Source organism: Falco peregrinus, chromosome 3, assembly GCF_023634155.1.
Source record: "Falco peregrinus isolate bFalPer1 chromosome 3, bFalPer1.pri, whole genome shotgun sequence".
NCBI lineage: Eukaryota > Metazoa > Chordata > Aves > Falconiformes > Falconidae > Falco > Falco peregrinus.
In genome coordinates, this window is record NC_073723.1 from 38,234,990 (window position 1) to 38,523,347 (window position 288,358).

Below are 288,358 nucleotides of genomic sequence, written 5' to 3' on the forward strand. Positions count from 1 at the left end.
GAGAGCACAGACTCTGCAAGTCAGAAGAGCCTTTATATTTGGGATTCCTGGTTGGCGAGGCTGGGAGCAGCGATGCTCCTCCACTAGGATATAGTAGTGCTGCTTCAGCCTTGTGCATGGAAGCTGGGGGCAGAAAATGCAGCCCCGCTCCCATCATCATCATCACGGACCATTTGATATGTTGGAGTGAGGTAGATATTCAGGTCCCCTGATGATACTCTGGCTGCTGAAGCATCTCATGGTCTGTCACACCCTTAGCCTCATCATCCTTTTCCTGGGAAAAGAGCTATTGCAACCGCTATAATGAGGGAGAAACGGGGCTACCGTGGGCATAATCTTATTCGGTCATGCTACAACTGCGTCTAAGACAAGGGTCTTGAAATTGGCTTAGCATGCTGGTATCTGAAACGTTCTTAACTTCCCCTTTTCTCAGTCCTTCTCCTTGCTCATATTGACTGTTTGAGCTATAGAGGGCTCTAGAAAATAACCAGCTTTTTCGTTAAGTGGATTTGGTCTATCCTTCAAGCTGACAGGCGATTTTTATTATGTGCTATTACTTAATGAACTCTTTTGTGGCAAATGTAATTCAATACAGATTCTGATTCCCGGTTTGTCATTAGTCCTTTTATAAAGGAAGAAAAAAGGAAAAGGACTTGATTCCTTTATCTCGTTATGCTAATTGCATTAGGAATATGGGAGAAAAACAGCCAGTGGATTTAACTGTAGGAAAATCTAAGCTTCTATTTTACTTAAGAGAAAGGGAATTTACTGGGGCAGAACATACCTGACTTTAGCCAAAGCAAATTCTGATCCAAGTTTAGGGTTTGAAAAACCTAAGTAAATAATTATATTGTTCTGTAAAATTCTTTTTGAAAGGAAGCCTGTAACAGCTATGGTAGAAGATACGTAGTGTTGCAACAGGAACTCGGGACGAACTCAGGACTAAGTTATGGAAGAAATAAGGGTTTGGCTGGAAAGTTGCATATGACATCAAGTAGTAGCGGTATGTCCTGGAAAGGTGTTGCAAAAAGGGTCAAGCTAGAGGGAAAGTATACGTGAATTTTGTGCCCTCTAGATTCTGGTTTGTGTTCCTGAGTATCTGTTTGACTGCCTGTAGCTAGTGTCCTTAAACAGCATGGATGAAATCTTTGAGCTCTTACTTCCCAGAATTCAGCTTTTTTGTTTGCAAAATGGGGATAATTTCCTTTCCGATCTCTTCTAGAGGTTTGGGAGAAGTGTGCTGTGAAAGGCCGGAACAGTGGATTTCCAAGTAGGAGCAAAAAGCTCTTGAAAACTGGAATACTTCTGCAGCTATACATGGGGCCCACAGCCACTTCTTGCGTAATGAGGAAGAAATAAAAATATTGACAAGCATCTTCGTTGAATATCTTTGATTCTGGGCTGAAAACAAGCATTTTGGGTAGAAAAACGATGCAGTCTGCCTTACTGTGCTAGCATTACTGACAGAGGGATGCAGCTGTGCCTTGATGATCTTACAGCCCCCATTCCTGACGGGACTCTGGAGGTAGCTCATTTTTGCATCTTGGCTAATCTTCAGTTCCCTGATTTCTAGACTGAACTGTGGTACAGTAGTGGTATGTCTGGCCCAGATTGCTTATCTCCAACAAATCGAGTGTTGGTGGAAAGATATAGGTGGTCTCTGTACTAGCGTCCCCTTTTCTTCGGGTATGAGATGCATTGGACTGTAAGATCGTTGTTGCTGGTAGTGCTGGGAGTTCGTAAGCAATACACGGGGTTTGGCTTTGATTTCTTCTGTCTGCCTTGGTATTACTTTAACAGTCTTTCAGACTGTGTTATGTTGTCAGCCTGTCACCTTACCCACAAGGCAAGGAGAGTGAAGAACGTTGATGCTTTGTGGAAACACTGGAGGTTCCTAATTGCTTGTCTGGCTTTTCTTAGTTGAAATTTTGGCCTACAGCAGTACGTAGAGAAAACAGGGCTAGTTGGCACATCTTGCCAAAGTATGAATTTCTTATTATAAATTATCCTAGATCACCTCGGCCATCTGGGTAACCCAAAATAGATGTTGATGCAGTGTGGGAAGAGGAACACTGAGGAGCAGACTAGTTATAATGTGCAAAGTGTCACCTGAAGGATCGCTGTAAAATTGCTTAACAACCTTATAGGGAGTAAACGTACCCTGTGAATTCTTTACTAGCTACAGCTAAGTCTATACAACTAGGTTGTATTATTTACATTAAATACAATTAAAGGGAAGGAGGAGCTAATTTTTTAAAAGTGACAGGATTATTGTTATTTACCAGGAGAGGAAAAAAAGCTGGTATTTATGTATCTGGGGCCAAGTCTAAAGCTTGGTGAATGGAAGTGTGCTCCATTTTTTGCTTGTATTGTGAGCTGCTATTCAAGCCTGTCCTCTTAGAAAGAGCTTTGCCCACAGAGGTTAAGCGTATTTGGTCCTTTTGGCTCCTCCAGGAATGCGTGGTGCTTTGTATTTCTTAGGACCTATAACTATTTGTGAAATACCCAGGCTTTTGTTAAGCGGTGTAGAGTTAGTTTCAAATCTTGACTTGTATGGGTGCAATATCCTTCTTAAGCAAAGTGTAAATACGTCTCCTTGAATGTAAAAGCAGACTGACTCACATACTGCTGGGTGTAGGGCTGGATGATTGCAAACTGTCAGATCTTTGCGGCTGACACCTTATTCACTAGTTTTAAGGCTGGGAGAGACTTTTGTGATAATTTGTTCTGACGTGTATCATGCAGGCTGTAGAATCCTGTCTAATCACTCTTCTACTTCCAAACCAGCAAAGTGTGGCTGAAATGGAGCAGACAGATGGCCACAGCCATTCTCTAGAGACTCCTGGCTGCTCTCCCTTCGCAGGAAGGGTGCAGGCTCCAGACAAAGCAGAAGCTGTTTTGCAGGGGCAAAGGCTCCTTGTCAAAAGTTAGAGCCTTGAAATTCCTGAGTTAAATAACCAAGGGAATATAGTTAAGCAGGATTCTCCATACAAGCTATATGGCTTGATCTTCTTTACTATTAAGAGTCAAATTAGCATCTGGATTAGCGTTAAGAGTTTGAGGTAATAAGACAGGAACATGTCATGCATGGAGCTGCACCACTCAGCTGTTGAATGTGTTTTGTGTTAATCTCACTTTGAATATACAACTGAAGTTAGTATCTCTGAAATTTGTGGCCAAGACTCTTCTATCAACCATCTTTACTGCACCAACACTCAATTCAAAGCAACTTGGGCATTTGTCGTATATAAACATTTTTTATTATTTGTCTCAGTCTTCCAAAACAAAAAAAGCCCCTTCTTATTCTGTCATCCTAAAAAAAAAAATATTTCAGTTGAATTGTCATGCAGCTGTTTCTTACCCTATAAATCATAGGGGATTATTCTAGATGGGAATGTTCACATCGGGCAAAACATGAAATCTGTATAGGACCATAGAACCTATAATAAATAGACAGTAGGTCTTCCTCTGAATGCTAGGATAGGAAAACTCTGTTCACTTAAAATTTTACATAGCACTTGCTGGAAGGTAGTTGAGGTTAGTTGTCGCAGATCCTCCAGGTACAGAACTAAACCTAAAACAGAAAATGTAAGTTAGTCAAGCTTCAGGAGATTACATCTAACTTCAAATTAATTGTTCTTCCTAATAATGGAGCTCTTGGAAGCATTTATATGCTGGGTGTTTTTTTTTTTTGGTTGGTTGGTTGGGTTTTTTTTTTTAATGTGTAATCTGGTTTCTGGGAAGGTGATCTAGGGGGGAAGTATGTGCTATTCCTGTCTATCCCATAAGCATTGAACAGAAGATGATATATAGAACTTGAATCTCCAGAGATCATTTTACCAGATTTTGCCATTATTTTAGCAACCTCGGAATATGTTGATTTGAACTACAGTTTTCATAAGAAGGTATCAAAATGAATCCTTTAGTTTCATTCTGACAGTGTTAGAATATTTTGGTTTCTAGCCTGTTGAAGCGTTTCCTTTTTAAGTTAAGGGTGTTTATACTTTTGATCCATAATATTGATTGGAAGTTGTAGGTGGCATCTCGTATAGCACAGTGTTTCAGCTTCATTCACCCAAAACTAATTACCTTGGTTTTGTACCAAAATTTTAGAATTTAGACCTTATAGTAAAATCTTGTATTTTGTTCAGATTTGGAATTTGGTGAGAATGTAACTGGGAAAGCCACTGCTGAGTAAGTCTTTAGCTCCACGCAGGTTCACTGTCCTTAACTCTCCTTAAAGTACTGAAAAAAACAGAAAGCAAATCTGCATCGCCATACCCATAGGAAAGAGAAAATGGATTCTGGATCCCATTGCCTGCCATTGGTGGTAGATCCTGGATGTTGCTGGATGTTGCTGGTAAGGTCATCTGCTGGTATGGATAACCAGGTGGATGTAGTTCAACATTGGAGTGTAAGGTGGCTGGAAAACGTGCTGTGGGCTGTATAGAGCTACCTGGGGAGGAAAAAGAAATAACATAGATTTAAAACAAAAAACAAAACAAAAAAGGTGGGACGGGAATACTGACAAGGTCGTAGCCCCATAAATGGAAACTGGAGTTGTTGAAAAAGTTTTTTTCAGACACACACAGTGGTCTCTGCCAATTTTGTACAAAACTGGAGTGTAAGCAATCAATGTTTTCAGTTAGAGGCTCAAGGCCATCTCCTGAGCTCTTGGGAGTGCACGGTGCTCCAGCACGCTGTATGAACTTTATACCGGTTCAGCATCTTGTCCCCAAATCTATTTTTGCAGTGGCACCAATGTCAATCTGGGCACTTGACAAACTGCTCTGACTAATCTATTGTGCTTAGCATCTGTGTTCTGCAAATTAAAGCATATTCATAACCATTTAAACACACCTGTCTTGAATACCATCCAAGGAAAGAGTGCGGAGCTTGCTGATATGGCATCCTTGTGCTCTGGTGATGTGGACCCTGTTAAGCATACGTAAAGCATGATTTTTTTTAAAACAGTCTGAATTGGTCCATTAATTACTTTTGTATAAGCTTTTTAGGGGTATGTTATGCTCAAAGAAACCAGGTTGAGATAAGTATTTCTTAGCTTTGGGCGAACTTCTCTTTGTCTCCTTAATCTGAGACCTCTGCAATAGGAATCTGCTTTCCACTCTGTAGCTCTGTTCTGCCCGGGGAAAAATTCATGTGTTTTTGCTATGCTAAGTAAGTATCTGTTGTGCTAACTAATCCTTGACATAATGGAAAAAGGGAAAATTCTTGGACTGTAAACTTCCGAGGGAGCTCAGCCCAGCAAAACGCCTGTGCTCTGGGTTGTGTGTCTCCACCCTCTTTCTTTTTTTATAGCAGGCTGCTGACAACTTTTGACAGCCTGTAGGATGAACTGAGTCCTGCTATAGAACCATAGCTTTGTTTCTGGTACAATTTTGTGGATTGCTTTTTTTAGTGGATGCAAAGGAAACTAGGGGAGCATAGCCCATAGAAAACCATGGCTACGTGGCTTTCCCAGTATTCATTCTTTTGTTTCTTTCAACTGGAGTATTGGGCTTCTTCCTAATCTTAGTTGGCTTTTTTACTTTGCTGTGCGGTCCTGTTTCACTAGACTAAGAAAGTAGTATCCCAGTCTGTAAACAGGGAGTGACATTAAGCATTTGTCCTAAGTTATTATGTCAAAATATTTGTAAATACAAGATAAAATATTTGTAAGTACAAGATAAAAATGGAAACTAATGAAGCCTGAGAGAGATCAGCATTCAGTATCTGTGTCAATAATACACCATCCTTTGATACCATCACAGCCATCTCAGAGGACTACACTACGTGTCCTGTTAAAGCTTTCTTTGTGACCCCAAAGCCACTTAGTGTAACTTACTGTAGTAGAATAGCAATCTGGTTTCTTGCTCTACCCTACAAATCAGAAAGCAGCTGTCAAAATAGGAGCAGGTGGTGCCCTGTGTCTGTCGATACAGACCTGGGGGTGTTCTACTATCTTCTCACAAAATGAGGGTCCATTTTATGTTACCTGAAACTGTGGAAAAAAGTTTGAGTGGTTGGTAAAGATGGAAAATGGAGGGAAGCTCAGGCTCTGCTGCGCCAGCTGATGTGATGCTGTGGTCAGTGAAGTAGTAGAAAAGCCTGAAGTACTTGCATTGCGTTCAGCATTTTTTTTTTTTTTTTTATCCAGTGCTGTAGTAGTTACTGCAAAACAAAACAAGGTTAAAGATATTAAGAAACACGCATTCTGTAGAACATTTGCAATTAAGAGGATGTGATTTGCCTGTAAAGCAAAATCTGTTTAAGATACCGGTTACTTTTGCAGGCTGTAGTTCTGTACCGCAGCAACCCAAACTCAACAATTAGCAGTTCAAATTCACTTGTAGGGCCGTTAAACTCTTGACCCACAGGGCCTGGAATAAAGCTAATTACCTGAGCCATAAGAATGAATGAAACTGTAAGACCAGAACAAGAACCTTTGCCCCAAGTTCAAAACTCTGAGATAACAATCAGCTTATTCTCTGTTGTAGTATCCTTATCTTAAGTCTCCAGACAGATAAATCTAATCTATAAATTTAAACAGGAGATCTGAATATAGCATTGCTTTTGTCTGTTCTAAGATATCCTTCAAGGAACGTAGTTACGAATACTCTGTGAAAATCAGGTTCTTTTTAAATGTCTCACAAACAGAACCCAAAAACCATGATGCTACAAAAAAACACACCACCCTGCCAAAACCCCCAACTACTCAAAACCTAAAGAACCCCCAAAACCCCAACAACGCAACCCCCCCACACCCCAAACCCAAAAAAACAGCTCCTAGAAAATACTGACCAAACAGAAATGGTCATGACCTTCCTATATGTACTTGTATTCCCGCATGTGAGAAGGACATTGGGTAGGTGCTAGTTAGAGGGGAGATACCAACATCCTAGTGTAACACGGGAATTCTTGAATGGAGAGGATTAGTTCGGTCTCTTACACAGGGCTTGGAAAGGACATCACTGCGGCGAATGAAGAGACGGGATGCAGCTTGATGCAAGCAAGCGTTCATTTATTAGTGATTTTCTTACAAATATATACGTTTCTACCTTCTACATATTACACACTGATTGGTTAAATCTTAAGCGTAAAAAACACTGATTGGTTGATATTTAAGGCACACCGTTAGAACAATAGGAACTTACTAGTTTATCTTGACATAGCAATAATTTCTATTCCAAGGTTAGGGAGTTTCTTTCTGCGCGGCTTTCTTGATTACATATCGGCGCCATCCGTTCCCTTATCTGGCTACTTGTTTCTCTGTCCATCTGGTTGCCTCCTCAACTGTGACGGCTCAGGGGTCTGCAGTTAGCTTGTTCCTTTGCTCCCAGGGCTTGTGCCCTACAAGTTCTAACAAGTCTCTATTCATCAGGCTATCAGTACTTGGACTCTTGTCCTTGAGGCCTTGTCCTACACATCACCATCGAGCAAACGATGCAGTGATGCCGGACCAGCTCCTGCCACGTGCTTTTCAACAGCTTTGAGTTTACGCTTGGGTTTTCCCGTGGCTCCCAGCTGATGTTCAAGGACCATGCCCAGCTCCATACCTGGATTCTTTGTGACTGCATCAGAATCTGTTTTGGAGCAAATCTCAGCAGATGGTAGGAGCTGCTGCTTCTGTCCTGGAGCTTGACTTTGTGCTGTTGTTGTTAATGACACAGTTGTACTACTGTTGGCAGAGCTGGACGTGCTGTTCTGTATCAACTGCTTCGCTTCCTTTGTTTCCTCAGCTGTTACCTGATTGTCTGCACCTTTGGCAGAGTCTGTGTGTTTCAGTAGAAATGGCAACTCCAGCTTGCTGCCCTCCACGCTGTGAGCGCCTGTCACGCTGCCACCCTCCAGCCCCTTGGAATTCTTCTGGGAATTTACTGAACGCAGAAGGCTGGGGATCATGGGTTTAGCAGAAAGCTGAGCATTACAGAGAGCTCTTAATTTCATCTCCCTTTCTCTGTTTCCAATCATTGCTTTGCATATACTTTTGAGTCCCTCTGGTTCATCTGGCAAGTAGTTGCTGTAAGAAGATAGAAGATGGCTGCTGTTAAAAGAGGTTTGATTTAAGATTGAGCTCTGCTGCTCTTGACTCCTCCTAAACCCCGCATTTCTATCTCATTAGTGTTCTATGTAAAACTCAAGTATTCCTTCTTAACCAGAATAAAATTTCCTAATTTCAGCTTTGATACTGTTCTTTTCCAAGAACCACATAAAGGGGGGAGGGGAAATATCTTAACTTAGTTAATGCGTTTATCCAAGAATGACTAAAGCAAAGTTGGATGATAGCATTATAGGTGTGCAAAGAATCATTATAGAATATATGCTTAAAAATATTTGTGGGTCAGAATATATTTTGATTGTAAACAAAAATCTAAGGGTTTTTTGTGTCAAACAAGGTGATTCTTTGCAGGCACTGGGTGTGAATGAAGTAAACAAGCTTCGAGGTGGGTTACACTTGCCACAAGGCAGAACTAAAAGGCTTCCTCTGCCATTGCATTAGAGCAGCTGGTAATAATTAAGCTCCCTCACAACAGTTTGTGGAGAAGCCTTACCTGCACAGTTAAGCCCTGTGGTGGTTTTCATGTTGTTTGTCAAACATTGTAAAATTAACCCAACGATTCTGGATGTGGAAAACAGTTTTCTGGTTTGTGCCTTGTATCCCAGTGTCCCTAATGGGAGAGACCTTGTTTGTTCTCCAGGTTCCAGCTTTTTTCAACCTTCAAGACTCAGTGGACCCTTAAATCTTTGCAGGGTGAGGGCCTGAGTTTCCTTGGACTCACTGGTCATTACGATTCCCTTATCCCCTGTAAGGCTTTAACAGAGCTGGGTGTTGTATTTGTAACTCATCAACCATTTTTGATACAGGGAGATAAGACTGTCAGATGGTGTAATTGTAGGGTGCATCACAAGGCACCTCTGTAGCCCCCCAAGGTCCTCTGGGACCTTACTGTGGGGCTGCTGTCAGAGCTGAACAATTTTGTCTTCTTTTAAGGCACACCTAAGTACCTGTAATGGTTACCTGCCCAAAATACTGATCAGTGCCGATTGTGGTCACCTACTCAAAACTCTGATTTAAATTCCAGTTTGCCCTTTCACATCCAGCTATGTTCAATAACTTTATTATCACTTTACTCCTCTTAGTTTGAGAAAAGACTGATGCTTTGTGCAGACACTATATAGATACATAGATGGTTCATAAACAGCTAAAATTAGGAAATTCTAAATTGTAAATGTATCTAATTATCTCTAATCATAGGATTACTGTAATTAGTATGGTGCTGCTTCCCTCCTATTTTTAAAGAACATAGATACTCTCTTTACCAAAAACCTCAACAGATTTATACTGTAGATATGAAAACAGAAAATCGTTAGGCTATTTCTGACTACAGCTTATTTCACACAAGTTTTTGCCTCCTCTTTCAGTGGGATTCCTGTCTCTGATGGCTTCACAGGCTGCAGCCTTGATTCTGCAGCTTCTCACTCAAATCTTGTACTGCTCAAATCTTGCGGGGTTTTTTGGCTCCACTCTTGCTGCCTTGCAGAACCTGTTGATATTTGTGCTCTGACTGTAGTTAGAGAGACTTAAAGTTGAGGTGGCTACTATGCTCCTTGTCTCTCTCTTGGACTTACATGTTAGGTTATTGGAGCCCCTGTATTTGAATGTGTTTGAAGATGCTGCATGTCGTGTTGCTAGCTCTGATGCTTGCCTATGAAGCTTTGTCCTCTTCTCCTGGAAGATTGTAAGCTCCTTGTGTGGCAAATAGTGACCCCTCAACAAACGAGGTTCCTCATGTCACCACCTGCTCTGGGTGTTCTTAATAACTTGCTCTTCTGTATCCAGATGCTCCAGAATGAAACCAGGAAGGTGAAACTTGTTGTTTGTTCAAAAGATTCCAGATACATTTTCAAATGAGCATAACAGCAATTTGCATAAGTCAATATTTTAAAATAATTAAGGATTGCTAAACTGAGCAAGGTCATGTGGTATCATTTTGGCCACTGATGCTATGGCAGCTGGTGAATTGGGTAACACCTTTTATTGACAGTTGGTATATACGGAAAGGCTTTTCTCAATCGGTCTTTCTGTAAGTCTTTCAGGACTATTACTAGAGGTAGCCGAGGTAGGGTATGGAAGCTTCTACCTCAAAGGTAAAACCCAGACCTAGGGCTGTCTCACCTGAACTGCTTCCATTTTAAAGCAGTTCATTGAGTTCTGTACAGTAATTTGGTTTTAGCACTTCAGTTTGGCTGTTGTTGGAAGGTTCAATGACTCTGATCCCAGTTGCTCAAAGACCCTAATGTCCTCTGCTGTACGAGTGTGTGCAGAGAGTACTTCTGTCCTGAAGAGCCTGCTAGCTAATTACAGGAAAACGTTGCTGAGAAATGGCCAGATGAATTGCCAGAGGTAACTCAGCTCAGTAGATCAGCAGATGAACAAGGAGTAGAGGATCGTTATTTTGAACCCAGAGATAGTCCTTTAACCACTGGACTTTGCAGCCTTTTTAATTTCGTCTCAACTGAAGTTGCTGAGCTTGTCTCAGGTCCTTGTAGTTGCGTCTTGGCTGCTGCCTTCATTCCGGGGGTCCTAAAGTTCACACCGTCCCGCTAAAGCAGCAAAAAGGAAACTATTTTCATCTGCTGTCTCTGCCCAGTTGCACTGGCTTCAGGGTAATTGCAGGTTGAGTGGGCTAGAAATCATGTCCGTTAGGCTGGCCTTGCTGCAGTAGACTTACTGCTGAAGACCAGATCTATATTCCTGTAAGAGTAAAATACGTTGCTGAAGAATGTAGTTAAGATTGTTAGTAGTTCATAGTTCCTCAGTGGTGTGTGTAGTGCCTTTTTTCCTAAGACTTCTTAGCAGCTGGCAGGACCAAAATATGTGGTTAACTGAGCATGTGCTAATTGTAAAGATATCTCGGCTGTATAATTTAATCTACTGCTACAGGCAACTCCTTGGGCTTCACTGGTTATTCTTGATTCAGCTGGTTTTCCTCTCTTACGATTTTAGCTTCTTTAAGACATGGAGGAAAAAGGAAAGGAGCCAGGAGTCCAAGATGTAATTCCTAGGTTTCTACCTGACGTAGTGTTAGGTAATTCCCCTTCTGTGCCTTGGTGTCTTCGTCTGTAAAATCATCAGTTTCCTCAAGTGTGAGGTTATTTTTTCAAAAAGCTGGAATAACTGTTGACGCTTTTGTGTACCAAGCAAGACGGGCCAGGTTCGCATGGTGTTTTGTTTGGACTTTAAGAGCTGGACATGTACTAATGCTTGCTGATTGTTTGCTGGATTTATGAATTTTACTTTTTCTCTTCTGGGAGCATAGAGTAAATATTATCCTATTAATCTGAAGAGCCTGCTTCCTTCTCTGACTGTTATTTGTCCTGTGAAACATGACTTGGCATAAATTTTTCTGTGCGAAATCCAGCCTTTCTTTGTAAAGATCAGCTGTTTACAGTAGCTTCCTTACAACACTTTAATTTTCGATTTTGCTCTTTTTGAATGCTGCTTTCACTTCCCTGTAAATATTTTGATGTGTGTACGGTTGTTTTTTCTTTAAAATGTTGTGGGGAAGCAAATGCAGCAGCCACTTAGGGTGCTTCAGAATTTGAAGTAGTCGGACTTCATGGGAAAAGAAATTTTCTTTGGGGAAAAAAAAAAATATCGTGGAAAAAGTGGGAATAATTTGCCTCATTGGGAGGCTGTCAGACAGCAGTTGGTGTACCCTGCGCCCCGGGCTTTCAATTCGACGGGTTACAGGAGTGTAGTTTGGGAAGGTGTGAAAAGGGAAGCAGCAGCCGCCTTTGCTAGAGCTTGGGCGATGCTTGAAGGACCCTTACCTGCTCAGGGAGTCGATGCGGTGTTTTTGAAAGGTCGCAGACAGCTCGGAGCAGAGGATGTGCTGCAGCGGCGGCACCAGCACCGGCGCGTGCAGCCTGTCAGCGAGCAGTTGAACCCGTTTCCAGATCTCGTGGCAGGCCTCGTCCAGGCTGTCCGGGGGAGTGTCTTCATGGATCCAGGTGTGCCTAGGGACAGGTCCCAGGGGGAGCTGACCCTCAGATATGATGACTGGAGTTGGAGCCATGTTCGTACCGGGGAGCATCTTGCGGGCTCTGGATGCTCACCCATGGTCTGTCTCCCTGGAGGAGGCGGTTTGTGTTGGTAACGAAGAGCCATGGCAACCGTGGGGCCTGGCAGCAGGGCAGGGTGACAGGTGGCAACGGCCACTGGGCTCCCAGCAGCAGGCATGGAAATGGCAGCGGTGCGGCCTTCCACACGGTCGGGAGCCTTCCCCCGCGTCAATCTCTAAAGAACTCGGGTCATCTTCAGGCAGCTGTCCCTGCCTCCCCGTGGCTGGGCTCTGTGCCGCTTCCCGGGTGTCTGCCGGCGGCCGAGCCCTGTGGAGTGCACCCAGCACTGTCCCTCTGGGACTTCTGCCTCCTCCTGCCCTCGGTCCCTCGTCTTTCAGTGACACCAGATGAGGGGCAGGGGCTTTGTGTGCGGGAGGTAGTACAGGCAGGAGGGGTGGCCCTGCCCATGTACTCTTACTTTTCCACAGCCCCAAAAGGAGGAGCTACATCCCTGTCCGAGGCCCATCTAGCGACACGTTCCATGTCTGTTCGAGTGATTTGTGGCCCTGAAACTCTTCACGGCCCACTCCAGATCCCCCATCGCTCGCGGCGAGCGGCACAAAGCCTGCTTAGCTGGGCCCGCAGCGTTGCTGCTGCTGCTGCTGCAGTGTTTCTAGTCATGAGCGTTTCCATGCTTCCAGAAGCACGGTGGCACTTCTGCCCCACTGTCATGGAGGGCAAAAATACGTCTTGCCACCTTGTAAGCCCTTCCACTGCCGTGGAAAAAGAGCTCGTTTTCAGTTTTGGAGCTTGCATATTTTTTCAGCGTCAGGGCTATAGAATTTTGCTCTGTGTACTGTTTCTTTTCAGCATCCTCTGAGGCATTTTGGGTGCTGGGCTATAAAACTTGATTCAGGTATGAAAATACAAGACATGTTAAATATAAGGGAGGTGCAAACCTTCAGATATAACAGCTGTGTTTTGAATTCTTTGCTACCAAAATCATTACTCTGTACACTAAGATCTTGGCTCTGTACTGATCTCCTTTCAGATAATCCAGAGCTGGACTCTCCTGTCATGTAAGTGAAATAGTGACTGCAGTTTCTTGCTGATAGAGGTAGTATTCATAGCTACCTCTCTCTCGACTCATGGTTATGCCTGGGTAAATGCTCTTTCCCCCCCCAATAGTGATAATACATGATTAAGAGAATAAACCAAATAAATTGTGGGGCATTCAGTAGGACGTTTTGGGGTTTTTTCCCCCATACCAAAGTACTAATTGTGGTACTTAGAATTTTAGGGAATGCGATGATGCTCCCCAGTGTGAATACCTTCTGTGGTTCCTCCTATCACCAGAGTGGTTGTATTTGCGAGCAGCCAGGGTACTGTCCGCATTCTTTGGAGCGTGATGCATGTAGGAGAGAGGAGGGAGAGAGAAAGAGCCCCGTGGATGTGGCTTTGTGTCAAAACTTGAGGGAAAACCAGGTTTTGGCACTCTGTTTAGTAAATCCTTGATTTTTGCCAGAGTCTGTTTCCCTTCCTCCAGGAAGGTACTGTGAGGACTTGGTTCAGACCTGTGAATTGCTCTGGGCTCCGTGGATTAAACTGAAATTCAGGGATGCTGCAATCGCTGTTGTTTTGTTTTGGAGGAATCACAAAACAGATCAGACTCTTCTGGCATGGAGGGTGAGGTGCTGTGTGATAAATGGAGTATCAAAATGTTGGCTAAGTGTCTGCAGAGAGGTGGAAGGCCGTGAAGTCTGAAGGCAGCGGACTCCTTTCAGCGCGGGCTCTGACTGCGGGTGGCATTGCAGAGCAGAATTTGTCTCCTGGTGGGTGCTTGCGCTGAAGACAAGATTTCTCTTTTAGTAGAGAGGTAGTTTTGCAAGGTGAAAAGCAAAGTGAGCGGTAGGGGTTAGAAATGGCCTGTTGACCAGAACCTGCGCGCGCTTCCCCGTTGGAGATGGGTTGTAATCGAAGCAGCGGGCGATTGGAGTGATGGTTTCTGCTGTAGTCATCGGTCTTGTCCATTTAACAAACAAATGCAGTATTTTTTGGAGGGAGTTAGACCCTGAAACTTAGTGGTTTTGAGAAGGAAACTTACTTGGGAGGAAACCCTTGATTTGAAATAGATATGATTTTATTAACCAGGAATAAAGTGGGTTTGTATCTCCTCAATGACTTTACGATGCCTGTGGATTGTTCTTGATGCAGGGCTAGCTGACTTTGGCTCAGCCGATACTGTGCGGGTGTGCAGCAACCAAGTCACATCTTCAGCTGAATGCAAATTCAGGGGGATGGGGGGGATGCTTGGAGGTGAATAGCTGTATAAGGGAAGGCCAATGGATGGAGCCGTGAAGTGTGGTACCCTGTTCTCCGATCCTTTTATATTTGGATCTGTGCCTTTGAACAATAAGGTCTCTTTGAATAGGATACTGCAGTTTAAACGGACATGAAGCAACTCTGTCATGTAACAGCCCTGGTCGCCTTGGCTCTTGGCATCGGTGCACGATGTAGGCACTGGAAGGATTGAAATGCAGAGGGGACACAGGGAAAGTGGGTGAGAAAGGAGATTGATTTGGGGGTGGAGGGGCAGATTTGCAAGCCCTCGATATAATTTGGTTTTGAGCTGTCAGATAAGCTCATTGAAGGCAACCGGAACAAGACTGAAGAAGGGGGTTTTGCAGCAAATGCCAAACACTCGGGCAGGGGGATGGGCGGCGAGTGGAGGCGCCGCCTTGGCTAGTGCAGGGCTGGGCGAGCCGGGCTGCTGGAGCGGCCCCGCCCCGCCCGGGCTGCCCCGCCCGCCCGGGGAGCGAAGGGGGGTGGGGGCAGGGCTGGAGGGGGGGCGCTCGGGCTGCTGGGCACCCCCAGCTCCGCAGGCAGGACGGGCGGGTCGGGGCGAGGGGCTGCTCTTTGGCTGTCAGAAGGGAAACGGCGAAGCAGGTTCTGGCCGAGAAGGGCGGGGGGGGATATTCGAGGTTTTTTGTGTTGTTTTTCTTTTTTTTTTTTTAAAGCTTTGCTGTCATGTTGGAGTTAATTTTGTTGTCCGTAGGATATGAGCATCATTACCAAGAGAATTAAGTTCCTGAATGTGGCTTTAGCGGACTGCATTTTTTTCCCCCATCTTGCACGCAGCTACAGGGACAAATGTACTAATAGATGTTTTTGGGTTTTGTTTTTGTTTTTTTTTTTTAAAAAAAGGGGGCGGTGGGGGTTGGGGGCGTGGAGAAATACTGCGCTCGCCAGCCCTGCGAAGGGGTAGCAACACTACAGCCAAGCGTGCCTGGTGGCTTGGAGGGGGCACAGCCGTCCCCACCTTCAGCCGAACCTGCCCCACCAGTCTCGGGGTATCACTCTTGCTGGGGATCCGACAAGTCACAGGCTGGGGAAGGGGAGGGTGGCTCTTTCGTGATCTTTCTTGGATTTGTAACCATTTCCTTCATCACAAAAATTGTGTCAATATCATCAAGTTGTTTACGGGGGGGGGGGGGGGCACTCCGGGAGGCTGCCTGCATTGCTCTGGCAGATGTCTTAATAGCAGAGATGCTACCGGTGTGTGTACGTATGCATACTGTGCTGTGGTCCACGCACAACAGGGGGCTGTGGGACTTATTCCTGTACGAGAAACGTGTAGTGTGCATTAAAAAGAAATACAATGCTAAAGCACAATTTGTGGTTTGTAGGTTCTGGTGGGGCGGGTGCTGGTGGGAGGATTGTGCTCGGTTTGGGGAAGCAAAACTGAGGCAGATCTATTTGGTGGCTGCACAGCAGCCCCTTACCACGCTGCCTGTACCCTCTCCCCTCCGCAGCGTTTAGTGAAGAGGAGGACAAAGATATGGGAGCAATTAATCAACTGGCTAATAAAAAAGTATAAATCCCTGAGGACTGCGTGCTGCTAATGCCGAGGAGCTGGCTCTGAGACAGCCACGGGGAGGGACGAGCCAGCCCTCCTCTCCTTTCCTTGCCTCTCCTCTCCCCGAGCTGCTGCCACACTTGGTTCATTCCAGCTGCAGAAGCTCTATCTTCCCCAGATAGCCCATCGGTAAATCTCTCTCTTTTACACAGAAGAGTTCAGTATATAATTACCTACAGCACCAAAAGGGGAAGCAGCCAAGGTGACACACCAGGCTGATGGCCCAGAGCCCAGGTCCCCAAGCCCCGATCAGGTGGTTTGTGTTGTTGTTTTTTTGGTGTGTGGGGTTTTTTTTTTGTTTTTTTGTTTTTTTTTTTTTTTATCGTGTGCAAGCTGCTTAAAAGTCTAGACGAGCCTGTGGTAAGACCTTGTTCTGGAAGAGTCTTATATACACACAGATTTATTTGTTCTCATGCTTCCTGTATTTTGTATAGTATACAAAATATTTCTCTCCCCAGCTTCTTCTAGGTGTAGAACTGTATTCGCCCAGAGATGAGGGGCTGAAGAATAGATCAGTTCAGCATGTGAATGCTGAACATTTCAGGAACTCCTCACAATTTACCAATGCCATCAACCACATCAGCCCTTTCCACTCACCTGTGACCCAGCTGGGTTCCACATGGCATCAGGCATGAAGGCTCCTCTCACCCCAGCTCCCTCTTCCCTTCTCCCCCAAGTACATCAATCCTGCCCTTATAAAAAGCCAGTCTTTTCCAGACCTCCTTCCTCCTCTCCAGAACGGCAGCACTGTCACTGCTCGGCTACGCTAATAAATAAAAGACAGGCAACAAAAAAGATTATCTGTGGAATCGCTGAGAGGCATTTTTATGAGGGAGCAAAGATTCAGTAATGATGATGTTGAAGAAGCAGTTGTTTGTGCAGAGTGGTCCCCCTGGTAATTTCCACAGTGACTACAGAAGTATAATATATAGTATTATTGCAGGGAAATCTCTCATAATGAAGCAGATCCTTAACTTGGTTTGACATTGTCATTTTACACCACGCTATTCAGTGAGAGACCTACGAAGTAATAAATACTTATTTGGCTGGGATGTCGGAAGCCCTGTGAGAGATGCCAGCTACCAGCTACGGCAACTAATTGTGAAGTCAGTTCCCATTTTTGCACTGAATTCTGCCTTGCTCCCATCACCTCTGCAGAAAGAAAAGGAGTTCCCTCCTTCAACTGTGCGGGATGCTCTGAGATTGCGTTCACTGATCGACTGATGCTTGAGCTTTATTGTAATCCAGCTGCCGAGACAAGAAAGCCCCTTCAGTAACGTGCAGTCAACAAAGCAAGGGAAGAAATGAGACTTGTTTTCTCTCTTTGCTCACCCCAACACTTTCTTTCCCAAGCCCACATTAACGGCTTTAGCTCCTCCTGTCAACAGCGGTGTTGTGAAAAGGCACATGCAGCATCAGGTCTATTTACTTAGCAAGCAACTGAATAATTGGAGCAGAAGAGCATAAAACAAGCCTGTCCCTATCCTTTCTGGTGAATTATTTAAAAAAATCCATTTTCAAGGAGCTGGTGAACAGAAGAGTTGGTTGCCGAGAGAATTCCTAGCATTCGATCCAAGTAAATACTTGTTTCTGAGGATCAAGTGGCACATTCTCACCAGCAAAGCGAGGGCTCTGGCATCCACCTTAACGTGCCAGCATATCCAATAACTCAGTAGTAGCTACTTCAGGCATCCCCTTGGTGAAAGCTTTCAGAAAAGGAAAACAAGTTCATTTTAAATGCCACCTGCTGCTGTACTCCCACCTTTAGCCAGCAAGATACTCACAGTTTGGTTAACCCAGTCACCAGTGATGCCCGCTGACTACTCGGATAAGAGGCCACCCCTCGCTGGGGTGCACTCCAGCCCTCACCTGGCCCTAGAAAGGACCAGTTTTGTCCTTCAGAAATCCCAACACACGGGGCTTTGCCGGGCATCTGCTGGTATTGCTTTATTTTTGCTCTCTGCACATCACCTCCACTGATAAACGGGGCATTTGTTCTCAGGACTGGCCAGCCTACGGTCGTCACGTGCAACACTTTCATCTTAAGAAAGATCAAAACCTTTACTTCTGTGCTGTATCATTCTTGTCAAAGACATTATGGTATTAGCTTCAAGAGGAAGAAAGGGCTGGATGCTGTTGTTGCAGTATTTATTAGCCCCAAGTACTCAAAGCCGTGAGTGGGTTTTGAAGAAAAAAGAAGTCTTGATGGATGTTGGAAAACACTGACAACCGGGTTGTTGCCAGTATCATTTTATCATGCAAATCACAGCACTAAACCCAGATCTCAGCCCTTGAAAATTCAACGCCTGCAGAAGTCATTTGACTTGCTGAATCGACTGTATTTAAGAAAACATTGCAAAATTATCATAAAAAACCTCCATCATATGAGCAATTCCTAATACAATCTAGATGGTCCATCGCAACAGACCCCATGGCTACAGGCCGTGAGCAAACGGCAATGGCACAACCTGCTGTGTCCCCATGGAACTCGCATCCTCCACAGGCAAAACAAGAAAAGTAGGAACTGAATTAGCCAAGGTCACAGAAATGGCTTATAACAAGCTGTACAGTAGTAGTGAACCAATTACGTGACTTCTAAAATTTATGTACAGAATATACAGTACAACCATGCAACGGTCCTGTGAAAAGCATCTGATGTTATAAAATACTGTGCTCAGTCAAGAATTTGGAGGAGGGAGAAGGATTGTTAATTTAGTTTGTTTCATGCTGTCTGCTCAATATCAATGGATTTCGCTTGTGTGTGTTCTAGAGTTGGACAGAGAGAGTAACAGAGATTTAATTGGCATGGATCCCACGGCAGCCTCTGCCAGGAACAGCTGCTATCTGTCTGGGAGAAAAGCCATTCTTTTTCCCAGAGTCCTATAGTACCAGGATATAAAAGACTCGGGGCGGGGGGGGAGGGGGGAAGAGAAAAAAAGGAAAAAACACAAAACCAACAAAACCTCACAAACCTGTGTAGTGCATTCCTTACCTTACAGACTGTCTCAGGGTTATCAGGCGAGGGATGAGGCTGCGGAGAGGGAGCCCTATTCGGCCCCAGGGTGTAGGATGCTCATAGGAAGCACAGGGCTCAGCACCGCGCTGCTGGCAGGGCTACGGACCAGCACCGGCACATCCACTAACGGGATCTGCGGCAAATCTGCCTGAGCCCAACTAACCAGCAACCACTGGTAGCAGGCAGGACACCCCAGGGAGGGGGAGCAAAGGCCAAACATCTCCACTAACATGATTCCATACCCACTTCCCATCCCCCTTCTCTTCCAGTAAAGTCCTGCCACACACCGCATGGAAAAACTTCCTGAATGGGGAAAAGCTTCACAGAACACGTCAAGGTTGGCTAAATGTTGCCTTATATCTAAATTAATTATATAATCCATACCATTATTATATTATCCATAACATAACAAATACGAATGATAACATCCAGCACCTTGTCCCTGGGCTACAGCAAAAAACCATCACCGCAGGGAACCCCGATGTCCGACAGCGATGGTGGGGAGGCAGCAGGGCATTGAGGGAAAGATGTGCAGTGGCCACCTTCCAGCGGGACTTGCCACCATCGATACAGGGGTTACTCCCCAGCATCACCCAACTGGCTCGAGATCACACTAGAGCCAACCTGCTGGAACTGCCAGTTGGTAGCGTCAGATTAGGACCGGTGATCACGGACGCCTTGAAAGATCCCGCTCGCCTGATGTCTAGATTTCCAAGGTACCACACACAGCGCCAGCCATCCAAGCTTGCAATTCCTCCATATGCTTAAAAAGTCTCTATCTTTACACACCCAGTCATACAAACACACCCTCCTATACAGGTACCCCAAGGTACCAATTTCACAAGGTACCCAGACATCAGCCTGACAGATGAAAACATCAAATCTTTGGTTCTGTTGCAAGTGATAATTTCTGTTCCTTTTCTAACAACAAGAATCCTAGATCTCCTCCCAGTACCCAAAGATTTCATCTGAACTCCTGAAACCAGCTGATGACAAGACCCCAGCCACAGAGGTATGTTCTAGCTCTGCCCTAGAAATTCCTTGGAAGAAATCCACCCTGCATTACTGATATTTTTTCCTTCTCTCTAGATGTTATGTCTGTTCCAAAACTGATCCATTCCAGGTCTTTCACCTCTTGTTAGTTTTTCTTTTCTTAAAACAAACCCAGTATTGTTTAATGGAGCCTTGGCCAACTGTAGGCGAAAGTACTACAGAGAAGGCAGTTGTTAAAAACAAAGTAAATCTGAGTGATGTTGGGGCAGAGGGGAAATATCAATATAAGAGAATAACTGGGAAACAAACCCGATTGTCAAAGTTGTTCATAAGATGTACAAACTTTGAGCAATTTTCTCTATCTGTTGGTATACATCAAACTTTGTTATGATAACTCCATTAAAGTGCAGTTGATAATATTAAATATTTGCTGTGACACAGTTAAATTATCACTAAGTACAACCAGGAATGGATTTTTACAGCTGCAAGATTAAATTACACACCCTCACTTTGTTCCCCTGGAGGACTCACTTTCATGAACTGAAAAACTGTAGTAAGAACAAACAACAGGTGCTTTTTTTAAAAAAAAATAATATCAAGGCAGGGATGGCAGCAGCATTTTGTCTGTTTTGATGATAAATATTACCAAAATATAAAATACAAACCACAGTGGGAATGAGAGGAAGGTGATCTCAATATCAAGGAAGAACAGGCAGCGTATTCAATCCAAACACAACTGCTATCAAGAAATATTCCAGAGATCAGTACTCCTTGAACTTTTGTTATCTTATCTGGGGATGCACAGCTCTTCAGCATTTACATAGGGCATTTAAATAATTCCTGTAAAATAAACTGCTTATCAGTTCCACACTATCCCTTTCCCCTCACTTACAAGACAGCTTTGCAGCCTGTCCTTTATTTTTCCCTGTATGACCCAGCGGAGCTGTACTTCACGTGAAGAGAAGCCATGTCTCAGGCAAAGGCAGCAAAAGGCTCCTGACAAAGCACAGGCAGCGCCAGCCCATGGCTGGGCTGCCCCAGCGCCGGCAGCCACGTCATTGCGACGATAAAGCGAGCGACCAGCTTCACGTCTGAGTGTGTCACCTCCCCCGACGGCTTCACGTTGGCTGACACAGAGAACAGAGGACAGTCGGGAGCATTTGTGATCCTAGTAACCCAGCAAGATGATGTCCTCGGTGATGCCACCAAGAGAACGCAGTAAAACGAGTATATTCCCACAAATTAACCCAGGGTAAAAAGGAGAAAGAGCTTTATAACACCGTCATCTGGGCATCAGGCAAATGTACCTATTTGGGGGAGATGAATTGTTCAGTTCTCACTGAAGTCAACACCTAGATCCCAGCTGATGCCAGCCAGGCCGTATGAAGACCCTCCTCCATTCACCCCTTGGTCAGAGCAGAGATGCAGGGGTCAGAAGATCAGGAGAGCCCTTGCTACCTTCCCCCAGGCACCCTGGGTGGGGTCAATAACAATAAAACGCGCCTACAGAGGTTTTCACCTAAAACCCAATTCTCTATGCGGTATCATGCAGTTACTCTTTAATAGCATTTTTTTTTTTTTACGGCATGGAAGAAAGAACTTAATATTGCAATTACTTCATTTAATACCATGTAATGGCTGAACAAGCTTGTCAGCTACCTGGAAAAGAGAAAAGGCAAAGTATAGTATAATTGCATTAAAGTGGAAAACATGAGTAACTACTCATATTAAAAAGGACCAGAAATAAAAGGCAACATAGCGTGAATTATGGAGAAAATAGTTTATGACATGCAGCTGAAGATCTGGCATCTTTTAGCAGCATTGTGAAAGCCAATTCAGCACGTGAGAGACCATTCTCCTCCCAGTCACCTCTGCTTGCCAGAGGCAGGACACCAACGGGGGCGGGGGGAGAGGGGGGGGGGGGGCGCTGAAGGCACACACGGCACAGGGCATGCGAAGGGGACACACTGGGCTCATGTACAGAGTTAGGAGGTCGGGGACGAGGCACCTGAGGAAATGATCTGCCTGTGATGTCGTCGGAGAGGTGGTGCATTGCAGCACCAACGTCCGCTGCGAGCCCAGCACCAGCACTTTGCATTCTGATAGTCTGGCAGCCTGTCTTAAAACCCTTCAACCACCAGCACCCCCCCCACTTACACAGCCCCCCCCGCCAGCTGCGACGGGACCAGCCCGCTCTCCTGATTTTATGGCAGGAGAGAGACTAAAAAAAAAGCAATAAAGGCTATCCCTTGGAAAAACACCTGCGATGACCCTTGGTACTGCTGATGGCAAGCATGCCAGCACATTTCATGGACACATTTCATGTGTTCCTGAGGGTAAGTACTCCTTACTCCAGCTTGCAAAAGCCAGAAATCAAGTCTCCCAGAGTCTGGAATTAAGGCATGATGATGATCGCTGCCGCTTTCAAAGACTGGAGTGAAAGCGCTTCACCTGAACAAAAGAAGAAAAGGGCAGAAGTGGCAAGAACGGGTCCTATCCCCAGCTGCTTGGCCAACATCTGTGCACCAGGGAAGGCAGCAATATTTGCCACCACAGAAATAGCTTCTGCGTGAATATTTTGCTAGGAGGACCTATGTGCACGTCAGCTAAAAAGGGAGCCATTCCAATGGAGTCTTTGACCTTAGCTTTATACAGCCAGGAATACCTGTAGCTCTAATAAATGCAAAACGTTGACCAAAATGTCATCAGATGATGAAAGGTAAGTATTGCTTCTATTTACCTTGCGACTTTTAAAATAACATTACCTGGTTGGGACCTTCTTCTGCAATCGCAAACCAGAGTCCCAAGAAAGTCTCCAAGAGATGAAGCCTTTGTATCTCCAGATTCACACGGTATAATTACAGGAGCCAACAAAGACAGGCAGCGCCGAACCTTTTACTTTATTCTGCCCTTACATAAATGGTAAGCTTTCAGACATTACACAACTTTTCTTCTCCCTACATCATACTTTACATAGATCCTCTACACCTTAGTGCGTGTCTGATCTTTTCAGCTGAACTTTCAAAATGTCAACATTCATCTAACTTATAATGAACATCATTATGGGCAGTGACATTTTTCTCATCTTCCTGCTTTTTTTGTGTCTTGATAGCTTCTGTCAAGGGGCTGGTGAGACTTTCAGGTTTTTTTAAAGAAACAGTAAAAAATTGTTATTTCAAATTAACAGCTAATGAATATTACAAAGATTACCACTGTTGAGGCAGCAACTTTGAGCGCTGCTGGAAGCACTCCGGCAGCAGGTTTACCTTTACATTAATTGCAGTTCATGTAGAGTCTTCTACTTTTGTTAATTTTCCTGTGTTGCCTTTACATTATTCCTTCCAGCATGAAATTTTCACGCACCATGGGAAATTGGAACCAATTTCATACCTTAATCGACTCTCATTAGCTAATAGGCAGAGAGGTAAGGTGTTAGATGAGTGAGCCATTTCAGTGGCTGAAGTCTGTGAGGGTTTTATTTGGTTTTGTATTTTTTTTCCAAATGAAAAAAATTTGTGTTACATGCAAACTTCATAAGATTCTGCTTTTCACTGGAAACCTGAACAGGTCCCCAACAAAAATTTTCTCCTGCCAGGACTGACAGCAAAATCTTTTCATTTTTAAGCATCTGCAGTCTCAGGACATGTTTCTATCTACTGCACTGAGTAGATAATGACACTAAGCAGGCACCTTGAAACAGCCAGAGGCCTTGTTCAGGTTTGGTTAGAAAAACGGACAAAAATCCACTTTAAGGAACAATTTCAGCATGCCTTCACATTTAATCATACAAGAAAACAAACACCCCCACCCCAACCACTCTGCAGTCTCCTGACTGCTCTGAAAACCACCGTTTTACACCAGGAGACATACCAAACACTCCGTACCGGCGTGTAGGGGTTCATCCCCAGACTTTCCATTAAATTATTTGAGAAATCTATGCACAAGTGCATAAGGACAGCAACACATTTACCTTGGAGATGTTTGTGATCATCAGGCAAAGCAGCTTCCACTGGATTATCCCAGTAGCCAAGCTGCAGGAAGGAGCAGCTTGGAGCAAAGTGCGCTTAAAAGGGGTTTGAAGCATGAGAATCTCATTTTGTGTGCTGGCTATACTCATGTGCCAAATGCACATGCTAAAAATCTTGACCGAGGGAATTCAGGATGAATTATTCCTTTCTGATGAGCAGAGCAAGCCAACAGAACACCCACCTGCCACTACAAGCATAACAATTGCCCTTCGAAGGTAAGGAAAATAACGCTATTTTTGAAGGCTTAAAAATCCCGCCTACTTTGCAAAAACATGCTTTAAACTAGCAGCATCCACAACCTCAGTGATACCCAAAGGAATTTCTGCAAGAACGGTGCCACCTTACACCTCAACTGTTTTCCAGCCACACACCACTAAGAAGCAGCAAAACCACCAAATACCAGCTCAAGGTGAGATGTTGAAACAAGAGCAGCGTAGGAAAGCTCCGATATTTTACCTAGGGTGAAATTAAGTCATGTTTTTTTGGTTTTGGTTTTTTTTGTTTGTTGGTTTGGTTTGGTTTGGGTTTTTTTCCAAGCTACATGACATGCTTTTGGTGCACCTTTATGTACTGCCCCCCCCCGGGAGCCCCTTCAGCCTGCTGACCTGCAGGCACTGCCCAGGACCATAGGGATGCTCACAACCAGGAGGAAGGCAAGAACTGCCCATCAGGAGTGCAACAGCTAGGAAGCTTCCATATCCCAGGTCCCTGAAAGAAATTTATCCTGAAATAAAAAGTCAGGTTGCTAACAGAGACAGAGCAGAGCTTTTAGGTAAATGCTGTCAGGTGAAAATAAAGACTGGAAGCTTAGTAAGGCATGGAGTATCTCTGCTATTGCACTGGAGTTTCCCTCAGCAACACTAAATTGATGTACCGTGCTGTGTTATCAGGAAGGGACAGTCGTTTTTAAGTTCTAACTCCTATAAACTCATCAGATAACTGGATGGAGCACTGGAAGGGAAGGGATGCTTTGCTTTCCCAGGGGAGCACTGCTCCAGCTCTGAGGGATGAGTTGCAGAGGACCAGGAATCCGCTGCCTCTGCAACTGGGAGCAGGAGAACCAGCCGGGCTTTGCCATCCCCCCCATGCTCAGCAAGGGCACAACCTTCAGTCCCAGGCTCTGCTCAGGAGGATGACACCGGCTGGATCAAGCAGGCACCGACAACTTTGCTCTTCCATCAGACTTAGCCAAATACTTGACCTTTTCAGCTCAAGTCAGGATGGAGCAACAAGCCTGCTCCGTTAGCTTTCCACAGCGAGCAAGCCCGCGCCGGGACCACAGGGCTCCTGGCTCCGCCAGCACCCCCCCGGCACGCTTCCCAGGGCTCTGAGCCCCTCAGCCTCTCTAAGGTTCTAAAAACCACGCTGTGTAGTGGAGGGCAGATGCTCGATACACCCAGGAGGAAAAGGTTTTGCCATCAGACCCCGGGGAGAAGAGCAGCGGCCACAGGCGCATGCAAAGCCGGGCTTTCCTGCCTGCAAATAATTTGCTCTTAACCATTACTTTTCCGCTTGAAAACCCTCTATACTAAGGGAAGTTACCGTAATAAAGCCACTTTGTTATAGTATATTTGCCCGCAGGGGCCCCATGGAAGCGGCAGCGTATTAAACCCTACTACAACTCTCCACGCTGGAGAAGAGAGGGACAAGACGGATGGTTGTGTCCCCACGCCAGCACTGACCTGTGTTTATTCCTCACTCCAATCCCAAGATTTATCTGAACAGAGTTGGCCTATTTTGATGAATTATGTAGGTAATTCAGGGACATGAGCAAACATTCTACGGAGTTCAGATTAATGGCCTCAATTCAAAGTGAATTTTATAAATGACCTAAACCAAGCGGGACACACACTGTCTCATGTGCATTTTAACACAATGCACTCCTTAAGGCAATTTTACAGAATATCATCAATTCCACATTTAAATGAAATTCCTGGGGAAGATCTGGAAAGAACGCAGATAAATGAGGCTAAATAAACCAAGTCAGGGAAAAAAGACGAAGAGTTTTATTTGTAGCTCCTGAACTCTGGGAATTGGGGAATCTGAAAAGTCTCTTAGGCTGAATTATTGAGATAATAAAGCACCTGCTGAAGATACCGCTGAATGCTGTAATGAAATTATTTCATTGCCCCAGAATAATCACAAATGGAGGTTCTCTTCTGAGAGTAAAAGAAACAATGGAAGGGAAAGTGGGATAGATAAATGGAATGCACATCACCCTCTCCACTCAGGGAAAGCAAAAAGGAGCCGTGACATGAAAGGAACAAGCCTTATGGTACTACAAACAGGCTGAGTTTGTTCCAATTTTATCTGCTGTCGTGGGGTCACTTGAAAACAACTGAGAGTAAACACCGAGGGGGAAGGGATGAGCACAGAAGTGCCACCACACTGAATTTATTTCATCCCAGGCTAAGGTTTACCCAGTCTCCCTCTCAACCCAAGACTTCAAACCCAGTTCCTCCACCTTACATACTGCACACACACAAAAGGAAACAGTGAAAGACTCAACGAAAGCAGCACTCCAGAACATTTCCACATTATCCATTACGGAGCATAACACACCAGAGAGCCGTCGTTAAATGCCACCTTCCTACCTCCTGTGCACAGCAAGGGGAACGCTGCAGCTCAGAAGTCACAAGCAAACTAGACTCCAAAGATGTGCTTGTCCCTTAGTCCACAGGCTGGATTTTGTCAGTGTCTTAGCACCATCTACTGTAGTACCTGGAGATGAAGTCAGTGGTCAGCAGCTTTCACTGCTGGGAAACTTTAAACACCCAGGATACACCCCTTAGTAAGCGATCAGTACAAATGCTGACAGCATTAAGTAAAAAAAAAATAATTAAAAAATACTCTGCTATGACTTGGTAGCAGAGTGTTTAAGTGAGCAGAGACAAGAAATATCACTTTAATGGTTCTCATGACTGCATGGCCGCTAACATCTTGACAGCATCCATCAATTAAAATCTATTCCCAGCTGCACTAGTGATGGTCACAGCAGACTGCGCACCTATTTTTGGCACATTAAAAATCTGAAGTGGTTAAAAAAAGACGCATCAAAAAGGCCCAATATTACCCATCCAATTATACTTTTAATGACATCTTTGTGTCTTCCATTCCTCAACCTGCATACTTCATAAACAACTGGCATTCAAGCAAAATCATGCTCTATGAAGTTGGCACACAGGTTCTACTCAATTTAGCACATCGCAGTCTGTTCATTAGGAATGTCTTCAAATACCTCCAGCGCTGCCTCAAAACTTACACGTCTTTGCAAACATACACATCTTTGCAAACACACATGCCAATAAACCCCCGCTATGGCTATTTCTGCCAGTCTCTTTGGCTGACACGCAGCCCGAGAGGCTGAAGGACAACTCTGACTGCCAGCTCACAATATACAATAAATTTCCCGTTACCCACAGTGGGAAATCTTGGACTGAGAGGGAACAGGAGAGTCTGGAAAACAGCATGCTTGAAATTGGCAGTTTTTCACCTGTATCTGATTTCACGCAAATGGTGTATAGACTACAGATGGAAATAATTGTTAGAGCTGAGCATTAACAATGAAAAATTGACACTTTTGGAGGTGCCTTACAGTAGCAGCAGGGAAGCTACGGGCTTTGAAGAGCCCATGGGCAACTGATGGAGAAAGGGTGTGTGTGAAGAATTAATGCAGTTATCATGGGGGTAAGATGTCCAAGAGGCCTGGGGTAGGCTCCTTCACCTGCTTTCCATGCTGTAGTGAAAGCATGCAAAGAAACCAACTGACGCCTTTGGTTTCTTTCAGTATTAGAACAATTTAGGCTCACTGCGAGCCTGTGCACACTCATGTACTCAAAACTAGTATTAATGACATTATAACACATCTAGGAACATAATTTTTATTGTGATGCTACCTGTGTTGTCACTGCAGAGGGAAAGATGAGTAAAGAACACCTCATAAATTCTGTGGGAGAAAATTAGCTGGACTACCTTCCCCTCAAGCCAGCTAAATGGATCCATCTGGGTAGCAGACAGAGAGGGACACGGCTTGCTTTCCCTGTCACCCCGATGTGGGGGCTTCAAAGGGGCTGAATTTCAGAGTGGAAGAGAATAGCCAGAAGCGTTAGATCTTTAGCCAGAGCCTTCAGGAATCTGCTTCCCTCTGCTCTGAGCAGGAGCAAACACGGATCTGACACTGCAGCCATAGTGGCACTTCCACACATGGTACCAGACACATCACACGCTCGGGTCAGACTTCAAAGTCTGACTAAACAAGCAAACCCCAAAGCCAAAATATCACTATGCCCCTACTGTCGTAAAAGTACCCCAACAAAATAAAACACACCCCCAACCACTCTGTAATCTGAGCACAGAAGCATAAAGGATTTGTAAGGAGACGTGGATGCTATGCTCACACTGCTGCTGACATCAAGAAAAGTCTATCACTGTAGATATTCCCTATTTTACGTGTTAAATGGGAACAATAGCAGTTCATCCTACCTCCACCATCTCACCTCCACTCTCCTTATGCCAGCAATTTTCTTCTGTGTGTGTAGAAGACATAGTCCAGAACATCTCGTATTGCAGCAGTAGTAGTGGAAGCACTACAAGTATTTCTGAATAGCTGTTTTACTTAACAGATGTTCTCTGCAGCAATACTTCTACACCCTTGCCTTATCTGCTGTGTAACACAACCACGAGAAATCATGTTCACAGAAGCTTACTGATGCACTGGATGTGTCACACAGGTGGGGAGTAACAGCAAAACAAAACCCAGAAAACAAAACACTGCAATTCTTTCCAGATGTTGCAGTGAGGAGCTGAGCCTTTCAATGTACTTGTTTGGGGCTTGTGTGGTTTGCACCCCTAAAAAGACGCACTGCTAAAAAGATTTGGCATCCCTCGGTGTGTTTAATAGAACAATCCACGGCAGCCTGACATCAGGCAAGCCTGGCAGAGACCTGCCCATAAACTCTGCTTAGTCAGGAACAGATTAATTCTTTATGACTTTGAGACTTTGTAGAAAGGGCCCTGTCATGAGTTAATTGAGATGTTACAGCCTAAACACTCGTACAAAAATCAGAAACTGGAATTGTTCTTTGCTCGTTAACTGGCTAGCAAAGAATCTTTTTGTTTTACAGGATCAATAACTACTTTTCTCCACAGTTCGATTTTAACGTGACCAAAAAAGACACCAAGTTACTAGAAGCAAAAAAACAACAACAAAAACAAAATCAAAAACAAACCACACCACCAAAACAAACCACAAACCCACAACCTACCAGGACTGTAGTAAAGAGAGCAACAGCTTGCTTCTTTTAAGCCCATTTTACAACAAAGCACAGATTGAGCATTACAGAGCACATACCCATCTGTACAGATTTGAGAGAGAGGCAGTACATCCTGCCACCCTTGTTAATTTTGTTTAGATCACAAATCACTGCAGTAACAAACTCATCCTCTGCATGCCAGTACAACGCTTAGCACAGCAGAGCCCTGCTTTGCGGATGCTGGCTACTACAATTTTAAGAGCTTCCCCCGTTCCCCCCCACCCCAAGGGAATGTGTTCAGCACAGATCATGCCCGCTGACCTTGCAGTTCTTGGGGAGAGGGAATCTTCATTCCACATTCCAGTGAAGATAATAAAACAGGTCTTCAAAAGGGTGCCACTCCCACCAAATGGCAAACCCATCTGTTTCTTTTATTTGCTAATAGTTAACAAAAAAAGCAGGTGCTAAGCGCAATTTGAGCAGCAGTTTGACAGAGCCAATTTTGTCTTTCGTGGAATTCATCATTTAGATTGATAAAATAAGTATTTGCTTGTGCTCTTCCTAACCTCACATAAAACCACAGCAGTTGTGTTCATTTGGGCAGACAGGTAAGACTTGCAATTCTCTAGGGGCGTGATACTATGCATAAAATACCAGAGAACACTGACATGCAAAATATGGTTAAAATATTATCTTTTTTTCTACATGAAAAATATCTCATCAGACTACCATTTAGGAGACCACAACCACCAGCAAGATACATTGCTTGATTTGCCAGTCTATTTTCCATCACTTTCACCGCAAAAAGTTTTATGCTTCCTAGAACAGCAAATAATAAAAAAAGTACTCACCGAAGTTTAAGTAAATTAATAAATTAAAGATATTAATACCTACCTGGGAACCTACAAGACACCCAAGAACTTACTCAACAAAAACTGGCAATTAAACGTCAGCTGCAGAGTCCCAGTGGTTACTTGTAAGAGAGGACTTGACCGAGACAGGGATGGTAAAGCTGTCATCTCAAAACTGCCTATTACTTCTAATTAATTTATTGGATGATCCACCATATTGGCTAGATCAGGGGGATGAAGGTATTAATTCCTCTTCTGGGCACATGAATACTAGTAGTAGTAGAGGATGCTATTACATGTGCATGAAGAGAACGACACACCACCCGCTTGGTTTCAGCCAGGCTTACGCTTTCAGGTGGGGAATCCCAGGATGACCCAACTCTTGGAGATATCAATGAAGAGTAGCTGCTCAGCTTCATCCCAATGCTGAATGAAATGCAGCCTCGCATCCAACACAGCTAAGACAAAGCAAACGTATTAACCGTTCCTCGCTGCACTCCCGAGCAGCTCTGTCCTCGGTGGGACTGAGCCCCCGCTTTGCTGTGGGACCTTGGGCCAGTCCCTTCCAGCAACCGATGCCAGCAGCGCTGCTCAACATGCTTCCTCGGGAAGATGAAGAGGCTTGTAACGCCTGAGCAAACAGCCAAGTTGCCCAGACAGCAGAATAAGAACCTACAAGGGCAAAACGTCCCTTTTTTTATAAAAAGCCTGTGTGCGTGACCTTAACGCGACGTGAAGTCTTCCAACTGCAGAAACTGTTGACTACTTGAAAGCACTGCCGGTGGGTTTTACTTCATTATGTTTTATTTTTTAAACCTACCTTCTAGGTGCTCTTTGCAGTTCCTCTGCCTCTTCCAGATTCTCCGAGGAGATCAACCTGCATCTTTTCTGCTCAATCTCCTCAACTGATGTGAATCGTGTCACCGGAGCTGATTGCTCCATGCTGCCTATCATTCTGTATTTCCAAGTGGTTCATCAGATAAAAAATCCTGAAACACAGGCTTCAGTCTGACATTAAACAGACTATGACAGCAGAAAGGCAGCAGATATTAAGAGTCCACTTTCTATTGGGGAAAAAAATAATAATAATCCACCTTGGCTCAGCCGTTAACATGGGGCTGACACTGCTCCGTACCTTCGTCAGCGATCCGGATGATGGGATGGAGCACAGGCTCAGCAAGCCCACGGCCAACACAAAACTTGGGGGGCAGCTGCCATGCCAGATAGGTGCCCTGCCATCCCGAGGGACCTCAGCAGGCTGGAGAAATATGGGGACAGGAATGTTAGGGTTCCCAGGGAAGCGCAGAGCACTGCCCCGAGGGGGGGGGGGGGGGGGGGGGGGGGGGGGGCAGCCCCACACACCAGCAGAGGCTGCAGGTAAGCAACAACCTGGGCTGCAGCCAGCCCTTCATTTTGTGAAATCCCACTATTTAGGAGGACCTGAGCACCTCCCTCACAGGAGTTCAATGTCAAATGAGCCAAGACAGCTGAAGGACTGACCCACTAAGTGGTACAAAGACACCTTGCAGCTTGACCACCCAAAGCAGCAACGTATGTTAACGGGTTCATTAGCATTGCTGCTTGTAAGTCAAAGCTCGGTGCAGCAATTACAGCTACACAGCACTCAAACTCGCAAGGAAATTACCAGAACTATCCACAGCTTAGATGAACTTTCTACCCTTTCAATCAATACAGTGCCATTAAGAACCCATTCCAAGCCCTACATTGTTTATAGCGTTAGAGGCATGGCAGAGCCTGCAGCCTGTTAAAGATATTCTCGCTTGAACATATTAAACTTCAGTTCAATAGGACTTTGCTGGGAAAAGCCTGACAAACCACTAACTCTGCAAACTCCGGCATCTTCTAACCTGCAAGCCAAAGGGCATTTCAAAGCTCTGCTGAGGTCGGGTTCTGGTCTTAGATTTATTACGGCAACCACATACTCAGAAATAGCTTCCATTACTTTTATTGCTACCTATAAAAATGCTTAAGAAAAGAATCCCGGGGAAAACAATGTTTAGGAGAGGAACAAACATGAAGTTCACAATTCCAAATGTTTCAGACTGGTTTATGTCTCAGTTAATGAAACAACAGCACTTCGGGGTGGATGTCAGGATACAGCCTCCAGTGCACCCCAGACTTCTACACGTCCAGATGCAAGTTGTCTTAATGGAATGTTCAGAAGGAAAATTTAAAAAAATCTGATTTGAAATCTCCTGAACTTCACAGCCACAAATGCTGTGGAGTCAGCGGAGGTAAGCAAGCATCAAGTCCTTACCAGAAAACTCCTTGCAGTCTTTCAGAGATTTCAAAACATGGATTCTTGATAATCCATGGCATAAAAAGCTTTGGCATAAAAAGCAAAACTCTTACTTTTTTGGCAACTTATTAAAATCAGAACTTGTGTAAAGAAAGAGGAAAAGCACTAAAGCAAAGCAAGAGCTAACATCCACAGCAAATGCAGAACCTATTATTTCATCTCTTTGGACTCAATTAGTCCAAATTTTACAAAGAACAGCACCGTTACAGATGTTAAACATTAACAAAACTTCCACTAACTTGCTTCAAAATTAATTTTAATTGCAAGCTCTGCTTTATACACATTGCAGGGTTGCAAAATTTAACGAGCATGTTATTCTTCCCACAAAAAATCCAATATATTAATTTCATGCTAAAAATCTATAGTTCCTTAAGAGGTCTAAGATTAAAAGAAATAATAAATCAATGACAACATGCTTTGGATGATGGGTACTTGAGGTCCCTTCTACTTTTAAAAGTTTCTTGTTGGTGGGCAGTGGGGGCAGGGCAGATAGATATTGAGCAGCAATATACAGACCCTCCTGCTTAAACAGAAACATTTTTAAAACCGTCTATTTTTAGAGATGTGACAATACAGATGCTGACAAGCTTTCTCTTTTCTAAACTGGAGGCGAAGCCGAAATCACAGTGTGCATTACCTGTGTTTAAAAAGACCAGAAGTTTTTTTACCGTGAGCTTTCCTCCACCTGCAATGACCGTCCTCACGTCGAGCGGCGCAGACGGAACTGCCCAAGCTTTTCACACCGGCTGCTCTGACTGTCAGGATCCACCTCCCATAGCCCACCGGTAACCACAACAAGAGAAGCCACCCCAAGTTCCTCGGATAAAGGGCAGCAGGCTTGAATTAAGTGCTTGGTCAACCCATCCCCACTGCCACTGCTCCCCTGGGACTTCACCCACCCACACCAAGTCAGTTTTCAGCACCCGATATCCAACACCGCATGGGGCTGGCTTTGAAATGTCTGTCAAGACTTTCCTTTCATTCTCCTTTCCCTTTGACTTTCTTCCAGGCTCCAGAAATTCCAGGGTGGCTTTGAACAAATACCCTGTTGGTTTCTAAAGTCACACAAAGTCACACACTGTGACTGGGGAAAAAAAAAATAAATAAAAAAAGAAAAGAAAAGAAAAGGAAAAAGAGCACTGCCCTGCCCATCAGGCTGTTTGGAGCACCGGGCACCCCTCCAGGATCAATGGTGTTAATTTATTCTGTTACATTACAGAGCAAACAACCTTATTTCAAAATTCCTTCATGCCAGATTCCAGCCTGAAGCACTTTTTTTTTTTCCCCCCTTTTAAGAACAGCTGACTTATCAAAAACAGGTTTTTCTAACAGAAAGCCAGAAGCTAAGCCACATTATTATAATTGAAGCAATTAATTTCTTTTATGCCTGCCTTTTTAAGGGAGATCTTTAATGCAGGTAATTCTGACTAAAAGAGCTAATTTGAGCAGCTCCATCATTTAAGAGATGATTATAAAAATTAATACAGAAAGTGTAGAAAGACGACAAAGGCAAGCAGGCGGAGATGGGTATTCGCCCTGTGCCCCAACTGGGCAGTATCAAACTAAAAATGCCTATTTTAAAAGCGTGGGAAAGGCTGATCAAGTTTTCAGGTCTCTGGTGGAAAAGCAGCTCATGACATGTCACTGACACGGACGGATCGGTGGGTTGCTGTGGCACAGGGTGGGAGCTGCTCCCGTTTTGCCTTTTTGGACTTCCACAAGGCAAGAATCGCCGTTTACGCAAAACCACATCAGCAGAGCACTGTAATGCCTCTAGTTTTCCAGAGCCTTGGAAAATTCCAGCTAGCTGCACCCAGAGAGATGGTCATTAGATGTTGGCTGTTGACAGCATTTTGATTATTACTAATCCTCTGATATTTACTGGTGCCCTGGCATCTTCTTGATCCCCGCTACAAATCCAGCCACATGAAAGGTCCCTGTGAAGAAGAATCCAAACATCCACACTGCAAAACAGCCAAGGCTGTCAAAAATAAACTCAGCAGGAGCTGAAGAGATCACGATCTGCCATGACAAATCAAAATGCCACCAAGAAGCAGCAGCAAAACACAGTAGCCACACGAATCCAGAAACATCATTTCCTGCCCCCACCTGAGCTTTGGGAAGGCTGATCAGACCTCCATGCAAGATAGTGGAGACATTAAGAGGCAAGATATTTCAGATTAAGTGTCTGTATTTAATAACTGATATTACTAGATTTGCAGCCTGTGCTGGAGTCAAGGAGCATGCGAGACAGAAAAACATCCCCGTGCCAAACCCCATCCCTGTGCGGAAAGAAACCACTGGACTGGGAAGCACTGGGAAGCACAGATAACCCAGGTGCAAGAAAACTTGTAGAATTCATTATTTTCTTCTTCTGTCCCACAACAGAAATCATTCACATTTCTGCCTATCAGCTCATTCTTGTCCCCTGAGCTCAGCACCAGGTTTTGGACTAACTTCTTGAAGAACCTTTGAGCCCTCGGCAGGAACATCTCACCCTGAGGATGAGTTTCCACAGTTCAGGTTTCCACAACTTTGATCTCAGACAGCACTTCACGAGCAGATCCTGCACTAACCGGCACAGAGCTGCTATTAGCCCTTTCGCCAACGCTTTTTGCTTCCAGCTCCCTTTCTGAAAATCCATTTCTGACTTTGGGAGCCCCTCCACGCATAGCTCACTCCCAGAAGCATCGCACAGATCTGGAATGGAAAATAGCCTCTGTGCTCTCCTGCTTATCCCGTCCGCTCCTGATCCTGGCTGGGGCATCTTTATTTTTTGAAGGAGCAGCAGGTCCAGCCAGCAGTAAACAAACCACAGGAACAGAAGTTAGTTTTTCCCACTTTTGCTGAAAGGTTGTTACTCAAGGACAAGAGGCTTCCAGGACTGCACTACAGCTATTAAATTGCCAAAGTTTGGCTAACCTAAAACTATATATATGGGGTTTTGTGCTCCATTGTATTTGTCAGGACATGTCGCAGATATAGAGATATATTTTAACAAATACAACAGACCAGCTGTGAAAACACACTTTCTCACTCTTCACCGGAATAGTTCTTCCATTTCTATGGCTGTAGTAACACTTTATTTAATCTGTCCTGTTGAGAGCAAGTGTAACAAAACACATTAGTGTTCCTCTAATCTTTGAAACACTGAAATTTTCCTCCCTTCACATCTACTCCCCGTCTCAGCCTGTTTCTAAGAATACCCGGGGAAGGACGATGGAGCTGCTCAAGTGTGAGCATGCAGGGGCCACTTACATTTCTCTGCCGCAATTTGTCATGACTGGAAGGTGCTGATCCCACCCGTCTATCTTGCTGGAGGGCTACACTTGGTCTAAAAAGCAGAAATTAACACACATGTACTTCGCATTACTCTCAGCAGCCAACAAACGTCTCCTAAAGCAGGCTCTCTATAGGTATTTCTTCCCTGTATTTTATGCACTTCAATATTTCTAGAGACAAGTGGAAAGATCAGGTTGAAGAGATGCCCGTGACCTGAAAATTACCAAAGAATAAATGACGCTTCTCCACAGCTTGAGCTTATACAAGCCGTGCTAAATGCAGTTCTTGCTCAACTTCAATAAATTAGCGTGTATTGCAAATTAGAAGGGAGTTGTAGTTTAATCACAGGAAATGAGATATGTTAGCATTAGACATGCAAAAAAAAATATTTAAACACAAAAGATGAATTCAGCACCAAAAGGCATCTATCAGCTGCAGAAACTGAACGCAGGTGAGCAAACACCCACCTTCACACGAGCAGCAGCTGCAGGGAACCTCGGGAAGGAAACCCAGCAGGCAAAGACCATTTGAAATGTATTTCGTAAAACAGGTGACATCTGAAAACAAAGTACTTACATTATTTAACACAACTTGTAAATATAAGCAAGCACCCCTGGACAGGCCCACAAAGGAACCCCCAAAGAAAGAGGCCTCTGAGAGGATGGAAACAGCTGCAGAGCTGCCTCCGCACTTGCACTTTGAAGCTGTAGGTAAGGGTGAGCGGTGTAAAACACAACTATTACCAGCTCTGGCAGACGGATTCTGACACATAAATGCAACTGTGGAGGATAGAGGGAATACGTCTGTGCAGGCAGACCCCACTGCATCTGCATATCCCCCGGCAGCTTCAGTGACGGTGAAGCCCTGCACCGAAAATGACACGAACCATTTTCTGAACACACACAAAACCCCCCAAAAACGCCATGGGAAGGCAAAGACACCTCCTAGAAGGACCTTGAAGTCAAGTCCGTCGTCTTTCCCACCAACATCTATTTGTCCAAACCCTTGCCTCTCCTGGGGAAGCTCAGTGTCCCACTCTTAACAGTGGAAGAGGAGACACGGTGTTTCAAAGAGGACCCCAGGTGTCCAACTTTTTACAACCTGTGACATCAATTGCACTTACGTACAGTCTCCATCCCCTGCCAAATAGAAGTATTATTCACCATTTTACAATCTAGATGGTCACTTAGATTTTTGGGTTACATCCAGAAGGTACTCTTGAGATTACCAATATTTTTTTCAGCTTTCAGCCCATTGTGTTATACTAATTTTCACGAGGTCTGTCTTTCAAAAAAATTCCTTAGCTTGCAGGTATTGAGTGTTCTTGCAAACAAGCCTGTCTTTTTTACTTCCAATACATGCTTGCATCCAGGACAGAAATAGCTAAATATTACTTTCTTCATTTAGTAACCCTCAAGGATTTTTCGCACACCCCACAGGTCTTCCTGCACCTCATCCCTTGAGGAGCAGGAGCCTCCACATCGGGTTCTCTCTGCCTCAGAGGTGATCAGCAACAAAGAAGAACAAATTGGGATAAAAAGGACAATTAAAACATGATCAGGGTAATTTTCAGCCTGAAAGTATCTTCTTCCTTGGCTTAAAAAGCTAGCCTGAATATTCATGAAAAGCTCTCTACTATCTAGCAAACAGAATTAATCATATTAATGCATGGGAAAAATAAGATTAGCAAGGAAGTGGTATACGAAATCTAATCATGTTTTATTGAATGAAACATGAGTGGGAGAGGTTGTGAGACCCTTTTGGTGTAATTTGTCACCGAAGCCTCCCTCCCTGGCAGACTGCTGGCAGCAGCACAGCTCAGGCTTTTGGAAGCACGCAGCTCGCGCCTCACAGGAGCAGGATGGACAGCTGGAGCAAGGGAAGGGGAGTTCTGCTGCCAAGTGACCTCGGGAAGGTCTTGCACGCGCTGTCACAGCTACATCCTGAGCTGATGAGAGCTAATGTAATCTGCACATTCTTCTTCTCAGCCGGGGTACAGTCAAGATCTTCCCTTCCCTACCAGAAACACACATACAAACCACAGAGCATCTTTTAACATCTTGCCCTGATCAGCCCTTTCTTCCAGAATTTCCCAGTTATTTCTGCGGTACAACTGGCCAAGGAGCTCTAGGACAATGTGCAATACTATATATTGTATATTATATAATAATATATTATAGAAACCACAAAGCATCACCAATCCTTTTAACTTCAAACCAGCCATCAATACACTCCCGGATCATTCGCATCCAGGAGGGAAGCAATCAGCTCTCCCTCTCAGCCACCACCAGGAACCGAGGGCTCCCAATGACTATTTCCCACCAAAGCAGTATTTTGCAGCTTAAAGCCTTTGTAGAATATTTTTCCAATTAAAAGCACTATAATGCTTAGGAAGAAAGAAAAAACCCAACCGTACCAGTCACTACAGAAGGCTATTCCCAGATCCCAACGAAGATGTAACAGAAATTTAAATAAGTATTTCAAAAGCCACTTCATACACATCTTTTATTCATTCCCAGTCCTATGGAAAATATTACCATGGAAGAAAAACATCTAAGTATTACAGATAAATTATCTGTAGGTAACTAGCTCTTACAATAAGGAAGCTTAATTAATCACACAGGAAAATAAAAGTTTCACACTTGCATTATCTAGGCTTTAACTAGTGATGGAATAAGTTATTTCAAGACACAATAATCTTCAAGCCTTCAGCCTCACACATGCACCAGGGCAGGATAATGCTTATCAACTTGCAAATAAAAGCAATTACTGACTGGAAAGAATTCAAAAAGTGGCAAGTGTGAGCTGAAAATCGTTTGAAAGCAGTCACCAGGCAACCTGTTCTACAGAACCGCTGCAAAGAACCAGGCAGCTGCAGGGGAACGGGGGGGAGGACCCCTTCTAGGCTCCCACGCAGGTCGGGGGGCATCGGAGTTTCACCCCAGCTGGCAACCACAGACCACGCAGCCAGCACTAACCTGGAGTGGGAGCAGCATCGGTGTAAGCGGCAGCAACATCAGCGGGAGACCCAGGGCTCCCGAGCTGCAATACAGCCAGAACGCATGGCAGCGAGTGCCAACATGCCAAAGCCTGACTCGGCAGCCCTCTGCAGCCAAAGCCTGCCCATTGACTTCAGCAGGCGTCGACTGAGGTCTGAGATGAAAATACAAGCTGAAAGTTCCGCAACAACTACCCAAGGATCAGAAGCTGCTTTGATATAAAGAAAATAGGTTGGTTCATTAGAAGCACATACAGGGAAGAGTTTTTCACCACCAACATTATCATTGTCTGAACCAGCCACCTTCAAGGACGCCGGTACTCTAATCTCTTAACGGTAGAGCAGAAGATGTGCGAACAGATTAGCCTGGCCGGTGGCACAAAATAACTGGCATCAAGAGGGAAGCACAAAGCCGATCTCACATAGGAGAACTTTAATGAGTATTAGAAACCACTCAGCAGATAGCCAAGGCTAGTGAGGAGGGAAGGGTCAACTGCAGATAATGACAAGGAAAGAAATGAAGTCAGTTAAGAGGTGATTCTCATAACCATCCTTCCCTCTGACTCAACTCCCCGCAGAAACGCAGCAAGAGAAAACTTGGGAAATCCTTTTCCAGAAAGAGTTGATGTCCAAAAGGGGTCTCCCCTGGGATCAGCTCCAGAAAAGAAGATATTACAGAATTAACCAGAGGAACCTTGAACTCAGAGGTCCTCAGTTCTCCTTCCAGGAGAGCTGAAGCAGAGCAAGATGCCTGCGTTGCCTTCACATCAGGCACAGTTGTGCTAGAAAAGTAATGCCAAATAGCACACACGTACACGTTAAGGCATGCTCCCCCACTTCTAGGAAATCAAGAGACAAAGCTAAACCCAAATTCTACCAAAATTCAGTGCAAAAACAGCCCTAAGGAGGAGAAGGAAAACATTTGTGCAAGACAGACATGCAAAACATAGCTCCAAGGCTGAAAAGGCAAAATGAAGATGAGACACTGAAGAGGAGGAACCAGATTCAGACAGAAATAAACTCCATCGATTTGGCAGTTACTTGCAGCCTTGCTTCTCCCACTGCATTTGCTTCGCACGGGATTATTAACAGGAAGGGGGGAAACGTTTCACGGGGGAAAGCACTGGGGAAGGCTCAAAGAGTGGGAGGGCAGCAGAGGGGCAACTTGACAGATGATGCAACCCCCCCTGCTAAAATAAGACTTCTGTTCCAGAACGTGGAATAATTAAGTCAAGAGGAGGATCATCGGGAAGAAAAATACCAACGACCCAAGACTCTGCATTAATACAGCAATTCAGTATGTGCTCATGTCCTCTTGGAACAAAATATAGAATTAAGGAAGTTGAGGAGAAATCAGTTTCTAAAGGTCCATGAACCAGATTTAAAAATAATAATAATAAATAAATAAGGGAGTGAGTGGCAGCTTCATTTCTTTTGAAGATAAGCATGTGAATTTTAAAAAATGTAGCCACATTCAGTAAATAATGAATAAAGAAACCTAATTAAGTTCAAGAAGAAATGCACCATTACTGGTTTGTCATTCAGAAGGGTGGACACAGCCTGGATTGCTCCAAGGAAATCGATAAAGCAGCTGTAGCACTTTCCATTCCCAAATTAGGGTGGGATTTTATAGGTCAGGCTAAACAGGCTCAACATTTGGACAGAAACCCAAGGATCCAGTGGCAAACGAAGGAATACAAAAGCAAATCATATTCCCAGGTCACCATACAACTTCTCAGTGCAGGACTATGAGGTGCTTTGCCAGGTAACATTCTGTTGCAGCCCGGTTCAAGCAAAAAGATTATGTGAAATGAGGTTATGGAGGGCAAGAGGTTAATTGCTACACTAGAACCTAGTACAAGGCTAAAAAACAACTCAAAAAGGTTCTGAACCTTCACATACTGAAGTATTTTTTGATCTGAAAAAACCACCATATGACTATGTAACAGCAACAGGAGCACCTTTCCCAACTGAAATCCCAGTCTCTCTGACCAATTTGGATTCCGATAATCTACCATACGCAGCTGCAAAACGCAACATAGTTATGAAGGATTTGAAAAGCTTCATTATTAAAGAAGTCATCTGCACCTCAAAGTAAACGTCCCATCGGAAAATTAGAAACATCTAATGAACTTCAAAACATGCCAGACAGGCTGTCACAGACAAACGAGATACTTGCTAAGATTTATCTCATAGAATTAATTCATCTGGCAGGAGCAGAGGTTTCTAGTTTCATCAGTGGAATGAACAGCTATGGAGCCCCACACATCGTCTGAGGGGAAAGGCTATCGCTAGCCACTGACCTGGCCAGCAGATGGGCTGAAGCTTACAGCATCTCCACTTTCTCCCGGTCTTCCAAATCAACAGCACAAAATAAGCTTTTTATATGGCAAATATTAGACCGTCTTCCTACGTTTCCACAACTTTGAAGATCCCTGCTCTAGAGGAACTTAGTTGCAGGCGGCTCTGCATAGCCTGTGAACAAGGCTTTGATCTTTTACCTATTCTGCCCGCTTCAGCTGTATTGGAATGGCTGCAAAAACCTTCTTTGCTAAATATCTGCATCATACCCAGCAAAAAGCACATTTGATCTTAGTCAGTCCCTGTAAACACACACAAATAAACTGGATTATTAGTCATCTCCTCCATCACCACCTTCTCTGACAACGGCACCATAATGCTTTAATAATTGTAATCCAAGCCATTACACCTAATATTAGATACAGGTCCCAGACCAGCTAGGTGGGATCTAAACAGATGACAGAAGTGCAAGAGACAGACAACCCCATTTTCATTGTCTGCATGTAAACTGCAGCAGCCAGGCACAAACACGGGAAATCCAGACCTCTTCCACCACAGGCAAAGTAAAAAGTTACCCCCTCTGAAGTGTGCTCAGAGTGCAGCCATGCAATTGCTGCACCACACACTGCTCCTTCCTCTAAACCTTTGGGGGGGGGGGGGGGCAGGGCAGGCATGGAGGTACGACAGGAGGGTACGGCCACCAGTCCTGAGCTGTGGTACCCAGGCTCCCACCACCCCTGCTGGAGTCCCCATCCTGTCACCCCAGGCATCCCCCAAGCAACTTCTCTAAGGACTCACGGAAGAACAGGCAGGGGATCAAAGACAGTATTTTACACCAAGTCGAACCCTACCCAAAGCTTCAGAGCAACCCCCGAGCTGTTAAAGGGAAGCTGAGGCTGGGAGGCATCTGCCCCAGAGCAGGTTCAGTGCCAGCCAGGACCACCTTGGAGGTTTCCTTATCATCACAGTCTTGGGATGGTTTAGGTGCTCAGCTTGAAACACTTTGGTATTTTCAGCATAGCTGAGCACCCACGGGGATGCTTGCCACCAAATAAAGCTTTAAAGTGGGTACCACAACAGCCATAATCAACAGATATTCCTGAGAGGTGTTAGCCAAGGGATTTAGTCTGCTCCGAGCAGACACTGACACAAAGCACATGATCAGCAGAGCTCAGTCGCCTTAAGGGCTGCAGCCCAAGCTGCTTGCAGGGGGTTTCTTTTTTTACATGTAATTATAGAGAAAAAATTAATTAGTTCTTTCAGATCCCTCAGAGCTAGTAGAAAATAAGGGGGGAAAGAACCCCAAGCCTTGAAGACAAGAAAAAGTCTGGGGATAACGATGCAAGAGACCACATCACTGCGTATCCTGCTCCAGTTCCAGTGCATCCTTGTAGAGAAGGGATGTGATACAGATGTGATAAGGATGGCCACTCCAGCTAACCTCCAAGGAGAACAGGGCAGCTACTGCCATCCTTCCCATTTTTCTTTTTAGCCTGGAGACCCCCCCCCATTGTCATTTCCAATCTGACAGGCTCTTTTTCACACTGCTACTTTTTTTCCCCTTCCTCTTCTTCGCTCAGTAGAGTTTTATTTCTCACCTGTCAAGGAAATCTAGGCCCAAGCTCTCCTGAGAGAAACCACGATAGCGGTTAGAAGAGCTGTAAATGTGTTATTTTATTAATACGTCTCAAATAGCTACTCAGCTCTATTGCTCGGCTTGACGTATGGATGCTTAGACCTGCGATGCCCTTTCCCTTTCAAGACTTTACTGCAGGATTTGCATCCAGCAGGTCAAGGACCAAACGCAACCCGTTGGGGGATTCCCCAGGGAGCAGTTGTGCGCGCCGAGATCAGCGTGCAGCGCGGCTGATCCAGCCGGGGCGACCGCCCAAGGCAGGAGGGTTAAGGGAACCCGGCTCATAAAAAAGCAAAGCAGCATCTATTTTTAAAGAGGGGAGGGTAAATGACCACACAGGAGATTTTTAGTAAGCCTGCTTGCTGCGCTGAGCTGTACTGCTGCTGTGGTCTCATAAACACCATCGTTAGATAACATTCCACAGCTTGAAAACACATACAAAATAAACTCCAGATGAAATATAGTTTTGGTTGGTTTTTTTTTTTTTTTGAGTACATCTCTGGACAAGATTAAAACTATTTATAGTGCTTAGGAAATGAAATATTTAGCTGCAAGATACTTCAATAGAATGGTTTATTTGGTCACTAGTCTCTCGGCCACATTACAAATAATTAAAACTAGGTTTGGGGGGGGGGGAAAGGGTTTTAGCTATATTTTCAAGCTGAATCATATCAACATGTTTAAAGAGGAGATAGGAGCTCCAGTTTTTTCCCCCTATGGGCAAAAATTATTAAAAAATGGGAAAAATGAGTCATCTGAATTTAATTACCAAGCTTTGAGTTGTGAAGGCTGGCTTTGAAAAATGCAATTCAAAACAAGACTCTTTGTAATTCTGTTTATGGGACTGAAAAGTTTCCTTCTCAAGAATACTAAATGAGATCCCTTTGAATTGACTGCCATGTTTATCTCGCCCATGTGTATTTCACGGGACTATAAAAATGCAGGATGAACCTCGAAATGCAGGAACAGCTTCTTCCGGCTGCAATGTGTTTGTGTGACCTGTTTCACTCATTAACACAGCGCAGCTCACCTGGGCTGCTCCACCAGCCGATTCAAACGGGAGTCCACTGCTGCTACAGCTTGCAGAGTTCATCCAACTCCCAGTGAAAATCCATTTGAAAGAAAGGCATCATTAAAGATGCAGCACATGGGCACCTGGGGGGCAAGGGGGAAGGAGGAAAGCAAATACATCATTATTCCCTCTGACAAGGCCCCCAAACCCATGTCTGTAACTTCAAAACTCCATAGCTACTAAATCTCCTTTTTTAAAAAGAATCCATGTGCATGTATGTGTGCTACTGAAAGTCAAAGGGCTTAATTTTCTAAGACACATTTGCCATTTTTAAAGGTCTACCATGCTGTATTTATGGGGAGTTTACTAATTTATTTTTTTCCCCCCAGCAGTTCACTCTGACAGGCATTGTTGTATTTTTGATATGACAAGGCACAGCACTGCAGTGGCAACAACTCCAGGCTGAATAATGTTTCTTAACTAGCGACATTCATCTTTACCACACACCACAGATGACTGATCCTCACTGCAGTACGTAATGGCTAAAATCTAACAGTGCCCTAAAATATTAATGCATGCTAATAAACAAGGGTTTTTTTCCACAAAACAGCAACATCTAATTTTCAAAGGGGTCCTGGGCACAGTAAACAACTGGTACACGGTAAATGGCAAGTTCTCTCACATCAATACATTCTAGACATTCAAATCCTATTCCCCCATAATTGCCAGGCAAGTATAAATCACTTAAATGAATGTTATTTGTGGCTGTGACAGAATCCTCATAAATAATTGTAATTTAACTTCCTGCTGATAATCCCAGGCAACACCTAATTATTTCAAACGCTTAATTCTTCCCTTCTGGAGGGATGTTGGGTTTAAGACTACTCCCTTCCATTTGCTGCTAGTTAGGACTTCTAACCATTTGTTAAGTGCTACCACAGTGCAGAAGATCACAGTGTCTAGATTGACTAGAGGCAGAGGTGTCCTTTGCTGTAAAAGCAACATAAGCAATACATCACATTCCTTCTGGAAGCTCTCACTTCAGACTACACAGCACTGATCATTTGGGTAGCTCTTTTATATCTGGGGGAAAAAAAATATCAGTGTGGCATTTATTATACATAAAAGCAATATTTCTGAAAGCAGTGCTCTAACGATGGGATGAGAGAGGTATTGAAATTCTATACGCAGCCTTCTGTCTAAAGGACAGACTGTCTCTAGAAACATTTGCCAAAAGTTCATTAACAGTAAAGCCAACCTGTCAGCAACATATTTAGCAATAATCAGAAAACAATTCAGGAAAAACAAGGTTTGAGCAGGGTTTCCTGGGTTTTGAAGTATTGGGTCTTCCGTGGTGAGGTTTTTTTTTTTTTAATTCTTTATTTCTTCTAACCAACTAAACTATGAAATCTTATTGCAGAGAATATGATTTAAAGTAGATTAAAACAGCCACTGCAAAGTTTACCAAGCAAATAAGCATCCCAGGGAGTTTCATTAGAAGGCAGCAACAACCTGTGCCTGGGGATAACCAGGAACTACCCTCATTCTGGCACAAACCCTCTTCACTCCCAACACCCTGTGAAGTCTGGATCTACGCACACAAACACCAGCAGGTACGACACGACTATACAGATAATAACGAAGTATGGCCAGCAGCAACCTACCAGGGTGAAGATCCCTCCGTTCCAGCAACTTCTAAAACATCGTATCCATCTTCCAGCTGAAAATCCATGAAAACCAGAGCAATAGTGTCTCCAGGTTCAGCAAGGATAGTCCACGTGCAGTCCGCGTTAGTGCCGTACTCCAAAGGAAAATGAGGGCTTGAGATAATTCCACTCTGTCCCCACAAAGTCCCTCCACAAGCATCATCAGCTGGAAAGAGAACGCAAGTTACCAGATTTTGTTGGAATGTGCAAAGCAGTACATGAAAAAAAGAATGAGCCCGAATTCAAAGCAAAGCTTTAAAACACCCATTGCTTTTGTCAGGATGTGTTTTACTACATACTATTATTAAGAGACAAATACATTGCAGGATGCAAAATCCTATTAGGTCAGCCAGTGTCCCCTGGCAAGTGCCAGCTTATTCCCCACTGTACACTTACTTGTGATTTGTTTAGTCTCACTCTAAACACCCGAAGTGACAGTTTCCACCACCTCCCTGGGGAGGCAGCTATCGGCGTAATGCCTCTCGCTATCAAGACACACTTTCCTCACATGCTCTTGGCCAAGTTTTCTGTTTCACCCCTTTATTCCTGAGCAGGATCCTCCCCAGTGTTTCCCACAAGTTTCCTCACATCCGCGCAGCCAGCCAAGCTGGAGGAAAGCCAGCAGAAAGGCAGCGACTGAGAGGGTTTTGCAAACCTCACGTCACAGCAGGGAGAGGCTGGTCTCCACCTCACGTAGATCTCAGCACCTTCATCAGCCACAGAAACATCCCCAACATCCCAGGACAACAGGACTTAAGAGTACAAACACTGTATATATATATATATATATATATATATATATGTGTATATATATATATATATATATATATATATATATATGTATATATATATATATGTAATAGAAAAGGAGTGGAGTTCCCACACATCTGCCTCATGGGTCTTTGTTGACTCTGTTTTCTTAAGGAAGCATGCGGTTACCAGAACCATAGTGGTAAAAATTTAACGCTTTGTTCAAAAACCTAGCAGGCACGTTTCCTGGGCATTTGCCTGGTCATACACTGGATTTCAACTTTGCTGCAGGTTCCTTCGTTTTTACAACCTGACTTTTAGCAGCAGGAGCAGTTAGAGCAATTAAAGGAGGAGGATCTAAAGAAAACATGGGCAGGAAGATAAAGGAAACCAAGAATTAATGTAACCAGCATTGGGGCAGCTCACTGCTCTTGTACATGCAGCATCAGCTCAGCATTTATTTGGAAAGCTGCTAAGAAAAGCCGGTTAACTTTACAACATGTATTACTGAGCATTTCAGATGCTTTAGTCAAGGGGCTTGGGGCTTTACATCACGAACACTTATTTTCATTACAAATATTTTTTTAAAAAAAACCCTTCCAAACTGAAATTTAACACAGGTGAGAACAGGAGTTAAGTGCAATGGGTCGTTGGCACCTAAGGAAAGGGCAGGATGGCGCTGCAGGCCTGCTCGAGAGGACCCTTCAGCTTTTAGACCCATTCAGGACTTGGGATCTTGTGCTGTCAGGTTTTCTCAGCAGAGCTGAAACCTGCAGTCTCTAACTCGTGAAACTTGAAAGACAAAGTCAGACAAATACACATGCCAGCTCTTCTCTCCCCCGGCCATCTGCTGTCCCAGCACAGCCAGCCACCCGAGCAAGCAGAAGGCACGGGCAGGCACAGGCTTCCCAGTGACAGATGGCAAGCGATGGTGATAGGAACACCCCAGGCTATAACGTCTTGTTTGTGTGGCATTAACACACCGCGCAGGTTGCACCGGCACCTCTGAGCCTCAGCGGAGACCACGGCCCTTCGCAACCGCTGCTGTGCTTAGTTGGGGATGGCACATCGCTCGTTATGGCGGAGCTCCCAGCAAGACAGAAAAAAATAGGATAAAAATCCCCAGACCTGTAGGCACACATGCAACTGCTTCTGGACCATTCCAGCAGCCAAAACTAGGACTGAAAAAGGCCGCTGAAATCCCAGCACAATGCTCTATTCCTGGTATTCTCTTACGACAAAGTTGTGTATCTGCTGCAGTTATAATGTCAGTGAATTGCAGTTTTTCAGACACTGAAGTACAGTTAGAATCCTCAATAAATTTAGGCTGAAAGATCTCTCGTCTAGTCCAAGCACCAGAAAACCCTTCAAACTTCAAGGCATCATCCACAAGATTCACAGTGGAACCTCCAAAGGAGGTCCACGAAAAAAAGTAAAAGGGCTATTTCAACACCGCCCCCCCCCCCCCCCCCCCCCCCCCCCCGTCGAGCAGAATGCAAATGCTTTTCAGAGGATGAATGGATCCTAGCCAGAGAGGATAAGCACAATTCACCAGTTTACTGGTATGTTCAAATGTAATTTCTCATGAGTAAGTGCCCTTGCAGATGCTAGAGAGAAACAGATGCAAATAAGATTCTGGGGCAGCTAACTCAGACCACACGCCCAGCAGCAAGACAGAGCAAAAGCAAGGTCATCAGCTGCTTCAGCAACACACGGGGATCTGAAGAGGCAATTTATCCTTAAGACAGACTTAACTCCAGAGGGGCAGCTATCTCCTGCATGACGTGTTAAAACATTGTTTGCTGCTGCTGCTGGCCCTGGGCAACCATTCCAAGCATCTTTGCAAATAAGGTCCCGCACCGCTACCACAAGACATCCTCAAGCAACCCAGCCACTGGATGCGAACCCCGCGGGGTCAAAGGGCACAGGGGCTCTTGGCCAAACACTTGCTCCTAACTACAACCATGCATTCCTGCAGCTCAAGTCTACACAGACCCCCTAAACACACACCCCCAACAGCAAACACAACAACGTTTTCAAAGAAGCAACTCCTAATGCCAAGTTCTCAGCCACGTTCACCATCAGAGCCTGATCTGGTCCATGAAAGCTGCTGTCGTACTAGAAAGAATGCAGGAGGGGACAGCGAATACGCTCAAGAATTTTGACTCAGTGCTATAATTAGATTTCTTAACTATATATAATTTTTTTTTTTTTACAGGACTAACCTAATTTTAAAGGAGAAATTTACACAGATGTGGGTACCACTAGGCTTGCTTTAATCACAACTCAGAATTGGGCCACTCATGTCTGTGTAGATTTTTCCTTGAACACTAACTTAGAGTAGCTGAAGATCTAGCCAAAGGTATGGTGATTTTGGCTTTTTTTTTTTTTTAATTGAAGGGGAGTTTTTAATTCCTTGAAAATTTTTCATTGCAAAAGGCATTTAATGGAAAATGTATTCTTCCTGTCCATCTCTAAATACACACTTCCTAAGTTTGTAGAGGTTGTTACTGTGTAAATATATCCTACAATCTTGTAAAATCTTCTTGAACAGCCCTTCAATTATTTTGGGCACAGTGCAGTCTAAGCAGCTGTGTGAGTTAGGAAGACAGACCACTTTTAATGAGATTATGCATATTTGATATGCTTAAAACATAGCTTCACAAATTTTCTCAACTTCTCAGCTGGCTTACTAAATTTTTACTCAACTGCCTACCAGAATCATAAACCTATCAGTTCTACTTAAATTCAGCAAACAACCTGGGCAAGACTTCTCTCCGCATGCGTGAAAGAGCTTTACAGAACAGATTCAGATGTTTCCAGATATTGTTTTGGTGCTTCAAATGCACCATTTTGCTTTATTTGAAATTAAATGACCCAAGCAAGGGTTGTTCCTTCTGTGGCTACAGCGTAACAGAAGACAGCATTCTGAGTCCACAGGGGTTTTTGCCTCCAGCACACCAACTGTCAAGATAAAAACCCAGCCAGACTGGCAGGACTGGGCTTAAGGCCCCATTTAGATCAAGATAAAGGTCTTGGTTTGTTCTGTGAATACAGAACAATTGTGCAGAAAGCGTTTCCAAAAAACCAAGATGCAACGAGGAAACCATTCCAGATATTTCTGACACACATTATTATAGCTGGGATAAATGTCAGCTTAGCCCAGGTTTTACAGTCTGACCCAGACGCGCCGAGGACTCTCAGTCCTCCAGGTGAATTTCCAAGTTACACACGGTCCACCAGGCCCAGCCCAGCTCCTCTGCTGGGCAGCCACAGCTGCCACCCAGTTCTGCGCGCTCCTCCTTCACCGATCAGCATGGAGATGTCACTTCTGCTGCTTTGGTGCTCCCTGAATGAGATCACTGCAATTTTAATCCTTCCTGCCACGTAAGCAAGAAACATAACTCACCAGAGCAGAGTCTGTGCAGACTGAATTTATAGTCTCTTTTAGCTCAGAGTCCAAGAATCAATTTTGATATAACTGTGCTTTCAAAACCACTGGTGAGCCACAGCACTAGCTACTTTCACCGGCTCTGCAGAGACACATTTCTCCAAGCCATTCCTTCTGCATCTGGAATTCCTTCCTCCTTTCCTTTCTTAGTGAGATTACACTTAACTTATAAATCCCAACAAAAGGATGCTACACAGACCAAGAAAAATAACAAAAGCATTGACCTAAACTACTTGGCTCAGTCATCACCACACGCTCATTTCCAAATTAATCTCCACGATGCTTTGTTCATCTGTCTTCCCATTATCCTGCAGTTGCAGTGGTAGTTGATGTCTTGATTTCCAAGGGAATAAACAGAAAGGTCTCTGCTGCTAGAGATCCAGGCTGGGCAGGGCGGTATTTCACTAAGACAATCTGCACTGTATTTGTTGCCTTCCTAGAAATTCAAGGCAAGAAACGGATTCTTTAAGAGGACACCTCCAAGACTGCCATCACAGCGTCAGAAGCAACCCCAACACCGGTGCACGACAGCGCGCCTTTGGCCAGCACAAATGCCAACGCCAGTGGGACGGGGAGATCCACGCAGACCGGTGTCCTCTCCCCTCTTCATCTATAACTTTTAGGCCAAGTACACAGGGATACTCCATGACCCTCAAATATCTTTCACCAGTGTTTTAGTGCAATCTGTTTTCATTCAGCAGAGTTTTAACCTTCAGAATAAGTGTCCAGTGTGTGCTACAGAAAAGGAAATAAATGGTGTCTTTTTCACTTCATTTTATCCTTTTTTATGTCATGATTCATTTCCAGCACAGCCAAAGATAAAGCTAAATGGAAATTATTTTTTCCCCTCTAATATTTTTTTGTTCACTAAAAAACAGCCAGATAGTTACTTTTGGATAAAAACAGACCAGAATGGTTCACCATCCATCATCTTTGTGGTAGTAGTTCTAGGGCTTTTTTTGAAATTAATTTTCAGTTTTCAATTTACCTTCCTGGAAATGTGCTACAGCAACTTCAGTGAAACTTCCAAGAGTACCATGTGAGCTGAGAGAGGATTACTTTAGATTTGATTTAGTAATCCCACTACAGAAATAGCAAAAGATTCAAAACATGAAAGCAGTAACATCACAGGAGATACAGCAACAAACAATCCCTCCTATCTTCAGAGACGCAGCGAGCAGGGATCCTTAACATTTGGGACTTTACACTGCTCATTTATTATTTTTTTTTATACTTTCAAATAAATGTTGTTACTTGCTGAGCACAGTAGAGGAAGCCTGGCTAGAATGAAGATACAGATACTGAAGCCTGGCTACAGAAATCTTTTGCCAGGCCCTGAAGAACAACATCAGACTGGCAGATGCTCAGACACCAGTAGGTGCTCACTTTGCAGAACCAGTGGTCCTCACATCCCCTTCCAACCTGGGATGCTCTCCTGCATCAGCAGCCTAATCAGCGAGGTACTTGAGAACGTGCTTTATCTTTTATCTCTAGTCCTGCTGCTTTTCAGTGCCACAACAGCTTAAAGTATATGGTTAAGTGTTTTGCTTAGCAGGAATGGATTTAAGTGTATGTTTAAAGGCTTCATTGAACTGGCATTTAACAGCTGCGGAGTAACTTGGAAAAAAAAAACAACTTCCCCAGGGAGGAGGGTGGTTTTACATTTGTTTTCTCCATCTTCCTCCCTGAACTGAGGTTAACCATTCCAAGGGAAACAAAGACCTGCATCTTTTTGTAACATAAAAGACAAGCCAAGAAAAGCAATACTGCAGTGGTTATCAGCACCAGAAGACAACTGCAGGAACCAAATGAAAGCAGAATCAAAACTGCAGCCCCAGAGAGTTCGGGTGCTGTCCCAGATGAAGCAGCTTGCTCCACTGTGCACACCAAGACAGAAAGCCAAGGATCCGTGTGAAAAAAGGGTGTCAGACGTGCAAACCCTGATTCGAACTGATTCCATCTAGACACTGGGTGCCAGCGTTGATCCGCTCTGCATTTTGCTGGAGAGTGTCCCTGGCCAGGGAACGCTCTTTGTTCTTTAAAAAAACCCCGTGTCCAACTTGAGAGACCACATTGTTTATCCGCTTATTGATCTTCTCTAGCTATTGGCTGATTACCCAGAAACAGAAATCGTAGCCAACTACATCTGTTTTAATAAATATTTCTCAGCAGAAGAAAGGCATTCACCACAACACATCATGCCTAGGTTTTTTTCAGCCGCTTCTCTGGAAGCAGCAGGTAGCAAAGCACAGGGCAGCAGCCCAAGCCCGCGGGGATCCCTGCGCTGCTGGTGCTCCTCGTGTCTCACCTACAGCACTGCCTGATCTCTGTGCCCAGACACACGGACCTGCCAAGTCTTCCCACCAGCATCACAGGCAGCTTGATTTTCTTTCTTCTAGCGGCTTCCACACTTCTCCCCCACCCCTCACTCCTGGCTTTCAGAAGCCTTTGGAGGGGCCGCGGGGGATCACACCCCACACTCCTGCTCCAAGCAGCAGCCCACCCATCTTCTCAAGCAAGACTGCCGGAGTTAGCACCCAGAAGTATCAAGGTTAAACCATGAGTAACCCATTCTCTCAGAAGGAGGGCCAGAAACCATTAACTCACAGATTCCAGTTACTTCAGCTTCCACTCAAACCACAGAAGGTCTGGCTCACTCCCACAAAGATGCATGGACAAATGACTGTTTTCCTTTCTCATCTGCCTGCATAATGTATTCCTTCTAATTTATTCCCTCTTACAGTTAGCTTTCTGTACCTCCTTTAGGAAGCTTGCTTACTTGATCCCACATCACGGCCAATACCGTAGGCATAACTGAGCAGGACATCACCCTTAGGGAGCAGCACATGAACTAATCCCTGATATCACACAGTTTGTGGGGAAGCGCCCTTGAGAACAGGCAAGGAGAAATGCTATATATACCATCGAATACAACGGCCAATAGTAAAAGCAACCAGGAATGCTGAGCTCGCAGCGTGGGCACCTCCTATCAATACCCAGAAAGGAAACACGTTTCAGCCATGGTTCCACGGAAAGAGTCCACTGAGCTGCCGTAGCAATTAGGTAGTCTTCTGCTTCTGGCACTACAGATTCATTATTAATTTGCGGTCATAACTGATTAAAAAAAAATAATCTAGAAGGTAATTTTATCCTCCTTGCAGAAAACAAGGCAATAGTAATCTAATTATGTCACAAAAACATGCCTAGGGCTCAGTCCTGGTTCCTGAATTCACCGGTGCCTATCTTGCAAAATTATGCTTGTGGCAAGTTTTGCAAGCTATGCAATAACATGCACTCATCTCAGCGAACAAGTTTTTAGCCCCACATGGAATCTCCCCAATGCCTGAATACATTCTGAAGCAAAAGCTTATTCTGATTTCAGGGACCTTACTCTGATTTCAAGTCCTTGTCTGTTACTTAAAAGGTAGATTATGTAGATCTGGGTGCTCAGACCTGCCCTATCTTTTCTTTCATACATCCCAACCTGTGATGGACATTAAAAGGACATTTATGCAAGCTAAGGTTAAGGCAGGCAGGGAAGGTGAGAGGGGAAATGCCCATGAGACTAGGGTTTGGTGTGGTTTGTTTTTTTAAAAAAAGAAAAATAAAAAGAAAAGCAGCTGCCAAAAATCCTAACTTAGAGAGTTCAGAGTGGGTATCCAGAAAATATCCTTCAGTAGAAGGGAAGTACAACGTGCTGATGGGCTTCCCCGAGACCCCGCAGAATCACCATCCGTGGAGCTTTCCATGGTCCAGCCAAGCAGAAGCACAGGTGACCCCACCTAGTGCTGGTGGACACTTGGGCGTTGAGGGGGAGCCTGCAGCAGAGCCCCCCTGCAGTCCCCTTGTCACTGCCACCAGGAGAACATCTGCTGCTTCCAGATCCATCGGCTCATTACAGAACCACCAGACGCCCGCAGAACCAAAGCGTATCAATAAAAACACCCCGCATACTTCCAGCGAGGAGTTCTTTTGCGTGTGATATAAAGACTAGTCACTTGAAGTAAACATCTCCAATTCAAGTCAGAAGGTGACTTGCCTGTCACTTCTGCGCATGTGGCCTGAAGGACGTGGGTGTAATTCTGTCCACTTTTGAGATGAGACGTGGCTGGGTTGCTCTGTACGCCTCTCACGCTGCCAAGCCATGCAAGACGAGCCCTACAGGGGCACTTGCAGCCTGCCTGCCAGTTTAGATCACTAACCTCCACCTTGGAGACCTTGGCACTGACTTATGGATTTGAGAGGGAGAGAGAAATGTCCAGCCACCCACTTAGCATGTCTCCAGCTGCAGTGGCTGCTGGCCATCCTTCACTGATGAAAAACCTGCCACAATCATCAGCATGAGTACACAGCTCCAAACAACCCCCAGCTTCTAGTTGAAGAAAACAAGATGGGGGATGCAGGGAAACCTGGAGACACCACCTATCAAGCCATGAATGTTCCTGTCCTTCCACGTGACTCATCAGCAAAATGGAAAAAAATTCACCTCGTGCACTCTTCTCGCTAGACAAGATGCTGTGAAGCTTTGCTCAAAGGTTAGGACTGTGCCAATCCAGAAATGCTCATTTAAGTTCTATCTAGAATAGCATGATGATCCCAGTACTTCAAGGAGACCTTAAATATACCAGGAATTGATGCAAAGAGACATTACAAATGAAAAATCCATATATACATGCTACAACAAAGCCATCTATTGTATAAGTATTGTCATGGAAACAAGACACGGCTTTGCTTTAAAGGACACTCACAGCCCATGAATAGCAAGGACTGGGACTAAACCAGGATAAAGCAGATACCTCAAGATCTTGGAACTGGCCTGAATCTTGCTCCACTACATGGGACAAACCTAGGCGTTGCATAGATTTCACAACACTGATCTAAAAGCTGAATGTTTGGGCTTTGATAATACAACTCTACACTGAGAAAGGTCACATTGAAAGAGCTGAAATGCAGCCACAGAAATACCACGTTGGGTTTCCACATGCAAATAACAAGGAGGAAAAAAGGTGCACTTCACTATTTCAACATGACATAGCTCAAAAATATTTTTTTTCCTCTTCCATTTTTCCATGCTACTTTAATTATGCTGTTTATATGCAACACAAATCTACCCTCTAAGGGCAAAGATGCAAACTCTACTTAAACTTCAGGTGGGGAAGTGCGAGAAACAGCCACACTCACCCACCCAACCTTGCATTCTCTACTGCAGATGCTATTGCTGCTGAGAGGAAGGCAAAGGAATTTATTAAGATAGTTCCCTTAACCTGTCTGCCACAGAAGAGAATACTACTCAGCTTCTGCCAGCAGTTTACGCCTTGAACATTTTCTATTAAGAAAACACTAAATCTTAATCTAAACAGTCTTCAGCTCTTGAACCCTGCAAGCAGGCAAAGCATGGAAGCTCAACCTCTTTGAGCAATCACACTGGAAATAACGTACACAGCACCTATTAGACATGCAATCCCATCTAAAAAAACCTAAAACCTCTTTTCTCTGGAGCTACGCACCAGGCACTGAGAGAGGAAACACTAGGGAGTCAAAGCAACACGAGCAGCAAAAACAGGACCTGCTATGATCTCTAAAAGATCAACTAGAGCAAGGTGACACAGGAGCCTCACACTCAGCAATAGCTCACTAAAACTTGCAAGAGGTTCATGCAGTGGACTTCTCTGTGACTGCCACCACAGTCTTCATCATACTAGCTGAGCCGAAACAGGTATTTTTAGACTAAAACCCTTTATGAGCTGTTCATCTTATTACTGCTTCATTCCATTCATTAAATTTTTAATCATGTCCAAACAACTGAGTTATTAAATAAATTCCAAAGCAGCACAGCAGGCTGTGGCTTATGCAAGCTAAGGATCAGAGAAGTAGGAGAGAAAGGCTACTTTGGCTGCAGATTAAACCTTCCCATTCTCACAAAGCAACTGCCACACATTCAGGATTACGGCCACTTCTCAGTCCTGTATCCTGCTGACATCTTAAAAGACATTCAGGATATGATTTACTTGATAAAAGTTACAGGCATCTCACAAAGGAAGGAGAAAGTTATATAAGTAACCTTTCGGTAATGAAGTCCCTGGTGCAAACGCTTTTGTTAGTCTCCACTGGAGTATTTTTAAGTGCAGCTTTGTACGCTGCAACACTTGAAGCTTTCCAGACAGCTTCAACATCTTTAAACTGTCTTGAAAAAAGCAACTCCACACTGCCGTGACCCCAGGAGAGATGCTAGACTTCACACCTCGCATCGCTTACAACAGATTAAATGGAAAACTTCTAGTGATGTTTGAAGACATCCATCCACCTGCTTCTGTAAATACCGAAAGGCTTCACTGAAATCAGGGAAATTGGTGGGCCACAACCAGCATTACACGGTAGAAGACCGGAAGGAATTTGATGTTGTCCTGCAGCACGATTCTTTCCGGCTTCACCAGGCAATTCCCACAGAGGCAAAAGGTGCGTTTTCCTTCTTGCAAACCCTGGAAAGGGAGTCCTTGGAACAAGGTTTGCTGCCTGTGACAGCACAAATACATCATAAGTCTTGTGCAATGTTTTGTTACAGGACACCTACACATGGATTAAACAACTAAAGAATACAGGAGAGAAAAAAAAAAAAGCATTTCATAAGCCAGGATAAACATACTTTCCCAGTTACAGGATTACACCTGCCATTCAACCCCATCCCACCTCAGTTTTTCATCTGCCAAAGGCAAGTAAATTAATGCTGTTGGTTCTTACAGCATCCTTGCCCCACAGGCTAGTACCTTCACGCAAGAACCCCCACCTTCCTGTCCGAATCACTACCTGATTCTTCCAGAAAGGATCATTTTCCACCAGATCATCTAAGGCCTACCAGATCTTCGCCTCCAACCAAAAAATCTATTATCTTGATCAAAGGCTTCAAACCCCCCTTCTACTCACGGGTTTTCCTCTGCCTCTTTCACCCACCCCAGGGCTCCCAGTGGCTCCCAGCCCCAGGGCTCCCGGGCTCTGGAACCAGAGCAAGAAGCCTCAGCTGGGCTTGGCCCAACACCCTTCCAGGGATGAGCGGCACAGGCGAGCCAGTAGTCAGTTTTGCTCTCACTAGGATTACAGACTGCTGTCTGGTAGAATTTGAGCCATGACAATGTTTACTAGCACTGAAAAGCTACCCAAGGCTCAAGTGAAATTGGATATATTCCACAGTACAGAGACGTAACAGAAAGCTTAACAATATGTTGCATTTATATAATATTTTATATGTTCAAAGCATCACTCAGGCATTACCTGCAGCTCAGGGGACTGGTCAGCCAGGCTGGAAGTCTTTTTAGCATTAGTTCTCACAGGATTTTCTGATAATGGATTCTTCACTTGTGCCAGAAATGCCATAAAAAGATCTGTTTAGGGGGTAGCACAGCCTGCATGCTTTCATTGCAACCTGCAGTCTCAGAAGAATACCAGCCACCCTTTTACAAGCTTTGAAGTTCTCATTTTAATTGATTTCTAAACAACAGATTGTGATAGTCCTCCTTTTATCCAAGACACTCATTGACTTCCAGCACTATAGCCCGAGACAAAAAGCTGGGACAAACATTCCAGGGAGAATTAACAGCCATCATTTACGTACACACAAGTTGCACCAGGCTTCCTTGCACTTTGGTCCAATGCACTTTCAGCGATACAGATTTTTCTATAAAATATAAAAGTTACAGCTGGTTTGCGCACCGAGAATCTGCTTATACATAATTAAATACCTGGAACAAGAAAACTAACTTCCATTAAAGTTTTTGTTTCCACTGATTTTCTTACCTACCAGCTACCTGAGGCTACCAGCTCAGGAGGACACCAACATGCACCCACCGTCATTAAAAGAACAAGAGATGAAGATGTTGGAAGATAGTTTAGGACAAACGCATCAAGAAAGCGCAATGCAGACAACTTGGTCATGTACCCATAACAGAGCTACCTGCTAATGAGATTACTACATGAAATATGCTAGCACAAACTCATTTTCCTCCCACTGCATGTTTCTGCAAGGCTGGTCTAACTTTATAGGATGAGAGTCTGGTGTGGGAAGAACAGGATAAAAGAGAGATCCACGACTGTAAGAAATTTTAATAGCATAAAGGTTATCCTGTGTTAGTTTACAGAACTGAAAACAACATAACAAAATGTCTGGGAGATTAATTTCAGGAGAGTCTGGGACCTGGATCTCTGTCCAAGACTCTGAAAAATGTATGTACAACATTTCTGACACAGCATGTAGAACAAACTGCTCTCTTTTCTACAGACCTACAGGACAATTTTGGAATCACCTTTATGTCATTTCCATTAGGACTATGGAAACTCTTGTGCATCAAATACAGTCTGTTTTCTTAGTGAGCGGGGCTTATGTAATTTTTAATATCAAATAAGAGTTCACTGGATGCCAAACTACAGGATCTATTCTATTAAAATCCAGGACCATTCCAAATGCCCAGTCTCAGACATTTCTGAGCTCTAGCCAAGATGGATGAAGCGTAAGCTCTGAAGTGATTAGTCTGCAGGAGGTGAAAATTCATGGAATTTAATGACACCACTGAAAAGAAAGCTCCAGCAGCAAGTGCTCGGGCTGAGCAGAAAAAGCAAACGGTCTAAAAGGGATAGAGGGGTCGGCAGAAAGCTGAACCATCAGACATTCCCATGTTCAGAAGATAAATGGACAGCCATTTGCATCTTCAACTACAGACGGTCTTCAGTCGAACATACAGTCACATAAAAACATATCACCTTTGCTTACAGAGCAGAGATTTAAGTACAAATGAAAATAAAAGAGTAAAAAAAATTATTGTAATAAGGGCAAGGAAAATCATGAAATCAATGTGTTCTTCATCAAGCAAGTAGGAGATACCATTTTCACAGAAGCATTTCCAACAGGGCACAGAAGAGTTATCAATCCTAACAGAGAAGTACACTAGTTATATTTCAGATGTGACATGGTACATAAATACATATTTGAAAGACTAATCTTAAAAACCATCAGACAGAAATAACAAAGAAAAAACGCTCAGAAACTAGCCACTTCTTGCAGCAATGAGCTCTAATGGATCAGTTGGAACCCACGGTTTTGTGCTTTTCATACCCACCATCTTTCTTTTCTTCAGCCTTTTTGTTCTAAGCTGAAAAGATGCAGCCATCCCATCCCTGCTGTTTATGGGAGCAGCAGCACAACTGCCAAATCCCCCACCCTCCATTCCCAATTGCTTATTATCAAGAATGGAGACCACAATATTGAAGAAGCAGTGTGTATTTATATCTCTTTGGCAGAAAGATCTATTTAGAATGCATCAGATCGTCTTCTTCCCAGTCTGAAATACACCAACAGCATGTGATTCGTCATCTGAATTCAGTGTTTCCTAATACAGAAATACCCGAGTAAGAAAATCTGACCCATCAGAGAAGAAACACTTTGATGTACACCAGTGCTATGAAACACTTCTCATAGCTAGAACGGTTAAGTTCCTTTATTAATTTTAAATAAAAGCTGCGTGTTGAACTGTTTTGGCCTTGAAACCAGTGGAAAAGTTGGGAAGAGACAGCTACAGCCTCTGGGGGATAAACCCAGCACCGAAAACGCAGGGAAGAGGAGTCCAGTGCATCCCACCTGACCCACTCAGATGGTACCTCTGCTGCAAAAGCACAATGGGGCTGTAGCGAGAGACTCCTCCTGGCTGAGTCAAGTCAAAACAGGTGTACGCAAAGCACATGAAAACAGTGCGAGTTAATCCTTCGAGTGAAAGTTATTTTCAAAGACCTGGTCTGTCAATCAGGGCAGAGGGAGGCTCCGGTGAGAGAAGCAAAGAGGAGCAAGACCAACGGTTCAGTTATATCCTTGCAGATGCGATCTCTGACTGTGAAATTTCCAAGATAGAGCACAGCACAGCACTTCCCCAGGGGCAGAAGGCAGTCACCGTGACTTTATCAAGTAACTAGCTATAATTTTCATGCAAATAACAAGAATAATCAAGTGACCATCGCAGCTGTGTCAGCCTGAAGAAAATAACATCTATGAGCTGATCAAAGCAAGCAGATGACCTCAGAGAAAGCATGTTCATGATGTTATCCATCCTTCTACAATTCATTTGCTTTGGTGTGAGCTAAATCTTTAAAAAAAAAAAAAAAAAAACACCACAAAAACCACAAGACCTCTCAGACTGCTTATAACCGCACTGTGAGACTGCCACAGTCTGTGCACACCAACCACCTTCCACAAGTGCAATTTATATTTACTGGTCAATATTCACGTGTAGCCACTTGATTATTTTTACTCAGTTTTTGCCAGCACAGAAATATAGGCAAAATGCATTCGCTGTCCCTCAAGGCAAAGCACCAGACAAGTCTGTGTGTTAAGGAATAGATGAAGCTGTTGAATAAATGAGGAAAAGATCAAATCATCACAAAGTGCTCTTCAACGGGGTTTGGTGTTTGGGTTTTTTGGGTTGGGTTTTTTTTTTTTGGCTTCCAAAGCAGAGGTGGTTTCTTACCTCCTCTGATTGTGAAACCTCAGGATAGCATGACACAAAGCTGAGCTTTCAGATGCTGGCAGATCTATTTTTCCTACTGGTTTCGTTAAAAAAAAAGCTTCATCTTTCCAAACTGGTCATGGCTGTGGTGTTTGTTCTATGTGGCATTGTTTTTAATGTAAAATTCACAGGACATGAATCTTCTTTTACACCACTTCATCTCTATTAAATTTAGTTGAAATACCGGGTTAAAAATTATGAGTCCACACACAGGGCATAATTGCATTCCTTCCATCTTTTGGAAACCAATCTATAAACAAAATGATGAATTTTATAAGAGAGGTACTCAGACACAACTAATAAAAATTTACACTTAAGGAAATAAATGCCGTAACACAATTTACTTTCCATCTATTGCATAAATTAAAGGTCACACACTTAACTCTTACAAGCTAAATGATTTCTCTTATAATGAAGTTTACACAGCATATTGCAGTGCTGGGCTGGGCCTGCAATGATGCAAATCAGGAACTTCAACTGAAATCATCCATTCTGACCAGCTACATTTGGCATAATTACATTCACTGCCCAGAAAAAAGGGAAAAAAAAAAAGTTTTCCAAAAGCATCCTCTTTAGTGAGCGCTATCTGGATAGCCGGTAATTTGATGTCAGGAGTTTCAGGATGCACAGAGATAGGCCTGTAAAGTTTACAGGGGGCAGTTCTCCAAAAAGTTTGGATCTGCTTTCACACTATCTGCATGAGGACATTCGGTGCTCCTGTCGTTTAAGCTCCCTCCACAAAATATGGCCCAAATGTGCACAATACTTTGCATTAGAATCTGGTCTAATTCTCTGAGAGAGACAGTCTTGTTTCATTCCTTTCAAGTGGGCATTGGTCTTGTCAGACCAACATATGTAATCATTATGCACTGTTAAGTAATTAAAGTTTTTGCAGTAAAAATGCAGAATTACCAGACAATCATTAGGGATTAAATATTCCCGGTACAAAAGAGAATGTGTAAAAGCCATTTTTCAGGAACAAATTGGAACCTGTTGCAGTTTTTCCATATAAAATTAGGGAGGGCAGAGTCTTTATATTGAATTTTACTATTTTCTGTGACTTTCTCATTTTTCCACCAAAGTATTTCTCATTGACCAGAGCTATCTGGTAAATGAAGCAGGTTGAATCATTTTCCCTACATATTTTAATCTGGAGTACATTTAGTTCAGCTTTTCCATTCCATTTTATTTTTAATTGTTGGATTGCCCATTATTTTATAGCGGGCACCACTATCATCTAGAGAAAAACTGCACTTCCCAAGGCTCAGTACGGCAGAGCTACAAAGAAATATGGGTCAGATCTACTCGTATTTCCACCAGGTGAAAGCAAACCAAGCCCTGTTTATTTTGCTCTACAGTTCAGGGATTACTGATTGACAGACCCTATTCTTAATAACAATATCACTGAGCCTTTCTGTGCTTGAATAATCATTGTTTTTCCTCTCTAGTAACACGATAGGGTTTATATGGAAGATTCAAGGCATAAAGTTATGGTGACCTTCCCTACCTGAGAAGATGCTGCTGAAAGTGACAGCTGATTAAAAAAAAACAAACCCACAACAGACCAAATGAGATAATGCTCCAGCCATTTAATCTCCAGACACATCAGCCCATAATAAACAGAATGATAACCAACTCAGACAGATGACACTCCCTCCTCCCCCCAGTTCTCCCCCTTCTTTAAACAGCATTTCATCTTGCCATTGCTAATACTGGGGGAAAGAACCAATTAGCACTTTCTGCACCAGTTACATGCTCCGAGTCTCCCTGAACACAGCCCCAAACACCCCAAATACGAAGTCATCCCTGATCTGGATGCAGATATCCATGTAAAAGTATGTTTGCATCTAGATATTGACAGCGTTGCAGGCACTGTCTCCTGCTACCCTAAACCTGTTGTCAATGGTCTCCTCACAGCAGCAGCAGCTCATGCTCCGAATGAAGCATCGTTGCTTTTCCTCAGCCTCAAATAGCTGGATGGGGCATCTTCCAGATGCATGACCTGCAAGCACATTCAAGTAAATGCCTTTTCCCCTACCCATTTTTTAGATGCAGTAATGAATAGCAAGAATTGTAAAGGCAGTTGATACTTGGGACATGAAAAAAATAATAAACCAGGAGAAAAAAAACCTTCTTACACATGCGCGCATACACCCTTTTTATTTATGTATAGGGAGCTGAACCACTCTCAACATAGCTTGTATCTGCACGAACAGCTTTTGTGCAGTGTGATACATAACACCTGGGTTCGAGTCAGGGAACAGAAAAAATTAGTATTACAGAAGCGAAGAATTACTCTGTGCACCACTACAACTGCTGGAGAGCCCTAGCAGGGACCAGGACCAGCATCACAAGGCAAACCCCAAGATCATTATTGAGCACCCTCCCATACAGGCGGTTTTGCCAGGCTCAGCCGCAGCAGTCAGTGTTTGACTGTGATTTGGGGACTCACTAACTCAAAGCAGAGTCATAGAGCGAAGGACTTTTTGCCACACCGATCCCTTAACACGCATCGTGGCCAGAACTACAACTTGATTTTCCTTTAAGCTCTATTCAGCTTTTGAGACTGAATTCCGAGCGCCTCTGCTGAAGGGACCACTGCATCCAAGCAAAGAGCAGCCCATACCCTCCCAGCTGCAACAGATGGAACGGCCCCATGCTCCCAGGTTTGAAAATTACCGATTTCAGTTGAACACAGCCTGCACAAAGGGAAGTGTTTTGAAGGAGAAGGGACTTTTTTTTTTTTTTTCCACACATCTCAAATGGCTGACAGCTAATCATACTGCTTTCTTCATCAAAGTATTATTCAAGGTGAGAACGCATGGTAATCAGAGACACAGATCACCACGTAGCATGCGCATTCACTTCTGGAAGCAGAGATAAAGTTAATTAAATACTCATTTAATTTGAATTAAGATAGATTCACTCTACTTGAGTTGATCAAAACCCTAACCCAAAAGGTACACTGTACAGAGTAGTAGCCTTTTGTTACTTAAGCTTTCCCGAAGATGCATTAATTGTATAGCCTGGTACAAACGTATATCCCCTTTTCATACCATCTGCTGTAGGTCTCAACCTCTCTGCCTTCCCAAGGGCAGCCCAAGTGGCTGCACAACAGGAGAATCCTGCCCTGTTCCTCAGCAGACAGGACAAGTGCTTGAAGAGCTCTTCAGATGCACAAGGGACACCTATATGACACCAACTATTTTGCAAGTTCCACGCACACAGTAGTGACAAAAAGACCAAAGCGAAGCAATACAGCAAAGGCGGTAAGAGGTCAGAGCAGAGAAGTACAAAGCTAAGAATCACCCCTGTTCCTGCTGAGGGTCACTGCAAGAGCGAAGCTGACAGACCTGGACACCGACCTCTTTGTGCATGATCAGTCCCCCAGCCCAAACATGATGCTTCTGCTTAACGTAGCTCAGCTCTATGAACACCCAGGGGAGAACACCTCTGTCCTCCACCATGAAATCCCTCCTGCTGCTCTGCGTTCCCATCACCTGAAGAGGGGCTGGGGGGTCCTTCCACTTTTTTTTTTTTCTTCCAAGAAGCCTCCAGGACTTGCCAGCAGTTCAAAGCTTAACCTACAGATAAAGCAGGGCTCTTCCAATAAGGTGAGCCCCAGCAAACTGCCTGGAAGTTATTTATTTATGTATAGTCAGGTTCTACTCCAGACAGATGACATTTTAATCTCAACACTGGAAAGAAATACCACCAGGTAAAGAAAAGGGGATGGAATTACCATCCAGGCTAGGTGGATTTGAATGTATTGAGAGGAGATGTCTCACAGGAGCTTAGATCCAATCTGCGCGTGTCAGAGAATTTTGTGGGATAGGTTCTGTTACTCAGCCAAGCAGGATTCCTTTTGGTGCCTGTGCAAACTGCTGTTTCCCAGCCATCACTGCTATGAACAGTCAGTCCAGTTCACAGCAACCACTAAAAGCAACACCGGTCAGCCAAACTGCCTCCTCTCCTCCTGCAGTAATTGCTTTGCCTACATAACCAAAAGCAACTGGGCTCCTGCTAATGGAAACCAGAGCTTAAGGCTAATTCTTCCCATTTAAAATGCTTCAGATAGCTTTAGTCTGTATTTTCAGCAATCCATGCACACATCTTCCTCTAAAGTATAACTCATCTGTGTATCAGATGAAAGATTTATTTGTGTGCCTAAATCAAGATGTTGACACTCACATTCCCACTAAAGAAAAAAATATGGACCACTGAAAGCAGTTTAAGATTAAGAAGATGCTTGCTGAAACCCCAGCTGGTGCAGACGCAAACTGATCTCTCCAGCTAAGGACCAGCCCCAGTGTTCCTTTCTTTAAAAACAAACATAAATTCTATAAACTGTTAGAGAGTGACCTCTAAAAGTGCATTAGTGAATCCTGCGGCACAAGAAACATTTCCCAGGCTGGTGGATTTCTACCGGCAGCTCCAGGACTGAACTAGTGTTCAAACCCCTGGTCACATCAGAAGCGCAAAATAATAAAACCTGTAGTTATAAATAGCTCCTTCCCCTGCCAAGGTGCACAGAGTTCTGTACCACATACTAAAAGCAAATGAAAGCATAATAAAAACCAATAAACATAACAACCTCTTGGAATGCAAGCAGATAGAGGAGTACAGTGAGGAGCCCCGACCTCAAGAACACAGAAACTGGCTCAGATGGTGACTGTGGACCCTTGGAAATGTCATTCCACAGAGGGAACACAGGATGGGCCAACAATTAAGACTGGAGACTGGGACTCAGGTCAGATGACTTACAACACTTTCCAAAGTGGGAAATGAAAGCCCAGGATTCAGACTTTGAAAGTTAACAGATTTTCAATGGCCATTGATTTGGAAGACAAACTGACCAAAAACCTCCTTAATATGGCTATAATCAGCAGCTGGATCAGCCAATTCTAACCATGAAAAGAAACTCCACAGCTCTGGGGAATATCTGTCTTAATTCTTACAGCCTTGGTCCATTGATGAGGCAGCTGGGAAACCAACATACAGAGATAGAAAAAAAGAATAGTAGCCACACATGAGTAGCAACAAGGATTTTTTTGGAGATGTGACACTATCCTCAGCATCTCGCCTTCCTTTTTATAGCTACCATGGCTGCACCTGCTTGAGCACGTTGTGCGTGTGTAAGGATCCAAATGGCAATGAAGGACAAACAAGCCTTTTAACCAAATTGGCTTGGCAGTAAGTCTGCAGTTTTCACACAGCTCATTAGCGGTGACTTTTTATGGAAATGTATGCTGAAACAAAACCAAACGCATCTAACAACCACATGTTCTGCAAATAGATTCCTTGATTGAAAAGAAATGTTTCTCTATTATATGCGAAAGAAAAAAGGGACAAGAAGGCAGGAAAATGAAGGTTTTCAGAAAAAAACACCACAACGAGAGTCCTTCATGATGTGCCCTCGCACTGCTGTGCTGACATCTTCAGGTACTGATTTTCAACACCTTTCACCGGTCCAGTCACATACAGCAACCCACAGGTCAGGCAAGCGCACCTCCAGCACAAACAACCCTCCATTTTCAAATGCCACAAAAGCAGAAGCAATATTATAATCTTGTAAATTCCTTCGTGTTTTCTACGCTACTTCTGTATTCTCTTCACTCAAATGGGCTGATCGGAGCAGCTGTACTGCCAGGGAGTAGCAGTGGGACCTCCTTGACAGCAAAGGGTCCCCACATTGTAGCTTAGCAACTGTCACTTGATGTTAGTTTAAATGCTTAATGCTCGATCCTATCTGCAAATCATTAGCATGCCTGCTCTCCTGCATCTGCACTGATTGATCTCATTTGCATATGCAAAACAAATGCCAGTATGAGACACTTAATATTCCCTCAACTTCATTTAGCGCTGCAGCAACAAGGGTCAATATCTCACACCATCCTCTAGCATTCGAGGAGGGTTCTAGCTGAGTCAGCAAATGCTAATAAGCCTTGCTGCTTTCAAGTCTTAAAATCAATTAGTAGTATATTAAGGCAGACTTGCTGGGAGCTCATTTAAGTAATAAAAATCTTTTGTATAGCTAAAAAGAAAAATAATAGGAAGGTTGACTCTTCCTTCCCCAGGGAGTTGCTTCCATCTGAAGTCACGGCACAAAGCAACGCATCTGCCACAGCATCACTGCAACCGGGAGCCGCTCCGCCGGTTTTGCTGGCATCAGAGGGGAAGTAAGGAAGGATATCCAAAACCCACCCAGTCTTTAGCACAAGTTTTTCCCCTAACCCTCGTTTGAACAATTTTTACACAGGCAGCAAGAGGAATTCAGAGCAGCATATCCACCGCCACCAACCCCTGCTCCTGTATTCATGACATGAATCCGACGCTGCAACAGCACCTCGCCTGTAACATTTACAGAGCGGTGACTCCAGGCTGTCACAGCACAAGATGTCCTACCAAGGAGCACAGGCTCTCCAGTACTAACACCGCAAGCTTCTTGGAACACAAACACTACCACAAGAAGCTGCATGATCAGCGTAGGCAAACAAATGGTCCAGCAAAAGCCCAGCCTGCAGCCTCCCCACTGCTACAGGCATCATCCACCTACAGCAGATCCACCGAACCCCCAAACCCACGTGCTCCAGGTTAGCTTTCCCACTCTGATGGGTGCTCAGCTCCAGAAATGCTCTGGCATTAAGGGACTGCACCAAGAAGATGCATTGAAATCAGAGCAAACACAATTTACACCGGCTGAGGGCCTGGCCCAGAACCTCTCTGCCCCTTACAGCCTCACCCTGACTGACAGCAGATCAAGTACAGACAAGACAATGGGTACAGACAAGACAACTGACTGATGCGAAGCTTTTAAGGTATTTCCCCTCACGCAGATGCAGCTTCTGCGCATGTCAGCAGGGCCCAGAGCTCGCTGCTTTTGCTGCTTTTACTCAATGCTACAAACAGCACCAGCCAGCCACACCAGCACTTGACCTTGAGCACTCCCAAGGGGCTCTCACTACTCAAAGTGAGCACCAGAGCTCATTTCAGCTTTATGCACTGGGAGGTATTTGCACCTGAACGCTCCCCCGCCTGAAGAAGTGCCCATTCATAAAAAAGCATGAGCATCCCCAGCCACACCACCCAGGGAAAGAGTGGCCAGCACAGCTATATACCTTTATTTCCTTCATCTACTAATCGAGGTTTGTTTTACAAGCACCTGACTACCTGATGTAGCACCGAGCTCATAAACACGGCAAGGGGCAAACACCTGGCTTATTTGCTTGATTTGCCTTCAGCAAATTTATTGGACATCACCTGCAGGCATTAGACTGAGCAGCACTTAACACCGGTTCCTGCCAAGGCTGCGAAAAATAATTGAATCGCCACTGTCATGCCAATTTGCCGTTCATTTCCCTTTCAAGGCTGAAATGCCACTAATGACTGGAATATGCTTCTGACCATGAGAAGTTTCCTCTGTGGAACAAAAAGGAGTAAACAAATACAGATTACTGGAAATAAATAGCAATAAAGGGTTCACAAGCCAACTTTAGATTTCTCAGGTGGTTTTTTGCCCTTTAAAAGTTGTTCATAAAACAACTGCTCTTGTCTAAACCACTGTCAAATTCTGAAGTAGTCTTTTTGGTTGGTTGTTTTGGGTTTTTTTCTGAACGTCACAGCTAAGACATCAAAGGTATGTGTTCACTGTCAGGCCAACAGCAGTTCTTCCAGCGCTAGCACAGGCCAGGAGCAAAGGGCAGCAAGAAGCACAGCAGGACTTCAGGCTAATCTGGGATCTAAAGACTAAAAAGCACTTAAGAGGTGACTGACTCCCACCAGCCAGATACTTCACTATTTGTCTCATCAAGTTTGGATCCGCCACTTCAAACACGTGACTGAACACAACAGCTGACTGCGCAAAATCACTTGCTTCCAATATGCATATGGTACATTAAATGAAAGAGTAGCTGCACATTGCAAACAGCTGATGACAAACAGGGACACAGCTACAGAGCTGTGATATGGTAGAAAAATTCCAAAGAGCAGCCATAAAAAAAAATTCTGAAACCATATGATAGGGAAATTTACTGCCAACCGAATTTCTTTTGTGTTAGGTAGAAAACACTTACTTGGAGACAGAATCAATGCAATGCTTTGCTTTAAATCTAATTATAAAACTACTTCTCTTCCAGACACTACACTGTGTAAAACAATCCTGTCAGTCAATATTATTGACAATACTGTATTGCCTTACTGCTTATTTGGTATCTTGGTTTATCATGTAGTCCAAATAGTAATACCTTGCAAAAAAGAAGTGAATTAAAAGGCACTGTGCTGACTGAATAGCTGCATGGTTTGGCACAGCTTTGACAGCTCTACGGACACGTTCCTAAGCGTAGTGTTACGAACCCTAAAATGAGAGCAGCAAACACAGCAGTGCACAGTGTTCTCCTGCTCCTCACCTCCCCACCACACTCTGTCACAGTGACATCACGCCTGATGTTCCAGCAGAGAGGAGCAGTAAGCCGCTGCACTGCCTCCCTCTTCCAGCAAAGACCCCGGCTCTTTCCGCTTCCCTCCAAGTTTATTGCTGCTTAACAAGACAAGGGATAACGCCCCATTTCTGTTCCCATCCTTTCTTTCAGGCATGACGTTCATTGTGATCAATCATGCTTTTTTAATCACTGCATATTAAAATGGATTGGGATGTTTCAGACATAGGAATATCAACGTTCAAATGCAACCTGTGCAGTTCTTGCTTTTAGAGTCGTTTGGAAACAGCAATGTGACTCAAAACAAGTCAACTCATCCACAAACCTGTTAAGATACAAACATTATCAGTAAGATACAGTGACAATAGGTATTATTAAGAAGTGCACGAGGCCACCAGAGCCAATTTAGGATCTCAGCTGCTGATCTCTTTGGCTGGTTTGAATGCTCTAAGCAAGTTACCACAGCAAAATAAACTAATAAAACAATTTTTGGTATATAGGATTAGATGAAAACTCACGGGTCATCTGCTACTGTACTGTGCTGTTTCATTGCTTCTCCATATGTTGGGCCTACAGGCAAAATATGGTTAATTTCTCTTTACAGCACTCCACATAATCTGCAACAATCAGGACTTAAACTCTTTGGGAAGGTTTTTAGGTTCTACAGTTCCACAATACAACAGATGGGAAGTTTTCTAAAACTTAAGATTAATTATAACTTTGAAAAAATTGCCTATAAAAAGAATACTATGTAATGAGCACAGAAGTCTTGACATTAATATTTCGTCATCAGTTCAACACAACTAATTCCATCAGCATGTTTCCAGACCGGTAATGGCATTCTGTACCAACATTGCAGAAGATGCTGCTATCTGGGAGCAGCCGCCTGAACTCCAGCAGGAACCATAGCAGGTTTCCCTGTTTGCAAACAGACCAGAGACAGCTGAAAAATGCTGAAAGGAACAAACCAACTATGCAACTCCATGCAGTCATCTCCTGTGAATTACTTTAAAGCAGTAATGAACATCTCAAAGTTACAGTGTTAAAGCCTCTTAGAGACAAAGGGGCATTTTGAAGTGTTGGCACATTCAGAGAACCACTATTTTATGGCTTCCCAGGCTGTTCTTGTCCATAGCGTTATCTGAACTGTAGGGGCTACAAACTTCTTTTAATTAAAAACTTCAATCCTTGAGCACAGCTCTCTAACAATGAAAAGTAACAGGGTGGATTCAGCATGGAGCTCTGGCCATCTGTGTATTTAGGAATCATTTCACCAGTTACAACCACCACTGAAGCAGAATGTCAAGCAGTACAGTCCAATACAGAGCACTTCACCCAAAACTCAGAGGAAATTTTAAAACAATAAATATTGTCTAAATGTGAAGACAACATCACTATGCTAGAGTCACACTCAAATTTGGTACACACCCTTTAATGTTCACAGACACCAAGCCACTTGGATTGTGCACCTTAAGCTAAAGAAAGCACCTGCAGAAGCAAACCAGCACCGATTGTCACCACATTCCTCAGCCCAATATGAATTTTCTTCATTCTTTTTAAAGGAAACATGCAATGCCGTTAGATTCACTACTAACTCAGTACTACGTGCCGACTCACCAAACCTACCTCCCACCAGCTCACGAGATTTCCCGGGGAGGTCTCCCATCCAAGCACCGACTCCAGCATCACCCTAACTCAGCTTGTGAGACACAGCAGGAGGAGGGAGACAAAGCTAAATCTTCCTCAGGTCACAACTGATACTAAAATTAGGAGGCATAGTTTTTTTTTAAAAAAAAAAAAAAAAATTAAAAACCACTAAGGGAAGGTACATTGAGCACAGCTGGGAAGGATGAAGTGGCAAAAATTGTAGGAGCAGCTGACTGAACGGGAGGTAAAGAACTACGTCTATTATAACAAAGATGTCCTGAAAAGTATTGCACATCCTTGAAAGCTTTATGCCACACAGTCAACGTGCCCAATATTCAGCAGACCAAAGTAAAAGTAGCTGTTAAAAAGTCCATACACTCTAGCATCCAGATCCACGCACCCAACTGCAAAGCCACTTTAATTTTGAATACATTAAATCATCTCTTGCAGAGATTGAATCATCAGATAAACAAAGCAACTTCCAGGAAAAAAAAGGAGCAGCAGAGCAAGACTCAGAGCTGTCATCCTTCCCACTGCCAGCAGAACAAGGGTTAATCCGTACTTTGCTGCAACTCAGGATTCATATTGCTTTGTTTTGGTTTGAAAAAGGAGAAAAGCATCAAGCCCGTAAATTTACCAAGAACCCCGTGTGTTCAAGTTATGATTTAGGTACTGAGAGAATTGGGACGCAGCTGGATCTTTAAATGAACCCAATATGGTGCTTGCACAGAAGGCAAATTGGCATAAAAAGCACATTTGATTATGGCTTTAAAAATTTTCGCCTATTCAGTACTAGTCTGGCAGTTCTGAAATTTATTTACACAGATGGAGAATATGCTTTGAGCAGCCGCTGGACAGGCACGGGTCCCCACGTAACCACTGACAGCCCACACACCATCTCTGGGAGGCTGCTCCCAGCTGGTTTACCACCCTTTCACTCCAGCATCTCCTGAAGCCTTAGAGACTCTCTAGTCCCCCTAACAGCTTTGACCCCCAGTGTCAGCTGCAAGCAGGCAGGACTGAAACCTAAACTGTTACTCAAGAACTTTCTTGCAGCCCAGTGAATCTCATCCAAACCATCACAGCCCAAGTCATACGCATAGCACAAGCAAATTAGAGCCAATTCTTCAGAAACTCTTCCCAGAGTTTACATTGAAGACTTTTTTTCAGAAAACAGCAGGTTTGTGTATCCAAATTCCTCCACTCTTTCAGTTGAAAAATGGGATCATTTTTTCCCAGTTTGTCAGAGGACTTCCAAAAAAAGGCCCATTGCCCAAGGCCTGGGGAATCCCCGTTTTTTTGTAGGGGATTTTCGCCCTCAAGAATAGTGTTGGTCTTCATAATCAGAAGCTGATCTGGACAGTTACCTGCTTTTACAAAAATTTTGAACACTCTATTTCCAAAGACAGAGAGTGCTCAAACTGATCTGTCTGTCTTCCATTAATGGGGCAACTGTTACTGTAAAGTCAAATGACAGATGGGAAAACTGAGAAACGAAGCAGTTTCACAGCTGGTGCACAGTGGCAGCACATCCACAGAGCAGCACCGGATCAGGAAACCTCATTTGGGTTTAATAAAAGGAACGGTCAAGGAGGGCTAGGAACCAGTTTTTAATTGTATTTTCTAAATATGTATGCACAACTTCACAAAGAACCCTCTAAAGAATGAGATATTTGTGCTTGAGAAAGAGGACGGTATTTATTACGAAGGAAAACAGCACCATTTACTTGGGGCTGTTTCCCTCAGTATTTAAATGCTTCTAATTTCATAAAATAAGCAGTGTTCTTTTAGTCATAATTGTTTCTTTTCAATCAGAAATTCAGTGTTTGCAGCTATCAAGTTTGTTGCAGCTGTAATCAAACTCAATGTCTTGGGAAGGAATCTTCACCTAATGTTCAATTTTGCTGCATCACACAGCACTGCTTCTGCAGCAGAGTCCAGAGTCCAAAACACCATCGCTCTCTGTGGAGGTTTCTAACTGAGCTTTGCTTTTGGAGGGAAAAATTAAAAAAATAATAATAACATTAAAACTCTGGAAGTTACATAGATGAGGATTCCTAAAAAAGGTATTCAACATCATCACATCGCTCTTCTTTTATATAGCACCTCCCTTGTTAGAACACAAACACCACAAATGAAAATACAATCCTATTTGAGAGAGAAACCGAGGCACAGGGCAAAACTGTGACTTGAGAACATCAATACAGCAGGACTAAGTTAACACGACAATCCAATTCCTTCCCGTTCCTGCTAGAAATCCCCCAGACAACACTGCCCTAGCTGCAGCAGGACAAGTCTCAAGCGAGAGCACTGTGCCTCTGATGGATTTCTGCAGGTGAAGGAAACACCTGGCTAGCAGGCTAAGGAAATATCAGCTATCCCCCCTGAGATGGAGAATAAAACTGTTTTCAGCCTGCTGGTTCCTGAAACTCAGCCAGCCACTGGTCCTTCCTCTGCTTCAGCATCTCATCTTGGTGCTACCTGTCCTCCTTGTCTGCTGCTTCTTTTGTCTGCATCCTGAGCACAAGATCCAGCCGTGGGTCCAAGGCCAGCATAAGGGGCCCACTGCACTGTTCTCCTCCTCAGCCCCATCCTGTGCAGCCAGGATTAAACCCCTGCACAAGCACCCTGTCCCCGCCAGCTGCCACAGCACCCCCAGTCCTGGCAGCAGCTGTAACACACACCACCGGAGCAGAAAGACATTTTATGCTAGACACCCAGGCCCTGGCTGCTTGCTTAGTGTTCAACGAATGCTCAAGAGCCTCAGAAAGAAGGACCAGTGCAGCCTCGAGCATCATTAAGCTCACCAGCCTCAGCAGTTTCTAGAACTGTTCTGTACTCACGTATGATAAAGAGGAGGTTCTGCAGTGGAAACAAAATGCAAGACTCTACAATGGCTCATTAGGATTTTTGAGAAGAATCATTTAGTCTTAAAAAAGGAAAAAAATCCCACAGTCTGAGGGTGAACAAGGCTAATTGTGAAATCGTGTTGAATTCAAGGGACAGTGGAACAGGGAAACACAAACTTAAGGATGCTAAAAGCATGAAAGCACCTAATTTAAATAATTTCTAAATTATACGTTCTGAAACTGAGCTTCATAAAAACTGCTTGTATTTAGGAAAAGAAATTCTTAAGTAAAAAAAATTACCTTCAGATCAAAATACTATACTTAAATGGAAATGAAATTTTCTGTTCTTCCAATTCAGCATGAAAAAGCTGACAATTTTTCACTCCCAGCCATCCTGCAATGGTTTCCCCCATTTCTTTTTCCAGATCATCCACTTAACAACAGTTACTTGTAATAATCTAATCACGTCCCCTCTCAAACTGCGCTATTGCTGCAGGTTTTCCCACAGCCACAGGGCCATACAGTAGCTCCTGAATGCTCTGCGTGCGTTCATGAATGCAAATTCCTAATGGCACGTAGGACAAGGAGCCGTTCTGACCTGGTTTTGCAGCTGGGAAGCTGGGAACCCAGGAACCCAGACTACAGAGCCAACGTGAGACCACGCAGAACCATCTGCACCACAACCAGGAAGAGAAATCAGATCTCTGAGGCTGTGACCTGGTGTCTTAAACCCAGAGATGCTGCAGCCTCAGCACCATCATCCTCAGTCGCAGCCATGCCCGCTGCTCGAGAGATGGCTGGGCTGGGGAAGGACAATAGCAGCTTCTCTGCTCAGTCTCAAACAGCCTTCCACAGCAGAATCACGGAAGAATTATCCCTGCTGTTTCCTGAGCTTTGAAACAATTTTTAGCATCTAGAGAAAAATCACAACAAACAGTAAGAGATGAGAGAACATGAAGAATCAGACAACGAGAGCAGACAGAAGCAAGCTGGCAACACACACCAAACCAAATGAAGAAAGATGAGCAAGTCAGACAACGAGGAAAAGAGGATTAAGGAAGATCTAGCAGTCAGGCACAATAACATATAATGAATTCAGAAGACTGTGAGGTCAAGAAGGAGACAGCACAGCACAGTAGCCCTGGAGCTGGCTATTCCCCTATTTCCACGGCCACTGCTGGCACCTGGCTTACCTGGGGCTTGAAAAAAAATCTCTGCAGACTTTCAGAAACTCACTCTGCCTGTCTGTTATTAAAGCATCTCTAACTTCTCGTAGCAGAAATGTTATTTAATAGATTCCACCACCACTGTGTGCAAGCTTTCCCTTTTTAAGCCAGTGAAATGTACAGCTGAACTGTATGTCCTGAAACAACCAGAAATTAAGAAACATACAAACAGGTATGAGCAGATGTCTGCTGTTTTCAAGAAATTGCTTGTAAGAGATCTTATCGTGCAGGCGTCATGCTAACTAGATAAGCTAGGAAGATGTTAACTTAGATAAAGCCAACCTCAATTTATGTATTTCCCAGAGGATCAGGGGAGAGCAGGCATCAGTGTAAGCACAACGTTTTTGTGTCACTTTGATGCCTCCAACTACATACTTTCTTCCTGTCCTCCTTTTTAAAAAGAGTTCCTGAGATCTTTTGTTCCAATTTTAAAATTCTGTTTCTTTTGGTGCTTTTCCTAACGATTGCTTAAAGAGAGAAGAATAATGAGCATGCTTTGATAGCAGATCATAAAGGAATCATTTACTGCAAGGACTCCAATGCATTGTTCTGTCTTTAAACATGAATTATCAAATCACAAGCTATTCACTGAGTTGTAGATTACCAATTAACTGAAACAGCATTACAGCAGCCGTGTGTCCCTTTGATCAAAAAACACACTTACCTCCTTCTTCAGTCTTAGTTAACAACAATCCAAACAGCAAGCAAGCAGCTTGTTTCAAGGAAGGCTCAGAGCAGCACTTCCAGCAAGTTTGCCCCTCTCTTCCTCAAAATGAAGCTTTCATTTACACCAGCGCCCTGGGTTGCCCTCTTACACCAGCGCCCTGGGTCACTCAGTGGCTCAGATTAAGTTTTAAGTACATTTTGTTTTTCCCCCCTACAGATGCACTCAAGTTACCTGCTTGAAAGCCTCCTAAACACCAGCAAAACTTCAGGTAATCTAAAATACATGTGACTAAAGGGTAGCCCTGGAACAAGCCTTTGTTCAAGATTACCAGCTGCATCAAAGTAACAATAAAAAATTAAAAAGTGTGCAAGTAATTGTGTGTAAATGCCAAAAAATGAACTCTAAATGTCAAGAACTACAAAACCAGCTACATGTCCTCTATCACACAATTTGGGAGCAACGTACTGTCATCTCCACGAGACACAGCAACTGACATATGTTCTAGCAGAGGTTTTGCCAACAGGCACTAGGATCTGCCTTTCCTCACCACACTGCTGTGCTCAACTGTCCTGCCAGCCAGCACACACCACCAGCAGGCACTTACCCAGCAAACAACAGAGCATGGTCTCTGACTGCGATGAACTTTAACACCATCGCCTAGCCGTATGGAACACCTGCTCACACACTGATCACTTCCAGACTAATAAAAAAAAAAGCCTTAATGCCACTGGCACCTCCAGGCAGAGCAAAGGTTTTAATCAGAAATTAGAGGGTATTTAAACAGAGCTCCCCTGAACAATTGTCAAGTGCAGAAAATGTTGAGAGACTTCAACATCATCTAAATGAAGGCACCTGCTTGGTTTAATGCACTGGGTAATTGGCCAGTAGTACTTACTAGCAAAAAATATCATTAAGGCCGAGGAACTTCCACAGACTTCAAAGAAGAACTTTTATGCAGATACAAACAGCTTCCTAGGTGCAATAATCAACATAAACGTAACTTGAATTTTAACATGGTTTAGCCGCCATTTGCCCAGCCGTACCAGGTCATATCACAGCCCTGACCTGCCTACTACTATGAACAGCTCTTTCACGTATATGAGACTTCCACTGTCCAAGATTTTCTGAAGCCACCAAGCCTTCACATGGAATCCTTTACTTCTACAATCACCAACCACTGGCCATTATTTATGACCAGAAACACAGGAGGCGAATTTATGTACTTGGGAAGGAAGGTGCAGGGCAAAGAAAAACAACGCATAAGCAAAGAGACTATAAAAGAAAAATGCAGTAATCTGAGCATCCTATGCACTGCTCCACAGTCCCCAGTGTCTCAGCTGTAAATCCCAGTAACTATGCAGGGTGCTGCGCTTGCTGCAACCCTGCACACTCCACAAATCCCACATTACCCCTCCTTCTCAGTCATTCCAGCTTTGCTGTTAGAATAAGCCTTCAAAGAGGTTTTAAGCACAGATGCCGAGAGGAAAAATTAACATTTCACTTGAAAGGAACCAGCAATTTGAATTCTGTATTCTGAAGAAATGAATCAAATTATACAAGAACCAGACACTCCTGTCTTGGATTAAATGTCTGCATATGTATATATCCCGGTGGAAAACTCTGCACCTTCATTTTGCATCCTGTCACATGCCAAATGCAGATACAATTCAAGACAATTACTGAACTGAGCAGACTTACCTTCATAGTTAGCCTGGAAGCCTTGAGCACTGACTGCGTAATCACTCACAAGCCACAAGGACAGCCCAACCCCTGTACTCACAATAGGAGCAGGCAGCTGGAAACCTGTTAACCTGGAAGAAATCAAGGGGAAGGTTACACTCACCACTTCTGCCTTTGACCTGACAGCAAATCCAAGAGATGCCACTCTGGCCAGTACACACCACAGCCTGAAGCAGGGAGCATCAGAGCTGAAGGAAACAAACCGGTACAGCTTCAACAAATCCTGGTCTTTTAACACCTTCTGGCTTACCAGAGTAACTACTAATGTAGTTCTTTGTAAGCTGGTTTCAAATAGGGTCAATCTGCTTCACACCTCGTTCAGTAACAACACTGGCTCTGCAGTGCTCTGCTAACCCCAGCCCTGTGATCTCAGAGCAGTCACTGAGCCCTTCAGAGAAACTTTCCCTGTCCATGAAATGGAAGCAATATTTAAGGTTGTTGTGTGAGCCCAAGACATTTTTCAAAAATGCCTGTAACGTGTTTTGAAAACCTTGGAGTAAGAATATCAGGTAAGGGTCTGAAATATTACACAAGCTATGTTAAATTGAACACAACCTAAAATAGCATAAGAGAACAGGCAAAAAACCTGATGTCCCAATTAAAGCCCATCAAGGTGGCTGTCTTCAGAGTATTTGTTCTGTATTTTACAATGGATAAGGTTTGAAGTTTCTAGGAATCCTCCCCAACCCCCACCCAACTGTCCCTGCGAGAGCAATCCCAAGGATGGCACTTTTCATCCTGCTACCTAATATGTGCCACAGCAAAGATTGCAATGGTTAACACCTCTTCACTCACTGAGGAAATCAAAGCACAGGGACACGAAATCATTTGCACAAGATGATCTAATAGATGTACTGCAGGAACTGCCTAGAACACAGACATGTGCCCACTGGTCAGGGTAGAAAGAACTATAGAGAAATGGGACAAGCCTAGCGAACAGACCAAACCCAGCACTGCAGAAGCCCCTCACCCAGGTGTCCTGCCGTCCCACCCACTCTCCTTGAGCTCCTAGAGCTAAATGACAGCTGTTAATTTTATTACAAAAGTCTGTTTAGTAAGGATTTTAAACCCGCATTATGAGATTCTAAACACTAAGTCCCGATACTGCGTTGACATAGCCCAAGAACAGCTAATGTACATTTCTCACAAACAATTACCGTTTTATAACTTACAAGCCTTCGCCTTACACTCAGCTACAGTGATTTACATAACTGCTTTAAAACAAATGTTCCTTATGTAAATCTCTCATATTAGATTCTTGCCTGCCATTATCAAGGACAAATTCAGATGCAATCCCCCTTGCCTGCTAACTGTCCTAAACCCAGACTTTTACAAAACCACAGAAGCAGCAGCAACTGAAGGTGCTCACTGCCACGAGGTCTCATTTGAGATCAAGAGTGTTCAAGCCGGGAACCAGATGATCTTCAAGGTCCCTTCCAACCAAAACCATTCTACGAGTCTATGATGAGGTAGCACGAGATAAACTGGCTACAGTAAGGCAGTTTGAAGCTTCTTACATCCTCAGAGGTTTATCCCACATCTTTTTATACAGCAGCTAGCCTTTCTTACAGAAAGAGCAAAAGATTACTTGTGACACAAAGCACTCTGACCTCTTAAGAAATACCTGTAAGCCTGTGTTTGATTCAGAGTATCTCCTCTCCTCGTATATTACATGGAATGAAAAAAGCACCCATAGAACAAAAATCAGATCTTTAATTCTGGGGGGCCACCACCCTCTCCCTGACCATGGGCTCAGGTACTAGCACACTGCAGTTCCCAGCCCAAGCAATTTCTCCTTCAAGCAGCCACCAGCCCCTGGCAACTTCCAGAGACAGCGATTGTACTTCCCTGCAGTTCTTCCTCTCACCTTAATTTAGTAAGCCTAAAAATTATTTAAAATAGATTTAACACTGACAAATGAAAGCTGACATGCGCTACCTAAGAACCTTATTAAAGCAAAATTTCCAAACTGGCAAAGTTCACACAGTTCCTAGTCAATGATGGAAGTCAAATTTTATGTCAGCAAAGTAGTACGTTACTGGCTGTCAGCATAAAATCCACTGTCTGTACAAGCTGGAAGGACAATTGTTCCTGTTTATTAAAAAATAAAAGGTTCCAGGATGTTTTAAGGATCCAAGATAATTTTACCATGCACAGAACTGAGGAAGAGTGCCATAGTTTTTAATAATTTATTTTGCAGTTTAATTAAACCGCTCTACTGAAACCTTCATGCACTCAAAAAATCCAGGTAAGGCATGGACCAGATTAATAAAAACACACAATGGACAGCAGAACCTGTCAGTTGTTTTTCCTCTAATCACCATCCACTGCTTTATCATTATCTAGGAATTAGTTAACAATAGGCTGTGCTTTTTATATCCAAAATAGATCTGTTCCCTCTGCACTAAGCTTCCTGCATCACGGATTCTGTTCACAGTCTATGTACCAAGAGGACCTCGCTTCACAGGTGTTTCTTTTAATTCCGGGCAACATTTATACATCTGTTTACCTGTAAGCAACTGCACATTTCCCATAGGAGTCAGTGGGAATTAACTGCTACCTGGAACAACACTGCCCTCAAGCATGTATTCATATTTTCTAGTTACAGGGCCTTAAAAGAAAAGGATGGCCTGTGCATAAGGGCATGAAATTGTAAGTGAGGGTTTGCTCTCAGTCCTTCTACAGATTCCACATTGACTGAAGACACAATTTTCATGGGAACCTCTGGGCTTCCTGAACTTCTAAAAATTAATAAACCCATCCATCTCTCCAGGCCCTTAACTTCAGAGGTTCATTTGTGTCTATCGAGTGTCCCTGGAGCAAGCAGAAGAAAATGGGCTGCCTGCCTGCACAGATGGTGACCAAACACTGTCTTCCCCTTCAGATCAAACAGCCTTTCTGCCCACAGATGATGAAAAGTGCCCCATTAGCGCTAAAACCATACTTGTTCAGAAGGAAGCAGGAAATACTGCTTCAAAAAGAAAAAAAGAAAAAAAAAAGGAAAAAAAATTCTATGTAGCAGCTCCTACCCTCTAGGCCACTAATTTCTGTATCTTCGTGTGCAGTGAAAACCTGCACTGGAAATGGGACTGAATTCCTCCCGTTCCTCACTGGAAGCAGCTTCAGTCAAAATAAAAGGTATTCCTCCTCTTAGGCCTTCAAAAACACACACAATTAAAAATTTTCTGATGTCCTCTTCTCCAAGCAGGAGCACAGGCAGCGTCCTCTTTAAGAAACACTAATTTAAACCAGGCTCATGCTCAAATCACTCCCGTAAAACCTCAGTGCTCCTGTTCCAAAGACCCAGAACAGCCAAAAGCTTAGCAAGGCACCCTACCTTGTTTTGACCTGGGTGGTAAACCCTTCCTCCTGCCTTCCTCCCTAAACCTGCATCCCAGGCAAATTTAAAGCACAGGAATCAACCTGATGGCAGACAGAATGTGAAACCATTCCCCTACAGCCTCACGCAGGAAGCAGCAATTCTGACATCGCTGTTATTTAGTGTAGCAATAAAAAAATATATATGCTAATGAGAAAGAAAAGCAACAAACCCTGTTTCTTGTTTTTATTAAGGGCGATAACAAGAAGGTGAGGGCAGTAATAACAGCAGAAACACCCAGAAAAAAGAAATCATCTTCCATTTCCTTCCGTACCTCTGGCCAAATGGATTATTGAGTCATTACTCCCTTAAGTTGCTCGGAGCCAACACTGATTGTGTGAGATTTTCAATGTGTTTTTCATTGGCTTAATTCTGCTCCTACTGCGAGGCACCAAACTAAACCAGTGCCAGAAATACCACTTCATAAGCTTGCCCTTGCTTCACAGTACGGCAAAAATCAATATACCAAAACAAATCAGCACAGAAATCCTCTCTTTTCTTTGCATCCTTCTTCATTCTCCACCTCTGGTTTGCCACCAACATGGCAATATTTCTGGTGCATGGCTCCACGTTTGCAGAACAGCTTTTCTAGGACCAGTGTCAGTAAAAAATAGCTGCTGTTGTAACCACCATCCCTTCACAGGTTCTCCGTAGTGCCACCAGCACCAGTGCCTCCCAGCACACCAGCAGGTGCTGAGGCTCAAGGATCATGCACTGGGTTCTAGGTGTGCTGCTCTCCACTCCTCACCGAGCCCAGCTGGCTTGCCTCTGTGACCTACCACCACCGTCCCTAATGCCACAAAGTCCTTCCCCAGTGGCAAATTATCCCACTGAGCACCAGAGACCCACTGACTGCTGGGCTCAGCAGGCTCAACCCACAACTGAACACTTCTCTTGCCCTAGGAAAGGAACAGTCAGCCAGGACAGCCCACCTCTTAGTCCTGTTGCAAAGGCTCTCACCTCCTTCTGTTGCATATTATACTGTTCCACTGCCTCAAGTACAACTGTATCATAAACTGTGACGCAGGCTCCTGTTTTGGAGTGCAGGTGCCATAATTAAAACACAGCACATTATTTTTCTGGTAGGATGCCCACCATCAGCTCAGGCTGCAATCAAAATAGTTATTGCAGCTGGCAATCCAACAGCCTTTAAAGCATAAATGCTAGAGAAGAGTCTCAGAACATCTAATGAAAATGCACTGGATTGCATCGTTTAACCCAGCATTAAATTACACTACACCATACTTCAGTGATTTTTTTCCTGCATGTAATTTAAAGGCACCTATTAAAGAAAATTTCCCATCAAATGAACCACACTCATCACTATATACAGTTTAAATGACATCATTCTGTTAAGTACTAGTCTGACACCACTGCACTATCCCAGGACAACAGTCGAGCCAAGTCAGGTGTAAGGGACTCATTGAGAAAACAGCAGCTCTGAGTGGGAGCGGAGGGGTCTTCCGAAGGAGCCAGTGAGCCCCTTGCACACTGCGCACCCAGCTAACAAGGCAGCAAGTCAACCTGAAGTCATGTGAAAGGTGCATTCATGAAGTATTCAGCTAATCCACTTTCAACCGGGGCCAACAGAAAGAGCCCAGTAACACCCAATTGCCTTTCAATCAAGTTTTATATGCCTTATTCAGGTAGATGACTGGCTTGTGCACGCAGAAATGAGGAAACTCACTGGCTTCAGTGAAAAGCCAGCTGTATGCTCAGCTATTTTTCAGAGGAAAGACTATGAGTGAGAATTACTACTTGCAACTTCCTCAATGTTGATGAAAAGGATGTGTAAGCATCGTACTCCAGTTGCTGCAGGCAGAACACCATCAGAAATACGTATGTATGTATGTTTAAAAATTAAATGTCTTAGGGGAAACTAGAAACAGCCACATGCAAAGTTAGTGGTCGCTCACAAGTGTCCTCCTCAAGGCTGCCTCATGGAACGTAGATCAAGACTAAGAGAACAAATGTAAGAGATGAGGGAATTTACCACAGCAATCCATCTCATCTTGGACCTCGTTACAGGTAGCAGAATTTTTCTTTAAAGACGCAGTTGCTGGTGGGTGTGGGGTAAAGTAGTCTAACAGGGAATAAAACATCTTGTCATTCCTATTAATATCTTAGTTTTAGAAATCATCTTTCATCCTGAAGAAGTTTAACGTCTGCTCCAAATCACGGGCCAAATCCCGAAAGAACCACTATGCATTTCAAATGCTACTTTACAAAGCTGGAAAAAAGCGACCTGCAGATGCCCTAGGCACACGGACTTATCTGCAGTAAAACTGAAGCTGACAGGTCTTTGTTCGTCACATATCATTGTCTGCAAGATTCAGTGGTAGCCCTGACTCCAGGAGGGCTTTCTCTGCCACCTCACTGCTGTCCCAGCCTCCTCCTCCTCCCAGTGCCCCAGTACGCCTCCGCCTCACTCATCCCCTGTGGCTGTACCACAGGCTGCTGCTGCCACGGCCCCTTCCACACATCTCATCCCTTCTATTTTCAGCAGGGAGAACTGTGCAGATCTTTTCCCCCATTTTCAATAAGCATGGATGAAAGGCACACGCGAGGAGGCAGCTAACTCTCTGCTAGCATTTCCACAGGCTTGTTTGGTTCAGAATTTTTTTTCCTCAGTGGTTCTGTTAGTTTTTCTCTCTTTCTCTCTTTATTTATTAACAAAACAAGGAGTTACACTAAGATATGAGCTTTTAAAAAAAAAACCCCACAAAACTATATTGGCAGAATAACTGGTACTATGAATGTTCTAATTAATCATCAATAAACCAAGCAGAGCATATTCTGAGAATACTTCCAGCTCATTCATGCTGCAGACACTTAAAAGCCAGTTTTGTCTGCAAGGTAGAACTCACTGGTGTTACTAAGACAGTTGTCCTTTGATTTTAATCCCTGTAAGGCTGAAATGATGCTCTGGACCAAAAAAAAGACTCAGCCAGCTTAAAAGGGTACTGTAATGATGTAAGAAAAACTGTATCAGTTCACATTTGGATTTACTCAACTTGCTGGAATGATATATGCTCAAAGTCACGCTGTTTTTATTTTCAAGTCAAGCTACACACGTAAGGACAGTCCCTAAATATTTGCTGTTTACACCAGAAATAAACTTCAGTCCATAGATATGATTTTGCTACAAGGGCAGTTGTGGAAACTAGGGAGGAGACATAGGCAAACTCCCCCCAAATTCTAGTTATCTTTTGTTATCTTTCAAGTCAATAAGCACATATTTCACAAAAAAACATGATGCTGAGGCCGAAGAGCTCATATGAAGAGATAATCAACTTGAAAGGTAGGAGAAATAAGAGAAAAGTGCTTCCATCTTCACGCAAGGCACCCTACATCTATTTCATCAGCTATGGGCAGATACTGGGGTACTGAAATATTGAGTTAAGATGCAAGGCAAAGACAGAAGGGGAAACCGTGATGGCATTTTTCAGAGTCATCTTGCATATTATACAGCAACTGTGCCCAAATGATTTGACCCACGAGAGAAGGGGAATGAGATCAAATAAAGCCACCTTTTATCACCCCATTGCTTAATATTGCTACTCCCAGAGGATACAGAGGAAAACTATCTTGTACGAAGCTACAAAAGTCTGAAGAAAATATACTCCTTATTGAACACTACAGGGAAGCATGTGCTGACATACAAGTGCATGCACACACACAGAGTGTCATATCCCCCCCCCCCACACACACCACACCACCCCGAGGAGATTAACACTGGGTCCTCTGATCTAAGGAGTAGATCAAAAAATCATCCTAAAGTTGCCAGCTTTCTCCATTACACTTACCAGTCACCGAGACAGCCAGCAGCCCCACGGAGAGCAGCAGCACCTGGCTCCAGGAGCTCACTTCCACCTTCATGAGAGCAAAGATCCCCCATTTTCCCCAGTTCCTTCCAAAGCCGCAGCTGCATCCCGACTTGTCCCATCTCAAGGAAGGTTGCATGTCAAAGGGCAGCAGGAATGGGCGTGCTGGGGGTTGGTTGTTGGTGGTGGGTTTTGCCCCCTTTTTCCCATTAGCAATTGGGATAGTCCTTAGCTTGGCTGGATGAAGAGGAGAAAGGAAAGGAGGGAAAAAAGCAGGTCAGGCTTGTGATTATTTCTATTTTATTTTTTCAGCCCAGAAAAAAATCCCACCGCATGGAAGGCTCTGAGCTTCTGCAGCTGGAATGAACCAAGTGTGGCAGCAGCTCGGGGAGAGGAGAGGCAAGGAAAGGAGAGGAGGGCTGGCTCGTCCCTCCCGGTGGCTGTCTCAGAGCCAGCTCCTCGGCATTAGCAGCATGCAGTCCTCAGGGATTTATACTTTTTTATTAGCCAGTTGATTAATTGCTCCCATATCTTTGTCCTCCTCTTCACTAAACGCTGCGGAGGGGAGAGGGTACAGGCAGCGTGGTAAGGGGCTGCTGTGCAGCCACCAAATAGATCTGCCTCAGTTTTGCTTCCCCAAACCGAGCACAATCCTCCCAGCAGCACCCGCCCCACCAGAACCTACAAACCACAAATTGTGCTTTAGCATTGTATTTCTTTTTAATGCACACTACACGTTTCTCGTACAGGAATAAGTCCCACAGCCCCCTGTTGTGCGTGGACCACAGCACAGTATGCATACGTACACACACCGGTAGCATCTCTGCTATTAAGACATCTGCCAGAGCAATGCAGGCAGCCTCCCAGAGTGCCCCCCCCCCCCCGTAAACAACTTGATGATATTGACACAATTTTTGTGATGAAGGAAATGGTTACAAATCCAAGAAAGATCACGAAAGAGCCACCCTCCCCTTCCCCAGCCTGTGTCTTGTCGGATCCCCAGCAAGAGTGATACCCCGAGACTGGTGGGGCAGGTTCGGCTGAAGGTGGGGACGGCTGTGCCCCCTCCAAGCCACCAGGCACGCTTGGCTGTAGTGTTGCTACCCCTTCGCAGGGCTGGCGAGCGCAGTATTTCTCCACGCCCCCAACCCCCACCGCCCCCTTTTTAAAAAAAAAAACAAACAAAAAAACAAAAACCAAAAACATCTATTAGTACATTTGTCCCTGTAGCTGCGTGCAAGATGGGGGAAAAAAATGCAGTCCGCTAAAGCCACATTCAGGAACTTAATTCTCTTGGTAATGATGCTCATATCCTACGGACAACAAAATTAACTCCAACATGACAGCAAAGCTTTAAAAAAAAAAAAAGAAAAACAACACAAAAAACCTCGAATATCCCCCCCCGCCCTTCTCGGCCAGAACCTGCTTCGCCGTTTCCCTTCTGACAGCCAAAGAGCAGCCCCTCGCCCCGACCCGCCCGTCCTGCCTGCGGAGCTGGGGGTGCCCAGCAGCCCGAGCGCCCCCCTCCAGCCCTGCCCCCACCCCCCTTCGCTCCCCGGGCGGGCGGGGCAGCCCGGGCGGGGCGGGGCCGCTCCAGCAGCCCGGCTCGCCCAGCCCTGCACTAGCCAAGGCGGCGCCTCCACTCGCCGCCCATCCCCCTGCCCGAGTGTTTGGCATTTGCTGCAAAACCCCCTTCTTCAGTCTTGTTCCGGTTGCCTTCAATGAGCTTATCTGACAGCTCAAAACCAAATTATATCGAGGGCTTGCAAATCTGCCCCTCCACCCCCAAATCAATCTCCTTTCTCACCCACTTTCCCTGTGTCCCCTCTGCATTTCAATCCTTCCAGTGCCTACATCGTGCACCGATGCCAAGAGCCAAGGCGACCAGGGCTGTTACATGACAGAGTTGCTTCATGTCCGTTTAAACTGCAGTATCCTATTCAAAGAGACCTTATTGTTCAAAGGCACAGATCCAAATATAAAAGGATCGGAGAACAGGGTACCACACTTCACGGCTCCATCCATTGGCTTTCCCTTATACAGCTATTCACCTCCAAGCATCCCCCCCATCCCCCTGAATTTGCATTCAGCTGAAGATGTGACTTGGTTGCTGCACACCCGCACAGTATCGGCTGAGCCAAAGTCAGCTAGCCCTGCATCAAGAACAATCCACAGGCATCGTAAAGTCATTGAGGAGATACAAACCCACTTTATTCCTGGTTAATAAAATCATATCTATTTCAAATCAAGGGTTTCCTCCCAAGTAAGTTTCCTTCTCAAAACCACTAAGTTTCAGGGTCTAACTCCCTCCAAAAAATACTGCATTTGTTTGTTAAATGGACAAGACCGATGACTACAGCAGAAACCATCACTCCAATCGCCCGCTGCTTCGATTACAACCCATCTCCAACGGGGAAGCGCGCGCAGGTTCTGGTCAACAGGCCATTTCTAACCCCTACCGCTCACTTTGCTTTTCACCTTGCAAAACTACCTCTCTACTAAAAGAGAAATCTTGTCTTCAGCGCAAGCACCCACCAGGAGACAAATTCTGCTCTGCAATGCCACCCGCAGTCAGAGCCCGCGCTGAAAGGAGTCCGCTGCCTTCAGACTTCACGGCCTTCCACCTCTCTGCAGACACTTAGCCAACATTTTGATACTCCATTTATCACACAGCACCTCACCCTCCATGCCAGAAGAGTCTGATCTGTTTTGTGATTCCTCCAAAACAAAACAACAGCGATTGCAGCATCCCCGAATTTCAGTTTAATCCACGGAGCCCAGAGCAATTCACAGGTCTGAACCAAGTCCTCACAGTACCTTCCTGGAGGAAGGGAAACAGACTCTGGCAAAAATCAAGGATTTACTAAACAGAGTGCCAAAACCTGGTTTTCCCTCAAGTTTTGACACAAAGCCACATCCACGGGGCTCTTTCTCTCTCCCTCCTCTCTCCTACATGCATCACGCTCCAAAGAATGCGGACAGTACCCTGGCTGCTCGCAAATACAACCACTCTGGTGATAGGAGGAACCACAGAAGGTATTCACACTGGGGAGCATCATCGCATTCCCTAAAATTCTAAGTACCACAATTAGTACTTTGGTATGGGGGAAAAAACCCCAAAACGTCCTACTGAATGCCCCACAATTTATTTGGTTTATTCTCTTAATCATGTATTATCACTATTGGGGGGGGAAAGAGCATTTACCCAGGCATAACCATGAGTCGAGAGAGAGGTAGCTATGAATACTACCTCTATCAGCAAGAAACTGCAGTCACTATTTCACTTACATGACAGGAGAGTCCAGCTCTGGATTATCTGAAAGGAGATCAGTACAGAGCCAAGATCTTAGTGTACAGAGTAATGATTTTGGTAGCAAAGAATTCAAAACACAGCTGTTATATCTGAAGGTTTGCACCTCCCTTATATTTAACATGTCTTGTATTTTCATACCTGAATCAAGTTTTATAGCCCAGCACCCAAAATGCCTCAGAGGATGCTGAAAAGAAACAGTACACAGAGCAAAATTCTATAGCCCTGACGCTGAAAAAATATGCAAGCTCCAAAACTGAAAACGAGCTCTTTTTCCACGGCAGTGGAAGGGCTTACAAGGTGGCAAGACGTATTTTTGCCCTCCATGACAGTGGGGCAGAAGTGCCACCGTGCTTCTGGAAGCATGGAAACGCTCATGACTAGAAACACTGCAGCAGCAGCAGCAGCAACGCTGCGGGCCCAGCTAAGCAGGCTTTGTGCCGCTCGCCGCGAGCGATGGGGGATCTGGAGTGGGCCGTGAAGAGTTTCAGGGCCACAAATCACTCGAACAGACATGGAACGTGTCGCTAGATGGGCCTCGGACAGGGATGTAGCTCCTCCTTTTGGGGCTGTGGAAAAGTAAGAGTAAATGGGCAGGGCCACCCCTCCTGCCTGTACTACCTCCCGCACACAAAGCCCCTGCCCCTCATCTGGTGTCACTGAAAGACGAGGGACCGAGGGCAGGAGGAGGCAGAAGTCCCAGAGGGACAGTGCTGGGTGCACTCCACAGGGCTCGGCCGCCGGCAGACACCCGGGAAGCGGCACAGAGCCCAGCCACGGGGAGGCAGGGACAGCTGCCTGAAGATGACCCGAGTTCTTTAGAGATTGACGCGGGGGAAGGCTCCCGACCGTGTGGAAGGCCGCACCGCTGCCATTTCCATGCCTGCTGCTGGGAGCCCAGTGGCCGTTGCCACCTGTCACCCTGCCCTGCTGCCAGGCCCCACGGTTGCCATGGCTCTTCGTTACCAACACAAACCGCCTCCTCCAGGGAGACAGACCATGGGTGAGCATCCAGAGCCCGCAAGATGCTCCCCGGTACGAACATGGCTCCAACTCCAGTCATCATATCTGAGGGTCAGCTCCCCCTGGGACCTGTCCCTAGGCACACCTGGATCCATGAAGACACTCCCCCGGACAGCCTGGACGAGGCCTGCCACGAGATCTGGAAACGGGTTCAACTGCTCGCTGACAGGCTGCACGCGCCGGTGCTGGTGCCGCCGCTGCAGCACATCCTCTGCTCCGAGCTGTCTGCGACCTTTCAAAAACACCGCATCGACTCCCTGAGCAGGTAAGGGTCCTTCAAGCATCGCCCAAGCTCTAGCAAAGGCGGCTGCTGCTTCCCTTTTCACACCTTCCCAAACTACACTCCTGTAACCCGTCGAATTGAAAGCCCGGGGCGCAGGGTACACCAACTGCTGTCTGACAGCCTCCCAATGAGGCAAATTATTCCCACTTTTTCCACGATATTTTTTTTTTTCCCCAAAGAAAATTTCTTTTCCCATGAAGTCCGACTACTTCAAATTCTGAAGCACCCTAAGTGGCTGCTGCATTTGCTTCCCCACAACATTTTAAAGAAAAAACAACCGTACACACATCAAAATATTTACAGGGAAGTGAAAGCAGCATTCAAAAAGAGCAAAATCGAAAATTAAAGTGTTGTAAGGAAGCTACTGTAAACAGCTGATCTTTACAAAGAAAGGCTGGATTTCGCACAGAAAAATTTATGCCAAGTCATGTTTCACAGGACAAATAACAGTCAGAGAAGGAAGCAGGCTCTTCAGATTAATAGGATAATATTTACTCTATGCTCCCAGAAGAGAAAAAGTAAAATTCATAAATCCAGCAAACAATCAGCAAGCATTAGTACATGTCCAGCTCTTAAAGTCCAAACAAAACACCATGCGAACCTGGCCCGTCTTGCTTGGTACACAAAAGCGTCAACAGTTATTCCAGCTTTTTGAAAAAATAACCTCACACTTGAGGAAACTGATGATTTTACAGACGAAGACACCAAGGCACAGAAGGGGAATTACCTAACACTACGTCAGGTAGAAACCTAGGAATTACATCTTGGACTCCTGGCTCCTTTCCTTTTTCCTCCATGTCTTAAAGAAGCTAAAATCGTAAGAGAGGAAAACCAGCTGAATCAAGAATAACCAGTGAAGCCCAAGGAGTTGCCTGTAGCAGTAGATTAAATTATACAGCCGAGATATCTTTACAATTAGCACATGCTCAGTTAACCACATATTTTGGTCCTGCCAGCTGCTAAGAAGTCTTAGGAAAAAAGGCACTACACACACCACTGAGGAACTATGAACTACTAACAATCTTAACTACATTCTTCAGCAACGTATTTTACTCTTACAGGAATATAGATCTGGTCTTCAGCAGTAAGTCTACTGCAGCAAGGCCAGCCTAACGGACATGATTTCTAGCCCACTCAACCTGCAATTACCCTGAAGCCAGTGCAACTGGGCAGAGACAGCAGATGAAAATAGTTTCCTTTTTGCTGCTTTAGCGGGATGGTGTGAACTTTAGGACCCCCGGAATGAAGGCAGCAGCCAAGACGCAACTACAAGGACCTGAGACAAGCTCAGCAACTTCAGTTGAGACGAAATTAAAAAGGCTGCAAAGTCCAGTGGTTAAAGGACTATCTCTGGGTTCAAAATAACGATCCTCTACTCCTTGTTCATCTGCTGATCTACTGAGCTGAGTTACCTCTGGCAATTCATCTGGCCATTTCTCAGCAACGTTTTCCTGTAATTAGCTAGCAGGCTCTTCAGGACAGAAGTACTCTCTGCACACACTCGTACAGCAGAGGACATTAGGGTCTTTGAGCAACTGGGATCAGAGTCATTGAACCTTCCAACAACAGCCAAACTGAAGTGCTAAAACCAAATTACTGTACAGAACTCAATGAACTGCTTTAAAATGGAAGCAGTTCAGGTGAGACAGCCCTAGGTCTGGGTTTTACCTTTGAGGTAGAAGCTTCCATACCCTACCTCGGCTACCTCTAGTAATAGTCCTGAAAGACTTACAGAAAGACCGATTGAGAAAAGCCTTTCCGTATATACCAACTGTCAATAAAAGGTGTTACCCAATTCACCAGCTGCCATAGCATCAGTGGCCAAAATGATACCACATGACCTTGCTCAGTTTAGCAATCCTTAATTATTTTAAAATATTGACTTATGCAAATTGCTGTTATGCTCATTTGAAAATGTATCTGGAATCTTTTGAACAAACAACAAGTTTCACCTTCCTGGTTTCATTCTGGAGCATCTGGATACAGAAGAGCAAGTTATTAAGAACACCCAGAGCAGGTGGTGACATGAGGAACCTCGTTTGTTGAGGGGTCACTATTTGCCACACAAGGAGCTTACAATCTTCCAGGAGAAGAGGACAAAGCTTCATAGGCAAGCATCAGAGCTAGCAACACGACATGCAGCATCTTCAAACACATTCAAATACAGGGGCTCCAATAACCTAACATGTAAGTCCAAGAGAGAGACAAGGAGCATAGTAGCCACCTCAACTTTAAGTCTCTCTAACTACAGTCAGAGCACAAATATCAACAGGTTCTGCAAGGCAGCAAGAGTGGAGCCAAAAAACCCCGCAAGATTTGAGCAGTACAAGATTTGAGTGAGAAGCTGCAGAATCAAGGCTGCAGCCTGTGAAGCCATCAGAGACAGGAATCCCACTGAAAGAGGAGGCAAAAACTTGTGTGAAATAAGCTGTAGTCAGAAATAGCCTAACGATTTTCTGTTTTCATATCTACAGTATAAATCTGTTGAGGTTTTTGGTAAAGAGAGTATCTATGTTCTTTAAAAATAGGAGGGAAGCAGCACCATACTAATTACAGTAATCCTATGATTAGAGATAATTAGATACATTTACAATTTAGAATTTCCTAATTTTAGCTGTTTATGAACCATCTATGTATCTATATAGTGTCTGCACAAAGCATCAGTCTTTTCTCAAACTAAGAGGAGTAAAGTGATAATAAAGTTATTGAACATAGCTGGATGTGAAAGGGCAAACTGGAATTTAAATCAGAGTTTTGAGTAGGTGACCACAATCGGCACTGATCAGTATTTTGGGCAGGTAACCATTACAGGTACTTAGGTGTGCCTTAAAAGAAGACAAAATTGTTCAGCTCTGACAGCAGCCCCACAGTAAGGTCCCAGAGGACCTTGGGGGGCTACAGAGGTGCCTTGTGATGCACCCTACAATTACACCATCTGACAGTCTTATCTCCCTGTATCAAAAATGGTTGATGAGTTACAAATACAACACCCAGCTCTGTTAAAGCCTTACAGGGGATAAGGGAATCGTAATGACCAGTGAGTCCAAGGAAACTCAGGCCCTCACCCTGCAAAGATTTAAGGGTCCACTGAGTCTTGAAGGTTGAAAAAAGCTGGAACCTGGAGAACAAACAAGGTCTCTCCCATTAGGGACACTGGGATACAAGGCACAAACCAGAAAACTGTTTTCCACATCCAGAATCGTTGGGTTAATTTTACAATGTTTGACAAACAACATGAAAACCACCACAGGGCTTAACTGTGCAGGTAAGGCTTCTCCACAAACTGTTGTGAGGGAGCTTAATTATTACCAGCTGCTCTAATGCAATGGCAGAGGAAGCCTTTTAGTTCTGCCTTGTGGCAAGTGTAACCCACCTCGAAGCTTGTTTACTTCATTCACACCCAGTGCCTGCAAAGAATCACCTTGTTTGACACAAAAAACCCTTAGATTTTTGTTTACAATCAAAATATATTCTGACCCACAAATATTTTTAAGCATATATTCTATAATGATTCTTTGCACACCTATAATGCTATCATCCAACTTTGCTTTAGTCATTCTTGGATAAACGCATTAACTAAGTTAAGATATTTCCCCTCCCCCCTTTATGTGGTTCTTGGAAAAGAACAGTATCAAAGCTGAAATTAGGAAATTTTATTCTGGTTAAGAAGGAATACTTGAGTTTTACATAGAACACTAATGAGATAGAAATGCGGGGTTTAGGAGGAGTCAAGAGCAGCAGAGCTCAATCTTAAATCAAACCTCTTTTAACAGCAGCCATCTTCTATCTTCTTACAGCAACTACTTGCCAGATGAACCAGAGGGACTCAAAAGTATATGCAAAGCAATGATTGGAAACAGAGAAAGGGAGATGAAATTAAGAGCTCTCTGTAATGCTCAGCTTTCTGCTAAACCCATGATCCCCAGCCTTCTGCGTTCAGTAAATTCCCAGAAGAATTCCAAGGGGCTGGAGGGTGGCAGCGTGACAGGCGCTCACAGCGTGGAGGGCAGCAAGCTGGAGTTGCCATTTCTACTGAAACACACAGACTCTGCCAAAGGTGCAGACAATCAGGTAACAGCTGAGGAAACAAAGGAAGCGAAGCAGTTGATACAGAACAGCACGTCCAGCTCTGCCAACAGTAGTACAACTGTGTCATTAACAACAACAGCACAAAGTCAAGCTCCAGGACAGAAGCAGCAGCTCCTACCATCTGCTGAGATTTGCTCCAAAACAGATTCTGATGCAGTCACAAAGAATCCAGGTATGGAGCTGGGCATGGTCCTTGAACATCAGCTGGGAGCCACGGGAAAACCCAAGCGTAAACTCAAAGCTGTTGAAAAGCACGTGGCAGGAGCTGGTCCGGCATCACTGCATCGTTTGCTCGATGGTGATGTGTAGGACAAGGCCTCAAGGACAAGAGTCCAAGTACTGATAGCCTGATGAATAGAGACTTGTTAGAACTTGTAGGGCACAAGCCCTGGGAGCAAAGGAACAAGCTAACTGCAGACCCCTGAGCCGTCACAGTTGAGGAGGCAACCAGATGGACAGAGAAACAAGTAGCCAGATAAGGGAACGGATGGCGCCGATATGTAATCAAGAAAGCCGCGCAGAAAGAAACTCCCTAACCTTGGAATAGAAATTATTGCTATGTCAAGATAAACTAGTAAGTTCCTATTGTTCTAACGGTGTGCCTTAAATATCAACCAATCAGTGTTTTTTACGCTTAAGATTTAACCAATCAGTGTGTAATATGTAGAAGGTAGAAACGTATATATTTGTAAGAAAATCACTAATAAATGAACGCTTGCTTGCATCAAGCTGCATCCCGTCTCTTCATTCGCCGCAGTGATGTCCTTTCCAAGCCCTGTGTAAGAGACCGAACTAATCCTCTCCATTCAAGAATTCCCGTGTTACACTAGGATGTTGGTATCTCCCCTCTAACTAGCACCTACCCAATGTCCTTCTCACATGCGGGAATACAAGTACATATAGGAAGGTCATGACCATTTCTGTTTGGTCAGTATTTTCTAGGAGCTGTTTTTTTGGGTTTGGGGTGTGGGGGGGTTGCGTTGTTGGGGTTTTGGGGGTTCTTTAGGTTTTGAGTAGTTGGGGGTTTTGGCAGGGTGGTGTGTTTTTTTGTAGCATCATGGTTTTTGGGTTCTGTTTGTGAGACATTTAAAAAGAACCTGATTTTCACAGAGTATTCGTAACTACGTTCCTTGAAGGATATCTTAGAACAGACAAAAGCAATGCTATATTCAGATCTCCTGTTTAAATTTATAGATTAGATTTATCTGTCTGGAGACTTAAGATAAGGATACTACAACAGAGAATAAGCTGATTGTTATCTCAGAGTTTTGAACTTGGGGCAAAGGTTCTTGTTCTGGTCTTACAGTTTCATTCATTCTTATGGCTCAGGTAATTAGCTTTATTCCAGGCCCTGTGGGTCAAGAGTTTAACGGCCCTACAAGTGAATTTGAACTGCTAATTGTTGAGTTTGGGTTGCTGCGGTACAGAACTACAGCCTGCAAAAGTAACCGGTATCTTAAACAGATTTTGCTTTACAGGCAAATCACATCCTCTTAATTGCAAATGTTCTACAGAATGCGTGTTTCTTAATATCTTTAACCTTGTTTTGTTTTGCAGTAACTACTACAGCACTGGATAAAAAAAAAAAAAAAATGCTGAACGCAATGCAAGTACTTCAGGCTTTTCTACTACTTCACTGACCACAGCATCACATCAGCTGGCGCAGCAGAGCCTGAGCTTCCCTCCATTTTCCATCTTTACCAACCACTCAAACTTTTTTCCACAGTTTCAGGTAACATAAAATGGACCCTCATTTTGTGAGAAGATAGTAGAACACCCCCAGGTCTGTATCGACAGACACAGGGCACCACCTGCTCCTATTTTGACAGCTGCTTTCTGATTTGTAGGGTAGAGCAAGAAACCAGATTGCTATTCTACTACAGTAAGTTACACTAAGTGGCTTTGGGGTCACAAAGAAAGCTTTAACAGGACACGTAGTGTAGTCCTCTGAGATGGCTGTGATGGTATCAAAGGATGGTGTATTATTGACACAGATACTGAATGCTGATCTCTCTCAGGCTTCATTAGTTTCCATTTTTATCTTGTACTTACAAATATTTTATCTTGTATTTACAAATATTTTGACATAATAACTTAGGACAAATGCTTAATGTCACTCCCTGTTTACAGACTGGGATACTACTTTCTTAGTCTAGTGAAACAGGACCGCACAGCAAAGTAAAAAAGCCAACTAAGATTAGGAAGAAGCCCAATACTCCAGTTGAAAGAAACAAAAGAATGAATACTGGGAAAGCCACGTAGCCATGGTTTTCTATGGGCTATGCTCCCCTAGTTTCCTTTGCATCCACTAAAAAAAGCAATCCACAAAATTGTACCAGAAACAAAGCTATGGTTCTATAGCAGGACTCAGTTCATCCTACAGGCTGTCAAAAGTTGTCAGCAGCCTGCTATAAAAAAAGAAAGAGGGTGGAGACACACAACCCAGAGCACAGGCGTTTTGCTGGGCTGAGCTCCCTCGGAAGTTTACAGTCCAAGAATTTTCCCTTTTTCCATTATGTCAAGGATTAGTTAGCACAACAGATACTTACTTAGCATAGCAAAAACACATGAATTTTTCCCCGGGCAGAACAGAGCTACAGAGTGGAAAGCAGATTCCTATTGCAGAGGTCTCAGATTAAGGAGACAAAGAGAAGTTCGCCCAAAGCTAAGAAATACTTATCTCAACCTGGTTTCTTTGAGCATAACATACCCCTAAAAAGCTTATACAAAAGTAATTAATGGACCAATTCAGACTGTTTTAAAAAAAATCATGCTTTACGTATGCTTAACAGGGTCCACATCACCAGAGCACAAGGATGCCATATCAGCAAGCTCCGCACTCTTTCCTTGGATGGTATTCAAGACAGGTGTGTTTAAATGGTTATGAATATGCTTTAATTTGCAGAACACAGATGCTAAGCACAATAGATTAGTCAGAGCAGTTTGTCAAGTGCCCAGATTGACATTGGTGCCACTGCAAAAATAGATTTGGGGACAAGATGCTGAACCGGTATAAAGTTCATACAGCGTGCTGGAGCACCGTGCACTCCCAAGAGCTCAGGAGATGGCCTTGAGCCTCTAACTGAAAACATTGATTGCTTACACTCCAGTTTTGTACAAAATTGGCAGAGACCACTGTGTGTGTCTGAAAAAAACTTTTTCAACAACTCCAGTTTCCATTTATGGGGCTACGACCTTGTCAGTATTCCCGTCCCACCTTTTTTGTTTTGTTTTTTGTTTTAAATCTATGTTATTTCTTTTTCCTCCCCAGGTAGCTCTATACAGCCCACAGCACGTTTTCCAGCCACCTTACACTCCAATGTTGAACTACATCCACCTGGTTATCCATACCAGCAGATGACCTTACCAGCAACATCCAGCAACATCCAGGATCTACCACCAATGGCAGGCAATGGGATCCAGAATCCATTTTCTCTTTCCTATGGGTATGGCGATGCAGATTTGCTTTCTGTTTTTTTCAGTACTTTAAGGAGAGTTAAGGACAGTGAACCTGCGTGGAGCTAAAGACTTACTCAGCAGTGGCTTTCCCAGTTACATTCTCACCAAATTCCAAATCTGAACAAAATACAAGATTTTACTATAAGGTCTAAATTCTAAAATTTTGGTACAAAACCAAGGTAATTAGTTTTGGGTGAATGAAGCTGAAACACTGTGCTATACGAGATGCCACCTACAACTTCCAATCAATATTATGGATCAAAAGTATAAACACCCTTAACTTAAAAAGGAAACGCTTCAACAGGCTAGAAACCAAAATATTCTAACACTGTCAGAATGAAACTAAAGGATTCATTTTGATACCTTCTTATGAAAACTGTAGTTCAAATCAACATATTCCGAGGTTGCTAAAATAATGGCAAAATCTGGTAAAATGATCTCTGGAGATTCAAGTTCTATATATCATCTTCTGTTCAATGCTTATGGGATAGACAGGAATAGCACATACTTCCCCCCTAGATCACCTTCCCAGAAACCAGATTACACATTAAAAAAAAAAACCAACCAACCAACCAAAAAAAAAAAACACCCAGCATATAAATGCTTCCAAGAGCTCCATTATTAGGAAGAACAATTAATTTGAAGTTAGATGTAATCTCCTGAAGCTTGACTAACTTACATTTTCTGTTTTAGGTTTAGTTCTGTACCTGGAGGATCTGCGACAACTAACCTCAACTACCTTCCAGCAAGTGCTATGTAAAATTTTAAGTGAACAGAGTTTTCCTATCCTAGCATTCAGAGGAAGACCTACTGTCTATTTATTATAGGTTCTATGGTCCTATACAGATTTCATGTTTTGCCCGATGTGAACATTCCCATCTAGAATAATCCCCTATGATTTATAGGGTAAGAAACAGCTGCATGACAATTCAACTGAAATATTTTTTTTTTAGGATGACAGAATAAGAAGGGGCTTTTTTTGTTTTGGAAGACTGAGACAAATAATAAAAAATGTTTATATACGACAAATGCCCAAGTTGCTTTGAATTGAGTGTTGGTGCAGTAAAGATGGTTGATAGAAGAGTCTTGGCCACAAATTTCAGAGATACTAACTTCAGTTGTATATTCAAAGTGAGATTAACACAAAACACATTCAACAGCTGAGTGGTGCAGCTCCATGCATGACATGTTCCTGTCTTATTACCTCAAACTCTTAACGCTAATCCAGATGCTAATTTGACTCTTAATAGTAAAGAAGATCAAGCCATATAGCTTGTATGGAGAATCCTGCTTAACTATATTCCCTTGGTTATTTAACTCAGGAATTTCAAGGCTCTAACTTTTGACAAGGAGCCTTTGCCCCTGCAAAACAGCTTCTGCTTTGTCTGGAGCCTGCACCCTTCCTGCGAAGGGAGAGCAGCCAGGAGTCTCTAGAGAATGGCTGTGGCCATCTGTCTGCTCCATTTCAGCCACACTTTGCTGGTTTGGAAGTAGAAGAGTGATTAGACAGGATTCTACAGCCTGCATGATACACGTCAGAACAAATTATCACAAAAGTCTCTCCCAGCCTTAAAACTAGTGAATAAGGTGTCAGCCGCAAAGATCTGACAGTTTGCAATCATCCAGCCCTACACCCAGCAGTATGTGAGTCAGTCTGCTTTTACATTCAAGGAGACGTATTTACACTTTGCTTAAGAAGGATATTGCACCCATACAAGTCAAGATTTGAAACTAACTCTACACCGCTTAACAAAAGCCTGGGTATTTCACAAATAGTTATAGGTCCTAAGAAATACAAAGCACCACGCATTCCTGGAGGAGCCAAAAGGACCAAATACGCTTAACCTCTGTGGGCAAAGCTCTTTCTAAGAGGACAGGCTTGAATAGCAGCTCACAATACAAGCAAAAAATGGAGCACACTTCCATTCACCAAGCTTTAGACTTGGCCCCAGATACATAAATACCAGCTTTTTTTCCTCTCCTGGTAAATAACAATAATCCTGTCACTTTTAAAAAATTAGCTCCTCCTTCCCTTTAATTGTATTTAATGTAAATAATACAACCTAGTTGTATAGACTTAGCTGTAGCTAGTAAAGAATTCACAGGGTACGTTTACTCCCTATAAGGTTGTTAAGCAATTTTACAGCGATCCTTCAGGTGACACTTTGCACATTATAACTAGTCTGCTCCTCAGTGTTCCTCTTCCCACACTGCATCAACATCTATTTTGGGTTACCCAGATGGCCGAGGTGATCTAGGATAATTTATAATAAGAAATTCATACTTTGGCAAGATGTGCCAACTAGCCCTGTTTTCTCTACGTACTGCTGTAGGCCAAAATTTCAACTAAGAAAAGCCAGACAAGCAATTAGGAACCTCCAGTGTTTCCACAAAGCATCAACGTTCTTCACTCTCCTTGCCTTGTGGGTAAGGTGACAGGCTGACAACATAACACAGTCTGAAAGACTGTTAAAGTAATACCAAGGCAGACAGAAGAAATCAAAGCCAAACCCCGTGTATTGCTTACGAACTCCCAGCACTACCAGCAACAACGATCTTACAGTCCAATGCATCTCATACCCGAAGAAAAGGGGACGCTAGTACAGAGACCACCTATATCTTTCCACCAACACTCGATTTGTTGGAGATAAGCAATCTGGGCCAGACATACCACTACTGTACCACAGTTCAGTCTAGAAATCAGGGAACTGAAGATTAGCCAAGATGCAAAAATGAGCTACCTCCAGAGTCCCGTCAGGAATGGGGGCTGTAAGATCATCAAGGCACAGCTGCATCCCTCTGTCAGTAATGCTAGCACAGTAAGGCAGACTGCATCGTTTTTCTACCCAAAATGCTTGTTTTCAGCCCAGAATCAAAGATATTCAACGAAGATGCTTGTCAATATTTTTATTTCTTCCTCATTACGCAAGAAGTGGCTGTGGGCCCCATGTATAGCTGCAGAAGTATTCCAGTTTTCAAGAGCTTTTTGCTCCTACTTGGAAATCCACTGTTCCGGCCTTTCACAGCACACTTCTCCCAAACCTCTAGAAGAGATCGGAAAGGAAATTATCCCCATTTTGCAAACAAAAAAGCTGAATTCTGGGAAGTAAGAGCTCAAAGATTTCATCCATGCTGTTTAAGGACACTAGCTACAGGCAGTCAAACAGATACTCAGGAACACAAACCAGAATCTAGAGGGCACAAAATTCACGTACACTTTCCCTCTAGCTTGACCCTTTTTGCAACACCTTTCCAGGACATACCGCTACTACTTGATGTCATATGCAACTTTCCAGCCAAACCCTTATTTCTTCCATAACTTAGTCCTGAGTTCGTCCCGAGTTCCTGTTGCAACACTACGTATCTTCTACCATAGCTGTTACAGGCTTCCTTTCAAAAAGAATTTTACAGAACAATATAATTATTTACTTAGGTTTTTCAAACCCTAAACTTGGATCAGAATTTGCTTTGGCTAAAGTCAGGTATGTTCTGCCCCAGTAAATTCCCTTTCTCTTAAGTAAAATAGAAGCTTAGATTTTCCTACAGTTAAATCCACTGGCTGTTTTTCTCCCATATTCCTAATGCAATTAGCATAACGAGATAAAGGAATCAAGTCCTTTTCCTTTTTTCTTCCTTTATAAAAGGACTAATGACAAACCGGGAATCAGAATCTGTATTGAATTACATTTGCCACAAAAGAGTTCATTAAGTAATAGCACATAATAAAAATCGCCTGTCAGCTTGAAGGATAGACCAAATCCACTTAACGAAAAAGCTGGTTATTTTCTAGAGCCCTCTATAGCTCAAACAGTCAATATGAGCAAGGAGAAGGACTGAGAAAAGGGGAAGTTAAGAACGTTTCAGATACCAGCATGCTAAGCCAATTTCAAGACCCTTGTCTTAGACGCAGTTGTAGCATGACCGAATAAGATTATGCCCACGGTAGCCCCGTTTCTCCCTCATTATAGCGGTTGCAATAGCTCTTTTCCCAGGAAAAGGATGATGAGGCTAAGGGTGTGACAGACCATGAGATGCTTCAGCAGCCAGAGTATCATCAGGGGACCTGAATATCTACCTCACTCCAACATATCAAATGGTCCGTGATGATGATGATGGGAGCGGGGCTGCATTTTCTGCCCCCAGCTTCCATGCACAAGGCTGAAGCAGCACTACTATATCCTAGTGGAGGAGCATCGCTGCTCCCAGCCTCGCCAACCAGGAATCCCAAATATAAAGGCTCTTCTGACTTGCAGAGTCTGTGCTCTCAGCAGCAACTCTGGGAAGAGAGAGCTGAAGGATCAGTGTTAGTCCTTTGCTCTAAACAAGCCATATTGGCTCCTGACAGAAAACGTGCCTCCCTTTCTGCATTCAGCTCACTTGCTGAGTAACCAAAATCCAGGCAAACCATCTGCACTGCCTTGGCTCAAGGGATTTGTTCCAAGATCCTTCAAGTCTCGTGACACGGCACTTAAGAGGAAGATTACTCCAGGTAACATTCAGTGCCACAGAGAGAGCTCGTTGGGAGTAAAGGTCATCCGTAACACGGCATTGCTATGAACCTACGGTGCCCTTCTTGCATGTGTTTAACACAAGTCTCAGAAGAGCAACCCCGCTTCAAAAGGGTCAGTTCAATTTTATTCTCGTTGACTCTTCACCATTTACAGATTTAGTCCAAGACACATTCTTAGTGGTCCTATTCTTCCACATATCCACAAAAGTCGTAGACAGCAGATTTACACAGTGCTTTAATAAATCTCAGAGCAGAATAGATGTAGAAGCCCTGTTGTGGCCTCTACTCAACTGGACCCTTCTCAGGCAATTAACCAACCCAAACTAGTTATGAATGTCAAAAATAATCTGTTATGCTGTTCTATCTTTGAAAGCCTCACGTTGCAACACAGCGAGGATGGAAACTCCAGGCCCAGCATGGTGATGGTGGAGTCCGCCTAGCCGCACCTCTGGTCCAGGCAGACCTTCAGAGCTTTACCAGACCTGAAAGTACAGTGAGCATGGATCTGCCACCACTCCTTACCAAACTCCTACCTGGATTATTACCAGGAGCTGCTCCCATGTCCTAAGCCAGCCTTACTGCTTTTGAACCAAGTCCCAACACAAGCTTCATACAGCTTTTCAAAGAACTGACATATACAGGCAAATGCTGCCCTAAGAAAGATAATTTCAAGACTGATCATGCCTATACGAGTCAGAAACCCAGGGCCTAGCTGAGCATGCTGTTTCCCCTCCTTCTCTTTCTTTAGCATCAGTCTCCTCAAAAGTGTTTTCAAATAGTCTAAGCTTACCTGACGTCCTTTAAAAATCTGAAGACTCATGTTCAACTTCTATTGATCCCAATTACTTACAGATGGGATGACAGTGAAAATGGAAACCTTGTATCTGGGGTTGTAAAAACTTCTTATCTATCTGCTGCTATTATTTTGCTTAATCGTAGCAAAATAGAATTCCTCTCTTTTGCCCTAGGTCATCTTCCCTCACTGTAAAGGGGGAAGTGAACCGTTTTTGCAATTTGTATTACTTTACAAAAACTCTGTATCATGAAAGTATTTGTTTACACATACAATAACTGGCATTGATTTTTAGTATGCAAAACCACATCAGCATTATCAGATTCTCTAGAACACCTGGCTGTGTTCATTACCGGCCAGAAGCCATTGCCGTCACTGACTTCAGACACAGTTTTTCCCCTTTCAAACATGCCCTTGTATTGCCCTGCTGATCAGATTTGCAGAACGCCCCACTGACTAATAAAAAGGTGTGCTGAAGATCACCTCCCTCCTGGGTAAAAATCCTACCCTTGCTGCTCTGCTAAAGACAGAATCAACTGGAGGATGCAACAGACGTTTGTAGGAGCTGCAGATACCCGGAGCTGCAATACTATTTTGGAGGCAGAACCATCTCCATCTGCAGGCACAAAAACAGCCTCTCTCTTGCTTCTTGCTTTCTTCCAAAAGCCTCACACAGCTTGTGCTGCTACCACTGCAGTTTCACCCAAGTAATTTAGTCCAGCTACGCAAAAGAAACCTTTACAAAATTAGCTTGCATGGTCCCCAAGTCCATTAAACTTAAGATAATGTGAGGAAGGGGGATTGATTGAATAGCTATTAATCAAAGGAGGGGTTTTATTCTTGTGGTGTCATAAACTGCAGAAATAGAGCTCTAGCAGTTTATTAAATTACAGGAATGCCAAGAAAAATAGATAGCTTTAATAATACATTTTTGCCTATCTGTTACATTTTATATGTAGCTTGCAGAAGAGAATTAAAAAGTTTTCTACCGTATAAAATTTCTGTTTAAAAGGAGAAAAAAACAAAATAGATTCTGTCACTGATAGAGAATACAATTATTCTAGGCTAAAAAGTTTTTTCTTTTGCTAACGTGTGAGATTACCGTAGTTCAGAGCCTACGGGAGAGGAGGGGGGATAATTCCAAGATAAGAAACCGTCTCTAAGCTTAAAAGCTCACATGAATTAGCTAAGAAAGAATATCAAAAACCCAGATGTCTCATACAGGCAGGCCCGTCTTTGAGGGCGAAAGCTCTCTGGCTAGCACACCTTGTCAGCGCTCCACCACCACCCTCACAGCCTGGGCTCACCGCAGCACCCAAGTCTAGCAGATGCTACTAAAGCAGCAGAGTACCAGGCTGCCTACGGACTGCAGCAGCAGGTCACAGGTCAGCAGCGGTGTCTAGAGGAGGGGGGAACTTGGCCAGAAACCCCTGCCCTGCACCAAGATGCAGCCCATCCCAAGAACTAGGAGATGCATTACTAGCATCTCCAAGGCCAGACAGCTCGTGTGAAACCTTACATGAAGAACGTCGCTGCTCACTATCCACCCTTTCAGCAGGGACAGCCTTCTTCTGCTTAGCCTCTTCAGCTGTTTCTACCTCTTAATTAACAGGTCAAGAAGCATCCCTCTGCATAGCCCCAGGCCCACCAGAATCCAACACTACCTCATTTTTTATTATTCTCCCACCGTCCTACTTCCTCTCAATCGCCAAGACTTCCCTGTGATTCCGCATAAGCACACCCATCCCAGCTTTTGCAAGCTGCCAATTGATGCGCGTTATCTGGATGGAAAGCTTCCACAGAAAATGCCCAAATACTGCTGATGAACTGAATTTCTTTCCTCTGGGAACAAGACTCAAGAACGCTACCAAGAGATATTGTGCTGCGATTTAACATGTGGCATGTCTAGCATGTAGCAAATAAACGTGAAATTCTGAACCCGTACCCTTAAGAATGCCACAAGCAGTAAGGCTTACGTGTTTGAGATGGCTCATTTATGTTGATGAACCAGAAGCCAGTTTCCACGTGACATTCCTTCAGTCTCTCAGCTGTGCTTTATATACTGTGCTCAAAAAAACTGTCTTGCAAAGACAGACATTGATAAGTACATTGTACTAGTAGGATCTCTTGGTAGGGAGCAGACTACATGAAGTCTGTATTTATCAATTTAACAGCAATTGCATGGGGGGTGTCTATGCTATTCACCAGGTAAATCCATCTGGCAGAACGCTATGGTTAGGCACAGCCCAAGGTTAGGAGAAACATACTTAGGAACAAATCCAATGTGCTGGCATGTGGATTTAATCTCCTCTTCATACTCACCTCTCAAAACATGGCCCTGTTAATCTTTCACAGATGCTTCTGCAAAAGCAGAGCTCATCAGGAATGAAGTGTCTTATTGAACACGCACTCCTCTCTCACCTCTGAGAGCAGATTTTGTCTCCTGGGATGAAGGAAGTATCCTGCTGAGGAAGCGAGCAGCAGGAAGCAGTCTCTATATATTTTAACGTTTCACACTGTGCTTTCCTGTTCTTTTTGGCATGATCTACGGAGCTCTCTGCTTCAGCATTCAGACAGACACAGAACGTAAGGCTAGAAGAAAACTACAAAGGTCCCTTAGTCCATCTCCTACCCTAAGGCAGGATCAATGTTACATGAAACTTCTGCCTAGATGATGTATACATGGTTGACACAGGTAGAGCTGACCCTGCCTTGGGCGAAGAGATTGACTAGATAGTTTATTGCACATAGAAGCTATTCATGTTTATATGGCATGTCTTCTTAACAAAAAGGAGAGAGACTACCAAAAAGGAGACCAACTGTTCACCGAAGCATCCCTTTCCAAACATTCACTGCCATTGCTGTTAGACTTTACCGCCCATGTGACTGTTCAGACCAACTTCTACCCTCTCTGTGCAATTTCCCCCCACAGGTCTTGTAATCTGCCTGTTTACGGAACAGTTAACTAAACTAGGCACACATCCTCCCACAAGCATTTTACCAAAGGCTGCAATTAATTGGGGAACACTGGCTTGGTTTGGGGGCTTTTTAAAATTAAAACAAGACTAGGTATTTTTCTTAAAGGGAACTCAGTTCGGGATTAATAGTTCAGTGGTTTGTCCACCTATTTCCTATAGCAACTTCTGTAATAGAAATAGTAGGTTTCTATTCAATTCAAGTAATTCAAGCCCTACTTTTCATGCAGAATTCAGTGCTCTCAATACACCCCTAATGCTCTTGTTTTCGCTAGTTCATTTGTTCAAATGGAAGCAGATGAATTTCAGTTGAAAGCTTACTACCAGCTTCACTTCAGACTCCAGACTCCTGGCCCATAAAGAAAGATTTTGATGCCACCTTCTTGCATTGATGAGAAACTGTTAGAACTTTCTTGCCACTGGTTATGAAGAACCTGGCATGGATTCCAAAGAATGAAGAGGGGAAGGAGGGTTTTTTAATCATGGACACTTAAGCATTCCAGTTCTCTGCACATCTTCACAGATACTGGCACGGCTCAGGGACAGGGAGATGTACTGCAGTACTCCCGGATTTGTTCTGGCAGAAACCGCTACGTTACTCTTCCGAAGCCAGGAAATTGCCTTTGTCACAAAGTCTTTCCCAAGACTTCAGCTAGCACACAACACTAACGCAAACACACAACTCCGAAGTGACATAAACCTATACAGGCTGCAGGCACTCTTCCAAGCCCTCTCTGCTCTTTAGCTTTCTCTCCAGAGCTCTTTAACTCCATGATCTCTTTCCTTGCTAAAATTGCTCATACACAGGTTTACTCCAGCAGCTCACTGTAACACCCATGCGTTCTAACACATTGTAAACAGATTGCAACAGACTGCATCACACCTTTAGTAGCAGTAGGAGGCTGAAGGGCTGACTGTCTCAGCTTCTCTCCCCCAGCTCACCCCTCCGTTGTGCTCAGCACAGGATCCACGCCTGTTCCAAGACTTCCCTTCCAGGGCCTGGAATTGAAAAATTGAAAAGTTTGGCTACACGTGAAAAAGAACTAGCTCAGACTGCTAATAATTCTTAACGTACACATCAGTAAGATATTAGTTTTACAGTAAAGCACAAGCCTCGAGGAGCAAAAAAGCTTCACGAGACAGTGTGACATCACTGTAGGCAATGGAACGGTAAGCTCAGAAAAAACCAGATCAGCTGGTCTTGCCACTTTACCTCTGTGGGCTTTTTTTTAACCATTCTATACAATCTGTTACCCACTCATCCTCTTCCAGTGGATGCGTTCTGCCACTCACTTGTGTGTGCTTAAAACTGAGATTCAGGAGGTGGGTGCGTTCCGTTACTACCCTGCCTCAGTAAGATATCTTACGTATTACACAAGTAACTGATAAATGCTCACTTGCTGCTCTGGCTGTGCTTCACCATTTGTACGCTACCAAATTAATCCTGTTAGGAAGTATAATATTCAGAGCATTTATTCCTTACTTCCTTTCATTTGTATAAATACGTTGCTCTGCCATGTTTTCTAATTGCTTAACATCTGTTAGAAGGAAGCAAAAAATAAACACATTATGGCAAGAACAAACTGTAATACCCTTTTACAAAGTGAAAGCGTAGAAATGTTTTATAGAGTGGGCTGAGCAAACCAAGAATACCAAAGCCAAAAACGCAAGAGTCATCCACCCCATCAAGTGAGGAAAAGCCTTTGTGATCAAGATGCCCCACACTAAGACAATTAGAGTCACTCAGTTCAATTTTACATTTGATTAAAGTGTTCATTTACTAAAAGTGGTGTTTGGCCAAAACCTAGTACACGTGAACACAGGAAAGTCTGAAAGAAACATCTTCCTAGCAGCATCCTGAGCACTTGTTTAGCATGTGGGAACTCCTCAGGTCCCTGTGCCAGCACCCACTTACCAAGTTGAACATTGAAGGGTACGCTGCCAGTTTAGGGCCAAGTGGTGACACTGGCTTCATTTACAACCACCAAAGCCCCCTTCGATTCACACTGACTTTGAGTAGCATTTACATCATCCCACAAAAGCTAGGGACAAACAAGAGCTACAAAGCCGTACGGGTATCCTACAGCACAATCGCCATAAAGCGTCAGGACGCTTCTGAATTTCAGGTTTGGGCTAGCTTTGGTCTTCCGTTTACAGGCTTGCTGAAACAACCTCTTAGTGAACCCCGCCTAACAGAGATACAGCTTATACTAGTAAAAACGAATCACGGTAAGTGGCTAGATCCTTCTGCCAGAAAGAACAGAATAGTTAAGAGTCTTAATTAACTTGATTTTGCCAGGATAAGAAATAATGCTACAATCTTTCCTTTGCTCCAGCCTGTATTTACCTTCTGTTTAGAAGAGGAAAACCAAAGCCTAATTTTACCTAATATACTGTTAACTCCCAAGGTGTAACCTGAACCTGCTGTACATCACTTGCACATTTCAATGTCATTCTGACAGAGCTGACAATGCAGTTAGATTTTATTGTGTGATTTCATGAATGACTATTTATTAACCACAGGCACAGAGTCCTGTAAATAGCATTTCGGTTTTGTGAGCTTTTCTTTTTTAAATGACTTCTCTGCTACATCCATTCTTTGCCTCACTCTCAGAAGCATGCCAGTTATCAACTTGGGACTAAATTGTGTGCAAATGAAGAATTTCTTGACTTTAGTACTTTCCCTTCCATATTTTGTAAGCTGAAGTCGAGCCATTCGCTGAGATAGAAGCATCTTGTAAAAATGGGAAGGGGGGGGGGGGGGGGGGGGGAAGTGGGGAAATCACTTCCAAAAGATATTTCACTGAAATTGCCACTCATGGAGCCTGATACTCTTCAAAAAAGCTAGGAGGGGAACAGGAAAAATATAGGTGTGGTGTAAGTCAGCTCAGACAGTGGCAATTTTAGACTCTACACCTCCTACACATTCTCAAGACACACACGAAACTCTTGCAGTCCCAACACAGGATTCATTCAGCTAAGACAGTCACCTCCAGCTTCAGGACAGCTCACATGCTCCTTCCCTCCCCTTGATCACAGCAGCAGGGATGGGCAGAAGCATTTACCAGAGGGATGCCTCTCTGGGAATATCCCTCCACTAAAGCTGCCACTCAGGGACTCCTGTGCTCCGCACAGCAAATTTTGTACTTTCTCCCCCCATCCACCACTGGATGCTGGCTATTGGCAGAGGCAGGCATCTTTTCAGTACATTTACCCAGTACTTTAAAATAAAAAGGGCTTTTTCCCAGGACTGTGAGCTCCTGATAATTATTCAATACAAATTTCAATACAAAACTTCCAGCGTCTGTTTCCTATGAAGAAGTATGTTAGTAGTTCCAGTGTATCCAAACACTACAGTCACCACAAGCAATTCACACCACAGCAGAAAACAACCCTAACCACAAGCTTTGAGGAGATCTTGGAGAGCTAGTAGGCAAAAGAATTCAGTCGTTAATGACCACATCTGTTTATGTTTGACTTCACTCAAAGAAGGCAGCACCCTGATCAAGAGCACAGTCTCACAGGTTTTTTTCATGTGTGTATAGTGAAGAACACACAGCTATAGGCACTTCTGCTCTCTCTGCATGACTTACAGTGCAGCAAAAACCAAGGAATTTTCTTCCACGGTGAACTGACTTGTTTGGCGCAAGCCTTACAGAAGGACGATTGCAGGAGCAGGTAAGACCGGACCCTTCAGCTACCAGCCTTAGCACCATTTAGCTGATATATTGTACATTAGTAAGTCCATAATAAGCCTATAGATACACATCTGGAGTCAGTCATTTTGCTCTGGTGTAAATTACAAATACCTCCACTAACTCCCGGAGTTACATCAAAGCAAGAGGTAAATAAGGCCCTCACCATGTTCCCTCTAAGGACAGCCTGCCCATCACGGTTTGGTTAATGCACTTTGCTGCTAGTTCTGGGCTGTTCGCCATCAGTAGCAATTGGATTGCAAGAAAGGCAGATATCTGGTTCCAAATGACATTTTATCAATATCTGTCTGTTTACAGGTGTCTGTCATAACCTTCAGATACACTTAAATAACTCATTCATCCAAGCATTGAACATATGCTGAGAAGATTCATCAAGCAAATGCAAAACTACTGCTCAAGTTTTTGCCTTCTAGAAAAGTGTTACCTTCTCTTGCCTGAACCTGAGTGATAGCATGGCCAAGTCTTCACAGAGTCAGAGGGGCTGGTGAAGCAGATATTCACCCCAGAAATAGGTTTGCTGCTGGTTTTGGGGTGGTTTGGGTGGGTGTTGGGTTTGGTGTTTTTTTTTCACTATTTTCAGCAGGAATTGTTATTAAAGGTTTCAAAAAGAAAAAAAATCCACTTTCCTGGAGAGTTCATTTTTTCTTTACAAGACAGGATGATGTTTAGATTCACACCAGCTACTGCAGTACCCTGTGAACACTGTAGCTCAGTTCCACTACGTGCCCACTGCAACGTAAGGCGAAATAACAACATCTATTCCATATAACACCTCAGTATTTCATCTTTTCTGGATTGTGATACAGCAGGACAAACCCATGAAAATTCAGAGCCAAACATTTTAGCCTCCCCTGAACCAGAGAGTTAGACCTACTGGTCCCCAGCCTGTTCAAAGACCTAGTGAACCTCTCAACACACCTGCAACTGAACTTCTACTCCAAACTTCAAGTTTTAAAATAGCTCTCAAGCCAGGGCAACCTACACAGCAAGGCCTTATTTTGTAAATTAAGCTGGAAGTGATTTGCAGTTCCTTAGTCCTTCTAACTGTTCTGACTGCAGGAATGCTGCATGCTCCTGTAAAATACACAGCAATTCTTCCACCCTTTAGTTATTCTCAGTCTAATATACAAGTCAGGGAGAATGGCATGAATCAAAACTAGTAGTACCAAGTCGTTCATAGCATTAGCACCTTTACAGCCAATAATCAGAGCGGTTTTACACAAGAGTTAAATGCTAAGTAGGTAAAACAAGGTCCAAGCCTTCATCTGCACATCTAAGCCTCCCTTTGAATCATGTAAATCCTGTGGTACTCAAACCGTTAATCACCTCAAGCCTTTAACCCTCGGAGACAGAAAAAGCACCATCACCTCCACTCTAAAATTAAACACCAAACCGCACAGAACAGGCCATTTGTTCAAGACTTCAGGGAGTCCTGGCAGGGTCCTCATTCCTTTACTCCCCCAAGCTTCCCCCCTGCATTTGAAGGGCGGGCAGCAGTACCTGGAATTAACGTGACAGTAGTCTTGTCTCTACAATTCTTTGAGAGACAGTCAAGAAGGCTCAGAGTTAGCACATAGCAAAATGCTCTCCTGAAGGATCACCCAGTATTCTGATAAAGCATTTGGCATGACGGCTGCTTTGAAGGGAGCAGCTCACTCCCACGCCACTGACAAAAACAGAGCAATTCCCACCTCACAGGTTGTGCAGTCCTTTTTTTCTGATAAGCCTCAGTGCCATTTGAAAGGTCTTTTTGAGGAGTTGGTGGCAGAGTGATTATATAAGACCTGTGCGGGAGAAAGACAACTATCGCTACAGCTGACTGTGCTCCTTCTGCTTTATTGGAAGCCTCAGTTCCTCTAATCAAACGATTACTGCTTTCATTGAGCAGGACAGACTAAATCCTCACAACTGCAGGGAAGAGATGCAAAGAGTTAAAAGGCTCAAAAACCCCACAAGTCAAATTCAGATATACATTAAGAAACTCTCAGATGTTGGAAGGATAACAGGGAATCCCAGCTCTTGGATTGGCATTGCAAACTCCCAGAGCACAAACGAGTACAACTGCCACATTTGGCACTGCTGCGCGCGATGCTGTTAAAATGCCAGTTTTAGACATCGTCACGCTGCCAAGCCCACTCAGCGGAGCACGCGCTCACTTAAAGAATAGCCCCATCCTCAAGATGCTGAATCCTCAAACACTCTAGCCTCCATAAACTCATTTGTATTTGTTTTGCCTTGCTAATAAGCTCACAAATTAGAAGGAGGCTTGTGGGTCAGATTAAAGCTCTATGATAATGTCTGTAATGTTTTACTTTAATATTAAATTTAATTAGGACAGCAAGGAGGTGGTGAGAGAGGGAGGACTGAAACCTGGAAAGTGTCACCAGCAGCTTCTTTTCAACATCTGAATTGGAATGGCTTTTAGACAGATGAGCAATTACTCCAACAACAGACAGAGACAACCCATGCACGCCAGGCCCATGTGCTCCTGCCTAGCCCCAGCGAGGAGCTCTGGGAAGTTCTGCCACTTCCCACTGTTCTCCAAGCAGCTCCAAGAGGCACCCCATGCTCACAGCACTAACCCTGCAGAGGACAGGGATCTCGGGAAGACAGCCACCCCCAAATCTTTCTGTCCCTCTAGCTTTCAAAGTAGCTGCCAAGTGTCACTTGCAGGAGGCAGCAGGGATATAAAGCTTCAGGTTTGTGTGATCTCTCTCTGCTCTAGCTCAGTGGGGAAGATGTACTCAGAGTTAAGCAAACGATGCTCAGAGCCAGCTTCCTTCAAATCCAGGCAGCAGGGCAGCCTGGGACAAATAGGCCACCATGCTGGGGTGAAGTGACATGACTTAATACCCCCCAGCCAGGGAACAGAGAGGATAAAAAGCAGCCTTTATGATGTGCAGCACGAGAGCTCCTTGAGCAGCACACACGTTAACATCAATGGCACTACAGAAGAGCTCCTCTCCAGAGAGGTCCTAAGCCCCTGCGTTGTTTATGCCAGCACCAACAGACATCTCTTGGTGACCCAAATCACCGCGCCTCAGCGCAGAGAGGTAGCTGCCCAAGGAGGAAGGCAGCTCCCCAGCCAGGTCCGCAGCAGCTCACGTCCTTCACACTTGCTCAGCACAAGGTTACGAAGCTTCAGGTCTCCACAACATCCTTGCTGATGTCACAGCAGGACACAGGAGGCCTCCTGTAACTCAAACCTGTCATTGCCATCAGGCCACCAGATGACAAAGCTGTACGTGGACAGTCACGGATGAGGCACCGCTTGATCAGCTGAAGTTTAACCGTGCATATGCTGCTAGCATGTTGCACTAGTGCAGTAAAGCCACCCTCTCACAGATTAAGCTCATACTGTTTAGTAACGAACGCACATCAACCAACTGCCAGTTAACTGAGGGGCTGAAAATAACAGACACAGACTGACAGCTATAGTAGTTTGATCACTCTCAAGCAGCAGGGAAAGAGGCTCAAAAGCCCAAGTCTCACGTACGCCAGAGGCGGCAGAGGTCTTTGAGTCTTCTGGCTTGACCGTGACCACATCGTAAGCCAGGTTCCCAGTCCCTCCCTTTTTAAAAAGCATCACCATAGCGATTCTCTTTTAAGAAGGACCTCATGTCCCCAGTCCATACAAAACTAGAACAGCTTTCATTAGTAGTAGTTGTTGCACATTACATCTACACAGAGCCCTTTGTCCAAGGATTACAGACATCCTACAACTTATTAAGCAAGCTGTAACCCCCTGCCCTCCATAAGGTGCATTAAATTCTCTGTCAGCATTTTTAGACTAAAGCACTATTTTTATAGCAGTTATTAATTAGCTGTAGGTTTCAAGTTCCTCACCCAGGGAAAGAGGCAACTCCTGCCTTTCAAGCACCAAGCTTGAAGTCAGGCTTCTCGGGGGTTCTGGTTTTAGGTTCTGCCATTGATTTGCTTTCCTGACATTAGGCATACAACCACTGCTCATCCACCCAGCTGCTCCCTCGGGCTGGCTGAGACGTACAGCAGACACCCAAGGAATTAAAAAAGGTACCCAAGAACAACTGGCAGCATACCTGCTATAGCCTCTCATGTCTGAATCGTTCAGGACTAACTTTTTGTTTGCGTGGTCTGACATACCGCAACTGCTCTGTTTCTAATTGTGCTGGCAACCTTCATCTTGCCCTTCTTGTCTTGATTTGTCTACAAGGTGATCACACAACTGGAAGGTTATTTGTCCTTATGTTCCGAGCTACAAGACACAGATACTATCAAGCCTCTTGGCCCAGTCCCGTCCCCTGATGCCATCTGATGAGTCCCCAGGAGTCAGGCTTCACCTACTGTACAAGACTTAGCACAGCGAGGGCCAAGGAAGATCAGGCTCCCCGATGCATCGCAACTACACTGACTTTATCTCCGACCCCCACCTGTACCCTTTATGCTTCTCTTGCTCCTCCCCACATCAAGAACCTTCTTGTTCATTCCCATCTACAAATCGGAGCAGAAAGCCAAGACGGTCCAAACAAACAGAACAGATAAACCTCCTTATTTCACAGTGCTCTGACCTCCCATCACAGGAGAGGACAGAAAAATCCAGATCTTTAGACCAGTGGCCATTTCACAGCTACACACAAAATCCTTTATACTGTGCACAGCTGAGCCTGTGGCCTTACATCTCCAGCTGAAGTCAATAGGATTTACCCATGCACAGCTGAGAGAGCTCATACACCTGTATTTCCCCACCCCCAACAATTATGCCAGCTAACCTTTCAAAATACTGCCACATCCTAAGATCTGAATAGGGTTGTGTCTATGTGACTTGTGTCACAGCAGAAGTATTCTTTACCCTCTGGGGAGGGCAGTGGGATTTTTAGAGGGTTTACTGTGGGAAACAGATACCTCTGCTTTTGTCTCCGCTGCAACAGCAGCAAGCAGATAATCTCCAGGCCTGCTAGGGAAGTCAAGTGAAGTGGAATCCAGAGACCTCCTAACAATCCATCTATGCTGAAATAACTACAGGAGTTGTGAACGCCGAGAGCACATAGCATCTGGACGTAACATGGATTGGGAAAAAAACTGACAAACAGCTGGAAAAGGAGCTGCCTAGAAAAAAAAAGAAAAACACACCACCCGAGATAAAGCTTACCTTGAGCAGAACAAGCCTCCCTCACCCTTAATGTAACTTGTGTTACACTGGGCCCCACAGAGCAAATGATTTCACATCAGAGCATTGCCACTGGGCTCAGCCCAAAGGGAAACCAGCTGATGAGCAGAAGTGGAGTCCCTGCTTTCTTTTGACCCAACCAAACAGGCCCCCCATTTGCTACATAACCTTGCGCTCAGCTCTGATAGCTCACTGCCGCGATGAAGAGATGCTATGCCGCTGGGAAGAAAAGGGTTATGAGGACAGGGTTTAAAAATAAATCAACCTTTGTGTTGTTTTGGAAGTAATCTATGAAAAAGATTTGGTTGTAAACGCATTGTATAAATGGAGGCACTATTATTGTTTGACAATAAAAAACCCAAACTGTTTTCTTGTATTTGCTTGGAATAAAACCATTTTGCAGAGGTCTTCAGACAGGCTTTTAAACTGCTTTCTGCATCTTAATTTTCCCTTTTAGGTTTTTTATTACATTTAAATTAAAATTATGCCTGTAAGCAGTCAAGGGCAACTTTCAACAAGTCTATCATTGCTGACCTTTTCACTACTCATATCCATCACCTCTGCTCAGGAGCCCGTAAACAAAGCTTACCCCTTTTCTGATACCCCTCCTCTTCTCTGCTCAAGCAGAAATGCTTCTCCTACCCTTTGCACTTCCCAAGAAACCCCTTCTCATGGTGTATTACTGCTCTAATTACTCATCACAACAGAAGAGACAAAAGCCCTTCTGCACCTTTATCCAGAACAATGCCCTTTGGAAATAAACTCTAGCCTAAAGAGCTACAATGCAAGGAATCACGTGCAACAGAAATAAAGGTACCTCTTTCGCTGACCAGTTTAGATAACAGACATGGTCAGCAAGAACAAAGCCAAAAAACAACCAACACCTCTCCCCAGTGCCAGATCCCAGCTTAAATAATTCATCTTGGAACAGTAAAAGGTTTCTTAAAACACCTTGATAAAGTTTCTTAATAAAATAAGCGATCCGTTAGTAGGTTTCAACAAGATTTTGGCCAGTAGTTTTGGTTCCTACCAGAAGATAAGAAAGTATCCTTCATCACCCTCTTTTTCCTGCAAGCACAACTGGTCTGGCTTCCCTCAAAAGCTGCACTTCAGTACTTACACAGTTTTCGACTGATTTTCAAAGTGTAAATCAGAACCAGGGACCACAGTGCTGGACAAAGTCCTCATACGAGTCAATAAAGGGGACTGCCCCACAACAGATGTTAGGGGGGGACTGAGGTTTCCTAAGCTTAATTTGCTCACAGACTCCCAACATAGAATAAAAGGCATCCTGTATCACAGCAGTGCTGGCAATAGCAGACTGCATGAGGAGACATTCAGCTGCAGATCATGATCACTGCCCAAACAGCCTCTCCCTCACCTCCTCTAGGACATGAGAAGAAAGAACCTTCCTTTTCTGAGTGTTGCTTTGAAGTAGCCCGAGTACAACTGTTCGGCAACCCCTTTAAAATGAAAACTGCATCAAAATAACCAAAGCACTAAAAAATACCAATGGGAAATACCTCCCACAGACTGCCCCACTTCAGCGAGGGCAGCTGCAATTGCTGCAGGCCAAATTAACGTGGCATGTTAAAGAGGACATCAGCACACCTGCTCTCTAGTAAAGCTTTTAATTCTGTTGCTATATTTATTCTCATTTCACTCAACCTGAAGTAAATGCTACACAGACTCAAAGCTGCTCTTTGCTTATGGGGAAACAGTGAGAGCCCCCAGGTACATCCAAAGCACAGAATTAGGTAAATAATTAAGTTACCTCATATACTCTCAGTTAACTCCCATGTCTGGATTTAGTTCGTACTTTCTGGGTTGAAATATGTCTCGTTACATTAGCTCTAACTATTCCATTGAAGTATCTTCAGACTGGTTGGGGGTTCTCTTGATTAACGAAGCTTCCTCGAATGGATTCTCTCAGGACCAACATGTACCAGGAAGAAGAGATGCTTTTCTGTAACTTAGCACTTTCATTGCCTACAGATGCATTGCCAGGTTTGTGCAGCTACAAACATCTCAGTCACAACTATAGACTTCACCTAACAAAACGTTCAAACAGTCCTTGTAAAGGAAGCCAGCCCATTTTGCTCACCACAGCCTCGTCACCTGAAAATTTAGGAGAGGTGCTTCACAATGTATGCAAGCTGTCAAACATACTACAGCCTGAATTACACAGAGCACTTCTCTGCCATCAGCAGGAAGCGAGTTGTGCACTTTTGGCCTCGCCTACACAGGTAAACTAACCAAGCTATTTCCCCGCTACTCCAAAAGAGAGCCCACATAGAGCTGTTTGCAAATATACAGTCTAGAGTACCTTGCCTTGCAGTACCTGCAATGTTCCCTACCCAGACAAATCCTGACACTTGTAAAACGACCGTACAGAGCTAACTCAAAGATTATCAGTAGCATAAGTAAAATTTAGTTTTCCTGACCCAAAGACTAAGGGCCAGGCAAGGACAAACCACTCCTGCAAGGGACCACTCCACAAGCCCTAGCCATTGCTCACTTTGCTTACAGCCCAAGTCAGCTTTGTAACAGAGACCGCCTCAGGCTGAGAGCCTTGTTCCTCATCACTCACCTTAATCATAACTATCCTTGTTTTAAGTGCCTCTGAAAGGTGTACGAGTGGCTACACTTCCCCCAAGTCTCATTTCTGTTCACAAATGAATTAAGTGTTCAAGCTTTCTTTGAAGATGCCATTATGATCTTTATGGGAATGTATTTCTACGTGACACCAGCTCTTTTGAAAATTTTCATGTATACTTGTAAATCTATGTATTCCAGGAGTGCCTGTGGTGCACTGGATATAAACAGAAATACACCACTTATACAGAGAACAGCAAGATTGCAAAATACACAGAAGAAACATAATGCTGGCAATCTATGGTTTTAGCCATTAAGAGGTGACCAGCAGGTGTTCAGATGCAGCCTGAACAAAGTGGGATTCTCCATATGGCTTCAAAACCCACCTTGTTTGCATGTTTCTATGCAAACTGAAATGTTCATCAGGGATTCTTTCAGATGTTCACAACTTCCTCCTCCCAAGTTTCCACCACCGGAGTAAGACAAACTGCACTGCTGGCTTTATTTCCCATTTAAAGTGGAAGAACTTCCCTTCTCTTCCAGCTGTCCAGTCAAAACTGGAATTAAGGCAAGCAACATCTCAATACAGAAAATTACAAAGGCTAAATCAGCATTAGGTGTTTTTTTCACATCCAACTCCAGCTTAAAGTTTATTACCAAATAATACCTGCATGGCCACTTCTGTCCTGTTTCCCTTGCGCTGCCGGGAAGCACTTCACACAGCTAAGAGAAGATTTGCTCTGTGTGCTGTGTTTGCTCAGCATTGATTTAGAGCCCACATCAACTCTCTCACCTCTCACTAATTTTAATGGTGAACGATTGTGCTCCTCATTCAGGGCACAGAACAGATGTCCTCAGAAAAACCGCAATGACCCCATTATGCATCCAGGGGATTATTAGAGGGCCTGTCTTTGTGCTCCCCCTCCAAGAGATGCCACAAGTCTGTTGTTCTTCCTCGTTAACTCTTTTATTAACTTTTGCCCCCAACAGACAGGCATTTGCCCTGCTGACTGAGACAAGACTCACACTATAAGCAAAAAGATACAGCATTTATCAAGTTAAAACTATGAACGATGAGTGAACAGCACCGGAATATTGGCTGTAAGCAAATAACAGCATCACCGGTTCATCAATGAGACTGGAGGGGGGCAGGGGGAGAAAGAAAGAATGAGAGCCACAGTCAGCACATTGTTTTGATGGCAAACATTAACTCGGAAAGGATTTGGTTAAGAGTTTCAGCAGCTGGACGCGGAGGCTTGTGCTGTTTACTTTGCTTATTAACACTTGGGGTGCGTGTTTGGAGAGGGTGCCACGGTGCATGCATACTAACAACCCTGTAATCTACTCTAGTGAGTGAGGCATCCCTGGACACCGTTCAAGAGCAGCAGAGAAAAGAAGCGCCTTCCAGCAGAGCAGGGAGGCTGGCCAGGGCCGGGGCTGGGTAAGCAGGTACTTGCTCAGCAAGGCCAGGAGCAGACCAGGCTCCTCGGGAGTCCCCCACTGCTCTGAATTCGCTCCTGCGTAATGAACACACCTGAGGCCAGAAGATGTGACTACACAGCTTGAGGTGACACGGATGATTTTCATTATTAAGTTACTGGTTTTCCAAAGAAAATGCACCGCATACATAAATGACAACAGACCTCCCCACGAGGTGTAACAACCTCAAGCAAGAGGTGAGGAATCTGCTAACAGGATCGGCACTGTAGGTAGGACAACACGGATGCTACAAGCAGCTACCACAGGGACCAGCATCAGAGAAAAAAAAAACCAAAAAAAACCAAAAAACAAAACCAACCAACTATGCCAAAGTAAAAATAGTGCATAAAACATACCTTTAAGCTTCAGAAGAACTGCTGGGACCATCCCCTGCTAAGCTTACAGTGTTGCTTCATACCAGCTCAGCACTCCAACTCTTCCGGAGTCACCCCACCTACCAGCCATGGTGTGGCTAGCAGCTCCCCAGCACCCACCACCACAGAGCTCCTTCCCCTCTCTCCTTTAGGCAGGAGGGCCCACCCCAGTCACTCAGGCTTGGCCTGGCCTGGCCTAGTCCACCGCAGTCACTCAGGCCCAGCCGCGGCCCACCCGAGGTGACGGCCCGGCCCGGCCCAGCCCACCCAAGTCACTCTGGGCCCAGCCGCGGCCCACCCGAGGTGACGGCCCGGCCCAGTCACTCAGGGCCCGGCCCAGCCCGCCCAGGGCCCAGCCGCCCCCCGCAGGTGGGCCGGGGCAGCCGCGGAGGCAGGGGGCCTCACTGAGGCGGCCCAGTCACCAGCACCTCAGAGCTTTACTTCTTTCCTTAAACAGGAAAACTGTTTAAAAATTATTTATTATCACATCTGTTCTGATAATTTCCTCCGTAGCTGCCCTTTACTCAAACCTGTCTCTAATTACAAAAGCCTTGTGCTTTAACCCCGCCCCCCGCGGCCTGCCGGCACCTGGTGGCACCGAGGCCTCGATCCAGCCGGGGGGCGGGAAGGGAGGCTGGGGGGAGGGGCAGGGGGGCTTTTAGAGCTGGCAGTCCTGCAGCTCCACAAGGCCTCCATGTTCTCACTCATCCTGTAGGCCCTGGGGTTCTGGTTCTGTTCTCCTGGGTGGCTGAACCTCCCTCAGGGAGAAGCCTTTTCAGCTATGTGCCGAGGTGGGGCCTGTGCATCGCCATTATGGCTGTGCTGGGGGCTGGGGGGGTCCCGGCCTGGACATGCTCCCAGAGCGGGCCCTGCTCTTCCTTTGGGTTGCAAAAATTCATTTATCAGTAGCAGCTTTTCAGCCCACAGACAGGAAACTGTGAATCTATTAATTCCCAGTATAGAGCTGAATGGTGAGCACACTCAAGGTTTGGTTTTTTGGTTGTTGGTGGTTTGGGTTTTTTTAAAATGCTTGTAGTGTTTAGGTATTTCAAACTGCTTGTCTAAGTCATCATTTTTTGTTGGCAGGATTCTCCTGGTCTGGCCAGAGTGGGCTTCTGGTGTTCCACTAGCTGGCAGCCTCTGCTGTGCTTTCACTGGGCACACGAAGCGAGTGCTCACCTGGGGAAGGTGGAACCATCCTGGTTACTGAAGACAGGAGAGGTGGGCCCATGCCACTTCTGCCCAAGTGGAAAGAGAACAGAGGGGCTCTCCAGAAACCGTAAGTGTTCTGTGGAGTTTCTGCCCAGCTTTTGGTGGTGGTAGCAGTACTGAGCTGGGGCTCAGTGGCCAGTGCTCTGTGCCCAGCAAGCTCTTTGGGTCTGGTCCTTGGTGGAGCAGCTGTTTCTTAGCTGTGGGTGAGGGCGTCTGTCCCAGCTGTGGCAGCTGGTGGCATTGTCACCTGAGGGTGTTGCTTCAGGTGGTGGCTAGCATGTGAGAGCAGCAGAAGCAAATCACGTTTTAGAGAGTGTTGGCCAGGTGTGTGATACTGAATTGGCAACCTCTACACATGAGCAGAAATAGTGACTTAGAACAAAAATCCAATAAGCAAGACCTTAGCAAATTCCAGACACTTCTACTGGCTATGCTATTTCTTGTTATGCTTCCAGGCTGTTACCGTGCTTCCAGGCATGAGCCCCGTTTCCACCTGCCCCCATGAACCTGCTTCAGCATTATAAACCAAGTGCCCTGATCCCATGAGGGACCTGCTGCCCTGAGTTTTTCTCCTTATACAGAATTTCTGTAACTTCTCTCCCAAGTTTAACGTGAATGAAAACATGAATGATCTTGTGAATAGGAAATGTGATGCTGCATGGTATGTTTTTAGCACTCTGCATCAGGGATTAGATGCACAAATCCTGTTGCCATAGCTTTCATCGCTCTGAGACTTAAACGTGTCGCATAAGCTGAATGAGGTACGCAACCAAAGCAGGGGAGGAGAGAGCTATGCAGCAAAGGAGGGAACCACAAGCAAAGTGGAAATCCTTTCTTTTCATTTCAGCCTCATGATTCAACATTTATGATGTCAATAATGTTAAGCTGTAAACAGCAAGCTAACAAAAGCCACGTGTGGGAGGGAATTAAACCTGAGCTCAGGATGACTGGCATTCCTTGCAATCACTAGTCAAGCCTGCTTCAAAGACCTGTGTGTTCATTATGGACTCTTATTAGCATGACAGCCTTCCCAAAGGAGATGCCATTACCAGAACAGACCAACAGCCCCATTTAGTTTGTTGTGCAGTGGCTGGTGCCTGAGTCCGAGTAGCAAAGGTAGAAAATTCTTCCCAATGCACGTAATTATTCACAGCAGTCCCCAGTGCGCCCTGCACACTGCTAGAGGAAGTGACAATAAAAGGGAAGTCTGCAGTAGTTGTTTTGTCTTGTTTTTTTCCTTTGTGGAAGGTAAAGAGGGAAAGTTACATGTCGGTCAGGAAGGCTTCCTTGGGAACCTTACAGATGAGTAACAAATTGTTCTCTTTGGCAGTGTTTGTAAGAGGTGCCAATCCACGCTTGGGCTGTTAAGTAAGCAAGCAAGCAGCTGTTCAGTGCTGGTATCTTGGGTGGCTTTGGTTTTGCTTGGAATGAGAAGTCTGCCACAGAAAAAAGGCAGAATACAAATGGGGGAAGGGGGGACCTGAAGGAAAAAAAAAATCTTGGTGACTCTGGATAGGTGGAATAGCTGTGACAAAAGGAAAGGGCAGATTTAATTTTTCATCTTCTGCTTGTGTCAGTCTCAAGTTTTTAAACTGAAACTTTTTAGGTTTTAAACTAATAAAACCCCAGGGGTCCTTCAGCTATATTTTGGAGATTATTGCAAAGTGAAGCTTATGTAGTTTGCATCAGATGATTGTGTCTGTCCTACTTAAGCAATGTTCAGCCAATCGTGTTTTTTGGGTAGCAGAGATGTTGGTCTGTTTGAGAATCCAGTATGTTGGCTTGGAAGCTAACAGCAATCGTAGCATGGGATTTAGCAAGGAACCAGCCAGAAAGCAGCAGTGAAGTGTGTGGCGAGTACAAGTGGACTGAGGCTGTGGGCTCAATAGACCCATGTTCTGGGTTACAAAGATGGGGGAAGGCAGGGGATGGAGGCTGGATGCAGGCTGGTGGAAGCATGCTCCAAGGGTGCTTTAATGCTGCATTGCTGACTACCTCTGGACCCGTTCATCACAGGTGCTGCCTTTCCAGCTGTCCCTTCTGCCCTCTGCCATTCTTTGGACCTTTCTTTGAGGTCTTTTCCTGTGACAAAAATGTGTCAGGGCCAGCAGGCAACCTGTCTAAAAGCAAGCCTAAGTGTCAACGGAGTTGGAAGTCTGAGATGTCTTTGGGGAAAAGGTAATAATGAAAGTGATGATGCTCAATTGCCTTTAATCCATTTGCCTTTTAATTCCATGATAAGGGGCACCAATTAGCTTATGGAAACACTCATCTTTGAAATATTCACTGGGATGCTATAAAATTGGCTTCAACTTGTCTCATCTTTTGGCAGGGAGAGGAATCTAAGGAAAGGGTTGTGGGGTTTTGTTTTGTTTTTTTAATTTAAAAGAAAAGGAGAGATCGATATTATAGTGTCATGTTTCCACTGTTCCCAATATGTTCCTCACTGTGTGACCACCAGGGCAGTTGAATTCAGGTGTCTGGTTTTGGACGGTCGTGCCCAAGCGCGGTGGTCATCCAAATGCAGGAAGGCGTACACATGGCACTCGTCATGAGTGACCATCATCTCTTAGAGGGATGCCGCAGCATCCCATGCTGACAGCCCTGAGGCTCGTTGTCCTCTGCTAATCACATGCCCTGATGTGTCTAAAGAGTGTCCAGAGTGCCACTGGCTGCCAGCCCCCCTGGACCCTGGGCTTCGGTTGCTGCCCTGCTCAGAGAACAGCTTGCTTCCCTGGCAAAGCGCGCTGATTTGCTTTGGTCTACTTCATCCAGATGCTTGACTTCTAAATAATTTAGAAGTAGTTCTATTAAAGAGCCATTAAGAGGAAAAAGAAAGAGAAACCTTCTGGGAGAAACCTTGTTAGTAGCAAGTACACACATAATGAGATACCGGACAAAAGGAATCCATACCTTCACTGTCAGAACGTGTTAGGAGAACGCCTGGGTGTATTTGGCTGGCTGGTGTTACCGTAACAAGGTAGTGGTCACCCAGATAAGCATGAGAAGATGCTATCTGTATTTAGATTTTATGCGATGCCTTTTGTAAACATATTTTGTGCTGTCATCTGTGGCTCGCTTCTTCATAGGGAATTTACTTCAATCAGTGTGCAAACACTCTGTTCTATATTTATCAGTAATTGCCCAGAGATTGACAAGTATAGCAGTCAAGGTAGATCAGTTAACCAGAAAAAGAAGTAATGGGAACTGGAATCAAAATAGAATTGGTCTGTTTCTTCACAGTCATTTTTTTTTTTTTTAGGTGGTTAAAAATTCAAACAAGTGCTGTGTGGATGATAGGCGCTGGTATGATGGCTGTGGACAGAACAGAGTGGCCGGTTCCTCGCTCGCAGCTCAGATCTGTCTCTCCCACTGTGATTGTCCAAACTGGATCTCTGGACCAGGCTTTTATCTCCAGAGGGCAGGAGAAAGGCACATGCATTAGTAATGTGGCCACGCAGTGCCTGGCAAACTTTATGCTAGTTACATAGGAGGCTTTCCTTTCTCTCTTCTTAGTTTTTAATTGCTTTATTTCCCGTGCAGCTGGCCGGCCATGGCCATCATCCAGAGAAGACCCTTAAGTGATCCTGACCATTATCACTGTTGATTTTACAGCCCAGCATGGAGGAACAGCAGAAGAGAAGGAAGGAGTGCTCCTGAGCCCGGGTTTCCCAGGGAATTATCAAAGCAACCTGGACTGCACGTGGAGGATATTGCTGCTGGTGGGGTTCGGTGAGACAGCTGGGTTTGGTTTGATGCTATCACAAAAGATGTGGTGGGGAGATCCTGTCCCTGTTCAGTCCGTGCTGGATGCCAAGTGCCACAATGACTTACAGAAACTGTTGTTTGACCTCCTGATCACACTTGCCGTTAAAGATGCATTTATAGGGTGCTATGAAATAATAGATATTTTTTCAGAAGCTGATGCCAGGATGCCATGGAATGTAACAGGTTGATCCAGATTTGTGGGCATGCCTACGAATCGGTTGTAATACCCTCTTTTTAGTGTGTAACTCCCCGTCTTAACTACTCACATTTGTAATAGCTGTAAAACGTCACCAGTTCATCAGTCTTTAGAAATGTAACAGGTGACCAGAGCTTGTGTCAGATTATGTCCTGCCTCAGCTGGAGTTTGTGCAGGCATCAGCACATTCAGAATTAGGCTCTCCCCAGCCCTTGGTAAAGAGAGAAATTTGCCTGCCTCCAGCTCAGCTCTTCTCTAGGCCAGCCCCATCAGGGTGCCTGATTGCCAGGAGGTGGAAGTGTTGCATGTCTGGAAGAAATGCTGAGTCTCCTGGTTTCCTGAATTAACTCTCCTCCTCCGGCTGTAGCTGCCGTGTGCTGCTGGGGAAACAGCCCACCCAGGGTGCTCAGCCCGTCCTGCCATCTGAGCCGGCCACGCTCGCTTTGGCAAGGGGTGATTCCTGTCGCTCTGTGCCTGCCTTCCTAGTTCCTTGGGTGTCAGGCAGAGGGAGGCATGTGCACAGGAGCTCTAGCAGCGTGAAACTACAGGCGTTAATAGCCTGAGCTTGTCTGAAACTACAGGCACCCTCTACCTCCAGCAGGGTAAATGTACTGCTGATGCCCGGGGTATACTGGGCATCACTGGGCGAGCAGTGCTGATGTGCTGAGGCTCGAGTGTAGCTTTAGAGGCACTGTTCATTCCTCCTCTCCAGATGCTCACATCCAGTTCCTAAACTTCCCCACTGAGCCGAACCATGACTTTGTTGAAATCCGCAATGGGCCATATGACACCAGTAACGTCATCGGGCAGTTCAACGGCACCAAAATCCCAGGCTCCCTCCTGTCGACGTCTCATGAAACCACTGTGTACTTCCACAGCGACCACTCTCAGAACAAGCCAGGCTTCAAGCTGGAATACCAAGGTAAGGAGGCTGGAGAAGGCGCTGCAGTGGGACAATCCTGTCCCCGGGTGCTGATGGAGAGGGCAGTGGAGGGTGGGGAGGCATCACGGTTGTTGCTGTTCTGTTGAATTAATTCCATGAGGACTCAATCCAAATGAGTGGAAAGGTGTTACATGAAGGCCATGCTTAATCCTAATGACTGGGATCTGTTCACCTGGACTTATGCCTACGGCAAATAACGAATGTTCCTAGAATGCTTTGTGACAGCGAAATGCCTTTGAATTAGTTCTGGCCAGATTCACTTAGAACTAGGCTCTGTTGAGTGTCATGTGCAAAGAGAGGAGCCCTCAGCCGCCATGCATTTGCTGCGGAATTCTGCGGTGGTTGTCAGTCTCTGCTGAAGTCCAAAGGCATCGTTTGCTGCAGCCCAGCCTTGTGCCAGGCAGGCTGGTGGGGGACCAGCTGAGCAAAGAGCCAAGGAATATAACGGTGGGGCTCCCATGGGTGCCTGGAGTAAGAGGAGAGGAAGAAGTTTTATTAGAATCAAAAGATGCCCTCAAGCGTAGTTTTTGGAGATGATGGAGGAATGGAGGTGCCTTCTCACCCAGCCAGAGTCCTTGAGCAGCTCCCCGGTTTTGAGCGTGGTGTCCTCTGAGCAGCAGCCACCTCGAACTCTGAAGGCAGTGCCCCATCTCTTTGTGGATTTGCCACTCTTTGAAGGTGCTAGGTCGAGGCTGCCTGTGTTAGTCTGCCCTGGTGAAAGAGAAGGAGAACATGAACTTCTGGCCCTGCTTGATCCGCAGCTCTGCCATAATGAATGTCTCTGCAAAACCTTTTGGTCTCCTCTGTCCACCTGTCCGTGGCATATGGGAGTGTAAAATGGCAAAGGATGCCAGGGGCAGGTCGTGTATTTCATCCCGAATACAATTCAGATGGGCTTTGCTGCGCAGGAGCCAAGTGGTCCAGCTAGTGCCTGGGAGAGAGATGGGAGGAGTGGGAAAGGTGGAACGTGTGTCCCCAGCCACGTGACTGACAAAGGGCTGACTCCCCAGAAACAGCAATAAAAGCCGCTACTCATACTTAATTGAAAACATTAATTTTGTCTTGGCTGTCCTGTTCGCGCACCATATAATTCGTGCGCTGCTGCACAATTTAGGAAGGAATGTGCTCTGTGAGGCACTCTGGGTAATCTCATGTAAATTGCTATGCAAATTAGCTCTAGAAAGGCTGCCCAATAATTTATAATGCCAGGTGGAACATGTTAACCAATTGACTTGCGTTCGTCATCAGCGTTGTCTGTGTTTTGTTGGAAAACAAGGCAGATTTCCCAATTAGAAGCGAAGTGTGGGGTGGCTGGGTGAATATGGGCTCGGAGGCGCCGGCGGACTGGGGCAGACCCTGGCGCTCACGTCTGAGGCTCTTGCAAAGCTGGATTTTCCTTCAGCCTTCGTGCAGATGTGTGCATGGTTCATTAAAGTTTATCTCCTTCAATTAAGTGATTGTATGAGGAGGCTCTTCCGTCACATCTGGCACATCACATCAGGCACAAGTCTGTGGAGCTGCTCCTACACAAAAAGGAGTGTGTGTTGCTACACATGAGTGTAGCACTGAGCCTGAATTAATAAGTTGTGTGGGGAGGGAGGACCTGTTTGCCTAAGCCAAGGGCTGGGCTAATGCAGCTATGTGGCTTCTGGAGCAGAGCTGGCTCAGGCAGGGGACACTGCGCTTAACCCTGTACCTGCAGTTGTTGCAGGCTGCCAGTAATGAGCTGCAGATGTGTGATCGTCATTTCAAATGAACTTCCACGCCAGGGAGGCCCAGAAGCTGTACATGAGACTTTCAGACCTGGGGACCTGCTGTGGCCCTCCTGCATACATCCAGCAGGACATCTGTCGTCTTTCTGTCCCTCTTTTTTGCTGCCCAGGCTTTCTAATTGCTTTGCAAGTTCATTTGGACCTGGGGGATACCTCGTGCAATAGAACTGTCACCTTGATTAATGAATTGGATGCTGCTGTCATACAAATCATCATTTCCCCCCTGCTCAGAGGTACTCGGTGAGCAGCCAGCTGCTCAGCGGTTCTGGTCCAGCCCGTGCTGTATGAACAAGTGGATGGATTTGCTCACTGGTGTGATCTCGTCAGGAGCTGTATTTTCCATGCATGGGTGCAGACAGCTGGTGGAGCCCAAAGATTCTTAATAGGGCAAAAGACAGTTTATTTGCACACCTGGCTGTCACATCTGTACAAAATGCCCTGGCAGTCTCCTTTCATCTCTGAAGCACTTAATAAATCTATAGTAACAGGATTAAGTTGAAAATTTTAGATGTAGTCTTGACAGATACGAATTAATCAAGGCAAACCAGGCCAGGATTTTGGGGCTGGATCCTCCTGTATCCAGAATTGCTATCTTTTTATCCAAAATATGGAAAGAAAAATGGGAAATGGAGGATCTTTAAGAGTTATTGTTTTGGTGGGGGATATTCATTAGTTTTGTGTTTGTTTGATTCCCTGCAGTGCCCTGTGTGGGGAACATCACCACCCAGAATGGTACGGTTTACTCTCCTGGCTTCCCCAACCAGTACCCCCAATTCCCAGGACTGCGCTTGGCTTCTCACAGTGCTGGTGGGCTATGGAATCCACCTTCACCCTGCTGCAGACAGAGCCCTACAACGATTTCATCACTGTTTGGTGGGTACAGCAAAGGTGTGAGGAATGACTGGAGTTGCTGCTAAGGCTCCATTTCAGAAAGATGCTCTTGCTGATAAATAGAGCACCTGTTGCTGTGGTGTGTGGGTAGTGCTATGTTTGAGAGTAGGAGCATCCTCTGGAGACACCGGGATGAGGATTTGGAATTTTTTAACTCTGGGTGCTTGATAGAGCCTTTAGATTAAGGATCATGTGCTCCATGCGGTTAGCAAAACGGACAAGGTGACTGTCTCCAAACACTGCTGATGTAACGTTCCTGAGAAATGCAGGCAGGGAGTGCAAGGTCAGTGAAGGGAATGATCCCTGGCTGACTAGGCTGCTCATGCCAAGCAATGGAAGTGTCATCCTTTGGGTCTAGAGGGCAGTCTGGACGGGAATCCTTAGCCTCCATGGTACATTTGCCTCAATGGTGTGCAGCTCACAAGGAGTGGTCCCACCTTGGGCCGTATGGCAGCATCTGTCAGACCTTGCAGATCTTTCTTGCCATTGATTTCTGTGGTCATCAGCAATTAAAAATGAAGCAGCCCATCAGACCTCCGCAGCGCCTGGGCTTGGCAAGACTGGTTTGGCACCATGAGCAGGGGCTGAGCGGCTGGGGGGGTGCAGACTGGTGTCCCAGCTGCGGCAGGAGGGTGTTGGGCAGCAGAGCCTCGCTTGTCCTCCTGGGTGCCTTCATCAGCCTCTCCCTGCATTTCCAAAACGCTCTGCTGAATGGAATAAGGAGCCACCTCTTGGGAAGCTTAGGGGGCTTTGCAGAGGGCACTTTATGAATGGTAAATGGGGTCTTTATCTCAAGCTGAATTTAGTTGAGATGAATCTTGTTCGGACTGGCGTAATAAGAGTTGCCTTTCACTTCTGATTTCTCTGATAGACATCTTTATGGGGCTCGTTGTGGTTTGGTTTTTTTTTCCCTTTTGCACTTTATGGCTACCTGCCTGTGGATAGAGGCTGAATGAAGAAAAAGCCATTGATAAAATCATCTACACTTACCAATGTCCTCTTTTGGTTTTTCTTTTGCCATCGGAGATGCACAGCCCTACCATCCAAGCTGCTCTCCCAGGCTGCAGAGGCAGCGCTGGAATGGCATTAGGCACCAGCCCTGGCTGTGACCCTCAGCTGCCTTTTAAATAGCAGCAACTGGGAGCTCTGACCTCTGATGTAAAGTGGGTGCAGCTCTGCTGCGGTTTATGAAGTGGCACTGATTGCTTCACCCCAGGAGTCTTGCAGGCTGGGATCTTCTTTTCCTATTTGGAGAAGGAAAGAGAAATGATGTATTGTCAACTTCATTCAACCAAGGGAGCACACATAGCTGCCCTGGCTAAAGAGCTTGTAGCACTCAGTATCTGACTTGCAAAATATCTCTATGTCTGTTGTGCCAACAGGGAGTGAAACTCCTTGGGAAAGCTGGCTGTAACTCTTCAAGTTCTGAGGTTAAAAATGAAGTTGGTGTTTTTAATGGTCTACCAAGTGAGCACTGCACTGCCAGAAGAGGTTATCCTGGTTAGGCTGGAGTGGGGAGGGGGGGTGGGGGGTCCAGGACAGCTACCAAGAGAGCTGATGAGACTGGAATACAGATGTAGAAAAGGGAGGACAAGGAAGGAAGAGCATGCAGGAGTTCCTGTGCGTGCAGTATAGGAGGTTGGTTGTTGCTGGGATTAAGGACGTGTAATAATGCTCTTTCCTTGTATTTCTGACATGCGATTTTAGGGATGGTCCACAGCAAACAGCCCCACAGCTCGGTGTGTTCACTGGCAACTCTGCTAAGAAATCAGCCCAAAGCTCTTCCAATCAGGTCCTGATGAAATTCCACAGTGATGCAGCCAACGGAGGGATTTTTGCCATTTATTTCTACAGTCTGTGTTGTTTGCTGAGCAACACGAACTTTATACCCACCTGTGGGATGTGGCGGGGCATGGGCTAGCTGTGGCTTGTGAGGAAAAGATGTGAAAAAACATGCTTTTACCTGAAGTCTTCCACAAAGGGCCCAGTGCTAGACGTTTGAGATTGAAGGTCGCTTCAAGCACTGGCAAGCGGTCACACACCCCGTGCAGATGTGGAAAGCCATCTGTTACGTGGTGATTGTTCAAGCACAGATCAGGTCCCTGCAGGCGAATAGCCATGCCAGCCCTACACCTCTCTCAAGGTGATGCCTGCAAATATTGTCCTCTGTGGCAGATCCCATTACGGATACCTCCGCTTTGTCCACCTAAAAGTCCCCTTCCCCGCGGTGCTGGCTGGATGTGGTACTGCTTTTCCAGTGCTGTGCTAAACCAACTGGGCCATATTGGTGGCTAGTCTTAAATGGCAGCTGTGTTCCAGCTGAGGGGTGACTTCATTCCTCTAGGGAGGAAAAGGATTGCCATAAATCCTTGAATTACCTGGGGATTCTTTGGTGTGAGTGCAGCTCATGCTAAGAGCGATGTCAGGAATTATATTGAAATGAGACCTTGTGCTTTCTACCACGAAACAAGAGCCCAACTTTACATCGGATTAGCTAACAGGTTCCTACAGCGGTGCTGGGATTTGGGAAAATACAAATGGAGACCTCCTCTTGCTGGGGTAATTTGCTGGCAATAACGTTCAACAAAGCCTTGGTGTGAATTACAGGATGGATCTGTGCAGAATGCCTTAGCTTATGTTCAGTTCTGAAAGGCAAGTATTATACAATAGGCTGAATTTAAAGAATGTTTGCTAGGTTTTGGAGGGAATTGGTTTACTGCTGCAAAATACTGTGAGATTTATATTGCCAGACAATGGTGTGTATATAACAGTTATGCAAAAAATTATGGCTTAGGCAGTTTGGCTCAGAAATGAGCAGTGTGTAAACTTGCTGCATTTCAGCGAGTGCTTCCTTTTGTAATATGAATTAGATTGTATCATTGCTATGGTTAGAGCCCATCAGCATATGTTGCCATTCTCTAATCTTGATAGTGCTTTGTGCTGAAGTTTCTTTAGCTTATGTGGGTTATAAAGCCACTCACAGGCACGAGGGGTCTGGAGCTGGTGTTGGCAGGAGCTGGGACAGCCGTTCATTCCCTGTGAACCAGCTGGGCACTCTGGCAACTGCTTGGCCTTTCATTAGGGTCATTTACTGGCTCATTGCTTCCTTTATACGTGGGGCTTTAGCATAAAGCCTAACCCCAAAGATGGAAGCGATTGAGGTGGTTGCCTCCAGGGTGAGACATTTCCCTCTTTCCCAGGCTCTGGCTCTGCATGTCGTGCCTTGCATGCCACAAGAGGTGTGGGAAAAAGGGGGAAGTTTTCACACTGGGCTCAGGCAGTGCAGTCAGTTAAATCTTTGTCATCACCCTTTGGGGTGTAACTGCAGGAAAAGCGATTTCCTCAGGATTTTCAGCAACGTGTATTTTCATTTCTGTGTCTGCATGCTGGCAGATCTAGGATATAGGAGACATCCTTCCTCAGCTTTAAATTGTATTTTCCCATACAGAGATGATCAGCACTGTGTCAAGAGAACTGTTGCCCTTTTAAATGGCTGCAAAGAAACATTTCCTTAGGGTGGAGGAAGGGAAACAAAAGAATGATTCCCAGAGCTTAAAGATTCAATAGCATCCCTTGAAAAATGATGATGTTGCACCTATTATTAAATGGGTTAGTTCAGGTGCCAACAGGAGCTGATGTGTGAGTGTGATGGGAACGAGTTTTATGGCACAGTAACTCAAGGGGGTCCCAGTGTGGTTTCAAGGACAGGACTCTGTTTTGTCCTGGTGAGAACAAATGGATGTGCTGTTGAAAAGAGCTTTACCAGTGCTGTATCACCGCTATGCTGAAGCCATCTTAATCACAGCTCTGTATTGAAATATGGCCCATTAAGGAGAGGAGACTAATGCTGTGAATTCTGGGTTATCTTTCCACTTCAATAGGTGCTGTCAAGCACTTTTTAAGTAGCATTTAATATAAATTTTTGTTATGCTTTCCTTTCCTTCTTCCCCACTGTCAAACATCTGTTTTGAAAGATTGGAAATAAGTGTGTTCCCTCCTGGGATGGCTCTTTGCTATGCAGCAGGATTCTTCCCTGCTGCCTCCTGTCTCCCGCTCCCATCGCACACATGGGCTCTCCTGGCTCCTTTGCTCATCCATTCTCTGTGCTGCCAAGGTGGGTTGCAAGGAAGGGGCTGACTGTCCGAATTACAGAGCTGGCACTTTCCCCTGACCCCTCACCACCCCCACACACTCGCCCCCAGTTGAGTTCAGCTCACTGTAGTAGCCCATGGCTGGTTTTTCCTCCCCGTTGCACACATGGGGTGTGTAAGTCCACCCCTCACGTTAACAGCAGCCCCTGAATTCCCTCTAGCTTGCTCCCCAGACCTCCAAACATCACATTTTCCCATGCACCTCTTGGAAAGTATTGTCCTACCGTGGATTAGGGGGTAAGGAACCTGGGGCAAGACGATGGGGCATGTGCTTCTGTACATGCGTATTTAAGCATCACTAGAAGCCTCGTTAAGGTTGCTGCCAGGACTGCTAGCCTTTCCGCGGTGTGAAGAGTTCATCATTGTGGAGTTAGTAAGAATTAATATTCAGTGGCAGCTTGAGCTCCTGTATCTTAAATTAACAGGCTGATATAAATTTCAGAGGAAGTTATGCTTGTCCAGGGTCAGGTGCAGGGGGAGCAAAGATGCAGAGAAGTGCTGAGCAAATAGCAGTAAGTGTCTTCCATTAATATTCATTTAGTTCCCAGTACCATATTTTCAATTTAACAGTGTTCATAGCTCCTGTGTGTTTATTTTCATAAGCAGTGCAGTGCTCAAGCCTTATGCACCCACATGCTTGTCAGCAGCGCGTTTCTTTTGCCCACTGTTAGCTGATCTTGAATTTTTGGTGGCAAATGGGCTGTTTGCAATGTATTTGGTCAGGTGCGTGAGCCGTAAGGAATTATTTCAGCGCATCAACAGGATTTCTTTTTCCTGTTTAGCCACATAGTACTCCTGAAAAAAACACCTAATTCAGCAAAGAGTGCAAGGTCTGCCTGTTTTGCCTTCCGTGAGGCACTGACAGCAACCTTGCATAGGTTACGTTGTGAACTGCAAGCTACGTATAAGATTTGCAGTTGAAAACACTAGCACTCCTGCAATTATTTGCAGAAGAAATTAACGAATAATTCCAAGTTTAAAAAAAATAGTCAGTGAGTTTTGTGAGTTCTGTTTGAGGGCAGGTGGTAAGGATGAAATTCTCTGAATAATTGTTGTGATCTACTTGGTGCTGGAGCAGTCTGAGGCTCTGCCTGTCATGAGATGGACCTGATTCCACTGAGGTCACCAGCATCTTCTCCCGTACTGTCCCAAAAGGTGCTGGTAACATTGCCTGGCATCAGCACCCGTCATCCAGACGGACTGACACTGTCTGGGCACCTGCATCTCCACTGAGTGACAACAATGTGTTTCCTATTAGGTGTAAAAAAACTGGAAAAAGCTGCTTTGGGGGACCCATACCTGGATCCATCTCTGTAGGGTTTGGAGGGGGAAAGGGCTGGTTGCACTTTTGCCGATTCCTGCTACTTGTGGAGAGGGAGGATTTGCACTGATGTCCATGGTGCTTAGCACCGAGATGGCTGTGGCTGCTTTCACCCCCAGCCTAACTTCTGCTACTCTTCCTTTGCTCTTCCAGCCTACCAGCTCTTCAGACATCGGCCTCCGACCTTCGTTCCCAACGTAGAAATCATCACTGAGAACAAAGAATTTAACAAAGGTAGCCTCTCCCAGGCCTCCTAGCCCTCCATTCCCCCTCGCCAGCTGCTGGCAGTGCCCACAGGAAGACCCCCAGGTCCTGTCACCCCATATCTGGGGGTTCAGGAGACCTTTTCCCATGGGTGACCGCATGGGGAGCTGCACGGGACCTTGCTCAGCACCCGATATTCACAGGGAGTCAAACTGATCTGATTGTCCTGAGGCTCTTCCTCTCTGTTAGTACAGCAGAAGTGCTTTGGCTTTTGAGAGCCCCGAGCTTGTTCAGAAATATTCTGAAATCTTTGCCACAATAATAGTTTTCAGGCGTTTCAAACAAAGATTTGTGTGAAAGCTTAGAGGCCGTTATTCTTTTCTTTGAGAACTTTTCACCCATATTGACTGTGCTTTTTGTATTTTATTTTATTTTTTTTTGCTGTGGCGCATGGTTACATCCACATTTTAACTGCGTCTGCAGCCAGCAAAGTAGCTGTGATTTTTTTTTTTTATTTTTTTTAAAGCAGCTTTTCTCACTATCTGCTCTCTTTGAGGAAAGTCTCTACCTGAAATAGCTTGCACAAATCATAATAGTCTCAGCGGTGTGACAGCAGTTTAATCCAACTGAGACTCCAGCGTGCCTTTCTATGCCTTTTATTTCTGCATCTACGCCTTCTATTTCTGCATGGTCATGCCAGAGCTGGATGGCAGAGGCGCAGCCGAGAGGTCTCTGCTCCCCGTGGTACCCCCTTTCCAGGGCACGGCTCAGTCTGCATGAATTGATGCTTCTCTTGGATCAAGGTGTTTTCTGTTTCCGTCTGTAGGTGACATAGTGAGGTACAGATGCCTTCCTGGCTTTACCTTGATTGGAAATGAAATCCTGACCTGCAAACTGGGCACTCACCTGCAGTTCGAAGGACCTCCCCCGACATGTGAAGGTAAAGCTGGGGTGCCCAGGGTGGCAGCTGAAGCCCCCCTACTCACAGACTGCTGCAAAGCAGGGGGGGCTTGTAAGGGAGGGAGCAAGCTGGGTGGCACTGGAGGAGGTTTCCTTGCACATGTTGCATCTGTGGGGTTAACTCTCACATCTCCAGGGTCCCAATAGTGCAAAATCACCCATCAGGACCTGATGAGGAGGGTCAGGAGGCATCACCATGCAGGGAAAGGCTGTTCTCCCAACCCGCCTCGCAGGCTATGCCATGCACCGTGTGCACTGTGACTGGGCTCGAGCAACAACCTGCAAATAACAGTGAGATATTTGCTGCGTAACTCGTTGCCACAGGTCCCTAATAAATGATGGGGAAAGTTCCTGCGCCCCCTTTGCTGGCTCCAGGGATTTTGTGGGGTCTCTGCATTGTCTGGGGGGCAGGGGCGTTGCCTCACAGGAGGGACCTCTGGCTTATACCCCAAGCCCCCAGTTCTGGAAGGCATTTCAAGCTTGTGGAGCTGAGCAGAAGTCTGTGTCTGACTGGATCCCTGAAGTCATTATAACAGTCACCCAAACATCCTTATCCTGGGAAGGGGGAGGAATTCGGCACTGATGGTTTGCCAGTGACACAGGAACAGCCGAAGGAAGAGCAGGGCTGCAGCAAAGCAAGCTCCTCCAGCGAGGCAGTTCCGTGAGGAGCAGCTTCCCTATTAGTGCCACAGAATGTATTACATGGGAGACAAATGAAAGTCCCAAGCATGCTGCGTTGTACACCTTGCTGCTGTGCAGGAGGGATCCCAGAGATGTTTCCATGCTGCCATGTTCCCCTATTTATCCTCTGGATTCCTGCTGGTACTTTTGTTCACTCCAGCTGTGATTAAATAATCTCCTTCATTCCCTCCTATCTGAACATTTTTACCATATAATGGGATATTTTTCTATAGCTTTATTCTCTCTGAAATAGCATGAACTGAAGGAGAGAAAGGGAGGTCATTCAGTTATTTACTGATGGTTCTTAGCCTGGGGGTAAAGGGACTGCTTAAATTACATCTGGCTACCAATTAATAGAGGTCAAAAAATCACTGATGAGATTAAGGATTTGGAAAGAATACACTGTTCTTTCTGGATAGTTCTGGCTGTTTTCTATTAATATAAGTACAGCATTTGCACTGGGCTTTAGTGACATGAGTAAATAAAAATCTCTTTCTTTTTACACTTTTTGCTCACTTTGTGTGTTTGCCTCCTCTTCTGGGGTGTATTTGCTGGCATTTTCAACAGAATTTAATATTTCCACAAGCTGAATGGGGTGTATTGATTCCAGAAAGACTTCTGAAGTCCTAGTTAACAGCTCGGTGGGTGACCTGGGAGAAGCCTGTAGCTGCACACTTTGTTCTGATCCAGGCAATAAAGTTTCCAGGGATTCCCGGGGAGTGCTTTGTAACTTGAGAGTAGTTGCTCGGTTGCAGCACCGTTCGTTTCAGAAGAGATGTGAAACGATGCAAAGACAGTTGTGTTTGTTTGCATTGCTGCTTTTTGTCCCTTCCTTTCAATGTGGCGATTGCTGGGATTTGTGGAAATGCAGCACACTTCATTCAGAGCCTACATCAGGGTCTGGGGATTCTCCGCGAGCCCCAAGGGTCCAAGTGGATGTAAGCTGGGCTCTGTCTTGGCTTAGTGTGTCAGGACAGACCTTCTTGGCCATAGCACCTTGTGTTTTCTTCCTCTGCAGAATAGGAAAACTCATTTTTTTTATTGTCTGTTCTTCCCGTTCCCTGCAGTGTACTGTCCAATGAACGAGGTTTTGACAGACTCCACCGGTGTGATCCTCAGCCAGAGCTTCCTGGGAAGTTACCCTCCCTTCCAGACCTGTTCGTGGGTGGTGAAGGTGGAGCCTGGGTATAACATTTCCCTCACCATTGTGTACTTCCTGAGCGAGAAGCAGTATGACGAGTTTGAAATCTTTGATGGTAAGAAAGTCACCCTTTTGCCCGTGACCTGAGAGGAGGTTGTAGCGAGGTGGGGTCGGTCCCTTCTCCCAAGTAAGAAGCAATAGGACAAGAGGAGCAGCCTCGTCGTGCCAGGGGAGGCTTAGATCGGGTATTAGGAAAAATTTCTTCACCAAAAGTGTTGTCAGGCATTGGAAGGAGCTGCCCAGGGATGTGGTGGAGTCACCATCCCTGGAGGTGTTTAAAAGATGTGCAGGTGCTCAGGGACAGGGTTTAGTGGTGGACGTGGCAGTGCTGGGTTAATGGTTGGACTCGGTGATCTTAAAGGTCTTTTCCAACCTGAATGATTCTGTGATTCTATGACTTGCTTAGCAACTGAGGGGAAAAGGAAAAAGCAGCAGTTTGGATAGCTCTTAATCGCTGTTCCCAGAGTGCTCGGGGATGGCTTTCCACCACTGCACCTACAGCCTTCTCCTGGACTTGGAGAAAGCTCCTTCTAAGACTCACGGATTCTCTGCATAAGAAAATATCAATGGTTTGATATTTTATTTTATTTTTTTTGTTAGATGGAAAGTATTTTTCAGAGGGGAAGGAGTTAGAAAACTCCCAGGATAAACTGTAGCAGACATTGCTGGGAAGGGACAAGTTGGGAAGGTGGGAATTCTCATCCCTGAAGCCCACGCAGACCAGATTTTCTGCACCCCTGAGCTCTCATGACCTGATTGGGGATCTGTCGGTACTCATGGCGAAGCAGCCTTGTAGCTACACGCCGAACACAAACACGGCACTGATGCCTCTGTGGTTGCGCGTGGGGACTTGTGCGGGAGGCGTGCTGCCTGGAGCAAAATCCCGGTCTCACTGCCATCGGTTCCCCAGGAGCCAGGTGTCTGCGCAGGAGCTCGCGTTCACAAAACAGCCCTGAGCGTGAGCAGCCGTACCCAGACTCACAACGAAAGCTGCCGTGCTACCAGTTCCACAATATGCCCGCTCCTTCTGCGCGCCCTGGCACATAAGACCTGTGAGTAACTGCATGGCAGCCCTGACTTTTCCTCATTCCCTCCTTCTTTACAGGTCCCTCTGGCGAGAGTCTGTTGCTCCTGTCGCTGAGTGGGAGCTACTCTGCCCGTCACCAGCAGCAGGAACAAAGTCCATCTCTGTTGGTCCTCTGATCACACCTACAGCAGAAAAGGCTTCAAAATCTGCTACTCTGGTGAGTAGGCAGCAGGGGCGAGGTGCTCGGCCAAGGGCACAGCCGTTTCTTCAGCCAAAGATCACCATGAAATTGCTGCAGAGGGGCATAGGCCATCTGTGTCGGCAGAAGCTGCCAAAGCCTGGGAAGGCACAGAAAGTTGGGCTGGTTCTGCACTGGTGAGGCTGGGGGAGGCAGGTTCCTTTCCAGGAGAAACCTTGAAGCTCTGGCTGGTTTCTCAACCCCTCTTAAAAATCAGAACCAGAATATATAACCGTAGACCACATGGCTTGGGGTGAACGGAACCCATCCCATGAAGCTCACAGTAAAGATTGCAGTGTTAATTACTGTGTCCTTGCCACAAGGCCATTTGGAGATGTTTGAAGATGAACATCACTAAGAACATGTGTTTAGGAGCTGCTTGGTGCACAAGACACAACTTACACGTGACTGATGGTGTTACAGCATTTGCAATGAACTGGTTGAACCATCCTGTGCACCTGCTCCGGCATTGTGCCGCTGCTCCCACGGGATCCAGACCGGGGAGCCTGGGCTGCTTGATCAGCACAAAACTGCTGCTGGCTGCTGAATGTTTGCAGAGAATTCCTTAACATGAATCGCTGTGGTTTGGAACTTAGCAAATCTTAATTAATGGAAGTTATAAAACTGAGCTGAAAAGTTGCCAGTGTGTCATAAATAAATAATTACTTTACTCAGTAAATGAATTAGGTAATATTTAATTATCAGAAATGAGTCTTTATTTCTAGAGCTGAGTGAAACTTGGACGCTAGCCCTGTGTTCTTTCCCCCCTTTGAGTTTTTATTTATCCATCACAAGTTCTCATACAGCCTTAGGTTATGGGAAGTGCGCTGTCATTCCCGAGAATAGGAAGAGAATTTCTCTAGACGTTGCCCATCCAGTGACTGATTTATTCGCTTCTGCCCTTTCTTCCCAGCTCCTTACTGTAGCCTCCTGCAGCCACCGGCCCACGGGCTGATCCTCAGCCAGACGGGTCTGCACCCTGGCAGCACGCTCCGCTTCGGCTGCAACGCGGGCTACCGTCTCGTTGCCCACAGCACCACCACCTGCTCCCAGCACCCGCAGGGCTACTTCCACTGGAACGAAGCGATCCCTCTGTGCCAAGGTAAGAGCGGGCAGACAGAGCGTTATGAGAATCCGGGAAGTCCTGGGAAGGACTGAGGAAAACGTGGTAAAAATAAAAACTGACTGTAATTGTTCTCAACAGGGAACTGGAGCAGGATTGGAGCTGCAGGCAGGCAGGGAGGGGTGCTCCTCTCCTATCCATGTCCTTGGGAATAGGTGGGCAGGGAGGGAAGGGAGTAACTGGGAGCGCTCGGGATGGGAGAGAAAAAAATTAGCTGTGTAAAGGCAGCTGCTGTAGAAGTGTTGGAACTCCCAGTCAAGACACAGCCAAGCCTTGGTTAAGGACAGGAGAAGCCATTGCCTGGAAGAATCTGGAAAAACTGGCAGGAGCATGGGTCCTGCTGGGCTTTTGTAACTGAAATTTCCTTTGGTGTTTCTGGAAGTGGCCTTTCAGGTCTGCATCTCTCAACAGGGGATGAGAAATGTCTTGAGATTCAGGTGGTGCCCCGTTTCTGTTGGCTTCATATAAGCTTTAGGCATGTAGTTGTTCTTTCCACATTTCCTCCTAATTAACCATAATCTTTATGACATATCATACTTAGCACAGGGCTCCTTCCAGGCGTGGGAGTGGAGGGGAAGACAGGGCAGCGTGCCCTGGGGGCCTTTGCTTCGGCACTGTTTCATCTCCCTCACTGTGTTCCCTTTCTGATTGCACCTCTTCCTCAACCCACCAATAAACCCTGTTCCTTTATGTGGATGAAATGCCCATCTTTATTCTGATGAAGCCTTTCAATGCCTTTGAACATTCATCCATGTTCCAAGGGGACCAAGCACAGGGGATTGATACTGCATTGACTTCCCTGGAAACTAGCCAGAAAACAGACAGCACAGGCAAAACCTCATTGCACTGTCTGCATTGTTGTCCGGTCCAAGCTGTAAAGAAAAACAAGGTTATTTAGTGTGGGAGGCACCAAAGAGCCTTGAAAAAATCCTTTCTGTGCTCCCAAATCACTTAGTTGCTTTGGAAATTGCACAAGGGTGCAAACAGTCCTGCTGCTGAAGGGTGGTTTTGTGCTGCGGGTGCTTATATCCATTTGGAGCCCTCCCAAGGCTTGTATTTATTTAAAGGTGAGTGGAACGCAGTAAACCAAGGCCCTGCTACCCAGTCCTGTTGGCAAGGGTGAACTGGGAAACTGGCCACAACCTCAGATAGCGATGGAGCCTCTGTGATAACAGACAGGTGCAAACACAGAGTGCTGGAATGAGCAGATGAACAGCACAACAGGCTGTCATGGCAACTGTGCCTCCTGAATCCTTAGCCCAGTGCGAGGAATTCTCTGATGTAGTTCATCTTTTTTGAGGAAAATGGTGTAATCAAGAATAGGTACAAATGCAGCTAAGTTTTTATTGCCCTGGTATGCTGGAATGCCATCTGAGACTGGTATTCAGCTCCAAAATCTGTTTCCTTCCAAAAGCTGTGATGGTGTGTGGGGATTTTAAACATGGAGGTGGGGAGGAGATAGAGAGAAGGTGTGTGGGGAGGTTGGGAGAGGATGCTCTTGGATAAGGGATGACCTGACAGCGGTGATTCAAAGCAGAAACGAGTCCCTGAGCACCAGTTCCCAGGCCACCGGGGAGGGAGTCAGAGCCAGACCACCCACATAGCCTGGGAATGTGGGGGGGGTCCTGTGGTGTTGCTGAGCACACCAGGGCTGTGCCGTGGGGTGGACTGGTGTGGGAAGGGGATTTGCCATGGGGAGCTACATGAGAAGCACTAAACCCACCCTGTGCCATTCTGGTTCAGCTGAAGGCATTCCATGCCCGGAGCTCCATCGTGGTGCCAATCCACAGCAGTCACCACCAGAGAAAGAATTTGGGGGCCAATTCAAAGCATTTCAGAAGGCTCGTGCTCCAGTTTCCCCTGTGGAGCTGGGGGGTGTGTGTCCACTGACCACACAGAGAGCAGCTTGGTCAGGATCTTGGAGCTCAGTGTCCCTCTGGAAAAGCCTGGCTCTCCAGGGAGGAGGACAGCTCGCTGGTGGTGTTAGATCCAGAGGCTGAAACAGCCCCTTTGGGAAAGTCACCCTCCTCTCACTGCTTCCCCATATCTACATCAGGAATCTTAATACTGCCCCATGGTTATCAGGTGCCTTGAGAGGGATGCGGGAGGCGAGTGAGCAGCAGCGGGTGGGAGCTGTAGGAGAATTCATGGTGGAGCAGCTCCCCCCCGCGGCCTCCAGCAGCTGACAGCCAGGGCTGGCTGCGCTTTTCTTGCCTGCTTCAGCTACATAAAATCCAAATGTCTATTTTTTTAAATTTTATTTTATTTTTTCCTTCCCCTTCACATTGTTCTCAAAGCCAACTGGCATCCTTTTGTTTTGGGCCGTACTCCATTCCTCATCCTTTCTGGTGGCCAGAAGCGTGTGGCAGAGGTTGGAGGACTCGATTCGTAACACTATACATAAATTGCTTACACAGCCAGCAGTGGCAGGAGGAGGGGAATTGGGGTGTCCATCAACACACTGTCTAGGTTAACAAATGACATTTCCCATAGCTCCTTTCTGCCAGTGCATAATCCTCTTCCCCTTCCCAATCCCCTCTGAATAATCTTTACTACATGCTCACTCCTAGCTGACATTTATGGAAGCAGCAGAGAATATTTTGCAGGGAACAATCTTGTGTTGGCACAATGGGGGAGAACACAAGATGATCTAATACACCTTTTCTGTCTCTGCTGCCTATTTTTAAGCTGCTTTGGTTTTGGAATCCCAGCTGCAGATTTGCTTTCATAGCCTCTGTCCCTTTTCCTTGCACATCATCTTCCTGCCGACAGAGTTTTTGTACCTCTGAACACCCATAAGTGCTTCTCCTCCTTTTTTCCCTGGACCATGCTCTCCATGGATCTCCAAGCCAGATGCTGGTTTGCTTTCCCCTCAAACACCCACTCTTTTGTCACCTCTTAATTCCAGTGGATTGCAGTGCCCACAGAGTCTCAGAAATGCTTTTTGGAGCAGATGGAAAGCTTATTGCCACCTCAAAAATCAAGCTTCTCTGCTTTGTGAAGGGCTCTAAATACAAACTTGCTGATACACATTCTGCTCCAGGATGCTGAATTTGCGGAGAGGGAAGGATCCTGCCACAAGGGCAGGGCTGCAGAGGTTTCAGCCCCGGTTGGCTTTCCCTGTCCAAGTCTTTATGTTGTAGCCCAACCATCTGCAGGTGAAGAGGGTTAAGTGGGGTTTTTTTTATCATTTCTGGTGGCTTAATGACATTTTTAATTAACTACATCTGGCCCAGAAGCACTGTGTTATTGCTAAGTTTTGTATCAGTGCAGGGTTTACGCAGCGGAGAGACTCCAAATGATCAGACTGACCGCTTGAGAGGCAGGCAGGGGGCTTGCTGGGAGGAGGAAGAGGCAGGAAGTCATCGTCATCCTCCCCCTGTGCAGAGAGGCAAAGGGCAGCGCTCACTGAGCGGGAGTGTGGTGGCCCTGGTCTCTCTTCGCTCGGGTGTCCCTCCCTGCAGCTGCTGTGACTCAGTTTCCTGGTGGCAGACAGAGGTGATGAGTTTTGGTGAAGTATCAGGGTGCAGAAGAGGATTGAACAGAGGAAGGAGAAGGCTTTGCTGGGGGCAGTGGCCTGGGAAGAGGGGCAGCTTTCTCCCCAGCCTCTTGCGTTGGGTGCAACATCAGAAAGTCATAATATGAGAACTACTGGGTGCAAGAGAAAGAGCAGGACTTGCCAGGTCCCCTCTTCTTTTGCCTCAGAATGAAATTGGTATTCAGCGTGGCTGCTGTTCTAGACACCCAGCCTTGTGCGGAGATTTGCCAAGCTCCTTAGCTCGATGAAGTGACATACGTGTGATTATCATTTCTACCAGGGATCTGCCTGATCGTGCTAATACGAGCCTGCTGAATTACTCACACCTATTAGCAACACCAGCATCTGCAAGGTGCTGTGTAATTGTGCTCCAGGCTGGGGCTCTGGCCGACTCGTGTAGCAGTAGTGGGATGAAAGTATCTTGGACCTTCAGCAGTAGGAAATCTCTGGTGGTTGTGCTGATGCTACATATGGTAAGCTTGGTCTCTCCTTTCCAGTGCCCAGTGGATTCCGTGTCACCAGAAGGCGAGTTTTCTAAGGTTGCTGATTTTCTAGCCCTCGTCTGTGTGCAGAGGGAACAACAGAACGGGGAGTGTGTGTTGAAGTGTCAGCATGTGGCCCAGGGGACATAGGTTCAGCCTCCAGTTCATGCATTAGCTGAGCGGGAACGGCTCAGGCTGCTCCAGGAAGGAATGGATTTCCTTTAGAGTATTTTTAAAATGCAGACAGCTTTTTGGGTTAGGTGTTGGCCTCTGTTTCGGTGCTTGCTAGCAGGCTCTGCTCATCCTGGTGCCCCACAGGGGCTGGTGGCACCCCATTGGCTGGTGGCCTCGCCGTGGCAGCTCTGCAGGTCCCAGGCTGCTCTTCCCCCTTGGCATCCCATGCCTGTCCAGGCAGGTGGGCTGGCCATCTCCATCCCCAGCAAGATCGGCTTCCCCTGGATCCAGGACTCAGAGAGGGATGGGAACCCGCGCGGTGGTTTGGGAGGCAGGTCAGGTTTTGGGTTTGGTTCCCCAGCTCTTCCGAAGGCTGATGGAGAAAACCAGATTTGAGTGACAGACTCCCGGTGCCTGTGTTCCCAGCGGTAGGGAAAAGGGTAGCTGGGCTTGTCCCGTCCCGTGAAACTCTTGCAGCATAAATGAATGTGAGTCTGGTCTGTCTGTATTCGGCTGTCGCTCATCTTTCTGCCACCTACCTGTCCCCTTTCTTGCCCTGTTTGGCCGCTCTCCTGGCCGCAGAACTGAGGATTTCGGCAGGAGCGGTGCAGAGCATCTTCTCCGAAGTGCTGCCATCTTGAGCAGCCATTTGGCATTGTGCCTGTTAACAATTTTTTTTATTTCCCCTGAATTCCCCCCCTTACATTCTCAGCCGTAATGCTAAATTTAGCCTGCCTTCTGCCACAACATAATTACACAATTTGCTGCCTTGTGTAATCTAGAAGTGCTGTTGGAAAAGGGTTTCAGCTTGTTGCTGCTGTCGGATGTAAATACAAAACATTATTGCTATCTAATCCTTCATCTCTGTGTGAAAACTTTTGAATGTTGTGTTGATGCATTTTGTGTTACAGATATTATAGAAAGTAGGAGCGAGAGCCTCTTCTAGTAGAAACTGGTATTCAGCGTTCGCTTTGCTGTTACCACACCGATGGACGGTCTGATCCTCTGTTAAAATGGGAATTCGCTGCAGCTTCTGGGATTCACCAGGGGGCTGGAGCTTCTGTAAATGGGAGAGCTGGGATCTGGGCTTTCAGCTCACCATGAATCGATGATAAAATTGGAAGCTGACTGATTTCGTGGCTGTGGTGGTGGTTTTTTTCCCCCTTTCTCAGCTCTCTCCTGTGGAGTTCCCAGAGCCCCGAGGAATGGTGTTGTCTTTGGGAAGGAGTACACAGTGGGAACGAAAGCCGTGTACCAGTGCAACCAGGGCTTCCAGCTGCAGCCCGGCAAGGAGCCCAGCACGAGTGCCTGCAGGCAGGGCAGTGGAGCAACGGCAACCAGCCCCCACAGTGCGTGGGTGAGTGTTTGCAGCAAGTCCCATGGGGAATTCGGGAAGTCCCTTCAATAATGCCTTCCAGCTCTACCCTGGGTAGCTTTGCCTCACGGGTGCACGATTTAGGACACCAGGTTTGTAACCCTGCATAACTTGGGTCTGATGTCCCATCCCCTCTCGTGGTGTCTTGCTTTCCCACCCAAAATTTCTTGGATGCTTTGTATAAGAGGGAGCAACCCACCCTACGGAGGATATCCTTTGAACTGACTCCCCCTTCATCAGCTGACACCATCAGCTGTTGTTGATTGATCAGATGTTTTGTGGGACACACACAAAACAAAACAAAAAAAAAAAGCAGTGTTCCTGGAAGGCTGACTAAAATAAACAAGCCTTATGTTTGCTTTAGGAAAACACCCATAAAACAGAGATGCTAATACTGGCCCCCTCATTAAAAAGCCAACATGCTTGCTGAAATGCCCTGGAGTTAAACACTTAATGTCTTTTATCTCATTTCTTTTCCCTGACTCGCCACCTCTGTATTTCAGCTGTCACCTGTCCCAATATTAACAGCATTGCAGTTGAGCATGGGCAGTGGTGGCTGACTTACAAGAACCAGTACCACTACAACACCCAGCTCATGCTCATCTGTGACCCCGGCTACTACTACACAGGCCAGCGGGTCTTCAGGTGCCAAGCCAACAGCAAGTGGTGCATAGGCGAGCCGATGCCAACCTGTAAAAGTAAGAGCAGCAAAGCTCCAGAGCCGCGCCAGGGCCAGCCAGCCTTGCAGGGAATGGGGGTGCTGTTGGCTGGCCGATGGGTGTGCAAGCTCTGCTGTGGGCGTGCAAACGTGCCATGGTCCTGGCTGCTCTCGGCAGCATCTGAGAGCATGGCTGTGGGACCGCTGTGGTGGAAGGGAGTTTGGATGCAGGGAGAGGTCATCTGTTGATCTTGGGGTTTGGTTTAATCTAAACAGTTCTGTGAGAGCTCAAGCCTGTTAGCTTGTCTGTTGCTGGGGGGGTCCCAGCAGCTTCGCTGTCACTGGTGCCTGTTGCTCTGAAGTTTGCTTTTAAGAAAGATGATGATAAATTCTGATTTAAAACCTCACCTCTTCCCATTTTATGCAAATGCCAAGTTTACAAGGGTAACAGTGTCACCTGTAAATCAAAAACACTCTCGGCAAACAAGCAGCTCACTCGGTTCTGACACGACTGCTGTGCTTTGGATCTTTTCTTTTGTCAAAGGTGGGTTTTTTCACTCTTAAGTGCAGACAGAGACGGAAAAATTTCTTCTTCAGAGTGGCAGCTTTCCCTTCCCTCCTGCTTCCCTTTGTTTCTAGAGATGGAACTGCCAGCTTCAGTGACAGGTGTAGTCTTACCCCTGCTAGCTCTTCAGCCAGATCCAGGAGCGTGAGCCTGACCTCGTTTTATTTCTTCAGCGTTATTGCCACCTAAAGTCAAATGACAGCATCTTGGCAATGCACTAAGGTCAGGAGCACCCAGTGTGAGTCTCTAGATTTCTTGTTGAGTGTGAAAGCTCCAGAGGGTCTGCAGGTCTTTAAGTCAGATAAAATAAAGAGCTGAATTTTGCATTTGCACGGGCTCCTGGCTGGGCTCCAGCTGCACCCCACCAACCAGCCTTTCAAGTTGACACCACTTTGTTAATGACAGTACTGAGTGACAGTGGCACTTAACTGAACTTAACTGAAGCAGTTAACCCCATAATAATCACTATGGTGCATGCCATTGGATTCAGTTAGCATTACACTTAGCAGTTCATTCAGTTTATCACTCTACAAATCAGATAAACTATTTTTCCACCTTGCCACTTCAAATGATGCTACATTTTTTTTGCATATCTTATTCAGAAGTACGTATCTCTGAAATCAATCTGTATGCTTGACCCTACAAGGATAAAAAACTGATTATCTCACAGATGGCACAGAAAGGGAAAAGTAAATCTTCATTTGTTATTGAAAAGAAAGAAGGGAAATCAGATTGCTTGTTAATAAAGTACAACCACCCCCCAAAAAAAAACAAAAAAAAAACCCAAAAAACCCACAACATCAGAAACAGCATGCCAATGTTTTCATCATATGCAACACCTTTTATTTTGGCCCTACCTATGTGGAGCAATGCAGTGCTTTCCACACTGCTCTGGAGTAGAGGTCCTTCTTCCCCATCCTACTGCAAGCACCCTCAAACAGTGAGGGGAGGGGACCCCTTAGCATTTGCACACACAGGCAGAGCCAGCACACAGTGCAGACAATATCTGCAAAAGCCAGCATAAACATTTGCTACAGCTGGCAGATCTTACCAAGTTCTGACTGGAACGTTAAAAATGCTTTGAGCCATGCCAAATTTTCTGCTGCTTGTGGGCAGCTAGAGTGAACAAGTTACAGTGTCTTACCAGGCATTTTTCTTCACTGCTTGTCCTCTTTTCAGAAGTCAACCAGCTTGGTTTTACTTAACTTTTCCTAAAATAATCTATCAACAATATTGTCAGGCTGGGAACAGACATGCCTTTCTTCAGTTTACAAGTAAGGGGACACTAGAATAAAGCAGCAGCCAAGAAGCTGTTGGATCATCAATTTTATACATAAATAAAACTAGGCATTATAATTGTCCTGGGGCTTTTTCCAGCTTAGAAACTCTACTCTAGCCCACTTCCTCCCCTCCAAATTGCTTTGGAAGGGAAACAAAGACCTTCAACCTGTTTTTGATGAAGATATTTTTAGCGAAGACATTATTTGTGAGATATCCTGATAATAATAGAAGCTAGAGATGTCTTAGTGAAGCAGGTGTTATTCACTTTTGAATACCTGTGTTGTGTACATCTGTTTTGTCTCCTTACTCTTCAGCGCTAATTACAGAGACACTGAAAAATAAATGCTGTATGTTAATTCCAGTCCTCATGTCCAGGAATACTTCTAAACTGTAAGAAATGGACAATTTAATTCTAAAAAGCATGTCCACTGCAGGGAGCACCAGCAGGCAGATAGGCACTAGTGAACAAGGCATCACACAAGCAATTTCATTCTCTTGGGACCAAAGTATCCTGCATTCCTAATTGCATCTTTATCTTTTCCAAACTGTTTGGTTTATAGCCTTGTGCCATAAATCTCCATGTGGTCCATAAAATAGTGCAGCACAAGCTGCACCTTCTCACACCATACATGCTAGCAACCCCTTTCTAGCCTGCCCCTTTTTCAGGTACATCTCACACCTGACTTATTCTGTTTAGCTGCTGTCTCTGTTGGATTGACATGCAGCATGCAGCAGTGATTTCACATGTAGCATCACCGAAGCCTGTCTCACCTCCAGAGCAACATGCAAACTGCTGCCTGGATGAAAGATGACGGTGATTTCCAGCTTACCTGCTTTTTCCCCTCCTCCTCTTCCCATTTGTCAGGTGCCCCAGTTAAAACAGGACCAGTCAAACGGTGATGTAATTTAACAAGCGAAAAGCGACATGGGAGCTGGCTGTGGCTGACACCCATGGTGCCAGCTACCACTACACACATATGCATGGCTTTGCCATTTTATTCTGAAACAACTACTCTCCTTGTTTGCTCTGAGTGCAGGGATGCCAACACACTGCAAGATGTCAAGGTGCTGAGCAGCTGCTCAGCCCCTGACAGACACATGTAGCCTAGGATGTAAGCAGAGCTTCATCCCAGCTGTTACCCCGGGGGTTGTCAGCACAGGCAAGTCATGAACTGACCCCACCTCCGTCCCACCCAGCCGTCAGTCCACCTCCTGCTGTGATATCCAGGCTCACACCTGTGTGTCAGGCTACCTCTGCAGAAGTTTATCACCAGGCTGGTTTCATTCTGGCAGGCTTCCTTGGGACAGCTAGGAGAGCTGATAGGGAAAAAGAAAAGGGCTAGTCCTTGAGTTTATTTAAAGACAATCTCCAGAATTTTGATAATTAGCATGGCACAGGGAATGGCACACCCACTTCACCTTTGTGTTATTTGGGGTTTTTTTTAAACACTATTTTAAAAGAAATACCAGTCTGCCATATTGAGGATCTTCAGTTCCTATCTGTGGTGGGCCAAGATAACCACAAAGTATTCTTACAACGTGTTTCTAGAGGGAAGAGCAAAATGCTGCAGCCTTCTACTCCCCTGTGCCCATAGACCATGCAGACAACCTGGGAAGGGAAGGTTGTCACACCCCAGCTCCCTGTGAAGACCCACCACCTTAGCATTCGTGTGGAGCCTGCTCCTTCTCGGCGCTCTCAGGCTGGTATACCAGGGCGTGCATCCCTGGTGCACACCCTGGGTGCAGGGCTGGAAAGGGAGGGAAGGAATCCCTGAGTAATTAATAAGTTTGTTTACCAGCTGGTCTGGCCCTTTCCTGCCTTTGCATACTCCCCCTGGTTCTTCCTAAGGCACTCGTCCAAGCTGTGCTCCAGGGCTTGCGACACTGACTTCAACCTTGACAATCCTGAGCACTTTTTACTTCCCTGGACCTGGAAGCTTTTTGAAATGCTTCTAGAAAAGGGGGAAAACCAGACTTAATTGGCACCAGAAGGGCCTGGGAGGTAGGTACCCCACTGAATTCAGAGAGCCAAGGGATGGAAGCAGGCATCCCATTTGATTTTCTACAGATGTGTCTCAGGGAAAATGCCTTGATCACATTCTGAAGCTCATGTTGGAAACACCTCCTGGGCAGGGAGCAGGAGGATGTCCTCCTGTTCCCCCTCCCTAGTGGGACTGCCCTGTATTGGCCTGGCCACAGCAATTTCTTGACTGCTTTGGTAGATCTCCATTTTGGAATTAGATAAGTTTGAAAGGTCACTGTAGGCTTAAGTTTCCTTGGTGGGATCCTAAGGTAATTTGCCTACCTAAAGTTACTGATAGGGGAGGGCTTCTTTGCAGGGCAATAGCTAAGAGGGTATCTTTTGACAGAGTCAATGAGAGGCAGATTTCCAGGAGCTTAAGCCTGATGCCAGCACCTGGTTAAAGGTTATTGTAGGATCCTTCATCAGGTGGCTTCTAGATGAACACAGGACACTTGTTACATGGGGAACACAGCCTTGATCCTCGCGTGGACTCCAACCAATGTGAACAGGAAGGACAGAATAGGAAGAGGATGACAATCCTTCAAGGAGAAAAAGTGGAAAAGCTGGTAATTGCTGGCATTTTCCATACACTGGACAACTGCTGGTAACCTGTACGCACACTAATATCCACATGCTGAAGCGTGTTGACAACCTAGCCCAAGAGAGATCAATCCCTGGGCGATGGAGTCTAACTGGTGGAGATGACAGCCGTGGTCATGCACCATTATATCTTCACATCATTCTTTTAAGTAATCCAGTTTCAAGGGAAAACTCTCCTGGTATTTCAGTTTTTATAATGTTACGTTTGCAGTCACATATGTACTGCTGTATCAGCTAAAATACTGCTTGTGAGACAGACTTGGCCTTTTAACAATTTTGCAGCTTGCACATGTAGCACACATTTTGTTTCTGCTGTTTTACTCAATTATGGTGAGGCAGCAGGAGGGGCTGCTGCTGCCAGGGGGCTCATGGTCACCGGCTGCTGTGGGGCCAGCGGAGTTCTCCGTACCACACTGAGACCGTGAGTCCTACTCTGTATGGGTACGTTCTCCGCTCACCTTATCCAAGTGCTAAGGGCCAAGGTGTCTTCGTTTATACAATAGTAAAGGTTGTGGCTTTTTTCCTTTTACCAGAATTAGAACATTTGGTACCTGCTTTGTATCTTGTCCCCTAGAGACTCACTTCCCTAGAACCTCTTTTCCTAGAAACACACAATCCCAGAAAGTTCCCATGTCTTCTGCTTGCCAAACTAAGAGTAGTGAGGAGTTCTGATTATAGCCTAAAAGCTGTTCCCAGCGAGGATGAGAGGTTTACATGCCAGGGAAATGGACAGGACAGCAGTTTTAGCTTGTGCCCCACAATCTGCGGCTAGAGGAAGCTGTTCGTACAGCTCCTGAGTGTCTCACTCCAGACCCATGGAAGCCGATGGTTCAGGTTTTGACCTACTAGTATATGCACCGGCAAGCACTGGGGAAGACCTTTTCCCTAGGTTCACAAGCTGTGTTATGAGCACCACTGGATAATGTTTGCATTCAAACAAGACTCTTAGGATCAGAGGAGGGGACAGGGAATATTGAGTTGGGGCAGGAGAAGTGCAAGAAGGATGCCACAGATTTGAGACTGGTGTTTTACCCAGGAGTACCCCAACTGTGGGTGTACCAGCAGTATCAGGAATGCCTTAAGGGATCATAACAGAAATGTGCAGACATTATGGCACAGGGATCTCTTTCCAGGGTGTTCCTCAGAAGCAACTGAAGACAACATATATGATGCCATGACATCTGCAAGACTCTGCTTCCATGGAAGAAGATATGGCAAATCTACCACCTTATAAAACCACTCCATACTTAGGGGTCCAGGTTCCCAGTAATGGACTAACACTCCCGAAGGGGCCCATGTCCCTCCACTACAACCTCCATTAACCTCCTTAAATGTCCCAGTCACAGTCTAACCAGCTGCCTTGCCCACAGCCATGCCCTAATCTTAACCATACACAGAAAAAAGCCACTAAATTGTATCATCTGGGTTAGGCAAGATAAGAGACAACGCTGGGTGTGACACCCACTGAAAATGCCACAGCTTCTCAGTGCCCATATAAAAACGCATCAAATAGGTGGCAAAATGGAACTCTGCCTGTGAAACAGCCTGTGAATTACTAGCAATATATTTTTCCTTTCAAAATGGTATGGCCCAGAAATCAAACAAATAATCCAAGGATAAAAAATAAGAGATGTACATCATATTTCTCCAATACTTCTGGAGAGGAAGGGGCTAAAAACTGCTGAGTCAGGAAATCTTTACTATTGAATTACTAACCTTCATTAGCTGCATCTGCTATTGCTATTGTTCCTTCAAAATTAAATGCTTTTTTTTTTTATAGGAATCTACCTTGAAAGAGACTTACATTTTCAATGCAAAGTAGAGCAATCTAGTATACGTTTCTGAAATCACAACAGCTTATTAAAGACTGATTAATTAGACAGTAGTAATTGTGGTGCAGGGCAAAGAGTCAGGACAAAGATGTTTAGCTTTGGTCCTTCACCACTATTTTGAAATATGTGACTTGAATATTTTGAGAACAATTTCTGAATGTAATTTAAAACAATAGAAAAAGCTATTACTGACCACTCATATATTCTTTTTAGTTTTAAAGTTTACATTGTTATTTGATCCACTTTTGTAGGTTAGAACAACTTCTAGCTCTTCACACATTTTCATTTCAGGTCACTTGCTGTCTTAGATAGCTTCTGTCGAAGGAGAGAACATAAATCAAAGACACTGAAAGGCTCAAACACCACAGAACAAGCACACACGTATCCATCCACTGCTTCAAAGTCAGCCCTTTAAAACAGTTATGATAAAACAAAAGACTCAGTACCTGCACACTGTTCTTATGAAACACATTTGCTAGGTCTTTGTATAATATTGAAGTGTACTTTCCCTGTAAAAAAACGAATTCAAGTCTCAGCATGCACCAGCTGTTTTGATTTGCCAAATGATGTTTACTGGGTAAATTGCATTAGCACAGCATATTGTAATTTTGCTTCCTTCTTAACTGCCCCCTGCCTCTCTAATGCATGGACCTTACACTCACTGCAAACAAGGGAGAAAGGCACATATGTGATGGGGATCTGCAAAGACAGAGATGTGTTTGGAATTATTTTAGGTTAACTCCAGACTAAAATAAATGTTAGAAATTACTTAAAGCTTCAAAGTGGAGATACTCTATTTTCAGCAAATCTGAAACTATTTTCTTCAAATCTGCAAACTAGTCTTTTGCTTAAAAGTAAGCCTGTAAGTTAGACATAGCGCTAAGCAGGCACGTGCTTGCAGGATTAGACCTACAAACTCCACATTTACAATAAGTGATCTCTGTTTTAAACAACTGCTTTGTATCAATTGATTTTTTAAAAAAATAATTTTTAAGAACAGTCTTAATCTTCAAGATAGTTAACTACAATGCAATGAATGCATCTCCTTGGTATAAATGCAACTCCTGGGTACTAAAGAGTGCGCTTTGTAACATTTTTTAAGTGCACGGATTTAAACACATTGGTGCACTAAACAAATCAAGTAAAAGTTTTCAAGACTGGGAAGGCATGGTTAGCAAAAGAAAAAAACCTTGAAGTTCACAGAAGTTACCACAATTAAGTTTGTCTTCACACTTTGAGAAATTAGTCATCTTTTTGTTATGTATGAAAGACACAGAATATCCTTTTCTAAAATAAATAAAAGTAAAATAAATTTAAAAATAAATTAAAATAAAAAATAACAATTTAAAAAATCTTTCTGATAAAAAAATGTCTTTCAATGAATTTAGTAACACACCTAAACCCTTCAGCAGAATCATTGTGATGGGAGACATACATTTATAAATATACATCCAAAGCAAAGTAAAATAACTATTAGCACCTTGCATTATATTTCCAAGATTTAAGACCTGAAACTTATTCCTTGGGTAGACTCTGGTTTTACGCAATTGCAGATATTTAATTTTACTCCCTGACACAGTGGTTCTACCGAGGTTGCTGTCACTTTCCAGAGTGACTATCTGCCTGCTTTTAAAACCAGGAGGAAGCCTCCCAGTTCTCTTTAACAAAAACAAAACAACAACCAAACAACCAACCAAACAAAAACCAAAAACAAAGAGGAAAGAAAGAAAGAAATGGAGTAGTATTTCAGGGACAGTTTGCCATGGGTGTTGCCAATCAAATTTTCTCAAATAATGTGCAATAAAGGAGAGGCGAGGAGAAAATTAAAAAGAAAAGTTCAATGAATGCCTTTTCGTACTTGCATAAGTGACATTGTAAAAAAAAAAGGCCATCACTAAAAGACACAGAATTTCACACAAATTATAAAACATAATTGATTATGGTTTTGGGAAAAACACTCTTAACAGCACAACACCAAAACTAAATGTACATCCAAGACCCTGAAACGCAATGAAATTTTCATAATTTCAGTATGGGTGAGTATCTTCAAAGACCATTGCTGCTACTAAACCTCCCCCAGCCCTGAAGCTGCACTTTTTAAAATAGGAAAAGTAAGACAAAATGCACTGACAGAACAACTCCACACACACACACACACAACCTTCTTCCCTCTGTGGCTCACTAAAGCAGAAGCAGGATTTTCAGTATTTGTCCTGGCTGAAACGTTCAAGAGCTTCACCCAAGGCACCAAAGCAGACGACAATGGGCTCAAACCCTCCACTCAGTGAAGAGGACAGCCCCACGCCAGCGCCTCATTGCCACGGAGCTGATGTACGGCAGCCGATGTGACCCACGGGCACGGTAAAGGCTGGCTGGTGGGCACAGCCTGGGTGCCAACAAATGGAGACCAGACCCGGTCCTTGTGCCCACCGGAAACCCCACACCTCACCCGCAGCACCGCCGGGAGCAGGGGGCTGCGTCCCGCACTCCGTGCCCAGTGCCCACCTGCAGCCGTCCCACCACCTGGGGAGTGGGGAGTGGGGCTGCGGGAGAAAGGCTGCTCTGCTTCATTTAAAGAGAGATGTTTGAGAGCATGCTTCTGAAAGCAAGCCTGCTCCTCAGTGAACTCAGCTAGCAGCCCCCTTCCCACCTGAAATCAAACTTCAACTACAATACAAGAGACCTTTAACAGGAGGGGCAGTGGGAACCCCGATGGTGGTGGCAAGGGCTGTTTATTGCTCCTCAGGCTGAGTGTGCTGGCTCGCAGGCTGGAAGCCCAGCAGGGCAGAAGCCTCCCCATGCTGCCTGACCCGCACAGGCAAAGACCAACCTAGGCACCGGGCTCTGGGGGGGACCCGTGTCTGGGGACATGGGCAGTGCCCCTGGCAGCCAGGAGCGAGGAGGCAGGTTCCCACCGCTACTGCTTTACACCACACCACCTCCTCAACACTGGTAGTGCTGCTCTTAGGAAACTCCCCCTTCCCAGCGGTGATTTATCAAAATCTCTTTATTTGGCATGTTGCTCTTGATAAAATCTTTATTGGCATCTTCCTGTACTGCAGGACAGGAAGATAGAATAATTACCACTTTCTATTGAAGGAATAAGCTTTTCCACAGCTTGATAACAAAATTTTCCTGTGAGCTTCACACACTGCCACAATTCTTAATAGTTTTCCAGAAATACTTTTTTTTTTTTTTTTCTTTCCTAACCTCTACTGGCAAAATTACCTTGAATTCTCACCAAAAAAAACCCCAAAAAAACCCCAAACAAAAAAAAGATATGTACATTACATCTGAGTGAACTGAGATACAATTCTGTGTTAAAAACCATGTGTCAGTTCATACTGACATTTCAGCACATACCCCAATGACAGGACAAACCATTTGTGCAGAAAAAGCAGCAACGGTAATTCAGCACAATAGGTGTCCTGGTGCAATGACAAAATTAGGTCCCGCGGTCTTGCTTAAATATGACAGAAGATTAGAACTTCCCAGACCGGAGTATCTATGGGAGTTTTGGGTGCACAGTAAACTCTGAATCCCAGTTAAGTAGGGATCCTCTTGTGGTTTGGATTTTTTTTGGAGGGAGGATGGGATAGGAGGGAATCTGTCTCTTCTTCTCCCCATCTCCCATAGTTAAATGCAAATAATTTAAGTACCAAGCACATTTCTTCTTAAAAATAAGCACATCAGTAACAGCGGCCACGCTTTCCAGAGTTCCACCTGTTTGTGACGACTGCAGCACATATGTTTTACTCCAAAATAAAAATTAAAATGTATAACTTTGCAACTAATTGTATCCAGTAATACAATCATTCACTAACTATACTGTAAGTCTGCAAGCAGCCTAAAGTCAAATCTAAAGTAATGAGCAAAAGATCTTTTCAAGCTGACAAGCAACAGCTGCAGAAAGACAACTTTCCCAGAAGTACTTAGTGCTTCGAGAACTGATTCTTAACAAGAAATCATGTGCTTTCCAATTATGTAGCTACCCAGGAATATTGGTATTGCAGTGGTGGTTAATATGTAATGCCGTAATAGCTGCTTTTCTAAGCGTAAATTTGACCAGGTCAGGAGACAACTGAATCTTTATTAGAGAAACTATACTGAACAGAATCAAGGAATATGTTCAGCTATGAACCGATAAAATTACTAGTGCCTTTCAGTTGTTATCTATGCAATTTGCTGTACATTCATTTCTGGTTTTAAGAGTCATTTCTGAAAGCAGTGTGAAAGACAGAACTGCACATATTTTCACTAATGCCCTGCATTAGACTGCATCCTTTTCAGAAGCTGCTTATTTGTAGTTTTACTAAGTAAAACTATTTACATAGCAAAGTTAATATATCTCTTATTAAAACACCCCTATAAATTGTTGAGTTACTAAAGAGTTGCAGGACACCTAATGCCTGGGAAGTTCCTACAGAAATATTTCAGTTTTATTTTCTCCCCCAAAGGTTTTAAGCTGCAGCTTAATTCAGCTCCCAAGGGAGAGCTCTCTACGGCACCAACGGCATTTCACAAAACGGGCAAACTGGTATCAATCATTTAGACTAGGTAAGTCTCAGATGGGATAAACTTTTACACCGTCAAGACTCCTTTCACAAGTTCTTGATTAAAATGGGCTGTTAAGATAATACTCATATAAACAGTCCCAAGTTTTTTCTTTTAGTATTTCAACTGGTCAGTGTCTGTTCTTTCTTTAAAGAATAGACAATTCCATCTGCTGAACATAGTCTTCTGAAGACTTGTGTTTGACCTTTCTGCAAGTAATCTTTTCAGAAAAGAATCATTGCTAAATCACTAAAAGGAGTGCTTTGACAACAAAATGCATGTAAAGTTCAAGTTATTTTATAAAGCACATACATGTTACAGTCAAAGCTTAATACAAATATGTCAAATAATATCTGAACTGTAAGTGTCACAGTCCAGGGCTAGGTCACATAACAGGGATCAATTGGGATCTAAATACAGGATCAGGTCACACCATCTATTTGTCACTTTGACTAAAGAAAAAATTCCATATACATTCAATGGACAGACAGCTCATCTTCTTAAAAACCAGCAGACAAGACCCTGCCGCTTCCCAAGAAAAGAGTACTTTTCCTATTAACTGCTGTTAACACTCTAGCATAACCTTTCAGAGTCATGTTTCCATTAACGCGTAAAGCTACTACACCGACTTCCCATCAATCACACTATTTTTATAAAATCTAAATTGAGGCAATTATCAGTCTTTCTGATGTTTCAGCCAAAAAACTAGCATAACCAAAGGAGCTAAAGATTTTTTTATATATATTTTACACCTTGACAATTTACTAGCATCTACATAGAATATCTCATTTTGTGAGTACGCATGTACTATCATAAGAAACCGGAAGAACTACTTGCTTAGAAGGGAAGTTGATCTTGTGGATATGGTTTTGCAGGACGGGAGCTTTATAGTGCAGTTTTTTCAAGACCTGTGAGACCAGTCTGTAAGTGCCAGACCCTAGAAACAGTTAGTCATAAATTTGCTTGCATTTCATCAGGTACTGTTCCCCCCAAAAAGAAGAGCGCTGTGGCATTCTCTGACCTGCACACAGCAGCAAATTCAAATGTGCACGGGGGGATGTTTTCAGACAGCATTTGGCAGAGAAGGGAAAAGAAGACAATAAAAGAAAAAAAGAGTGACGGTGTAAGACACATCTAAGAACTAGATCATGTAGCTATTAGTGAGGCAAAATCCTTGACCAAATTCAAGGTCCGAGCCAGCCGTCACATCCAGCCTGGCACACATTAGGGGAAAAAGCAAGCACCGGCACTTGGCCTTTGTGTGGAGCTCTGTTGATATCAATCACTGTCCCTTGCCCAAATAGTCCAGTAGTGACATTAAACGGTTACTAAAGTCAATCTTGAGAGGGTGGAAAACACCCTCACTCTTGAATCTTGTCAGAACACTTCTGAAGGATTGCTTAAACTTTTTTCCAAAGAAAAACTCATGAGAAGTCAAAAGCAGAGTGTAGTCCACGGGCAAGTAAACAGGGCTGATACCTCCTCGTATGTGAATGAAGTGACATAACTGCAATACCAGAAAACAGGAGAAAACCATCCTGAGCAGTCTACACTTCAACTGACTCCATGTACTTGCTCCTTGATACTCACATCTATCCCCTTAGGTCAGCGCCCTCCTGAGAAGGGAGAGGGGTTATGGAATCAGGTCAGACTCGAGCTCAAGCAGAGCAGAAAAAGTGACATAGAACTCAAAACTCAAGAAAGTACACTGGGCAGGAGATGTGAAGGGGATGCTACACATACTTTTCATACCCTACTTTATTCCAAGCCTTTTCACCTACACCAAAGCACCGGGTTTTGTCACTCTGAATTTACCCAGGAAACCACAGCTGGCTACAGCTCTGTCTTTTAGAACTTGAGCTTCTTCTACACTTAAAAACACCTCCTGGTGCATTCACTCACTGTCTTTTGTTAATCCTCAGGGATTTCTGCAGACGAGCTAATGGCGGGGGGAGGGGGGGGGCGAAGTCCGCCGCGTGCCAGCAGCCCGGGTAACCCCCGGTCCGGGACGGGGCCCTCCGGGAGGTCCCCCCGTCCCCCCTCCTCCCCCCAGGGACAGCGGAGCGGGGCGCAGGCTTCTGCAGAGCAGCTCAGAAGCCCAGTTTCTCCTCCCAAGAAAAAGACTCCAGAGCACGGTTGGTTTCTTTTTTCATCCACCCCCCCGCTTTTCTTTCTTTTCTTTTTTTTGGTTTTGTTTGGGGGTTTTTGTTTTGTTTTGTTTTAGGATTTCTTCCCGCGGATGAGCGGCTCTTTCCACGCGCACTGCCAAGGTCCATCCTTCCTCCCCGGCCGCGCACACGGCACTGGGCGTGTAGCCGGGGCTCTATGTAACGCCGCCGGCACGGCACGGCCCCGCCACTGCCGCGCCGCCCGCCCGCCCGCGGGGATCCCGGCGGCGCCCGCCGCCGCTGCCGCCCTCCTCCGGGCGCGCCCCGGGCCCCGGCCCCTGCCCGCTGCCGGTTCCCCCCCGGTCCGGGACGGCTGCCGACCTCCCCCGTGGCGGAGCGGGATGCCTCCTCCCCTGGCGGCCGGCCAGCCGTCCGCGCCCGCCTCGCCGCGCTGAGCCCGCCGCCGCGGTCGGGAGCACCGCGGCCGCTGGCGGAGCAGAAAGTGAAAGTACCTGCCGCCGGCGGAAGCCCCATGGGAAAAGCACAGCCCGGCCGTCCCGCAGCCGCCTCTGACAGCGCCGTGCCCCGCCGCGGCAGGCGGGCGGCGGGGGGGTGCTGAGCCCCGGCTGGCCCCCGCGGCCCCTCCGGCCCCGCAGCGCGGCGCTCCGCGGGCTGCAGGCACCATGGGCCAGGCGGCGCCGCCACCATGACCGCGGAGCCGCCGGCGCAGCGCCCTGCCGCCCAACCCGCGGACCATGTTCCATGGTAAGGAGCGCGCACCGCACCGCACCGCACCCCGCCGGGCCGCGCCGCTCTGCAGGCGCCGGCGGGCAGAGCCGCTCGGGGCGCCCCGCTCCACCTGCGCCCGCCCGCGCCGAGCTGTGCTGGCTCCGCGCCGCTCCGCGCCCCGGCCGCGCCGGCTCCTCACCCGCTCCGCTGTCTCCGCGCCGCCGGCCCCGCTGCCTCGCCGGCTGTGGCAGCGCGGTGCCGCCCGGCGCCCTTTTAAACCCGCGGTGACGGCCGGGGAAATTCCCAGGTTTGTTTTTTCTTTCCTTTCCCAGCTAGAATGAAAGTAAAAGCGGCCGGTTCCCATCCCGCCCGCTGCCGGGAAGCGGGGCGCGGGAGCGGGGCAGGCAGCAGGAGGGTGCGGGGCGGGGGCGCAGCGCCCGGCATCGCCCCGCGCCGCTCCGCGCTGCTCCGCGGGCACCTGCCGCCCCCGGGCGCCGCCGGAGCAGGTGCCGCGCAGCGCAGGGGGCCTGGCCCCGGCGCGGCCGAGCCGCGTCCCCTCGCCCGGCGGGCGGCGGCGGTGGCCCGCGGAGCCGCCTCCACCCGCCCGCCCCCTCGCAGGGGCTCAGCGCGGCAGGGCCGGGCGGGCTGGCCGTTACCGGCGCTCCGCTCGGGGCTGCGGAGCGGAGCGGAGCGCGCGTGCTGCTCGCGGCGGTGCGGGCGGTTGGCGGGGGCCGGCGGGGGCCGCGCCTCGGCACGGGCGCGCCTGGAGCTGCCGCTTCCCGGCTGCATGCTTGGGAGGGGATTTTTTAATTGAAAAAAGAAGAGGTTTTTTTTAATATATATTTGGAAATACTGGAATACCAACTCTTCCTGACTTTCCTGGGAGAATTTTTTTGGGCTTTCCAGATACGACTTCCAAGGTTTGGGGAGTTTTCCGAGGGATGGGGTATTACCAGTAATAGATGCTCTCTTTCTTTCGAACTGCTGGAGCACTGTGGAGCGTTATCTGTTTTGCTTCTTTTGAAGCAGCCTAACTTTAAGGAAATTCCTTCCAATTTTCAGCCTAAAGTTCCTGGAACGTTTCATGACACTCCTCTGATGGGTTCCAGAGAACTCATTAAGAACGTCTGAACATGTTTCATTGTGATGCTGCAACGCAATCCACTCATGAAAGACTTCACGAGTGTGCAGCATCTCTTTCAGAATTATCTGCTGTGATTCTGCAATTTCCTAATTTAAAAAAGATTAAAAATCTGTACAATACAGAGAAAGTGAAAATAAATAGAAGTGACTTTGCGGTTCTCGCCTATTATCCTCCACTTGCTGTTGGACAAACCAAATTTTAAGTGATGGAGTCTGTTACATTAATTTTAATTTAGAAGACAGTTATTTGTATCTCTTGAAGCATGTTTTTGAAGCAGCATATTCCAGCTGCTCGTATCACTGTTGTTTGGAAACAAGCATTGCAGTTGTGGGGTTTTTTGCACTGGAATCAAGGGGTGCAATGGTATATTGGGAAAATGTTGTCCTGTAGTTGAGTTCTTGCATTCTTTTGTAAACTTCTTTTAAAATATTAAATCTCAGCCCTACGACTGATAATGTGCTTGGCACAGATATTCACAGGGTTTTTCTGTGGAAGTCAGGTTTACACTTGGAGCTTGAAGATCGTAATAGATAGACCTTACCTGGTTTTCATATTTACTACATGTAGGATCCATTTAGCATCCATTTAGCTCTCCAGGCTAGATGTTTTGAGATACTAATAGGCTTTGGTTGATCAGTATATGAAAAGGTTAGAAAATCTGGTTTTCAGGCCATCAAATTTCCCATTAAAATTTGGCAGGCAGCTTGCCATCCGAATTTTGGAATTCAGCTTGTACAGGTAAAAAATTTCCAGTCCTGCTTCTAGGACAGAGGTGTACATCACAGCATGTTCACAAGTAATCTATCAGGAAAGAAAGGCTTTGGTTGTCTGGGAAAGTGGTATGCATTCTGCTTTGAAGCAGCAGCGTGCACTGGGAGTCGGCTGGGATGGGCTGTGAGGGACCGTGTTTCTCTGGCAGATGAGCACATGGTGTGGTGTGACTGTGATTCTTGTATCACAGAGCTTAGGTGGCTCAGTATAGATTATGGTCAAGTTTCATTGCTTTCTTTTTAGTTACTCAATAGCTCTCTCTGAGGCTGGGATTAACTAGTGATGCCCAAGTCAGAGATGCCCATCTCTGAGCGCTGGACTGGCAGTACCCAATGCTCCCATCTTCACCAGAGGAAGGAAAATAGGAGTTAGGGTTAGGGCATCCCTTCTGCCTCTCCTGGCAGAGACCCCACAGTTACTCTGTATGCGTCTGTTGTTCTTACTGAGTAGCAGAGATGGGTAGAAACAGCTCATAACTAGTGCAGGAACCTGCTGTGATCTTTGCTAATTCTCCAACCTAAATTTCTAAGGTTTTTTTTCCAAATAATTTTCCAAATACTTAAATACATTTAAGTATTATCCTCGCCAGTCTAGCTGTAGGCCAGAGTATGCAGAGAAGGTGGTGTTGCTGCCTTATCCCATGTTATGGCTGCTAATAGGTATTTGTACATTTGGTCAGCCCCAAAATGTGTATAAACACACTTTTGATGTAAGGACACATTCACAGGCATTTGTAGAATTTACCATATGAAAAATGGACAATTACAGTGAGATTCAGCTGCAGATTAAGACACAGGAATGTCTACACCTATTTGACTAAGATGCACGCTTGCCTACATACATACTAGGTGGTTACGGTCCAGTTATGGTCAATGGAGAGACCTTGTCAACGCTTGCAGTGAAACCTAGAGATTAATTCAGCCCAAGAAGACACCAAGTAGCTGGTCAGCTCAATAGCTGTAGGCTCTTAACACGCTGGCTAAACCACCCTCGAATATGAGGGAGTTTAGACACCCAAGTAGTGTCTTAACCTGGAGCTGAATCCTTCCCTCAAGGTACAAGTCATTTGGTTGTACAAAGGTCCCTTTTAAACTATTTTAACAGATTAAAGAATATATTTGTTAATACAGCATACAGTCTATGGCATTTAATATGTACTTAACTGCTTTTGTTGTAATCCAGCTGTTTTTAGATCTATCTTCTGGGTTCTGCCACTGCTCCTTGTTCTATCTCCAGTGAATTCATCTAGTTGTGCAATGGGAAATAAAAATGGAATCCGTGCGAAGTATGAGAATATACTAAGCCATGACATCAATGAGCTGGTAGGTAATAGCTCTTGGGCTTTCAAAAAATAATGGTTATTTTTAGATTATAGAAAATAATAATTAAAAAAAGCTCTAATGTTAACATACGATAAAAGACCAATTTAAAATCACACATTATCCTGTAATGGTGGATTTATTTGAGTATGTGCAACAATTCAGTCTCTTTAAAATCTCTGAAATCTGTGGATGCTGCCTATTTGCATGTACAAATACTGTGATGCAGGTATTTGTACCTGTGCACCATGTAGTTAGATACATGTACCATTTGGCCCTAAATAGTATAATATATTACATTAAAAAGTACTCTTTTCTTGAAGTAATTTCATGACTACTTCTGTTTGTATCTTCTTATTAAGAGAAGAAAGCATTAAACAATCTGTAATTTATTCTACTAATTGTAGACTTCTTGACTGAAGTTTTTATGTTGTCCATTGAATACAAATGCAGAGGCCACAAAATTCATACAACAGAAAAAGTTTCTTTGTCTTCTACTTGTTAATATATCTTGTTTAGTCAACAAAGAATCAACTTTTCTAGATGGCAGCAGAGAAAACCTGAACTTTCTCAGTCGTAAATCTCTGCCATTATGGCTTTATCAGCCAGATTTATTACAGTTTTGCAAAACAGTATAACATTTTACCGATCCATGCTCAAAACCTACCTTCCACCTCTTCATCATGAATTATTAACAATCAAATTCATCTCTCAAGAACACTTTCATGGGAGAAAGCACTCTCTGTAGTTGGATTAGCAAGGCATTTCTATGAAAATGGGATTTTTCTGATAGTTTGTCACTAAACGAGCATTCACCCTTGTGTTGCAGTCTTAAATCAAGATTTATGTGCATGAAATACAAATGATATATAGTGCTTTTCCAAAGGTGAAATCAGGAGACATTGTATTTCTTCACACCTACAATCCACCACCATTCTTCAGAGCATTAGGCCAGTGGTTTCCAGCCTTTCCCTATCAAGACACATCAGCCCTCAACTGGAAACAAAATACCTTTAGGGTCAGGGAGCAATCATTTAATTTTGAAAAGCATTCCAATCATGCTTTGTTTGTCGAGATTATGAAGAGAGAAAGGTACATCTCCACAGATAAATGACTATATCCTAAACAAGGCACCAAAGTTGGGGAGAATATCCATGGCCATTAAAACAGATAAGTAGCCCCTTTAGTTTGTCGTGTTATTTCTGACAAAGACAAGTGTTTCTCAGAGAACAAAAACAAACCCTCTCAGTGAGCAGTTGTAGGACAGCTGACCTACAAGACTAAACAATACGACAGGAGTAACAGCCTCTGGGAGGCAGATCTTGCTGTCTTCTGGTTCTGGAGAGCCATGAGGTGCATCCCAGCTCTCCTTGAGCTGCAGGGTTGGGGTGCTAGAGGGGTGTTCTGGGCCAGAGATGCCTTGCCACTTCCCAGCTGCACCCCAGGGTGCCATAAAGTATTTGAATGGAGCAAAGCCATTCTTCCAGGCATATTTTCTAAGTCTTTGTCATTTTTATCGTAATAAATATTGGGGTTTTAGGAGATATGATTTTTTTAGGAGACTGTATGAGAACTAAAACTGCTACCCAATGAAATAAATAAATAAATAAACAAAACCTTAGTGAGTTATTGTCTGTGAAAAGTAACAGGAATGTAATGACTCTGAAGCTTTTGCTTCCCAGAATAAGCATGCACAAACCACTGCTTGTGCAAGTTTCTTCATTTTCCTGTCTTCATTTTTCCCAGTTTAAGAGAGACTCATTTGCTTTCTATGTAAAATCAAGTGTATAGTCTTACATACACTGTAACTTCACAGCAAATACTATAGACAGTGCCGTTCAAGTGATAGCAACTGCCTACTAGGCACCTTCCTGCATTTGCAGAGCCAAAGTAAATAACTTTGAGTCCCTCAGCCTGATGTTTGAAAGCAGTTATGAAGATGACTAGTGGGTTATATACTAGATCTCTTTAAGTAATTTGATTTTCCCTGACTTTTCTGGGGCCAGGATTTCCTTTATGTTGCTTTCATCACAGCAAATAAAACTGCCTTCAGAAATGTTTACTGTATGTTATACTAAAGATGATTTGAGGAAGCCAGTGAGAACAGGTGAATGCTTAGCAGTTAGCAAATGAAGCCACAGAGATATAGGTTTTAGGGTATTTATTTATTTATTCATTTATTTATTTATAAATCTTAGTGCTGTATGACTGCAGCAGAACTTCTTTCTGTTGTGGTACAAGCAGAGTTGTGCATTATCTTCCAAATATTCGGGTGGGGGTGGGGGGTGTTTGTCAGTGAATATTTGACTCCCTTAAACTCTTGGTTTTGAAAACACTTCTTGGATGAGGTTCTGTTCATATTGTCGAAATTTGAAATACAGGCATGTTACACAATTAAGTTGTCTAATGTATTCATATGTCGCGACGGAGGGAAGTCTGCTGATCACTCATATTGAGTGACTGTGTCTTCCCTCCGTTGCGACATTCATATGCATGCCTAAGTGAGGACATCTAATACAATATTGTCTGGAGCTGCCTTTTTAAAAGCCCTTCTGGTTATATTAGGTTGTCTGGATACAGGCTGAAGAAGAAAGTCAAGGAATGTTGTTGAGTTGGGTTCAGTTGTCATCTCGATGACAAGCGTGAAAGCAGAAGGAAAAAAATACCCATTGATAAAAGATTGTGGTTACGCAAAGGGAGCAACTGATATTGCTTAGGACATCTTCTGTTAGTGCATACGCAAAGTGAGTGCTACAACCTGCCTGGAAGCCTGGGGCATGTATTTATTGAGACAAACATTGTATTTGATGACTGTGTAAGATTTAAATATTCCTGTATCTTTTAAAATACCAAAGAACTAAGTAATTCAATAGACTACGAATTTTAAATGTTTAAAAGTTTAAAATGAATAGATTTGTGTCCATTTCTGGGCTCCCCAGTACAAGAGAAATATGGAGCTACTGGACAGAGTCCAGCAAAGGGCCATGAAGATGATTAAGATACTTGAGCATTTGCCCAGTACGGAAAGGCTGAGAGAGCTGGAACTGTTCAGCCTGGAGAAGAGAAGGCTCAGGGGGGATCCTATCGATGTGTATAAATACCTGAAGGGAGGGAGCAAAGAGGATGGAGCCAGGCTCTTCCCAGTGGCACCCAGTGACAGGACCAGAGGCAGCAGGCACACACTTGAAACACAGAAGGTCCCTTCTGAACATCTAGAGGCACTAGTGCACTGTGAGGGTGACCAAGCACTGGCACAGGTTGTCCAGGGAGGAGGTGGAGTCTCCATCCTTGGAGATACTCAAAAGCCACTTGGACATGGTCCTGAGCAGCCAGCTCCAGGTGGCCCTGCTTGAGCAGGGGGGTTGGACCAGATGACCTCCAGAGGTCCCCTCCCACCTCAGCCATTCTGTGATTCTGTGAATACCTTTAGAATTTGTAGCTGGATTGGGGTTTTCTTTGCCTGCTTGCCAAGGAAAAGCTCAGAATTGTACACTAACCCTGCTACACTGAGGAGATTCTGCAGAACAGTTTAGTGTGCGCATCACCAGCTGTTAGTAAGAAACTTGGCTCACTTAATTAAAAGTACTTCCATGTTTAAACATAGATGCTATTTTACAGGTAAATATGTCTGCAGAGTATCGTGACAGGTGCTGCAAGAATAAAAAACATGAAAATAGCAAAGTGTTTTTCTGCAATGATACTCAGGTAAAATTTAACGTCTCAGAATTTACTTTAGAGAATACAAACTCAGATGGGTTCTTTGAACAATCCAGTCCATGAATAACATATTGTGGTAAAGTACTTATACCTTTTAATAGTCAAATCATGATTTTCAGGGTTGTTCCTTTTTTGAATTTGGAATCACATGATTTGTCAAGCAAATTGATATTTTTAAAATTAAAATATTAAGCAATTCCATGTCCAAGAAATGTGTGGGGGGGTTTCTGCTAGAAAGTTTCTTTTATATTTTTAATCCAAAACAGTAACAGAAAACTAATTTTATTTTGCCAATGGAAGTGAACATAAAAATTTCCCAACATCTGTTTTCATTTTTCTACAGAAACCATATTTGCTATGCTTGTCACTTCAGATCTGAAAGCTTTAAAAGTAATAATTTGGGCAGATCTCAAATGACAGAAAGCACAACTGTCAGCTTTTGCTGCATATTTTATTATGACTTGATAAAAGGACTGACTCCACAAATCATTCACCATTTCCCTAACTGCATCAGCTGACTTCATTACTGCTATGATTTCTCCCTAACATGTTTACACTATTGTTGTTACTACTACAAACTGATATTTTAAATATTTTGAAGAGATGGCAGGTAGGTCAGATTAGTCGTGTGTTTTACTGAAAAAGAATGGCACTATGAAAGCAAAAGAAACTAATGGTAACTGATGTAGATTTTTTTTAAAGACAAACCAACATAATGAATGTGGCACAGATTTTTCAGGACACATTTTTATTGCTCTCTTTCCAGGAAATAGAATCACTACAGAGTATGGCATGCAACATGCTCAGATTCTTTCATAAACAAAAAATCAGCAAAGACTTTAGATGGAAAGCAGCATTAGTCTCATGTGGGACATTACAGCTTCTACAGTGCAAATGTGAAAGACTTAAAAAAGAAAAGGTGAGTGGCAGTGATGGCCTACAGGTTGTTGGAAGTCTGTGACTTCTTCCTTAGAGCTCTTCAACACACTGTCATAGCTACTTCTCGAAGTCACAACTATCATGCATGTGTTACATGCAAGACAGATTTTGCTCTGTAGAGCGTGTCTTGTAATGGGCATTAAGGCCAGTGCAAAAACTAAGTCAGATGATGATCTGGAAGTCTGTAGTGAAGACATATACTCTGGTTTGGTACTGAAATACCTGAGTTAATTCTCCAGTAAAAGACAAAGGCCACACTTCTGTGAAGAAGGCCTTTAACTTCTCTAGTGTGTAAAGTCATAGTTGTTACTTCTCATTTGGGTTCTACCCTGAGATTAATGTTTATTTTGATTTGTTTCAGTGAACAATTAGCGGGAGTTTCTCCCCATTCCATAATCCCTTCATTTTCACCACAATATCTCAAACTCAACAGGAACAGTTAGATATGAAAATATTTGGATTTATAAGTCATTGGCAGAATCTGCTCTTTGATTGTCACTGAAATCCAGCGCAATGATCTGCAGACTACCATAGCAAAGGAAGAGTGTTCTTTTAAGTGTAGCTCACAGTTACCTATTGAACACAAAAATACTGACCAACATCAGAAAGTCTCCCCATAGGCACCAGAGGATATAATTCTTCATGATTGCCTTAAATAGTTGGATTGAAGGTTGCCTTTAATTCATTCTTTTCCTCCTTGAAATTGAGAAAATCTTAGAATCCAGAACCAGAACTTCAAAGTAACGTTTGTGTCTGTATTTTGCTTAGCTACCTGTGGTGACTCCAAGGTTTGCCTTACCGTAAAAGCTATCCCTCTGAAGTCATAGAAGTCAAAGTGTCACCCTTGAACCTCCTGCCTAACCTCATGGATGGCTGGTTTTATTTAAAGACCAATTAAAGTCATTTAGGTAAAGTCAAGAACAGCCACTGAATATGGACAAGTCTTCTTGTCTGCGGGCAAGATGCTGAACACTAGGCTACAGCTACCAGCTCCTGGGAATGGGTCTGTCTCGTTCCACCAGGCTCAAGGTACCACACTTGTAGTCCCATCTTTTGAAGTTTGGCTCGCTATTTCAATGGCTTTATTTTTCCAGTCCTTCAAATAATGGAGGATAAATTTTAAACCACTGGCAGAGGCCATACATGTTTTTACTGCTGGTGCACACTGGTTTCAGCTGCCCATATTTGCTGTGTGTTAAAGCCACCTTCTCTCAGCCCAGGGGGCAGGGGTGGCAGCAAGGCTGTGCTCGGAGCGAGAGCTTGAGCATGATGCAGGCTGTGTACCACTGCAGCACGTTCTGTGAGCAACCCAGCTTTCTGGCTTAATTACCATGTAAGGTACCTTCATTATTTATTGAGACGTAATGTTTGTTTTAAAAGATGTCTATTTGAAAAGAATAAGCACTTGAAAATTAGCAACACAAACTGTTCTTTTTCAGGTTTGCACGCAGGTAAATACACAAAATAAAGAAGATACAGGAACAAGTGAACAGCCCAAAAAGAAATGTAACCAAGAACTTTGTGAACTGAAAGAAAATATATCTAGCCTTCGATCCTGCTGGAATAAATTTGAAAAAATATTTTCCAGGTGATTCCAGGTGAATCCTGCTTTTTTTCCTTCAAAGTGGTGTTACTTAGTATATTTGCATTTTATATGCATTCTTAGAGTAACTCTGCTCACTTATATGAAAACTTTATGCCAGAATTCTGATGGAAAGCTACTGTACCTTGTTCCTGGTGACGGAATAAACAGAAATGGCTAAACCAAGCTGCTGGAGTCCAAGAAGTGGAAATGAAAGACCAGAATTTGAAACAAAATGGTCCACAGCAAGCCGTGTCCCACCTTTGTGCTCTGGAAACTACTCTGAATTTTCTGATCTTACGAGTAACTTTGTAATACTGTCATATGAAAACATACACTTACATATCTACTGCAATTTATAAACCCATCTTTGAAGCTGCATGTGAAGAAAATAGTACGGAAAAGTAGCTGGTTTCTTTATATCTACATAAAAGACATCAAGGACCAAAGGGAACAATCTACCGAACAAGCCACTGATCTTGGGTCCATTCTGCTGATGCAATGAGGTTCTCAGCGTGGTTATCTAATGGGTCTGCAAGCCAGTTTCGGTTTGGAAAAACAGAGAGGTTAACTTTTTTAAAAAAACCTAGGAAGGGTACTGATTTTTGAGAGATGTAGCACACTTCTACTGGCTGAAGTAGAGGCAAGACAGTGAGACCTATGGAAGGTGAAAAAGGAGATGCCTGACTGTTCAGCTGACTGGAAACAGCACTAGCCTTCTGTATGTGGTTATCCTGCAGTTAGGTGCAGGAGGAGCTAGAATTCCTTACCTTCGGATTGTGATTCCTTACATGCAGTTATTTTATGTAACGTGTTTAACATGTTAGACAAACATGATTTAAAATGTGTGAATATTTTCAGAGAATAATATATTGGCATTTAACTAATGAAGTGTTCATATTTAGTTTTGGATAAATGGAAGTATTTTTATAGTTTGTAACTTTTGCAGTTTCTTACTTTGATATTATAACTCCTTTGGTAATAAAATATTTGTCTTCTGTGGAATTCGGCTGTTGACTTTTGGGTGTCATTGCTCCTTTTTTAGCCTTTTCCCACAGCTAGTCATTAAAAGGACAGGTGGTAAGATAACGTCCAGCTGCTTAGGACTTCCATTATAAAACACCTATTTCTTAGTTGCTTGCAACCTGGCCAGTTCAGGTAAGCATTTCCATACCAGGTCTCTGCCTTGGACAAAACGCTTTGGGAAATCTTTAGCTAAAGTCAGCCTTTTGTTTCCTGGTTCAGAGTAAAGTAACATATGTTGTTTTATCTGTGTTAAAAGAAATTTTCTGTGGAACTACTCTGAAAAATTTTTGGTATTCAGAACAAAGACTTGGAAAAAATGGTGGAGTGTGCTTTAAAGAACTGTACAGATCCCCTTTGAATGGAATAAGATTGCTGTATGGAATTCATGAAATTCAGTGTGCCTTACTGCTAATGTGAGGGAAGAGGTTAAGAGCAAAGCAAACACATTACCTTTTCCTGAAATACACCCACTCCAACCCCCTCACCTATTTATGGTGAAGAGACTTGTGGTAGGAGTATCATCTTTGGAAAACTGTGATTGAGACTTTCATATATTCTCTAGCTTTTGATGTAAGAGATTGCAACTTTAACTCCAAACACTGAAAAAACCCGCCAAACCTAACCCCAACCCATAACTCTTTTATGTAATAGGAAGAAGAAGCAGATTTCTCTGTATCATACTGCAGGTAAGAGAATGTAGCCGCTATTGTAAGGACTTCTCTGGAAATCCCTTCTACTAAAAGAAGTCCCAGGAGACTGAGGAACAACTGTTTTGTTTGGTTTTTTTTTTTTTTTGAAATTCAGGAACAGTTTAAAGCCAAGTTTTACTTCCTAGTAACCACTCAGCAAGTAACAGTCAGTGTGAATGAAAAGAAAAACACGTAGATGCAGTATTAGCTACTACAAAACTGGAAGTTCAGTCAGCTCAAATGACTTAATCAGCAGCCCACAACTTCAATCTTGATGCAATTCAAGTAGTTTCAGGCCCATCCTGGGGAAAAGACTAAGGTTAGAGCCAGGACAGAAAAACTGAGTGATTACAGTATTGTGGGTTGTTTTGTTTTTTTCTGATTTCTTCTCTTAACAAGTATCCTGCCTGCCTGATTCTTGTTGCCAAATTTCCTGAGTCACCGCTTAACATGCAAAGACTAACTGCTAAACACAGCGACTTGTGCTTTTTGATTCATTCCTTCGATTTGAGAACCTCCTCTGATCTCTCCTGAAATTACAAATGTGACAACAATAAACTGCTCTGCAGGGACGAGTGAAGGGATGAAAACCTTGCAAGGTATCACCACAATGCTTACTTGCCTGCCACTTTCATTTAAATATTTATTTATTTGGCCACAGCAAAGAAGAAATATACTAGGTCAAATCCACGATGCAGAAATACATGGAATTCATGGGAACGTGTCAAGGGAAAACAATTTGCCCATTTAAATTAGGAGAAAGAATTTTAGCACTGTTGTTGCAAGAGATTATGAGAAAGCAGAAAGTGGTGACTAAACCCTGTGAGCAAGATAATGTTGCACATTTCTAACAGTAAAGATGAGTTAGTGCTCTGTCTATAATGAGAAGGAAGAATTTCTGGTGTTTAGAAGCCAGATCAAGGAAGGCCGCTGGAAAGGAATGTTCAAATCTCACTTTACACCATCATACAGGTGTTTATAGCTGTAGTTCTTTATAGCTAAAGTTGCAGGAGTAAACCTCTCCTGGCTGGTTATACGTTTTCTGCCAGTTCCATCTCTTCAGCTTTGTGCAGAGCAGAAGAGATGTAGGCTTTATGATAGATTTCATTCAGCAGCTACTCAGGTTTCTGTTGAGTTTCGGTGCTTTTTTTTTTCCTCCCACTATCTGATTGGCACAGTTCATAGTAAACTAGAATAAAGAGGAAGCCAGCATGAAAAATATCATTGAATCTCAGCCTGACAAGAGATTTTGCAGACTCTTGGCACATAAATGAATGTCATTCAGAATGAAGGGAAAACTTTTATCTGCCTTCCCCTGAATAGGGTGTGGTGAAGTAAACAACAGCCCAGCAGGAGGAACTTTCCTCTAAAAAGACAAAATAAAAAAGAGGAATTGGTGTTTACTCATTTGTATTTAGCCCAAAAAATCAGGAACCCAAACCCTTGTATTACAACTTCTGCTCACGTAAGTGAACTTTACAGTAACTTCATGTAACTTCTGCTTTTTTTTTTAATCTGCTTAATCATTTCACCAAAAAAATTCATGCTCTAATATCATGAAGGAAAGAAAATCCAGATCAAGCTTAGGCTATATATCATACCTGACAGCTTTAAGAAGAAAAAAAAAAAAAAAGATAATTTACTACAGATATCACAGTGATAGGGGTCTATATAAACTAAACTCTTCATATAGTTGGGAAAAAGACAACATAGACTGTTAATTTATATAAGCAGATCACACTAAAAATCTGTTATGCAGTATTTTTCAAGGTCACTGAGGAATCCAAATCTGATCTTGCACGTCAATTAAAAAACCCTATCTTTTGAAAAGAATAGCTACGTGGTTCTCTCCCAGTCACTAGAAGACGACAGTGGATGGTCTTCACATCAGGTCTGGTGTACTTGAGACCAAAGACACCACAATATTCATAAGGTTGAAGTGATGTTACCTATATGCCATTTTATTTAAGACAGTTTCACATTTGGCTACAAAAATGCATGCATCACAAGAAGTGTTATCAATGTATTCGCTTTATTGTTAACAAGTGGCAAATTAGCATTAGGTGGTGAATTACACTTATTAAAACAGAATTGACACTTTAAAAATAAACATAATATACCAGAAGATGCAAACCCAGGAATTAAAAAAAAGAAGATTACAAACACAAATATTCAATGAACTGAGGGACAAGGCAAACATAATAAATGCAACGCTGACAAAATTCATCACCTCAAACACATAAATGAACACTTCATTTAAAAACATGGAACGTCAATAAATAAACTTTTGATGATACATACTAAGTATCATATGAAGGATGAACACCAACAGTTAAAGCAATCATATAAAGTAGGTATTGTAACAGTCATAGAATACTCAGCACTTTACAGATCAGACCCAAATCCATTCATGCTTCTGCCAGAAATCCAAACAAAAATATAGAACTATGGTGAGCCACGCACTACTCTTTAGAACTTAAGTTCAATATTCAGCTATATTAAACTGAATATTTGATTTGCCGACTCAAAAGCTAATGTTCACATTGGAGAAATAAGAATCCCCTATTTTGTAAAGAAGAAACACTAATTAAATCTGAATAAGCTCTTTTCTGGCAACATGAAATGGAATGGGGCTAAGTAGGATCCTTCAGAAATGTGTATTCTGGGAAGACCTAACACACACACACACACACACACACAAACACCAAAGTAATATGCAAGACTAATCTCTCATATTGTGAATATTGGAAAGAAAACATCATCCAAGTAACTGCTGAATTCAGCTAGAGAATCTGTTACCTAACTTTTCTTCCAACACCACAATTCGGTAACTCAAACCTTACTCAAGGAGTTGAAAAATACCCCCCACAACCCAGCAACAAAACCATCACAAGTTGGAATGAGCTGTACTTGAAAGGCAATAAAACTATTTTCACCAGTCACCAAAGCCAATTTCACCAAAGATGAAAATTCTACTGTCATACAACCCATGTAATTATTTGTAGCTTAGTCAACCTGAAAAGAACTGAAGTTGCAAAAAGTGCTCTTACACAACACAAATTTGTTAACCAAGATAAAAAACCTACTAATAAGTTTGTTCTTTGCACATATACAAAGTCTATGGGATGAAAACAAGCACTTCTCAAGAACTTTGCAATACAGACAATACCATTTCATTTTATACTCAGACTAATTACATAGCCTACATCAGTGTGCACTGCAACATGCCTTGTTTATTTGCGTTTCAACTACTGCTGTCATACCTCCTTCCACTGATTTGATAAGGGTGCACCATGAAACTGTTCCCTTTGCACACTGTGTTTCAGACACTAACCCTCAGTTGCAATGGTGAATTAGGTGCTAGGCTCTCTCAGACGACAAAGCGCTTCCACAACACTTGAAGACTGGGTCAGGTCTTAAAATACATTCCAGAGCTACTAGCCTGTGGAACTCGCTACCTGCAGCACGCGTGGGTGGAAGAGCTCCCGCAGCCGCTGCCCCCAGCGCTGCCAGCCGAGGCCGAGCAGCCGGAGCACCATGGAGAGCTCCCCCACAACCCTTCGGGTGCCGCTGTGCCAGCCCACTGCGGGGAGTTTGGGGGCTCTGAGTCTCTTTGGCAAATCTGAAACATTCTGCCTAAACGTTCATTTCATAGGCACAGGCTGAAATGGTGCCCACTTCCCTAGAACGGTGTGTAAGACTGAGGGTGTAACTATCCATATAGCCATACACTTCAGCTGTATATTTAGATTCCTGCTCTGAAATGACCTAGGGTGTGAGTATCATGCACAAATATAAACCTGTGTAAGAAACATAGCATAGGGCTTAACATATATATATATATATATGATGTAGTTTTTACTACTGAAGCTGCTGTTTTTCATAACTCCACTGTACTTTTATCAGTACAGTTCCAATGATCCTGCACTCTTTTCTGGCACAGAGCTGCCCCTTGTACCACAGATATTCACAAAAGCAGAACACGCAGAATGCAAACACCCTTGGGCCAGACCTCAAAACCAGCCTTCCCCTTGTTTCTTTATATGGAATTTTACCTTTGACTTTTTTTATTTCTTCCTCTTCAATTGAATGGAAGAAACTTACTAAGCACACAGAAAACTGTAAAGACAGATGCTAAATGGAGTAATCGTTCTAATGATTCTAAATGGAGTATCACTCTAATTATATGCATGAACTCTAAGGAATTTAGGCTTCCAAGTTAAGTATCTGTCAACAAGGCACCCAGATAATGACAGTAGCTGAGTTTAAACTGATCAGTGACGTGCATCAGCGGTGCACAGTTCACCTAGGGGTTTTATCTTCACAATTACAGGTATTTTGATTCTTGAATCATTTTGGAACACTCCCCTTTTACTGTATGTATCCCTCATTTTTTCCTGTCATGAAAATCAAGGCGTAAAGGCAGGGGGGAGGGCTAGGGCAAGAGGGTTTGGACCTAGGTCATTAATAAATTAAATTTGGGAACTTCCTGACACATGTAATGTGCCTAAAGATTCAAAATTCAGGGTCCACCTCCCTTAAAGGTTTTTCTTTAAATATAAAAAAATTGTTTCCCATATTCAGTTCTGAAGAGGCATTATGAAAACAAGTCTACTATTTCCTAACAAACATTCCATTGCAATGGAATTACAGTGATCTGTGGTGATAACTTATATAATACAGTCTACAGTCTGTAACATCAGAGACTTTAGAAACCTACGTTATTCAGTAACAAAACCAATCAATACAGTGGAAACATATCAGGCTTCTGATAGTCTGACTATACAGTAGTAAACTGCATAGTCAATTACTCATTGTCTGCTTATATGTTCTGTGGATTCAAACACACACACGTTATCCAATGTTACTACCAACAGTCATTTATGTTTCGCTAGATCTGCCTGTAAAGCCAAACTAGAAGTACAGGAAACCTTTTAAAAATTAATTCTTTTGGTTCAGGTTAACACCCTGTCTACCCCTTGCTGTAACTCATACAAGTGTCAATAAACCAAACAATGTGTCACTTCAGTAATTTACTAAAGGCTGCACTGGAAGCAGAGTTACACAACAGCTCAAAAAGCAGAAGTTATGGTAACTGTATGCAGATTGATTTGAAACTAGAAAACCTGCCACCTACAATTCAAAGAAACAGTCAATACATTTTTATAGTTACAGCAATCCTGGAAAATTTGGAAGGTATTTATTTCCTTACTAAACCTTCGGTTTGTAGAAGGCATTTTCAATAAATGGTAAAATGCTTTTTCCCAGCATTAACAAGAACTTTAAATCCATTAAGCCAAAGAAAGGAATTGATTCCTTGGTAGATAAGCTAACTGATCAAACCTATTCTGGACTCATATCTTTAGACAGTTTGCAATAATTCAGTCTGCAGGCATACTGGCCCAAGTCCAGGGCATATTTTCTAAAGCAGTCTTACCTATGCAAAGGATGCAGGATTCCAGTTTTTCCACATACAGATATGAGTGCCAAAATATGGATCCTAGAATCTAAACTACTAAGAACACAATTTGGCTAAGATTTGTCAGTTCTAGCTATCACTACCAGTCATCCATCCTACTATGCTCAGAAGCCTGCTACGCCAATTACAACCAAAGAAACCTAAAATGAATGAAGGATAATTTCTAAAAATAATTTTGTATAAGAAGCATAAGACAATTCCATACCACTGAACTTATTCATTTTTTCAAGCATGCTTTTTCAAAATTGGCCTCATTGACAGTAATCGAAGTTTTGAGAATGCAAACAATCATAATACTATGACGGAATGCTACGTTACATTTTTCATAAGCTACAAAGACATTACATGGTTTGATACTAATGGTGTTTGTGAGCAGAAGGTAAGCATTTATGACTAAAAGAGTGCATTTATTGTGGGAAAGGCACAATTAAGTTCTTTCAGATTGTTCTTTCACGCATAACTAAGATGGTGCCTGTACTTCAAAACAAAACTTCACAAAAAATACTACATTCAGATACAAGGTAAGTGATTTAGCTTGTGAATGGTTTTAGTATCCTGTGTAATTTATAAAACAAACAACAGCTTCCAGGGCCTGAACATTGTCCCCAACATATTAATGCAATGTTTGTTACTAACTTCAAGAGGCTTCAGTTCAGAGCCCAAGAATACACAAATTCACGAAAAAAAAACCATGTTAAGGTATTAACACATAAACCTATGGAGCACAGTTACTCCATTATGCACTCATACATAAGCTGTGCTATTTGCACAGGTGTAAGAATAAAAAAGTCACTACTTACACCAAGCTCTACTGCCCTAGTAACATACATTTTTATGGAACTCTTGGCTTGGTTTGTATTGGATACACCAAGAAGGGTGTTTTCAAAGAGTTTAACATTTAGGTAGCATAAGCATACTTTGTCTCTCCTTGAGGAAATGAGGGAAGAGACAAAAGGAGCAGGACCTTTGGAAACCTTGAAAGACAAAAAGCACAAAACTTTTAGATATGCTAGTCACGGTGGAGCACAGGAGGAGGAAGACAAGTCTTTGTGAACAACAGAAACTTAATAAAATGATGATACCATATTTGTCCTTATAAATACATAAAAATATTAACATGTTCTTATTAGAAAACAGAACATTGAAAGCTACAAACAAACATGTTGCTTTTCTCCTTACAGGTGAACAGAATTCTCAGGTAGTTTTTCCACTTCAATCCTTTAAACTCTTTAACAGTAATAACCGAATTGGACTTTCCAGTGATTTCCTAGCATTTTTTAAAGGGATCCAGATTTTTTATACTTTTAAGTAGGAATTTATAAGGAGTGCTCATGTTGTTTTCACTTAGAATAGAGCATCTAAGTTATGGTCACATATGAAGAAAATGCCTCCACAGAGAAACTTCTGAAGCCCAAGTTCTTCACGGCTAGTTCCCTATGGATAAGTATTACCCTACAGAAGTGATTTAAATAATCCTTTATCTATTAGGATTTACAAGAAAAATAACATTGAACCACTTCTGCTACCTAAGTTATTTAACACATTTTTACCGTAATTTTAAATATTTCCAACAGAGATTAAAGAGTATTTCCTTGAATAGCATACTTTTAGGTACCTGCTATTTTTATATACAGTATATATATTTGTTTATAAATAACTGTGTAACCAGAAGATTGCACTCAGAAAATTACAATATGATGTTTCAACACATTTGCAGCATGAAGTTTAGCTGGAAGGAGTGCTCTAGCTTTCCATGCAGCAGTACATAGCAGGTGCTTCTGATTTTTTGTTTTCTTTTTGCTTTTAAGAATGTGTTCAGACAACCATTCTTCGAATTCCACACTCACAGCAAAACTTTGCCCATTCCACTGGATACCTTGTTCCACATTCATGGCAGAACTTTGACAACTGTACAGGTGAATTTCCTTCGCTGCTTTTTGAACTTCCTCCATTGACTGAGGATGGGTAGTCTCCACTGTCAGACCCAATTCTACCATCAGACCTGAAAATCCCCAGATAAAGAACATTCTCTGTAACTCAGTTCAGTGTAACCTTATGCAAAATTATTGTAATCCTTGCAGTAAATTACTACTGTTACTGTCATTTTCATGCTTACGCTTCTTACTTATTTACAGCGGTATACCCTGTAACTCTACCCAAACTCCCCTACTTATCTCCAGATACCCACCTTCCCTGAAAGGAAACAAATACCAAAACTTTAGCAGCAGGATAGAATATTTGACTCACTAGTTAGATTACCGGGTTTGAGTGTTTGAAGATTTAAAACTTAGCTTGTCAAAACAAGACAGGTTAAAATAGCAACAAAATTTTTATCCTACTTTTCAGAAGAGCAGACAGACAATTTGCGTTTAGCATGCACACTTCATTCAATTTCAACTGAATCACACACTTCCCATTTGAAAGTCCGTTCACGTATTCTTTTAACAGCTCCTAAGAGGTTTTTGACATTTCTAACACTGTCTTCCATGCACATCTGAGACAGCTGATGACAAAGTTATTCTGTTACATGATACATATGCAAAGGGTACCTTAAACATGCCAAATATTGACCATGAGTTATCTATTAATAGTAGAGAACATATTTTCCCCAACTCCTTTTGTAGTAAGTACTCCTCTTTAATGAAGGTTCCACTGCTGACAGTACCTTGAATAACTGTCTGAATTGCTAGCTTTTCTTTTGTTGGTTAGAGCACCCGTGCTCATGGTTCTTGCCACACTAGGAACGGTCGATGTCCGTGTTTTTGCTGTGCCTCTAAAACAGAATAAATTTATATACACACAGAAATATATACATGAATACACATTTACAAGCAATATAAAAACCACGGGTTCATTGATCCACATATCAATCAATTAATTGTATAAAAACTGTAACCTATTTCCTACCAAAAGCAGACAGAAGAGCTTTGGCATGAATTTGCATAGTTTGGACTAAATATGACTTGAGTCTTACAATGACAAGCTAAAATGGAACAGCAAGTCCCTTCCCATTCATGTATTTCACTTGCTATTACACAAAAACATGGGTAGATCTTGCTCTACTGGTTTAGTATGTCTTAATGTCTACCTTGACAGACTGCACTTTTTTAGGACTAGCAGGGCTTTCAGTGAAATAGAGAGCAGCTGACTGCAGGTCTTAATCATTTTTAAAACTGTAGAAAGGATACCATATTCTCTATACTTTGTGACCAATATGAAGTGAGTCAAGACTTCTTTTCTTTGTAGCCACAGAATATATTTAGGATGCGTACTCCTCAGATGATGGTGTAGATCCATTTTCTTCAAAATATAAATATTATATTTATAAATAGAAGTACAAGAGGAAAGAGTCTACCCAGCTGGGCATTAGGGCCTTGACTCAAGGGTCAGTAGGTTTCAATAGCACATCCTAAACATACAAAACATCTCACTGCTTGCTTTGATGAGTACAGAAACATCAGAATCCCCTGAAAAATTTGAGGAGCACTAATAAAAAAAAGATAGGAAGGTGCATTCTTTTATCATCAGTGACCAAGGGCAGAATTGCTCAAAAGAATTACTGTTCACTAGGATTTCTTCTTTGGCAAGATGCCAGTGACTATGACATCTTGTGCATGACCCACAAAGTTTTTCTGTTCTCATTCTTGAACACTGATGTGTAAGTGGTATTTAAGTTGGGACTCACTCAGACATTAAAAAAAATAAAACAAGATTCTATTTTTTAAAATAATTAGTCGTTAAGAGCCCAACCAGCAAAAAAACACCCCAAAACCAAATTACTGCTCCTTTCAGAATTACAAACAATTTAGTCTTGGTTTGGTTTTCAAAGTATACATAAGGAAATGCATTCAACTCCAGTAACTTCAAATGCAACCTTGACACTACCGAGGAACAATGTAGCAACTCCTGAATTGTAGACATACTGCATAAAACCTTTCTTCCTTCATGTTATAAACATAGGCTAAAGATGGCTTTTCAGCTCCTTACATCACTTGAACACTTAAGTGTACAGGCAACCAAATGATTAATAACCAAGGTGGATATCAGAAACTAAACTTAAGATATAATTTAACTTGGTTTAATCTAACTGAAGTATTCATGTTTAACAAAAATGACTTCACTTTCAACAGGTAGAGTGGAACCATGAAAGATTCTGGCTCACTGGGAAGAACCAGAACCTTCTCTGTTAGCTTTCCTGTCTGCCCTCATAGCAAGGAGATTCTGAAGATGTTTTGGGTTTTGTTGTTTTTTTTTTTTGAAAAAAAAAAAACCCACCACCATCATAACAAAAACAACCAACTGTGCAGACTGAAAAATACTTCATAATTTATATCAGAATTAAAATCTACTAAAAGTTATGCCAGTCTTTCAAAAGTTAGAGAACTCCAGGATAAAATTTCTAAATGTAACCTTAATTACACCGTTACAAGTATGCACAACAGCACAGATGTTAAATAAGGGCTGGCTGCCTGTGAAATCCCTGGCTTCAAACCAACTCATTTGTAGGTTGAGAACTTATTTCTAAGAACAGTATTATCAACATGTTTATTCATAAATTTGATCCAGTCAACTGGTTGAAGATTAGCTATTACTTTATTTGTTGGCTGTTAAATCTTGCATTATTTCCCCAAACTCATTTTACACTGAAGAGAGACCTTCGGTTTTCATTGGGTAAAATTCAGTAGAGCTCAATAGTGGAAAGAACATACTGGACTGTTACTTCACTTGTTATAGAAGCTAAAAAAGCATATAAAGGAAAATTCAGCTGTAGACACAAACAGTACGCATCATCATGGATCACGGATGATTGGACAGTGATGCAAAGAACTGAGTTGTGTCTCAATTACTGTTTAGACAACTGCAAGTAATTTCAAACAAATTTTTCATATATTGTTGACTCTGTTTTCTCTGGATTTTCAACTTGGGACCAACACACCACTTTTTCGAAACCAGCAGCATTAATTTCTTAAATTGAAGTCTCTGCAGGGTGCACTTTTAATCAATCAGTTTTGAACATAATGCTAGGAGTCCTAGGTATTTGAAAGAAATTAACATGAAAAATTGTCCGCTATTCTTTCCTGTATTTCAACTATTCAGTTCTCTAAAAATATATATAATATGCCCTAATCCCACCAGGTACTCTGAAAATTCACCTGATGCTTTAATACTAACAGTATACTAGAGAAATTTTCCAGAAATAGAAACATTATTTTTATGGTGTCTAGTACAGCATACAAGCCACTGATGGAACCAGGGGAAAAAATCAAAACGTTGAAAAGCTGCATTGAAAGCACACTGTCTACCTTGTCTACTGAGCAAGGCAGAGTCCCATAAACAGATAAAATATCATTCATTAAAGGTTTAACAGGACGTCTTAATTCTGAAATGTTTCAATATAGCTTTCTGTTTAATTTCTGCAGATTTTTTTCCCCCGATCAGATTTCTAAAAACACAGAAAAAAACCCCACATCTATTTTCAGACTAGAAACTTTCAATTGAGTCTTATAATTAACCGCAATAATTCCTGCCATCTTTGATGGGTAAATCAACAGAACTAGCAGGCTGCCACCATCTACAACTTTATTCATCCCAGATCTCAACACATAATTAGCATCAGGTTTCATGTATATTTGATGACAAATCTTGAATTGCATCCTTAAATTGCAATCTGATCTCCAGGAGACAGCAGTCTTCCAACAGAGTCATGCATTCTTGATTATGTCAACTTTTGCCACCACAGCTTGGTCTTTGATCTGTTGAACCTCTGCCACTTCTATTTACTTGTTCAGGTCTGTTGTTTGTTTGATTAGATTTTTTAATTTGTTCTGGTTGTGCAAAGCTATATAAATCCCTGTTTTAAGTTGTATCACGTGAAGTATTAATGGACCCTGACAGCAGATTAGGCTGTGTAACAATGCCACCTTGAACTCTTAAGACCTGGACAGAACTTTAAAGACATTTATTATCCATTCTCAACTTCAAAATAAGTAAGATTGAAGGTGACTTCCTGTCCTAAAGCAGCTCATATTGTACATCTAGTGGCATTACCACTGTCTCCAAAATGAAAAATTGAAAGAAATTTGTAGAAGAAGCTTCTCTTTTTCTATTTATGCATTTACAGTTTGGTTGGATTTTGCCATAGAATACTGAACTATCAAGCTTGCTTCCTAGACAGGGCATTTTCAGATATTCTTGACAGCTATCACTGTCATCCACAACAGCTCACGGTTCTGTGCAAAATCATAATTACGCTCCTTATGACTAATGGCATGCATCCCAAAGTCCAGAAACCTTTGCCATAAACTGTAACCATCCACACTGCTACGCTGAATTTAACAATGGCTAGCAGCTATTCACATTCGTCAGATGCTGTTGAAACATAACACTAAATAAACTCCTGCAAGGAAGAAAGATTTAATTCACAAACCAAACTCATGGACATTTGAGTAAGAACGAGATGTTACGAAGAACAGAGTTAAGTGCCTATACTCTTGGAAGACGTTCTCTCAAACAGAAAAATCAAACCACTGCTCTGTGGATAGGGGCTACAGTAAGCACTTTCAGTAACTCACCAAGCCAAATGTTTAATATCTTACTAATGTATTATAAAATGAAAGACTGGCCTAATTTTTGATGGTTCACAGGATTTATAGCTCTAACCAAACATGCAAAAGAACAACAACAACAGAATCTGTTTGCCTAAGAAGAGCTCCCCCCTTTCATTCCTTTTGCTTCTTCAAATAGAAACCCATGTTCAAATATTCAGGCCCTGTCTCAAAGATATTTCAGCTTTGGTTACAACACCAAAACAGCATTAGGAGATTTAGACACATTTCTACTATATAAAGCATCACATTCCACGTATGTGCCACACATTCATTACCAATTTCTCATTTGCAATATGCTTTATGGTAGTTTATGAAGAATCAGTCCATTTGAATTTGGTGTCTTCCGAATTATAATCAAAAGGTTAACTACAAGATAGTATCTATTTCCTTTTTAGAAGATTGGAATACCCTTTCTTCCAAACTTAGATCTTGAACTTGCTCAATATTCAGAAGTCTTTAAAGAAGATAAGTTGGATTTAATACAAGACTTGACTTCTCACTACAAAGTCTCCCTTGCTTTTACTCTTGGGCCACCACAGCTACCTTACAGAAGAAGGAGACAGATAAATATTTGACTTTAAGACAATAAAATTACTTATTGTCATAAAATGTTATAAAACGTTTGCCTGTAAGGCAGGTATTTGTGCAGTTATCAGGCTTAAATACTTAACAACTTAAATACTTCAGCTTTACATCATTCAAATTCAGTTTTATCTGTTTTACAAAGACCGAAGTTCATTACTCTAGTTCATGACCAATCAGTAATAGAAGAAATCAAACCTGAGAAAGTGTCTTCATCTTTCCATCCTACTATGAAGCTATGTACCTAGCATGAAACAGATACTTATACTAATTATATTATATACTCTTCTCCGCAGCATTTATGTTGAAGGCACACTGGGCAGCAGATATCTGTTAAGGTCACTTTAACTGTTCCAATGCTTTGGAGGAACATTTCTGCAAAACAGATAAACCACGCTGATTTGTAATACTTACTTCTTTATAGGCACCAATTCATTTGGTCTTTTGATGGTACTGTCTGTTTTTGTATCAGTGTCATAAAACCTTTGCACATCTCTTCCAGTTCGCAGTGGTGGGCCTAACTTGTCCATCTTACTACTAAAATATATAAAGGAGTACTCATAAGGAGATTGCTAGATTACTATTGAAGTTATCGCAGAAAAAAATTAAAGTACTCACAAAATACTTATATTCCCAAATAATTCCCACCAACTAAAGAGAAGAGGATTTCATAGACTGTATTTGGATTAGGTTTCCAATGCGTATTTTTTAATTTCTTTTTCAAAGAAAAAAATAAAGCCAGTTATCCTCATAATCTGCACAACGCACTCACATCTGGACATTCTTCTTTTAAGAACAGCTTTCATAATGTTAAACATCACATCTAGAAAGAAGGCTCATAATTACAAGTTATAGTAACTTTATTAAGATGTTAGAAAGTAAAGGAGATGTAAGTACAAGCCTCCTCAACTTTAGAATTAGCCAGAAAGACAATTTTTCCTTTTTCACTTTTTTTTTTTTTTGCAATGGCTGAACATTGCGCCCAGAGAGAATAACATGCCTTCCATTCTCTTTTCTTTTATTGAGATGAGTAAAGAATGGAGGAGAGCCTGAAAGAAAGAAACCTTTGTTTTAATATCAAAAACCCCACTCACAATAGATATACAAACAGGCAATGCTTTTTTTTTTCTCTTTTTCTATTATTGATAACATTTCCAAACCAAAAAGAAAACCAAACATTAAATTAAAAAATAATTAAAAATAAATAAATAGAAATTAAAATACCACCATCCCTCCCCACACATTGTCATAGGGAGAATTGTAGGTTTTGAGAAATTACAACTTATATTAGAAAATGTAGGTCTTCAAGTAAGGTCCTGGATTTTTATCATGTTAAACCATACAGTAAAACCCCTAGTGACTTAAGCCTTAGCTGGAAAATTATGACACTTAAACAGTATCCTTCTGAAATTAAAGAACTAGAAACAAGCCAAACAAGACTGATGGAAATGTCCAGGTGACTGAAGCTTAATTCTTCTGTAAGCCTCCCACCCCTAAAGGGTGGTCATAAGGAAAAAACAAATAAGCAAACCCAACAACACTCATACTGGGAGAAATAATTTCTTTAAATTACCGTGCAGTTTTCTGATTCTAGTCATACAACTTTAATAAACTACAATGCCAGGAAGATCACTAAACAGCAAATTGCTGTCAAGGAAGTGTATTACTTTCAACACAGCTTTTAATATATATATATATATATATATATATATATATATAACGGCTCTTGTGTATCTCCAACACCTGTATCATACTAGTTTTCATACTCTTTCTACTATGACATCAATATTAAAAGGCACAGAACCTATAGACTCTGCAACATAATTTGTTTTTTGGGGAAGTTTCTTGTGCAAACCATGTGACTCTAGAGCATCAATGGAAATCTTCCCATAAGGAACATAAATTAAACAATACTAAATGATATTCATTTGTTATAAAGTCAGCAGGGAACACTGAGATTTTAGTCTTGACAATTTAGCCCCAAATAATGCAGGTTGTAAGGTAAGTTCCCCAAGAGTTGAAGAGTGGGAAGCCACTCTTCCTCCCAAACATTTTCTAGTTCAAACTAATTAACTCGGGAAGTACTTAATTCCTAGCAAATATACATTCTTCACATACTTCCCCAAGGACTAAGAAGCAACACTGAGGTCTTTGACACTGCAAGACACATATTCCAACCTATTCTGATTTTCTTAGCTCTTTTTTGAACCTTTAACAATTTATCAACATAATCTGAACTCCAGAAACGTACAGCGTAGAATACTGATGACATAAACCTAGAAGCAGTCATGATACTCCCAAAATGAAGAGCTAGAGTACTCTTCCACACTTAAAACCAAAAATGCCAAAGCTGACAGCCCTTTCATGTACTAATGAAAAAAAGAGCAATTGTAATAATCTTCTAAAATGCAAAGACCACCAAAACAACTTATTTATCTTGATTACATTGAACAGAGCTATGTAAGTTATAGTCTTAATGAAAGGAATAAGCTATTTTAAAAATGCAATGCTTTTAAAGGCTACACATGCTGTATGGCAAACATACAAGTGGAATTTTAAATTTACTGATATTTCTTAGGTGTGCCATTCATATTGCATTTCAGCTGTAAGACAGTACTGGATGTACTACTAAGAGACATGATTCCCAGGAGGTATGACTTTTGATCAGCTTAAGATAAAAAAATATCTTTGATCTCAAAATAAAATAAAAATGACAAAGTAATTTCTAAGGGTTCATTTGCCATATTGAAAAACATTATGTAATTTTCCAAAGTCCCAGTAAAAACCAAACAAAAACAACTGTTCATAAATGAAAATGCATAGACAATTAACCTGTACACACAAAAGTTCCCCGGCTGGTCACAAAGAGTGGTGTCAAGTTCTGCTAGGCAAAACAGTTTGCATGTGGGGATGGAGTTTGTCTGTTTGCTTAGCCTTAGGATAGGAAGAACAACCCTAGGCAATTTTTTCTTCTGAAGATCTGATTGCTTTGGCAGCTTACCAGAACTGCCCCACCCCAGAAGAAACGTAAGACAGTGCTAAATGTACTTTTATAAAATATGTATCAAACCTAGAATCTTACCATGACTCGTTATCAAAAATGTAAGCCTAACTACAACATATGTAGAATTGATTTTCCTTTTCCCAGTTCTTCAGCATCAAAAAGATTGAACTTATTTTCATACAATGAATTTATATTTTCCTACTGACTACAATACAGTGTCACATGCTACTCTTGCGCTTCTCACTTGTTTCTCTAGGACTCAGAAATTATGCCCTTTAGCTGCGCTTCCATTAATACTTATAACTGGTTGTGCTCTTACTCTGTCCAGGCAGAAAAATAAAATTCTCACAGCAGAGCTCAGCTGACACATCCTGATCTACGTGTACAAAGTAAGCCTCACTAATGCTAACCTAGCTTATGTTGACGATGCTGCGGTACGCTCTTTCAGTAGTCCTTTACTTGGGGAGCAGAAGAGGAGAATTCAAATTAAAAAAAGAAACAGCATAGCAAAAATGACTTAAAATAAGGGACTTAATAAAATTTGGCTGCATTTCTGCTCATACAAAATAAAAATTTATACAGCGATACTGAAGTTGACCTTTATATAAAACAAAGTTCATTAATCTTTCCTTTACAGAACTAAACACCTTAAAAGAGCCAGTTTGCTTTAGCCTTTAACACAAATGTACCGACATCTTCATGTGTCGGTCACAATAGTTTCAGGCAGCAGTTCAAGAGTGCCACCTAGAGAGCAAGAGGGAATCTGCAAGCCTGTGCATTTTAATCCATTATGACTGCCATTAGATAGTCATTTCTTGCTTTGCATATCCACCACAGGGTACAGGTACCATGGTTCTACAGAAAGAAGCAGTGTCTGATTAAATTGCCCCCTCCAACATACATATAATTCATTCTTGATACTGCACAATATAATTGAAATTCTACTGTTAAACTATACTACCTCTCTGCCAAACCTGGAATTACAACAATCTAGGCAAAAATGGAAGGTTGCACGTAATTACTAACTTCCCTTAGGGAAAAATGCAGGTGATTGTCTCTTACAGCAAAACCTGGAATATAACCTGGTCAAAAAAGTGTGTAGGCTTTTGAATATTTGCCAAAGGAAAAAATAAATAAATCACACTATCACTTAATATTCTATTTGAAAGACCACACTGCAAACAATGCATGTGCAACACTGCTCAGCAGATCAGTTCAGTAACAACTCTGAAGGAAGAACCTGACATCTTACAGCAGCTCTGCCCTGACAGGTACAACAGATTCCCAGTAAAAGAAATAAATCTCACTTCATCCTAACGAAGGTTGTTACTTTTGTAAAATTTTAAAAGCACATTTATTTTATATATATAATTCTAGCTGCAATTGCCTATAGCCTAAATATAAGATGTATTAATGTTTAAAATCTGTGTCACTACAGCTCATCTCTCACTTGCAATGTTGACTGTTAGCATCTCGGTCTCTGTTCTGATACAATTTTGTAGGTATTTCCATGTTACTTCTACATATTTCCTCCTCACACTCCAATATTAAGGCTAAGATTAAGACCAAAATTGTCACCAGCGACCAATGTGAGGCACCTAACTCTTCCATGTTATAACTGCTCCTACATCTCGTTGCTTCAATGTAACTCTTGACAGTCTTGTTCTCAGAAGTTAATACAAAGGAGCTAAAAGAAAGTCTTGCTAGGTCTCAGGTGTAACACTTAGGAAAGAGACACATTTAACAGCCATCTGTGAGAAGACTGGTTGGTATGACCAGCAGGAAGTCACTGGGACTGGCTGGCAAAGACAAGAAGAGGACACAAGTGGTTGTTTTTTTTCTCCAATGTCTCTCAGCAGAGATCATTATTTGAGAGCTACACCAACCAGAAGCCATCTGTTTGCGGTTAACAGCATGCGTGAACAGAGAGAACGTGTGCAAACATCTCTCCGTATATTAACTGCTATTTGGCTCAGTCACAATTCTTCCTCCAAGCTTCAGAAGAGAAAAATTGAAGACTACAGAATACTAACTAGTAAGTCCAGCAAGCAACTGACTGGTAAAATTAAACAGAATTTCCTTGTTAAGAAGTGAAAACCAAAACTTCTGCCCCCTCACAAACCAATACAGGCTGCAATTAGAAACTCTTATCAACAGGAAAAAGCCTTTCCCAGGCAGCTGGGATTCACCACTGGGGTCACAAACACATCTTCTGATTATCTCAGCAGACTATTTTACAGTGGTTTGCAGACCTACTTGTTTGCCACCCATCAGTAGGTGTTAATTCAACTTCGGAAAATGGAGAAATGCAATATAAAAATCAGTCAGTGAATAACAGAGGATGAGATCTTCTGACAGTCAAAGCACAGATGCCTACAAACAGTAATGAAGCTGATCTGTAAACCAAAGACTACTAGGACACTGGAGTGGGGCAGGCAGGTGGAATTTCTGACAACCTCAGAGACACTGCCTCCAGTCTGCGTCTTTCAACTTAGTATGCGTGGGTAGAGCAAGGAGGGACAGAACTGCATCCTCATACTAGCTGGTGTTCAGAGGGAGGTATGCCAGAGCTGTAATACATACTTGTAAGCCTTAAGAGTGACAAACTAAAAATCACTAGTTTTGTGTAATTAATAAAGCTGGCCACCCCCACGAGTTCTTTCAGAATGTCCTTTTTCTTCCTCACAAAAACTTAAGGCATTGTTTTTCTCCACTTTATACAGCCTTCATCAATCTGATATTAATTTTTATAGGAATAAATCTTCTGTAAAAATTACACTACTTTTCTTCAATCCCTTCCATACTTTTCTTCTTTGAGACAGCATGCACTGACTACTCCTCCAGCAAAATCTCACCAATAGCCTTGATCACACCAACACTTTGGCTGAACTCCAGTACTACATCTACCACATCTTGTTGCTGTTGTGGAGCACTGGTTTCCATTGCCTTATTTGCCCTCATTCATTTGCTGTCTCTTGAGTATTTTAAGACAGGAAAGGGAAGAGGGAAAGTAACCATCCTCTTGTGGTCCTGTCACATCAGGATCCTGTCGCAACTGGCTTGTGGTCTGTGGCAGAGGACCCTTCTTTCATATCCACGAATTGCTGAAAATTATGCCTAATTTTTCTCCTTCTTTAAGTCTCTTCACTTTCACAAAGTTAGAAAAAAATTATAGCTCCAATCACTTCTGCATATTCTGTAACTTTTTATTCTACTTTATATCACTTGACCTCCTTTGCTGTTGTTTTAACGTTAGAAAATGCACCTTTTCCAACTCAAATGTTCCTTAAACATTAATTGTGTTTATAAATAAATGATAAATTCAAAACACTAATTCTGAAGCTCACGGGGGGAAAGCAAACGCAAGTGAAACAGACCACAGAGACTTCTAGAACTAGCACAACATAAATATGAAATAAAGCATAAATGACAACATTAAATGGAAACTTACCCTGCTTGTGGGCTCACGGTTCCTAATGAGTTTTTATGAGCTGGTGATAATGTCTGAATTCTGCTCCCACTGGATCCAGGTGAAGATAGTGCTTTACTTGAAGAGGCACCTTGCAGTTGAAAGCAAGCATGGAAATATAAGAAAAATGTAAGATTCTACTGGTGGAATGATACAATTCATAATATATTTAAAGAGTAAAATTCAAAACAAATGTTTTAGAAATATTAAGATATGAAGTGTCAAGATACTAGGAAAAATTAAGTATGTTTTCAGAAATTTACAGAAAGTATGCAATTGAGACTTAACATTCTATCCTAAGAAAAAACACTCGCTATCAATTACTTTCTTCAAAAAGGAAAAGGAAAGAAGTCTCGAATGTTGAAGTACATACATACAGAACATGTTTGATATCTGATGATATCTGAAATCAGAGTAAGACCAGTGTTTGCATAATTATAACATACATGGCTTGACTAAGTATTTTCACCAATTCATGATCATGTTCAACATACAAATTAGGTACAGAATTAAGCAACAGAAAAACCTCAGGTGAGAGATCAGTAATCAATACAATTATGCATTACTACACAATGATTCTGCAGGTTCAATTCAGAAAAGCAAAGCAATTTGACCTGATATATAAAACAGAAGATAATCCTATGTGCTCAAGAGTTGTTGAATAGATGCCAATCATAAAGTATATAACCATCACATATGAAAGTCAAAAAACATCAGGCCACAAAAACATTGAGTAAAAAATTGTATTATGAAAAATGGACACCACCTTATCCATTCACATAACACTGAACTCCTCCTATGAATTTTTTTACTTTGTCAGTTTAGAACACTGGGCAATGCAGTAGAAATCCTTCCAGCTATTAAAATTACACTACTTTTACTGCATAGATTGAGTTTAGAAAGAAAGTGGAAAATTCCTAACATTCATTTCATACCTACAACAGTTTTGCTAACGCTGCTTGGCTGTGGCAAGCGTGATGATGCTGCTGCTGGTGCTGATCCTCCAGAAGGCATCTTCTTAACTGCAGCAGGTTTGTACTGTAACAAAATACAACCTAGAAATTTAAGCAATTAAATCAAACTATCTATATAACATGATAGGTAGTTGTCTCAGGAACTGTGGGAAAACAGACAATCATTACCTATGAGGTAAACTGTTTCTGGTATGGGAACATGCAAATGGTTTCCAGTAGTCTGCTTTCTTATACATACAGATGATACTAGTAGAAAAGATTCTCTAACTTGGTGGCTTGGGGTGGTTTGGTTTTTTTTTTTCATTTAATTGCATGTCTTTGTATTTTCCACTTTTCAACAGCTTTTCTCTTTTTTTTCCATAGCTGTTTCATGAGATTAACATTATCACCTCATTACCAGTTAATTTTGAAAAAAGTATTCAAGCGCAGGATCATTTTGGTCTTTCAAATCTTACTTTAACCTGTGTACTCTGGACCACTCCCAGCACTGATTCAGAATACAGTGCAAGAATGACTAGATAACTGCTTGTGTCTGTTTAACTCTTCACAGCTTCCAGGAAAAAAAAGCCTTACCACCAAATGAAAACACACATACACTTCAATCCTTGTTTCCATCATAAGTTAACTACTGCGACTCTCACCATAATATACCTGAATTCCTCTAAGCCTCTAATTAATCAAAATATTGCTGACAGTTCTCCTGTTTTCATGTACCTTTGTTTGGCCACTTAAGGAACAATCTTGGACTCTGAAGACTTGCACAACAGAAAATTCTTCACAAATACTGCATCTCTACTTCCTGCTGCTACCCTTACCTGTCACTTTCACAAATCTCTGAATTACATTTATGACTGATTTTGGCTTTGCAACTGCTGCCATCCGATTTATGGATCTCTGCAACTCTTGTAAGAAAGAAAAAAAGTCTTCCATGCTTAAAAGCCTAATTTCAGTCTAGTGCAAACAATAAAATTACAGAATAAAATAGTTAATTCCATTTAAGAGCCACACACTATTTAATAAGCTTGATTTGATGTTAAATGCAAGCTACAAGTTAAGAAAAATGTTGTAGTTCACCTGTGTTCGAGCAGGAAGTTTCCCTTTGGTATCAGCTGCCAATTTCCCCTTATTAGTAATACGTGCTGCTTGTTCCTTACAGAAATTGATGTGTCTGTCAGCTGCATTTTCATTAAATCTCCTCTGACAATATGGACACTGAATGTAATCTTAAAAACATAAAAAACTAACATTAATAATGTGTTTTAAAAAAAGTAAAGTGTTCTAAAGTCTTTCAGAGACCAGCCCCAGCCCCACCCCCAGAGAAAATTAAAGCCTCTTGAAAATGGCATATAGATTGCTGGGGAAAACAATACTGTCCACATGTAACACAAAAAATGTTTTTTGATTAACTTATAAGAATGAGAAGAGTGGTTAAAGATTAGAAATAACCTAAGCAAAATCAGAAACATTTAGAGATGCTATTCAACAAAGGTGGTGGCCAAAGACATATATGGACATGGCAGGGATATCTGCTGTAAGGAACTACAGAAAAGAAGAGGCTAAAATAATAACAATAATAATAATCAGTTCAGTTTGTTCCAGACATGAAAATGCATTAAAACCTTTCCCATACAAATAGCAAAAGATAACAAGATCTGTTTCCTCCAGCCCTTCTGAAAGGACTGAGAAATGCTAACTGCAATACTAGAAATAATAATTTAAAAAAATAATTGGAAATTTAACCAAGAATCAGAGGAAATCCAGCCAAAATTAAGAGATATCTATAGAGCCAAACCAGGGTAATTGGCAGCTGGTTTATTTTTCAAAATTAATTTACTCACATTACAAATAGTACTACTTGCAGGAAACATTACTAACATTGAGAAAAAAACCAGAAAAGGCCATATTAATGTTTAAAATATTATAAGATCCCTCATCTTTATGCTGGAAATATACCCTTTAAGATACGCTGACCTTGGAAAGTAAAATGTTTGGACTGCACTTTCAGACAGACATTTTAGTGTCTAGAGATATGGATGTTAAATCCCCCAGAACACAGTACTGAAAACCATGTAAACATGAACTTCAGAAAAGCTGGACACTGACAAAGCAGGTTAGTTTGCTCCTTGGTGATTTCAGAAGGGTATCAAAGAAAATGATGAGAGATTCAACACTGACTGCCTCCAAGATTAGATATTATACAGTCCAAAATATGATTTGTATTACGTGTTACTCCTCCAAATGCAGCAGATCTGGCTGAAGTAGTTATCCCTCTAAATTAACAATTTTAAGTCAATCAGATGATGCAGTGGCCACCAAACAATCAACTGTGACCCAAGAAGCATGAGCAAAGAACACAGAAATCCTTCAGAGAAGTCACAGTATGGGAATCTCATGTGATTAACAAAAATTATATTTTTATTTATTTGTTTTACATAAACTCTGCTACTGTCGGAATACTCAAAACATGAACTATACCTTAAGAGAAGCAGACGAACTATAATATCTTAGGCCAAACCAAGACAGACCCAAAGTTAAAAACATAAAAGCAAAAAAGCAAAGCTATGGAAGTCCCTAGATAGTAAGAAAAGATACTTCCAACTGGCATACAAATCAGTTCCTACAGAAGACTTTCAAAGCAGAGGATTAACGCATACTCTTTTAAGAATCAGGGACTGTATTTTCATGCTTCTAAAACATTTAGCACTAGTCAGACACCTGGCTATCTGGAAGTACTGTTCATACCATCCAGAAGAACTGTTAGTATTCATTGTAAACTTTATAAAATACAAATTAAACAAAATAAGGCGGCAGTACACATACACACTCAATTTCAATGCAAATGGGGTGACTCAAGGTCCTTCTTACTATCATGAGACTATTCCATACTCCTTCTAAAGAAATGCTGGAAGAGGAGATCAAAGAACTAGCCATACTACTTGCTTGAAAACTCAAAGCACAAAATTAAATAGGAAACATTAACACAGAACTCCTTCCTTTTAAAAGGAAGAAGACTAGCAGCTAGTTAGGAATGGGTATGCCACAGAGAGCTGAGGAGAGGATGAACACTCTCTATGATATGCATATTTCTCCCTCTTTCCTATAAGTGGAAAAGGAACAACAGGAGCTGTCCCTGCTCTATTTTTGTTCTGTTTGTGAGAAGAGGATCTGTGCAGCTTCACCTCATTCCTAGCTCCGTCCTCCTAAGTCTTACCCAGTGCAGCAGGATGAAGCCAGGAAACTAAAACCAGTAAGACTCAGCCTGGAAAAAGTAAAAAAACACAGAAAAAAAGAAACAGAGGCACAAGTGTCTTTTTTTCCCCTTTACCTTCTATCTGCTCTCAAGTGGGCTGAATAAAGTTACTTTCTTCATTTCAAACCCATTTGCAGTCTCTGGAACCAAGGGAGCACCATTTTCGTAGCTTTTCCAAGCTAGTTCTGGGCTCTCCTGCTTGTAATTCAGAACCTATACAACTAGATTATTAATGATCCTTTCCATGATCGAGCTTTGTTTCTTATCCACAGCATTAGCTACTGGTTTTACTTTACTTTAAAATGCATATAGCATTTCAAGATAGTGTGTTCTGAATGCCGACTCATACTACTTCACCTTTTACTATGAATGCACAATTACAATCCTAATACTGGACTAACATTTCCTGTAGAGAAACAAGGCAGGGAACACTCACATCCTCACTTGACCACAGACAGGCAGAAGCACACAGATGCTTCAGTTTTTTCCAATCTTCATGAAAACAGCCATTGAGCTAACCAAATGATTTAGCTCTTGAGGCAAGAAAAGAGAAATATTCTCCAGCCTATTGTCATATCACAGAAGTCAACTGGAAAGGGTATCACCTCCTCACTCACAATCAGACTGCTTCAACACTTTACCCAGCCTCAGTTCTGAAGGCACTCAAGGACTGGCACTCTCTTGTTAACACAGATCCCACACATCTCACATACCCATAATGCACGTAGCCCTACTACATGAGGAAGGGCCACATGCACACTACAGCACACATGAAACTAAATGTGAATTCAGCAAGAAATGGGGGAGACTATATTTGAAGAACACAGTTGACATGCATTCCTACAATATAAACAGGTTGTGGCTGTTCAGCATTGGTAGCTAATTAAAAAGGTAGTCTGGTCTTTCTGAGCAGTTCACTGTTGCAGACAGAAACAAGGTGTGGAAACTGTTTGCCCAGCCTATGGTTTAAAAGACAGTAGCAAGCTGCAAATCAGCCACAACTACCTTTCAATGCATTAAAAACGAAGTCATGGGCTTTGAAAGCTACACAGTATGCTAGCCAGCCAGACCCACAGTCACAAACCAGCATCTGTATAGGGATAATCAGACAGTCATCTTCAAGGACTTGTGAAGATTGTATTCCAACAAATTCCTTTCCAATTCAAATTTTCTACAAATCAAGTTTAAAATAAATAAAAAAATATCTCTGAAGTACTCTATTTTTACATACCAGGGTCATATGATGGCGGAGGCGGTGGAGGGAGTTTTCCACCATCTTTAAGATTAAGTCCTTTGGCTGCTCGTATAGTTGCTATAAATTCCTCATGCTTCCGTCTCCAGTTGGAAGGTTTTTTGGGTGGTTCTGGCTAGGAAGCCAAAACAGAAAGAGCTTTATATGTTAGAAACTCTTAATTTAAGCTAAGTAGGTGCCTTATTTTAGTATACAACATTATAGTTAGATATCTTCCGCATTCTAGTTGATTTAATTATCACAAATTGTCAGGAGAAATAAGCCTTATTATAATGCATACATATCCTGCCTAAAATGTTCATATGCAGAGTAAATTATAACATACCCGTGGCTTAAGAGGTTTTACTGTGGGGATATCAGTTCCTTCTGCTCTCTGTCGGCTGGAATCAAATGTCTTCCTTTTCTTGGCAGAAGTTTTTTGGCAAATGGGCCCATGTTTTTTCTACAAGCAGAAGAAAAACAAAAAGGAGAATGTAGAACTTACTTTCAGAAATGCAAGTTATTAACATGTTATTTCCTTCTCTCTCAATATGCCAGTCAGCAAACAAGGCCCAACCCTGGATGAGCAAGATCAGACTGCTTTCACTCAAATGTTTATGCCAGCCATTACTTTTTAAACGGAACTACAGGAATTTACAAATGCATACACATGGTCACAAAATCTTGGGCAATGAAGAAGAAAAATAGAAGGCATCTGTATTTGCTTCTTACAAATAAAACCCCTCATGCTAGGTAGGCTGCATTTGCATTGAGTGGCAAGACAAATCAGAGGTGTCTGAAATCCATACACATGTTTAAGGAGGGAGCAATTTCTATTAAGATCAGAGAAGACAGTATTTTGAAGATGGCTAACAAAACACTTCATTTACTAGCTGAGTCTGCATAATACCAGAAATTACATCTGCAGAGGCAAGGAATGATTTTGTGACCATAGAGAAGATGCTTTTAGAAGGATGTATTTTCAGAAAGTGATGGGATGATGCAATAAAATTAACCTCCTTCGAAGGAGCTTAAAACTGAGACAACTGGAATCAATAATTACCTGGGGGGAAAAAAAACCACACAAAAAGTCCCACCAACACCTAAGCATCTATATCTACTTTTTTTTAGCTGTAGTGACCATTGCTTAACTCTCATATCAACTTATCTGATCCAAAAGCCAATGGTGCTCATACCACTTACCAGTGCTGCTGGAAAGAAAGTCCTTCCACAAATCCTACATGGCAACAGATCTCCAGTTTGCACTGTAAGCTCACCTTAAAAAAAAAAAAAAAAATCAAATCAAAACACACACCACAAACCCATACTTCATTATGAAAATTTACTGAAATTCATGATAAAAATTTATTCCTAGATTGCTAACCTCATATATTTTTCAATAAGTTTTTACTGTAAAAGTATACATTCTTTGAACTGTGCAGAGACTATGCAGATGAGAAAGGAGAAGATGCACAAGTCCTTATGTACTTTTGGAAGCAGTCAGGCCCAGCAACATGTCACCATCAGCTCTGATAACTGACAACGTGAAACTCTGCACCTTTGAAAGGATGCCTGTAAATCAACATGCAAATGGCAGTTTCACTGCAAGTCACCATGACAGCCCAAACACAGACCAAGAATATTTAGTGGGTATTTCTGTGTCTTTAGAAGAGAATCACCTGTTACAGTATCAAACATATGTCATGTGCCATCACTTAATTTTCTCTACTAAGTTAAACTATTCTACTTTGTCTTGTAAAGAAAAACTCTTTAATGCTATTTTTGCTATATATTTTATTTGGATTATTACTGACAGTTTACAGAAGCATTTATGATGTTGCTGATATTCAAGCATTTGTATATAACATTTACAGTTGTGTTACCAAAGATTCACAGAACGAGATAAAAGACCAACAAATCAAAGTATCCAAGCCTATGCAAGCAAATATATTCATATAGTACACATTATGCAATGCAGTCATAGCAGAGATTAAAAACTCCACTCCAGGTTTCCCAATAACAGGCATCTAGTAATGTCCCAGAGGGATATTTTTATTATCACATACATATCAATAAAGAGGCATTAAGTTTGGGTTAAGTTTTGAGACTTACTAGTTGCTTTCTCTATACTCAGACTATTGCAGAGAATACATCTCCCTCTATTTATATGAAGGTAAACCAAACAGACTTTGAGTTGACTTCTATTTTAGGCAAACTAATGGCTTTAACAAGTTTATGAACACAGTGATGTTCAATGATTTGATCAGTTTTTGTTCCCAGTTCCCCAGTGGAAAACAATTTTCCATCTAAACATACAACTTGTCAACTAACTGTAGGACCAGTCCTGAAAAAAATGGGCAATTTAACAAAATGTTTCATGGCAAACAAATGTAGATTCAGGCAGCCATGTTTCGCATTGAAAACCTTCTTTCCCAAATATAAAGATTAAAGTCAGGTGAGATTTCTAGCACCAATATGTAACCATTAGGTCTATTTCTGCCTTTTCAATTACTTGAATGAAATTCATCATCAGTATGTAACTACATATAAGGTATTAATTGTATGAATATACTACAGAGCACAATCCATTTTAAAAATCACAAATAGTATGAAAAATGTTTTGCAGTTTAAAATATTTATGTTCAAATCTTCAGTTTATATACCTTTTCCACATAGACATGAACAGGCCCTTGTCACAGCCTAGCAGGACCATACTGACAGTAACCGAGTTTTACAGCTGAAGCTGTAATCATCTTCCTTTGGTGTCATCTAAACATATGTGAGTTTAGATGTACACAAGTAGGGGGAAGTAGGAAAAATAGAAAATGTGCAGATAAATCTTGTTTTTCTTCTATCCTCGCACCTGAATTATACTTGCATATTATCAACATTGACTAGGAACTTATTTTTATTGTTAACTGTATTTTTTCAATCTATTTTAAACAACCATGTCTCAAAATTTTTCCATAGATCTGTTTTCTTAAACCCACAAATCTGAATATAATATTCATCACAAGTAGTAACACCCATACTGTTCATACATCGCTTAGATGACTAGAACCTGCCCTCAACATTTTCCTCTAGGGTTTGCAGCAATGGTTGAAAGATTTTCTCAATTCTCCCACTAAAAAATACAAGGTATACACAGATGTATTTTGTTTGTTTCATTACTTCATTCTTTAGTGCTCTCAGCACTCTTAATATGCTAGCAGACATCACTGCAAACTCAACTTCTGCTAAAGAGTTTAACTTCCTTTTATCACATAATTCTAATATAACCCACAGCTTCACAGAAACAAGCAAGAGAGGTATTTCATGGAAATACAAAATGGCACTGTTTGCATCTTCAAGAAATTAGATGAAATGAATCTGAACTAGTGATCTTGAAATCAGGTGTATAGTATCAGATTTAGGATTTAGCTGAGAGAAGAATTCTTTCAAATACCCGCCTTAGTAAAAGAAAAGCTACATTTCCCACCATTTCCTTCTGTCCATTGAACTCTGGAATTCGGGCTTGTGTTTAAATTCACCATTAAGTAGACTTGATAGATGCTCACCTGGTCAAGCAGTATTTACGCATAACATACCGACGCCCATTAGCACTCATTGCAGCTACGGTTACAGAGCTGGATTTTCTTACAGCATTCCTACCCTCCTTTGCTGCTGGCAGGTACTTAATCACATTTGCCAAGAGCTATTTCTACTGCCAGCACCTCCTCCCCCCATAACACAAATCAGTGACCCAAAACACAAAAGGAAGTTATTTTAAAAAACCAAAGTTCCTTAAGTTTTGTTGAAAATGAGAAGCCTACAGTCCTTTAGAGTTGCACACTTATTCCTTCAGTTTCTTAAGCATTCCTCCAACTTCCCTCACTTTTAAAGTAAAAAACAAACAAACAAACCCAAAACCAACACCAAAACAAAACCAAACCACAAAACCTTAACATTCCTCTCTAGGAGCCCATGAGCCTTCTCTTACAGAAGGGTTAGTAGTATCATCAACATGAAATCTATTAATTTAAAAATAAAACATGGGAATAAAATTGTGAAAGTTGCAAAAGAGCTAGTTTTAGTTTGATTTTTTTTTTTTTGTTTGGGTTGGGGTTTTGTTTGTTTGTTTTAAAGGCATTCATACATGATATCTAAAGCAGTCAGTCATGGACTGACTGAATTTTTTTTCCTGAACAAAAAAAGTTACCAGAAATGGTTGTTAAATTGGGATGTATTGGCGGGGGGCTGGGGGGGAGGTTAAAAAAAGGGAGCACTTAAATCAAGAAACAGAAGGATTTTCTTGGCAAATTAGTCTGAGAATACAAATTGGTAGTAAAATGGTGTCACTGTAATTTTCTTCAGTCTTCTTTAAATCTAGCAACAATGCAGGGATTACCATAATTTTGGTTATACAACCACAGACAACCCAAGATCCAGCAGCTACACTTCTTCCTTTTTCTATCTTTAATACCACTAATCACCAGCAGTTTACATGCTTGTATTAAACATAAATGAATATAATTAACTTGGAAAAGGACAGACATAATTATTAGTTTATCTAATCTAAACACACTTCGGGAAAAGAGAACTATGTTGAAAATGGCTATGTGAATACCAAAGGAAAAGGTAGTATTTCAGTTGAAGTGATGCCAAAACTATGATATACAGTGTCACACCCTATTCTCCTACTTTCTGCCCAAAACAAAGTCTCAAATGAACACACAGGGTTCAGCTTAGTACAATGCTGGGTATCTGCGTTAAATAACTAGATTGGAAGTTTTATTAGCAGCACTACAATAATCTCATCCCTTGTGTTTCTAAACCATGTCACAGCTCTTCCTCCTCCAGCTACTTCCAGAGTACAACCACCTTACAAATATTTTTTTCTACCTATACCTAAGTTACTGAACACATTCCTTTTCAATACTGTCACTGTCCAGTTACCCACACTTTCTGACCTTGGAGTTTAGCTGACAACATAGCTGTACAGTCAGTCCCTCAGATCTAGCACGGTATTTTCAATACTCTTATAGACTTCCTTGAAACCTAAATGTCCAGGGAACAACCTTTCTCTATTCTCATGTTCAAAAACAGCAACTGATTTACAGAGGAAAGCGCAAGCTGTCAGTTCAGATTACCTTTCTCAGTACAACATGTGGACCCATCAATACATACAAGTTCAACCCGACAGTTACAGGCATAATGCTACCTCTTGCTGTCACGTTTACAAATTAAGCAGCTGTGTAAAGACTCCACACCTAGAAGGAGCAGGTCTTTAGTATTACTGAAGATCTATTAACTAAAGGTTTATTACAGTTTTCTCTTTTGGAGAGCTTTGTATGCTCTAGTATGTGTCTTCACTTGATATCAAGTACAGAATGCTTCAAAGAAGACTGCACTGAAGTCTCCAGTAACAGTATTTTGTCATGTTGTAAACCCTGCCCTTCTAAACCTTTTATTTATCTGCAGCAGTGGCAGTACTAAATGACTTGGGCCAGAAAACTGTGATAATCAAAACCATCAAGCTTCACTGAATTCAAACTTGCAGAAACACTCTGGTACGATTTCCAGTCTTGAGTCTGGGCATCTATTTGAAACCAGCAAGTAATCTGCAGCTGCTGAACGTTAATACTTGAAGAGTGCTTGCCAAATTCTTCTGCAAAATTGTATTTACTTCTTTTAGTATAACTCCCCTCCCATCTCTAGAAGCAAGACATTTTCCACTTAAGAGTTCCATATACTTCATTAAAAAAAATGCACTGCATTCCCCATATTAATTGGAATCTGTACCATCAAGGCACAGCATCTAGCTCTTTGAGGACTGTCAGTCTCCAACATACATCCACTAATTGGTAATGACTGGGTTATATTTTTTAATCAACACATTAACAATAGTCTGAAAAGACTAATAACAAATACTACAAACAAGAGCCACCTAAAAATGATACTGATGTGGTGACATAGGTAAGGGAACACTACTTTGGACAGCCAAATACCATTTAGAGAATCAATTTTTAAAGTGCAATTTTAAAGAGCACTAAATAATAGAATAAAAATATGAATGTACAAAAGTAGAAAAGCATATACCAATAAGAGTGCAACTTTTGCAAGTTTTCATTATTTTGCTGAAAGGAATTCTGAAATGCAAATGAAAGTCACACAAACACACTATACTGCTTAACAACAGGCAGTACTTGCCATACTTTCGTAAATTCTGCTTAATAATTGATGACATGCATGATTTATCCCACCAAGCAAATCCCTTCTCACCTATGATATTCAGCAGTTTACAGGAAGAATTAAGAGAAAGGAAGATGAAATTATAGTAAGCTCTGTCTCCTAGTATTCAACCATTCATATACTTTGATATTTTTATGCAGTGAAGTTATTCACAATTATGTAACAAACAGCAAACCAACCTACTTTTATCAATCTATCCATCCCTGATTTTAGAGGAAAGCCTCAAGAATTCTCTTCTGTATTGACAATGCAGTCTAATCTTGCATAAATCTGTCACTTCTGCTTCCAAAACATAACAGAAAGCAGCATAACTTCCATTCCTTCAAGCTAAAAAGCTTAAGATTTTCGTAGTAACTCTGCATGCTTTTATATCAGCTCTTCAGCAAGTGCATTGTATTTGTCAAAATTACTGTTATTGCACTAAACATGAGTCTGATGATGGTGAGTATGGCATTACTTACTTGAAAATAACATATCAAGGAGCACCCCATTGCCTCAAAGTGACAAACTGGACAAGGATTCTGAGAAGGGGTTTTTTGTGACTGAGAAATTAATTGCATTGCAGTCCAAAATGGTTGCATATAGCAGCATACACACAACTCGCATGCATGATGGTGTGCTCACCTTTTCTGTAACTGTCCTTTCCTCCCTTCCTCATATGAAGTGTAACTTTTAATGAGAAAACATGCCAATGTCACATTATATATCCCTAAAAATAACCAGCTCTCCTAGACTCCTCTCTGGGGCCATATCTCATGGGATTCTTCCAAGCAGATCCCTGAACAAGTCCAAGCCTACTCTCCTGAAGTCCAGGGTTGAGATTCTGCTATTTGCTCAGCTCCCTCCTCTCAGGATCCTGAATTCAATCATCTGCAGGTCACTGCAGGTAAGGCTGCCCCGTACCTTCACATTATGAAGTGCAGCTGGGGTGCCTCCCCAGTCAGCTCCTCAATCAGCTGGGTCAGGAATCTGTCATCAGTGCATACCAGAAGCTCCTAGATTACTTGTACCTTGCTGATTTGTCTCTCCAGCAGGCATCACAAAGCTGTCTCTCATGAAGACCAGGGCCTGTGAATATGAGGCTCCTTCCAATTATGTGAAGGAGGCCACATCTTTTTCTTGATCAGGTGGCTTGTAGCAGACACCCACGATGTTTCCCACGCTGGTCTGCCTGATAACCCTGATCCATAAGCTTGCAGGTGGCTCCACAGAAAAGCCCCATGCATTCTCACTGCTCTCCCACATAAAGGGCAACCTTCCCCTTGCCATCCAGCTGGCTCTTCCTGAAGAGCCTGTATTCAACCACAAGACTGCAGTCCTGCGAGCTGCCCTACCACCTACGCACAATCCCAGTAAGGTCCTAGCCCTGCAACTGCATTCAGACCTCCAATTTCTCCCATTTGTTCCCATACTGTGCATGTTAATGTACAGGCATTTTAGAGAGGCACTCAATCACGACAATTATCCAGAAAGATCTATGAGAGCTTCCCCTCTAGTTGTACGGAAACACAACAAAACCAAAGGCAAATAAGCAGCACTATTTGATCGATCTGACTTCCAGATACATTATCTGGTCTTCTATTAATGACCTTTAAGATCAACTGAAGCTACTAGAAAGCATGTGACCTGCAAAATCTATGTACATGTTACACAATCCTGCTTTATCATCATAAACTCACTGTTCTCCTGCACTAGGCTACAAGCACCATGATGACTGCAGGCAGGCTGTCAAGCAAAGACTAGCTTTGAACCAAGACTGCTTTGCACCCATGACCCCCAAAGCAGTTCTGGAGTTACATACTTTAATACTCAAATGTAATTGCACAGAGCAATCCCAATCTAAGTCTGCTTGTTTATCAGAACATTACTTGGTTAACAATAAAATAATGTGTTAACAACAACTTTTATAATAAACTTCATGCATAATATATTGCTTCCTAGTTTGCCTGCCTGCCCTAGGATTTCTTTAAAAAGTAACCCCACTCCTCACCCGCTCCAGTTAACTGTTGAGCATGCTCCTGGAACTAGATTTTACCAAAAATGCAATAAGTGCTTTTGATAACCACATCATGTATGTGTGCGCAGATACAGTAGATTCATCTTCCCACTATATTCAAACAATTGGATTAAATTACTAGATCAATCTAGTGACTACAATTAAAGTTAAAAATGCAAGAATTCTACAAAAAGATATAGAAAACGGTGTAAAATCTATTAGTTCTACAAATCCCTGTTGATATGTATTACTTCCACTCTTTTAAAGGTGAAATACATTCTGATAGCACACTTCTATTATATCAGGCTAAACTTAGCTTTCAAAATTTTTCCTTAAGTAAAACATTTAATTTCAAATTCTTCGCTGAAGCAAAAACATTAATCAGAAAGTAAAAACATAATTGCCTTAGAAACAGAAAATACATTGACCACAATTATGCAGTGTAATAAATGTCAAAATTGGACCACTTAACAGAGGTGCAAATATGCCTAGTGAAACACAGCAGTTCAATGCAAAGTCGTATTTATCATTATGTTTTAAAGGCTACCAGAGACAAACAACTCCTTAAAAAGAAAATACATTAATAGTAGTTGTTCATTTCAATCTTTAATAGTTTCCAACTTGCTGGTTTAAGAAAAGTACCATAAAATTAATTCTTCCTTCTGCTGGACAGACAAGATACATTAAAAATAAAAAGCTGACATGTTCCTAAAAGGTAGGAGCCTCCCTCAAAAGGAGCTTAAGAAAATGGCTGCCAAAGTAAGGAGGCTGCTGCATGCATCCAGTGAGGCAAGCCAAAGATGAACACTAAAGGGAAAGGAAGACACACATTAATATTTTTTGTTTTCAAAACAGAAATAATTTGCTACATTATTAGGGGAAAAAAATAAGACTAGGGATTATCTTATGCAGAAATTCTGTCAAAATGAGCATAAGCACTCACTTTCAACACTCACATTACTAACATAAAACCCCAAACTACAATGCCTGCACTGTTTGGGGTGGAGTGGGGTGTCTCAGAAATTATTAGTGACAGTGAAGGATCCGGGGACAAATGCTATTACAGCACAGCTCTGGGCAGAAAATGCTATACAGCAAGCCTTATTCTTATGAAACCTCGAGGGCACACCCAGGCTGCTCACAGTCTAAATGCTTAATCACAGTAGTCCCTACTTGGCATCTGCAAGGAAAAGCTCTGGGTTTGAGACTGCAGGCTACTTCCCGAGCAAGCAGCCACCCATCCCCTTCCAACCACAACCAGCCTTTCCTGGCTGCTAAAGCTCAGGCTGAAGGAGAACACTGGGGCTTGGTAAGCACTGCCATTACCTACTGCAGAGCACTGGACTTCTGCCCTCATACACAGCTGCCCCTCTGCCCTTTACTCCTTAGGCAGCACAGCAGTCCAAGCCTGCTGGGATGGGTTGTGAACAAGCGTGGGAAGCAGTTATTTAGTCAGCTCAAGCAGCTGTTGCCAGTATCCTCCCAGAAAAAACAACAGTCTGGACAGAAACAGATCAAATACCACCACTGGACGGCTCCAGCTTAAATGTAGTCAGGAATCCAGTGCTTAGATCTCCTCCTCCATCTCCTTCAAGCAAAACAGCCACAACCATGCCTGCCTGCCCATGTGACGGCTTTTCACTTGCCATCCAGCACTGAAAGCAACAAGCACATGTTAACCCATCAAAAATGGTCCTTGAGATTCAACACATGGTGGGCTACTCAGGAACAGGTTTCTAAACTCACCTTAGAGACCACTACGTTTTCAGGCAGTCTATTGCTTTAAGTATTTTCACCAGTAAATTAAATGAAATTTGAAAAACAGCCGAACAGCACACAGGGTGCAAAGTAACAAAAGCTGAGCTAGTGACCTTAGATTTAACATCAAATTTGTCACTTGTAATGTGCACTGAAGTTTTATAAAAGGAATTAAAGTTACAAATTTGACTTTCAGTATCAATCTGGTAATATAACAATACTGAAACACTAATAAAATAATAAAGGAACAGACTTTAAAAAAAACAACAAAAGTGAATTTTAGAAAAAACTTTTAAATCACACAGAAACCTACCTTGCCATTTCACTGAATATTTAAACCCATGCATAGTGAGAAAATATAACTGCAACGCTGCAAATACTATTTAACTTTTTAAACATCACTAATGCAGCTCCACAAGCCAACTCACACACAGTTAGCTCTCCACATTATGGAAAGAATCATTATAAACTGGGTAGAGTTCTTTCTTATTAATAGCATGCTTAAATAAACAGAAATAAAACTGACCTTGCATCTACAAGCCGAGCTTCAGAAAAGTAAAGCACCAGCTTCTGAGGGTTGAAAGTCCAGGCCAAGCATCTTAAGCCTGAGGGGATCTTTCACAGTTATAAAAACACATCAGCAGACCACTGCCAAAAGTCAAAGTCCTGCCCTGCACCATAATCATGTCACTCACGCACAAAACTGCCAGGACCAGCTGTACAAATAATTTCTGGGACATTATTTTGCTAAGCACTAATACAGAGAGGGAGCAGGCTGAACCAGATTTCAGAAGCAGCCCATAATTCCACGTGGGATGAGATGAATATGACTGTGCAACTGTGCTTCTGAACTTAATCTAAAATGGCAACCAGTAACGTTCTTCCAAGTTGCTGGTGGAGCAATGACTGGAAAAAAGCCTCATACTCAACAAAATAATTCACTACTGTTACTGGTTAGGCCTACATTGTTCCCGTTTTTGGGCCACCTTTCTACAGAAACTTCACCTGAGCCTAACCTAATGGGCATCAAGAGAGACAGCTTAAACTGAAAAACTGCAAATAAAAGCAAAATCACTTGCTTCAAAATATTTGAAGCAAAAAAAAAGGACGTATTTTATGTTGTGGCAACTTGTTTAGAGAAAGAAAAAAAAAAACCCACAAAGTGATCCACAAAGACGCAAAATGCTATATTCTTCAGTTTCCTAAACTTTAGTATTCAAGAATGCAAGACAACAGTGTGGGAAATGGGTGTTCACAATGCAAAGACATCTTAAGTTTTAGAAATGGCTTATGAACGCTGCTATTCTCAAACTAGTCTCAGGTTTTCAGAAAGAACATTTCACGTAATGGAAAAATGCTTTGATAAGCTCTAGCTTTTGAAGTACTTTCAAGAAATGGTTCACAGAGTAAACACGAGATTTCACCTATGATTTAGCAGTTCTTCCTCCCACCACTTCCAGCACATACTAAATTACAAACAAAATGTAAACCATTTCCTGCAAAGTCAGAAGCTGGATGAATTCTACTGCAAAAATTACATGTTTTTTCAGGCTTTTGCTGTTATCTGAAGATCTACTTTCTTCCCACCCTCTACTATGAAGGTTAGCTACACACATACATAGCTGGCCTTGGTAAACTAGCTCACAGCCAAATCAATTGATAGATCGGTTGCAGATGATATGCAGTCCCAACCGCAATCAAATACATAGCTTAGTCAAAATTAAAGCAAGTTTTCCCCTTCTGGACAGGCAATGTATGATTTTCACAGGACTGTCATGACAGTTGGACTGCCTGTTAAAAAATTATTTCATAACCTGCGGACACTACCTTTCAAAATTTAAAGGCCATTAATAGTCTGCAAAGCTTAACAAGTAAATCAAAAAGAGAACCTCCCAGGATTTTAATGCAAAGTCACGTCCAAATTGATAGTCTCGATGAAGTCACTAGGCATAAGCACAGTGTCTGATGACCGTAAAATTACTAATAGACAGAAGGTAATCAGTGAGAATTATTTCTGTTCTCCAACGGTGCTAGAAGGGAGAACGAACAAAGGCTGGTTTGTGCTCGCTCCTATTTAAGCACTGAGTTACCTCTAGCGAAGCAGCGCACGGAAGACAATGACTGTTTTGTGACACAAAGGCCTGTATTTTTTCTGAAGTAATATAGTTAAAGCAGCTTGCAAAACACAGTAATGACAGGCCTATAGAAATGTTCAGATAGCAAGCTGTAACTTCATAGACTCCAAGCTAGTATCTATGCTACGACGGATACTATGGAGAGCAACGATGTCTTCGTTCAAACAACCGGCATCGCAGGAAGTTGCAAGTACTCTGTCGCCAAACGCTGCCTGGCCTTCGCTGCACTGAACGCTTCCCTAGCATCATAAGCGTATGCTAACACCCACCTTAGCCGTCTGCTTGCCAAAGAAGGGCGCCTGGCAAAGATGCCCGCACCACTCCACGCCGTCCCCCGCGCACGGCACTCCCGGCCAGCGGCGGATCACCGAGCGGGCTCCCCGCCCGGCCGCGGCAGGAAGGGGCCGGCGAACGGCGACAGCCCCGTGGCTCGGCGGCAGCGCCCCAGACAAAGCGCAGCCGGCCCGGCCCTGCGCCCCCGCCCGCCCCGCACCCCCAGCCCGCCGGGCGCCGCGCCCGGGCCCGCCGCCGCCCGCCTTTGTTCGCCGCCCCAAAAGCACGCTGCCGCCTCCCGCGGCGCCCCAGCCTCATCCCCGGCGCCTCCCCGCACTCCCGGCCGCCGAGCGAGGCGAGGCCGCCGCGCCGCCTCAGGGGGCTCCGAGAACGGGGAAGGCGGCACCCGGGCCCCGGCTCCCACCGCCGCCACCGCCCAAGCACGCCCCCGCCGCAGCACAAAGGCGCGGCGCGGTCCGGCTCGCCCCCGGGCCCCGCCGGTTACCCCCGGGGAAGGCAGGGGCCGCCCACACCGCTGCCTCTCACCTTCCAGCCCCTCCATGGCGCGCCCCGACCACCGGCTGCGGTCCCGCGGCTGCTGTGGCAACGCCGCCACCTCCCGGCCCGCTAACAACCGCCGCTCCCATTGGCCGGGCGGGCGGGCCCGGGCGGCCCCTCACGGCCACAGCCCCGAGGCGGGCGGGCCGGCCTGCCCTGCCCCCCCTGCCCGCCCTGCCGCCCCGCCCCTCCCCGCCGTGCCGCTGCGCTCCGGCGCTGGGCCCGCCGCACCGCGCGTTGCCGGCCTGGAGCGCCGGTGCCCCCCGGCAGCCGCCCGTCGCGGGCGGTCCCAGGCCCCCTGCGGGGAGCCCGCCGCGCCCAGGCGGGGCCACCCGCCGTTCGGCTGCGCCCCCGGGGTCGGGCTCACCGCGGGAGCGGGACACTGCGCTCCTGCAAAGCCCAGCCTTGTCCTAGCTCTGGTACAGCCTGAGTGTCGTACAGGCCGTACTTTGAGGTTATGCCTTGGTTCAGGACCTTATTCCAAGGGCAGCACGTGTATATGAAGACCAAAGTAAAGCAAGTGAGGGGACATAACCGAGCCTTTACACAGACAGTGACCGGCTGCACCCCGAGCCTAACAGAGGGTGCTGGGGTGCAGCGCAGCACGTGGCTGTGGCGGGTGCCCCCTTCCCTGCGGGAAAACCGTGGGCTGCCACAGGAAAAAGAAAAAACGGTTTTCAGGTTCACATCCTGAAAATAATTGCAGGCAGTCGATTTCTCCCCCTTTTTTCCTCCAGTTATTTTCTTAACTGAAAGAGATGCTGATACAAGTCTGAGGGTATCTCAGACATCCTGCTGCTACAGGGTGACATTTGGGTAATGGATCTTTTTGGAAAACGGTGCCACTAAATTGCTGTTGACTAATGAATATGAACAATGCTTGATACATATTGAAATTTTTCTGTTCCTCTTACAAAAGCTGTCCACGTTTTTAGCAACAGAAGCATTTCAAGATTTTTTTATTCAAGACATGATTTCAGCACTGATTCTTAAGATCTTTTATTTGTCTTTCTTGTGGCAATGTGCCATGAGCAACTAATAAAGTTTTTTTCTCTATAAACAACAATCAATTTTACAGAAATTACCACTGTCTTTGCAGGCACACGCAAATAATTTCTTTTCTTACTCTAGACAAGTTGGTTGATATAGATTTGCTTGTCCATAGAATCACAGTTACTGTCCCAACCATGGTACTCTGGGAATGCAACTCAAAGAAAGCAAACCAAACACATCAAACCTAAATTGAATTGGAGATTATGATCGTGTTGTCTTCTTAGCATCCCTTTAGCATGGGACAAATAGATCCAGATGTTGCACACCAACAGCTAGCATGCGCATCATACTTAATATATGATTAAAATAATCCTTTGAGACCAAAAACTTGATTATATTTGGTAATTCTAGCTGCAATTTTTCTAGGTAGTTTAGAATCATACTGAAAATATATTTCAGATTTGCCTTTGATCTATAGATCTTGTGCTTATAAAATTACAAGCCATGCCAGGTGGAACTAGTTTGCCACTGTGTTGCAGAGTCCTAAACTTTGCAAATTATCCATTAAATCTTTGACATAAGCCGGCAACTACAAGAATTTGCTGTTTAACTAGCCATTAGGCTAGCATATCAGAAGTGCACTTCCTTGCATGGTATTTCTGTACTTGGACTGCAGACTCAAAAACAGAGGCCTAACGTAATTTCATCTCTCAGCAGGCAAATCCTTTATAACGACAACATGAACATAACATAATTTTTATCTTGTGTTCTTAATTTAGTACAGGGTTTCATGTTAGAGGAGCGTTTGGTTTGGTTCGTTGTTTCTCTTTGAAATCTGTGGTCATTTTTGTTACAAACAGGGGCAGGACGTAACTTCAGCTCACCCATCTTTAAGTGTCTACAATGTGGTGTTCACATTTGAGCTACCTGTCAGGTTCCCCAGTATAGTCTGTAGAGATTTGTCTCTGTAGGTGATACAGTCTACGGGACTGAAGATGCAATCCACCTCGCCAAACTTGGCGCCTGTTTCAGGATGAGAGACAAGCAAATAGTCGACACTCGCATTAGAGTAGTCAAATCCTACTCTAGATCAGGCTGAAACCTGTACTGAAAACAGACTTAATGCTTAGTTTTGCTCTGCAAAGGTGCCATTGATTGACATTGTCATCCCGTTACTCATCTAAGAAATAAAAGAAATAAGAGCTTTCTTATAAAACGAATGGGCAAGTGGCCATTCTGCTGCACAGCTAAAAGGTTCTCCTGGCTTTTGTGGCTGGTGTGTGAACATTCGTTGTGTAACTATGTATATGGACAGCATGCCTTAAAAGACTCCTGATGCTGAAAAGTAGCTGTATTTTAATTGCGTTCATGAGGGGAATACGAGACTAGTCCTCTGTTATAGCCACTGTGCTACATGAATGCCTTCATAAATTTACTTCCACACTGAAAAAAACCACCCAACCCAAGACTGTTATTCTGCTGTAGACCTACTACTCCAAATGCAAATCTATTCTGCAATTACATTTTTTCCCAAATAATTCTATGCTAACTTTATTAATTGCTAGTATGTACCATGTATGCTTATGCCAACATTGATTTCTGGCTTAAACATTTTCCTTATTGTTTACCTCTTTGATGTATTAACAGGCAATTAGCATGCCTTCTGTTTCAGTATTTAGCTTGTTAGCCTAAACAAAATAGAGCTCTTCTGAATTGTCCTCAGAAACTATGCTTTCCATTTCCATAGTCATCATGGTACCCTTTATTTGCACCTATTCCATGTCAGTTCATATTTCATACATGATCAGAATCTGTCCCTGAGGTGATCTTACTGCATCACTTACAGTTCTTTGCCTCTGCTGGGAATATTGCTACTAATGCATCTTAGGTTACATTTTCTGTTATGGTAAGCTTGTAGGCACCAGTATATATTTAGCTCCTTTTCCATATCAATTGTTTTGTAGAGGCAGCAATGATGGTAGGAATTTTTGCCTCTAAAGAGTAATACAGTCTGAACACCTTCTATTCAGAATCTTCAGTAGTATCTCTAAGAAGGACCAAGAAAATATGGCCCTAAATGTAGAAGTCACATCTTCCTTGCTCACGCTTGTTTAAAAGAATTGAAATACAAACACTAACATAGACATGACTACCTGTGACAAATTTCCATGAGGAGTTCCAAAGAAGAGCGGTAAAAGGTAATCTGCAGTAAGCTCAGACATTAAACAGGAGCATAGAGATGCCACCGAAGATTCAGATGGTTTCCAAAAAGACTGGGGTCTCTTTCTGCTGGCCAGAAAAGAGGGGATATGTGTGTGTGTGTTTCTGTTTAGTTGGTAAAAAAACAGAGTCTGCCCCCAGGGATAAGTGTGAGTGATAAATTATGAGTTTGTGATAAACTATGAAGACCAAATTTTCCCTATGGTTTGTGGGCATAAATAAAAGTTACAGCTTACTCTGGATCTTCTGTTTCATAACTCAGCATTTTCAAAAGTGCCTAGAGATGTGGAATTGTGGTCCAAGATTTGAAAAGGTCCTGAATTTCAAAATGCAGGAAAGCAGTGATACCACATCGTTCTGACTTAATCTGCCAAGGCCTCTTGCAGAAGAGCTGGAGGACTGTTCTCACAGATCCCAGGTGTATTACTGATATGTAAGGTTGTCTCTTTCCCTGGAAGTGATGCTTATGACTGGCAGAGCCTAACTGGTCCTACAATGAATTTGAACCATCTTGTCTGTGTAAGCGCTGTTTGTCATGAAGCTTCTCATGTGGTAGAGATACCTGGTTTTTGATCATCTGAAAGGCACAGAGTGATCACAGCATATATTTAATAAAATGCAATGAGGGGAGGATTCTGGCATTTAGAAATATTCATATGGCCAACCGTCACCCCAGGTAGGGAGGGCTGCTGCGGGAAACAGGCTGAGTCTTCTAAACAGTTTAGATAGGTCATTAGGAGCTGTGGAATAAATACGGTTTACTGTATATATTAGTGTAGAAAAATCCCTAAACTGAAGCACTCCAAATCTTTAGTCAGTTTAGAAACTGACTCTGGCATACAGAGTTTGACAATACATTGCCCTGGATCTTTGCAAAGCTGTGCAAATCCTTCGTTTGGGGCAGAAGTGTCATAGAAGGACTAAGTCCTGTAAAATGATCAGAATTTCATTAACATTTCAAATGTTCTTCTTCACCATTTGAATACTTGTCATAATGACTAAAATCTTTATAGAAAATCAAAACCTGTTCACTATCTTTCATGTTAATAATGAACATTGGATAAAGAAGGATTTCCCAATGTGGCATTTTAATTAATACATTTTGCACTATAACTAGCTTCTGGGAATTCAGATATGCCTGCACAGGAGGACTTTAAAATTTAAATAGTCCTAATCTTTTTTTTAACAATTAACACTAATTGAGGACTACAGACTACTCTCCTACTAAAATAATTCCTCAATTGAATTACTACAAGAATGCCTTTTGTTCTTTTGTGGGTTATAATCCAAATTTATATTCAGGATTGGAGTATTGTGATTTTACTATCAATCTGTTTAGCAACCCAGGGTTTTTTCAGCACGCTTTTATAGTTTTGTTTGCTGGGGAACTCCTGAATTAGACAATAGAAGGCCAGAGGCCACAATGAAAATGGGTAAGCAGTGCTGGAGTGAACAGTTTTTGCTCTCTCCAGACATGAATTGCTCAATTTATAAAGCTGGATCTAAGCCGAAGTACTAGAGCAAATGAGGTGTAATAATGCTCAAAACACAATAAAAGTTTAAATTCTAGGATGCCATGCTGTTAGGTATATTTTCTCAAGCCAACTAGCCCATAATAGGAGGAGTCTCACAGGAGACTTTATCCAAGGCTGTAATTCTTCAGCTGGATAGCAAACAATAAAAGAAAGGGTTTTTTTTCCATCGAACACTCTACTGCTGGAGTAATGCCATTCCTCCATGAACGGTAAACCATCATTACCACCGAAACCAGTTGTCCTTGTCCAATGACCATGGTTTCTCAGCTCTACACTCTGATATCCTTCTCTTCCTCCTTGTGCTGGGCCAGATGTTCATCTGCTCAGGTGGTCTGGGGACTTACCCAGCTCCGACACCCCCAATCCGATCTGTGCATCTTTCTGGGTACATGAACAGCTGTGTCAGGACAGGGAAGGGTGTCTGCACCAAAATCAGAATGGATGGCCAGTCTTTGGACAAGGCAGAACTGACACTTCCATTGGTAGATGATGTTGATTTAAAGAGCAGATAACATTGAAAGTCACTTCAGCTCAGCCTGTTGGACACAGTGACAGAATATGGAGGTTTTGTGCAGCAATAAGCCTGATGATTTGCAAAAAGACTGTGAGTTTCTAATTTCCCAAATACCTTTCCTGATCTCTGATTTTGTTATGAGGATTTTTTTGTTTAGATTTTTTTTAAAATATCCCCTGCCCATTAAAATGCCTCTTTTTCTGTTCCAGAAGCACAAAAACCTCAGCACTTAAAATATAGCCCAATGTGTAGGGTTGTGCTGTCTCTAAGGTGCTATATAAAACCCTAATGGGTCCATTATACAAGTCTCACAGGAGTGAATTTTTTCATTATTTAAATGAGCTCCAATCCTTTCATGGTTTTGTAGCAGACATTTCAAAAATAGAAAGGACAAAATGAGGAAAGCAGGAATTCCTGTTTGTTGCTTTTCTGTCGGGCTGAAATATGAACTGTTGCATGTTACCCTTTCTGCTCCCTTGTATTTTCAAGAAATCCCAAAATTTTGCTCCCCCAGACAGCGGAATGTTTATAGAGACTGGACCAAAACAGCAGCTATGCAAAATACTAAACTGTTAGAACAGCAGACACTTGTGGAGAAGTCGGTATCCCAAACTGTGCTTCTGCCAGACATGTTCTCCCATCACCCTTTTCCACCCCTCAAAGCACCTCATACTACCCAGAGCAGAGGGGAGAAACCAGAACTCCAGAAGACCGCAACATCAGATCCTTTTTGTTCAGGGTATGGTGTTAGTCTCCTCTAGTTAGAGTAACAGCTTTCTTCTGCAAACTAAGGTATGGTATCTGTAAAGCTGGTACTGAGAAACTGAAATTTCAGGACTGAAGAAACAAGATGTTTATTAAATTTTTTGCGTATGTATTCCTTACATTTTACATATTTGCTTACATTTTCTCATTTAAAACAGGCTTGCTTTTGTACCACCACCTCACTGCCCCAGCTGCACTTTTCTGTCTGAAGAAGATTTATTTGCGTTGCAAGATCTAGGGCTCAAAACTTCAGTAAATCCAAATTTGTGCATTATAAATAAAATTCTTGTCTTTTATGGCTTTGCATTTTTATGTTGAACTTTCAATTTACACAATGCACACAGTTTTTCTATATAATTTGCTTTCAAGTCCTAATTAGAGACATAGTTAAAGTTTCACTGGATGTAGTACCTCTGCTGTTTACTTATTTCCATATATTGGCATCTGCAACCTATATAACAGTCTTCAGATGTTGGGGTGTTAGTTTTCACAGTTCTACTAGCAGGTTCGTTCTTAAAAAATGAGTGGGAAAATCAGAGTACAGAATATGTAAATGAAACAGATTGACTTTTAGTAAATCCCTTGCACTGTTTGTGTTTTATTTCCAACACACTTCCACTCCTCTCAGCTTGTTGGTTTAGGACACAATCTTGTTTTCTAAGGCATGGCACAAGCCAGAGCTGAGAGATTACTGAGAAACAAAGCAACGCTGCAAAGCTGATTTTGCAAAGCCTTTTTAATATGAGAGAATTTCACAGAGCATTTTTTGTGTTTCTTTCCCTTAAGTGCTTGCTTAGAAGACAGATTTTGCTGGGTAGGCATATAAAAATTGGTTGCTTCTATGTATTGTACAAACAAATTGACCACATAGCTGGTGAAATATTCTACTCTTCTGGAACTCTCCAAATGTGTTGTGTGGCAATTAAAATTGAAATTATACATACGTACCATGGTCCTGTGGGTGCGATGAGATGGTTTCACTCTTTTAGGAGATTCTTTTGTTTTTTAATTGAGAAATTAAAATGGCATTAGAATTTAATCTATATCTATATTGTAATTTATAGTGCTTTTCTTCACTATGCAGAGGAAAAGGTTAGATTAAATCATAGTAGGAGTAGAGTTTATTAACTGAACTTAGATTTTGTTTCAGAATAAAATGTTCTGATATATTGGTTTCCTTTTTTGTTCTACTCAAGATACTCAGCTTCTTGCCATTTTCTGTCCCAGAATGTGATCCTTCTATTCTTGGACAAAGACCTGGAAAGATTATGCAATGCGTGTAATCCCTTATCACCTTTATAAAAAGTCACCAATACATGGGCTCCAACAAGAAACACAGAAATATTAATGCTTTCACTTTGAGGAATGGGCCTCATACTGATGGCATCATACTGAACTAATTCAACAACTGGGCTGTAGCATACTTCCATTTTTAATCATAGAAATCAGAAAAAAGAGGGGACACATGCCAGCTCAGAATAATTTTCACAATAAATTCTTAAATACTTTGTGTTATTTGATCAAACTTCAAAATTTAGAAGTGCAAAGCTCTTTGATTATTTGATTCACTAAAGAGTATTTGATTAGACATATCTTAATGTTTCAATCTCTGGTTAACTGTGAAATTTCATATTAATTTAAAAGATTTACATATATTGGTCTCAAAACTGAATGAAGGTTTCTGTTCTTATCCGGTAGTATGAGGCACACTTGAACTCAGAGCCTGAATTAAGCTGGTCTTTGCTCTAAGATACTCAGTCTAAAAAACCCTATTTGGATATAGAGATATTACTTATGAAAATAATGGCCAGCAACTAAAGAAATCTTTTGCTTTCAAACACTGGCAGTGTAAGACATGGAAAAGGGAAGAAGAATCACAAAAGATCATAATCAGAATTAAGAGTTGAAATTGTGTCCCCTGACTCTTACTCACAATCATCTTCCTTTTGCATGAAGAAAGCTAAATACTTGCAAAGTAAAAATTTAAATTTGTGAGTCTGGCTTTCATTTAATAGAGATTTTGAAAGGAGATTTTGAGAAGACAGTATGCCACATTGATTACAACATTCTTTTTGATTGCAGTATGGTGGGGATTTTTTGTTTTGTTTTTATTATACTATTTTCATGTTATTCTTGAGGAGTTTGTTGATTTTAAACAGGATTCAATTTTCTTTTCTCAACAGATAATATATAAAATAAGGTTAAGATAAAATGGGCAGAGCAGAATTCCTCAAATATTTTTTGATTTTGTATGTGTGTACATCCACATCTCTTATGTGCCTTTTCTTAGTCTTTAACCCATGAACATGTTTTAAGTGCTCTGTTCAGTAGATATTTATGTCCATTTGGGAGGACCATTTAGATCTAAAAGGTATCAGATGGTGGCAAGAATTATCGATTAACATGCAAAGGAGTTATTTAGAGATCAACCATAGGCAATAATGTGAGAAAAAAAGGGGTGTTTTGATGGCAGGCACTGATGGTTTTCCCACTCCTTATTGATTCCTTCCTTTGATTTTTCTTTAAATATTTTTAGAGAACTGATCTTTTGAAGGTCTAGTTAAAACTGAAAGGGAGAAACAAGGAAATCAAACTGAGTTTCAAGGCCAAGTTTGCATTTTTTATTATGATTTTTGCATGCATCTAACTGCCACTAAGTCAGCACAAATCCTTTACAGCTGTAGGATACTGACTTGTTACAGCTCCTGAAAAATTTGCAATAAATTCTTTCCCACAACTCCAGTTGCCTCCCTCTGGTTCCAGGGACCATTTCATTCATTTTCCACCAGCGTGAAATTCTTGCTTTTTGTGGACAAAAATCCATTACCAATAGAACAGAAAGACACTGTTTAGCAATGTCTTGCAATTGGCAGTTCAGATAGAAACCCCAATGAATTCTATTACTCCTTTGAGTACCTCAAAATCAGTCTCTTGTGTTTCTTTCTTGGCTTGATTTTCTCTGGATCTTTCAGGTTGTGTTATTGCCTGTGTCCTCTGTCCAAATTTTCAAGCTATTCTTTCCAAAGCTTTGCTCACAAGAATTCCTTCTGCTACCTCAGTTTCTGTTCCTGGTTATCGCTTCCCTCTGGTTATTATTCCCCTCACTGGTTTCTGTATTGTAAACAGAATAAAATGAGGCCAGCTCCTCGTTTGCATCTCTGATCTGGCTTAGATGACTATGTCTGCATTATGCCTTGTATGCAGTTTATACACCATAAACAGGATTTGGGAGAGCAGTCGGGAGAGACTTGACTACTGGTACCTCCTTTTTCCTGCAAATTAACTTAAGATAAATTTGCATAGGGATGTGATTCAGCCTTGTAAAGGGAGATCCTTGGGCACCTCAAAGTACCCCAAGTTCTCATGTCCATCCAGTGTCAGATACAAAATCACCACATGCAGCTGGGATAGCTAGAGACTGTTCAGCCAGGCTTTGGGAACTCGGGCTATTTGCACTTCAGATAAATGTGTAACTAAATGGTCTATAAAGTGCATGTAGTACATGCAGACAAATGCAGAGTTTTGCTGAGAGTATTGCTGCAGAGTCCCTGTAAGGCCAGCCCCACTGGTGTGCGACAAGTCAGCACTCTGCATACCTGCTGAATTTAGCCTTTAGCCCATGCGCAAGCATAGACATACCCTCCCTACTGACTGATCCTACAACACCAGGTTACCTCAAGGTGTGATGCATTGGTCTTTGTGGCAAAGGTGGCGAATGGTTTCCTGGGTTGCATTACACAAGGAATTGCCAGCAGGTCAAGAGAGGTGATCCTGTGTAGGGGAGTTGTAGAGGAATGAAGGCAGGTTAATTAACATTGATAATATACAGCTGTGGGCTGGCTTCAGGGGCGGTGGGTTGGCTGATGTGGATAAGGTGCAGGTGTGGCTGGTTCCTGCTAAGTACTTAAATAGCTCTAAGGGATATATAAGAGGAGTAGATGAAAAGAGATTTGGAGGAAGGGTGTGTGCATCCTGGATGGAGGAGAGACAAGAAGGATGTGGCAAATGCAAGAAGCAGAGGGACTGGCCTGTAGGGCATGAAGAAACAGCACAAATGGTAGATTAACTTTTGAAACCTTGTGGGGGATTGGTGGCTGTGCTGGGGTGAGGTGGGCTAACTACTTATTGATGTTAACCTGGTATATGAGGGTAAAAGCCTTGTTGCAGCTTTTTTTGAGAGTGCTGTGACAGTCCTGCTGCTGGGTCCAGTTCTTGGATCCTAAGTACAGGAGAGCTGTGGACTTGCTGCCCTTCCAGCAAAGGGCCATGAAGATATGATGAAGGGATTGGAGCATCTCTCCTATGAGGAGAGGCTGAGAGCTGGAACAATTCAGCCTGGAGAAGAGAACGTTCAGGGGGATCTTATCAATGTCTGTAAATAACTGAAGGGAGAGTGCAAAGAGGACAGAACCAGGCTCTTCTCAGTGGTGCCCAGTGACAGGACCAGAGGCAGAGGGCACATGCTGAAACACAGGAGGTTCCCTCTGAATATCCAGAAACAGTTTCTTGCTGTGAGGGTGACTGAGCAATGGCACAGGTTGCCCAGGGAGGTTAAGTGTCTCTCTGTGGAAATATTTGAAAACTGTCTGGACACAGTCCTGGGCAGCCAGCTCCAGGTGGTGCTGCTTGAGCAGGGGGGTTGGACCAGGAGGCCTCCAGAGGTCCCTTCCAACTTCAGCTGCTCTGTGGCTAATTCCAAACATACCAAATTCAGCAGAGTTCCTGGCAGAGTCTGAGCATCCCCTAGCACTACTATTTCTGTGTTAAAACTACAATGTAGTATGGATGAGAAGATTTATTTTAGGTTATTCAGTTTTCCTACATCCAGACCCCAGATGTTTTGGATCTTGGATTTGAACTACTATTTTAGTTCTTCCCAGCTCTGTGCTTCCCTACAAGACTTCTGTAGAAATCTCAAATGTAATTTCCATCAGCTGATGTGGTTAATCTTTCATTATCTTAATCAGTCATCTTTTGTGTTTTATCCTATAGTTGTGTGTATGCCAGCTCAGTTAATATGCTTGATGCATAAACATCTGGTAATTGCTAACAAAATGGTTATTATTTTTACCACAAACAGAAACAAAAATTAGAAGCAAATGCTGCCACTGAAATTAAGGTAACTTTTTCTCTTGCCAATGATACACAATTCCTGTGTAGCTATTTGTATACAACAGATTTCCCAGTCCTAGTAGAAAGGCTGAAGTCCCTTTTCATATCTATGGAAATTAGGACCAGCATGCAGTATTTTGCTTGATACAGTAATTTACAGGAGCCCTGTGTTGTTCCTATTTGCACTGTCAATTCAGGCATCTCTACTTGCTAGCAAAATAGCATATGCATACCCTGCAAGGCAAATTCTTGCCTTTTTTATTTGCTTAAGAGAAAGAATTTCTTTCCAGGTCCCTTCACAAGGTTTGTGTTTGCAGCTCTGAAACTCCAGCTGTTCCCAGATTGTGGAAACACCATTTTAATAAACATTTAGTTATAAAACATCCCTGTTATCCTATGGATCTGTTGACGTGTTTGTCAACATGTTGAAAACAACATGACAAAAATAGCAGGGAGGCTGAATTTGTATGCTGCTCTGGTACAGTTAACTGATGTGCTTATCCTGCTATCTGTAATTCTTTGAGGAGTGATACTGGTAGAAACAAGGCTTTCTACAAGGAAACTATTTTGGCTTCATTTTCAGATTCTTTCTTTTCTAGTTCTCATTTTTAGCTGTAACTCCTTTAAATGACCAGTAGAAAGCCTTTTTGTGAATGGAAAGACATCCTTAAGGGTAAGAAACTTCCTGGTACAGCTGGATGCTAAATAATAAAGACTGAAAAGTACCGCTCAGCCAGGAAGCAAAACTAGGTGACTCAATATGAGTATGCATGGTCATGAAATACCAAAACAATAAAACAAGCTTATTGCCTTTTTCTCACAGCAATTCCATAGTTCCAGGAATATTAATAATAGTGTAGATTTTTCTGCATGCTTGAGAGTAGGTGAGAAATACCAGATGAATAATTATAAACAGAATGATCAAAACATAAAACTATCTGCTACAGGGCAGAAAAACAGACTGAGAAGTCTTTTTTTCTTTTTTTTTCTTCTGTTAGCTATTTTTTAGTGGCATTATGTTCTGTACAAAAGAACCAAATATGTTTATATACACACTATGACTAATATAGAAATGCTGTGGAGTTTGGTAAATGTTTCTTACAGGTTTTGGTTTTTTTACTTCACTTTCTAAAGAGGTGAATGATAATATTGATCTATTTGGCTCTGCCTTTTGTTTTGCAATATGTGATTTTTTTTTCCCTTAATAATAACTGAAAGAATGGTATTGGTTTTTAAAAGGTGTTGACCTCAGTGCTTGACTTGCTGACTAAAGGAGTTTACGCCCACATAATTGGTGTAGAAAAAATGTGAACATTTGTTATTAGTAGATGCTAAACCTCTCTTTTTATCCCTTCATGTGTTCAGTATGTGCTTCCAAAATAATCAGCCTGAGATTTGACCTCACATTCTTAGTTTCTTATGTTACTCTTTCTTCTTATAGTTACTGCACAAAACTCTCCTTCATTTCAAAGAGGATTTTGCCTGAAGTAGTTGTGCAAAAATGGCCCTATCCTTTATTCAAAGATAACTGAACCTTCACAGCTTTGGGAATTTCAGTTAGGAAACTTCTAAGTAGGAATAGAGAGTGAGAGAGTGATGTGATCAAATGCCATTTCAAAAATAGTAATGATGTTTACCTAACAATCCTCCTAAAATTCTAGGCAGGCCATGAATACAGTACTTTTCCTTCTTATGCAAGCTATTATAACAGGGGTCCTCAAACTTTTTAACCAGGGGGCCGGTGTGTGGATGAAGTGGCAGGCAGTCATCTGCAGCTGCTTGGTTTCCCCCCCCACAACCCCTGGCAGGGGGGGGTTCTGTAAATAGTGGGGGCTGGATTGAGGACCCTGGGGGGCCATATCTGGCCTGCAGGCTGTAGTTTGAGGACCCCTGTATCATAATAAACAACAAAGGCATTGCATTCACTCCCAGAGCTTTTTAGTTAATGCATGAAGGGATGGCTAGTCCTCTCCTGTTTCTACGTTGTTTAATTAACCAATAGGATGTAATTACTTACTAAGATTTATCATTAGCAAAATAGCACTAAAAGGCACTGAAAAGCATATATCAATATTACAGTTATGATGACTGTAAATTTGTTATAGCTTTCTCATTAGTCACTCCTTCCAAATTTGTTAGCCTGTGACTGGGTCAGGAAGCATAAGAACAGATCTCTCTGCAGTAGCCTCTTTTCCGAATGAGTTTACAGAAGGGATAACAGTAAAGCCTGTGTCACCACAGTGACTGTGGAGTCCTCTGGTGTCTGACAGCCTCTGCCCAGAGAGGACGCTTGCCCTGACTGGCAGTGCTACCTCTCCTTTCTTACTCGGGTCCCCAGAAGTGTAAGCTGTGATTGTTTTAGGTCCAGAGCAGTGACTTACAGGAGAAGCTTTGTAGGTGTTCTTTCCTTAGTGAAATACAGTCCAGAAAAATGCTTGAAAACCTTGAAAATAAATGTTTTCTGTCAAAAAGAGGAAGAGACTGTCATGATCTGTGGCTTTCTTAATAGGCATCCATCTGCTATGTGACTTCATAGCTTGCTGTGCTGCATCAATCTGCTGTGTGACTACATAAAAGATGACTACAAATGGCATTCTGAAACTCTTAAAGACAAGTACCTCACTCCATAACTCAGCTTTGCAGGACTTAAAACATGAAATGAGGGTGGAACACAAATGAAAACATGGGATGAGGTGAAATGTAAAACAGGGAAAATCCATCTACAACTATTCATGGAAACAAAATTCTGACTTGACTGTACAATTCTTGGAAGATGCTTCAGTCTGGGATGTCTGGCTGCTTTGTGCTTACCAAGAGGCTGCAACAGAAAGCCTAAAGCCTGTTGCTGTTGTGGAGGTCCAGCCCCAGCTGGAGCAGAAAGCTAACACATCAGGACTGGAGATAAAGCTCAGCATTTCTGGAATTGGAGTTGCTAATGATACACTTCAAAAAGAAGAACCAGGCTGGGAAAGGCTAGGAAAGGTATTCACAGAAGTGCTGAATAAGACACACCCTTGCAGATGAAATCGAACTGCCCTACCCTATTCTTAAAAATACTACTAGAAACCAGAAATTGAACCAGAAGTGTGATTGCATCGGGTTTTTGCAATCTCTGGGCACTGTCTGGCTGTCTGCTGTGTTCTCTGGCCTTGTAAATGTTTTAAATTCCAAACATCCTTTGCTATGTCTCTGAAAGTCTTCAATCCATGAAGAATTCCTCCAACAGATCTCATATGTATTACTATAACTATGTTTAAATGGGCAGTGTATGGTGTTGACAAAGTTACCTTCCTCCTTGCATACTTTGAGTGAAGAAAAGATGTTCCACAATGTACCAGACACCAGAAGGGCTCTGGTCTGTAGGGTCTAGCAAGCATAGGACGAATCCTCCTAGAATACAGTACTGAATGTCTAAATTGGAGGACCCAGGTTTGTGTCCCTCAGCCCCACAGGGAAGTAAAAATTTTGTGTGTATTAGCTCATTTTTCACACTAATGGTTTCCATCAGAAGAAAATTGCATCTGCTGGTCTAAAACCCCTCTGTTCTGGGCAATGAGAAGGTCAGATATACTGAAGACAGCACCTGACCTCAGGAAATATAGTTAATAAGTTCTAAAAAGCACCATGTCTCAGGTAAAGAGTATCTTACCATGAGACCTTACCCTTTGGCCCTCCCAGTAAAAAAACAGTGAGGGTGAAGTAGGGAGGTGGCATCACCCAGGTTCATGGGTATGTCAGTCACCAGGCTGGACATGTCCTGAAGATAAAACTTAGACATGTAGAAGATATCTGTTGCTGATAAATACTGTTATATTAAATTTATTGCCAGTATTAAATGCATGCATGCAGTGATTTAATTTTTTTTACCCTTATGTGAATGACACCATGTTTCTATTTGGGTAACTATTTTTTGAGAGTCTGGCAGAATCAAACTACAATGAAAAAATGAACTCGGTATTTTAGTTTTAAACCTAGTAATATTAACAATAATAATCATCCTTCCTCATAACTCATCAAGGCCTCAAAGCTGAATGTTAAATAAGGGGAATAAAAATAAACAAGGTTTCGTTTGAAAGGTTGGGGTTTTGTTTGTGTTTCAAATTTACTGTTTGATCTTCTGAACTTTCAGAACAATATGCTGTTCTCAAATGCTGCTGTACAGCTCTAACACTGTAAACAGTAACAATGCTGTGTTCATATGTTCAAAGAAAGAACTGATTTCTGAAATATCTTTGCCAGATTTTAAGGACAATTTTTTAGGATAAAGACATTTTGCATAGAAGGAACTCCAGTCCAATGTTGGAACCCCCCAGTGGACCTGAAGTAGCAATTATGCAGCAAACATGCCTTAAGAATAAATACATCTATACACAGATTTAAATTCTGCTAAAATATGAAGCTGATTTACAGCATGGAATTGATGCAGAAATTATAGGGTACAGTTGATTCCTGCTCTTAAAGCCAATAAATATGTGTAATATTCACTTTGGCACTATTACTCTAGATTTACATCATAGGAACTAAATTTGTCCCAGCAGTCTCACATTTATTCAGGGACAATTATAAAGAGACAGTCAGGGGAAAACACCTATTTGTAATTTTTTTTTCAGATGACTACTCAATTTCAGTGTCTGACTTCATAAATTTCTCTAGTCATAGTTACAGATTTATGATACAATTTTCTGTCATATATATTCCTATGCACACCAGATATACCTTTGTTAAACACAGTTGTATAAGCTCTGTTTTTTCCTATGTGTTTGAAGTATATTTCTTAGTGAAGAATAGGTCTTTATTTTTAAAAGTCTTGTGAAAACACTTGTTCAGAATACTGTAAAAGCAACTCCTCGGGTCAGGAAAGAACTAACTCCAATGATTTTGTAGATTTCTTCCTCTGCCCCCAAGCTGTGTTCAGCAATATGTTTCTCTTGATAAAGCATGTTTGGGGACTTATTTATAAATGAGCAGCATCATACGTGAAGAAGGAAGGTTGTGTTACCAAGGCAAAGACCCGAGGATGGGGAAGCAGTGGTTAACAGACAGCTTCAAAAGCAGCTGTTTATCACTAGCCTCTCCCAAAAGTAGCCTGGAATATTAATGCCAGAATAAAATCTGCTCCTAGATACCACTGGTGGGTTGAATAGGAATAATCAGTTCTCCTTGTTGGAGGGAAAATGTTGGTTACATCTAGATTTCAGATCAGTCATGGTTTGTGATTTCTCCTGTGAGTGCTGAAGAGAGCAAATAGATGTTAAAATGCATTCATAAGGAGGATGCAACTGTTGCAATTCTCTGTCTTTTGAGGATGCCTAGACTGACTCTGGGTTATGGGCATAGAAATAAGATCTACAGAAGTCATGTGCCTGCACATAAGTCTGTAAAGAATAGCACAAGATGGTGTTTAAGACCTGCTTGTCAAGGATGTAAATCTCTCCCTTTGGGCTTGGGGGTGCTTCTTTGGCTTGACTGCTCTTATTAAGCATGTAAATCCCTTTGAGTAGTTTCCTTTGAAGATGAGTTTATCAATTCTACTCTTTTTCCTTAAAGAAAACAATCAGGAAAGTTTTGGATCCATTGTCAAGTAGTCTAGTGGTTAGGGCATTCACCTGGGAGAAGGTAAGACATTTCATTTATTTTTACACAGCAGGGAAATACTTTAAAAGGCAGGCTTGAAAGTCTCAGCACCAGAGTACTTTCTTGCTTAGAAGGTAGATGTTGGAGATTGAAAGCCTAGACAAAGGATGGGATTTATTCTGAACCTTTGATGTCATGGATCAAAGCCTTAATCTTTTTTGTGGAAACAGGCACTGTTGCTACATCCTTTGATGAAGTGGTGTTCTAGGAAGACTGAATGTTAGACTAAGACACAGTGTACTGTCATGATCATCTGGCCCTTGTTTTGTTTCGTGTACGCTTGAGGTACTTTCTTTAAAGAATAAAATTTCCCAAAGTTTCTGTGGCTTTCAGCTAGAAAGGGGAAGAGATCTCACCTTCAATCACAACAGGACACAGCGTCTAGACCTTGAGCTCTGTTTTGGCTCCTTATTTAAGGTTTTGAGTTTTGACTTTAGAAGATCAGCTGGCAAAAGTGACAAATAGTTGTATAAAAGAGAAGGAATCCAGCTTGTTGGAAGAATGAAGGTTTTATGAGGCAGTTTTAGCCTTGATAGTCTCATACTCGGTGGCTGTCATACTCAGAGCCACCAAATGAGCTTAGTCAGAAACAATCTCTACAGGAGAACCCTTCCCTCCAACAAGAAGGAATGTCACCTTTCTGGTAAGGGTGAGTGAGCTTATCAGCTAATGGCTACGAGATGATAACTGAAAGAAAGGGCTAACCTTTTTTGTGTGTGAAGCTTCGAGGTTATATGCTGCACCTTCACTTCATGTGTGATGCACTTGTACTTCCTTGTGATGCAGCCTGACAGACTGGTTCATAGAAGTCACAGATTTCAAAGCCCAAGCTGTCAAACCACAGCATGAAAGCTTTTAAGATAAAATTGCTTGTCCTGTAGTGTATCTGCAAAATGCTTGGTGTACTATACTACCGGAATATAAATGCTGACGTGCCATTACATCTCCATAATGTACATGTGATCAAGCATACAGCTTTGAATTAAATGGCTTGTCTACTTGAACAAAGTAAAAAATACTCTCAGCCTGCCTGGACTAGTTAGGTATTATAATGCTCATGAAAAATGTGTTCTGCTTTTCCTATTGCTGAAGCTGGAAAAAGTAATGACTGAATCGCCATGTGGTTGTAGTTGGCAAGTCAAGTGATTTTTCTGCTTGGCAAAATTGTACTGTTCCACTTATTATAGACTATAGACATGTATAATGTGTAATATATATCTATAATATCTAGATATATCTATATGATTATATCTGTATACATGTAGTTAACATATCTCCATATAGCTATATCTAATCCATATAATTAGATGTAGATATAAAGATATATAGGTACAAATATAGATACAGGTATTTTTATTGATAAACTGCATAGTTCAAGAAAGAAGTAGTAAGAAAGGCAGCCTTTCACTGGTCTGGACTCATTCAAATATTAAGTGAGCAAAACCTATTACTCCTGGGTGACTAGTGTAATAGATCCATTTTCTTAGTTAGTAAGCCTTCATATTATTAAAAAAAATCATCAGGATCTTTCTGAAACACTTCCTAAGTGTTCTTTGGGCTGTAGACAAAACAGCAGAAGAACAACCTGAATTTTCACCTCAAAGCTGTTAGTTACGGAGTGCACGTGCTTCTCTGAAGCTGCCTATTTCCTATGTAAAAATGTTCAAAATTACCTTTTATTTTAATTAAAGAAGCCAAAAGGGGCTAATCTTTGAAGTATTAAAATTAGATGTCTCGGGCTCAAACAAGCACTGTATTCAGTCTTCAGAAAGTGGCAAAATGAAGTACCAAGAGAAATGTCAGCATATGGTACATAAACAATGAAAAAGGAAATCAGTTTACTAATATCTACAAAACATACATTGGTAAAAAAGTAATAGATTATATAAAATTACATTGAATTCTACTAAATATCATGTTCAGTTCCACACATCACCATTGGTCTAATTCATTATGATAGTTCTCCTGTTATATTCACTTTGCAGCACTGTTCAAATATTAAGAGAAAAGAACATGGTAGTAGATGGAAAGGAAATATGTTTCAAGGTGACATATATCTCCCTCCTCCTTCTATCATGTAAGTGGAAAGATGTATGGGAATATGAAATCTGGTAGTGTCATCCTGTTCCTTTAAAAAAAAGTCACTGGCACAACCCAATCAACAAAACAGCTTTTTCATATAAAAGTTTTGAAGTTTTAATGTAAGAACAATTTGCAAATTCATATCCAATATCCCTGAAGGTTTGAAAGTGGAGACTTGTAGATGTCTGTTACCACTGAAGGCACTTAACTTTCAGCTTGGTCATGTACTTTTATATGCGATATGGTCGCTAAAGTGAACAAACTCTGGGTGCCTGTTACCAGGGTTATTAATACCCTTTCTTTAGAACCTTGCATGGCTGGCCAAATTAGTGTCTTTTGGGGTAATGCTTTGATTATGATTTCCAAGGGTTTCTTTCAGCTCAGTAGATTATTGCATGTTGAGTAGTAGTATCAGCGTGTTTATGAACTGCAGCCTCGTGAATAATCCTGTGTCTAAATCTGCAAAGCCTCATTCACCCATGATGATCACATCATAATGCTGAGTCTGTTGAAACTGGTACGTATTTCTGGAATAGCTGTTCCACTTTGGATATGAGCCCTTGCTATCTCATTTCACGCGAAAGAACAAAATGAATAGAAAAGATGAAAAGACAAATTTGTGAGTCCTGATTCTTCAGTGTATAGGTGTGAGGAAATATTCATGACAGTAGCTGATGGGAATTGTCTAACTAAGCCAGGTGGTCCCCCCAAATGTTTTTTGTAGGGGGAGATTCAAAGGACCTAAACTAGACTGTGCTTCTTGATCATCTCCTGGAGAAGCTTCTCTCTCTATTGACTGTGCATATAGAAAATTAACTCTATCTCATCCCAAACCAGTACACTTGGTTAGATGAAGGATAGATTCATTGTTTCTAATTTGGAGAGATTAATTTAGTGAAACCTCAGGGCAAAAAAGTCCCCATCAGTTCTCCTTGTGATTGAAACCCTTACTAAAAATTTATCAGCCAAATCTGCTTCTGGTAGTCAAAGTGTACCTCCACATGAGTTTTATACTAGTCCAAGTCTGTTGTCTTCAGTGAAGGGAGTTTTAATGAGATTGCTCTATAATTGATATAAATCAGATCCCCCTTTTTAAAAACTGTGTTATTTCTGTAGAATGTACTGAGCAGTCTACTTGTTATTTGTGTCTGTATAGTGTGGTGTAAAAATCAAAGTAGTTAATTGCTTCTTTTCTAGCTTGAAATTAACTGCTCAGCTCTTTACATTCACTTATATTCAGCATTACTGTGAAAATGTTTAGAAAACTGGAGTATCTACTGAATAGTCTCACTCATCCCAAATAAATAAAAACAGCAGGGAAAAAAACCCAATTCATTTTAATATGGAGATAAAAGTAGTAAGTTCTAAATGTCTTTTGACTTCACAACAGACAAATACAAACACTGACGTATTTTAGGGAAACAGAATAATTCTTCAGAGAACAGAGGGAGACAGCATGGAGGGACCAAAAAGAGGTTGTGAGCTCTCTGGAAGACGTTGAGTGGCCTTGCAGGTAGCTGATATGAAAGCAGGTCTCCTGCAGGGGAAACACTGATAAAAAATACTGTGTTGATGCATCTGTGTACAAGCTTTACATCAACATAATTGATGGTAAAACCAAGATGGTAGCATAAATAAGGAATTTCATCTTTTGAAACAACACTGTCTCCAGGCCAATACAGTGACAAAGAGCTGACATTAACATTAGATATTTTATGGACAAAATCTGGTAGAAGAATTCCATTTAGTAAATGGTGTGGGTCTTTCTGTAATGATAAATATGGGAACTTGTTTTGTTTTGACTTTCATAGGCCAGTAACTAGTACAAAGCACACCACAGTAAGGAATGTCTGCTTATTTTTTCCAGTCCTTGAATATTATTCACACACACACATATATATCAGGATAGTATATAGTATTCATCAGGGAGATTTATAACTTTCACCTTTCAAAACCAAGGAAGTTTTAGGGAAGAATGTGTTCCCAAACAAAAATAGAATTCTAATAGCTCCATTGAAGAAAGCTGCACATATGGCAGAACCGTGTTTGGTGTAGTTAAATAGCAATTTCTATTTTTTGAGTGATCCAAGCATCCCATTTTTGCTATGTTTGGGAGTACCATTGCACAAGAACTTACCATCACTGTCATAATTCTTAATATTACAGTATTTTTTGGACCCTGAATTTGTGAAAGCATAGATAGGCTACTTTCAAGGGAATGTAATTTCTCTGTGTGGCGTTGTCTCATGCAGAACTGTTTCATAATCCCCAAAATGACTGGCTAAAGGATTGATTTTGAAGAAGGAACATATTATAGATAGTGCAATGAGAATTTTGTTGATGTAAAATGGAAACCACTGCAGCACGAGGTCACTTTTTAGACATCGGGAAAGAAGGTAGAAACTAACTTTACTTACCAGGTATGTGGCAATGCTGATTATGTGTTATTTTAAGAAAACATTATGTGGTTGAGGTGAATGGACAATCCTTTATTTTGGCTAGTACTGTGGTTAGAAAGGCAAGTGTTGTGGAAAATATGTATTTTCCAGAGCTTCTAACACCTGCCAAACCTTCTTGAAATGTGGTGGAATTAACACTGAAACAAAGAGAGAAGCATGCATTAAGAGTGATCCCCTAGAGAGCTGTTTTGGACTGGAGACAGGAGAAGGCTTTTATCTTCTTAGCTATATGTATATAAACATGCACCCATGTTGGTGGAGTGAAGAAGGTTCTCCCTGAGATTTTTTGAGTGTCTGGTCTGGTTTAGGCATTTGAGATTGACATCCTATCTCAGGACTTTTCTGGTCTTTTGTAAAAACATGTTCTTTGAAGAAAGAAAAAACTCAGGCCTAGATGTGAGACTGTCAGCAACAATTTGGCAGGTGAGGTAGAAGAGGTGGTAGGCCTCAAATTGCTGCATGGTATTTTTAATCTTCCAAAAAGAAGCTTTCTGAGGCTTCTGCACTTCTGCACACTAAGTATGTTTTACCAGCTTTTCCTGGTGTCATGCCTGGTATTGGTGATACAGTTTAAGAGCACATTGTGTCCTTTCATATCCTCTAACACTAAAACTCTCTGTAAAGAAACAGCAGACAGGCTTGTTTAAAATGTTACTAAAATGAAGTAGCTTCTTGTCCACCTTCTCATATGATCTCTTCTTTTCTGCGCTAAAAACCTGCTTTCTTGTGTTTCTTTTCTCTTTGAAACATCTTGGGCTACTTATGGTAATAGCCACCAAATCTCTTGATTATTCATCTCATTAACATCTAGTTGCTTGGCCCCGATCATGGGATTAGCACCAGGAAAGAGAGGTCTATCATAAGCACCCTGTAATGCTTTGGAATATCCCTTCTTGTTCTTCTAAATTTGCCTTGATAACATTCCTGATTTTGTTTTTTTTTTTTTTTTTTTTTTCCCCCAGGAATTTCAGTAAGCATAAACTTCCCACAAGTATCAAAGAAATATATTTTGGTTTTGCTATGAGGATTTACTTTAATTTAAAGCCTATTTGATATTCTCAGGTTCTTAATTTCCTGATAGTAAAGGTCACCAGGAAGGTCACTGTTTTGACTGTGCTGTCAGACTGCTGAATGCAGACTGGGATTCTATGGCTTGTCCTCTAAGCAATCAGAGTTTGTATGAAGACAAAGAATAATGCTTTTCTGATTTGAGTTCATCTACTGGAATCCGTTGCAATGCCTACTTTAAAACCCCAGTTTGATTTCCAGTAGTTATGGAGATCCTATCTGTGGGATATGGATGCAGATCCTGGGGAAGCTCTGAAAAATAATATGCATTTTAAGAGATCAAGGAAAAAAACAAGTCTGTAATTCAACCATGAAAAAGATGCATTTACAATATTTTGCTCTCATGATTTCCAAAGAATTGTCTCAACACCTTAATCATCCCAGGCCCACCGTGGCTGTTTGGACCTTTGTTTCTGTAAGTTGGTTTAATTTCTTACCCTTCTATTTAAAATACTACCTAGTGCCACCAGGAGGTGTCCGTGTGCTAGTTAACGGTTACTTTCTGGGGTGCTTGCATTTTTTTTTTCTTTGGGGGGAGGGCTCCATAACAACGCCACAGTGGTAGCATTTTCTATAGGATCGTTTTTATTATTATATAACGTTGGTGTCTGCAGTTCCATACAAATGACGATATTGTGTTTTGTGTCCAGAGAGAATTCTTAATTCTTTCTCTCGATGAGAATGATTATAGATTAAAAAGACCTGTTAAGTCATCCATCTTCTTCCCTTACAGCATGCCCTGTTCTCTGAAGTATACTGTGTAACTTATTGAGGATATCAGTCTGTTGCTAGGGAAATGATGACTATAATCAGATGTTACACAGTCTACATTTTCACCGCATTGCAGGATCAAAGATGAGGCTGTGGAAACTAAGATCTTTTACTGAAACACGTAAATTGTGTCCTATTTGTGCTTGTGTGTAACTTCCAGGATTAGCAAGAAGAGATGAGTGTATACTACAGAAAACTAAATATCATACAGTATTTTTATGTTGCATATTCCCATTTGGTCTGTGATATTTAATTGGAAAATATCTAGTGAATTTTCAGTGGAAATACAGGCATAAAATGTACAGATCCATAGCGATCCATAGGACATTACAAATGACTAGAAGACATCCTATTACACTACAGTGTAAAACAGTGCCACACTTATCACCACATGGATATTCAGAAGCATACATTAGAATGAATAATAAATCTGATTTCATTTGAACATCGGACAGGAAGAAATAATTAGCAGATAAAATGTGATCAGCCCTGCCTGGTGGTACAAAGTATGGTTCGGATGTATTCCACAGGGTCTCTTGAAAATCTTGTTCCAACCTAATTACAAATCAGTGTGTTGCAACAGTCACAAGCACTACCTGCAGATGCTGTATGTGAGGGAGGGCAGTGTGCAGGAGTGACGCTTTTTTCATGGCTGTACAGTCAGGCTGACTATTTCTGATTTCTATTGCATCTTGCAATCAACGTGTGTTTTAACAAAGTGCATGCCAACCTTGTTGAGAAGAAATCATTAGCCTGAATAAGATTTCCAAATGCAATGGCATGTTGTATGGGTTATGGCCAAACTCATTTAAATGCCAAGAGATTTATAAATTTGCCAAATTAAATTTAGTAGTCACATTTCACTGAGGGTATGGTTTTCAAGCTACCTGTGTAAAACTGCAAAAAACCCCACCCCTGGCCCGAACACCTCCCTCCCCATATTTACTCTTAGCCTTGATCTTTTAGATGCATCTGTAACTATAATGCTATTCCACCAAAAACCTAGCATGGCCTCTTCCAGTAGTTATTGGATTCTCACCAGTGATGGCCATCCCAGGATGTTTCTGAGTAGCTCCTGACCCCAGTGACTCATATACATCCTGCGGTATTGATAAAGAGAAATATTAAAGCAGTAGATAGGTATTATTACTGTACATGAGTTTTTAACTTTCACAGTAAGCGTTCTTACATGAATAGCCAGCTAAATCACTGAACTGCAAAGAACATGGACAATAGAAATAATTTCATAGGTGAGTTGACTGAACTAGTAGGAAACACAGTGAAATGCCACTGAAAATGGATGACATGGCTAATACATTGGCTAGGTATTTGCCATTTGAAGTCTGAATAACTGAACTCTAAGACAAATGCATGGTTTTGCTGATGTGCATATTGCAATGCTGAATTTCTTTGCACAATCACACCTGCGCTGCTCTTTTTTAATGAAGATGGGACTTACAAATGGAAGCACAGTAGTAAATGAAATAGATCTGTCAGAATGCTACATGGTAAAAAACAGTTTTCTCCTTTACTGCCTTGGAAGCCACTGTTTATGTGTTCATACTTAAAAACTGCTTCTGTGTATGTTTGCAATGTCCATGTTTGATGAACACAATGAGACAATTTAAATGCTAATGCAACAAAAAAGATGCAGAATAGATCGACTCACACATGCGTTATTTGGATCACACTAGTACTGATTGAATGACAGATAGCTTTAATTCCCTCAATCGTGGTTTGCAGAGCTGATCAAGATTTGATCTCCCTACGAGTACTCTCAGATGATATATCACTACTTCCTATAATTTACTGCTGAGTTACTTTTTTTTAAAAAAATAATTCATCTGTCATCCTTTTTTTATGTTAAAAACTGACTAATTTTTAGGATCAAAAGGTGGTGTTTTTTTTTCATGGAAGTAGATCTAAGCATTATCTGATTAATCATTGATACAATACGTTTCTTATTTAACAAATACAAAACCCTGTTATCATCTGTCTTCGTTAGTTCAAGAAAGTAGTGCGGAGTTTTTGCAAACATTTTTGTTTCAGACATTACGGGAGTGCTCAAGAGGATCTGCCTTGGTCAAGCCTGTATCAGGCTATCACCTATTATTACATTACACTCATGGATCAGCACCAAAGAATTTCTTAATAGCAAAGAGGATTGGAAATGTATACTGATGGCTTATTTGCTAAAAGCTTACTTAAGAACTCATAAGCAAGTCATCCCTAGCACTGGTTTCTTTTATGAACACTTGGTTTCAGGGTACTGAAACATGTGTGTACAAATGGTTTCTTGATATTTTCAGGCAACACATGTCATGAGTTGACCAGCCTCTCCTGCCCTCCATCTTAAAACATCAGCAGCTCCAAGCCATAATGTAAGAATCAATGTAAAAGGGTAGAATGTGAAGTCCTGCTGCTTTCAGATGATGGGGATGTATGTGTTTAGCTTTACTCTCTGCTTTTAAGATTTGCTTATATTTTGTTAACTCAGTATTATATTTATTAGTTACACACAATAGGAACCGATTCAATATCCCGTTAACCTACTTATCCAGACCTTTGTTTGACTATTACTTTTTCTCTGACAGTTATTGACAGTATGTTACATAAATAAAATAATAGTGGAAATGGATCAAACTTCCATATTGACCACCTCTGTGTCTTCTCTTGCAGGAAAGACTAAGAGCTCAGCCTGAGCCTGTTCCTACCTTGATTTCTACCGTTTCCTCATAGCTGTTAGAGGTTTCTGCTTTTCAGGGTATCCTGTGTTCTAAGCGATCTAAGAAATCTCTCATTCTCATTTATTAAACCCTGGTGATTCCCATTTGTCTCAAGGGTAAGTGCCACAGATCTATGCATGCTTCTGTCCTAGATCACTGTTGAAAACCTGAAGTTGGTTCTGAGGTCAAAATACCGCCTAAGTTGAACTTCTTTTTAACTAAGATCAATACATCCTGACTGTCCATCAAATGAGGAAGCTATTTTCTGCATTGGGCTCTACCTGCCTTAATAGTAAGAAAAGATATCCTCCTTACATTGCTAGCTTACCACCTTAAACTCACATTTCCTTCCTAGCTCTACTGCTTCTCTTGCCCTGAGAACTTTGAAGCAGATCCCCCTTTGTGCATTGATCAAAAAGATGAGGAGAAACAACCTTCCCACTACAAGGTTTTAGTCAGTTAAATATAAAAAAAATCCAATACAGCACTCCATATCCATGTATTTCTAGGGTATGACTTTACAGGAGGGAAGCACAGCACAGAAAATAAACCAGCAGGAAGAGAGACAGAGCAAAACAAAGAAACAAGTCAGAGTAAAAATAACAGTTTAACATAGGGATAACGCTGAGGTAAGGCAAACTTTGTCAGTTGAGGTTACGTTACTGTGCTCAGTCTCAACAGCAGCTCTCAGTCTTTCTTTCTTTGTACAAAATTAATTGATGTTTCTGAAACATAAAATGCAAATATTAAGCACACCTGGAATTCTTCACTGTGTAGCTGAGGAAGGCATTCATACTGTACAAGTTCCAGCTTAACCTCTTTGGTAGTTTTCCTCCTGGGCACCAGACAATTTCATTATCCATTTGCATGAAATCTAACTCCTTAGGACCTGTCTTTCATACCAAGATACACTTTTTCCCACTTTAAAATTGTAGAAAAGACATGGCAAAGGAAACGGCAGGGACAAGTAGCAGGTACAATGACTTTTTTTTTTTTTCATGTTTATATAATAATGGCTGTATGGAAGGCCATGGTGAAGTTTTGGCTTAAAATGATAGTTTGATGAAATAATGGTATATGTGTGCTTACTGTTGTCTTTTAGTAGCTTATTGAAGCACACAGACAACAATTAATGGAAATGAGCAGAAGAAAGAAATGCCAATATATCTGTTCAATTCTAGTTCTAATTCTTTGTGTTTCAAGTGGATGGAGAATCTAAACCCTGCAAGTCCAATGCTTGCGAACACAGTCATAGACTTTATTATGGGCGACAAGAACATAAGTAAAGGGACTATTTTTTGAAGTGACAGGACTGGCAGGCTGAAGGAAGCACTGAAAGCATACAACTAAAAAGTAAGAGAGACAAAATGCCACCACTACCCCCCTTCCCCGCCCCCCCCCCCCCCCTGCCCATAAAGCCAAACCTTGAGCTGATAGTCCAGACCTAACTTTATTGAATTTATATAGCTTTTGGAAAGCTCTTTCTAAGATAATCCTGGATTAAACAAACACTTAAATATTTTACCTATCATGACAACAAAATGTAAATAAAATACTGGAACACACGCCAGTGGCAGGCTTACTGAAAAATGTAACTAGCAAATGAAAAATAACCCAGTCAAAGTCCAACTTTGGCATCAGTGTCCCTCTTAACATGATGCAATTACACAGACATGAAGGTGTAATTGAACTAGCTTTTTTGTAATTGCTTGGGTAATAACAGTGCTCAAGATACAGTGCTGTGATTTGGCACAGACTAACCACACCTAGCTACAGATGCTACAGAAATATCCCAAATAAAGATAGAAAGCAAAATTCAAGTGATAAAGCAAGCACTCCCACTTCTGGGGGGATGAGGAACATAAACAGCCTTTTACTCTACTATAATTAACAGTACTATTTTTTAATCACAGAGAGATGTGTTTCAATAAACCAGTAGAGGCCTTCATAATTCCTTTAAATCAAAAGAAAAGAGGAGGAGGAATAGAAGAAACGGGTACAAAATAGAGAGGAAAGGCTGAAATGAATTTTATTTCACAACACAGAAGAATTAAGAAGGAAAATATTGAAATAAAGAAAAGCACTGAAGGAAAACAAGGAAAACCAACATATTAATGTACTGTAATTACTTATTCCACCATTGCCTTTTCCCACAACTTTTTACTGATGTTTCATGGATCATCAATATAGTAAGACTACAAAAAGCCTTAGAATCTTATTTCCTTCTGCTGTTTATGCCAGATTGACAGTAACTAGTCCATGACAAATGGGCAATCAGTTCAGCTTGAAGACCTGATGCAAGAGCAAGAGCGGGGCCAGGGGAATAATTAAAAAAAGATCAATAATAATGTGTTAACTTTGAAAGGAACACAAAGTGAAACAAATGAATAAATAATTAGTTTAAGGGTAACAGTATTTTCAAAGCAAACGGACTACTGTTACCAAGAAGATAGGGCATTTGACAGCTAATAAGACAGCGAGGCATTCAGCTTCCAAACAATAAAAGGTGAGGGCTAATATTACACTAATGAGCCACAAGCATACTGCTGGCTTGTTTTTTATTAACACTAATAAATGAGCTCATAATACTGATCAGAAGTGTTTGGGGTTTTTTCTCCACACATCTCACAAAAGAATTTCAGGTGACAAGTACTATGGTACATATGGTAGAAACAAACAGCTGCAGCCACAAAGATGTTTTGTTAACTGATGATTAATATATTCAGGAAGCAATCACACTATTCATTAATAAAAGTTTACAAACATTAAAAAGTGCATAACATTTGAAACCAACAACAACACAAAAATATATATAATATATATACTATATATAAAGTGGCATCACCTCCTGTTAATAAAAGAAAACAAATATTCTGACTTTGTGATTGGTATTTATGTGATTGCCATGGTTTACTAGTCAGTCACTCTCTTTACTCACCTTAGTCACACAGAGATGTGGCTGCCCCGTTTTGCAGTGTTCCGCCTTACGTGTGGCCTTGTCTATTGGGGCAAGGAAATCAATCAGCATAGCTACTGCAGAATAGCTTATTAACTTGTAGATATTTTAAGTAATCTCCTGGATGGACAAGCTATCCTGGTATTTTGATGAAGGTTCAGTTTGCACTGTCATTTTGAAATAGTTGAAATAGGAAAAATTCAGTCTTTTGGGTGCTAGATGCCAAGTCTTACTTCCCTTTCCACCTCCTAGCCAAAAGGCTGCTGTAGCAGCTTCTAGCACTTGGATGTACCTGGTGCATCTGTAACAAGCTACTGGCTACGTGCAGTCAACAGCCTGATCAACTGAGGCAAAGGCAAGGAATAGAAAAAATAGGCCCCCTGGCTGGATCCAGTCCATGATCCACTAGTTGGACTATCCTGCAATCTCAAACTCATTCCAGAACACATAACTGGCAATAACTTATGCCAGTTGTTTTCCCGTGTGTAAACAAGGCCCATCTTTAACAATGTGAACCAGGAAAATCTCTAGCACCATGGAATTTGTTTGAATTTTAACCCATATAAGGTTATAAATGTATTCTTAAAACTACCATAACAATAAAATACTTGGACTAACATTTTTAAAAAATATCTTGGAGAAAGATTAAGAAATTGGGAGCAAAATTAGAAAAATGGGGAAGAGTAACATAAAAGATTCAATTTGAGTCTCTGATATGCAACTAACTACAGGCAAGTGGCAAAACTGTACCAAGGACACAAAACACGCTGAAATATTCACATTAACAAATCGTTTTGAAGGCTCATCTAGTAACAAATTAGAGTGTTGCTGAGTCATTTAGGTTTAGGCATAATCAATTTAGCAGTTGACGTTTTAAATCCATCATGTGCACATCACCACATTATGCAAAAAACCAGCCCTTTCAAAACGTGTGGTAGAAAAATTCACAGTAACAGAAATATTCTTCATAAGCAGTTGAGAAGGGGCAGTGTGGAGCATTTAAGTTGTACAATACAAAAAACACTGTAAATAACAGAGCTGTAAAACAGACGCAAAGTTCTAAAAACAGTGCTTTCTTTACAGTTCTTTTAATGGGTGAACACTTTGGCCACAGAATTCTAAACTCTGAGGATCACACAAGCCTTTGCTTAAGATACACAATTAGATCCTCTGACAATTCAAAGGCCATTTGCTACAAGATTTACCTGTTCTACTTTCTAGAAGTGTTCCCATCAAGTAGTCATTACGAAGGGATCCATCTGATGACACTATCCCAAAAAAATCAATACATGTTCAACCATTGCTAATGACAGAGGTAGAGAAAATTCTGTCTTCTGCCACAGCTTGTACCCCCATTTTTAGCATTGTGTTGAGTGAGTTCCAGCAGTGAAGACACATGCACTTTCTTTTCCACCAGCCTGCTCATGGAAACAGATTTGTTCCAGCATGCTCTCGTAGTCTGAAAACATCCAGCAGCTGCTTCAGTCGGTCAAAGTCGGATGTCAGCTTTCTTGCTTTGCTGCCTCCCCTTGGGCCTCCCCAGTTTGCTCACTTGGATTTCGTTGTGCATCTCCTTCTCCCTCTATAACATACAAGAAAACGATGAGTGATGTACCCTAAAACAAAGAGGTTTTACTCCCAGAATCCCAACTGTTCATCTACCAGTCTCAAAAACAAAGTAAAAAGAAATTGAAACTGAAATCTTACATTAAATATGAAAACTTTTACTACTGTTAGCCAGACCTGGCATCTCAAAAGACATCTTCAAAAACAAATTCCTAGATGCAATCTTCACTATCATTTTAAGTATTTAACAAAAGTTAAGATAAAAGTTAATTCTTAAATTAAAATTTAAGAATTTAACAAAAATGGTACAGTATTTTTTACAATTTATTCACTATGACAATATAAGAAAAAAAAGCTCATTACACCAAGCCTGAACAGAGTTTACTATAAAGAGGTGCAACTCCAATAAAAGCAATAGTTTGTTAAAGCTGTGTTTGTTCTGTACATCCATTTTCAGTACCATGCCCCATGGTATTAAGTCCAGCTGTCTCACTGCAAATCACAGAACCATCAGAGGAATAGAAAACATGTTGCAGTGGCACAGTGAGTAAACAACTCATAAAGCCTGTTTAAAGAAGGCCAAGAAGCTCACTGACAATGGTCTGTTAGTACCTATATGCAAAGTATTGTACTTCACCTAACGATTACAGAGCTAACAGGTTCAGACAGCTGGAAGCTAAGGGCAAGGAAGACAGAAGTCCCTGAACACTGACTAATTAGCTATAGGTACATAATAAGCAATAACGTTAGGTAAGGAATAATGTTAAAACATAGAGTTGCTTCTTGTAACTTGCAAGCCTTCTGAGTAACTTGTATTGAACTTGTGGCTTGACACAGTAAAGAAAAGAAAATTCCATGTACTAAGTTGTAAAGGTCTAAGCAGATGGAGTGCCTCTTAACTTTAATCTACAGATGTTAAGAATAAAGGGTTCTCAATACAGATATTTATTGTTCCCCCATTTCAGATGACACCATACATCTGCAGCTTTATTTCTGTTTATAGAAATAAGCACCATAAACACCTTCTCTTCTCTATCTAGAAGAAATGGTACATTGCTAATGAAAAAAAGTTCTTTGCATTGCAATGAATACTGCAAAAAGCTCAGACGTGATAGCTGTGTTTTGTGCAAGCACTGAGTATTTAGGCAGCAAAATGCCTCCGAGGGTATTGGTAATTACCAAATTCAACCTGATAAAATTTGTACGAAAGGTTGATTAACATACTAAACAGTGAGGTTTGTTCTGTTCATTATGGGTTGAAGAATAAATAAAAATTTGTTTTGCAAGGCACTTTCTCAGAAAACTCTTTATTTCTCAGTTCTATCTCCCACATTATGAAGGATGCTATCAGGATGGATCTACATGCAGTTATTTCCTATTGAACAGAAGCCCCAAGTCATCCAAACGCTTTCCTCAAAGCCTCCTACATTTGTTCTGATGCTGCAAAAATCCACATGAGTAGAATCTGATTTTTTTTTATTCCTTTTTTGCCTGCTCTGCACTCCATTTATTCTGACTACTAGAAAGTCTTTAATATCCCCTCATACTACCAGGGCAAGTCAAGTTTTCCTGAAATAATTCTTACCAAACAAACAAACAAAAAAAGAGAGAGACAAAAAAAGGACAGAACTGATGAGAAAAACCTTGCAAGGTATTTGCGTTTAAAAGAAAAATCACCCTGGACACGAAGCCCAAACATTTCACTACTTAAATGTTAAATACAGCACACAAAGATTCAGAGAAAGCACACTGAAGTTCTAATACTACTTCTTAAAAGAATTCTCAACTCACTGAAAAAAACTCGCCAGCCTAAACCCATTTAATCTATAACACCCTGTCTTGTTACTACAGACTTTGTCTTTCTGCTGGCAGAGCTTTCCTACCAAAGGCCTTAAAATATGTTTACGGAAATAACTTTTCTTCTAAGCTCTGAGACTCCTAAAATTGCCTACGCACACTCAAGAACTATTCTTCTTTCAAAACATGATGGCTAAAAGCTCTTAAGAGCTGTGATTCTTACATAGCATACAGTTGTGTGAGTTGGTAAGGTAGCAACAGTTACATGTTCTGCTAACATGCATCTTTTATTCTCATTATTCTTCCTGTAACATCACTGACTGTTGTCTATCACTGTTCCCAATACTTACACCTAAAACATTTCTATGAATTAAAATAACTTTTAATCAAAAATTTCTATAATCAGTGTTTCATTCCAGTTCTGTATGACTTCCATGATTCTCCTATCCCCAGGTTTTTGTAGATGGTTGGACCGTTACAACTTTGACAGAGAAGTCTCCTTTCCACTCAGCACTGAATCTGTGGTGTATCTACAGACACCTAGGAAAGCAGCATTTTGTTTTAGAAACTAGACTTGCAGAGGAGACTGGTCCTCGTTCTTCATCATCCTTTTTCCTTACTACTTTATTTAGCTACAATCACCTGAAAGATGATCTGAATATAAAGTTTCTTGGAATTGCATTGGTTACCTTGAGAAGGTTGAGCAGGTGATACACCTGCGGGTTTTTGTACTAAAAATCTTTCTTTTGCTTTCTTGTCTTACAATTTCTGTTGAAGTTTTCTACTTATCTGATGTACACAGTGTTGCTTTTACTAAATTTAGATAAAATGAGTTGTCACAGAGTACTTGGAACCTGTATTTTCAAGTTTGGTGAATATATCCATTCCATAGATATTAGCAAGTTATTAGTTTATTATGGACAAAAAAACCAACCCAAAAACAAAAACTCTGAGCAGTTGTTTTTACGGGAGAGTGTTATACAGTAATTATACGTATTATACATAACATTGCAGTAAACTCTTGATTATCTGTCTTTGGCTCATCTTTCTTTTGCTTTCTTGTCTTACAATTTCTGTTGAAGTTTTCTACTTATCTGATGTACACAGTGTTGCTTTTACTAAATTTAGATAAAATGAGTTGTCACAGAGTACTTGGAACCTGTATTTTCAAGTTTGGTGAATATATCCATTCCATAGATATTAGCAAGTTATTAGTTTATTATGGACAAAAAAACCAACCCAAAAACAAAAACTCTGAGCAGTTGTTTTTACGGGAGAGTGTTATACAGTAATTATACGTATTATACATAACATTGCAGTAAACTCTTGATTATCTGTCTTTGGCTCATCAACGAGGGGATTAACCAGCACTCACTTCAGGTATCAAATAGTGCATGACAGAAAATATATGGTCTTTGAACAAGGTCTCACTGCCTAGTGCTGTTCCAAGCTGTTCCTGTTCTTTACAGGAAATGTATCTGCAGATTTTCAAAATCAAAATACTAAATATGCTTGGGTAGCTTAATTTACACGTTTTATAAAAAACTTTTTTTTAATCTGCATTATCTTACTGTGTCATTACACCAAGCAGTTGAAAGCAAATGTATTTGTACTTTTGCAAGAAAATGCATATAGCTGTAACGAGGAGGAAAAAAAATAATTGAAATGTGATGTCATATTTGTATAATTATGTAGTACTTAGCATAAATTATTTGACATGCACCTTGCAAGAAATACCATATAAACTCCAAACATGTGTTCTCCTCTTAATCCCATCAGGTGTGATGCATATATGCATCCCACAAGCACTAGTATATTCTCAACTGGAATTTGGAATGCAAAATATTTTTTAGCCTCTCTTTGGTTTGGAAAGATGTGACAGGATAATACACCAACACTAATAAATGAATGATAACACAATGCGTTTTCCAGTAGTTGTGGTTTGGAGGCTTTTATCTGGCACCTAGGTGTACTAATAATACAAAATTTAAATATATTTTCAGTATATCTAATTCAAACTGCATAATCTCCTGACGAACTATGCAGGCATTTTTATGTATCTACTACCTAAGGTAAGCAACTCTGTACATTTTTCTGCAATGATTAATCTACCAAGCTGCAAAAGAGGTCTTCAAGAAAAACCAAGTAAAACTCCTGAATTATGTATTAAAAACTAGGCTAACGATAATTTAAACTATTCTCATTGCTGCAGAACTAACTGCACATATAAAATGTATACCAACATATATCACAAGCACAAAGTCACGTTCTTTTTATAGCTTACAAAAGATAACAGTTCTGGCTTACAGTCACACCACAGCTTAACTTAAAAATAGGGATTGTTTATATCTTCTAAATGGACAAGATCAAAGATAATTCTGATAAGTGTAAATCTGAGACTGGAGAAAATTAAAGCAAGAAGGAAGGCTGGCATTATGCATTTCAAATGCCACCTACTTTATATTTTTGCAACATTTTACACGTATATCCACATTAAAATAGACACATCTACACACATACTAATAAAGCTTTTATTTTTAAATAGAAAAAAAAATTAAGATCCTGCACAGCTAGAACTGCACACATCTAGAAGCTATAGGCCCCAAACTGGCAACTGCAGAAGGAAAGGCTTAGGATGTACATTAGTTTGAAAGCCAAAAAAAGAATCATCCCCTCCAAACAGCACTACAACCACCCAAACATCACACTGCTCCCATCCAATTGTCCAGTGATGAGACTGCCTCTCAGAACTCGTTTCTGAGAAAAATCTGTGGACAATCAGGGCACAAAGTTTGCTCTTTGCTGCATTTGTTTTCTTCTGCTATTATTAAAATAAGCATAAGACCTCTTTCCTAAGATCTGAAAAGGGCTTTCAAATATCTCTAACATCCATTTATTAAATCCCCACCCACATAACATGAAAATAATTACATAGTCATATTACTGTTTTTATTTAACGTACGGCTCTTTATCATACAATGTCCTTCCTTCCTCTCAACTGAAGGTGCACAACTAGCTAAAATTTTAGTAATATTAGAGATGAAGTAAGATTTATGATTGCATTAGTGCTAGTCACCTCAAAAGAAGGACAAAGTATCAGCAGAAAGGGGAAAGAGACAATCTGCCCAGAAAAAAAGATCCAAGTAAAACAAACAACAGTTAATTGCTATTGCTTTGTCCTGTGGCAGCTGAAAACAAAATTCATCTCCACAATAAGCTTTCAAGCAGACACATGGCTTCTCCTACAGGCTTCAAACCAGAGCTTCCATAAGAGGATATTACAAAGAGCTGGATTTTAATAAAAACTTCCTTATTTTCTTCCTTATACTTGATTTTCCATAAAATTTATCCTGATATAGATCCTGCCACTAGGCACTCACTGCAGAATGACTTTTCTTTTTTCAGTAGTATGTATGTTCTACTTGCAAATAACCACCCTTGCCATTTATGAAGTCTGGGCTGCTTATTGCAGGCAGCCCCTGCTGATCAGAAAAAAGTATTATTGTTGTTGAGGGACAAGGGAATAATGTGTGCATATAACCATGTTTTGTGTACTATACTTTTAATTTTAAATAAGTATAATAAAAGACCAAAACATACTCACCTGCTTTGTTTATATCAAGCTCTGATAACTTTAAGGCTAGTTCACTAGAGTTCCCACCCGGAGAGGACACAAGTATGTCATGTAACGCATTTCTTCTACCTGTTCTTCCTGAAGCAATAAAGTCTGCATATGTAGATTCCACATCAGTCATTGCTAACAAATATCCACATAGCAGTACCTGGATGGGGTGGGGGGAGAGAAAAAAACAAAACCAACAACACCACTTAGACCACTAGAAAAACAGATGACATTATAGAACAGGAATATAAATAAAAAGTTCTTGTGGAGTAGATAGCAGTAAGCAGCAAAAGATGCCTCAGTCTCAAAATTTGGAGAAAGTAGAGAAGAAACAGAGTAGAGAGTAAAAAAAGGTATATGGATTTTATGCAATCTGTATTCAACAGTATTTTAAACAACTTCATTTTTCATACTTCATAAAGCACTAGTGAGTACTTCATAAAAGCAATGACCTCAGCAACATAATTTCTTTATAGAGCCATCTCTGCTTTTAATATTAGCTAGGAAGTAGGAGGTAGGTAGGGGGTGGAACAAAGTTCTGCACAAAAACCACAGCATAAGGAGTAAGAAAGTACAAATTGATAATGCTTTGCATGCAGAGCACCGTGCTCATACACAGGCACAGCTATGTTTCTGTTAGTATGATTAGTTTTGGTATTGTATATAGCCCTCTTCAGACTCAACTAATTTATTTTGGTATGGCTGTTGCACCAAAGCAAATGCATTACCATAGTCACTGAAATGAGTGACATGCTAAACACAGCAAGCAGAACGGCTAAACTGTAATGCAGAGTTTAGAAAAGCAGTGCTTGGTAAGCTAGATATAAACTCAGAATTTTTTTTTCATTAGAAAAAAAATATTTCTCATGCTATGATGGAAGAATGTGATAAAATACATTAACGTAAGATCTGCCAATGATACAAGGAAACTCCTATTTTGACCTCAGTAAGGGAAAGATCCCTGATGAAGATCTGCTGTATCTGCTATAGATCTTACCTCATTTGGATTTTGTTTTCTTTTTCTTAATTTATAGAACTGTAAACAGGGCAGGGTGGGGGGCAGGGCACACTTTCTCCTGCTGATCTCACTGCTTTTATTGTAGTTCTATTTGTACTCATCTAAGATTTCCTGCAGAAAGCTAGGCTACCATCCTTCCAATGTAGCTTCCCTTATGTTTTTACATTTGGATGTAGTAGGGGAATCTGGGAAGCTTTCTGCTAGGGCAGTACTACAACAAAAAGCAGCACTAGGGAACCACTAAACAAAGCCAGCACGCCCCTGTTGTATGCTGCTTCCATTCTTTCATTTTTCTAAGCAGTATTTCTGTGGGTTTGCACACTGCAAAGAGAGGACGTGGCCATAAGGGTGACATTGCACAGCAGCATCCAGTGAGAAGCTTTAGCTATCATTGCTAAAGTAGCTGAACCTTCACATTTGTATAGCGTACACATCTTTTAATCAGTTCCTACTGCAGTTGCTGGACACCGAGGAAACTGCTGAAGTCATCACAAACACTTAAAAGCAGCAAGAGGTTCAGCTTTCTCTCTTTAAATAAAAATAAAACCACCACACCTTTAATAAACACTTTTTATTTTAAAAGTAGATACATACTCGGTTAGACAACAGCTAACCCTTCCCCACCCTCAGTTCTGAATAACTTCAGAAATCCTGTCCATTTTCATTCTAGTCCTCACCTTCCCATCTTCAGTCAGCTATATGAGGGTGTTTGTATAATATATCTGAGAAGCCAAGAAAAGGGTTCTACACCATATTTTATTTAGTCTAAATATAACTATATCAAGTATCATTACAAGAATGACTAACTTAAGGTAAGTTCACTACTATCAAACTGCGGTGTCCATGCCAAATGCTGAATAGATGACAGGATAATTTGACTCCTATGAACAACCACTATGAAACAGGAAACTAGTTCAAAAAAACAACAACAAACAAACAACCCACCCCAAAAATACACCCAAAATAAAAAAAACACCCAACCAAAACATAACCCAAAAAACAACCCACAGAACCTAACAAAAAACACCTAGGGAATGGAAAGAGGTCAGAAAGCCTGCCTGACACATGAAATGGTACATTGCCTCTCAATTAACAAATGTTACATAAGAGCACGTGCACTTCTTCCCATGAAATGCCTGCCCTCTTGTTGAAACGCTGCAAGACTACTGAAGCAAATGAGAAGTCAACCATTTGTTCTTTGCCCAAGGTGCAGACATCACAAGGCCAAGTGTATCAACCATGTAGTAATGACGCATAACTTGCAAAGGTAACAATGAGGACAGTTATAAGGTGTGTGTATATATATACACACACACACACACATATGTTATAAGGTAAGTCTGGAAACTTGTGCTGTTTTCTTATCTGATCTGTTCACAGCAAGATCAGAAGAAAAAAGATTTTAAGTGAAACTTCAATGAGTTAAATTTGTTCATGCCTGTTATTGCAATGGGCCTGTAGAAAAGGAAGTGCAAAACCTGAAAGTCATCAATGTACAGGCTTGGATTTTTTCATTAGTGTAGCACCACTCCAAAGTCATTATAGCTATCACTCCTACAGAGACATTAATTTCATCTTAGCATAGAAAAAACACCACGGAGAAAAAAAATATTCTTTTGCTACTTTGGAAGCTATATATCAGTGCATCAGGAACAGAATAAGCAGAGAAGACTATCACCAAGGTGGAACTGCTACAGGGCTGTAAGACTGGCAAAATGAGCAATGTTGTACTCCATGCGCAATTTCCTGGACTGTACAAACTGCACTCCACAGAATACTCCTCTGTAACATTATATTGTTCTTGAAACATTCCACAAAACACGGACAGCACCAGGGGAAATTCTCAAGCTTATTTAATTTTAGCTATGAAACAACCTATAAAGCCACAGGAATGTGAGTTTGTGTTGAACTTTAAATGTTCATTTTCTATAGGCTCAATATGGCATTACTAACAACTTTTTGATCAAAAAAGAATGTTACCAAACATCCATTTATTAACACTTCCAAGTTTTCCTCTCTGCGTCTTCTCCTAAATATCAAACACCATTCTGTTTTGTATTGGCATTATCTTGAGACATTACTACATAAATATGGAACTCCACTGACATCACCCGAGAGCTCCCCTTCCAATGAATGGCTCAGTGCCCAGCAGTCTGTACTTATTCACTGAACCAGTCATTAAGAAATTACCATTCACTCCAAAAAACCTTTTTTCCTTCAGTCTCTGTGGAAGGAGTGGAATTTGCTAATAATTCTGTGAAAGAGAATTTGAATTTCTTAACTAATTGCATCAAAGGATATTCCTGCATTCAAGGCTGTGGTTGCAGTCCCTCTAGTTCTACTAATTTATTTTTCTTCTTTTTAATTGCAAAACCAGTACTCTGCTACATGGTATTAAACTGAAATAAGGCAGCTGCAAACCTTACTGCTTCTGCCAACTTAATCAGCAAACTCAAGAAAGAAGTTCTGTGACCATAAGAACTAATGAAACCTGCTGTTGCAGGATTGGATTCCTTGGTAACTGGTAAGATACTATCCCATCTGAAGTCTCCCCCAGCTGTGCTTTGTCTTTTCCCCCCATGTAGAGTCACTCTGCCTGATAATGGGTTAGAGTTTGCAATACAGCCCTGGGGATTCTCATACGGCACCTTTCCTTTCCTCAGCTTCTAAAGTTTCATGAAACCTCTAGAAATGTGGGTATCTTATATTCCTGTCTCTTCCCCCTCCCAACTCCTTCTTCCCAAAGAAAGTTGTGCTGAAAATTTGTTGAAAGCACGGATGAGGAAGGTTGGTAGGCACAGTTGCTATCTTGGATTTTATCGAGTCTAACAAGATAGCTGTATTATTAATGAATATTCTGGATAACATATACTGCTACACCTACAAAAGGCCTACTTCTGTATCTAATGCAACTGAATAAGTTTTACAGGTAAGCATCATAAGGAGTAAATTAGTACCCAGAGAATACAAGAGAAAATAAGGATGACAAGAACAGTATAATGTAATACGTACAAAAAGAATCAGAATTCCTGGAATACTCCTTGGTCTCCACAATCCAATTTCTGTGTTAAATTTTCCATTTCCATGATGTATATAAAAAATCCTATCCCCCAAGTTCCTGAAGGTAACTGTCAAATTTCTCTGTTTTCCTTCTACGTACTTCTGTTTTATTGAAAGAACTCTTCAAAAAACCTAAAAAGTTAGTGATGGCTTCACAAATAAAATCCCAATTAGACAGCGTTCCATAGTCATTCAGTGAAACCAAGCGTTACACAGTGCCATAATTCTTAGGAGTTTGGAAGTGAAAGTACAGAAATTATGTGGCATACCAGCATGAATTAAAAATCAGTGTCTACACATAGTTTAGGGGCTAAAGGTACCTAGGGTTATTGCATTTACCTTATTTAAGGGTCTAGCTACCTAAAAGAAGCCCAAACACATTTAAAGTACTTTCACTAATTGGAATTTATTACAATTTTAAAAGGAAGACAGAATAAGAATGGGCACTTGATGCATGACTGGTCTATGGGATTTGGCATATGTTGCTGGCTAGTACAGGAGAGCTGCCATTTTCTTGGCAGACCTGCAGTGTAAAACTAAGAGGCATGATCCTTCAATGTTTACTCCCCCTTTTTCTCCATATGTGCTTAATGGTGACATTGAACAAGGGATTTTCAAATAAAACTCTCCCAGGCTTTGGCTGCTAAATGTTGTATCACGATCAGCACATTATTTAAATATAATTATCTATATTCAGCTTTCATAAGGGAACAAAAGAGGAAGAAAAAAAAAAGAGAACTTGCCATTTAATAGCATGTCTATTTTAGAGAAGGTGTATAATTATGCTGTTAAAATAAATTTCAGTTCCAAATCTAGGCTTAGCTTAGAGGGAGGGCTCTTTCCAGTGAGGAGATTGCTCTATTCCACAGCAACCTGTACCTAAAATTCCCACCTTATGCATGGTCTGCTATGTTGAAAGCAGAAACAGAGGAATCATTTTTACAATGTATTCTTCCACAGGAGAATATGTCTGTTGTGCTATTCAACAGTATTGCTTTTGCACAGACACAGATGAGCAAAAAAATAGCGTTAACTCTTGAAAGCCAATTAAAGGAAATATAAATGTTCATGCCAGCTAGCAAGTTGAACAGTATTTCAATCTGCACTTTGAAAATCCCTTATGTACTTTTGTCTGTCTGATGTTTTGAAGTGACCAGCTCTATAAAATAATTATGTAGAACAGGGCACCTTCTGACAGTTAATATATTTTTACTGTGAACACAGTATATGTAGTACCCCTAGTACCAGTAAGATCTTAATGGAAATTAGTGAGAAATTCAACTGGTTTAGCAATGAAGCAGAACAAAGAAAATAACAACCTAAGATTTTTTTTAACTAGAAAAAAAATTAAGCAGCTGCTTTAAATATGCATTAAAAAAGGCACTATAAAGTTGGCTATCCTTCAGCTCATAACCTATACAAAGAGATCATTCACTAAGACAGTTAATATGTTTTTTCTGCATTATCTAAATTATATTTTACCTAAAGAGATCTAAAGAACCAAAAGCCAAATAGTTAAATTCTTACCAAGTCCTTGCTCAGGCAAATTTCATTATGCCCATGACCATAAGGATTTGTTATCTCATCTACTACTTAATTTCAGTTCAATAATTCAGTTTTATCTTCCATTATTGCATAAAAATGAGCAGTGAAATTACAGTAGCAAACAATAAAAAAAAAGCAAACATAATCAATGAAGCAATACTACAGAGACCTTGGTTCTTTGAAAAGATACAGTACAGAAGTTGTCATTCCCAGACAACTATTGAGGTTATTGGAATTAATTGTAAGTAACAATAAGCGTTCTGTTATTTCGAAATTAACACCCTATGGAGGAAACAAATCACAACATTGCAAGTGTCCACATGGGGACTCTATGTTAGGGAATGGAAGAGGGTGAGCTACCACATACCATCACTAGTCACCGCTCAATCTAAAGAGAATACTGAATGGGAGACAAAATGTGTTTGAGAAAAGAGGTACCTAATGCTGTGTGACTTTTTCATTTGCAGTTGGTGAATGGATCTCTTGGCTTCTGAAGGAAATGAGGGAGTCAAGTCATCACTTTTCAGGATGCACTGATACTCTCTATGAACGATAAAATCTATTGCTACAGCACCTTGTAACCATAAAGACGGAGAAGGGCCTCAAGCGAGATGGGAGCTGTCAAGCTCCTCATGTGACACACATCTGGCAACCAGCTGAGCATTCCCACATCCATCTGAGCTGTGGGGTGACTAATGTTATAGGGTTCCGGGAGGATGAGGCTAGGTATGCAGCATTGTAATTTAATTGGTTAGGATGGTGTGGTGCTCTGAATGAAGGAGCAGGGTTAATACAACACTGAACAAATACATTTGTTCACTCCTTTCAGAACAGAGAGATGACATGAGAGGCAAGTCCACAGAAGGGGATGAAGACACAAAATACACCCCTCAACAGGAAAGAGGAGTTCTTCCTCAAATGTTGAATTACTGGAAAAGCCCAGTCTATTGAGGATTCACAATGGACTAGCAGTTTGGAAATGTGTAGCGCAAAAATGAGAAGCCTTCTGCAGAAATGTTGAGTAGATGTTTGCTTAAGCATCAGGACATTTAGTAGGGGTGTGTGGTGGGGGGGAAGCTATGTGGGCTTTGTTCACAAAGCATCTCTATGTTCCTAGCCTTGCCCTTTTCAGGATTCATGCTATAAGCAAGTTTCTTCTCTCAGACACTTCCGTCAACAAGCACCAGCCTGCACAGCTAGTGCTTTAAAGGTACTGATCAACACAGTACTTATTAGAAAATACAGCTGGGCCTCTGATGTCTATTCTTTAGAGAACTTGTTATAAGCACTGTAGTGATTTTTTGTAACAACCATGTCTATTCACTGCTACGTACAACAGCATGTATATGGCTTAACGGCAAAAAAAAGAACAAAAAACTGAACAGTCACAATCAATAGTCTGAAAAAGTTTTGGGCCAAACTGCTGTAAGCCACTGTAATCTTCATAGAAAACTTTCAACTGAAAAAAATTATAGATTTAGTCAACTTTTAAGGCGTGATACCAGAATAGTTCTGTCAACTACCTGCATACCAGTATGAGCCTTCTAAACAATTAAGTGGTACAAAGGCAATAATTGTGGAAGCCACTTGGATAAAGACAGATTTCCAATTTTTGGCAGAAGCTTAATGCTATGGAAGGGACTAAGAATGAGATTCATTGGAGTAATTTTAAATCCCTGTGTACACATATGTAGGTAGGTAACTATATGAGATGAATCATCCAATCCACATTAGGGATTTGTTTTAGAATGAACACAACTAGCAACTTCAATGTGTTTATCTCTTCCTACTGAATAGGAAAGAAAAGTCTAGAAGGTGAGCAGAGATCTTAATTATACATACATTAAGTTAGGTGACATTAATCCTACTCTAGATGACCTAAAGGATTCTGGCCCAATGAATTTTTAAATTCAGCATATATAAAATTCTTATCCATGTAAGACCTATTCCCCTCAGCATTATTTTTTTCCCTGCAGATAAACATCTTCATAGATATTACTTTAGTAGTACTAATGCTTTCAAGGTCAGAGCAAAGTAAGACTTCATTCTCAAAAGAAAAAAAATCAAACAAGAAATGGCACACGGACAGTATGCAGTACATTGTCGTATACTTTTCCAGTTAAATGGGAACCAGCTGTGTCTTTAAGAAATAGCTCCATGGTGCAAGGCAACCTCCACTCATGTAAAAGGGATGAAATACTCAACTGAACTATAGATTTCAATGGCTAAGCATCCTTAAGTAATTTATTATAGTTGCTGCAATTCCTAACAGCAAACTACGAAACTAACATGAAGATTCATCATCTTTAGCCAGCTACAAGCCAAGAAACATAGACACCAGCTCTTCCATGTTAATACATGCCCAATCTGATAAAATACGTTGGCTTTTTTATGCTAGGATAAGAACTAATGTAAGCCTTGCTCTTCATTGTTTTAAAATGTGAGTAAAGGTAATGTTAGCAAGAAGGTATTAGCTAGCGCTGCCAAGACTTATCTATGCATGTGGTGGGTTGGGGGAATATGATGGAATTACAAAACCACAATATGGGCATGAAGAATCAGATTTCAGGTGGGGAGATATCATCCAAAAAGGGTACTCTGTCTGAAAGACAAGACCAGGAAGAAAAGAAGCAGATGGAGACATGGAGGAAGCAGCAATTGCCTTAGAGAACTCAGTTCAGTTACAGAAACCAGTTAAGCCTGTACAAACGGAAAGGCAGCTTCCACTGTGGTGGAGCTGCTCTACCAAGAGGTGGGCTAACTTGAACTCAATGACTTCACACAGGGCCATTGATCTGAATGAGGGGTTTGGCTCACTGAAAAGACATTTTATGGGAAGGAGATGAAAGCCTCAGACATCTTACAATGGAAAGATAACTTGGTCAGCTCAAAAATATAGTATACTAATTCTTTGTGTGGCATCTTTGTATTTACTAGTCACTAAAAACACTGCTTTTGTGGAGCTTATTTACTAAGAAAACAGGTATCACTTTACTCCTCCTGAAGGATTCCATCTTAAACATTTTAATTCTCTATCCTTGGAACAGCAAGTATTTCTACCACTTGCTGCTGAACCAATATGTAACACAATTATGGTGCATACTTTGTTTCCAGGCAATACTCCTCCCACTACATTACTCATTTTCCTCTGAAATTGCAATGCATGAGGCTGTCTTAGAAGACCTCCTTTCTTCTTATCTCACTGCAAGAGATTTGGCTTAATAGACTTATCCTTGCTATTACACTGTTCCCATTACCAAGTTAACTAAAGTTTGTATTTTGTAATGTTCTGCATGCTGACAATTTGATTGATATGTTTACAGCATCTACAACAGCAGTTTGTAGGTAACAAAGGCATTTCAAAGGGAAAGCAGGCAGTTAGAACAGCAAAAAGAAAGTGTCTAGATAACAGTATCATGAGAACGTTTAAAACTCAGGTTATACATTATTCTGTGTGGACAGGAGGATGCAGCAGCATTTTCACGAGGTTTCTTCCGGACCTATGTGCCAGGACTGTTCAATATTTCAGTGCAACATGTAGTCTATCTATCAAGTATTCAAGGTATCTTCACAGTTTAGCTAGCCTTAAACTATTCCTTAGTATTTAATAAAAAAAAGTCCCCTCCAGGATACCTTCCTCAAATCTTTAAGACGTTGTAAGGTACTGGACAGACACAATATTTATTGTATTACGTATCTTTTCAGCAGTTCTGGTGGAATAGCTCAACTGTCTGCATGTGACTACCTTTTAAAATCATGCAGTCATGACTCATCATGTGTTGCAGCATCCAGAACAGAAGAGCTTGAGCTTATTACTGTTTCTTCTTTGGCAGTGGCAAAAACAGTACTGGAAGGAAGGGATTTGCCTTTTTTGATAGCAAGATCATCCACAACTGTGTATTACCAAATATTGGTTCCTATGTTTGCTTCTAATAAAATCAATTACCTCTTGCAAAAAAAAAGCTGCTATAGTATAATATGCTTCTGTTAAGATCTCACATTTCATGTGCAAACTTGGAGTTCGCCAATAATAGACCAAATCACACCATACCTCTCACTGTTTACAAAGATAAATACCACTGGGCCAGCCTGGAGACCCATAAATATAAGACAAGCAGCTTTTAAATAATGTAAGTATTTGAAACTGTGTCACGATACATTAATCAGCTTTTCATTCATGGTCAGCTTTTTGCCTCATAAATAATAAATTAATTTTCCATGCAATTTTTTTCCTGTGGTAGGTATTTAACATCTACTTTACATTTGAATTTGTTTTTCCAGCTACCAGACATTCTGCCTTTCTTCTGATTATAATCTAGAAGCTACAAAAAAGGCACAATTTGGCTGACACCTTTCAGGTTTTGTAACTTAAAAGCAGTTCAATACATTATACCTCATATGATAAATTCACATTTTATATTGCATACCATTTCACTTCAGATTCTCTTAGTCTCAGCCTCACATTTTTCAAGGTTTCCACCATTTTTGCATTCTGTTCCCATGTGTACACTGACTACTTTAAAGCCTAAGGACTGCCTGGCTGCGTTGCTATGCAACAGCATAGCCTACTTAGGGCTTCCTGAAATAATTGTCTCAAACGTGCTTTTTTTAGACTTGCTTCCAGAAGGAATACTTTGCTGTTTCTTTATAATGGACCACAGATGATCTTACCACAATATTAGACAGTGTTCACCTGGGAAGCTTTGGTAGCTACCTAAGATGGCAAAAAACGACGTTACTGCTTGCACATTTAAGGACATAGCTCCTGCACTAGCACAGAGAGGTAAATATCTCAAATATTGCTACATGTTTGCCATGTATTTATAAGGAACAAATATCTTAATTGTTATTTGTCTTACTCGACTTGATTTAAGGGGAAAAGAAAAAAAAAAGTTATCTATCTGATGTAGAATATGCCGCCAGTCAGGAAAAAACAAACCCCCTTTATAGAAAGTCTATCATAAATTTAATCAGCTCAACAGAAGGAACTTATATGCAAATATTCTATGCTGCAATTCAGTATAAAATAAGTTGATTTCAGAACTCTTTAGGACAACGTTCCACATTTTTAAAATCATATTACAGATGCCATGAACTGAGGCTGCATTTGCTTTTTGAGATACCTTCGAGCAGCCCTTGAGAAACTATTCTGTGAAACATTCAGTCTTTCCAGCCTCAGACAGCATTCTTCTAACAACCTTGTAGTGCTGCTGCTACAAGGATGGACCAATGTGTGTTTTCTTATTTCTGACTTATTTGAGAATCTTAAGTTAATTCATTTCTGTAACAATATGTATAGCAATATAAACAACAAGGCTCTTGTTAAAGCATTCATCAACAGTAGAGGGCCAAATGGCCTCTATGCAGCCAGGATGAGGGATCAAAGAAAGGAGATCTAATAGTACAAAAGAGATTTTAATGAAGGGAAGTATTTTACCTCATGCTCTTTTCTTTTCCTTGTCTACCTTAGCATGCTCAGCAGCAGCTGTGTATATGGAGAGTTGTGTGTCAGGCCAGAATTGAGGTAGAGAGAGGAAGGATGCTTCCCAGACTCAGAAAAAATAGGAACAAGGTTTGAATTAAGGCCTTTGCAGAGGCAAGTCCACCTGCAGTCTTTTAAAGGCAGAGCAGGAAGAGAGCAGCAATTTTATATTGTTAAGATCCTAAATCTTAAAGATGACTTTTTCTTAAACTGAGTAGACTGTGGTGGACACAGGAATGGGCTTCTCAAAAACAAATGCATGAGGTGGTGTAAAGGGGTTGTTTTCCATATCCGTATGTATAGCCACATATATGCATAGTAGCCAAGCTATCCAAGAATATGATTCAGCAAGGTTTAATGAGTATGACTTTCCCGGAGTGATGCATTTCAAGTCTCTACTCTTTAAAACCACATAAAAAGTACAGCTCAGACTCAAATCAGTATCAATACTGTTTTGAAAGCAAAGAGGTCAAGACCTGGATAACAGCAACATTTGGAATAATCTCCTTTATGGTAAGCAAACAGTCTGAAAGCTGAAAATGATGCATTATCAGCTAGAGGAGAGAAAAGCATTAATAAGGGAATTTTTATGAGGAGATCCTTTAGTATGTTCGGTTTGCATTTTATACTTTGCAGTATTTATGGACATTTAAAAGACAGGTCAAATAATTTATAACACAGAAAGACAAAAAGAAAGCCCTCACATTTGCCATAAGTTCGAAGACTGGAACCTTACCAACCTCTTTTGCATGTCCTCATTTAAAAAATAATCTAATTAACCAAAGAGGAAAAAAGCAAAACAGAAAACAACCCTTCTTCCTGAATAATCGTTTGTGACTTAGGATCATTTTGAACACTCGGGACTGAAAAACGTGAACTTCAAACAGCTGTCCTTAACAATGCTGACAAGTTTCCATGTGCTGGTACCAGATGGAAACTAAAAAATGGCTTGCATATAATAATATTTAATTAGCAATTGTGCTGCATTACAAAATCTGTCCATGACACTCAGATTTAAGATTAATTTCTAGATGCAAACGCAGGTACCCTGATGAATATGATACCCAACAGCAACTGAGGAAGATACAGGCTCTGCAAACCAAAGCTACTTAAAATCAGTGCTAGTTACAGCTTTGAATCTGAGGGTCAAATACTGCTTTTGTCCCCAATTTCAAGCCAAACTAAAGCTCAAATACTTAATTCTTATCTCTCTAATGTCCCAATTCTTCATCTAAGAGAAGAAGGGGCCAAATGGAGGAAAGTAACAGGTGGGTAACTTACAAGAGGGGGTGGTGGAAGCACATAAAGCAGAAATTCCTTGGCTCTCACACAGAGCTCATTGATTTCAGCCAACCATAACAAATTGCTCAATCACTTTAAGTGATGGCCTATTAAAAAAGCATACAGTAGACATTTTATAATCATGCCAAGAAAAGTTATCCAACCAAACACATATTTTCTGCAGCTCAAACTCTTAAATCTAGCTCATAACTCTCCCTTTCACAGCAGTTGCTGAGTACTAAGAAATGTTAGAAGAGCCTAAGAAGATGCTGAATATACAGTTCTTTCTTCATACATGCATAAAAACAACAAAATGGAATAAAGTACAAGCCATGTTTTCTGGATATGAGCATAAACACACAGGTATGAGCAGAAACATAAGAAATTACAGAAACCCTTACTCCTGTAACAAAGTTACTGAGAAGAATTCCATGTTGTCAGACTACCTGAGTACTTCCATACTTGGCTTGAATACCTTACCTGATCCTTCAGAGGCTGTGCAAAGCATAGAATCCTTCCTTCTTTCTATCTGCTGGTGTGTTATGGATAATGAAAGGAAGTAGCAGCTGTCTGCTTACAGGTAGAATGTATTCATGGACAAAATATTTCCTGTCTTCCAATTCTGAAATCCTGGCAAAAGGAAAAAAATCTCTCAAGAATCACCCACAGATGTGAGGTTTCTAGATAGCACTTTTTCCATAAAAAGCAAGCTGCAGGTATAACCTCAAAGAGGAAGAAGTATATAAAAGATGTTGCTCCAAATCTAAAGCAACAGAAAAACACACATACATCTCATAGTCACTACAGAAGTGCCTTGTTCAAAAAAAATCTAAAGTTTGGAAATAGAAGAAAAAAATTACGTAATTGAAAACCAATGAAGAGAAAAGACATATAGGCAGACCATGGTAAGAAAGTGCATAAAAATAAACTCAAGTGGACTCTTAAGACTGAGCAGGAAGAAACAAACAATCAGTTAAGTGCCTCCTGGCAAAGAAGAGAAAGAAACCTTTATAACTGCTATTCCTCCTGGCAAAGACCTTAGGATGCTGACAGCTAGCTGTAAGCCTTACCTCATCCCAACTAAAACTGCCCATCCTTGGACTTAGATCAACATGAGAATGACCATAACACCAGAGAAAATTAGTAGATACCAGGAAGGTTTCCTGTACAACAGTGACTGGTCAGGGAACTTTGAAAATTACTTCATCTATCCATGGAAAATATACCTGCCAAGATGGGTACCATTAAATATTCATTCCATCTGCATAACAACTTGCATGTAGACATACTTACTAGTAGAGTCTGTGAGCTTAGTAGATTTTCTGTAAGCTGTACAAGAACTGCCTTATATTCCAAATGTTTGTCTATTAAAAAAATATATATATAAAAAAAATCTTTTGGTACCCAAAATAATGAGTTTCAAAGAACACCTGTAGTGTGTTGAATGTGGCTGGCTACCACATGCCCACCCAGCTGCTCTCTCACTACCCCTCAACAGGACAGAAGGAATAAATAAGATGAAAGAGCCAGTGGATCAAGCTAAAGACAGGGAGACCTGTTACCAATTACCAGAAGTGGCAAAACAGAACTGATTTAGGGAAAATTAATTTACTGCCAGTTAAATTAAGTTTGTATAGCGAGATACAAAGACAAGTTAAAACAGCACCTTCCTGCCACCCTGTCTTTTTCCCAGGCTCAACTTCACTCCTTCAGTTCCTTACTGCTTTACCTCCTCCCCACCACCCAGCAGCCCAGAGGGATGGGGAATGGGAGGGTGCAGTCAGGTCAGTCCATAACAGTTTCTCTCTGCTGCTCCTTCTTCCTCACTGCCACTTTTCCCCTGCTCCAGCATGGTCCTTTCCCATGGGCTCTTCCCACATGCTTCAATGTGGGCTCTCCCCAGGCTGCAGGTCCTTCAGGAAATAGCAGGCAGCTCTGGTGTGCACATACTGGCAGGCATTCCACTGCTGTCTTCTCCACAGGGTGCAGGGGAATCTATGCTCTGGTGCCTGGAGCACCGCCTCCTCTTCCTCCTCCTTCAACCTTTGTGTTCCCTCTACTGGTTCTCACTCTGTTTCCTCCTCCTCTACCTTTGTGGTGGGTTTTTTCCACTTGCTTAAGTATGTTTTCCCAGAGGCACCACCACCATCCCGGCTGAGGGGCTCAGCTGTGCCCTGTGATAAGTCTGTTGGTGCTGGCAGTTCCCAGCACGGGGCAGCCCCTGTAGCCCCTCACAGAGACTGCCCTGCAGCCCCCGCTGCCAACACTTGGACACCAACATCTGATATACCCACCAATAAAATTCACATTCATCAAAAGGTACTAGGTGGACATAAATGGCAAGGTGAAGCACTTACTATGCTTTCCAGTGTCTTCCTTAAACTTTTTAATTGCTGAGACTGCCCTTTTTCACTTAAGACTGGGAAGTTGCAGGCATGTGATGATCTCCTCCATTACCCATCTCTGATATCCACAGCTGATATGAGGCAGTCTCCTTCCAAGCAAAGGCTATATATGTCAAGTATGTTAATACCGTGAGAGATGGATAATAGGCACTATTCTCTACCCACCATTCTTCACATCACAGACCAAGAAAATCTCAGTGCTCTCAAAGATCACGATCACTTAGCCATGACTTTTAGACAGCAGAAGCAATGTGCTTTTCCCCAAGACTGAAGCCCTTCTTTTGCATAACACAGGGCAAGGAATCTTTTCTCTGTTATTTTAAATAATTAAACATGAGATTAGCTTTGGCATTTTTAGGTTTCTGTACCAAGAAAGGTAGAAGAGGAGTATATACCAGCATTTCAAGCCTATAGACTACTTCCAAGAAAGCATTTGCCTTATAAAGAAAATAATGAATTTTTTCAAGATCACACCGCATTATTCAGTTGAATTAATGCCTTCCAGAAGAGCAAATAGTAAGGATGCAAGCATGTTGCAAGAGGTGACATGTTTGTTTGTGGATTTACCCTAAGCATGGATTAGCTTGTTTAAAAAGTAACAGAGAAGAACCACAGGCAAAAAGATGTGCTCATATGCAAGTGACATACCAAGTAGACACTCATTTTCAGCTTCAGTTGACCAACCTGAGATACCACAAAGGACATCATGCTTCAGAAATTAGTAAGAACCAACCTTTTTAAAAAGTATCTTGGGATAAGTACAGAAAGAAACCAGCAAACCCAAGCCTCTTATCACTTCTGAAAATTTTACTTAATACATTATTGAAATGTAGGACACTAGAAATTTGAGGATGCAGCGCAAACTTCAAGACCTGAAGTTGATGAAAAAAACACGTTTATTTCAGCAGAGTCAGAAATCTACCCATACTGTAAAGAACATTAAGGGAAGAAAGGTTGGGGGGGAAAGACAAAGACATTTTTCTTTCTAATACTCAGCAGTTAATGCCTACATTCTCCAATATGACTGTTTACATTGGATTAAAATCTTCACTGAACATGTGCTTCATACCAATCTTTGTAAGTAAATTTTAACTTTTATTGCAATATCTTTTAGATTTGCCATCCCAACCACCAAAAATTATCTTTTCTATCCTTCCCTTAAAATTTTCCATTGCTACTACATACCTTATACCTACAGCCTCCTCATCATGAGCCAACAAAAACAGCACCAGTATTTTCAAACAGTACTGATAATTGCATAACAGATAATATTCTATATTTGTTTTCACCACAGACTCCAATGAAGTCACAGCTGAACTAAAAACAGAAAGAGAAGAGGTATCTTCATTTCAGAAAAGCTTTTCAGCACAGTCTGAGTGAAATAACATTCAGATGAGAGAGATCTTAACTATACCCTGCTCAGCCTCAGTGTCTTTCTGTTCTAAGGCTTTCTAAAAAGCTCCTCCTCCTAAGCAATGTGCTTGTTAACGCTTTGTCAGGAACATCTTTAAGCAAGATTTTCAGAATCAAGCGATATTCCCCCCTTTTGTATTTTGCCACTCTTCTTGCTCAACCCCCTACAGAGATTATTCATATATAAAGATAAATCAAGACTTAAAATATTTAATTCTATTATTAACTGTTAAATACAAACTTTTAAAAAAGTTTAAACATGGGAAACACTGAAAGGAAAAGAATAATCAAAAATCTGGAGGGCTAATTGAAATAGAAAACTATTTCCCCAAGAGCTGACCTTTGGTTGAAAACTCACACATGCTAGGCACTTCAACTCTGTGTGAAGCACTGCTGAATCCATGTCTTGACATGTGTTCCCTCATTTCCACAGAGCTATTTTGCACGATGTCATTATTGCAATAGCACATTTGTATCCAGACAGCAATGATCTACATGTGCCAAGATGTTTTCTGGGAATCACTACAGATTTTTTAGCCATTTGACTTGTATGCCAAACGAGGCAAACTTATCTGTAAAGTCAATGGGAATTTGGCTATTTGCCTGAAACTCCACATACATCACATTACATAACATGAGGATTCTTAGGTCCATTAAAGCTATTTTAAAGTAAATTGTTCTCCTGTTTGGCATACCTCAGTATGCCATTTAAAGGACTACCAAAGCTAATGGGTTCAACAGTGAGTAAAACCAAACTTAATCAAATTTCCCCCACAAAAAGATAGAGAAGATATTTTTTTTTTCTTGAAAAACATACAACTGGACTGCAGAGAACATATATCGAATGCTGTGCAGATTCTCCAAGTCTGACAATTCAAAGAGGATATTGTTTGAAGACAGGATTAAAATGAAGAGCCATACCATCCTCATGTGAATAATAGTAGTATAGAAAAAGGCAGACAACATATTCTCCTTAGGAATATAAGCAGAAAGAAGGGGGTTGGTTTGTTTTTTAAAAACAAACAAACAAAACTCCCACACTCCCCGTAAAAACACAAGCACACCTCTCCCACTCACACACACACCAAAGCTTCTTATCCAATGAAGCTTATCTGAAACAGTTTCAACTTTCCAGTCAAATAACTTAAAGAAACAAAAAGATCACCACACAAAAAAACCCCCAACAACCCAGATAAGTTAAGCAAAACAAACTACCACTCTAATTTGATGAAGTACAGATGGTGATAATGTTGTCAACAAAGGTAAACTGTTTTAGTCTGATTATTAAGCATGAAATCAAATACTCCAGTGAGCTCTAATGTTAACCATATAAAGTTTTTCTGAAGGTCCACAGCATTACATTTTTCAGTTGTTTGGACACATCAATAATTTCAGAGCTAAACTTTATGACTCAGACAATTTTGCCTCCATTCAGCTTCGTACTAGGTTCTTTCTTCTGCATTTTTCCTATTGATCTTTGGCACTCCAAAAAACAGTGACAGGGCAAAGGAGCTCCAGAGGCAGAACCATGCCTGATAATGCATAAAGAGAAGTTTTTTTCTTAGAAACAAAAGGCTGATGAGGTACATCTAGAAGAATAAGTAGCTTTAAGTCAACTCACACGCTTCACTAGGAAAATTACTCTCCGTATACTACAAGGCTAAACATCTTTTTCCTTAAAACAGCAAAAAAATGCTATGTTGCAAGGCTATTTCTATTGGCTGTGAAGAAGTCTTAAAAATATTGTATTGATCACAGTTAACACCAAACAGATTGGCATAGAATTTAGCAGCTACAATCCTATGCTAGTTTTGTTACAAGAAAGTAAGAATTTTAAATATTTATAAGCAAAGTATAAACTATTATAGTGCAGGATGATTAGACAGACTGTGCTTTATATAAAGTGATTACTTCATGTTGTGACACTAGGAACAATACTGGCAAATATACCTTCTTTTCTGATTCTCAGGAAAAAAAAAGTTATTTTTCCTCTCCAGAGCAAATATTTTTCACCAGCTTTCCTTAACAAGCCTGCGCAGAAAGACTTGGCAGTTGTTGAAAATGAATATGTTTCAGAAGAGGAAGCTACAAAGTCTCCTAGAGTACAGTGTTTGCAACACTGACATTTTTAAAACATCCAACACCAAAGCCAGCAAAAGCTGTGAACTTCTACATTCCGCTTGATTTCTGTAGTTTCTTGTCCCACACCAGTATAGTTTGAATGATATACAGTTATTAATTTAAATAAATTTACTTCCCAGGTTTGCTTCAGATTGCACCATGTGATAGGAGTTTTCCTTGAATACCTTCTACGTGGGTGGATTTGATAGAAGGGTAAGTTTAGTTTTCAGTGCCTGTTGCCACATATCTGTGTTTTTCTGCACCAGAGTAAGGTACATTAAACAATGACAAAATCATTAACACCTAAATATGAAATTGCTTATTTTGTTTGCATCTCATTGTCTTAGTTAGAATTTCATTTCACGTAGCAGCATAAGGAAAACAGAAGACACTTCTTCACAAAGAACACTGTGCTCATGTCTTACAGGTTCAGTGGAATACCAGCTTGGCATAGCTCAGTTCCTCAAGTGGAAGTTTGAGAACCATATTGTCTAGGCACCTGAGTATTGTTCTGCTGAATTTGGACACTTTCTGTGGGGCAGGTCTAACTGAAGCTCTGTCTCTTGCATGATCTTAGATTAGCTTATTCTGGTGAAATAAGCACTGAGTGACAGAGAAGCTTGTCTTGTACATAACACCGAGAGCTAGAAGGACTTTCAGAACCGCTCACATATTTCACTCCAGAGTCAATTAAAACGAAGTAATCCAGGCTCGTGATCCAGAAATGGAGGCTTCCTATTTTTTAGCATACAAATCATAAGACTACAGAGTTGGGCATCCTCTTCTCTGCAAAACGGCACAGGACCAGAAGGACAGAAGTTGTGCTTGTACACAATGAACCAGTTTCAACATACTTTTAATACTGTGGTTCTGTCCTCTGCTTGGACAGGGGTTCAGGTTTTCTGAGGTTCAGGAAAGTCTGCAGTCAAGGTCTCCTCCTTCCTTGACATGAGACTATTATGTGGAAGATGAGCAATGAGATTCTCTTCTTCCCTAGCTCTACACAGAAGGTATTAAGCTCAACTCAGGACTTGAGTCAGGACTGATAGGTCTGTATAGGCACAGCTAGTAAGTCAACAAATCCCACTGAATCATAGAAAAAACTTTGGCTGGAAGTGACATCTGGAGGCCATCAAGTCCAACAACCACCTGCTCAAAGCTAGGCTACCTTCAAACTTCAGTCTGGTTACTCAGGGACTCCAGATAAATTTTGAATCTTTCACAAGGACAGAGGTTCCCCAGGCACTTTGGAGAACCTGTACCAGTGCTAAACCATTCTCGCAGTGAAAGATTTCCCTTTCATGTAGTCAGAATTTCTCTCATTGCAACTAGTGACCATTGCCACCTACCCTTTTGTTGTACACCTCCAAGAAAAAGTCTACATCATTTCCATAACTCCTCCTTACGGAGTACCGTTTTATCTCCTTGTAGCATCTTCTCCATACTCAACAAATACATTTCCCCCAGTCCCTGCTCATACATCATGTGCTCCAGCCTCATATTGGCTTTGGTAGCCTCCACTAAACCTGAGCTGGTGTGTCAATACCCCTTTCATACCCAGTGGTTCAAATGATTGCAATGGCACATTGCTGCCTCATTGTCAGTGAGTTTAGGATCAGAGAGTTCTAGTTACCATACCATAAACAGTCTTAGGTGACAGACAGTATGTGCATAAAAAGTCTGGCCAGCAGTTCTAGATGCTTATAGCTTTTAAGTAACTGGAAAGATTAGAGTCTTGAATTCAGTCTCCTAAAAGGTATGTGTAGTTCCCAGATATTTTCTTGGCTCAAGAGCCCAGTCTCATTAAAAGCACTGTAGAAACAGAGGGTACTGGTTGACAGAAACATTGTCTAATCCATGATGAGTGAGTTTAAAAAGTTGTCACTATCACCATGTCGTAGGTGAAATACAGTCCTCAACTTACACAGCGGAGTCTTGCCAAGATGATTCCCTGACATTAGTTTAGCCTACTCTAGACTTGCTTGTTCCTAACATATATAATACAAGTAACCAAATATTTTCCTTTTAATCACACATCTGCACAGAGCTTATAAAATCAGATTTTAGCTCTAATTGCTGGAGGAAAACAGTTCAGGTTTAGTCTAAAGTTGATACTCCTTCGTATCCTGGTACAAATCAAGATGTTAACATTACAGGCCAGAGCCATTAATCTACAAAGGATTAATTCACAACACTAATCCAAAGGATGAGAGTTCTGACTCTTCACAAGGCAATCTGTCCTCTCAGCTTGTGATCTCAGGTAAAGACTACCTAGATAGCTGCTCACAGGCCTAAACCTTGCATGAACCAGGCACTGAAAGATCCATCTGTGCAATTGAGACAGCGTGTTTTAAATTAAAGTCTTTGTAATTGGGCACAGTAAAGATCACCTTTTCTTCTGGAGAAAGACCTGTTAATTACTTTCCTGCCTGCCTTCTGCTGCTATTTCTTGTCCTGAGGGACAAGCCACCCTTTCCTTCTTTCTCTCCCCCCTGCTCAGACTTCAGTCTATTTCCCCTTTGGAGACGGGGACCAATATCTACTCCTCCCATCCCCAGATACGAATATTCAATTAGGAACACGTCCCTTGATATTTTTTAAGCTCAAAATAGTGCTACAGATTAAGTAACCAATAAGATTTGATTAATTAATGTTGCAGAAAGTAGAAGTATAATCTGATACAAAATTAATGCAGAGCATTCTCAGGATACCAGCTTTAATTAACTTTACTGGAGAATTTTCACTGGTTGAATTCTCATCAGATTCTATCCATACAGTCAAAAATACTTAATTTCTCAAGAGAAAATGAAGATTTGCATATTTAACTTCTAGATTTGCAAGAACACACATTCTTTGGCCTTGAGCTTGATGACAGCCGAAAGAGAAACACTGCTATGTACTTTGCTACTAACACATATACATATTGTATCTAATAAAGTCTTATATGCATACCTTATCTAGAAGCTGGGTACCATACTACAGGAGGCAGAATGATGATTTCCATTATAAATGGGCACACAGGAGAAAGCCTTAGGAATACACAGGGCAGGCAGTCATTGAGATAAGATCTTAGTTTTAAATCAATTTTTGAAGTAGTAAAATAAAAAAGCAGTAAGAAATTCTATCTGTTAGCAGCATCTGGAAAAAGTGATATCATAATGCATTTTCGCAGTGATGTTTCCTCATCAATATATTGCAATTATGAACTTTTAAAGCCTCTGAGTTTGTTTTTAAACCATGAATTTGTAAATAAACTAGGAAAAAACCCAACAGATGTATAGTATGAAGCAACCACTCAGACATATGGTCCAGAGCACAGAGCTGACTTTCACATCTGTCCTTTGAGAGAAAACAAAAAGAAAGGGGAGTGGTACAAGAACAGAGTGAGATGGAACTGCTAGAGGCTGAAGACAAAGGATACTACAAAGGCAAGTCACACATGGAGTTCTGGCCACAGCATTGAAAAACAAGTGGTTTATAAATTAGAGTGGGGTTTTTTTGTTGTTGTTTTATATTTAAAAGCTGCTTCTCAGAGACTCCTCAAAAGATCTTACTCATTACAGTAGGTGGCCTCTTTTTGCATTTCTTCACCTTGTGTTTCTCATGTCATTTTCAATAATTAACTTGAAAGACATTAACTTGAAAGCATCCTCTGACTGAAACTTATACAAGATATTCTTTTAATGCTACTAGGTAACATGCACATGGCACAGCTGGCAGTCTTCTGTTTTCACAGCAGTCAAGTCTTCATTATATCTACCACAAGAGAAGTAGGGAAGAAAATGTCACATTAAACCTCCCTTCTCGATTATCAGGCAACATGCTGATTTCTGGAAGAACCTTACCCTGTTGTAGATGGAAAAAGGAGCTGTAATGGAGAACAGTATGTACCGAAGTTCAAAATGCAAAAAGACAAAGTTCATATTGTCCAATACAAACAAAGTAGAAAGAACCAAGACCCACAGTGTAATCACAAGGAATGAATGAGGTTTTGCCTCATTTAAATGAGGCAAACAAAAGTGATGAGTCATATGGAAAGAAACAGGAATGCCCAGTTTCAGTGTTTCAACAGTTTCATAGTCTTCCAGCAAGAAAGTGATCATTTCAGTGGATTTCACACATAAATTTGCAGTGAACATGAAGACAGATGCCTTGCATATAAACAGCCAAAAAAGCACTAGTCAGAAAGGTCTTTAAGATGGCATGGTAGAACCCTTAATCCTCTTTGTCCTGTCTTTGAATTAATCTAAGAGCCTTATGAAGAGGTATTCCAGGGTACTGTTAACAAATTTGCTACATATAAACAACGTTCTGACTACCAATTCTTTTGAACAAGTAAATTTAATTTGCATTTCTTTGGTTTCAAAGTTTTATTTTAGGAGAAAGACTGAATGTTTATGTGTCAAGGTAAGTTATCAATAGGAAAACAAATTTTTCCATTGGCAAAATATGGAAACTGCATGAAATCATGTAGTTTTCCAGAAACTCACAGCTCTTTAGAGCACTTCTGGATTCCATTTCTACTTTCAACTATAGGAAAAACTTCACCCTTGCCTTTCTTGGTGTGTGGGGAGGTCAGGGAGGACAGAGGAAGGTAAGAGAACACCCACAAGTATTGCAGACCATTGCAGAGATTGAGCAAGAAAGGGAATACCAGATACTCTTTGTCAGATAGATACTTGTCACAAGATTTTTGGCATTTTCTGAGCAGGTAAAACTCTTGTAACTACTCCATCTTTTAGAAACCTTTTCACAGCGAACTCAGAAGCAGCTGCTTACAGTCTGGGCCAGTACTGATCTAAACACTACCACGATTTTGTTGGGAAAAACATTCATCACACCTATCTATATGACAGGTACAAAACAGTTCCAGTGGGTAAGATGTAGGTATGAACTCAACACATGTTTTGCTGTGACTATCTATGACCATGTTGCTTGGCATTTGGAACTGACTAGCAAACCTGGCAGGTAACATACAAAAGGTGTTTCAGTTGGCAGGCATGAAATCTCATTAACTTCAGTTTTCATTGAGTCAAACACACTATTAAGCCTATTTCCTTTAGCAAAACTTGTAACCTCCAAACTATATAAATCCAGCATGTCAGAGTCTCTGACAGGACCTTTCTTTTCCATTAATCATCAGTGGTTTGCATTAATTATAATCCTGTCCTTCAAAGCTATAAGTGAAAAGTATATCACACTTTCAACTGTTTTGCCTGGGACTCATAACAGATCAATAGACCTCAGTAACTAAGTCACTATATTTATCCTTTTTATTAAAGGATATATATTAGCTTTCTTTTGACTGCTGTAATTCCCCTGCTATTCCAAAATATTTGAGTGAAGAGTACAGGAACATGGAAGAAGGAATGCTGAAAGGTTTAATTTAAATTTGAGTGGCATTGTTGGCTGTTTTGGAACAAGTTGTACCCAACAATGTGGGACAAACTAATTCCACTCTTTTGGTAGCTTATACAAGCATAGTTAACAGAAATAGACTAGCAGATTGTCATTAGAAAATAAGAAGGATGCCATAGAAGTTCCACAAAAATAAATGGACTTCATCAAAGGCTTGTAGAAAAGTCCCCCTTGGAGATAAAAATTCTTTCTTGCCTATGCCTTCTCCTAAGAAGCTTAATGAGGGAGTCAAAATTATTTCAGTTATTACATGAAGTATCTTGTCAGAAAGGCACTTCAAATAGTGATGACTATAAATGACAAGTTGGTAAACCAGTTTCTTTCCAAAATCAGTTATCTGAAGTAAAGCTATTTTAGCTCCCTCAAAGCACTTGGCAGAACATTTGCATGTTGAGACAAGCCTCACATGTGTATGTACTTTTCCTTCTGCTTTAGACAGATGAGAAAACACCAAGCACATCCTCTTCCAAGCAACTGCAGAAATAGAAAACACTTGCCAAAACAGGTATTTTCATCAGAAGGCTAGGGCTAAGCCATACTGTCTGATAGATCCTGCTGCAGCTGCTCCTGCAAATAAAAGGGCTAATTGCTCGGTGCAGGTAGTAGAGTAGCTCCTGTCATTTTGAGATGAGAAGAAACTAAAAAAAACCTTGCCCGTAGAAAAAGCAGCAAAACATGCCAGTTAGCGAAACCAAAAAAAGAGAGATCCTAGTTACACTGAAGTTGTATGTTTCACAAGTACTTTGCAGATTTGTCATGATTAAATGTCAGGATGAGCCCTAGATATTCCCATTCTCTGCATCACCATTCCAGTTTCCATGGAAAGGAAATTTACTTGTGCAGTCCAAGTAGGTGTGCTGTGGACGATTCAAGTGCAGATGGTGAGGCACTCTGCTTGGCATTTTACAGCCTATTCCAGTCTTGGGTTATTGCTCTTGTGTTCAGAGACAAAAGGATTTCTAGAGGACAAAAAAGGATCCTTCAGGAGTAACTGGTTCTTATCAGATATAGTTGTGTGCATGACTACAAAAAACAGAATGTGTTTTCATTAAGTTCTATGTGAAGGTCTCAAAGCAGTCAGTAAATACAGAAGGAGAGAAACAAAGAGAAAGTGACCTATGTTCTGCTTTGGTTAGGTTTTGAACAACCAAAAGCACTTGAAGGAAGAAGACTTGGATCAAACTTGTGATTAGTTAGCCCTTTCAGTTGACAGACAAGACAGCCTTCAGCAAGGCCTTGCATGCAATCTTTATTTATAGAAGCACATGGATACTGACTTCATCTGTGTCTCACTCTCAGTTGTCATCCATACCACCTTAAATAACAAACAATTTTCATCAAATATGTCTAAAACCACACCACAGGGTAAGAAAGAAGAGACCCTTTTCACAGACAAATGATTATGGGGAGGTACCTAATAGCGACTTCAGCAATTTCTCTTTGCTCTACCCTTATTAGGCTTCTTTTCTGTCTCTCTTTACACTTGATCACTTGTAAACTGAAGACCTCCGGTTCAATGCTTTCAGTAGCTGAAAGGATTTGAAGAATCTTCTCTTCTGATTCCCATTTTACATGTTAACCTCTCACAATTAATGCCTTTCTTTAGCTTACTTTTTAGCTTTCAAAGGCTGCTCCTGCACGGAATAAACACTTATGCTTTTCTATTTAATCCTACTGAATATTTTCATGCTTCCCTGAATACTTTTTGATTTAGCAATACATCAGCTGAGTTGAATATAAACAGCCTCCATGCCAAGTGTAAGATTTTAGCTTTAAATGAGCTGGCTAGTTGGGGAGGAAAGTGGGAACCTAAAAGAAAAAAACAAAACAAAACAAAGTCCAACACAGAAGCCTTTGTTCCTTAGTTTGTAAAGAAATCCTTAAACTGTAAGATAGAAGAACCTGACTGTTACCCAAGTACATGCACATGCAGAAAAGAAAAAGGAGAAGAAAAGTTCAGAGTAGAGATCACAGCTACCTTTACTTTTGGTTACTGGAATTTTGCTATTACTAATCTTTATAAAAGGAACTACTACTCCCTTATACTGGTCTCACAGTCATTAGCTCCACACAGAAGGCACTTTGTGTGGAAGAGGGAAAAACTTATCCACTGAACAAACAACTGACATAAAACCATCTTATTTGTATATCCATACTAATATTGGTAAGTTCTGTATTTGACTTACCAAGAAAGACCCTCACTAGATCCACCCTCCCATTCTTGTGGTAGCAGTTAACTCCTATTTGTGTTATCCTTTCCAACTTGTCCATATCTATGTCCTTACTTAGACATGAATCTCTTGAGACAACCCTTGGTGAAAATAAAAGCCTAGTATATTCTGGCCACTGTTATCAGAATGTTAATTACTTTTATAAATTACCACTACAAAGGGAGAATCAACAAAACCGAGGTGCTAAACTATGACTTCTCTTGGATTTTCCCATCATCCTTAACATAAAACTAACATGTGTAGACAGTAAAACTATTGAAAGCCTCTACAGTGGTTACTATGAAAGCCACGATACTCCAAATTATTTCTGTGTATCTGCCTTCTTTGACAAGGCCTTCAAATGTGCTCAGAGAATAGAGATAAATTAGAACACTTCACTAGAATTACTGCTCTCTGAGCAGGACAGGAATACTTCAGAAAGGGGGATGGGAAACCGAAATTTCTTCAACAGAACAAACAGCAGATGTGATTAGTACATGTTCAAGAAGAGCGTCACAGAAGGAACATCTCTCACAGGACACATAGAAAGCTTCCACTGTTTCCATCACTTTGAACAGAGAAAAGCCAGATAAATTCACTGAAAATCTGGCCTACCTCAATGGCAATTACATCAAGGGAAAGTCAGGTAAACTAAAAACCTTCCAATAGAAGAATTTATTTTCTAAACAACAGTCAAATTACCCCCCAGGAAGTAGCACCTAACCCATACCAATTCCCAGACCAAGTTTTGGACTTGGTCAGAAGAATGAGTTGACACAAGCCAAAAATGTGCCAAAATCCTTGGCAATGGTTTAACAGTTGTATATGAAACTGTTCCAGTGCTCAGTAGTATTCACAGACACTGTTTTACCTTAAAGCGAAGACTGCAAGTTTGATCCTGCCAATACCCATTCCGTAGAAACAAAAACCCCCCAAATCCCCCACACTTGTCAACAAAATTCATACAAGAATAGAATTATTAAAGAAGATGCTGAAAAGCAGCCCTGAGAGGAAAATGTAACGCGTCACTACTAAGTGCAGAGACACATGCAACTGCTCCTCTCAGGAGGAGCTGGATATAAGAGCGTACTTGCCCAAAGTATGCCTAGACACCAAAACAAGGTGCTCAAGTGCTGCCTAAGGCTCAAAGAACACACCATGTTCAGTAATTGGCTCATATTACACTGCTTGGAAAGCAGGGGAGAACTGGAATGTTTTTGACACTTTTTCCTCCCATTGCAGTAGGAAATCAATGCAACATACCACCACAAGAAGACAGACTGTCATGTGGATGCTGAACCCTGAACAGTGCTAAAATTTTCTTTCTAGATTCTGACTTGTACTTTGCTTAAGAAGTCACATGCATTTGTTTAAGGTATGCAACCTGTTAAGTCTACAAATAAACATATGACAGTATTTAAGAACACATATTTATAAAATACTGTGCTACCAAGAGACATCAAACTATAAACCGACAAAATTCAGTAAAAAAAAAAATACACTTGCAAAACTTGCAAAATGCATGGCTTAATTAGACCAAGATGGCTAGAGGAGGATGGAAGAACAGAAATGCTAACAAAGAGTGGACTTACAGCACAGTGTGTTGTCCCACTAGAAACACTGCTTAAGAAGCAGGGCTGCAGTCTGTAACGGATGAACAGCCTTCAAAAATTGCTTCTATGAGGCACAAAAGTGACAGGAAATGGAATTTTCTGCTTGGAAGGGAACAGCATGGTTCAGTGTGCTGCAGCAGTGATCAGAAACCAGTAACTTTTTCTAGAGATTAGCATAAACAAGTAACTCCCTTATCTGCAGTCTTATCAGCTACACAAAAATAACAGCTTTCATCCTTACTTGCAAATGTTGTCAATGAATATGGAAGTGCTTTAAAGTGTTTTGAGGTCTTCCATGATGGAAGGTGCTACGTAAATAATAAATTTCCCCAGTATCTGAGAAAAAGAGGGTAACAGAAATGCTGCTTCTTGCTCTTTGGGCTGTACGGCAATTGTATAAATGTGCAGAGTGTACAATTGAAAAGTATCTTTTTCTAGAGTGACAATTAGGTAATGTATCATACCATGCAAAATACTCTCATGCAATTCCTTCCTTATGTGCTAATGAAATCATTCCTCATGATTAGCTTTCTATGTATTAAAAATCTATTGTTACACGAACATATAATGAATACCGAAGTATCAGTGAGGAAGTGATGTGACATGCTTAAATTTTTTATACAGTATCTGTGTTCCTTTGAGTGCGTGGTTATCATGTTCATATTCTATAAATACCCATGCAGACTTCATTTGTTCTGGAGATGCTTTGTGTGTGTGTTGGGGACGGGTGAAGGCTTTGCATCTGTTTTTCACCATTTATGAGTGGGTTTGCTTTTGTAAAATTAAAGAGAACATTGTCATTGCCCCAGTCAGGTCCTAGTAGTACCACATTAGGTATAGTTACAAAAATTACACTCTAAAAGGACACGCAGCAGTGGTGGCATTATTTTTGCACATTGTCATTCAAGAGTGAATGACAGTGCTATTATACAATTCTTTACTACCTTTGCTATTCAACAGATAAACACCTGAACTCCCTGTAGGCAAATAAACATTAAAAAAAAAAAAAAGAAAAAGAAAAACTAAAACGGTGTTCAACAACACCTCTAGCTATTCAGGATAACTTAGAGGACCCCCCACTCAGGATAAATATTTTGCTTGGAAAGGTTTTTCTAAGAACTGAACGTAAACATTAGCAGCCTGTACATAAACAAATATATGATAAAATGGGCTTACCTCACTGACAAAAAGCTGTGGTTTCCTTAGGCTTTTAAGGCATGCTGTAATCAATTTTGATAAACTATGCCTCTTTCTCAAGTCACACAGCTTCTATATTCATGCATGCTCCACTCACATCTCTTATCACGATTTGACCCCATGAGACCTTACAAGTAACAGTTACTCAAAATGCAGCAGTCTGTTTTTAGGGTTGAGGTTTTTGTTTGTTTTGTTGTTTCTATTAGAAAAAATACCCAACAAAACAAAACAAAGTGTTTCACATTATGCCTGCCTTTTAGAGTCTGAAATTTTTTCACATGCTCCAATTCTTATATACATTAACAAATCCTATTCTCTTTTATTTTCTACTTGCCATGTCTGAACTCACAAACACTAGCCCAAGTCAGTAAAGCTGCCATCATCCCATTATTTTAAAACAAGAGTAACACAAAACAAAGGAAGGGTTTATGACTGAATCCCTCTTGATCTATAAAGCTACATACTATAGTTTGGTCTTTCTTCTATTTAAATTACACATTTTTTTTATACCCAGCTATCAACATTTATGTCTCCTGCTAATGACACCAGTTCATTCCAGTCATACAAACACATTATTGTACTGATCCTACAATGAAAATTAACCTTACAGGGACACAACAGATCAGCCCAAATGAAACATGTAATTAGTAACTGGAAAAAACATGCATAGTAAGAAACCTGGGAAACTAATGGAAGAGAAATAGAAATCATAATACTACTAAACCGAGTTCCTAAGTTCTGACCATTGCACATCAGAAAAATTTGTAGGAAGTATATAAAAAAGTGGCAAAGAATGGATTAGACATGGAACAGAGTCTATATATACAGAAAGAGTAAGTAGACCAAGACAACTCTGTTGTTGAAGAAAAAGAGAATGTGATACATATGTGAAATCATGACCTGTGAGAAACTGAAAAGGAAACAGTTGTTTAAGATTTCTCACATGATGACAATTAAAAGGGTGCCCAATTAAATCATTAGGCAACAAATTTTAAGGCAAAACAAAGAGACATGTGCTCCACATACACTGAATCATATAACTGCCAAAGGTACAGTGGAGGCTGAGAATATAAATAAGATCAACCGAACACATTCAGTGAGGACACAATGCCCCCTGCAATTAAACATAATTGCGCAAACATTATGCTCAGGGAACTCCTAAGCAATGCAGAGCACCAAACACTGGGAGACTCTATTAACAGATGATGACTCCATTTAATTTATGCATTATTTCTCTAAGCTTCCTTTACTGGAATTTCACCAGTGGTTTTATTTTAATAGCAGATTATATTCTTACAGGCTACATCTGCAATATGCCACATATCTTTTCTGAATAAGAGGGTTTTGTCCATTCTGTACAGTTTTAATAGGCATCTGACAGTCATCATTCCAGTGCAAGCAAATACTTTTTTAACTTACTAGCTACACTAAACAAAACTGACCAATGACACTTTCCATGGACCACAGGAAAAAATTATAAAGTCTCTACACGTATTTCATTAAAAAAAAAATCACAAAAAAATGCTCCTAAGAGCTTTTGCTAAACTTAAAAACTTAAATAAGACACATCTTTCATTCCTTTTTTTGTTATGTATTTTTTGCAGTGTATAATAGTGTTTTCTTAGAATTCAATAGCAACAGGCAGATATCAAGAACTTTCTCAGCTTCATGGAAGCACTTGGGAAGTTTAGAAGTAGTGGAGTCTGTTTATCCTGATTGCCCTTTTAAATTTACATGTCAGTGAAGTGACAATGATAGTGAACTGCCACTTAACATCAATAATTTGTCTTTGTTTTTCTTGGTCCACTTGTGGACAGACTATTTCAAAGTAGAAATACATTTTTAATTTCTACTTTGACCAGGGTAGACAAAAAAAACAAAAATAACTTGAAGACAAATCCAGAGTTACAGTCCAGAAATATTAGGCAGAACTCTAGAAATCCTTCGAAAGCAAAGCTGAGAATCCAAATCACTCTTTAAATTGGACAAAAACCCCCAGTAACTAATAGAACATTTGTTTACTTAAATTTAGTTTAGTCATTTTAAAACTGAGTTTTCCATTAAAAAAAAAAAAAAAGAAAAGTACTAGGAGGCACACTTGATCAAGGTTCAATTTCTGCTATTATTTACTTTCCCTTGCTTTGAAGTGTGAGAAAACTGCTTTTGAGCCTTGGCCTCAAGGAGTTCACATCAACTGAGCTCAAGACTTCTGAGTGTAAAGAATCTATGCACTCATACTTTTTCAGGTTCTTCAGGTTGATCAGCTATCCAAACAGCAGCAGCCATTTTCACGGAACACCTTATACAGGATTCACTGACAGCTTTCTCACTAAGCATCATAGCTTTGACTCTCCTATGAAGTTTACCTCTCTCCTATCTACAAACAATCAACAAGTAGAGATGCTCAACAAGAACCAATTTAAGGCTGTTCCTGGAGTAATAATATCCCTTACCAATATGATCCACAGTATTTTCAGTGAGGTTTAACATGTACTATAAACAGTATCATGGAAGGACCATTAATAAGCATCTGTGCTATTTTAAAACAACAGGTGGTGAGATCGTTTCACCACAGTTATGTGCTCACCATATGTGTAAGTGGAAATTCTGTAGGAGGTAGAAGGCAAATGAGTGAATAGTTAGCAAATATATATATATTATATAATATATATAATTATATAGATATATTAAGATGTATATGATCTCATTAAAGCTGCAGCACATTTTACAGGCTAGTTAACAGCTGCCAATATAACTTTGATATACCTTTGGAATAGTTGCTAGAACAAAGATGTGACAAAAAAAGTAGTCAGCGAAACAAAAATTGCATGTTGGAATTAGACCTATTTGCCTATCACATCTGATGAATCACTGGGACATGAGTGCATAAAGGGATGCATAACTGTGCAAAGACCTACCAGTCGCTTTAAAGTACTTCTGAACACAAGGCAGGTTAAATTGCTGTTCTTTGGCTTTACAGGACTCATGGGCAAAGTAGCCAATTTTAAAATTTTAATAAAGGTCAGAAAACAAAACATATTATACTAGAGAGAACTACACCCTGGCTGACTGGAAATTCTTCCACTACAGCTCTTCTGCGGAGTTCACGCTTTGTGATTGGTTCACCCAGGGAAGAAGGGCAGAGATACCCTGGAATTATTTTACCACCGCAGCAATGCAGAAATGCAGCGTACCATCAGTATGTTAGGGAGGACAAAACCCACTATCATATCTTATTGGTTCTACCATAAAAATTAAAGGAAAAAAAATGGAATTATTTGATCTGTCACTTCGCTGGGATAGTTGCAGCAATTCTCCTATGAGACGGTCCATTTTGTGTTACTTTCTCCTTTGATATGTTCATATTTAAAGACAGGGAAATATACTATTAGCTTACAGTTCTTGAAGAATCAGATCCTTTCTTTTATCATGTTTTAATACAGTCATTTTGTAAGAATATACAATATGATGACTGTCTTGAAACTAGTCTCTCAATGCATCATGAAACTAATACATATAAATGGGTTCATGCTTGTGTTGCTGTCACATGCAGTCCTCTTCAAGAGGAGGGCTTAAATCAGCTTGCTTTTGCAGGAAGCATACTTGAACTCTGCCCTTCTATCTCCAGACTTCAGGTATTCAACTCAGGGGCTCATTACTTTGGTTGTAGTGCTGACTTACTTGATTAGATTGAATTCAAGATAAAAAGATACTCAATGCCTGTCTTGTTCTCACCACTAATACATTATAAATGGATAAAACCCTTAGTTCTCCTTAACAATTGCTACCTTTGCAGTTGACTGGCCACTCACACAAAGATCTTCTAGTAACAATAACGAAAGAGTCCAACATGAAATCCATTTGATAGTAGGAGCCGAAATTTAAGTTTATGCCTGGCATTTATTTCTCAGAAATTTTCTTGCCTAGAAATATTAGCTACTGCACATAAAGGCCATGCATTTGGAAAGTGTCAATACACTTGCTCTTCAGAAGGAAAAAATGGTGTCACTACTGCTAAAATACTCTTGATTGTTTGCACATGCTGAAGTACATAGTTTTAAGTTCACTGTATAATATCTGTCCACTCACACCCTGCTCAAGCCTTCCTTTAAGGAATTCTTAATTTAGGGAAAACACTCCAACTCAAAACCTAGTAACAACAAAACTGAAAAATTACATGCTTGCTCTGGAATGTGGTTGTTTCAGCTAGTTCAACCAGCGCTTAGAAACATCAACTTTAAACATTCTCATAATAATAGAAAATATATTTAACTGAACTGTTTTGTTTCAACCCTTGGAAAGGACCACAAGTGAAATCAAATCTCTGCAACTTTAAGTGCATTCAAGGTTACTGGGTTTTCCAGTTTGTTCTCCTAAGGAAACAAGCCTTACGCAAATATACCCATCTGGCCCCCACTCATAAATTTGGTCAAATTAACCTGACGGTTCAAAGGCTGACTGCAGTCTAGAATTCTCAAATATAATTAAGCTCTTATAAATTTGAAGTAGTAACCCAGATGAAGAGTTCCAAAATAGCAGACCCTCTGAGGAAAAGGCAACTAAATCTCAGCTGCTACCCAGTCTGTCTGGCTTCAACCAGCTGGCCAACTAGGCTGTTCCTCCAGTCAGCGGGGCTGTTGCCCCAGATTAACCACAATAAAGACACTTTGCCTGGCAGAGGTATGGAAGTTACTGTAACAGGAGGAAGAGGAGTTCTGAGAGAGAAGTCTGCAGGAAGTGGATTTACATCAGTTATTCCATTGAATTAAATTCACACTGATAATTAGATATATACTTTTTTCTATGGACACGTGCACATGTCCTGCATTTTACATGACTATACCATCTATCTTTGGAGGACAGATAAGATAAAAACAAAAGCAATTCAAGTTTTCAGTGTCAAACCGATCAGGGGTACAGTTGTATCTATGATAATGCATGGCTCTTGGTCAACTCCTCCTTTACCCCTGCCACTACCTTGTTTTAAAAACTGTTAACCAACAGTCTTTTGAAACATTATTTAGGTTTGCCAGGAAGCCCAAACAGCTAACTTTACTGGGCTAACATTGCATCAACATTAGTTGTTGATACTACCCTGTATTTGCAACAGTAGAATGGGAGACAATTACCTGATGCAGTCTTCAGTGAAGAAATTTACTTTATATAAAATGGGTGGACTAATTTGAGAAGTATCTGAAGTCAGCTACATGGTTTCTTTTTCCAGGCAAAGGCAATTGGAGGAGAAATCAGCAAATGACTACAACGTTGCAACTGCGGAGACATCCAGTCACGCTCTCTTCTAGGAGGGAAAAAACAGTGGTAGAGATGTCCTACCTCACACTCCCATGTGTTTTACAGGAACAAAGTAAATCTTTGGTAGAGAAAAGATACAGGTTTGATAGAAGAGATTTTTTTTCTAGCTTGAAATGAATACATAGGATGTGCCCTAGAGCGCTTAAAAGGAACAAGCTTATATAGGCTCATAGTTAATGAGCAAAGATCTGTCTGTTGAACTGATTCCTGACACTGCAATTCACCACTCACTGTTTCAGCCTTGTGAAGCCTCAGTTGTCTTTTATACACATTTCCTGCCTCTGTAGCCATCATTTGCCTTCTGTATCCCCAGCAACAGTACTGAGGCAAATAAATGAATTAAAAATCTTCCCATAAATAATGACAACAGGCCAGACAGCTGCTAGTTACCTCCTCAAGTATTACTTCTATTGCTCTAGCACCATGACCAGAGGCTTCAACCGCAACTGGGGATCCCACAACTACATGAGCTGCTCTGTGAATGTATGGGATAACAGGATCCTTTAAGACGAACATATAAGCAAATAAGACACTGAATAAAATAACCTTCAGCTTCCAATATCCTGCTTCCTTTTTCATTAAAGACACATTAATACCCTATCCTTTTCTTATAAAGGCACAACCAGTTTTTGCTTCCAATCCAAACCACATAGAGCCGTTAACCATTACTACACGCAAATAGTGCTTGTTCTAATGATCTGCCTCTGCATGCCAACCCTAGCCTCCTGTATTGACATGCCTGCTTTAAAACAACCTTTTTCTTTGTTCTGCTCTAGAAAAACAGACCCAAACATCACCAGCGTATTAGACAGGGACATAGGCCAGGCAGATTCTTCCCTTCTACTCAATTTCAAAAGACCATTCCTCTAATGTTAAGACCTGTGTACATACCACAAACAATGTGCAATGTCAATGGCCAAGCTACAATGCTGCAAGTACTAATTTTTCCACTTCTACAGGTGATATGGTGGAAGAGCAACTTACTAATTCTTTCATTTAGCACAAAAAGGCATTTGAACTTTGCTGCTATTTTGTTTGCCCCAAACCTTGTGCTAGATGATAAAAACGGAAAAAGGGAAAACACACAGACACAGAAGTCCCCCAAAAAAGTCAACAGAATCCATTCTGGTATAAGGGCTGGTCCTCCAACTTCTACATTCCCTTCAGTTTTCTGCAAAGCGACTTCCAAATCCAGAAACGCGAAGGAGACGACATGCTTTTTTGCTTCCGTTCCTCGAAACCCGTCTGCCCTAAGATGTCTTCCCCGCCACCTGAGGGACGCACATCGGGCCGGGTGGAGCAAGAGGGCCGCGGGAGCGCGGTCCCGCACCTGTCGCCGCGCTCCTTCCCGCGCTGGCGCCCGGCCTGCGCTACGCCACAGGCGAACGGCCCCGCCGCGGCGGCGAACCCCTCCAGCCGGCGCAGAGCCAGCAGCCCGGCCCTGAGCGGAGCGCTGGCGCCGAGCCACTGCACATCCTGGCAATATGAGATAAAACGCAACGCCGTGGCGCTCCTGGAGGGCAGCCCTTCTGCTTTAGGAGGGAACCGCAGGAGAAGGCAGCTACATGCCCCAGCACGGCTCCAGAGCCTGCCTGCGCGCAGGCAGCACGGCGGCTGCCTCCCCAGCTCGGCCTTGCCCGCGCTCGCAGCGGGCGGGCAGCGGCCCCGGCGGCCGGGCGAGCCGGGGCGGGCGGCTGAAGGCGGCAACGTCGCGGCCCCCCAGCCGGTCAGCACCGCAGCGCTCGCCGCCTGCCCCCGCACACGCCCGCGGCAGCTCCCGCTCACCTTTCCAGTGACCGGCTCAGCGCATCTTCCTCCCTCCCTCCCGCAGCGGCTGCTTGTGGCGGCCCAGAGCCCCTGGGCTCGGCGGAGCGGGATGCCCGGCGCTGCCCCTCCCTCAGCCGGCGGCGGCTCCCGCTGTCACCTCACCCCCACATCCCGCCGCCGGCCGCGGCGGCAGCTGCTGCTACTAAATTCACGGCGCTCCGGCGGCATGAAGTCATCCTCCCCGCCCCCTCCCCGGGCCGCCGCACTCCGCTCCCGCCGCGGAGGGGGGGACGGCCCCGCCGCCCGCCCGGCCGAGCCCCGCAGGGCCCTGGCGCTCCGCTCTCGCCGCAGGGACCGGCGCTCCCGCTGCTCTACACGTACCCTGCTGCCCGGGAGGCCGCGAGGGGCGGCACAGTCCCGCGGCGGCGCGGCTGCGGGCCGGGGGGTCTCTCCCTGGGCGCAGCAGCGTGATGGGCCGCTCCGCCCCGCGCCAGCCTTCCCCTCCCGGGAGTCCCCTCAGCGGGCAGCGCGGTGCTGCCGCTCAACGGCCCGTGGCGTACGGCCAGCGCCAACCGCCGTCCCGGTGTCCCGGACCGAGGCCTGGCCGCCCTGCACCACCTGGGCGTATCGGGCTAAGCGGCGAGGAACGGGGGGGCCGGCCGGGTCCCGCGGCGCCGCAAGGCCGGAGTCAGAGGAGAGCCTCCCCCCGGGGGTGGGGGTCTGTTATGAAGGAAAATCCGCTGTAAAGCTCCGTGCTGGTGTGTGGGCGCCCAGCTCTCCCCCTCCCCTCCCGGCCTCGGGGCGGGCAAGCCCTCCGCAGCATGTCGCCCTGAAAAATGCAGCTGTTCCAGGGTTGGGGGGGGGGGGGGGAGTTTCTTTGCCGGTGGCTCTTGCTCTGTGCCTGGGAGGGGAGACCATGGGAAAGGCACGGCGTTCAAGGTCACCAGGACACACTTTTCCCTTACCAAGGGCGTCCTGATATTTTTAAGGTCCACCAGAAGGCAGCATGTCTATTTTTGTTACTCACAGAGCGCTGTGCATGCGCTGGGTAACTGACAGGCTCATAAAGAAGGCTGGATTCCTGTCACAGTTTACAATCCCATGAACCCATCCCGTGTGCAGGACGAGCACAGCTATGCTGCTGCATAAATAACACCAGGCAGGCCCGATCAGATAGATAAAGCCTGTCGCCAAATCGTTGTCCTCTGAGAGCTCTTCGTATTTCACAGGCAAGGCAGGGTTGTGTCTGTTCAAGAAAAATCCTGCTGGACAACCTGGGAAAACTCAGATGCTGTGAGCAGAGGTGTTTCCAAGGTGTTGCACCTGCTCTGTTGACTGGGTAGGCCAGTGGTGCCTGAGCAAGATTTTGGAGTAGACCCGAGTTGGAAACTTTGGTATTTTCCATGGTGATGGGGTCTGAAACGGGAGAAAGGCTGCTACAGTGGCCTGGGCATGGATGGGAAGGTCGCCTGTAGTGTTGGAGGAAAGCAGGAAAGGGGAGGGTAATGTCTGTTAAGGTAAGGATCTTAGTTTCTGTCTCTGAGATGAAATATAAACCCTCAGAGCCTGAGTTCCTTTTTGGAAAGTCATTGTGTTTATTTTTGTAGTGTTTATGGTAAGGCTTCAAACTGTGCCAGTGTCTTTGATTTGATTCCTGCCTGTGCAGTCCTACAGTTGCACTAATTTTGGGCTGCTCCTGTTTACTCCCTGCCTGGAACCTCTTCTGTTGATTGGCATTGCAGACCTGGATGCACAGCACTGGCAGCATTTCAGCAGTGGTATTTAATCTCTGTTTACAGTGTGTTAGGTTAGGTGATTAAAGGCTTATCTCCACATACACAGAGGAGCTCAGGGGCATGTGGACAGGTGGGGGAGCTCCAATAACCAGGTCAGAGGAGAAAGGGACCCCCTGAAGCCCCTCCCAGGGGACGGGGGCCACACACCCAGCAGTCAACCAAAAAGCTCTGTGTGTCTGTCGCCTCACAGATTGAGGGGGTTACTGCCCAAGGGTACAGGACATGTTGTTGAACGCATAATAGGAAGAGCGTTTGGGGATTGTACAAGGCTTATTGGGGGGAAGAAAAGTTGAGGAAGGGAAGGGATCAAGGTGATATGGGAACAAGCCAGTGTGAGAAACAGTGGGATGAGGAGGTAAATAGGGCTAGCCCTGTGTAAACAGGCTGCTGGTCAGTACTCTTGTCTGGCTATGCCCTGTGCCTGGTCAGCACAGTCTCTTCTGTCTTCTTCCTAAACTGTGTTTCTGACTTACTCGGTAAGAGTACTCCCTGTTCTCACTGCATGTGTGTGTATGGGGTAGTAAGTGCCAGCAGCAAGAGTCACACCTCAAGTCATAGGGATGCATGCCAGAGAGGAGGACAGGACTACACCATTCATGCCATCTGTGTTTGCTTGAAGGTTTGTGTCTATGTTGATCTGTGTGGTTGGCCATGTGCATATTTATATGTGTATATATATTTGTGTATACATACACTGTGTGTGTGTGCCTTTTTCGAATATGTGCTCAGACTTGCTACTGACTAGACCTAGGAAAATGGAGACATGGCAGCCTCTCTTCTGTTGGGTTACATGGTTCAGCAACTCCTAACACAATCCATTAAATGATTAATGTGCTAGAAAATCCTTGATCTATGCAAAAAGTGCAAATTTAAAAAAAAAATTATTAAATTATTATTATTTCTTTGGTAGCACTAAATTCCAGAGTTAAGAGAAGTAAATGCTCCTGGCCTAAGAATTTTGATTAGCACTATTCCATATACATAATTAAAAAAAAAAAAAGGAAGGACACAGGTGAGACGTTTAGAATTTTATCTTAGTAGAAAAACATATAGGTGTGCATCATATTTAGCAACATTCAGAGACCCTGTTTTGCTCAGAGAATATAATCTTAAATTTATTAATCATGGATTCAATAGTTTAAAATAAATGCAAATATAAATTCAAACTGATTGAAATCTAAGCATTTCAACCATAAAAAGGTACTCTGCCGGGGAAATGGAAGGAACTAGTTAGTGAAATCAATTGAAGAGCTGAGTATGGGGAAGGCTTGGAAATTTCTTTAATAAGTGAGAAGAACTCCAGACAAGTGCAAAGGGAGTGACTTCAAACAAAATGTTAGAGTTAGGCTGTCAACCAACAAATGAAGAGAAAATTGTGTCTTAGAGGTTAGAAATAGCAAGGGTGGGGTGAGATTTGCCGACATTCAAATTAGATTAGCTTGTGAAAATAAATAATAATAAATAGTAAAAAGTGCATCACTTGTAAAAATATAAAGAAGGTTGAGTCTTTCTTAGTGAGGATAGGGTGAAAAATCTAGGCTCTGTCCCTCAAATGGAGTAGTTTGCTTTCCTGATAATTGCTGGCTGTAGTAAAGGGTAGAGGTGAATGAATGAATGTCTAAAAATGGATGTTAGTGTTTTCACAGTGAAATTAAAAGAGGGTGTTCAAGTCAGAGGAGTAAATCTCCATCTAAATGTAATGGAAAAAATATGGTATGAAATCTCAAGAAAATTTTGTAAGCCTATTCCTGGAAATTGTCAGACAGTACCAGTATTTAAGAAATGAGAACGGACATAGGAAATTTCATTTACATGAGGTAGTTGGTGGTAGCATGTAACCTTGAAATTCAGGGATGCTTTTACTATGGAACTCATTTGATAAGGTACAGAATATAGGGATAGGTGTGAGGCAGGTATAGTGTACGAGTAAAAGAATACGAGGGATGGCAAAAAGTTGTCCTCTTAAGGCAAGATATCATCCTGGAGAAAAATCAGGGGTAGCATTTCAGAAAGAGTGATCTTGGATTTGATTTTATTTAGCATTGCCGTAGTAGTCTTGGCAAGTAAGTAGAAATGAATTAAATTTGGTTAAGAAACACTATCGATCTACAGGATGTTCTGAATAACATACTAACTGGGTGAGGAGTAAAATCACAGGACTGGGATGAAGTTTTAATGGGAAAAAAAAGCCAGAAATATTAACTATACACTAGAGACTCATCAGATGGAAATCACAAAGGAAAAGAAAGAAAGATTCAGAACTATTACATGATCATAGGATGATTCTGAGCTAGCTGTGTCGTAAGTGTTGGGAAAGGAAAATGTATTTTTCTCACGTATCAACTGAGGCTAGTGTAGATACGGAATTCTGTTGACCTAGCTGTATCTCTGCTTACCTGTTTGAGTTTGCTGCAGTGACACTTCTCAGTAGAAAGTGTGTTACAATTAACAAATAGCTTTACAGAAAGCTATTTTTTGGGGGGATTAAACAGTGGCTTGCACACACTTAGATCAAGTGGCCAAATGGTAAATATGTGGCCAGCTGTACACTAATTTGAAAAATAAGAAAAAATGGCAAGAAGCAAGTCCATTCACAGAATAATTCGTAGGAAGTGTGTAAACAGGACAAGTATGCATGTATACATGAGCCGTGAATTTTAACAGTAAAGTGGAGAAGATCCCTTCATATATATTGCCTCTGGGTTTGACTTCAGTGTCTTTGTAACTTAGAGAATGTGTGTCTATTTCCTCAGTTCTTGGTCTTTGTTCAGATACAGAGTAAAGTAAAACTCCCATGGGCCTACTTTTCATTTCAATTTTACCTAGGCATTTAATGCATCAAAAATATATGCCCTAGATTGTATAGCAGTATTTAATAGCTTGTGGGTGCTTTCTGAAGCTCTCCTGTTAGGAAATACTTCATCATACTCTTGCTCACATATACATATGTGAGCATATACTTATGTAGAAAGTATGTCAGACTTTTCATGAGCATTAGGAGCTCCAGGAAGTTCCTAATAAAAAGAAGTCTCCTGGAGCTGACTTTGCTTTTTTACCACTTTGCTTGGTATCGGTGGTAAAAGCAGCACAGACCATGAAAGTTGGTAAAAGTAGATCTGATTTACAAGACGTTGTACTAATGAAGTACATATATTATGTGGAGATCTGTTGTGGTTGGGCCCAGGTAGGCAGCTCAGCCCCACACAGCGTTCACTCACGACCCCTCACAATGGGATTCTCTTACGAGAATTGAAAGGGTAAAAGTGAAGCAATTGACAGTTGAGATAAAGACAGTAAAGCAAAAGTTGTGCATGCAAGCAAAGCAAAACAAGGAATTCATTCACTACTTGCCAATGACAGGCAGGTGTACAGCCATCTCCAGGAAAGCCGGGCTCCATCACATGTAACAGTTCCTCAGGAGGGCAAATGCCATAACTCCAAACGTCATCCCTTCTTCCTTCTTTCTCCCAGCTTTTATTGCTCAGCACAACATAATACGGTAAGGAATATCCCTTTGGCCAGTTGGGGACAGCTGTCCTGGCTGGGTGCCCTCCGAACTTCTTGTGCACCCTCAGCCTATGCACTGGTGGAGTGGGGTGAGAAACAGAAAAGGCCTTGATGCTGTATAAGCACTGCTCAGCAATAACTAAAGCATCTCTGTGGTATTGATGCTATTTTGATTTCAAATCCAAACCATAGCACCATACAAGCCATTATGAAGAAAATTAACTCTACCCCAGCCAGAAGTAATACAAGAACATAAGAAGATATGAAGACCACTGCACAAAGGCTTCTTTTAAGTTTATATTCCTGAAACAAAGAAAAACAATTGTACTGAGTATAAAAAAGAGCTCTGATCTCCCATCCACTTTTTGCCACCTAAATAACCTACCTCCTATGGACCTGTGGCAGTTACCTATGTTAGGTTCTTTTTGTGTGTTCCATTATTATAATGCTTTTGGAGTCTCTGCAGCGCAAGCCAATGTGCTGTTTCCTGGAGAACATTATATATTCTATTTATTTATTGTAGTTTGCCATAATGAAATGTTACAAGTTTTTGTAAAAGATTTGGGGAAAAATTTTACATTAGCATACAAAAAACTGACAGAAAAAACAATTGCCATGTGTCACTAGCAGTGTAATGGAAGTGTAATACTGAACATTGCTTTACAATTCCCATGGGGAATATAGTTAAGTACAGTCCCTATTGGATATCAGAACAATCTTAATCTAAAATGCAATGTAAGGATGCATCATAAGAACGCTAAGTTATCCCTCTTAATAAGTTAATGTCCACCTCATCCGTCTGACACCATTTAGATGAAACAATTTCAGGTCCCACAGATGAAATTATTTCCTTAATTAATAAAATTAATTAAATAAATCAAACAGAAGCAGTGCTTACAAATGTCGGTGTTTGAAGTATTGTTTCAACAGCTACTTTTTAAAGACAGACTAAGCTGTCTCTGCATGACCAGTGTTTCAATTCCTTACTCTTTCTTCCTTTATTCTTTCATTGCCATTATAGATTGTTATGTATAGATACGCGTTTAAGTAAATTAAGTAAATTAATACCTTTTTTTCAGTTGGTTGCATTTATAAGGTGCAATGTGTATGGTGGAAGTAGTGACCCAAAAGCAGTGTGATGATGAAGAACATTGCAAGGGGAACTGCAATGTCAACAATACCCAATAGACCAGGTGTCCTCAAACTTTTTAACCAGGGGGCCGGCGCGCGGATGCAGTGGCAGGCAGTCATCTGCGGCTGCTTGGTTTCCCCCCCCAATCCCCGGGTGTGTGTGTCTGTAAATACCGGGGGCCGGATTGAGGACCCTGGGGGGCCGTATCTGGCCCACGGGCCGTAGTTTGAGGACCCCTGCAATAGACTTTCTTATAACTAAAACCATCATCAAGAAAATATATCTACAATCATTTCCAAACCATTTGGGAGGGAATATTTATTTAAGTAAATTCTGATTGATTACTTGATAACTGTCAAAATAATATGAATTAAAAAGCAAACAAGTCATGCTGCATTCAGTACATTAGTTTCTAATATTCAGCAACAGGCATTTTCAAGTAACATGATCCTGTTGTAAACAATTCAGAATAACCAAACTCTGGGTGCAGACAGCCTCTGACAGTGCTTCTCAGGATCCTCCTCTTAATGCTAGTTGCCTGTTTTCTTAGACTAGGATACTCAGGTTTTCAGGGCAGGAACTGTCAATGTTTCAGTTTGTACAATGTTGTTAGGTGCTTGCAAAATGCACTGATAATAATTTATGACACTTGTGTCTCTACAATGATGTTTTGACTTTTATGTGCCAGACCCAGTTCTACCCTAAGTTACAAGTTGTTTCAGCTGAAGGTAATGGAAGTTGTGCGTGTACAGGGGTAGAGCCTGGCCCTTAGCCTCCTGACGTCAATAGGAACAGATGTGTTCTCCTTTTTTCTCCCTTGGGGCTTCTAGCATTGTCTTAGTACAAAGAAGTCTGATTTTCTTAACGCTTTAATAGCAACATGTTTGGGTTTTCTCATTTTCCACTGTCAGCTTCATTGCTTGCTTATACGTTTTCTAAACTTTGTAGGAATAATAGTCCCATAGTAGCATTTTCTGTGCTTAAAAATACATTACTAATGTTGTAATATAAAGCTTCCTTCCAAGTAGGAAAAATAGATTGTAATAATATAATGCTATTATAATGCATATGCCATAAGGGAATAAATTAAGATTGCACTAACATCTTGAATTCTGGCATTAACCATAATTTTTTCTGAGTGCTTGACTTGTCAGCCTTAGCTTCTTTACATTTTTTATTTATGGTATATGGAATCTGTTCATTTTAAAGAAAAAAAAATACTGTCATGTGACATTTCTGATACCTACATAGGTCTTCAGTGTGTTTACTTATGTGAATGGATATCTAGTGATCTAGTGAAAGTTGTTCCTGCCCATGGCAGAGGGGTTGGACTAGTTGATCTATAAATGGCCATTCCAACCCAACCCACTTTATGACTACGATATTATTTTACCTCTTGATTCCACAACTATTTGTCAACAGTGGAAAACCAAAAATTGGAGAATCTTGACATATGTTGTTCATGCCCTCTTCTAACTCCATCTTTTCATCCTCTTGGATCTTCAACCCAATTCCCGTCTTCACGTTTCTCATAGCAGTCCCCACAGATGTTAGCTGTCCTTCATTCTTTCTGCTAGTATTCAACATAGCTCCTCTCTGGATCATGGGATTTGCCGCTTTCTAATAATATATGGTGGAACAAAGAAATCAGAGGCTCAATCCAATCTCACTTCATCTCTTGAAAACTGCCAAGTGTAATTTTGGCTTGTCACCATATCTCTTCATCTCTTTTTGAACAGCCTGAGCCAATGTCCTCCTCTCAGCAGAACCCTACCCTTGCTTATGTCTCCTTTGCATTTGAACTTTGCATCTTCCTCTTCCATGCAGTCTGGTGCCAGATAGAGTTGGCTGTCAGAGAGCAAAAGAGGTGAAAACTTCGGGTTTCCAGGGCTGGTACCAGCTAAGTAGTTAGTGACAAGTCCTACTGGTTCTGCTCTGAAGTGTGCTTTGTGAGAATGAGATCTTAGAAGTGGTTGTTGCTAAAGCTCCCCTGTTCTCTCTAAGCATGTGTAGTTTTCAGACTTTTAAGGTTTTGAATACATTTAAATCTCAGTGGCTAGTTCAGTTCCTCATCCAAAGCATGTGTACTAAAGAGATCCCATCAGATTTATTTTTATTCTGGTTGGAGTTACCCTGACAACTTTTGGAAAAAATAATTTTCTTGTGACATTAAAGTACATTTTGAAGCTCACACGATTCTGAAATGTAGAGGTCAAATGGTTAACATGGGCAGTTATAACCAAGACTGAAAATGTCCTGTCCAAAGTGGTGAGTAACCCCTATAATAGATAGGCTACTCTCAGTATATATCTGTGTGCAATGTCCACTTTTCATTTTTAGTTTGATGCCTTTCTGTCTTACTAATACTCCCAGGGGTTCAGCCTGCAGCCATATTTTGTATTTAATGTACAGCCTGTATTTCTTTGACTGTCATTGATACAGACTTAAAATTTTGTAAGGTTTTAATCCTGACTTTCTTTCAGGTTTTTCCCTTCACACCTCTTTGAGTGGAACCCATCTAAGACTGGAGTCAGTAAGTCCAGGTGTTTACTGTTATGTACAAACCTTTAAACAGAGATTTGTCCAAAAACTGTCCTCTCCACTCTTCATTCTGCAATGCAGCAGAGACCTTCTTTCAACACAGATCTTTAATTTATTATTTTTTTCTTTACTAAAATTACTACCAAAACTTACAGTGTATAGCAGGGAAGAGAGAAGCAGACTGTGAGAGTTGCCAAAACCTGGTGCCTTTGCAGATGCAGAGAATTTGACAGAAAAAATGTGCCACAGTCATCCTGTGTACTTTATCTTTCACTGCCAAAGCAGTTTTAACCAGCCAAGAAACACAAGAGCCCTGTCTGTCTAACCAGAGAAAATACATCTTTTCCTAATCCCAAATCTAGCACAACCCTTGAGTTGGGTTTTAGGCAGATTTCTCGGTATTGTGCCAGCACCTCTAAAACTTTCTCTAAAGCAATTTCTAAAACTCAGGAATGCCTGTTGTGTTTCTGTATATTAGCTTTACTTCCTGTTTCCCTTTCTGTATCTCTTTCTGTTCAGTATTCTTGGGTAACAATTATCAGTTCGGAATTAAAAAAAAAAATACTCAATTTTGGATGGTGGCTAATTATAGTTTTCCAAATAACAGAAGCTTGTGGGTTGCTTGTAGTTTTTTTAAATGTTGGTGAGTAGGTGGCAGTTAAACATATGCAGTTTTCCTGGTTTTCAAGGCATTTAGAGTTCTCAGTTTTTTCTTTGGATACCATCTACTGAAACTTTTGTTTAGGTCCCTGCTCCTGCCCTTTCCTGTTTGAATGTAATTCCTGACTAGTGCAGTCAGGGCAACATTGAACATTTGGAGTTTGAGTTTAAGTCAGCTGCCTGTTTACTGAGAAATCTTTTCATTGTTGTACTATGTGTATATTTGATGATTATTTTTTTTCCCCGACAGTCTAAAAGAAGCAAATTCATTACTTATAAGTGCTGTGCCCAAAGCTGGTCTGTGGTTTTGATTAATGCAGTTGGGGTATTGGTGCTTTCTGCTTAAAAATATTTATTTCCTAAACCAAGTAATTTAGTGATTCTGTATCAATGATAGTGAATCTTTTCCTCCAAAAACTAGTTTTATGAGAAGTAATTGATAGTAATTTTTTGTTGTTGTTGTTTAGTTTTGCTGTTTTATTTCTGAGTGTATGTTGGAAGATTCTGTAACTGTTCCTTGTGCCTGCCCACTCACAAGCTCAATGCCTCCATAGGAATCCCACTTTCAGGTCAATTTTCTGTTGTGACTGTGGATTTTTTTGTCTGTTTATGTTCCTAGGGAGAACTGTGTCAGTCAAAAAACATAAGAAACAATAATCTTTCAGGGATGACTTTCTCAACCATAGGTTAATGGGGTATTGTTTTGTAGGATGGGAAGAAAAAGGAGACTGCAAAAACAGCACAAATTTAGGCAAGAACTAAATGGAAGGTACAACTTTCACAAAATCCTTCTGCAAACATTTTCTTCAGTCAAGAAAGAAAGTATTACCAGAGAAGAACCTGTAAGAGATTTAGTTGCTTTTCCAATGAGCTCAGATATTATTGTGATAAACAGGGGAATAAAATTGTACAATAGCTTAAACATTGACATTTTATGCTGTGTAGAATTTCATTGTACTTGTAGAGATATGAACACTCAGACAGATAAAATTATATAAAATGACTCTTGAATATCCACCTTCCAGAGGCGGTATGCAATTATATGACAGTGGAGCAGCAGAGCATACTCCATCTGAAAA

At 42.1% G+C, this 288,358-nt stretch overlaps 6 protein-coding genes and 2 long non-coding RNA genes across 17 annotated transcripts; 2 read left to right on the plus strand and 6 right to left on the minus strand.

Annotated features, from left to right (window-relative positions):
- Positions 1–7,419: 7,419 nt before the first annotated feature.
- On the minus strand, positions 7,420–12,495 carry LOC129784052 (uncharacterized protein C1orf94-like). The gene is made up of 2 exons (XM_055799032.1): positions 11,836–12,495; positions 7,420–8,020 (listed from the first exon to the last, which is right to left on the minus strand). The coding sequence occupies exons 1-2, from the start codon at positions 12,096–12,098 to the stop codon at positions 7,420–7,422; spliced, it is 864 nt and encodes a 287-aa protein (XP_055655007.1). The 5' UTR covers positions 12,099–12,495.
- Positions 12,496–43,306: 30,811 nt separating this feature from the next.
- Positions 43,307–124,405, minus strand: LOC114012045 (CUB and sushi domain-containing protein 1-like). The gene is made up of 6 exons (XM_055799370.1): positions 124,320–124,405; positions 121,764–124,223; positions 83,869–84,123; positions 76,642–76,754; positions 45,336–45,543; positions 43,307–43,814 (listed from the first exon to the last, which is right to left on the minus strand). The coding sequence occupies exons 3-6, from the start codon at positions 84,006–84,008 to the stop codon at positions 43,733–43,735; spliced, it is 543 nt and encodes a 180-aa protein (XP_055655345.1). The 5' UTR covers positions 84,009–84,123; positions 121,764–124,223; positions 124,320–124,405; the 3' UTR covers positions 43,307–43,732.
- On the plus strand, positions 86,997–98,213 carry LOC129784067 (uncharacterized protein C1orf94-like). 5 transcript variants are annotated; one of them, XR_008746421.1, is made up of 6 exons: positions 86,997–88,484; positions 92,300–92,763; positions 94,149–94,323; positions 95,384–95,458; positions 95,863–96,037; positions 96,744–98,213. XR_008746421.1 is itself a non-coding variant. In XM_055799367.1 (3 exons), exons 1-3 carry the CDS (start codon positions 88,222–88,224, stop codon positions 94,229–94,231), a joined length of 810 nt encoding a protein of 269 aa, XP_055655342.1. In that variant the 5' UTR covers positions 86,997–88,221; the 3' UTR covers positions 94,232–95,377. The 5 variants fall into 5 exon arrangements, 1 of the variants encoding a protein (XP_055655342.1); XR_008746420.1 differs by lacking the exon at positions 95,384–95,458; XR_008746419.1 differs by lacking the exon at positions 95,384–95,458 and having other exon boundaries at positions 95,863–98,213.
- On the minus strand, positions 124,395–134,291 carry LOC129784069 (uncharacterized). The gene is made up of 3 exons (XR_008746426.1): positions 131,871–134,291; positions 127,411–127,664; positions 124,395–124,468 (listed from the first exon to the last, which is right to left on the minus strand). It is a non-coding gene; the product is annotated as an uncharacterized LOC129784069 (long non-coding RNA).
- A 2,591-nt stretch (positions 134,292–136,882) lies between these two features.
- Positions 136,883–160,336, minus strand: LOC129784068 (uncharacterized). 3 transcript variants are annotated; one of them, XR_008746424.1, is made up of 3 exons: positions 157,445–160,336; positions 145,665–145,730; positions 136,883–141,893 (listed from the first exon to the last, which is right to left on the minus strand). It is a non-coding gene; the product is annotated as an uncharacterized LOC129784068 (long non-coding RNA). The 3 variants fall into 3 exon arrangements; XR_008746425.1 differs by lacking the exon at positions 157,445–160,336 and adding an exon at positions 146,636–156,375; XR_008746423.1 differs by lacking the exon at positions 157,445–160,336 and having other exon boundaries at positions 145,665–146,623.
- Positions 156,785–167,727, plus strand: IL7 (interleukin 7). Its single transcript, XM_055799368.1, has 5 exons — positions 156,785–157,281; positions 160,343–160,482; positions 164,098–164,184; positions 164,963–165,115; positions 166,575–167,727. Exons 1-5 carry the CDS (start codon positions 157,272–157,274, stop codon positions 166,725–166,727), a joined length of 543 nt encoding a protein of 180 aa, XP_055655343.1. The 5' UTR covers positions 156,785–157,271; the 3' UTR covers positions 166,728–167,727.
- A 7,553-nt stretch (positions 167,728–175,280) lies between these two features.
- Positions 175,281–206,110, minus strand: ZC2HC1A (zinc finger C2HC-type containing 1A). 2 transcript variants are annotated; one of them, XM_055799720.1, is made up of 10 exons: positions 205,969–206,110; positions 194,233–194,306; positions 193,376–193,492; positions 193,030–193,165; positions 189,623–189,771; positions 188,510–188,612; positions 187,557–187,665; positions 181,516–181,638; positions 176,577–176,684; positions 175,281–175,913 (listed from the first exon to the last, which is right to left on the minus strand). In XM_055799720.1, the coding sequence occupies exons 1-10, from the start codon at positions 205,982–205,984 to the stop codon at positions 175,727–175,729; spliced, it is 1,122 nt and encodes a 373-aa protein (XP_055655695.1). In that variant the 5' UTR covers positions 205,985–206,110; the 3' UTR covers positions 175,281–175,726. The 2 variants fall into 2 exon arrangements, with proteins under 2 accessions (XP_055655695.1, XP_055655696.1); XM_055799721.1 differs by lacking the exon at positions 181,516–181,638.
- Positions 206,111–233,865: 27,755 nt separating this feature from the next.
- PKIA (cAMP-dependent protein kinase inhibitor alpha) lies at positions 233,866–278,149 on the minus strand. Of its 3 annotated transcripts, XM_055800260.1 has the most exons (4): positions 277,662–277,888; positions 275,693–275,862; positions 241,783–241,960; positions 233,866–236,397 (listed from the first exon to the last, which is right to left on the minus strand). In XM_055800260.1, the coding sequence occupies exons 3-4, from the start codon at positions 241,931–241,933 to the stop codon at positions 236,318–236,320; spliced, it is 231 nt and encodes a 76-aa protein (XP_055656235.1). In that variant the 5' UTR covers positions 241,934–241,960; positions 275,693–275,862; positions 277,662–277,888; the 3' UTR covers positions 233,866–236,317. The 3 variants fall into 3 exon arrangements, with proteins under 3 accessions (XP_055656235.1, XP_055656234.1, XP_055656236.1); XM_055800259.1 differs by lacking the exons at positions 275,693–275,862; positions 277,662–277,888 and adding an exon at positions 278,025–278,149; XM_055800261.1 differs by lacking the exon at positions 275,693–275,862 and having other exon boundaries at positions 277,662–277,790.
- Positions 278,150–288,358: the final 10,209 nt, after the last annotated feature.

Coding starts and splice junctions, on each gene's coding strand:
- LOC129784052 (XM_055799032.1), bottom strand. CDS start 12,098: ATGCTCCCCGGTACGAACATGGCTCCAACTCCAGTCATCATATCTGAG. Junction 8,021..11,835: donor CGCATCGACTCCCTGAGCAG/GTAAGGGTCCTT, acceptor ATCTTCTTACAG/CAACTACTTGCCAGATGAAC.
- LOC114012045 (XM_055799370.1), bottom strand. CDS start 84,008: ATGGGACAAGTCGGGATGCAGCTGCGGCTTTGGAAGGAACTGGGGAAA. Junction 76,755..83,868: donor GCTGGCTGTCTCGGTGACTG/GTAAGTGTAATG, acceptor GATTTCTTCCAG/GTTAACAGGTTTCCAGCTGC. Junction 43,815..45,335: donor ACGGAGGGATCTTCACCCTG/GTAGGTTGCTGC, acceptor CTTGCCCCCCAG/GTGCCCATGTGCTGCATCTT.
- LOC129784067 (XM_055799367.1), top strand. CDS start 88,222: ATGCTCCCCGGTACGAACATGGCTCCAACTCCAGTCATCATATCTGAG. Junction 88,485..92,299: donor CGCATCGACTCCCTGAGCAG/GTAAGGGTCCTT, acceptor ATCTTCTTACAG/CAACTACTTGCCAGATGAAC. Junction 92,764..94,148: donor TGCAGTCACAAAGAATCCAG/GTATGGAGCTGG, acceptor TTTGTTTTGCAG/TAACTACTACAGCACTGGAT.
- IL7 (XM_055799368.1), top strand. Junction 164,185..164,962: donor TTTTCTGCAATGATACTCAG/GTAAAATTTAAC, acceptor CTCTCTTTCCAG/GAAATAGAATCACTACAGAG. Junction 165,116..166,574: donor AAAGACTTAAAAAAGAAAAG/GTGAGTGGCAGT, acceptor GTTCTTTTTCAG/GTTTGCACGCAGGTAAATAC.
- ZC2HC1A (XM_055799720.1), bottom strand. Junction 189,772..193,029: donor TCCGCCATCATATGACCCTG/GTATGTAAAAAT, acceptor TATGTTTTTAAG/ATTACATTCAGTGTCCATAT. Junction 188,613..189,622: donor AACTTCCTGCTCGAACACAG/GTGAACTACAAC, acceptor ATTTTGTTACAG/TACAAACCTGCTGCAGTTAA.
- PKIA (XM_055800259.1), bottom strand. CDS start 241,933: ATGACTGATGTGGAATCTACATATGCAGACTTTATTGCTTCAGGAAGA. Junction 236,398..241,782: donor GCTTGATATAAACAAAGCAG/GTGAGTATGTTT, acceptor TGTATGTTATAG/AGGGAGAAGGAGATGCACAA.